Source organism: Hyperoodon ampullatus (assembly GCF_949752795.1).
Source record: "Hyperoodon ampullatus genome assembly, chromosome: 14".
NCBI classification, from domain to species: Eukaryota; Metazoa; Chordata; class Mammalia; order Artiodactyla; family Ziphiidae; genus Hyperoodon; species Hyperoodon ampullatus.
The window spans coordinates 38,248,060-38,510,087 of record NC_136927.1 but is presented as its reverse complement, the minus strand read 5'-3'; the positions used below and the strand labels follow the sequence as shown (position 1 = coordinate 38,510,087).

The following is a 262,028-nucleotide window of genomic DNA, read 5'->3' as shown; positions in this document are numbered from 1 at the left end:
ATCACATCTTGGGTCACAAATCCAGCCTCAGTAAATTTACGAAAATTGAAATTATATCAAGCATCTTTTCCAACCACAACACTATGAGATTAGAAATCAATTACAGGGAAAAAAATGTAAAAAACACAAACACATGGAGGCTACACAATACATTACTAAAAAACCAAGAGATCACTGAAAAAAATCAAAGAGGAAATCAAAAAATACCTAGAGACAAATGACAACAAAAACACCACAATCCAAAACCTATGGGATGCAGCAAAAGCAGTTCTAAGAGGGAAGTTTATAGCAATACAATCCTACCTCAAGACACAAGAAAAATCCCAAATAAACAATCTAACCTTACACCTAAAGGAACTAGAGAAAGAAGAACAAACAAAACCCAAAGTTACAAAAAGTTTTGGTATATATTGAACCCATTTAAAAGGTAAGTGAAATTTTATCAAATAATTTTGATTCTTTCAAATAACTGAATAAGTCAGTAAACCCTACCTTCCGGTTGGTTATACCAGAGGAGCTGACATGTAAACCCTTGATCACAATGCCTGGGGAGAAATGCTGAGGCCACAGCGAAGGACCACACACAGGGCACAGGAGGAGAGAGGTGGAGGTGGGCGCAATGCATAGGCATATGCATCTATATACTCATAACATTTTAGTCTTGAAATTACCATCCAATGGGTTTCAAACAAAGTGGCAGGAGCTGGGCATTCATTTTTATTACTAAACTTACTTCCATTCTACAAAATTTGAGGCTACAAGAGGAAACCAGGGTTAATAATAATATTCAGAAATGACACAACGTTATTTACTGCCAAGAACTTCAATTAAGCCCAAAGATGCCTATGGTTCTCCATTATATTTGATAGATCATATTTTTTCATTTAAACCATACACAGTAAAAGAGGCCTCCTAATTATCTGAGGGCTGGTTATCTAGTCTGAAGCTTCTTTTGGGTTACTTGGGCTATTTAAAACAGCACCTCGTTAATTCAGCCGATTGAGGAGATAAGTGGAAAGATCAAACTATATGATACAAGAAAAGGAGGCAGTTTGTTACATTTTCATAATAAAACCAGTTGCAATAACCAGAACCCATGTATGATTCACTCATCTAAAAAATAGGCACTGTGTGATGATTAACGTGCAAGGCACTGGGTTAAGGACTGGTTATCCAATGGTGGCCAAACTGACAGAATTCCTACTCTCATGGAGGCCACCTCCCAGTGCTGGAGACAGACCTTAATCAAGTAATCGTAAATCAGATCGACTTACACATGACTACATAAGAAGAAAAAGTGCTGAGGTGGAAAAAACAAAGCATTAGATAGGAGCGCATAACCAGGGTGTTTGGTCTACCCTTGGCAGGTGGAGCCCGGAGAAGACTCCCCCAGGGAAGTGGGATTCGAGCTGAGTCCTGAAGGATAAGTAGATGTTTACTAGAAGGTCTCTGCCTAGAATCATGGGCAGAACATCCAACCATCACTACCTCCTCCTCTAAAGGCCACAGGTGGGAAAGTCCTTGGTGCTCTGGGCTGCATTGCATTTGCTTAGGTATGACCACCCCTTCCAACTACTGCTCCACAAAAGCACCCTTCCCCTTGAGTCCTGCTCAATCCAAGAATTGCTGATTATGACCAACCCAGGCTTTGCTCCCTTGTTGCTACTTTCTATGCTCTGAGACAACCACAAAGGCTTGGGTCATCAATTGGACTACCCAACACATACTGACTGTAGCCTCTATAAGTAACAGAGGAGCAAGAATGCTGTCAGGATTTGTTACACTTCTGCTCCACCCAAACTATCTATGGAAAACTTCATTTCTGGGTGCACATAGTGTTTGTCTTCCTAGCATTCCTTCCCTTAAGAAAAATCCTCTGCCCTCTTCCACAGTAACCCTGTCCTAGTTCTGAAGATGCAGTGGAGGCTGACTACCCTGCTCACACCCCCAAGGTCAGGCACAGCCCCAGACCTGGTCAGAGGACTCCAGCCTCAGGCTACAACTACTGCCTCAGGAATGGACATGTGATGCACACAAAGCCTTTCAAGGTCCACCTGTGAACTTTTGCTGTGCTACTGGGACAAATGTACATGTTTCCTCTAGGATCTGAGGCTGTTAGGCCCATGTAAACCTGGAGTTATCTTGCTTCCATGTGGTAAAAGTTTGCACTCAACACAGAGGGCAAGTCAGAGATAAACAGGTTCCTGACATCCTCTGAGTACTAGCTACATAGATCCAGCTCTGCCTGACTTTTCAGTCTTATGAGCTGGTAAGTTCCTTTTTTATTTGAGCTAGCCTGCGATGGGTTTCTGTCACTTGCAGCCGAAGTGGCCTGAAGGGTGTAACTTTACCATTGGCACTCATGTCCATATTACCATAACTGGCTGCCTCTGACCACTATAGGGAAAGGATTCAGTGATTTCTAATTGGCCATTACTAACAAGGACACAGGAGGTTTGAAACAGCTGAGCACAGATTTCAAGAATGAGAAGACAAGGTCATGACTATACTTTTGAACTTGATGTTGTAGGTGTGCAGAAGCATGATGCTTCTCTCCCAACCTTTGACTGTTCACTGATTGGAACCACAAGACAGACCAGATGGGAGGACTGGACCAATAATGGGTGCAAGATGCCACCAAGGTAAGGGAAACCCAAATCCCACTTTGCAGCAGCCTAAATCACACATTTCTTAAACACAATAAAAGAAAGGAAGCAGCCTAATCAAGACCTTTAAAGGAGCAAAAAACCATAGAGCCATGACCATGAGCTGCTAGTCAAGGAATTAGGACAGTATGTGCTCAAAGCCCAGTGTTTTATGAAAAGACTGGTTTCTGCTTGGCTGGCACCTGTGTGCTTTTTATCTGAGTGTTTAACAGCAAGGAGCCCATTACCCTTCGGCATTCTCTAGTTAGAGCAGATTCCAATTTCAGAAACAACAAGAAATTGGATTCCAGCTGCCAGGGGTTCTCTCTGGGAGATTTTCTATCTCTAAGACAGAATTGTCTTTTTCTCTTTTTTTCATGATGAGAGGAGGCATGCGGAACACCTGTGATTATCTGCAGAGGCAAAGCCTCATGTGAGCGTGCTGACAACACTACAGGGAGAAAGCCTTAGGCTGGAAGTTCAAGGGAAGGCAGGGGAATGAACGTTTAAATGATTAAGGCCATTTGATAACTATCATGTTGTGGTCTAACCCCCAATGCTTTCAGGCTGACACCGTTACTACCGAAGCTGCAACAGTTTTCATTACCCTACTACTTCACTGAATGACTTGATGCCCTTCAAAAATTTCCTTGATCTTTCTGCTCTTTCTTAAGATTTCCTCTGTCTTTTAAGATCTTATTCTAATATGAGAGATATGCCCATGATTTAGAGAATTTCTTTTCCTCTCTCACATTACATCCCCTCTACTGGGATGTGGATGAACCTAGTGACCAGTTGGGCTTTTATGCTTTCAGATGTCAATTTCATCCTTAACAACATTTTTAAATGAATCTCTGGTAGAAAAATAATACCTAAGCTCTGCTTAAAATTTAGTTCACTCAAATATTTATTGCACACTTACTGTTTTAGGTGCTTACAATACAGAGTAAATAATTCAGCAATGATCCTTACCCTCAACAAAGTTTACATTCTAGTGGAGGCAAAGAGACAATAAATATATTTAATTTTATCTTATAATAAGAACCTCTGGGCTTCCCTGGTGGTGCAGTGGTTAAGAATCTGCCTGCCAATGCAGGGGACACAGGTTTGAGCCCTGGTCCAGGAAGATCCCACATGCCGCAGAGCAACTAAGCCCATGCACCACAACTACTGAGCCTGCGCTCTAGAGCCCAGGAGCCACAGCTACTGAGCCCACGTGCCACAACTACTGAAGCCCACGCGCCTAGAGCCCGTGCTCTGAGACAAGAGAAACCACAACAATGAGAAGCCTGCGCGCCGCAACAAAGAGTAGCTCCTGGCTCGCCGCAACTAGAGAAAGTCCATGCGCAGCAATGAAGACGGAACACAGCCAAAAATGAGTGAATGAATGAATGAATGAATGAATGAATAAATAAATGTAAAGAACCTCTGCTTATGGAAAAAATTTGCACCCAATTTTCTCTCACAATGCTCTACTTTTAAAAGAAAAATATCTACCTGCAGGTTATTATGTGCTGAAATGTTACTGTCTGGTATCTTTTCCCTCATTTTCTTAGTTTAGCTTACTTACTTGTCTTAGCTTAGCCTTCCTTGATAAACCATTTGTAAATTCAACTCTGTGAGGTAAAGGGGGCCATATAAATCACTATCCTCTCACCTCCAATCCTATCATACTGGGGCTCTTCCACATCTCAACACTAAAGCAAAGTCTGCCTCCTTTCCACTCTCCTTTTCTGCTACCAAAATAAGCTCAGGGCTTCCCTGGTGGCGCAGTGGTTGAGAGTCCGCCTGCTGATGCAGGGGACGCGGGTTCGTGCCCCGGTCCGGGAAGATCCCACATGCCGCAGAGCGGCTGGGCCCGTGAGCCATGGCCGCTGAGCCTGCGTGTCCGGAGCCTGTGCTCCGCAACGGGAGAGGCCACAACAGTGAGAGGCCCACGTACCGCAAAAAAAAAAAAAAAAAAAAGGTCAAAAACATATAAAATTAATAAAGTTGCTTCCTGATGGGATTGGTGAAATATGTTTACAGTCATTAGTATAAAAATAGACAAATCCTGTCAAAGAAGTTGCTGCCAAAATCGGTATCAATGAGAACTCTTGCAGAGAAAGAGGAACCCAGGATGGAAAAGGCCAAAGAGACCTAAATATGGTTTCTATGACCATACAGTCTCCTTTGAATTAGGGTCCGGGAAACCTGAGTCCACATAAGCTGCTGCTGCCTCAAGAAGAAATTTCTCCTTTCTAGGATCAGCCTAATGAGCCCCTTGTAAGAACAATGATGGCATAACATGTAGGGCAGCCTTCCTATGTGCCTTGCCCTGTTGGACACTCTTCTGTCATTGCTACTGATTTTCACAATAACCCTGAAGAAGACACTAAGCCTTAGCCAGGTTAATTAAATCACCCAGCATTCCACAGCTAGTAAGTATGGAGCTGAGATTTTTACCTAGATCTAAACTAAAAATCTCTACAAGAAAAAAATGGTATTTATAATATAAATTTATCAGAAGGAAAAAAACCCTCATTTTCAAAGGAGAAGTCATATGCTCTCTGCAGAAATAAATTCAGAAACTCTCAAGGAAAGGCAATTGTCTACAACAAATATCAAGAACAAGAAGAGCTTGACAGATCACATTGCTGACGTCAAAATGTAAGGATTTAACTCCTGATATACCTGTTTTTCTTTGCAGGAGGTTGGGAGCTATTGTTAATGTTACCAACTATAAAGACTAAATGGAAAAAAGTAAGATCATAATATTTCTCCAAAAAAAAACCCCCTAATGTTGATTATCTCCTTCTTTGGACATAATCTTGTCCTCAGGCGGTCCCTTTGCAATGAAACATTATGACCCTTATTTACAGAGGAAGAGAAGTGAGCTATAGGGAAGAAATCAACACATCACTGATAATTCTGTGGCAAAACATAGGGTCTATATTATTGTGGTCCTATGAAATTCCAGATAGAATTTCCTACACAAAATTTCACATCACAGCTCCATTTCTGACACTATTAATAAACTGACTTAGTTTCAGGCAGGATATTTCGGGCCAAATATTCTTTTTTTTTTTTTTTTTTTTTTTTGCCGTACGCGGGCCTCTCACTGTTGTGGCCTCTCCCGTTGCGGAGCACAGGCTCCAGACGCACAGGCTCAGCGGCCATGGCTCACGGGTCTCCTAGCCGCTCTGCGGCATGTGGGATCTTCCCGGACCGGGGCACGAACCCGTATCCCCTGCATCGGCAGGCGGCCTCTCAACCACTGCGCCACCAGGGAAGCCCCCCAAATATTCTTAATAATTTAGAATGCTACAAGTGCTCGTGTTCATCATAGTTGGCAAATGGACTTATTATAAGAATCTTGAATCAGGGATTAACTGATTATCCCGATATTCATTCTAGCAACCCCAATGAATGTATATGCTTATATGTACACAGTTCATATACACAGCTGTAAGATTTTTTATTTGTTTTTAATCCTTCGTTCCCAAATAGACAGCAATGGAGAAGGGGAAAGTCATGTCTCACCAAAGTACAAAATTTGAGCCTCTGAATATGTGGTACTCTAACTGCTGACTATCTCTAGCTCTCCTAGTGATCCTATACTAGGACACATGAGCTCCTCAGAGGAGAGGCTTTTTTTTTTTCCTTTTCAAGCCTCTATGCTTCATCAGTCACCTCATAAAGCAAGAATATGTAAAACATTAATAAAGAAATTCACAATAAGCATTTCATAACTACAGCAGAATCAACAGTATGATATAGAATGGATACTTTGAAAGACCAAAATTCACCAGCACCAAGTATAATACATAAGACTAGCTCGTTTCTAGTCTAGGTAACTTAATCTTTTACACTGAATAAAACCACTGATGTCATCCTAATATGAAACAGAAGTCATTAAAAAAAGCAGGAGAGATGCTTGCCTAAGGATTTCCAGGCTGTTGTTATAGTAAATCTCTACGGAAAGTACTTGTTTTCAAAACACAGTTTTAAAATTGATTTTAATGATTAACTACATGTAGTTAAATACCAAGATTGTTTTCATTATTTAAAAGACAAAGGTCTGAGGTTATTTTTTGTCAATTATTCACCCTGAAGCAACTCACTTTGGATCTGCTTCTTCGCTGGAGTTAAAGACAGTATTGTTTACTCTGTTACTAAGAGAAAAGTCATTTCCTAAACTTTCGTTGCAAGTATAATTTGGAAACCATCTATTGTGAGGCTTCCAGACAAAAGACAAGAAAAAGGAAAGCTGCATATACAGTATTTAACAACACATTTATATATATATCAGATTGATCTAGAAGACTATTTTGTGTGTGTGTGTGATGGATTTTATTTAGGTTTCCTGCAAAGTCTTTACAGATGACACTGTAATTCAACAAATAAATTGGCAGACTTTGACCATTGGGAAAGTGTATCTTTCTACTGCAGAATGTGCAGCAAGCAGCAGGGATTTGGCCAGGGCTAAAAGACAGTACTACCACGTCAGTGCAGCGCCAAGCCACCGAGGGTCAAGTCTGTGCTCCTCCTACACTATGTGCTCATCACAACCCTGGACTTGGCTCATTGCCCTGGACTTTGCCGTCTGCCTCAACCACTAGCGCCACGTGAGCTCCCAAAGGCAAAAAGGCAACATGTCTTACGACTGTTTTACCTCAGCTCCCAGCACAGTGCTCACACCCAGTAGGTACTCAACAAATGTTTGCTGATAAAAGCATGCAAGAATGCTTAATTGACCAAATGGACAGAGTAGCCCTTTATCTATAATATACTAGAATTTCATCGTCATTGTTTGTTTTGTGTGAAAAGTATGGACTTTGTTGCATTTTTTGGATAGAAGCTACATGTATAAACTAATTAGGTAATCAATTTCTAATATTACGACATGAAATGCCTTATCCTCTATAATTAGAAGCGATTACACGTTGGTTTTCTTGCCCAAGTACCTCTGTTATGAATCTCCATTAGCAATAAGTTTAACAATCACATTTACAGGCTGCCGAATAGATCTATTACACTTAGAAAAATAATCTACCCTGCAGAACAAACATTTCTCTAACTATATCAAGGAACCACAGACCATCTTTCAAAAATCACAGGGGGGAGAATAATACCCCTGAACCATACAGTTCTGTATATTGTAATAGTAAAATATTAATCAGATATTAGAAAACTCACAAGTATGAAATTTATTTCAAATAGACATTTTTGCTAAATTTGTCATACTGCTGACTCTCAAAGCACTCTCTGATCATCAAACCATATCCTTCTAAGTATACAGTTAGCCTCTGGACTTCAGTCAGACACTTTCAGATTGGCATTAGCTATGTGAGGCCACAAGATGCCAAACATTAAATTATCAAAGATAAATGATACTTGAGTGCCCTGAATAAGTTTATGACTCTAAAAATGCTTAACAGCAGCACGAGATGGTACAGCCAACGTGTCTGGCTGTCAACATATCTATGCCTGAGTCAACAAGAATTAGTCTCCAGAGCCTCTTATTTCCAAGGAAGTAAATCTCCAGGTTCTCCACATCAGCTGCACACTAGAATAAGCTAGGGAACTTTAAAAAATACTGATGCCTGGATCTCACCCGAGAGATTCTGATTTAACTGGCCGAGGGTGTGGCCTGAATATCAGGACTTTTTCAAGCTCCAAGTGATTCCAATGTGCAACATGGTTGAGAACCATTACTTTAGAGCTTCTGTTTCTCAAAGAAAATTTGCAGGGGCACAAGCTAAGCACACCGTTCCTTCCTTCATTGATCTCACATCTACCAGCAAATGAACTTCGAGTCAGTTCTACTCCAGAGTCTCTTCCTCTCCCCCTTCTGTCACCATGGTTTTCTTCTACAACATCGCTTGAGGCATTTAACGCTACTTGGATTTAGAGCAACTTCCCTAATGCAGGTGAAAAACGTTCACTTTGTGGATGGAGAAGCTAAGACTGAGAAAGAGTTTCTTAAAGTTCTACAGAAAAATGTGTTCCAGAACAGTCCACATTCACTTCTCTCACACATTCAACTCACTTTTCAACACACAGTTACCCAATTGTCAGTCATGCCTCCAAATCCAAGTATCACTAAATTCTAATGATTCTAATGCCCTAATCTCTCTTGTGTCAATCTCCTCTTGACCTTCCATGTTACAGTGCTTTAGCTCAGGCCCCCACCAGCGCTTCTCATATAAAACCAACTCTGGTCTTCAAACTGTTCTTTCTCTGTGATTTGGCTAACCTCCCTTCAAACCATTCTCTACACTGCAGGGTGATGTATTCCAAGTTGAGTATGATATGATTACCCCTTGGTTTAACAACAATAATATTCCATTCCTTTCAGGATCAAATCCATACTTCTCAAACTCTGCTAAACCATGCACAGCTCCTCCAAGCATGTCACATGATCTCATGCCTCTCTGTACTTGCACAGACTCCTACTGCATTTTCACAATTCACCTGAGAGATCATTTCTTTGCTACCGAGTCTGAATTATATGCTCAGACAGTATATACTTCCATAGCATCCCACACTTACATCAATAACACCTAACACATAGCACTATGATTTTCACTATAATTGACTGTGAGCTTACTCAGAGTTGGGACAGCATCTCTTGTCTCTTTGTTCTCTGGACTCAGCACAGGAGCTGGTATATAGTTAAGTGTTCAGTAAATATTTGTTGAATGAATGCCCCATCATTTCACATGTCCATGCTTTGCGATACTGTTCCTCTTCCCCAGGTACCTCCAATCTTCATTCATAGTATTAATGCCTCCACTGAAATGACTAAAGCATCTTTTCCTGTGTACAGCCTTCCTGCACTTGGTTTCTGAGGCAGTGTCTATCATGCCCACCTTTTAGCCTCTGTTACATGTTGCATATACTTCTAGTCATAGCATCTACCATTCTGTGCTGCGATTACCTGTCCTAATGTCTGTCACCCTTACTAGACTGTAGGCTCCTTACTGGCAGCAAACTATTTTATCTATCTTTGTATTCTGAGCACTTTTTCTACAGTAGGTGACTAGTAACTAGGCTTTAATTCCATCCCCCGCCCCCAAACCTTGTTTTATACCACTGCCAGAATACTCTAAAACAAAATTCAGGTTATGTCTTTCCCAAGTTTAAAAATCTTCAGTAGGGGGTGGAGTCAAGATGGCAGAGTGGGAGGACACGGAGTTCAGGTCTCCCCACAACTAGGGCACCTACCAGATGCTGGTAGGGGACCTCGATACCCAAAGGGATGGGAGGAACCCCCAAGTGACCAGGTAGGATGTCGGGGGACTGAGGGTGTGGAGAAGTGGAGGCCAGATGGCACTGCCGCCCCTGAGGGGTGGCTGGGGGAGGGGAGGGGTTCCCACGCCTGGAGGGACACTCGGGGGTTTGGAGGGTCGGCGGGGGGATGGGGCTAGGGTTTCCCCGGCCCAATCAGGCCCCGGGAAGCCTGCTGGGGTACCAGGCCGGGTCCTCTGCCCTCCGGGGCTCCCTTTGGCCGCGTGGATCCTGAGGGTGTGCAAGGGAGGTGGGAGGAAGGGGAGGGGAGGGGAATGAAGAAGAGGAGAGCCGAACTGGGAGGGGCCCTCGGGACCAGGGAGGGAATGCAGCTTGCAATTCCCCTGCACACACAGGCCCCAGGAAGCCTGCTGGGCTCCCGGGCCTGGTCCTCCAGCTTCTGGGGTCCCCTCTGGCCACATGGGTCCTAGGGGTGTAGGGGTAGGGGGAAGAAGAGGAGAGGCAGACAGGGAGGGACTCTCCGGGATCAGAGGATCATGAGGAATGCACCTAGGGTTTCCCCTGCCCACTTGGCTCTGGTGAGCCTGCTGGGGCCCCAGGCCTGGTCTTGCACCCTCAGAGGTCCCATCCAGTCACGTGGGTCCTAGGGGCGTGGCGGGGGGCAAGAAGAGTAGAGGCGAACAGGGAGGGACCCTCTGGGATCAGAGGATTGGGGGGAAGCGTGGCGTTTCCCCCACCCACTTGGGTCCAGGGAGCCTGCTGAGGTCCTGGGCCTGATCATCCACACTCTAAGGCCAGAGGTACTCCAGGGCCCCTCTGGCCGTGCTGAGCCTAGACCCCACCTCTGCCTAAACCCCGCCCCTGCCTAAGCCCCGCCCCTGCCTAAGCCCCGCCCCCCACAGCCAAGGCCTCTGCCAGCCTTTTTTTTCCTTTTTTGCTATTGTGGTTCTGTTTTACCTTCCAGTTGTTGTTTCATCTATATTTTTATTTTTTCTAACATATCTGTTAGTTTTCTAATCTTATTTTATTTTTTACCTTTTGTTCTTGCTTTGCTCCTTTTTTTTCTTTTCTTTTCTTTCTTTTTGGCCACCCCACGTGGCTTGTGAGATCTTGGTTCATGGGCCAGGGGTCAGGCCTGAGCTCCTGTGGTGGGAGCTCCAAGTCCAAACAACTGGACTAATGGAGAACCTCAGACCCCAGGGAATATTAATCAGAGTGAGGTCTCCCAGATGTCCTCATCTCAGCACCAGGACCCAGCTCTACCCAACAGCCTACAAACTCCAGTGCTGGAAGCCTCAGGCCAAACAACCACTAAGACAGGAACACAGTCCCACGCATAAAAAAAAAAAAGAAAAGAGATGACAAAAAAATACGTTACAGATGAAGGAGCAAGGTAAAAACCTACACGACCAAATAAATGAAGAGGAAATAGGCAACCTACCTTAAAAAGAATTCAGAGTGGGGCTTCCCTGGTGGTGCAGTGGTTAAGAATCCACCTGCCAATGCAGGGGACACGGGTTCGAGCCTGGGTCCGGGAAGATGCCACATGCTACAGAGCAACTAAGCCCGTGCACCACAACTACTAAGCCTGTGCTCTAGAGCCCATGATCCACAACTACTGAGCCCATGTGCCACAACTACTGAAGCCCATGTGCCTAGAGCCCATGCTCTGTGACAAGAGAAGCCACCGCAATGAGAAGCCTGCGCACTGCAATGAAATAGTAGCCCCCACTTGCTGCAACTAGAGAAAGCCCGTGCACAGCAACAAAGATCCAACATAGCCAAAAATAAATAAATAAACAAACAAATAAATAAATAATTAAAAATTTTTTTCAGAGTAATGATAGTAAAGATGATCCAAAATCTTGGAAATAGAATGGAGGCACAGATCAAGAAGATACAAGAAATGTTTAACAAAGACCTAGAAGAACTAAAGAACAAACAGAGATGAACAACACAATAACTGAAGTGAAAAACACACTAGAAGGAATCAATAGCAGAATAACTGAGGCAGAAGAACGAATAAGTGAACTGGAAGACAGAATCGTGGAAAAAGAATAAATCCTAACCCTAATCCTAAAAATCTTCCAACAAACAAAACGTCCAGGACCAGATGGCTTCACGGGGGAATTCTATCAAACGTTTAGAGAAGAGCTAACATCTATCTTCCCAAACTCTTCCAAAAAGTTGCAGAGGGAGTAACACTCCCAAATTCATTCTACGAGGGCACCATCACCCTGATACCAAAACCAGACAAAGATACTACAAAAAAAGAAAATTACAGACCAATATCACTGATGAACATAGACGCAAAAATCCTCAACCATATACTAGCAAACAGAATCCAACAACACATTAAAAGGATCATACACCATGATCAAGTGGGATTTGTCCCAGGAATGCAAAGATACTTCAATATATGCAAATCAATCAATGTGATACACCATATTAACAAATTAAGGAATAAAAACTATATGATCATCTCAATACATGCAGAAAAAGATTTTGACAAAATTCAACACCGATTTATGATAAAAACTCTCCAGAAAATGGGCAAAAAGGGGACCTACCTCAATATAATAAAGGCCATATATGACAAATCCACAGCAAACATCATTCTCAATGGTGAAAAACTGAAAGCATTTCCACTAAGATCAGGAACAAGACAAGGATGTCCACTGTCACCACTCTTATTCAACATAGTTTTGGAAGTCCTAGCCACAGCAATCAGAGAAGAAAGAGAAATAAAAGTAATACGGATTGGAAAAGAAGAAGTAAAACTGTCACTGTTTGCAGATGACCTGATGCTATACATAGAAAATCCTAAAGATGCCACCAGAAAACTACTAGAACTAATCAAGGAATTTGGTAAGGTTGCAGGATACAAAATTAATGCACAGAAATCTCTTGCATTCCTATACACTAATAACAAAAGATCAGAAAGAGAAATTAAAGAAACAATCCCATTTACCATTGCAATATAAAGAATAAAATACCAAGGAATAAACTTACCTAAGGAGGCAAAAGACCTGTACTCAGAAAACTATAAAACACTGATGAAAGAAGTCAAAGATGACATAAACAGACAGAGAAATATACCATGTTCTTGGATTGGAAGAATCATTGTGAAAATGACTATACTACACAAAGCAATCTACAGATTCAATGCAATCCCTATCAAATTACCAATGGCATTCTTCACAGAATTAGAACAAAAAATTTTACAATTTGTATGGAAACACAAAAGACCCCGAATAGTCAAAGGAATCTTGAGAAAGAAAAATGGAGCTGGAGGAATCAGGCTCCCAGACTTCAGACTATACTACAAAGCTACAGTAATCAAGACAGTATGGTACTGGCACAAAAACAGAAATCTAGATCAATGGTACAGGATAGAAAGCCCAGAGATAAACCCACGCACATATGGTCACCTAATTTATGACAGAGGAGGCAAGAATATACAATGCAGAAAAGAAAGCCTCTTGAATAAGTGGTGCTGGGAAAACTGGACAGCTACATGTAGAAGAATGAAATTAGAACACTCCCTAACACCATACACAAAAATAAACTCAAAATGGATTAAAGACCTAAATGTAAGGCCAAACACTATAATACTCTTAGAGGAAAGCATAGGAAAAACATTCTTTGACATAAACCACAGCAAGATCTTTTTTGACCCACCTCCTAGAGTAATGAAAAAGAAAACAAAAATAAACAAATGGGACCTAAATAAAAGCTTTTGCACAGCAAAGGAAACCATAAGCAAGATGAAAAAACAATCCTCAGAATGGGAGAAAATATTTGCAAACAAAGCAACAGACAAAGGATTAATCTCCAGAATATACAAACAGCTCATGCAGCTCAATATCAAAAAACAAACATTCATGAAACTTACTGTGATAATCATTTCATGTGGTATGTAAGTCAAATCATATGCTCTGCACCTTAAACTTATACAGCGCTGTATGTCAATTATATTGTAATAAAACTGGAAGAGAGGGACTTCCCTCATAGTCCAGTGGCTAAGACTCTGCACTCCCAATGCAGGGGGCCCAGGTTAGATCCCTGGTCAGGGAACTAGATCTCACATGCCACAACTAAGAGTTTATATGATGCAACTAAGAGCCCACATGTCACAACTAAAAGATCCCACGTGCCGCAACGAAGATCCTGCATGCTCAATGAAGACCCGGTGCCACCAAATAAATAAATACTAAAAAAAAAAACTGGAAGAGAATAAATACATTGTGATTTTGGCAAAAGAATAGACAATTAGATCAATGGAGCACAATGGAGAGGCCAGAAATAGTCCCACATAAATACAGTCAACTGATCTTTGACCAAGGAGCAAAGGCAATAAAATGTCTTTTCAACAAATGATGTTAGAACAACTAGACATCTACATGCCAAAAAATGAATCTAGAAACAGACCTCGTACCCTTTACAAAAATTAACTCAGAATGGATCACAGAACTAAATGTAAAATGCAAAACTATAAAATTCCTAGAAGATAGACTAGGAGAAAATCTAGGTGTCAGTGACTTTTTAGATATAACATGAAAGGCACAATACATGAAAGAAATCATTGATAAGCTAGACTACATTAAAATTAAAAACTTCTGCTCTGCCAAAGACACTGTCAAGAGAATGACAAATCACCAACTGGGAGAAAATATTTGCAAAAAGTATATCTAACAAAGGACTGATATCCAAAATACACAAAGAAATCTTAAAACTCAAGAATAAGAAAACTAAGGACCTGATTTAAATATGGGCAAAAGACCTGAAGAGACACCTCACTAAAGACATACAGACGGCACATAAGCATATGAAAAGATGTTCCAGATCATATGCCATCAGGGAATTCCAAATTAAAACAAGATACCACTATACACCTATTGGAATGGCCAAAATCCAGAACAATGACAACACCAAATGCTGATGACGATGTGGAGATACAAGAACTCCCATTTCTTTTCCAGTGAGATTTCAAAATGGTATAGTCACTTTGGAAGACAGGTTGGCAGTTTCTTAGAAAAGGAAACATACTTTTATAATATGATCCAGCAATTGTGTTCCTTGGCCTTTACCCAAAGGAGTTGAAAACTTATGTTCACACAAAAACCTGCACATGATGTTTATAGCAGCTTTATTCATAATTGTCAAAACTTGGAAGCAACCAAGATGTCCTTTAGTAGGTGAATGAATAAACAAACTGCAGCATATCCAGACAATGGAATATTATTCAGTGCTAAAAAGAAATGAGCTATCAAGCCATGAAAAGAAAAGGAGGGATCTTAAATGCATATTACTAAGTGAAAGAAGCCAATCTGAAAAGGTATGATTTCCAACTACGTGACATTCTGGAAAAGGCAAAACTATGGAGACAGTAAAAAAATCAGTAGTTGTCAGGGTTGGTGGGAAGGAGGGATGGATAGGCAGAGCACAGAGGATTTTTAGGGCAGTGAAGACACACGTCATTATACATTTGTCAAAACCCACAGAATGTGTAACACCAAGCACGAACCCTAGTGTAAACCATGGACTTGGGTGATAAGGATTATAATCATGGATTATAACATTTGTACCACGCTGGTACGGGATGCTGATAGTGGAGGAAGCAGTTCGTGTGGGAAGGCAGAGAATTTACAGGAACTCTGTGTACTTTCTGCCCAGTGTTGTTGTGACCCTACGACTGCTTTAAAAAATAATGTCAAATAAACAAATGAATAAATCCTCCACTGCCTCACCATCACCATTTACCTCATAGTGAAACCAAGGTAACAAAGGAGGGCTTCAAGGATCTACGGGATTTGGTCTCCCCCCTGCTCACTCTGCTCCAGTCATGCTGGCAGCCTCCTCGGCAGACCTAGTGCCAGGCATGCTGCACTCATTGCTTCTGCACTCATTGTGCTTTCTGCCGGGAATACTCTTCCCAAAGAGCACCCTGGTTCCCTCCCACTTTCCTTCAGGTCTTTGTTCAAATGTCATCTCCTTGGCGGTGAGGCCTTCCCATCACCTTATTTAAAAATGCAGCTTTCCCCAAGCCTTCCTGTTCTTCTTTTATTTTTCTCCAGAGGACTTCTCACCAACTAACATACTATGTATTTTACTTAGCTAATTTCTTGTCTGCCTGCCTCCCTCCCACTAGAATGTAAGCTGTGTGAGGGCAGAGGCTTCTGTGGTTTTATTCCCTGTTGTTCATTGCCTTATCACTGAGCCTAGGATGTGGTAGGCTCTCAACAACGTTTGTTGAGTGAATAAATGAATACCTTAGTGAGAGTTCTCTCATGTTTCTGGATATCTGCCATGCTGTATTCTCTGCCTGGAATGACATTCTTCTGTGTTCAGAAGAGAAAAATCCCACTCAGCCTCCAAATTCAGCTCAAGAAACCCTTCTTTTGCAAAGGGCTCCCTGACTTTAGGGAGACAGAGGCAGGAACCTCTTCCCTGCATTACCAAAGTGTCCATTATCACCAAAGGCTGGTGGGACCTTACACAGTGCTTCACAATCTGTGGGGCTTTAGAGTCTCCTTATTCATCTTGTATGCCCAGAACCTTTGAACCTAGCAGATAATAGCACACCCTCAGAAACATTTGTGGAATGAAATAATAAATGAGTGAATGACTTAGAAAAGCAATCAGTATGTAGCTTAGTGTGAATTACATAGACATTTGTAGCATACATAATTTAAAGAATACCCTTAAAGATATTCCTATTGAAGTTCCTTTGACATGAATACTTTTTATTGTAGTTTACTCAAGATCTATAAATTAATGACTAATAATGCCCAAAGTCTAAGATACTGCCTAGTAATCAATGTAAGAGGCTGAGTTTGCTTTCATATTTCTATTACATTATTTCAAAGCGTTTTTTTTTTCTCTACCTTTTGTTTGGGTTTCCATATCCATACTGGTTTAGCCTAGAGAGTATCATCACGGGAGCTAAAGACTGAGCAGGTTTGGTAAATAAAGCATTGATGCCAAAGACCATTGAGGAAAGGGGTGACCTGGAACAGAAAAAAGTAGCATGTGTCTACATCACACACAAATTACATGTGTGTATATATGTACATGTATATACATATATATGTATACAAGTATCAAGGACCTTTTGGCTATTAAGTCCTCCTTGAGCCTAAATAGACAATAATAGAAATAGTTTAAAAAATGCTAACCATCATCTGATAATGCAGGGTTGCCACAAACACGCATCGAGCAAGTCTATTGGAGCCATTTTTCCAATGGAATTTGCTCACTTTGTGTCTCTGTGTCACATTTTGGTAATTCTTGCAATATATCAAATGTTATCATCATTATTACAGTAAGTCCCCTACATATAAACGAGTTCTGTTCCAAGAGCACGTTCGTAAGTCTAATTTGTTCGTAAGTCCAACAAAGTTAGCCTAGGCACCCAACTAACACAATCGGCTATATACTGCTGCCTTTACGCTTGCTTCTGGACGTCCTGGGCTTGAAATAAAGATACTGTACTACTGTACTCTATAGAGTACTGTTCAGTAAAGTACACAAAAGCACAACCACTTGTAGCGGATGTACGCACATGACAACGTATGCCAGACACGTGAACTAACTTATGTGATTGGACATGCAAATGCACGTTCACATCTTTGAAAGTTCACAACTTGAAGGTTCATTTGTAGGGGACTTACTGTATATTTGTTACGGTGATCTGTGATCAGTGATCTTTGATGTTACTATTGTAGTTGTTTGGACATTTCATTTTTTAGCAATAAAGTATTTTTAAATTAATGTATGTACATTTTTTAGACATAATGCTATTGCACACTTGATATACTACACTATTGTATGAACATAACTTTTATATGCACTGGAAAACCAAGAAATCTGTGACTTGCTTTATTGCAATATTTGCTTTATTGCAGTGGTCTGGAACTGAACACACAATATCTCCAGTACCAATATGTATTATTTCATTTAAGCTCCGCAACAACCCCATGAGGAAGATATTATCACTCCTATTTTAGGGATGGGAGGACAGACTAACTTGTCCATAGTCCACAGCTAGCAACTAGTAGAACTGGAATTCATACTTAAGTCTTTCTGCCCAAATTTTATAAAGGATTACTTTAATATGTTCTCTGTAAGAATCCTGCCATATCATTTTTTGATAATTTAGTTATATCACATAAAATAAATCAAGTGCATTGACTGAGTAATCTGAAATTTTGTCATATTTCAACTAATGATGGAAACCTTGAAACTAAGGAAGAAGAGAAGAAAAAGGGGAGGTGAAGAAAGGGAAGAAAAAAAGAAAAGGAAAGGAAAGAAGGGAAAAGATGAGGCCAGAGAATTGGAAGAAGATTGCTTTGATGGTAAGAGCTTGAGATTCATTCCCAGTTCTTCAATCTGCTGGTTACATTACCTTGGGAAAGTTAACCCCTCAAGAGTTTTAGTTTCCTGAAAATGGGGATAATTATGATTTCATGATAATATAATAATACAACTGCTGTCTGTATCCTCCACTAGACTGTCGGTGCCATAAAGGTAAGGGTTACATCTGCTTTGGCTCCCTGCATTAAGTTCTTATCCGACATGATCAGGACGACAGTTGACTGAAGCCAAAAATCATTTTCAGAAAACAAGACATTGACCATTCTATTTCAACTTAACTATACTCATTCACCAATCTTTTCTTTAAGTACAGGTCCACTGATGAAAGTGCTCTGCCATCTTTCTGGCATGTATAGTATCCATAGGATATGATCTATGGTTTCTACTATCAGTTATAGAGAGAACCTAAAGTCGTTCACAAGGCAATCTAAGAACAGAATACCTTTAGATTTTTATGATTTTTCCCCAAAACATTTACAGTTCTCATCATATCAGATTTGATAGTAATTTTTTTACACTTAATCTTTATCAAGTCTTTCTAAAGCATTCAACTTAGTTTTCATAGAAATAACTTTCATTTCATACTTATATTTCCTAAGTTTATAAAATATAAGTGTAATTAAGTGTTGTAATTATAATAACAATTGCATCTGATGTTAACCAATTTGAAACAAGAAGTACTGACTCTTGGTAAGGACATAACTTATGGGAGCAGAAAAGCACATGTGTCTTCAAGAGTAGCCATTCAGTCAGAAGCATACAGCATGTGCATAAGAGAGTATGTTTTAGAAAGGATCTGTTACAAGACCTGCTGTATTGTATCCCCAGCATTGACCACAGTGCCTGACATATAGGAGGCAACAATAAATATTTGTTGAGTCAATAATTCTCCCACACATGGCTGGTGTGTGACTTGAATGAGCAAAAGCCATACAGTGCTTACACACATTGGCATTTGATAAATGTCAGTGCCCTTCCCTTTCCAACTGTTTGAGGCATTTTATTCATTTGTACCCAGTCTCATTCAAAAAGAATTTGAGGGTTATAAGATGTTTACTGACGTTTCTTCTTGTTAACTTATTCATTTTTTTAAAAAGTGATTTGAGCCGGTCATTTTTCTAGGCACTAGGGACACGGTCCTGAACCTTAAGGAGCTCACCACCTTGCTCATCACTCCAAATATGACTTAGCAACAAACCCTGAAACAGGAAAGAAATTATATAAGGAAGAAATCACCAAGCTGGATTGGCAAAGCTTCCTTCAATTTAAGTTGCATTAAAAAAAAAAAAAGCCATGCAGTTTCTACAAAGCTAATAAAGACTATGCCAGTCTTAAAATAATGCAGTCCTCTCTAATCCATAAAATAGGGCACATATCACAAAATATTTGCCCATCAAGTGAATTTTATAGCTGATCTAAAGCATTTATAATAACCATACCAAGGAACAAAACCTCTCATCATCAGCTTACACTTTTTCAAGTAAAAGAGGATAAGATGGACTTTGATTTTCAATTTTAATTCTTGTGATGTCACAGGGCGAAGGTCATTTTGCCTGATCATCCAGTGTAATAATGCATATTGCAATATTATAACATAAAGTTATCTGAGGTTTCACTTTGGTTTCTGAGATTTAACCTTGTTGTAGCATTGGCTGTGTGAAGCTGAGGTATAAAAAATTATGTCCTTTCAAAAGCAGAGAAAACTTGCCCAGGGTGAACAATTATGAATATCCTATTATGTTCTGCTCTCTGATTCCCAATGATGCCTCTTATGATCATCTTTCAGTTATGTGATTTGTAATGGCAATGTAACTGAGATATGGAGACTCTGATAGGTCCTGCCTCCATGTGATATTTTTATAGCTAATATTTGAAAAAATATTACTTACTGCCAATTGAACTTCAGTAAATCTGCATTGACCATGTCAGCTAGTGGCAGATTAAATGAGCAAAAAGAAGCTTGCACAATCACCCTAGAAACAATTTTAAATACACAAATGAAAATTCCATAACTAGGAGGCACAGATTTGTTTAAAAACCAAACATCAAATAAAAGTAGACATTCGGTTTGCAAAAAGGAAAAATGAAATAATATACTATAAAAGTAAACATATATTAGGCACACACTTCTATTCTCCCAAAATATATCTATGAATATATAATTCTCTTTTAAAAATAAAATAACTACATTTAAAAAAATTTACTATGCTTTTTCCTCATTCCCAGATGACTGCTCATTAAATTTGCTTAAATTACGGATAGGTTCTAAAGAACAAAACATGCCATGAAATTCATCAGACATTTTTTCTCTTTATTTTTCCTTTTTTCCCCTTTTATTTCCTATAGTTGATTTGCCTTAATTAAAATGAACTTTCTAGCTTAATGAGCATGGTAATAATGACATGGTGTTTTTTTGGTTTATATTTAAACAGCATAAATATTTTGTAAACTGCACAATAGAACAGAAGAAATGAGAATCCATTATCTCTCATTCACATAAACATATAATTTTAAAAATTATCTTTGATAACAGAAGGCAAGTATAGCAGATATTTTAAATTTTTTTTAGTTTAAATTTATAATCTACTACTTATGTTTGCTAATTCTTTACCATAAACTAAGGGAAGGTAGATTATCTTCTTACATTTCTTTTGCACAATCTTTATCCCATGCAAAATAAAAATGAGCTAAGTAAAATATTATATATAAGTAGTAAGTATTTAATAATATAAATTCCAATATATTTTAACTGGAGAAGCATTTAGAAATCTTCTAGTTCAACATCACATCCAATACAGAAATCTCTTGATGTCAAGATAGGAAAGTTAAGAACTATAAAAGGACATATAACATTTTAGTTATGATAGAAGAATAAAAATGGAGGGATGGTTTAAGTAAAAAAAAAAAAAGCAAACAAAATTTTTTATTCTAAAAATCTCTATCAAGATGTCCTTTTAAATGATATAGCCAAGGCCACTATTGTAGATTTATAGAATAGCTATCTATGTGGGGTTCTAATATCTTGACGTTTCACAGAGATTCAATCCTTTGGGTTAATTAGTATACTCTCCGTTACCAATGTATTCAAAATGCAAGTAAGTCTTCATGAAAATTTTCTCAAATTGTTCCAGTAGGGACCTGTGGCTAACAATATTTTCATAATTCTACTAGATTCATGTTGAGAGCTCAATCACATTTTTTACTGCATTTCTTGCTACCAATGAAAAAGTTCATTGTTCTAGACCAAAAAGTTAGTGCTAAATATACATATGTACATTAACAAAGATTAGAAGATCCTCTTTGTTTTCAGTTTTAAGAATTATATCATTTAGCCCTGAACTGTTTTCACTAACCAAATGTGCGTACATTACAATTAGAGGAGAATTTTTAATGATGTAAGTATAATACCAATATTCTTTAATAAAAATAAGGGGTTTTCCCCCTGACTGATTTTTTTGGTTTAATTCTGTACTTGCAAGGAACAAGAGCACTTTTTTTTTTTTAATATTAAAACAATGGCTCAGTGACTGATGGGATCCAAGGCATTTCTTAGAGTTCTATAAGGTAAAGTATGTAAAACACCCCAGCAAGTCCCCTTATATTCCTATATTTAATAATAATATTGTAAATTTATACAGTTCCACATATTGAAATGAAGCTTCTTGTTTTCAATCTCTAATACATAAATACTATACAAAATATAAGAAAGTAATAATGTAAGAAATATGTGGCAAAGTGGAGAAAGATTTTGAAATCAGATGTCCCTAGGTTTGAATTCCAGCTTTGCCACTTTTATCAGCTGTTCATTCATACACAAGTTTCTTTACCTAAGAGGCATTTCCTCCCACTAGCACTCCCTCTCCCTCTCTGTCTCTGTCTCTCTCATCATATAAAGTACTTAATAATTGTTCCTTACTACTTTTCTGTCCAATGTGAAAAGATATGAGCCAGGGACTTCCCTGGCGGCACAGTGATTAAGAATCCGCCTGTCAATGCAGGGGACATGGGTTCGATTCCCTGGTCTGGGAAGATTCCACATGCCACGGAGCAACTAAGCCCGTGTGCCACAACTACTGAGCTAGCGCTCTAGAGCCCGCAAGTCACAACTGCTAAGCCCGTGCACCACAACTACTGAAGCCCGCGTGCCTAGAGCCGGTGCTCCGCAACAAGAGAAGCAACTGCATTGAGAAGCCCGTGCACCGCAACGAAGAGTAGCCCCCGCTCGAGGCAGCTAGAGAAAGCCCGCGTGCAGCAACAAAGACCCAATGCAACCAAAAATAAATAAGTAAAATTAAATTAAAAACCATTATCTTAAAAAAAAAGATACGAGGGCTTCCCTGGTGGCGCAGTGGTTGAGAGTCCGCCTGCCGATGCAGGGGACACGGGTTCGTGCCCCGGTCCGGGAAGATCCCACATGCCGCGGAGCTGCTGGGCCCGTGAGCCATGGCCGCTGAGCCTGTGCGTCCGGAGCCTGTGCTCCTCAACGGGAGAGGCCACAACAGTGAGAGGCCCGTGTACCGCAAAAAAAAAAAACACAAATAAATATGAGCCAATGATGAGTAATATAACGACAAAAAAAGAGACTACTTTTTCTTTTACTAAAGCAAAGCCTTCTACAAACTGAGGGTTTTGGCTCTCCATTCATGTGTTTATTGAGTAGAAGCTTGTGAAAAATGTGTCCCAGAACAAGTGTTGGCAAACAAATGCCAAAGCCTAAATCAAAACAGAGATAAAGGCAATGCTGTGTTTACAGTGAAAGTTTAATAAATATTTGCTGCACTGAGATTTAATAATACAAGCTAACATTTCTAGAGTGTTTATTTTGTGCCAGCAACCATTTAAAGTACTTTGTATGTCTTCATTCATTTAATCCTCAGAATAATTCCAATCCGTAGGTACCACTTTTATTCTCATTTTACAGAGAAGGAAACTGAGACACAGAGAGCTTCAGTAACTTACCCAGGGTCAGACAGCTAATAAGTGGGGAGGCAGACTTCTCCCTGGCAGACTCCATGCCCCTATAACCCATTTACTGTTCTGCCTCTTGGAGGGTCATGGGATGTGGAAGACTCACAGACCGATTAAAACAGTTATTAGAGAGAAAAAGCACTTGCTCATTCTTTTCTCCTTTCATTTATTCAATTCCTCAAAAAGAAAGCCACTGGGAAGACAGCCTGAGAAAATGAAAATACAGTGCTTAGCCTTCGTTACCAAAACCAATAGGTAGAATGTTAAAGTGACTTAGCTACATAAATAACAACAAATTCCAACAAGCTGTCATTTTTTTACCCCCAAAATTTATACGTGTCACTTCTTTAGAAATTAAGAATAAAATTTAAGGCAACTTTGGATTTCCACTTTATAATGATTTTTTTATTGAGATCAACAGAAATTCATATGTTAGTGTGAAGCCTTGAGAAAAAGGATTGTTGAAATCTTTTGGCCATACTTCTCTTGAAATTTAATAGCCAAGAGAGACTGGGAGAAAATATTGCTGAACATATATCCAACAAAGCACCTTTACTGAGAATACATAATATATTGAATATATAAAGTATTCTTACAATTCAACAATATACAATTCAATTAAAAAATAATTAAAGATTTAAACAAATAATTCACCAAAAAGATATATGGGTGGCAAGTAAGTACATTAAAAGATGCTCAACATCATTAGCAGTCATTAGGAAAATGCAAATCAAAACCACAATAAGATACTGCTACACACCTACTAGTATAGCCAAAACTAAAAAGCCTGATATAATATTGATGAGAATGTGGAGGAACTGGAAAACTTATACATGATTGGGAGGAAAGTAAAATGGTGCAACCACTTTGGAAAACAGCTTGTCAGTGTCTTTAAAAGTTAAACATTTACCTACCGTGCAGTTCAGCCATTCTACTCCTAGGGGTTTACCCAAGAGAAAGGAAAGCATATGTCCATATAAAGATTGAAATGTATACACTGATGTGTATAAAATTGATGACTAATAAGAACCTGCTGTATAAAAAAATAAATAAAAATTAAATAAAAATTTATCTAAAAAAAAAAGACACAAATTTTCACAGCAGCTTTATTTGTAATAGCCAAAAACTGGAAACCACCAAATGCCCATTAAAAAGTGAATAGGTAAACAAACTGTGGTATATCCACACAATGGAATATTATTTGGCAATAAAAAGGAATGAAATCTTGATACCACAGCAACATGACTGAAGACTCCAGACCAAAAAATGGTACGTATTGTATTATTCCATTTATATAAAAATCTAGAAAATGCAAACTAAGGAAGAATTTGAGGGAGGGATTACAAGGACAATTTGGAGAGTGATGAGTATGTCTACTATTTTGATCGTGGTGATGGTTTCATGGTACATACATAGGTCAAAATGTACCAAGTCGTACAGTTTAAATATATGTAGTTTCTTGAGAGTCAATCATACCTCAATAAAACCGTAACCAAAAAACTACGTTATTTCAACTCATTTTTTGTTTTTTTGAGATTATGAAATGTTCTAAAATTGACTGTGGTGGGAGTTCCCTTGTGGCCTAGTAATTAGGATTCCAGGCTTTCACTGCTTTGGCCCAGATTCAATCCCTGTTCGGGGAACTGAGATTCTGCAAGCCATGTGGCACGGCCAAAAAATTTAAAAATAAACAAAAATAAAATTGACTGTGGTGATGGTTGCACATATCTGCGAATATACTAAAAACCACTGAATTGTATACTTTAAATGGGTGAATTAATTGCATGGTATGTGAATTACATCGCAATTAAACTGCTTAAAAACATCTATCTATTGGGAATTCCCTGGTGGTCCAGTGGTTAGGACTCTGTGCTTCCACTCCAGGGGGCACGGGTTCGATCCCTGGTCAGGGAACTAAGATGCCACATGCCACTGGGTGTGGCCAAAAAAATAAAAATATCTATCTTTTTTTTTTTAATTTATGTAAGAGTTTAACAAACTTTTTTTTACCTGGAGGAGATACTATAGGCAAGTACATGATTAAAAGTGGGAATGTATATATAGCCTAGAATGTGACAATAACAAGTAGAAACAAGAACTCAAACAGCTCCCCATTCTGAGTCAGCAAACAGCTTGAAAAACCTCAAACTGCCATGAAGGGGGAGCATCATTTTACTGTGTACACATAGTACCTGGGACTATACTGATAAGCCAAAAATGCTACTCTATTTGGTAAACTCTGCTAAACAGACCACATAAACACAGTACAATTTAGAGAGAGAATCTTAAAGTGCACGACTCTAAAGGCCTCTGAGCCTCCCTTTTCTCATTTGGCAGGATGGGTCTTTCAAAGGTAGTTGTCAGGATTACACGAGATAATGTATACAATGTACTTGGCATAGTCCATTGCACATGGTAAACTCTCAGAAAATGTGAGTTATCAGTATTATGGTATATACAGTAACCAAACTATGATATAGGCCTTGAGCTAATGGCAGAAAGGCAAATTCTATCCCTCATACTTTGCTTAAGGAAGTGTGGCAACACTTAGAACATTTCAGAACTACTTCTACCCCAAATGGTTTAAATCTTTTGGAAAGTTAGTAAACAATAAAAACTTGCCTATTTAGAATAACTTATTCTCTGAAGAGTATAGATAACAGATTTTAATTGTGAAAACAGGAAAAACCCATATCATAGGCTACGTTAAGTCATATCTTTAGAGGATATATTTAGGTTAAGGGAAGCAATTTTATTCATCAACTCTCCAAATCGTGTAATAAACAACAGGCTGGTATATTTTTTGGAGGATACACCCTCTGCAATAATGGTCATGGCCATGGAATTTTACTAATGCTCTGGAATTCTAGGACTCCAGTCTTTTAGCCAAGTGTTTTTGAAACCTGGCTTCAGGAATCCATGATCAAGTAACTATTCTTCCTTGTAACAGTCACAGGAATCTTAAATGTCAGGATAAAGAAAAATGAGGTGCTCACAGGAAGCCATGTATTTTCCTCCGTAGTTGTGCAGAGGTTTAAATGAGGAAGCTCAGAAGAACAAAACTGAAAAGCTAAATGTTTAAAATATTACATTGCTCAGCTTTCTTGGGTTCTCCTTCCTTTTTTCCTTGCATCTCTTGTTTCCATTATATTTCTACAGAATCTTGTATAATTTCTGGGACTCTGAATCTTTGGGTCTCTTAATAAATGTGAATCATTTTTTCCAACTACTGATATAATCAGGTTTTTAATTCCTCAGCCAGGTAAGAGTTACATCTTTAATCCCTGTAGGATGATACATGAAGAATCATCACATACCTGTGGGCAGATGAAGCCTGCCCCATACATGATGCTCCTTATGGAAGGAGGAAGAACATACTTAGGAATGAGATTATCAACAAAGATCATCATGAAGTTACTGAAGAAGGTTAAATGGAAGACTTGGAAGAAATTCATAGTCAGAAAAAGGCAAAAGTTTTTCTGGATCAAGATTTGTCGCATCAATGAGATGACGGAGGTCCAGGGGAGATCCTATTCAGTTTCTGAGAAAGGGTTTTCCTCAGGGCTTATTTTAGGTTCTTTTAAGGTGACTCACGTGGCGCATGCCAATGTAAAGGCTGGCAGTAGCAAGAATAGCATGACAACAGTGATGGCCTGAAAACTGAGCAAAATTTCCATGTTATCAGAGATGAGACCACAGAAAAGGATACTGGTAGATCCTACCAGTGATGCCACTTGGTTGATTTTAATAAGCTGAAGCCGACTAGTGAAATTAGTGAAAATAATTTAAATAATTAGCCGACTAGTGAAATATCTAGTGAAAATTTCTGCAAACAGTACACACTGGGCTTGCTGAACAAAGGTAAGCGTGCTATTAAAAGCACATAATGATACCACCAGGTGAAGCCTACTAAGCCAGTCACCTTCATGATAGTACTTCCAAGGGAGCCAAGGAAGCAGGAAGGCTATTGCATATAAAGGGCCACCACACAAAACAGAACTATGATGATTGGAACAGCAGTCAGCCTAACAGTTGTTGTGAAAATACCCAGTCAGGTCGTTAAGAGCATTCCAAATCATTAAAATCATCTAGGAGAAAAAAAAAAAAAACCACAGGATTATTTTAGTATAGTTTATACTGATGAAAATGACCCCTGAATTTTTAATTAATGTGAAGTAACCAAAGTTGAGCTAAAAAAAAGCTCATTGCTTCCAGTATCTGTAGGGGGTGTACATACTGAAATATTAATAATAATAATAACAGCTAATACTACCTCTCAAAAACAGTGTACATTCACTTTGTGTTTAGGCAAACAAGTTTTTACATGAATTATTTCATTAAATCCTTAAAACAACCCTATGAAGCAGGTAATATTATTATCCCTGCTTTACAAGGAAACTGAGGGCCAGATATGTTAAGCAACTTGCCAGGTTAATAAATGACAGAGCCACGGTTTGAGCCAAGGCAGATGACCCCCGAGTCTGTGCTTTCAATCATTATGCTACAGTGTCTCCCCACAAGGCACAAGGCCATGCCTCTGCAGAGTGATGGCCTGTTTACAGACCATGGCACAGTTTTACATAATTTCATTAGGAAAGGTTAAAATATTAGTGTTTGCCATCTCAAAATGGCAAAAACACTTATTAGATCAAGAATGTTGTTGTTGGTAATAAACAAGTAACATTATAAACCATACGGGTTTTTAAGACCATGAACTCTATCCATCCTGACCATCTAATTGGTAATGAGTTACAATGAAATTTGTGAATACCATGGGTCATTTCAAAACATAGAATATCTTAATAATTCTAATTTTTCCACATAAGGGAATTTTCCAGATAACCAAAAGCTTACCCTTTAAACTCTAAAGCTGTTGTGTTTTGACAACCTTTCAAAAGTCTCTTTGCCCTTAAACAGAGGATCTTGGACATGGATAACCTCTTCTTGATAACTCTTTCAGCTCATGAGGAATCAGCTCTTTGGAAAATCACAGCAAGGCACAACTATGAGGAAGGAGAAACTCTGTCCTAAGGCGAAAGGACAACAAGGGCTCCATCTCACCTGCACTTGGTAAAAGGTCACTTCTGAAATCTTGTACAGGTGTAAAAACGCCTTTACACAGTAGAAATTGCAGATAGAATTTAGCATTTCAGTCCCTAATGTTATCCTAGAAAATGCCCAAGCAATGGTTTTGATATTTAAAAATGCCATTTTCCACACAGAGGAATTCTTCTTCCTTTAGTTTAAGAAAAAAAAGAAATGGTTAAAATTCACTGCTTGCATACACGAACTGATGAGTGGCAAAATTCCACTGGACACTAGTTAATTTAAGTTAAATAAAAGTCCAAAACCACTAGCTGTGAATATGGAACGAGATTTAATACTTTACTTTCTTATCCACTCACTCAACAATTTGTGAGATGTTGCCAGGAACCCTAATTTGCATAGTGTGGCTTTACTTGAATATATTTTTAATATCTCTTCTAACTTATAAAAGTGAAATATATTCAAGAGTTTAGACATGTTTAACTAGTGGTCAGGGAGATGTGTTTATGGCAGTATTATCCTCCCTACTTGGGAGGTTACAACAGAAAAAAAACAATGAAGTGACATCCTTTAGCAAGTGTCAAAGAGAAGGAATAGAAGCAAGCCCTTCATCTTAGCATAAAGTTGTCCATTCAGTAGTACAGACTTGCACTGGGAGATTTATTTTTGATCTTCTCCTGACATCATATGTAACTTAGGCCCAAAGGACATGGCTAAGATGGATATAGAAAGAACACATTTTGGTCCTTGCTCTGACGTAAATGTTCCTCTTAAATCTGGCATATTGTCTTACCCTTTCAGGGACTTGATTTATCCAACTGGAAAACAGGAAAAGGTTAACCAAGCAAGAGGTAGGTATAGACTCATCTTGCTTTTTTAATCTTGACTATAGTTTTAAGATAACACCATGGGGGCTTCCCGGGGCTTCCCTGGTGGTGCAGTGGTTAAGAATCTGCCTGCCAATGCAGGGGACACGTGTTCAAGTCCTGGTCTGGGAAGATCCCACATGCCACAGAGCAACTAAGCCCGTGTGCCACAACTACTGAGCCTGCGCTCTGGAGCCCACGAGCCACAACTACTGAGCCCGCGTGCCTAGAGCCCGTGCTCCGCAACAAGAGAAGCCATTGCAATAAGCAGCCCGGGCACCACAATGAAGAGTAGTGCCCACTCGCCACAAATAGAAAAAGCCCACGTGCAGCAACGAAGACCCAATGCAGCCGAAAATAAATAAATAAAATTTAAAAAAAAGATACCATGATTTTCCTGTTTTATAATGGGCAGATCTAAAAATCTTACTGAAGCAGAAAACAAAAATATTCAGATAATTCGAGAGATATTACCTGCTTAAACAATTCTTGGGAATTAAGCAGGAACCTGTCTATATTACCCAATTTCTTAGAGAAGGGGAGAGCAAGTTAGAAGGGGGAAGTGGGCATCTGGCTCAAATGATCAAATTACTTAAGTGCCTGAGTTTCATTTTGCATCGGGTAGATACAAGAATGATTTTAATTCTATGGGAAGTAGAGCCCTAGAATTATCAAAAAGGGTTATGAAACCCATATGCAGACCAAGCATTTTCTTAAACAGAATAAAGAATATTTTGCCCATTTGTGTACTAGCTTTCTTAAAATGTTTGTAGATTCTGCTGTAATGATACAATACAAATACTTGAACTGTTATCATTATGCATTCTCAAACTCTTGAAAAATACAAGTACTATTATGTGGAGGTCAGCCAACATTTTTGGCTTTAAAGGTAATTCTCAGGTTTGGAAACGCTGGGAACTACTGTTGAAGACCTCACTCTAGGGAGTTACTTTTTGGCATAAGTGAGAATGAAGACTGAAGCTGAGGCCACAGGGTTACTAAGAGAGCCAAAACCAAGGGAGTCAGTAGAACCAAAAGCCAAGATACAAATTTAGCCCACCAAAATCTAGGCACTCTTTCTTAGTTTTATTTCAGGCATGCTAAAACAAGAAGCATGCCACACCCTCTGAACTGATCTATCATTAAGTCAGAAGGCAGGTATTTATAAACTCAGAATTTTGCAAAGAGTCATGAGCTTGCTTAGTTGAGTTCAAATTTTTTTAAAAGATTTTGAGTTAAGCACCCATCCTGTCTGAAACATAAGGTTTATATGACATATATATATATATATATATATATATATATATGGTGAATATAAGGTTTTAATAACATTACAAAAAACTCCATAGCCTAAACTTCTGTTTATATATTTTGAGAGGAGGAAGTAAAAATCTTATTTCTATCCGCAAAAGGAACTATCAATATTTTGCTTTAGATTATTTTCATCATAATAAACACTTATTTCAGTAGGTATCAAACTGAAAATCACCACTTAACAATCTTTTTAAAGCCAACACTACTATCTAAAAACTCCCCTTACCTGATTTTACTATAGCAACAAAGCACCAAAGAACAAGAATAGTGTATCTTTACAACCAGGAATAAAGGATTTCTGAAACTGGTTCTTCTGTAACACAGAATGTTTTATACAGAAGAGTTTAAAAGTAGCAAAACGGTGTAATGATTAGGGTGGGCAGGTGCACAAAATACTGGTGAATTATTAAATGAAACCCAAAACCCTCCTTTTAGAATCAGCTTGGGTTGTTATTCACTAACCTATTACTAAACCGAATAATAATGTTGCTGAAGAGGCTGCTTATGATTGCTTCTCAGCTATGACTACATAGACTTTAAAAGAATGATGGAAACCCCTCCAAAGCAGGGTTTTTTAGCACTGGAAGCTAACTTGTCTTTTTCAGTGCAATTTTTGTTCAAGCTTTTGCAGGGGGAAAAAAGTTTCCCCAAATAGTGTCCTTAAAAAGAACACACTAATACTAAAAGGCATAAAGTCTGGTATGTGGGGTTTTGTGGGGGGGGGGGAATTGTCATTTAAAATCATCAATAACTTTAATTCTCCAGACCGTTCTTTTTCGTTGTTGTTTTGTGTTTGTTTTTTGAAGAATGTTAAAGAGCATTTCAATACCGTTTCCCATTTGACGCGGAGTCAAAAGGAGTTTTGCCATGGAGAAAAAGCACTTTCAATCTTGCAGATTAGTGGCTGTGAAAGATGAGTCTCTTGAAGGTCAGAGGCATGATTCCAGCCCTTCAGCTTCCACAAATCACCATCAGCAAATCCTAAATCCAATCATCTCTTTCCAAAGAGCTTTCTCTGTAGTGACTTACTTGTAAATTAAGATAGTTGGTTTTAGTTATTTTCTTTTGGCTCTGGATTAATAATATCTCTACCAGAATACTGACAACCAGGGCAGTACAAGCTACACAGGAGACCTAGCTTCTTTCTTAGCAATAAAAAGTAGATCAGTTACATTTTACCTTTTAGTATACCTGGATTCAGAAGAAAAGGATTTGTGAGTTTACCATTCCTCTTTTATTACCTCTTCCACGTTTATTGGCTGGCATTCTACTCTAAGCTGTCTTCTGTCAGCCGTACCTTTACCATTACATCAAGGCTGAGAACACTGACCTTCTGGTCTGTCACCCTACTTTAGAATTTCTGGGCTTTGTCTGCACGATGATGGTAAAAGCCACAACCCATGAGCCGTATTTATTTTGTGTCTGTCCGTGGAGAATAGCGTTCACTGTCCTGCTGGCCATCAAGTGCTCGGGCTGCATTCTCTTCTTTCCAGGTGTAACGTCATGACTTCAGATGCTTAACTGTGCAGTTAGCTTCAACTGCACCCCTTCCTGCCCCCAGATACTCAGGTAGGTCTGAGGCCCACCATTTCAGGGGGACTGAGTACAAATTCTCAGCGGGTTAGAGGCTCAGATATCAAGGAAAAAACAGCTAACTGCTCTAAACTTCCGACCGACCCTCAATTTCCCCGCATTAAGCAGATCAAATCTGGGAGTCAAAAGACCAGTAGGGGCCGGCGGGGCAGCGGACCTCGGTGTCACGGCACTCCTCGCGCCTCCCGTCCGCAACCGCTCACTGCTCGGAGGCCGGACTCCTGCCCCTCACACTCACGCAGGCCGTCCGTCGGCCGGACACCCATCACAGGGGCCGCGGACGCCGCCACCTCTACACCCCAGCAACCCGAACATACGCCCAGAAGCGACTCAAAGCAGAGGAAGGGGCGGGGCCTTCGGCCGCACCCCTTCGCCTTTTCCCGCCTCCTTTGTTTCCTTCGGAGTCGCCATTGGCTGCTTGCCCTTGAGCCCGGGCGAACCGCGGGCCTGTGGTGAGAAGCGATTGGATGACGTCGCCGCCGCTCGGCCGGCGGCCCGCTCACGATTGGCCGAGGCGCCGCCGGGGGTTTGAATCGCAGCCCCGGTCTGGGAGGGTTCTGCCGAAGTGCCACGTTGGGCCCGGCAGCGGCGTGAGGAGCCGGCTTGGAACGCCGGCTGGTGCGCTCGCGCCGGGGCGCTGGCCGCTGGGGTCGTTGGGCGGCGCGGGGCGAGTCGGGAAGCTGGTCCGCGGCGGCAGCGGCAGCGGGTGGCTGTGGTCGGGCGGCGCGGCGGAACTTGGGCGGCGGCGGCGGCGGCGGGTCCCGCCAGAGGGCGGCTCTGGCTGAGTGCGGAGGGACCGGCGGAGAGCCCGGGGCAGCGGCTGAGGCGGGCCGGCGGCGGCGGGGGCCGCTGCCCCCGGAAGAGCCGGCCGAGATGCTGGCGGAAAACCTGGTGGAGGAGTTTGAGATGAAAGAGGATGAGCCGTGGTACGACCACCAGGACCTCCAGCAAGGTGAGGGCGCGATCGCCAGGCGGGGCCTGGTCTGGGCGGCTGCCGGCTCGAGGCTACTCCTCCCGGCCGCGAAACTGTTAAAAAGTTGCTTTTGCTTGGGGCCCACCGATGCCAGGGGCGGGGTCTGGCGCTCACCTGGCTTGGGACTGTCGCGCCTGCCTGTCCCACCCGGGAGGACTCCGCTTTGCGGGGCCCAGGCTTCTGCGCGGTAATCAGCATCAGCATCATCAGTATCATCACCACCACTACTGCGTGGGCAGTGCTAACCGGGCGCCAGGCACCGTTTGAAGCGCTCTCTCCGGATTAATTGATTTAATCTCCACGGCGTTTCTCGGAGCAGAGAGGGGTGGCCCCTTACCGGGCTCGTGCCCCGCTTCCTCTCCGCCTCCGGGGGGAACCACAGCCGGGGCTCCCAGCGAGTGTGAGCTGCTGCAGGTGTTCAGTCCCCGGCTGGTACTGCTGTGTGGCAGGAACCGTGCCGAGCCCCTTTGCACACATTTGATAGACACAATAACTCCGTGAGAGAGTAATTCGCGTTATCCCCATTTTCCAGATGGGGAAAGCGGAGGCTAAGGCGGCCAAATGACTTCCCTCAAGTTAAGTGTGGGAGCAAGTATTTTTTTAACTAATTTTTATTGGAGTATAGTTGATTTACAATGTTGTGTTAGTTTCTGCTGTACAGCAAAGTATTTTTGAACCCCCACACTCAGAATGAGGAGTCACCATAGTCACTGCCCAAACCCTGTCTCTTCTTCACCACCTGGTTTACAGCTTTTTCAGTTGGTGTTAGACTGTTGGGGGCGAAAAACAAACTCCTTATGCAGAGTAGTTTACCGGATGCCAAGTGAGATGACTTGAGGGCACTTCTACCTCTGCCACTTCCTTCACTTTGCACCCTAACTTTTTAGTTAAAAACAGGCATTCCTGTCTTGGATTTCTTGTCTCCAGAGAAAACCTTAGAGCGGCCCTCAGTTTGGAGCCAGTGCCACCCAGCTTTTTGCCTATTAATAGCAGGAACTTGCAGTTGGGAAACAGCGTTTGTGTGCCAGACACTGACGCGCCCTTCACACAGGTGCTCCTTTAATCCAACAAAGTTTCAGAGGTAGAAGTAGATAGTGTTATTGGGGGAGCTAGGATTCCACTCCAAACTCCAGAGGAAACTTTCTCAACCACTATACTGAATCCTGAATAATCCTCAGGAATTTTATTCAGGCATCTTGTTTCAGCTGTTCTGTGTAAATCAACTTTTTCAGCTCTAACTTGCACAAAAAGTTAACATCTCATTTAGTCGAATAGTAAATGGCCATGGTGTTTGTTCCTGCTAACGATTGAATTTGGGGGGAAGAAAGAATGTAGGCTTGAATGACTCGTACTTAGAAAAGAAACATAAGGAATTCTTTTGGGGGAAGGTGATTTCTTAAGTCAATATGTCGTGGCCTGTCACTTAAACCAAAGTAGTTCACCATTACGCTTATATAGTCTAAGCTATCCAGTGGCTGCAGTGCAGTATCTGCCATCATGTTCACAGCGTCCACAAGTCAAATTTGTCTTACATTTTAACCTGTTTTCAGAATTCCCCCTAAGGATTGATGGCCTAGTTTGAAACTTTCTCCAGGATTTATGAGGCAGCCATTGTGCACTTGCAACATTTCCCTATAATAAATTAAGCACTTTGTCCTATAATCAAAGCGAAATAGTTTTCTTTACTGTATTTAGAAAGTGTAGATCTGTATGGGCTCTTTTTTTTTAATCTAGCACAATACTTAGCACATAATAGAAGCTCGATTTTAACATTTGTTGAACTGAACTGAGGCACTCACACAGGATTATTGCTTTCATGGCTCTCTTGCATCAGGTGCCTTAGTCCACACTGCACTTTCCCCCTGTGGGAGGTTGTTAGGAACAGCTGGTTGTAATATTTCAATCTACTGAGGAGCAAATGCAACATATTGGGGTTAGATGTGGAACTCTTTAACCTCTGATCGAAATGAAGTCATCAGGTGTTCAAGTTTAATGAAACCTTAAAGAGCACAGGTCCAAACCTCCTTAATGCCAATTTGCATTTGGAATTTGTTCTGTGCTTTTCAAAAGACTTTTACAGCTGTTATCGCAATGGACTTTGACATAACCCTGTGTGTCATAACTTAGTTTAAGTGTGTAGTGTAGGAATAGATGTGCAATTCCAACAATCATAACTGTGAATATGGCCTGTAAAAGAATGAAGGCTACAGTGTGAACAGAAGGGTATCTTTGTCCCAGTTTCATTAAATTATATGTTAACTCCTAAACTTCTAAAGGATTTTTTAAAATTTGTTAATTTCTCAAAATTTTTATTTATTCTGTGCCAGCTGTTCATCCAGGCACTGGGGCCACAGTGCCTGTCCGCAAGATAGGATAGACGGGATCCTACTCACTGACGGTCTAGGAACCTGTTGACTGGAGGAGACGCCACCTCCTGGTGTGTGCCTACTACATGTAGTGCCTGGCACAGGGCGAGCCCTCACTAGATAATTTTGCTGCTGAATAAAGTTTGGGAGCAGGTCTGTCCTCTTAGATTGATAAGCAGATCTAGTGGGATTTTATCAAGTGCAGACATATGGCTGTTCATTTTTTAACATCCTCACTATTTTACTGAGAGAGCCTTGTTTGGAGAGAGCTGCTAAAACAACTAAGATCCTGTTCTCAAAGTCATAGAACTACAGATTTTTTTCCTTTAGCAATAGAAGCATTATTTAAGTAGATTGAATCTCTGTACCAAAGTTTGTTTGGGGCATTCTTTTTAAAAATTAAAATTGCTGAAAGTTTCTAACCTCGGAGGGCTCTGGCCTACCATTCATACCTTGTTAGAAACACGTAAAGCTGTATGCAGGCAGGAGGAGAAAACCCTTTGCTTTTATAAAACACTTTGATGAAGAGACTGTCTTTTGTTAGAGGGCTGAGTTGGCACAGTGAGGACGCTGACAGTGGTCTCTGGGGGTGAGATCCTTTCTGGGACAGCAGGAGCCTCCTGTGCAGGTAATGATGGTGCTAGCTCTGAAATGTGCCCCTGAGAACAAGGTGAAAAGACTTAAGAGACTGGGTTTTCTTTTAGACCAGCTGCTATTATAATTGTCATTTGGTGAGCTTTGCAAGCTTAGAATAAGGATTCGGGTGTCTACTATGTGGTTCAGCAAATGAAATCTTAGTTTAAAGGAATCCTAAGATTTCTACTTCTTTTTAAGAGGAGTACATTTTCCATGTGAGCAGCTAATTTGCTGAATCACTGGTCATTAAAACTGACACCATCATTTTTCTTGATGTTTATATTCAGGCTTTTTGCTTTCCCAATTACAGTAACGTTGGCAACAGGGGTTGCACAGAAGCATCACCAAATGACGCATTTGGTTTGGTAATAGGAAAAGCTTTCAGCCTTAATGTTATTGAATTACTGCTAGAGACTACAGCTAACATGGGAATATGTCGTCCTTGTATTTTTTTAAAAACTGAAGTAAAATAAGAAAAATGTAATAGCAGTGGGATTTAAAGATTTCAGAATTCTGGAAGGAAGATCTTTTTTTAAAAAAATCACTTGACTGCTAGAGCTAATATTTTGCCTAGAGCATAGGGCTGAGTAGAATATCTGTTTAAAGCTAACAGTTTACACTGTTAAAATAGATTATTATCACTTGCAAAGACTGATTAGTGGAAGAATACTAAACATGAAGGTGTAGAAAAGTTGCAGTTCTCAAGCCTGCAGTAAATCTGTGGTATTTTTAGTGGCTGCCTACGCCAGTTCAGTAGGATTTAGAAAAGGCAACCTCTTAATGAAAATCCTTATTGTAAGGTGAGATGAACAGGTGCATAGGCTTCAAAACTATATTGTTTCCTTTTCTTTTATATGTTAATTAAAAATAAAAGACATTATTCTCCCATTCCCCCCACTAATTTTTTAGAAAACCGTCTTGGGCTTACTGCCAGCTTTTGGCTCCTTTTGGTTATGGAAGCCAGATGCTACACAACAGAAAATAAACTTTTTTTTTTCTTAAGACCAAAAAAGACTCTTGTCTTTAAACTAACAAATGAAGTAATATCCTGTTATACAGTGTGACTTCACAGACACTTTCTTGTAGTTGAGACTTGTTTTGCCAGAATTCTGTCCTAAACATCCTATGAAATATTTAGGAGACTGAGACTTCAGGTTACTGAGCCAGGCTGGGGCTTTGTTTAACTAGAAATAAGGATTGTGATAAGGACTAGTCTCAAATTCTTCTCTGTTTGCTGTTTACTGGAAGAGTGCTATACTTGGCATCTCTTTCTGCAGCAGCAGGAAAAGGAAAGCTGTTCCTGGCTGGTATTAAGTAGCAATAGGTAATTTCCTAACTGAGGAAGATAGCTGAAGTGGTCTCAAGTTAGTCTTTATTCTGGAAGCAGTTTTAGCTCAGGTTTTGATTGTTAGATAAGAATATCTTTGGTGAGTCTCGGGTCCTTCCCAGTGAGGAATTACTCACCCCTTTACAGCAGGCCAGGAGAGACTTAAGTAATGTCTAGGTAATGTTTATATGCTTTGTCCTTAATAGTTCAGTGTGGTGGTTCCTATGTGGGGCTATGTATACACATTGCCTACCCTCTGAGTACAAAATAATTATTTCTGGAACATCTCAGCTGTACTTAGTTCCTTTTTCACTTAATGAAAACAAGATATTAACTTGCCTGGGGTTGTATATGCTTTCACTGACAGCACAGGCAGTAAAAGCCAAAGAGCTTAACTCTAGTTTCTCATTGCCATCCAGGAAAACAAGTGAAAAGATTAAGTACCTCAACTAGGAAGATTTGTACTCTCTACCTTAAACAAAGAAGTATATGGACACCTCTGTCAATAGACTTAAAATTGTGTGGATATGGATAATAGAGAATTGTGATGAAGGTGAAAGTTAGAATTGACAGTGGTTTATCTTTTGCTTGTGACTCACCATGTGGATTTGGTCAGGTTGCTTAGCATCTTTGTGCTTCTCGTTTGAAAATCTCGGCTAACTACCTTGAAAAGATATAAAAAAATAATGTTTCTTAAATGCTTTGAATGGTTTGTAAAGGGTTTTATGTCTTGTGAATACAAGATGTTATTTCATAGACTTGATATCTGAAGTCTTAAGTTCATTAGTAGACATTGTTAATATTTAAATCACAAGAGAATGTATTTTAACACCTATCTAACAAAAGTATAAGGTTTTATTTTAAATGGGTGTAAAATGTTTTAAAATAGTGGTGTTTGGCGGGTTTTGCGGCTTTGTTTTTTCCTAAGGAGGGAAAACTAACCAAGCACAATGCTAATTTTGCACTCAGATGGACAGTACCAGGTAACAAAGGTTGTTGCTTTTCTTTTACCACTTATTCTAGGTTAAGTTTTTTGTTTTGTTTTGTTTTTTTGCGGTACGCGGGCCTCTCACTGTTGTGGCCTCTCCCGTTGCGGAGCACAGGCTCCGGACGCGCAGGCTTAGCGGCCATGGCTTACGGGCCCAGCCGCTCCGCGGCATGTGGGATCTTCCCGGACCGGGGCATGAACCCGTGTCCCTTGCATCGGCAGGCGGACTCTCAACCACTGCGCCACCAGGGAAGCCCTAGGTTAAGTTTTTTTTTTTTTTTTTTTTTTAAAGAAGATGTTGGGGGTAGGAGTTTATTTATTCATTTATTTATTTTGGCTGTGTTGGGTCTTAGTTTCTGTGCGAGGGCTTTCTCTAGTTGTGGCGAGCGGGGACCACTCTTCATCGCGGTGCGCGGGCCTCTCACTGTCGCGGCCTCTCCCGTTGCGGAGCAGGGCTCCAGACGCGCAGGCTCAGTAGTTGTGGCTCACGGGCCTGTGCCTAGTTGCTCCGCGGCACGTGGGATCGTCCCGGGCCAGGGCTTGAACCCGTGTCCCCTGCATCGGCAGGCAGACTGTCAACCACTGTGCCGCCAGGGAAGCCCCTTAGGTTAAGTTTTAATATTGGCGTAATGAACAATGTTAAACCTTATTTGTCAACCTCTAAAAATTGTTTTAAAATCATATGTGGCGAGGTTCCCTGTTTTCATAATGAGTAATAATACGTATAGTTTTCGACACTAAGTGAAATGACTTTCCATCATACTTAGAATAAAATCTAAACTTTCTTTCCCATGGCCAATAAAATTTTGTGTGATCTGATCCTTGCCTACTCCTCCAACTCGCATACCATTCTCCCGCAGTGTGCTTCCGTCACACTGGCTTTATGTTGGGCTGTGCAGTGTGCCAGGTTCTTTCCTGTCTTAGGGCCTCTGCCTGGCGTTTACATGGTGATATCCTCCTCCTTCACGCTTTAGCTAAAACATCTCCTAAGAAAGAGTTTCCTTGTGACCTCCCTTTCTGAAGTAGATCCTTTGTACATTATCACCACACCCAGAGGTTTTTTCCCTTTTTCTCTCTCGCATACCACATGCAATTGATTAACAAATCCTTTTAGCTCTACATTCAAAACATATCCAGAATCCTACACCTCTATTCATCTCCATCTCTGCTACTGTAGTCTAAGCCACCACCTTCTCTCACCCAGATGATTACAATATCCCTGTCACACTCCCTCCACCTTCGTCCCTTTCCATCTATTTACACAACAGCCAGAGAGAGTGATCCTGTGAAAAGCCTTCACTGGGTTCCATGGAGCCCCTCTTTGTCTCCTACTGCCCCCCCCACCAACACACACACGCCTCATTGACCTCCTTACTAGCCCCAGTCATGCTTGCCAGGTTTGCCTCTGCCTGGAATGCCGGTCCCCTAAGTAGATCTACGTGGGTCACGTATTCAGTTCCTTCACATCTTGAGTCTTATGTCACCCTTGTTGCCTGTTCTTTTTTTATATATATATAAATTTATTTTTGGCTGCGTTGGGTCTTCACTGCTGCACGCGGCCTTTCTCTAGTTGCGGTGAGCGGACGCTACTCTTCATTGCGGTGCACGGGCTTCTTATTGCAGTGGCTTCTCTTGTTGTGGAGCATGGGCTCTAGGCACGCGGGCTCAGTAGTTGTGGCACACGGGCTTAGTTGCTCCGCGGCATGTGGGATCTTCCCGGACCAGAGATCGAACCCGTGTCCCCTGCATTGGCAGGCAGATTCTTAACCACTGTGCCACCAGGGAAGCCCTTGTTACCTGTTCTTAAATTTCAACCTCCCACATCCATACTCTTCCTACTCCCTTCCTTCCTTTTTTTTTTTTCTTTAGCACTTTTTACTATCTAGTATGTATATTTTTTCATGCTGTTTCTCCCAATAGAGTATAAGCTCCATGAAGGCAGGGAATTTTTTAGCTCAGTTTATTCCTATATCCCCAGAACAGTGTCTGCTATTATTGAATTATGCATACATGTATGGATGAACAGTGTTTATCACAGTTTGCAAGTTTATTTACTTACTTGCTGTCTGCCTTCCCCCATTAATCTGGGAGTGTCAGGAAAGCGGGAAATTCATCCATTTATTCACCATTCTAGCCAAATCTTAGCATGGTGCCTAGCAACAAAATCATTCATTTGTGAATCAATGAATACTAATAATAACTTTGCCTGTGTATTGCAGCTTAGTTTGTAAAGTACTTATGTATTATTTCATTTGATTTTCAGAATCATATTGACAGGACAGTCATCTCTCTACACAAAATACTAAATGTAGGGACTATATTGAAAGTGTTAACCTGGTAAATGGCAATCAGAACTGGACCTCAGACCTTCCTACTCAGTTCAGTGCATTTCCCACTATATCAAAGGATCTCGCAAAGAAATTTACTCTGCAGATGAGTGTTTCAGTCACCTATGTTAGAACTATTGTCCTTTTTTGTATCGCTAAATTTTTATTTCTGGGATTTATAACAAACAAATCCTGTCTTATGTGCGTATATGCCTAAGAAGAGAGAGCTTTGAAAAATAAGGTTTAAAATAGAAATATGCTTCTTTGCTAAATGAAAGTATGAGCCATGACTGAGTTACCACACAAACTGTACTGCTTCTTTGCTTATCTGGTTTGCTCATCTTGGAGAAGGACATGAAGAGAAACAGATAAAAATGAGAGAGACCTGCGGCAATGTTCTTATCACTGATGTATCAATAGTTTTCCTTTTTTTTTTGCGGTATGCGGGCCTCTCATGGCTCACAGGCCCAGCCGCTCTGCGGCATGTGGGATCTTCCCCGACCGGGGCACAAACCCGTGTCCCCGGCATCGGCAGGCGGACTTTCAACCACTGCGCCACCAGGGAAGCCCAATAATTTTCCTTTTTGTGACTTAATTTTTAGTCCACTTAGGAGGCCAGGATCTGTAACAACACACTTTGCTTTGACAGTTGCATTCACAGCAGCCAGATTCCTGGGAACTTTAGAAACTATTGAAAGGTTTGCCTGTACTTTGGCTTAACAGTCCATCCAGAAAAGTAGACAATCAGGATATGATTAAGTCCAGTCCATTAGCAAATAATTATGATCTTAGATGTCACAATGCTGAATGATCATTCCTAAAGAAATGAATATCACTATTCTTCACGTCTTACAAGTAAGGGTACATCAAGAGTACATTACCTGGTAAAAGGCCCCAATACAACTGAATTTTAAGTAGAATCCAGGTTTCCTTCTGTGCCATTCCACCTTCCATTGGGATCTGACTTAAACTTTATATGTTGGGTTGGGTCTTGTTTCATTCTTAAAATAAAGGACTGGGTTATGTAAAATGTTAAAGTGAGATCATTTGCACTATTCTAAGATTTACTTGTTGTACTAGATCTCCAACTTGCTGCTGAGCTTGGGAAGACATTACTGGATCGGAACACAGAGCTGGAGGATTCTCTTCAGCAGATGTACACAACCAATCAGGAGCAGTTACAGGAAATTGAGGTAATTTACTTAGCAGGAGAGTTACCTTTGAGCTGTGGCCTGTCGCTGCTCTAGCGCCAATCGTATTCTACTAAAATAACACTTGGAATTAAAAGCAGTGTTTAATTTCTAATATACACTTTTACTTAGAATAAAGAACCATTGGGAAGTGTGTGGAGGTTGACTTTTACTTTCTTTAAGCTTTCCCAACATGTAAGTCTGCTGTGATGAAAGAAATTTCTCTCTTCACCCTTGGTGAAGTGTACTAGAAGTAAATGGTCCAGTATTTACAAGTATGTGAAGCAAAATAAAGCTGTGAATATTATACTTAGTTTTTCACTTTTTTCTTTTTAAAATGAATGATGCAATATTTGAGATATGCGAAGAGGTACAAGAGAATAATACAATGAACACCCGTGTACCCACCAAGCAGATTAAGAAAGAAAACCATCCACATTGTTGAGACTCCCTCTATAACCCCTCCTTGGCTGCATCCCCTCCCCCTAACCAAACACCATCCTAAATTTGATGAAAAATTTTAAAATTGTAGTACCTCATTTAGTAATATGAAAGATGCTAGATTAAGGCTTTAAAATGGAGGTGCTATCTTGTAAATAGTCCCATTAAAGTAGCCCAGTTATGTGTAGGTCAGGTGACTATAAAGATGCTAGTTATGGATATTAACCAAACAGTTGTCCTATTAGAACACTTCATGCCCCAAACTACCCTCCCACCCCCACAAAGCATTGCACTTAAATTACAACTCCTTCTCCTCAAATTGGTACAGTAAAACCAGGACTCTTATGTCTATGTGCAGAAAAATATAAAAGACCTTAGAACACAGAAGCCATTCATCATGATCAGAACACTGAGCTCTGATTATATATTGAACCAGGTGCTAGAAATGCAAAGACGTGGAATAACATTGTCCTTGACTTCAATCAAAATTACACAGATTTCAGTTTTTGAATACAAATAAGCCTATCATCAAAACTAAGACAAATTTATTATTTCAGTATCCTTAATTTTACATAGTAGCCATAATTAAGATGCATACAGTAGATGCCCCTCCCCCCTTCATCAGGATTTATGAATTTAGCCAATGATGTGACTGAAATATACCTTTATAATTCTAGGAAGGTGTATCTTGTAATGATATTGAAGTCATCACCAGCTATCATTTTTGGTATATTCTATATCAGAAGAGCATAGAACATGCCATACCCAAAACTGAATAGAATTGGGCAGAAACCTAAAAATGCAGGAAAACCAGGCATTTTAAAACTATTAAACTAGCCAAATGTCATACATGATCAAGGAACTCATTCCTGTTTTGCTCCACAGATGTCGTTTTTCAACTCATTGGAAAATTTCATAGAGTGGTCATAGGGCATATACATGAAGATTACCGTATACCGTGAGGTACATTTATTTGTATTTGGGTAGAAACATAGTCTTAATACATTGTATTGATGTTTTCCATGAAAGCACCTATAAATCACTATAACTGAATACTATAATGCTTATTTTAGCACATTTTTCCAAATATAGATGAAAAAAGTCCAAATATTTGTATAATTAGAGAATGATGCCTATTTGTTACTATAGGAGATGACAAACACAGTTACTTTATGATCTAAGTTACCTGTCTTTCTACCTTTATTTTCTTTTCTGTGTATTGAAGATGATTAAACAGTTGAAACAGATCATTGACATTCTGAAAAAAATCCAAAGATCTTTGAAGAGTCTCCAAATCTACAAATAACACTCCACTATCTAAAGTTTTCTGTAAGATTTTTTTTTCCTTAAAAAATGTTTGTAATCAAGCTTTTACACGGATGTGGTTCCTTGGCCCCTGCAGTCACCTCTCCCCAACCCCCAATTCTTATAAGATGTTGAAAATCATAATAGAAATGAAGCATCCAGGTCAGACCTTAATGATTAAATAAATAGACAATTAAATGTATGTATAAAGCTAATTAAATAAATTTAGCCTGGATTACTTCCAGAAACATTTCCATGGATCTCTTGTTTCTGTAACAGAGCACGTGGTCCACTGGTTCATAGATCCAAGCATTGTAGCCTTCAACATTTCACTCTTTATCCAAAGCTGTTTTTTGACTAAGAACAACACTGTCTTAGATTTCTTCTCTGCCATTACGGTTGGCTTTCTTCTTTCTTTCTTTTTATAAATCACTTCCTGAAAGTCAATAGGAATGGGATGAAACAGGGAGATGAAATGGCAGTTCTGGCTAAGCCTGCTTATTAGCCAGAGGCCTCCCACAGACCAGCCTTACTGCCTGTTTGGTTCACACCTGGGCCCAGGCAGACTTGCAGATCACAACAGACTTCCAAGGTCTCCCTCCAGTAGTCTACAACAAGGAAAGCCTGACGCTCTTGTAAAAGTAACCAGGCAGCTGAAGAACCTAATTCTGTACTAAAAGATGACCCTTGCAATAGGTATAGTGCCACTTATCATTATATCCTTTCAGAGCCCCCTAAACTTTATAAGGACTCTTTCCTTAATTCAAACCTTATGTCTTTTTTTTCTCTTTAAAGTAACCTTTTTTTTTTTTTTTGAAATATACATACAGAAAAAGGCACAAATGCTAAGTATATAGTTCAGAGAATTTTCATAAACATACCCATGCAGCCAATACCCAGATAAGAAATGAGAACATTATCAGCTCTTCCAGTCACCACCACCCCTAAACAGCACTCTAACACCCTAGATTAGTTTAGCCTGTCTTTGAACTTTACACAAGTGGAATCACTTGTACAAATTTTAAACTGACTTTTTAGAATGTTTATTGGGAGTTTTCCTGATTCGAAAGTAATACATGATCATTTTTTAAATTTAGCAAAATATAGTTGAAAACCAAAAAGTAAGCTCTTATCCTACCAACCCAGAGAAATTTTAAATCAGCCAGAAAATGGTCTTGGAACATGCTACTCAGAGTAGATGAAGAATGTGCAGAACAGGTGAAAACGCTAGGATAAAATCCCCAAAACTATACAAAATTAACGCACAGAAATCTCTTGCATTCCTGTACACTAATGATGAGAAATCTGAAAGAGAAATTAAGGAAACACTCCCATTTACCACTGCAACGAAAAGAATAAAATACCTAGGAATAAACCTACCTAAGGAGACAAAAGACCTGTATGCAGAAAACTATAAGAAACTGATGAAAGAAATTAAAGATGATACAAACAGATGGAGAGATATACCATGTCCTTGGATTGGAAGAATCAACATTGTGAAAATTACTATACTACCCAAAGCAATCTACAGATCCAATGTGATCCCTATCAAATTACCAATGGCATTTTTCACAGAACTAGAACAAAAAATTTCACAATTTGTATGGAAACACAAAAGACCAGAATAGCCAAAACAATCTTGAGGAAGAAAAATGGAGCTGGAGGAAGCAGGCTCCCTGACTTCAGACTATACTACAAAGCTGCAGTAATCAAGACAGTACGGTACTGGAACAAAAAACAGAAATATAGATCAATGGAACAGTATAGAAAGCCCAGAGATAAACCCATGCACATATGGTCACCTTATCTTTGATAAAGGAGGCAAGAATATACAATGGAGAAAAGACAGGCTCTTCAATAAGTGGTGCTGGGAAAACTGGACAGCTACATGTAAAAGAATGAAATTAGAACACTCCCTAACACCATACACAAAAATAAACTCAAAATGGATTAAAGACCTAAATGTAAGGCCAGACACTATAAAAACTCTTAGAGGAAAACATAGGCACAACACTCTATGACATAAATCACAGCAAGATCCTTTTTGACCCACCTCCTAGAGAAATGGAAATAAAAACAAAAATAAACAAATGGGAACTAATGAAACTTAAAAGTTTTTGCACAGCAAAGGAAACCATAAATAAGACGAAAAGACAACCCTCAGAATGGGAGAAATTATTTGCAAACGAAGCAACTGACAAAGGATTAATCTCCAAAATATACAAGCAGCTCATGCAGCTCAATATCAAAAAAACAATCCAACCCAAAAATGGGCAGAAGACCTAAATAGAGATTTCTCCAAAGAAGATATACAGATTGCCAACAGACACATGAAAGGATGCTCAGCATCACTAATCATTAGAGAAGTGCAAATGAGAAGTACAATGAGGTATCACCTCACACTGGTCCGAATGGGCATCATCAAAAAAATCTACAAACAATAAATGCTGGAGAGGGTGTGGAGAAAAGGAAACCCTCTTGAACTGTTGGTGAGAATGTAAATTGATACAGCCACTATGGAGAACAGGATGGAGGTTCCTTAAAAAACTAAAAATAGAACTACCATACGACCCAGCAGTCTCACTACTGGGCATATACCCTGAGAAATCCATAATTCAAAAAGAGTCATGTACCGCCATGTTCATTGCACATTATTTACAATAGCCAGGACATGGAAGCAACGTAAGTGTCCATCAACAGGTGGATGGATACAGAAAATGTGGCACATTTATACAATGGAATATTACTCAGCCATAAAAGGAAACGAAATTGAGTTATTTGTAGTGAGGTGGATGGACCTATAGTCGGTCACACAGAGTGAAGTAAGTCAGAAAGAGAAAAACAAATACCGTAAGCTAACAAATATATATGGAAACAAACAAACAAAAAAAAAAGTTCTGAAGAACCTAGGGGCAGGACAGGAATAAAGGCGTAGATATAGAGAATGGACTTGAGGATACGGGGAGGGGGGAGGGTAAGCTGGGACGAAGTGAGAGAATGGCATGGACATATATACACTACCAAATGTAAAATAGATAGCAAGTGGGAAGCAGCTGCATAGCACAGGGAGATCAGCTCAGTGCCTTGTGACCACCTAGAGGGGTGGGATAGGGAGGGTGGGAGGGAGGGGATATGGGGATATATGTATATGTATAGCTGATTCACTTTGTTATACAGCAGAAACTAACCATTATAAAGCAATTATACTACTAATAAAGATGTTAAAAAAAAAATCCCCCCAAACTGACTCATTATGGAAATAGACAATCAGGAAACTGAAAGGATATTTTCTCAGTAGAACTACAAGTATGCTTTCAAAGACTGTTAACGGGTTTCAAACAGTCCTCATAAAAATTAGTATTTTGTTAGGCATTGTTTTTAATGTAAAACAAAAGATTAAATAAACATTGAAAGTAATGATTGGCTTCAAAGATGCCTATAGCCTGTGTGGCTTTTACTTAGCGTCTAATTTTTCAAGATTCCAGACCAAGTTTTTCTCTCCTGAATGAGGGGTGGAGAGAAGCTTTGGAGAGTAATGAGATCTGACACATCAGACACAATCGGATTCTCGTAAAGTTTTCTACAATTGTGTGAGCAGCCCACAGCCTTGTGTTTCTGTTGTTGGAAACTTGCATTATCCCCACAGGAGTCAAAGAAGTCTGGCCTTAGAGGTGTCCCTTCTTTTAAAAGCTCATGTCTTCCTCGGAAATTTTAAAGCATTTTGTGCTTCCCCTATGACATTTATCGATATTCTACTATATATTACACTTATTTCTTGATTTGTTTTATTCTATTTCTCTCCCCACACCACCTCCCCATTTTCCGTTGCAACATTGAAGGCTGTTGCTGTGTTTATTCATAGTCTTTGGAACATAGTAGGTAATCACTGAATACTTGTTCAAATCAGTATCTTAACAGAGGACAGGTAAGCAGTTTACGAAGCACTTCCAATAATTCCTAAACTGTGGGTTTCCACCTCTGGAGATTTTGAAAGGAGGTGGAAGGAGCTCTGGCCTCAGTGTTAGAATGTTCAGACTTAAGCCCTTAACTCTATAGCAAATAGCTGGATTTAGGCCTGTGAATTACCTCTCAGATCCTGTTTGCTCCGCTGTGTAATGGTGATAAGAATGCTTGCATGACATTGGTACAGAGTTGTTCTGAGGTGATGAGATTATGTGTGTGTATATATTTTGGACAGTATAAATTGTTGCACAGTTTATTTATCCGTGTTTTAAGAATTTTAGTAATGAAAGGATCTTAATTCTGAAAAAAATAAATCCTTTTCAATTATTGGAAAATAGATCTTAAGAACAAGCCAAGCTTTTAATAGTGAGATTATAGGTGGTTTTTATTTTCATATTCATACTTTTTAATTTTTTCCTAAATTTCCTTCAGGGGAAATATATTATTTTAATCAGGGGAAAGAAGTTTTTCAAAGGTAATGGGAAATATTTCTTCAGTATTGTGGAAGGTCATTTCGATACTAAATTCAGAGGATTTGGGCTGTAATCCTTAATATAAGAATAATCCCAACACTGCATAAAAGCTGATTTTCCATTCCATTCCTTATGAGTTTTTAGTTTGGTTGTGTCTGTCTTTTCCAGCATTCCAGGTCAGGGTTCTACAGTTGCAAACAGGTGTTAATAGAATCCTGCTGGCCTTTTTCAAAAGTTTGCCTCAGTTGTAAAGGTGGCCTATTTATAGCTTTTTCACATAACCTGAACCTTTTACTCCTAGCTGAGGTGACATTCTGTACAAATTCTAAGACAAGTGGGAGATAACCCACGGAACTTAAACTTTGACACTCTTGCCTATAAGTTGACATTTTTGCCTGTGTTTTTGCTACCCCCATGTTCCCCTCCCTCCACTGTTTAGCTTAAATATCCCCTCATCACCCACCCGTTTAATATGACAAATACTTTTGTACTCGATCTCTTCTTGGCACTTGAATTTTAGGATCTTGGCAGTCCAGACAGGTTCATTTGAGGCTATGATCAAAGATTCTGAACTGAGAAAACCAGAACATGAGAAGCATAGCCATACCTTTAAATGAAGGGTAGAAAATAAGCTAACCCATTTCCTTGTAGAATCAGAAAAAAATTTGATTAAATACTAATTTGAAGTTTTAGAGGCCAAGCCTTAAAGCAGTGTCTGACTACATGGATTCTGATTCTCTGGCCTCACATCAATACTTGCTGAGAGAGCTAAAAATTTTTCTTTTAAGTTGCTGACCAATTTAGTCAGATTCCTTTGTTAGGTAACCTATCACAGATTCTTGGAGAAGTGAAGGGCTTTTCTGATTAGTTTTGATTTAATCATAATAAGATTAAACTCCTACCATGTGAAAGCAAGCTTCCTGCCATTCTTTAGCTTGTCCTTAAAGCCAAGTCCTCTAAGACCAAAATATCACAAGTTCTTCCTAAATGGTTTCATTGTGGTTTTTTTCCCCTACAGGTTTTTATATATCAAGTGAGGGGGACCTACTGCAGTTTTCTAAACAGCCTCTTTGTACTTATTTACATATTGACTTATTTCCTTATGTTGGCCACAATTCTAATTTGAATATTATATCTTTAAAAAGGGACACATCTTGGGACCCATGTAAGAGAGACTGGTAAAAAATGTCTCTTTCAGAATGCTGAGGCATACCTGTGCCATGGGAATAAACAAATGGAGCAAGCAATAAAATAAATGGAGCAAGAGGGGAAAGAATTCGTATCTAATAGGGCCTTTTCCCAAAAGGGCTATAGCCAAAGCCATTCTCAAACTCTTTGAAAGAAGGCTCTCGACGTTCCAGCAGTCTGAGTTGTGGTACCAAGCATGATGAGCTGTCGTGAAGAGAGGTCTAGAAATTGCCATTAGCCAGTATTTTTTTGGTCCCTACTGTGTATCAAGAATTGTGCTAAATGGACTACATGTATAAGAGCCTTCCCTTCTTCAAGGAGGGTTAGGAAGACTATGACATTAACAAGTAAGCAATTTGGTTGTTTATTATTAAGTGTGAAGTGTTTTGAGGGAAATTAATAGAGTGCCTTGGGAGTGGTGTTGCTTTAGACGGGGTGGTCTAGAAAGGCTTTGCATGGAGGCCTAAAGGATAATCTTGAGTTTTTTGGCCATTTTTGTGCTGTGGATCCCTTTGGCTATCTCGTGACTCTAAGATGAACCTCTTAAAATACATAAAATACATAAAATTACAGAGGGAATCAGTTGTATTGAAATGAGTATCAAAATATTGAAAAAATAAATTTGTGATATATTAATATGTGTTTATTAATTCATTAAATACCAAGATCTAATAGCAGTCTAAAAACTGTCATTTCAAATAGTGATGAGATAAGTCAAGATTTCTGCAGCCACTATTATGTGCTATGGAAACATCTGTGCTTCCTGTAAGTGATGAAGTCCTAAGTACTCCTCATACTACTGGTGGTTTGTTGCCTCCATTCATAATTGAAGAAAACGCTAAATTTCAGTTAGAAGTTAGTGAAAATGAAGGTGTAACTTTTCTCCCATCCAAGTTTGTGGACCCTGTCAATTCAACCCATGGACCTCAGGTCAAGAGCTGCTGGATTAGATGGAGCCAGCCAGGAAAGGCAGGCCCCTGAGAGAGGGGAGATTGGGTAATAAAGGCCCTAAAGGAAGGGGGAGCTTGCCTTAAAGGGAGGCAACTCCACAATTTCAAGATAAAGGTACCCCCTGAGGGTGAAATAAGGACTACATATGAAGCTGGAAAAACCATTTAAGAGATGGGAAAATGTTAACACTGAAACATATTAAGGAATTGTTGGGGTTTTTAAAAGTGTGATTGGAATTGTGGTTAAAATGAGGTCTTATCCCTTAGAAATATATAAATATGTATACTTAAATTAAGATGTCTTGGATTTGCTTTAAATTGGGGATGAGGGGAGTGGAAAAGTAGAGATGAAACAAGATTGTGTATTGATAATTGTGAAACTGGATGATGGATAGATGAGGGTTCATTAAGCCATTTTTCTGCATTTATATATGTTTGAAATTATCCATTTTAACAAGTTTTTGTTTTTTTTTTTTGCGGTACGCGGGCCTCTCACTGCTGTGGCCTCTCCCGTTGCGGAGCACAGGCTCCGGACGCACAGGCTCAGCGGCCATGGCTCACGGGCCCAGCCGCTCCGCAGCACGTGGGATCTTCCCGGACTGGGGCACGAACCCGTGTCCCCTGCATTGCCAGGCGGACTCTCAACCACTGCGCCACCAGGGAAGCCCTTAACAAGTTTTTTAAATGCAGTAGATAAGATTAGCCATCTGTAGAGAATCAGTATTTGGGTGGACTGAGAATTTAGGAAGGAGCACTCAATTATATAAGTAGTATATAATTTCAGGGAATTATGATTGTAGGAACATGTCAAAATACAACATGATAAAGAATGCTGTTGCGATACAGTTAAAATATAGCCTAATTTTTGTGAATAACTGCAACTAAATTAAGTCCTAAGGAGGGAAATGGTATACATTAAGCTTAAGAATCATTGTCGATCCAAGTGAATGTTTATGTCTCCTGGACCCAAGAGAAAGGGACATTGGGTTGGGGGAGGGGAGGCTTCCAGCATTTTCCATGTCCAAGATCAACATTTCTCTAATAAGTGTGATCCATGGACCACTTGCACTAACATCACCTGGGGTTTTTACTAAAAATGCAGGATCCTGGCTCTACCCCAGTCTCATTGACTCAGAATTTTAGGGGAAAGGGGCCCAGCTTCCTATACTTCAGTAAATCCCCCAGTTGAATTTTAGCACATGAAAAGTTTGGAAATGCATAACTGTAGATAAGGATGAAATAGCTACTCTTATCGAGCAATTTTACCATTTGCGAGATACCATGCTGAACCCTTCCCTCATATTAACCTCACAGCAGCCTTGTGAGGTAGGTGATGAGGAAATCTCACCTTAGAAAAACTAAGTTACTTACGGGAGGTCACCCAGTTAGCAATGGCAAAGTAGGACTTCAAACCAAATTCCAACCCCACAGCCTGTGCTCTTAGCTTCTGTGCTGCTGCCTCCCATCAGGCCATCTCTCTTCTCTGATCCTGTGCCCACCAAGACTTGCATGGGAATTGGCCTCCCCCACCTGCCTTCTGTGGGGCAGATGTGTCCTACGGAGGATGCAACTATTCCAATCACTAGGCAGGGACAGCTCCTGTGGTAACTTAATAATTAGTGTCTGGTCTGTGCATTAGATTTTTTTTAGGTTGTTGTGAATCAGTCCCAAAGAATACTTGAGATCTTATACCTGACATAAAGTAGCTTGCAAAATTTCTGCAGCTGTTATATACATTCCTATGTTCTAAACCTTTTTCTACTCCAGTATTCCGAAGAGATTAAAAACATTCCCTACCAGTGACAGGAATCTACCAGGACATTGCCAGCCAGAGGGCAGGATTACAGGCACACACAGGAGAAGCTGGTGGGGATTGAGGGAGTGAAGAATAAACACAGGCTTTTACAGGGGCTATGCTGTGTGCTCACTCCATCTCATTTAATACTTTCAATCCTACAAGGTAGGTACTAACGGATCCACAATTTATTTTCAATTCTGAACCCGAAAAGCTCTGTAAAAACAAGATTTTTTTCTTAAGTAGGCAACAAGTTCATTTGACAGCAAACCCTGACCTGAACTCATGTGAGGCTGTTTATAATCTTTATTCATACTTTTGATGAGAATATCAGTGCTTGATAACAGGGTGCTACCCAACTCTCACTGGGATGTTATAAAGTGTGTGTCGTCTTCCTAAAATTTAAAGAATTTTCCATAACACTCTTGGCCAAGAGTTTCAGATGAGAAGGTATGAGAATTAAGTGTTTTCTCAACACATTGCTACCGAGCTATGTAACTAGTTTGAAAAAAGGCCTCATATACTTTTTTCAACTCTGCCACACCACTACCATTTAAAGAGCCCATTGAAAGTCATATAGCCCTTTCTTTGAAAGAAGTCTGTGAAAGAAGTCTGTTAGCTTTGCAAATACTTGTATAGGTATGTAAGAGAAGCCTCAAGAAAAGTATTTTTAAAGTCATGTCTGGTCTATTACCATTTGGTCACTGGTAATGCTTCATACCTACTTTTTTCCCCTTTCTGGTTGTGCCCCAGAGAAATATTGTGACTATTTCATTTGGAATATATACTGTCTTTTGTCCTCTTCAGGTGGAGTTGAGTCGGAGGGGAAACAAGGAAACGTAACATTGAGGCATTAAGGTTGTGACTATTCCCCTTTATCCTTGGCCATTTAGAAAGCAGTCTTAGCAGAACCAAAATAAATAATCTGGCAAGTTTCTCACAAATAAGGAGGATTATGGTGACAACATTCTCACAGAATTAAAAGTATCTTTGAATAATATTAAGTTAAAATATCTTTTTCTGGTTAAATCAGTATTTTTTCCTTGTTCTTTGTCCAGAATGCCTCACCCAGAGGGAAAAAAATTAATTTTTTTCAAGCAAAAATCATCTAAAATCCTCCTCTTTAGGCTTTTCTTATGTCTATAAAACATATTTTTGTTTAAACATTGATCATGTATTCCGTGCTTTTTCTCTTGTGGGATTATCGTGTCTCACTTAGATTTTCCTGTCAAATATTAATTTTATGTGTGTTTTGTGCTTTGTTAAGAGTAGAAGAGCCTTATGATACACGAGATGTTGGTGAGCTTTAGGGAAACTAAGCATATAAAGGATGGCTTGTACTCAGTTCTTACTAAGGAAAGTAGATTGAGATTTAATGTTCTTCTTTTCATAAAATAAACCTGTGGTATTGTGGTATAATGAAAATCATATATTTGACCTTTGTCCCCATGTCCTGGTGTAGCGCTCCTAAATCCCTTGGAATTTCCTGAATGATAGGATGGAGACTGGTTGCCAGAGGGACCAACCACATGATTAGAGGGTTAGAACTTTCAGCCCAATCCCCAACCTCTGGAGAGGGGTCAGGGACTGGAGATTGAGTTCATTCACCAGTGGCCAGTGATTGAAAGAATCATGTCTGTGCAGTGAAGCTGGGTTTCCGGGTTGGTAAACACATGGATGTGCTGGGGAGGGGGGGTGCATCTGGAGAGGGCAAGAAAGCCCCGCACTGCTCTCCACCCCCATCCCTGCCCTACGCATCTCTTCCCTTTGGTTGTTCCTTAGTTGTATTCTTTATAATAAAGCAGTAAGTGTAAGTAAATCCCTTTCCTGAGTTCTGTGAGTTGTTTTAGCGAATTACTGGACCTGAGGGGAGGTCACAGGAGCCCCCAGATTTACAGCTGGTTGTTTGAATGTACGGGCGGTCCCTGGGACTTGCCAGCAGCGCCTGAATTGGGGGTGGTTCTGTGGGGCTGAGCCCTTATAGCTCCAGTAGTTAGTGCCAGAACTGAATTGAATTGTGGGATGCAGTTGGTACTGGAATGCTGCAGGTATCTTATCTGTTTAATGTGTAAACTGGTCACAATCATCTCTTCCAGTATCTGACCAAGCAGGTGGAGCTTCTGCGGCAGATGAATGAACAGCACGCAAAGGTTTATGAGCAATTAGATGTCACAGCAAGGGAACTGGAAGAAACAAATCAAAAGCTCGTTGCTGACAGCAAGGCCTCACAGCAGAAGATTCTGAGGTAAAGTTTTTAGAATCCATTGAAGAAGCCCTAGGAGAAGTCATTTAGTATCAACTAGAATAGAACATGGCTGTAGTGGGTTTGGGTCAATATGGGGTAAGGTTTAATTTAATTCTCTGTGGAGAATAGCGATTAAATAGAAGTCTTTTCCAATTATGCAAGCCCAGTTTGAGTGGCTGGCAGCTAATCTCTCCTCACTGCTTACGCCCTTAATTTAATATGACAAGCAGCAACTGCCTTCTGTCTGTTCCTCGCAGTCTGACTGAAACAATTGAATGCCTACAAGCCAACATTGATCACCTCCAGAGCCAAGTGGAGGAGTTGAAGTCATCTGGCCAAGGGAGAAGGAGCCAGGGGAAGCATGACCGGGAGAAATTGGCACCCAGCTTCTCGTCTCTGAAAGAGCTGTATGACCTCCGCCAGTAAGAGCCTGTCTTTCCATGGCATTTGCAAGCAGGAGCGCATCTCGTGTCACTGACACATTCTGGATTCCAGTAGATTAAAAGTACCCTTTTAGGAAATGCCACTTGGCTATTAGACCACCGGTGGTTTGAACAAAACCACTTAATTTAAACATACAAATGACTGAGTTCTTGAGTATTAGTAATTCGGTGAACACTTATTTTTGAAAGTCTCGTGTATTTTAGTGCTTTTAACGTGTTAAATCTTAATTTAAAATAAGGTGCAGTACTTCTGATAGACTACAGATTTTGGGGTTGTATTTCACATTCCAGTGAAGAAAAAAATTGAAAATTCAGTAAAACAAAAATCCAGGCAAACAAGGTTTTTTTGCCTGCAGAAATGCCTTTACAATATAGAGTTCTGAGATTGAATCTTTATTTAGGAACTATTTCTTGAGCACCTGTTGTAAGGCAGGTGCTAATGCCAGATGTGAGGAGTGGTGTGCAAAACAGACAAAGTTCCTGCCCTCGTGGAGGCTTCAGTCTCATGAAGAGGCAGATAAGCAAATAATCACACAAATAAGTACAGTTACAAGTTGCCTAGGAGTCTGAAGAGGCAAGAGACCAGCCCGTGCACTTGGTGGTCCTCAGCACTGACCGTTCACCAGGTCACCTGTGCGGTTTTTCACACTGCCAAACCAGCGACTCCCTCAGGCCTAATCAGAATCTCTAGGTGTGAGGAAAAGGCTGCCCAGGTGTTTCTGATATGTGTTTGTGGTTTAAAAATCACTGCAGCAGTGGTTCTGTCTTAGCTGTATATTATGAATCACATGAAGAGCTTTTTTAAAAAAAAAAAACTCAAGTCCAGGTGGCAGACCAGCTAGGTCAGAATCTATGTGGGCGGGACCCAGGCTTCAGTATTTTTTAAGACTGCCCAGGTGATTCTAATCTGCAGCCAAGACTGAGCACCACTGGCTGTTCTGATTTCCTTGAACAGTATCAGTCATACAGCTGGTCTTTGGGAATGGATGTTCTGTAGTATTTTGTTTTGTTTTGTTTTTGCGGTACGCGGGCCTCTCACTGTTGTGGCCTCTCCCGTTGCGGAGCACAGGCTCCAGACGCGCCGGCTCAGAGGCCATGGCTCACGGGCCCAGCCGCTCCGCGGCATGTGGGATCTTCCCGGACCGGGGCACGAACCCGTGTCCCCTGCATCGGCAGGCGGACTCTCAACCACTGCGCCACCAGGGAAGCCCTGTAGTATTTTTAATGTTTAAAAAAAAATTAGTCACAGAACTTGTGTTTTCTCACGTGTGTTCATTTTAGCCACTGCTCTAGTGTGGAATAGGCAAAACATCAGTCACATCACAGCTCCTCAAAAATAGGTAGTTGAAAAAAATCATCAGTCTCCCTCTTTGCATTCTCAGTCGACCTGTGTAATAGATTCTTTCAACATTTTCCCCAGGCACTTCGTGTACGATCATGTGTTTGCCGAGAAGATCACTGCCTTACAAAGTCAGCAGAGCCCTGATGAAGAAGAAAACGAGCATTTGAAGAAAACAGTGACAATGCTGCAGGCACAGCTGAGCCTGGAGCGGCAGAAGCGGGCGACCGTGGAGGAGGAGTACGGGCTGGTGCTGAAGGAGAACAGCGAACTGGAGCAGCAGCTGGGGGCCGCGGAGGCCTACCGAACCCGCGCGCTGGAGCTGCAGGCCGACGTGGCGGAGATGCGGCAGATGTTGCAGTCGGAGCGCCCTTTTGTGAATGGGGTTGAGAAGCTGGTGCCAGACTCTCTGTTTGTCCCCGTCAAGGAGCCCTGCCAGAGCCTGCTGGAGGAGATGCTCCTGACCATGCCCGAAGCGCACAGAAAGCCTCTCAAGCGCAGCAGCAGTGAGACGGTGCTGAGCAGCCTGGCGGGTGGTGATATTGTGAAGGGCCACGAGGAGACCTGCATCCGGAGGGCCAAGGCCGTGAAGCAGAGGGGCATCTCCCTCCTGCACGAGGTGGACACGCAGTACAGCGCCCTCAAGGTGAAGTACGAGGAGCTGCTGAGGAAGTGCCAGCAGGAGGAGGACTCCCTGGCCCACAAGGCTGTGCAGACCTCCAGGGCCAAGGACCTGGCTACAGTGAACACCCAGCCTGAGCCTGGCACCCTTAGCTGGGAACCGGCCTCGGTCACCCCAGAGCCCATCAGTTGCCCCACCACCTCGACGCCACCAGAATACAAAGTGCTTTTTAAGGAGATCTTTAGTTGCATCAAGAAAACCAAACAGGAAATAGACGAACAGAGAACAAAATACCGATCTCTCACTTCTCATTCCTAAGTGAACCGCCAGCTCCACTACTAATTGGCCTGTTTCCTATCACCTCTCTCTCCCACTCACACAAGTGTGTGTAGACCCCAAAGCCTGATACTGCTCCTGATGTTTGCCTCACTGCTTTGCTTGTTTAGCAAATGCATACAGCGAGGGAGGAAGGTGGCTACTGGTGGCAGTTGTATAATCGAGTTCCATTTAAGCTCCTCAGTAAATCCCATGACAAACTGGCCTCTGGCTGGCGTGACAATTAGGCTGTGATTCCTTGAAAAACCCCAGGACCAGTGGAGGGAAAATAATGTGCTCCTGGAGAAGTAGGCCTGGAGTAACTGTAGTATATAGTGTGTATATATACATATATATATATATATATATATATATGTAGTGTCTATTATATAGGGGAAAGGGCAGAGCTGGAACAAAGCTAAGGCAATTCCTACTGCCTCCTGGCTTAACTTCTCAAAACTATGTAGAAGTCAGATGGCTGCCAAGGGAAAATATCTTTCGCAAACACTGTTGGATACTGTGAATTCATTAAGAAGAATGTTTAGGAGAAAGCAGGGGTCTAATCCAAAATACATGGCATTAACAAATACTCCAAGCCTTTGAGTTTGTTACGTGGGCTACCAGTTGAACTGTGGCTGACAGGTAATCCTAATACATTTCAGTCTAACTGAATACCAAACTAAAAGGGCAGGCTCTGGTTGGCCCAGTTAGCTTGTTAGAGCCCTGGAGGGCCTCTTCCCCACATTCAAATGTTTTTACTCAAAGCTGTAGTGGTTAGGATAGGCACATCATTCTTTTCTTAAATTCAGGCTGAAGGGGCGCGATGAACCCGTACCCGCACTGTGCCGTCTGAGCTGGCTAGCCTGCCAGCCTCAGGCTGCTCTCACTTCCTGCCATTCCTGTAAACGTTTGTGACTTGCTGCAGAAATTCCTATCTGCCACTTTTTTAAACAGTGTTGATGTCCTGACTGTGGAAATAACACTCATCCTCTCACTTGCATACTTTTAATTTAAAACTATTTAAGAGAACTGAGGTTCCATTTATTGTGTATATTTTTCTAAAAACCAAATAAAACTACCTATGAAAATGAACAAATGGATCAATTGCTTGTTATTTTAAGCTTAAGCCATTTCACTGTTACTACCAACTTTTCTTCTTCCAACAAACAAATCTCTCTGGGAAGAACTGAATGATTTTTTTTTTTTCCGTTTCCATTTTTTCCCATTCCTTGGAATTGTGTAATAGCACAAATTCTGTTCATACTGATAAATGTTCATTAAAATTACTATATGTTTGAAAAACATTTTCAAATTTATATGCTGTATATAATTTTCACTATTTTAGAAATGTCAGGCTTGGTTCTGAATTAATAGCGTTTGACTAGGTAATTCTCAAAACATGTGATCAGTCATAGGAAAGACATTTTACAGTATTCAGATGTTAAAATGAGCATTGAATCTAATTTTGCTCAATGGCAAAATTGGATTAATGGGTAAAACATTATTTTTTCAAACAGTACAAAGAGTTTGTAAGGTAAGTTGTCTCATCTTCCCTGACCTCCCAACCTTTCTCCCCAGAATCAACTAGTTACCAGTTTGTTGATATATGCTTGCAAGTGTGCTCATTATCATCCCTGTTTTTTTTTTTTTTTTTTTCTGGCTGCACTGGGTCTTAGTTGCTGCTCGTGGGCTTTTCTCTAGTTGTGGCGAGCAGGAGCGGGGGCTACTCTTCGTTGCGGTGCACAGTCTTCTCGTTGCAGTGGCTTCTCGTTGTGGAGCACGGGCTCTAGGCGCGTGGGCTTCAGTAGTTGTGGCACACGAGCTTAGTTGCTCTGCGGCATGTGGGATCTTCCTGGACCAGGGATGGAACCCACGTCCCCCTGCATTGGCAGGCGGATTCTTAACCACTGCGCCACCAGGTAAGCCCCACCCCATATTTTAAAATAGTATACTATATCTTCCATTTTTACTGAACCATGTATCTTTTTAACATTTTATTAAAGTATAGTTGATTTACAATGTTGTGTTAGCTTCTGGTGTACAGCAAAGTGATTCAGTTGTACCTATATATTATTTTCATATTCTTTTCCATTATGGTTTATCACAGGATATTGAATATAGTTACCTGTGCTATACAATAGGACTTTGTTGTTTATCCATTCTGTATAATAGATTGCGCCTGCTAATCCCAAACTCCCAATCCATTCTCCCCCACCCCCTTCCTCCTTGGCAACCACAAGTCTGTTCTCTATGTCTGTGAATCTGTTTCGTAGATAAGTTCATTTGTGTCATATTTTAAATTCCAATATAAGTGATATCAAATGGTATTTGTCTTTTTGTGACTTACTTCATTTAGTATGATAAATCTCTAGGTCCATCCATGTTGCTGCAAATGGCACAATTTCATTCTTTTTTATGGCTGAGTAGTATTCTATTATATATATATATATATATCACACCTTCTTTATCCATTCATTTCTTGATGGACATTTAGGTTGTTTCCACGTCTTGGCTATCGTAAATAGTGCTGCTGTGAACATAGGGGTACATGTATCTTTTTCAGTTAGTTTGCTCCAGATACGTGCCCAGGAATGACACTGCTGCATCATATGGCAACTCTATTTTTAGTTTTTTGAGGAACCTCCATATTGTTCCCCATAGTGACTGCACCACTTTACTTTCCCACCAACAGTATAGGAGGGTTCCCTTTTCTCCACACCCTCTCCAGCATTTATTTGTAGGCTTTTTAATTACGGCCGTTCTGACTGGTGCGAGGTGGTACCTCAGTGTAGTTTTGATGTGCATTTCTCTAATAATTACCAATGTTGAGCATCTTTTCATGTGCCTGTTGCCATGCCAATAAACTTTATGACCCTCGCCAAACTAATAGAAGAAAAAATGGTGTTTCCTTTTAATTTTGCATTTCTTTTATTAATAAGGTTGAATAGCTTTTAATCTGTTAAAAGCCATTTTTGTATTGTCCTTTGCCTCCTACTTTTCTTATTTAAGAGCTCTAGTATTTAGGAAATTCACTTTTGCAATTAGAAATTACAAATACTCTATCTTAATTTTTACCTTGTTACTGGCATTTTGCCAAGCAATACTTTTATGTAGTTATATTAATCTTTAAACACTTTCTTTCTGTGCTTGACGATTCTTTGAGCCATCTGAACTTCAAGTTTTTTGTTTTTGTTTTTATTGTGGTAGAAATACACAATTACCATCTGGAACATTTTTAAGTGTACAGTTCAGAGGTATTAAATACATTCATGTTGTGCAACCATCACCACCACCATCCATCCCCATAACACTTCCTCTTTAAAACTGAAACTCTATACCCATTAATAACGCTGGGAGGTGGGATCAAGATGGTGGAGTAGGACCCTGGGCTCACCTGCCCCCACAAACACATCAAAACTACAACCACATATAGTCTCGTTGAGAGCCATCTGAAGACTAGCAGTGTGGCTCTTCTACAACCAAGGCTGTAAAAAAAAAAAAAAAAGAACCACACAGTCTGATAGGGAGAATTGATGTAGTCCAGGCCTGCACCCATAGCAGGTGACCCAGAAGAGGGGATATCACAGGGCAGGTTCAGGGATCCGCCCTGGGGAGCAAGGTGTTCAAGCCACATATTAGGCACCCCAGCCCTGGGGTCCGACACTGAGATGAGCCCCATTAGCTGGCTTGACAACCGCTGGGTCTTAGCAGACGGCTCTAAGTAACCAGAATTCTGCTCTTGAACAGCATGCACACTTGCTTGCTCCCAGTCCCAGAGTGGAGGCTACAGATTGAAGAGCACCTAGTGCTCTGGCTGGCCTGCCAGGACCACCTCAGGGCACCCCCAGCTTGTACCAGGCTTTGAATAAATGTCTGCTCCAGTCCTTTGCCCATTTTTGAATTGGGTTATCTTGTTGAGTTTTAGTTCTCTACATAATCTGGATATTAATCTCTCATTAGATGGTATGATTTGCAAGTATTTTCTCCCATTCTGTGGGTTGCCTTTTTACTCTGTTGAGTCTTTTGATGCATAAAATTTTTAAATTTTCACCAAGTCCAGTTTGTCTATTTTTTGTTACCTGTGCCTTTGGTGTCATAGCAAGAAACAATTGCCAAATCCGGTGTAGTTGTTTTCTTTCTTTAGTTGTTTTCTTCTAAAAGTTTTGTTTTAGATCTTCCATCAAGGTCCTTGATCCGTTTTGAGTCAACTTTTTCTATGATGTTACGTCAGGGTCCAAACTTGCTCTTTAGCATGTGGGTGTCTAGTTTTCCCAGCACCATTTGTTGAAGACTGCCCTTTCCCATTTGACAATATATATGAGGGTTTATTTCAGGGCTGTCTATTCCATTGGTCTATTTGCCTTTGATCACTGTAGCTTTGTAGTAAGTTTTGAAATCAGGAAGTGTGAGTCCTCCAGTTTTGTTCTTTTTCAAGATTGTTTTGACTATCTGGTGTCCCTTGAGATTCCATATGAATATTAGGATGGGTTTTTCTATTCCTGCAAAAAACATCATTGGGATTTTGATAGGGATTGCATTGAATCTGTAGACATTTTAACAATATTGACTCTTCCAATCCATGAACATGTGTTTCCGTTTGTCTTCTTTAATTTCTTCCAGCAATGTTTTGTAGTTCTCATTATACAAATCTTCTACCTCCTTGGTCAATTACTAAATATTTTATTTTTTTTGATGCCATTGTAAATAGAATTGTTTTTGTAATTTCCTTTTTAGATTGCTCCTTGTTAGTGTGTAGAAATGCAAATGATTTTTGTGTTGACTTTGTTTCCTGCTACTTTGCTGAACTTATCGGAATCGACTTTTTCTGAAATCTTTATAGTTTTCTACATATAAGATCATACCATCTGCAAACATAATTTTACTTCTTCTTTTCCAATTTTTTTCTTCTTCTTGCCTAATTGGTCTAGCTAGGACTTCCAACACTATGTTAAACAGAAGTAGTTACGGTAGGCATCCTTGCCTTGTGCCTGATCTTAGAGGAAATACCCGGATATCACCCTTGTATAGACATTTTATGGTTGACTGACTGACTTCTTTAACATGCCATTGGAATCCACTTAGGATTTTTATTCATATCATGCTATCTTTGTTGGGTTTTTAAATTAATCCTTTGATAAGAATTTGGGGGCCTAGTACATGCTGAAGTTTAACCCTTGTGTTACCTCATAAAGATTTGATATAATTCAACTATGATAATCCCTGGCCCTTTTCTTCTCTAATAATTGCTCTGTTGCAATTTCTTTCCAACCACGTTTAGTCATTTATATTTTCCTTATAAATCATCTAATTCCTCTAACTTTTCCCATCTCACTATCTATACAAGCTTGTGCCATTTTCCTTCACTGGTAACTATTGAGATATCTTACTTTACATTCATTTTTTACCTCATTTTGTTTTTAAACATTTCCTATGTTCTTTATCATTTTCCTAGCTATTTGAATTCAATGGTTAACTCATCTCTATTTATTAGTGTTTAAGGCTTTGACTCCCTACTGAGCCTGACTCCCCCAACCCCTGCCAGTTCTGCTCTGCTCAGTCTCTGCTGTACCACAAGGGGCCTCCCCTTGGTAGTATTATATGACAGCTGGACACAATCCAGAAAAATTTTGTAAGTTTTACTTTTCAGACTCATATGTTAACAATTAGAACCAAGAACATAATATACAATCAGCCTGCTAAACTACATTACCAAATATTAGATGTTTCTCTTTTTTTTTTGGTGGGGGAGGTACATACACATAGACCATCATCTAAACTTTCAGATAGTAGTGGCTCTATTGCCCAAAATAGACCATGGCAAACGTCTTACTGTAGCAAAATTTCACATCTAGCCCAATCCGGCTTACTCTTATTTTTTCATAATCCTCTAAGGGCTGCACTGTCCAGTAGTCAGTAGAGCCACATGTGCCAAATACTTAAACTGTAGCTAGTCCAATTTTGAGTGTTATAAGTATAAGATACCAGATCTTGAAACCTTTGTACCAAGAAAATATTAATATTTTTTATTACATGTTGATGTTTTAGCTATATTAGGCTAAATCAAATACATTAAAATTTAACCAGTTTCTTTTTACTATCTTAATGTGTCTACCAGAAAATTTTACAATTACATATGTGACTGCACAGCACTACTGGGCAGTACTGCTGGCTCTCTTCCCTCTGGTGTACATACAAGGCTTTGAAACCACAGAGAGCATTGCCTTCTTGTAACCATCTGAAGACAACAGCACCATGATGCCACGTTAGTGTTAGCATTTATTTTAAAAATACACAAAATATAAATTCTTTACATCAAAGTGTGATGACCTCACTTATACATTGTTCCATACTTACCTGGTTTTGCTTGCATCCTGTGCAAACATTAAGAATAAATGGATTTGATTTTGATTTTTTCCTATGGTTCATGTAAACAGTTGAGACTGCTACATAAAGTAGGTTGTTTTAAAAGGTAAAATGGCCACAGGAAACCAACAGTAAAACAATTCAATTTGGTTTGTTTGTTTAACGAAATTGGCAGAAGTCTTAGCAGATAGATAATTGAAGACTTAATATTGGCTTCTAGGCATTTTAAATATTAAAAACCTTGAGGTTTTCTTGTAAACATAACCTAGACCTTGTTGGCATTAAGTATGAAAGTAAAATATTAAACCATGATTTTCATCATCCTGCCCATGTCAGTATACACTCTCTTTATTATGAGAATGAAACCAAATAATAAACAAAATACATCAGGAATTTCAAACTGTACTGCAGAGAAGGTCCCAGCTGGTCTCTTCTGGGAGCGGTCTAACTTAAGCTGACCCTGCCACTGGCTGAGTATGATCCCCTCTGTCCACTGGACAGTGCAATGCCACAGGCCACGAGATGGTCAGTTCCTCTTGCTCCAAGTCTTCTGAAGCAATCGAGACTCTACTTCCACCTCTGCTGGCTCTGCCGTCCTTCCTTGGGCTTGAATTCACTGGGTTACTGGTTTGCAACCATTGTCAAGACTGTACTGTCCCTTTAAGGTACCACATGCCGCCATAGCTTACACAGCAGTCCTATGAATAGAGAAACATGTCAAGGGCAGACTTTAGCAGGAAAAGGAGCTACTTACATTCTGTGCAGAATATCAAAACTTGATTTATGATTAACGGAGAGAACACAAATGGGAGATCAGAATCTGCCTGACCACGACACTGTGGTCACCGCCCAGCCTCCTCCATGTGTGGGCCTCAAGCCCCTCCTCTCCTCAGGGGTTATCTTAAGAGTGAGGGACTATAAATGAATGTGCTCTATAAATACAAAAACTGAATAAGCTGACCAGAACAAAAGTGCTTCATAAATAGCATCAGCATCTATGGACCTGGAATATAAGAATACTAGGATACAGGGAATTTGTCATCAGCTTTCAGTGTTCCAATGCTTCTGCAAGTATGATATTTGTAGCACAGAGTCAATTCATAAAGGCATTATAGGGAATGCTTAACAGGAATTAAGTATTTTCATATACTAGACAAATGATATATTCCTTTTTAAACTAAATTTTATTTAAAAATTGTTCTACTAAAAGCAAGTAGCACAGGAGTTAGTATGTGGCTATGGCAAAAACCATGAAAGTGGTACACGATTCAAAGGAGTGGGGTAAGGATTCTAACCTAGGCCCTGTCACTGTAAAGGATGACTATATTTTTTTAAGATGGAGCTTACATCTTATTCAATTTAGTCCTTTTGCATATACCAACCACACTAATGCCAATTATCTGTTGCTGAAGACCCGACTGGCTGGGGAGGAGTCCAGAGGAAGCCTGATTTATAAACACAGCAGTAGGAAAGGCACGAGACTAGGTCCCTTTCCACACAGTCAGCCTTTATCTAAGACACGGAGGAGCCAGCTGTGGGCGCCCTCGGTCTTAAGCTCACAGTCAGCAAAAGCCTGGAGCCTCTGGATATTATTATACACAAAATGGATGTACCTTTAGCACTTTATCCACCTCCTGTTTACTCAGATCTTCTCCACACTCCTGAGTCAGCCGAGACTGGATCATGTTCCGGCGTACCCGGTAATTTTTGGAAAAAATTTCAAGCAAAACCTGTCGATGCTTTAGTAGCAAAAACATGTTATTATGGGAAATAATCACCTAAAAGAGAAACATCCCCAAACAAGAAACCCAAAGGCTATGCCCCTAACTCCACGCTGCAGTCTTTGATCAAAGTCCTTGTTCAGGACTTCTGGTTAAAGACAAACACGTTTGGCCAATTTGTCACCTCTTAAGACCCCAATAAAATGAAGAAATAAAGGTATATGCCCACAAGAACAAAAACCCAGTGAAGCATCGGCAGAGGATGAGTGATTCAGACATACTTTTTCATGATTAAAAAACAGGAGTGGTAACTGATTCTGCAGGCAGGTGAAGCCACCATCTAAACTGCGTGAAGACAGAGAACAGGATGAGGAGTGAGTGGCTTAAAGTCCTGACACACAAGACAGGATGCCATGAAAAGCATTACGTCCCAAAGAAAAACTAAATAGGAAGGAGAGAGGATAGTCAAAATCCCCACCCCCTGCAAAGTACAAAAGGTATTAAATGAGAGAAAAAAGATTTGATCCACTGGTTCCAACATATGACCTAAGAATTCTGGAAGAACAGAAAAAAACAGGTACAGGAATTACAAATCTATCACAGAACTTCATAAGAATGATTCAACTGTCCAGTACAGTAATAATCCACACCAGGGTGCATCTGGAGTTGCACTGATGTGCTACATGAGGAGTGAGGAAAACCGTAGTTTGGTTTAAGGGAAGGGCGTGGATCAAACTGAAAAGACCAAGGAACAGAGTGTCAGTGCACGACAACTCTGAAAGCTTGAATACAGTGGAAAATGATCTTAAATTCAGAGGAAAATGATTTGCCCTCCAAAATCCTAGTCCCAGACAAATAATAAAACCTGAGGACAAAAGAAAGCCATTTTAAGACATGGAAGAATGCAGACAACTCCTCTGTGCCCTTAGAAGCTAAAATTAAGCAACAAGGAAGACAAAAGATTGCAAGCCAGCGAGAGACATGGAGCTGGTCCCGCTGGAGAGGCATCCGGGGAGTCAGACTCAAGAACGGTACTACTCTTGGTATCTATGTGTTCAGAAAACCATGTAAGTGAAAATAGGAAGTAGTATAAAGAAGAAATGATGTCAATTATACTTCAATAAAGCTGGAAAAAAGAGGAAAAAAAAAAGAAATGTAATCGTAGATACTACTGGTATTTGGCTCTACAATGAACAAATTTCCAGTCATGATGCCATAAGCATTGATATATGACTTAACAAAAGAATTGTCATAACACATCCCACACCTGTCTACATTCTCCCATAGCTGAGAACTACATCCTCATCCACCACAACAGGAAGCCCATTGATAACATCAAGTTGAGACATCAGAGAGCAGTATAAGCACGTTTTGCAAATATATAATAATTTTTTAAAATGGAGGAACTCTTTTGGTGGTATCTTGTAGTTAAAAAGTGACTGCCTCTGAGGAGTGGGAATCAGGCAGGGCAGGAGATGGTTTCCCATATAGCTTCAGTCTTACTTATTTTTAAGAACATGCACTTATACTTTTTTAATTATTGGAGTACTTCAGGAGTAGGAAACCCAGATGCCACCTATTCTGGCCAAAAGCACACAGAGACTGTTCCAGTTTGCTCTCCATCTACGGCACCATCACAGAAGGCCCTGCCCCTTTGGTATTCTCAGCCTGCCTGTCAGTCCCCTTCTAAGAGGCAAAAGGGGACACAGAACTCAGTGGGGGCCTTTGCTCACTCCCCTTCTCCCCACACCTGAGGGATAGGACCTGGAAAAGGACAGATCAATTGGAGTTTAGCAATTAAATCTTAATCTTTAAAACTCAGGCAAGCTCATGATTTAAGGAAAACTTCTGGACCTCAGGTGCTGCTGGCTGCATTCATATTCTGTTCACTGGACACCCGTGACCCTTCCTGTCTGGGTGTGACTAGAGGCAAAACGACCAATTTCTCTAACCTGAGATCTGATCCAGCACCTGAGATCTGATAAGGAATCCTTTTAATTCCTACCGCCATCAGCCACCTGAAAAATGTGGTCCATCACAGGTTCACAAGCCTGCCTGGGCATCAGAATCATCTAGAAAGCTTTGCAGAAACTTAAATACCTAGGACCCTACCCCATTCCTATGGAACCGAACTGAATCTCTGAGGTCAGTCCTGGGAATCTCTGTATTTTTTAAAAGGCGATTTTGATGCCAATGGTCCAGACTGGCATTTGGAAACCACTGGTTTTGGCTCACACTACTGGCACATCCAGCATGTCTGAAGTACACAGAGACACAGAGCCAGAATATTTAAAATTGGGGGCGGCTGGAGAATCTGAAGTGGACACAACCGCACTTTGGGTCTCCCCAAAGGTCTAACCCTCTGCAGAACACCGACCTGCTCCTGGGGAGGACGGCAGCTCAGGGGCACTGCAATTCACAAACTGCAATTTTGTGGTCACCTCACCTGGTCACTCATGTCTCCAGACTCCCAGAGGGCGAACACCTTCTGCTCATCCGGGGAAGCAGCCGTCTGTGGGGGAAACTGACCAAGGCCCAGGTGTGAGCTGGCCGATCTCGTGTTCACCACCTGGACCCTCCCTCCCCCGGGGCCCTCAGTCTGCACCCGCCCAGTTCTGGGAACAGAGTTCCAGTCCCAGCTCCTGCCTCCCACCAGCTGTGGGCCGTGGGCCGTGGGCCGCCGCACACCTGCCTCTGCGTCCTCCTCCTCACCAGCCGCTCCCCGTGCGCAGAGAGGCTCCTGTGAGGAGCCGGATGCATCGGCCCGCGGACATGCTCGGTAAGGCGGGGAGGAGGCTGCTTCTGTTTTTCCCATCAGCCTGGCATTAGCTCTCCTCTCTGCTTTAACATCCAGCGTCCTCCCACCCTAAATATCAACTCTCTGACGTGTCCTGAGAAGCATCCCGCCCCCGTAACTCCTTAGGAATATCCTGAGGATTCCTTTCAATCCCTCCCACAAGGGCCATGCCCGTACAGGTTAGAGGGGCTGCCCGACCCTAAGCGGCCCGTGCCTCGCAGCTCAGCAGCGTCTGAAGTGGGCCGAGGAAAGGGTGGCCCGGGCTCCTGGTTCCTGGAGAAGGGGGACGGAGGAAGGGGCGCCTGGTGGAGTGGCACCGCAACACAAGCCAGAGTAACAGTTCCTACCACGTAGAGCCCCAGGTGGGGCTCTAAATATACAGTGTCATTTGCTACCAGAGAGGAAGCGAGGTGTTGCTGCCTCCACTCCCCATGAGAAAAGCTCGGTTCGGAGAGTTCACTCAATGTCTGTGGTCACACGGCTAATAGGTGGCAGAACCAGGAGTTAAACTCAAGTCTTTGCAAGTGTACTTGCTCTCCCTGGGCCTCAGCTCCCTTGTATAAAGAAAAACAAGGCTGGACAGGCACATTCCACCTTGGACATGACTGTGATGCAGGATCACGGGTCCCGAGGGTGGCCCACTCCACGCCCCTCGCCCTCTATCCACTCCAACAGCACAAGATGGCCTGGCTAACATCAGGCAGGCACCTCTCCCTTGCCTGGCTCAGTCAGTCAGCAAAAGGCGAGTCTGCAGATAACCGGACCCGTTTGCTACGTGGACAAGGGTGGCTCCGAACAGGGCAGGGCCCCCAAACCCCAGTACTTTCTGTAGAGAGCTCACCAAGGAGGCTCCTTGCCATGAGGGCCAGATCCCCCGGGACACCCCAGCCAACCTGGGACCCAGGGCCTCTCGTCCTAGTTTCTGTTCCTCACGTACACAGGGATGGGCCTTTGCCTCACATCACCCAGGGGTGCAGGTGCTTCTGACCTTAGACTGCAGACGTCAGCGCTCCCTTGTTAGGAGGCAGACACAGCCCCACCTCACCCCACGTGCTGCCAGGTGTGGACAGAGCCTGGGAGAGAGAATGACGGGCACAGCCTCCCTGGGGCCACAGCCTGGCATGCTTCACCCTCAGCGCAGGGAGGTGGTCTCCAAGGGTCCCTCTGCTCTTGCACTTCCTCCCCTCTAGGGCCCCTTCCAATGACGGGACAAGAAGCCTGGGGCGGGGAGGGCCGGGGTTGGGGGTGGGGTGGCCCGCCCTGCACCTGCAGACTTGGCACCAGAAATGCTAATGGAAAGGCCACAGGGCCACGCTGGTCAGCCAGCCTCCAGGGCAGGGAGGCCCACCGGCAGGAGCCCAGGCACAGCTGGGGGCTCTGGTGAGAGGGCCAGCTCATCTCAGCTGAAGCAGAAAGGATTTAAGACTTGGAGCCACTGTACAGAGGTTCAACTTCCAGCTCTATCACTTCCTGGGTATGTGACCTTTAAACAAGTTCATTCTACTTCTTTGAAACTCTGGCTTCTTCATCTACGGTTGCAAGAAGATCAAATGATACTAGAAGTCAAATCATCTTGAAAAACGGCAAAGCTGACAGGAATGAGGGAGGTGCCAGGACAGGAGGGGGCTAGACCCCGGGACGGAGAGCCGGCGTGACCAAGGAAGGCCCTGCTGTGTGCCAAGCCAACAGGTGATGGCCTTCAGACTCCCACTCAGCCCTCACCAAAGCCCCTTGACACAAAAACTAACATTCACCCACTTGAGATGAGGGTGCAGAGCGGAGAGGCTGACCAGCCCAAGGTCACACCCAGCAACCACGTGGGAGCCGATATTCACACCGAGGCCAACAGTCTCCCAGGTGCCCCTGCCCCGTGCACCCTACAAACAGCTGTTTCCCCCAAAGCCGGCAGGGCTCAGGCCACTCTGGTACCAGGTTCTCTCCACAGCCACTTTCAGCCAGGAAAGATGCTGCCGACCCAGGAGCCCTCCGAGGGGGCGTGTGCTGCCCGTCCAGCAGGCGCTACTTACAGGCACCAGTATCTGCTTGCAGCCGGCGGCCAGCACCGTTTCCTGCAGCATGCGGTCCGAGATGCCGCTGAAGAGCATGTGGCCGGGGGGCAGGCTGGCCAAGTGCAGGTTGAAGAGGCGCTTGAGTTCGCTCAGCGTGAGCACAAACTGTCTCTGAAAGGTGGCCTCCACGAAGGCCTTCAGTTCCCGGGCCACGGGGGTACCAGCAGAGCCTGAGGGCGGGTGCCCGTTGAAGCTGTCCCCGCCTGCCCCCCGCGCAGCAGGCAGCCCGTTGGCCAGCCTGCTGTGGAGGCCACCGCCAGGCGAGGTGTCCATGGGCTGCTCATCCTCCGCCCCCTGCTCTTCCTCTTCCTCCCCGTCCTCACTCATGGGCTCCTCCTTGATCCGCACAGCGGGCAGGACCGAGGACGCCCGCAGCTGCTCCTTCCTCCGCTGCAGCTCCCGCTCCAGCAGCGCGTGGTTCTGCTGGGCCTGTCTTTTGGCGACTTGGACCCGCTGGTCCCCAGAGACCTGCCCAACAGGCCCTGCGGAGAGACACAGGGCTGCTCAGGACAGTAGGGACCGTGCAGGGAAGGGCCTGAGATGAAGGGCCCCGGCCCCTCTGCCCCACAGACGTTCCCTTCCATCCTGATGGGGACACCCTGCTGACCAGAGGAAGGGGACAGGGAAAATGCAAGCCAGCTGGCAAAGAAGCAAGTGGCCCAGCCTGCCTTTCGCCCCCACCTTACCCAGAAGGAATGTGGCTACCCCAACAATGAGGGAAGAAACAGAACCAGGAAAAGCAGATTCCCACATTCAGAGACCCGAGCCAGGGTGGGTTACTGCTGAGTCCCTGCCACCAGCATCCCTGCCAACCCAAGAGGGCGAGAAATCTCAGCGGCCTGGAACCCAGACACAGCCCTGGAACCCAGAAGCCTCAGTCCCTGAGGCCAAGGCTCTGCCACTGGACAAGCCTCCAGCTGAGGGAAGAGGGCACAGAAGGACAGCCAACAACGAGCCACACCCCCTCATATCCCCCCACAGGCTGAGCCCTGACTAGTTCCAGAAAAGTAGCCCTTCTGGAGCCAGCGTCAGGGTTAGGGGCCCACCCAGCCAACACCCCTCCACACCTGATTGTCCATCCGGCTTCTTTGGCATGGTTTCCTTCACAAGATTATAAACTTTTTCTAATCTGAAAAGAAGAGTGACCCTCTTAACTTTAAACCGTGTCCCCTCATGTCACCTGCCTCCCAGCAGAAACACCCCCTTAAGCCCTGGACATCCTAGTCCCTGAAGACGCAAGCCTGGAGCTTCGATGGTCTCTCCCCGCGCCTCGGAGCCCCACGGCGGGGGCGGGGAGTGCTGGCCCGCCCTCCCTTCCCCAGCTGCTCCCCCGCCAGCCTGCCTGGGGCCACACAAGCCCCCGCTCCCGCTGCTCAGTGCTTTCCCCTCCTTCCCAACCCTTCAGAACAGACGCAGGTCAGTTCGAGTCAGCTCGGATCAGCAGGCGTGTCTGTGCCAGGTCTCTGCCGGGGGGATTCTGGGACCGAGCAGCAAGGTCCACCTGAGTGGAGGAGGGGTGCACACAGCCCAAATTTGCATTCCCGCCCCAGACGCAGCCAGGCTGTGCTCCCCGCTGGAAGCAGGTGGCTGGGGACAACCTGGTGTTCCTCTGCCTGGCTCCCCCTCATCCCGCCCAGCAAGCTCTTACTTGGCCTGGATGCCCGTCCACAGCATGTGCTGCCGCTGGACCACATCTGGATGCTTCTTGATGAACTCCCCGTCATACGGCAGTATGAACTCCCAGCCCTTGTTGATCCTCACTACGGCCATGTGTTCTAGAAAGTCCTTCACGTCTTCCGCGCAGAGCTGGGGAGGGGGGGCGAAGGTGAGGCAGGCCCGGCCCCCCCAATCCTCCAGTAGTGGGGCCGGGCCGCGGATCAAGAACGTCACTCACTTTAGTCACCGCTGCCACCTCTTTCCTTACCACCCACCGGCTCTGCGTGAACTTCCACATCTAAGGGAGAAAAAAAGAAGCTTGTTTCCAGGAGGCAGGGATCCTACTAGGCCTGTCCCCAAAACCCCTGCTGTTGTCCTGGGAGCCTGGGATGAGGGCACAAAGTGGCGGCTCTGAGCTGGCCTGGGTGTCAGGCAGACTGGCTCTGGGTCCTGGCTGAGGGCAGTCACTTCAACTCTGAGCCTCCATCTCCTCCTCTGCAAAGGACCTCCTGGTCCACCTCTTCCAGGAGGGCAGCTGGACCCACTCCACACCACAGAAGCTCCCTGGGATGGGGGATACCTCGCCCGTATGTCACCTACAACTCAGATTTGACTAGACCCTCTCCCAGACCCCAGATGTGACGGTGTCTGAGCGAACAGAGGAGGGCTGACAGGCAGCTGAGGGTGAGTGGCACACGTGTGGAAGGTGAGCCTGGGAGTCGATGCCACTGCACTCGGACCCCCAGAGACGAAAATAAACCACACAGGCATCTAGACGCTAAGTACCCACAGGAGCTGGGACCCCCAGCTGGGAAAAGAGAAAACGGAGGCACTCTCTGAAACAGCTTAAGGGCTGCCTGGTGTGATCAGGTCTGCGCATGAGCTCACCAAGGTCACCACGGACAGCTCCAAGGAGACAGATTGCAGCAAACTCAAAGCACACTGCCAAGGTCAAGGGAGGCAGCACAGGTCCCAGCAGCTCAGGGGTCAGGCCTTTGGGAGGGATGCCTTGGCTGGGACTTAAGCTCTGAATAAGGGCTGCGGGGCAGATAGGGTGACGGGGTGGAGGCATGAGCCAGCTCAGGAGCTGCAAAAAGCCCACAGCAACAGTGCAGGAAACATGCACGAGGAAAGCGGTTGTGAACTGGGGAGCATGAGCCCCACTCAAAAGAGGGTGCTGTTTGGGGGTGCGGGTCCAGTGGTACCAGACTGTCCAATTATTCATGACAAGACAGAAATCTAGTTTGAATCAGGACTGTGATTTGTAAAAATAGACAACTAAGTCAACATTTTAAAAACACCACTCAGGTCAAATGGCTCCTTGGCCAGAATCTACCTATGGGACTCCAGTTTGCAACCTCCAGGCTAGGAACTCAAAGGTTCTTATGAAGCTGAAGACTCCAGGGTCTGAGAGGAAGGAGAAGAAAGGCACAGAGTCCAGAGCCCTCCACTCCCCCCAGCCCCACCCTGGCCACACATACCTGCCCTTTGCCCGCTGCCTGGGCGAAGGTCCGGGACGCTCTGTGCTGCCCCAGTCCTCCTCCCATGATGCCCCAACCCGGGAGGCCAGAGAGCCTGGGCACTTACAACAAAGTCTCGGCCCCTGCAGAGCACCTCAGCAGGCACGCCGCTGTGAGGGCTAGAAGAGTCCTTGGGGTACAGGATGTCACTGCCAATGAGACAGGGTGGCAGGTCAGTCCCTGTCCTCAGCCCCTCTGCCCCCCACCCCCTCAGGCTCCGAGTGGAAGCTCAGGCCTCTTTCCAACACAGGCGAGTGCCGGCCTGGGCCCCAACCGCTCCCCTCAGACCCTCCCCTTTTCCCTGGGAGCCTGGCTCCAAGAGTTCTTCCTCCTACCCCTTTCCCAACGCCCCCCTCACACACTGGCCCAGCCCCAAGGGCCCTGACATAGTCGGAGGGGCCAGGAGCTCAGAGACAGACAAGGTGAGCCCAGGACCCTGGCAGACAGCAAGTCCCACCTGTAAAGCAACACACAAGGCCTTACCGCTGGCTGAAAGGGAAGGGGGGAGCAGTGTGAGCTGAGGCAGGAGGGGTCAGGGACTGTGATCCAGACAGACCCCAAGCACGGGTGAGGCTGAAGCCTTTGGAGAGAATGGGACCAGCACTCAAGGCTCAGGGACCTTCAAGGGCAAATGAACAGGCACCAAGGCTTAAAAGCGTCTCCTGACCCCAAGTCCAGACGCAGACCCTGTTGCCCAGGAAAACACACACGTCCCTGGCCATCCGTGCCCGGGGCACCTTTGCTCTCCCCGCCCCACTCGCCTCCTCAATCCCACCTGGCAGCCAACTACTACTTTCCTTCAAGGTTGAGCTCTGTGTCCACCCTTCCTGCAAAGCTCTACGGGACAGGGCCCTGGCCCCATCTCTGCCACACGGAGAGGAGGTACCCACAAGTACATAGTGTGGTCCGTGCACTGGGCTGTAATGGTGCCTGCCCCACCCGTCCCCCCGGCCCACTTTCCTGAGGACAGGGACAGCACTGAATGAGAGCACAGTGCAGGGCACAGGACAAGCCGTCCAGATGCATTTACTCGACAGATGGGAGCATCCTGTATCACCTCCTCACAGGAACACCGAGGGACAGGGCATGGAAGGACCACTACCCACGGGTGTGGCAGAACACACAGGGCCCAGGAGGGCCTACCTTCAAGTCACAGGGACAGGCAGACCATAAGCTGAATGGGGCAGCAGCACCAGGGCATGCGCGGTGCTGGGGGAGCTCAAACCCCAGCTCTGTGGCTGCCCGGCTGCCAGACATTTGGCAAGTCTCCGTGCCTCCTCTGGGTGAGCATCCTCAGGGGGCTAATGGGATGGTCCCTCCTGGATTTCATCCATCCGCAGCATAAATACACATAAGTGTCCAATTTAACAAGTGATGTGCCATCACGAAGGTCCTCGTAATTAAACACTTGTGTCACATAAGACAATAGCTGCAAGGACCCACAAGGCATGTTGGGCATCGTTTCCCAGGGAGAGGCCATCACCATGTGGCAGTGACATGACTTTGCACTTCACCTGGCCAAGCATCTGTGAAATGATGGACTTTTTGCAATGAATAACTTTTTTAAAAATGTGGAACAATTTACATTTTGACAGATTGTTCACTTTACATCACACTTTCTAAAAAGTGAGTATTCAAGTATTTTATATTATACAATTTAGAAGTAATATAATTCAAGTGTGCATAAAACATAGCCACACCGTATTTACCAAGGGTCTACCATTTGCCGGGCATTATACTGAGTACCAGGGATAAAGGGAGAGTCAAAACACAGTCCCTACCCCTAGAAACTGACAGTCTAGGAAGGAGGCAAGGTCTAGAGGAGGAATCACAGGAGGAGAGAAACTACTGAAGGACAGCAAGCCACAGATTCAGGACCTATGAACCCCAACAGGATACATAAAAAGAAATTCCCACTTAGGCCCATCTTAACAAGCCCTGGGAAGCCAAAGCAAGAGAAAATCTTAAATGCAGCCAGAGGGAAACGAAGGAACATGTATTAGACAGACAATAAAAACAATGGAAGTCAAACTGCAATGAAATTACGTCAGTGTGTGGAAAGAAAATAATCAACCTAGAATTCTATACTCAGTAAAAAATATCCTTAACACAATATTGTAAATCAGCCATACTTCAATAAAATTAAAAACAAACAAAAATATCCTTCAAGAACAAAGGTGAAATAGACATTTCCAGATAAAGAAAAACCAAAGAAATTCATCACCTGTAGACCTTCACTTTAGCAATAGGAAATTATCACAGTTAGGAACTCAGAGATGCCAAAAGGAATGATGAGCAAAATAAAAAGGCAAATACGTCAGTAGATCTAAAAAATATTGACTGGATAGTATAATGTCTTATGGGGTTTAAAACAGAATTAAAATATATAAATACAATGACACGAGTTGAGAGGAAGATAAATATAAAATACTCTAAAGGTCGTTGAATCGTCATGGATGAGGGTAAAAAGCGGCAACTAATATTAAACTGTGAAATGTGCAGGGTAATCACCAAGTCAAGAAAGGATAACTTCCAAGTTAGTGGGGAAAATGGAATAACAAGAAAAGAAGGTAAAAATGAATATAAAATGCAATGTAAGCTGGACAAATAAAAAGCACTAAGGTAGACTTAAACCCAAAACATCAGTACTTAACATTCAATTTAAATGGGTTAAGCGCTCCCAACTAAGGGGCTAAAATGAACTTACCTCTTCACCACCCAGTTTCCTTGGACTAACATCGCCACCTTCTGGATGCCACGCAGAACAGCCACAGAGTCGATGGAGGGGCCCAGGAGGCTCATCAAGTTGGCAAAAGGCATGACCTTCACTGAGGAGGGCAGAGGAGACATCAGACAAGGCAAGAAGGGCCTGGGCTCACATAAAACTCCCAGCATGACAGTGCTAACAGTAACAGCTGGCATTCACTGGCTGCTTGCTCTGGGCAGGCACCCGCCTCTCACTGAGCCCTGGAGGAAACACCCACTGGAAGACGGAGGCGTGCCTCATGAGGAAGACTCAGCCCAGGAAGGTTTCAAAATTCACCCATGATCACTTGGCTAGTAAGTGGCATGGCCAGGACTTGAACCCAGGCCATCTGGGTCCAAAGTTCATGCACTTCATCACCATGCTCTGCTCTCCCCGACCCGAGCCCCGAGCCCAAGTGAAGAAGGGGCAGGGCCTGGGGAGGCCCCGTGTCTTCTGCAGCAAGGCCAGCAGCCTGGCTCCCCCTGGGAGCGCCCCTCTCCACTCAGACCCCGGAGCCCCTGGTGCTGGCACCTCAGAAGAGCCCAGGGCCTGGGACTCCACTCTGAGGTTCAAGGCTCACGTCCACCCTAAAGGTTCTGGCCTTCAGCATCCCCACAGTGCGGAGCCTGGCAAGGGCGCCACAAAGTAGTGCAAGTGAACGCGCTTTGTTGTGAAAATGAACGTAGCTCACGTTCACATGCAAGGCTCTGTACAGTCCCTTTAGAGGCCTCACCTCTGAATCCTCACCTCAGCCCCATGAGCTATCTTAGTCCCTTTTTATAGATAAATAATCTAAGGCTCAGGAAGGCCAGTGGCCTGCCCAGGCTCACACAGCAGGGGAGTGGCAAAGGTGGCAGGGACCTGCAGCCCATCTGAGGTAGCCTGCCACCAGCTCTAGTGCGCCTTCCAGACAAGGCCAGAGCTGTAAAGCTGGGCGGGCTCTGGGTAGTGGGGCCTCTGGTCTCGCCCCTTGGTCCTTAAGTCTTTCGTAACTCCACTTCCCCAGGAGGTGGCAGGGCTGGGGCCCCCCAGAGGGCAGGGCAGGGCTGCCCACTCACCATTCTTCATCAGGATCTTGATCTGATCAGCTAGGGGCAGGGTGCGCAGCTGGGCCATGGACAGGACATTGCTGGGGGCCACGGGTTTTTCTCTGTTGAAAACAAATGCAAAGGGTTAGGAGGCCAGGGGCGCGTTAGGGGGTGGGAAGGGGAAGGGGGGTGAAGGCGTTCAGCCCCTCTACTCACTTCTCCTCCTCCTGGCTGGGAGGCATCAGCATCATGAGGTACTCACTGTGGCAGGAGAGAACGGGGTCAGCAGCTCCCAGGGCTCTGTCCTTGTCCCACCCAGCCCCCAACCAGGCTGTATCCAAGCCCCCCCAAACTCCCACACCCCCTCCTGGCCCTCTCCAGAGGATGATGGGCTACTCCACATCCCTCCCCCATGTTACAGAAGGGGCCACAGTCCCAAGGGAGGACCCACAACAGAGGGACCCTCCTGGGGCCAGTGTCGGGCTCAGTAGCCCTCAGCAGCCCTGGGCTGGCCAGTCTCACCTGGGTGACTTGACAAGCTCTGTGTTCTCAACCCCGCTGGAGCCCTGGCACAGCAGGTACTGGCGCTCATGCTCAGAGCGGCTGTCCTGTTGGGGAGGAATAGGGTGTGAGAGGAACCTCAGCCAACATTCCAGACCTCCCTCTGTGATCCAGTTCTCACCCCTGCATCACCTTCTGCTCCAGCCACCCACTGTCCTGCTCTGAGGCCAGCCACAGGATCAATCCAACCTCCTGAGCATGGCACTCAAGGCCTCTGCGATGTGGACTCAACCAACTACCTTCCTGCCTTTATGACTACACAGCCCCAGCACCCACGCCTCAGTGCCCTGTCTGATACAGGAACACTGAAAGCAATGATAAAAATAACAACTAACATTCACTGAGCATCTACTATGTGCCAGGCCCTGTTCCAATAGCTGTATACATACTCTAAGTCATCTCATCCCCAAAATAACTATGAAATTAGGTACTCTTACTAGTATTCCCATTTTACAGATAAGGAAACTGAGGCTCAGAGAGATTAAGTAATTTGCCTAAGGTTACACACTAGGAAATAGCAGAGCTTCTGGAAGTCTGACTGACCCAAAGTGTAAGGCTCTGTCAACACAAATCTCTTTCAGAATAATCAGGGGCTGCTCCTCCTCCAGAAAAACGCTGCAGAGCCCTTGTCTATGGTGTCTTTGTGAGCTAACATTCAATTGTTTCCCTTACTCAACACACAGTTTCGAGGACTGCGCTCTAAGTCAAGTAGAGTAAAAATCACCCTTGGCAGGTGCACAGTGAACTCAGCCATGGGACAGGTGGCCGATTCTCCACGGAGCAGCCAATGAAGCGTCTAGCCTTCATTCAGGACCCACGATACTTAAAAGTATGTAACCAGGGCTTCCCTGGTGGCGCAGTGGTTGAGAGTCCGCCTGCCGATGCAGGGGACATGGGTTCGTGCCCCGGTCTGGGAAGATCCCACATGCCGCGGAGCGGCTAAGCCCATGAGCCATGGCTGCTGAGCCTGCGCGTCCGGAGCCTGTGCTACGCAACGGGAGAGGCCCCAACAGTGAAAGGTCCGCGTACCGCAAAAAAAAAAAAAGTACGTAACCAAACACAGCCTCACTGAGCCCGGCAAGATGCTCACACTCACGGAGTGCCTGGGGGGCCACAACCCCCACCAGTGACGTGGCAGACTCACTCCCTTGGGGCACACAGTAGGTGGGAAGGGAGGACAAACTGCTCACAGGGCTTAACCTCTCTCCCTGTGGCACTACCAAGTGGCTACGACTGAATCTGAAAGAAGTTAGATGTGACACAATGAGGCCACCAGGTAACACTTCCCAGGCACTGGGGCTTTTCTCCCAGGACCCCACCCTGGCCAGTGTCAGCACCGCCCAGGGACCCCAGCTCACCCTCAGGCCGTAATAGTGCAGGTGGACCCACGGCTCCTCAGCATGCTTCTTCTGCAGGAACTCATAGGACTGTACACGGCGCTGGCGGGCCTGCTCTGACTCAGGCCGGGAGAACCGCACCTGGTTGGGGGGTGGGGACGGGCGGGTCCACAACCTCAGGCCTGGGGCGCCAGGCCAGAGAACCTCACATCTGGGGCATTTCCCACTGCCACCCAATTCAGGCTGGGCAGAGGTTAGATTATCCCTCCAGGTAGCCCAGCAAGGAGGCTCTAAGGTATGGACTCTGTTTCTGTATGTTTCACTCCAGAGCCCACGTTCTGTGCAGACCCTCCCACCCCTTGCTGCTTCCAGGAATCTGAGCTACAAAGCTGGCCCTGCTGCCTCCCAGGCTGCACTCTCTCTCGGAGCCAGAGCTCACCGTGATCTGCTTCACATCTTCTTCTGCCTCGTCCTGTGAAGAGTCTCCCGCTGCAAAAGAAAAAGCCTTGCTTGCAGCCTCTGTTGGAGGCTCTCCACCCCTCCCACCAGGCAGGTCTCAAGCAGCGGAGCCTGTGAATTCTCCTTCTGGACCGAGGTAGCTGCATAAGTCAGTGGTTTTCAATTAGGGGCAATTTTGCCCCCCAGGAGACATTTGGAAATTCAGAAACATTTTTGGTTGTCGAAATTGTGGGGGTGGGTGCTACTGGCATCCAGTGGGTAGCAGCCAGGGATGCTGCTAAGGATCCTGTAATCCATCCCTTTCATACTTCTTCCCATGACCAACCTATCCTGCTAACATATACAGACAGACAGACAGACAAGACAGCAGGGCTGGGGGTCTAGAACTCACCCTCATTAGCTGCCTCCCTCTCACGGTGCTTGGCATCTGCCTTATCCAGGTAGGAGAAGCTGGGCCGCAGCTGCAGGATGCCATGTAAAGGTGTCAGGTGGAGCTCACCTGGCAGAGGAAGAAGGGCTTGGACCTGACTCTAGGAGCTGAGGCTGACCCACACAGCTTGGCTCAAGGGAGCTACCAAGGGCCCCAGACTCCCCTAAAGGCCTCGGCTCACTGACAAACCGCCTCCCACCTCTGCTCTAGCCCCCAGTCCTAGAGCCTTGGGACCACCAGGCCGATGGCCATTCCCAACCCCATCTGGCTGTGCCGGACACAGGAAGCACACAAACCAGATGAAGACATGAACGCAGACTCTTCCACCCAATGTCACTTCCTTAAGGCTTGCCTGCAAAGCATCCTCCTCCGGCATTCAAGGGCCTCCCGACCCCGGTCCCCACTGCCCTCCCGCACTTGCTTGGTCCAGCCACGCTGGGCCGCTCATCCACACCACACACGCCCTGCTCTTTCCCCCCCCCCCGCCAGGCCTCTGCCAGACCACCCTCAGCGCCTCCCTAACCCCACACACACCCAGATCTCTTCTCCTCATCCTCCCACCTCTTCCTGTCAAAATCCCACCCGTCCTGTTAAGAAGTTGGCTAGTGCAAACGGGGCTGGAGAGGAGGCCTGGCGGAGCCCAGTGGAGGAGTGTCTACGCCGTCTCTGGCAAAGATCGTGACTTTCTCTTGTGAATCAGACCTGTGCACTGGGAGGCAGTGCAAAGGTAATCAATTTCAATCAAGCCAATGTAGCCTTGAAAGAAAAGAAATCAGACAGACACTAAGGCTCTGTGGAAGCTCTCTGGGACTCCAGAGGGAGCAGAATGCTTGAGATGAGAAGTAAGTAAGTGACTAGGCCTGGCTGCAAGGAATGTGGCTTTAAAGAACTATACCCTTGAGACTTGGGTTCAAAATAGAAGAGTATAGTTATTTGACGTTACTTTTATTCTATCACAGTTTATTTCCTAAGTGCTCAAATTTCATGTATTGCTTTATAAACTCTAAATACTTATAGAAACCTTGTACTTTTTAATAGCTTTACTGAGATATAATTCACATACCATATAATTTACCCATTTCAAGCATACAATTCAATGTATTTTAACATATTCACAAACTAGTAAACCAGCACCACAATCAACTTTAGAACATTTTCATCACCCCAGAAAGAAACCCTGTACCCATCATCAGCAGGCACTCCCCATTCTACTCTCCTCCCAGCCTCTGGAACCAATCATCTACTTTCTGCCTCTATGGGTTCGCCTATTCTGGACATTTCATATGAATGGAATCAGGTAACGTGTGGTCCTTTGTGCCTGGCGTCTTTCGTTTAGCCTAATGTTTTCAGGGCTCACCCATGTTGGAGTGCTCATCAGTACTTCTTTCCTTATTATGGCTAAACAACATTCTAATGTATGGCTATACCATATTTTGTTATCCGTGCATCAGCTGATGGAATTTGGATCATTTCCACTTTTCACTACCATCAATACCTACATACAAGTTTTTGTGTGGAGACGTGTTTTCACTTCTCTTGCGTAGATGCTTTTCTAGGAATGGAATTACTGGGTCCTAAGTACCTTGTATTTAAGACAAAATTCTACCCCGTCCAAAAGGTTATGCTGTGTGTGTCTGTGTCCCAGGAGGACAATGACCTTGGACCTCCACCCCATCGGGTATGGTAGTGTCAAGCTAAAAGTCCCTTGAGGTGGCCAAATTCCATTCCCCTGACAATCTGTCATTTCTACAACCTGTCTGGCCTCTGTGGGTATCTTGCATTCGGGGAGTCCTCTTCCTGTCCCAGCCCCCATTCTGCTTCCCTCCCACCCACTCAGCCCTCACAAGCCACGGCAGCCAGGGATGTCCAGCGCGGGTACCTTGCCTGTAGAGCGCGGCAGCATAACGGGACGTGTTACTGGTGGTCTGGGAAGAGCAGAACGTCTGCTTGTCCATCAGCTTCCTACAAGCACAGGGAGGACGGACGTCAAGGGGAAGGAAGCTCCAGGCCTAGGCCTGTAGGCGGAGCCCCCTCAACCCTAGACACCTGAAATCCAACTGCCAGAGACCAAGGCCACAGGACAGGCCACAGGTACCACAGGAGGGGAGCTGGGGATGAGGAAACCTCATGTGCAGCCCAAGAAACAAGCAGTGGGTGGGAGCTCCCTCTCCCGTGGAGGGGCCAGCTTGCCTCTCGGCCCAGGAAGAACTTGGTCAGAGGAGCCATCTCGGGAGGGAAGACGTTTCCCACGGGGACGAGTCTGCGCCAGGCCCAGCCATGCAGAGACGGGACGCTGGTGGGGAGCTTAGCTGTAGAGCACAAGGCCTAGGTATCTCTGAGGGCTCTGAAGGCTCGTATTTGAAGAACGTGAAGCTCGGAGGCCTCGGGGAACTCACGAGGAGTATGTGCTGGTCTCGTCAGCGCAGGCCCCGTCCACGTTCAGCGCGATCTGCTCCCCTTTGCTGCGGCAATAGTTGGGATTCAGCGTGTCGATGGCCATCTCAAGCTCCACCTGGAGGCACCAAACACCCCTAGCAGCTATGAGGACCCCAAGGCACAGCCCTCAGGGGATCCCCTCAAACCCACCATGCCCACCTCCCTAACCCCAGTCCCTGCCCAGAAGCAGGACTGACAGCATCCCTCTCCGAGGGCCCCTAGGCTTCAGTCCACACAAAAGCCACAAACCCACATTCCAACAGAAGAGCCAGAGTGCTTTTTTTTGGAGGGGGTTCGTGTAGTTTTGCTTGCCTGCACCCACAATTCCACTCCCCCAAATCTAAATCAGGTGCCGACATTTAAAGCTCAAGAGCTTTGCTCTTTTATCCTTATTTCCAACTTCTTTTGAAAAGTCAGCAGAATTGGCAATACTGGTACAGCTTTTTACATGGCAACAGGGCCTAGAGCTGTGGGTGCCCGAGGAAAGGCATGTCTCCTGTTCCCTGTCACCCTAGCCCTGAGAGGCACTGGATTCCCCATATCGTGCCCTCTTCGCATTGGCCCTGCCCTGTCCTGTGAACGTGGGTCCACCCCACCCCATGTTCTAATTCATCTCAAGCCTCACTCCTCCCTGGCCTCTCTGGAGCTGCCCACCCCCCTTCTTTCTAGAAGTTTTTCCTCCTGCAGCTTTCAAGGCCCTGCAAGCTGCTGGTTTTCTTCCTAACTCTCCAATCACTCCTCTGGGCTTCCACCCCCAAAAGGCCTGTCTCCTGGATTCTTTCAGCTCCCACGCTATTACCCCTCCCCTCCCTCCACCTCCATCCAAGAGGGTAGCCCCACCTTCTGCTGCTTGGGCTTGATCCTGGCTGAGAGGTGCGGAATGTCATCATAGGTCATCGAGACTGGACGCACAGGGTACTAGGGAAGGGAAGGGAAGGGAGCCGTCAGTCCACCCTGCCCAGCCCCAACGAGAGCTGAGCTTCAGAGGCGGCGGCCAAGAATCAATAGCCACCCTCCACGCCCACCCCAGACCAGAGGCCCTCGCTGGTCTCTGCCTGCATCCCTGCATCCCTGCAACCCATTCTCACTGGCTCCACCTAGTCTCCTTCCAAAGAGCAATTTTCAAATGTCCAAGGGACATGTCTAAGCATCAGACAGGCCCCAGCATGCATGGCCCCATGGGCCCTAGGAAGTCAAGCGCACTGCCATGGGAGTCAAGAGTAAGGGTCCGAAGTCTAATTGCTAGTTTACAGGCCAACCAGGTGGAGAAGGACAAGGGAAATGAGACCACAGGAAGCAAAGGGGGAAAACAAAACTGGCGAACACCGCTCACTGCTAAAGCCTGACGATGGATCTGTGGACAAAGGATGTCACCTGCCACAAAGGATGCTGTGGCCTTCAAACCCTCTGCCCTTGCAGCCACTCCCCCTACAGTGCACCCTAAGGGGACTCAGGATGGAGAAAACAGGAGACTGGCCCTAGATAGTTAAGGTGCATAACAAAGGAATGACTTCAATTAGCCCAGACTCTTGCCACTTCCCATACATAGAAAAGTGCTAAATTCATTAACTTGAGAGTCTGGTTTCCTTTAACAAACAGTAATCTTCTGATGTTCTGACTCCCTGGGGTTTTGTTGTTTTTTGCAAAAACTCCTGTAAGTCCTGACTCCTCTCTTACCTCTTCAGAATAGTTCCTCAGAGCTACCTGAGGCTATCTCCCGGACTTAAGTCCTCAGTATGGAGCCGAATAAAACATAATTCTCAACTGTTAGGTTGTGCTTTTTTTTTTTTTTCAGTCGACAGATCTATGGGAATCACTATCCCATTCTCTCTCCTTTTGCTGATGTGTGGACTTTTCCATAATAAAAAGTTGATGACAGAGAAGGGAGCTGGTCTGCCAGTGACCTGCTCTGAGAGCTCTCTCTGGGCTCCAGTGTCATCAGGTGTGAAGTTATGTCACATCTGAGCATACTGCTCTGAAATCGCTTCTTTTCTCTGAACAAAGAAGGATGTAGAGACATCCTTCCCCACAGACGCACTCTTCCTTTCTTTCTCCCATGCTTTACGTATGTCACTGGGTGGATGGATGAGTCATGGTTTGGACTCACTCGCAAAAGGCCGTCACCATCGCTATGAATGAGCCTGGTGGAGGTGTGGCAGTGCATAAAGTAACCCTGCTTTGGAGGCCATTTGAGATCAGCTGCATTCTAGTCCAAGGAAATGGCTGTTTCCTAAAAGCTCACTTAAATAGCAATACAATGACTCCTCCCTGCTTCCTGGGCTGAAGCTTGGGGCAGGAGCTTGGAGCTTAGGTCCAGGAACGGCCTGGAGCACAGCTGGTCTGGGCTGAGCCCTGAGCTGGGACAGGCTAGCCCAGGACAGCCCGGGAGGCCCCTGGTCTGCCAAGGTCCAGGCAGCTCTGTGATCTCCTGATCGCTGGGAAGGGTGGTGGGGAAGGGTGCCGGTTCTAGAATCAGACGGTCCTAACTCTGCCACGTGCTCCCTGTGTACTCAGGCAAGCTCCTCACCTCCCAGACCATTCGGAGCAGGGAATGAGGCAGATGGAGCTGACACCCGGCACAGGGCCTGGCACACCATGAACACACATGGGTCACTGTCCCCACCATCCGTTCCATCACTCTACAGTCACTCAAGGAAGCAGGTGCAGACAACAGCCCCCAGTGCCACGGCCTGTAAAGGCAGATGCCAGGGGCCCAATACCGGGCCTCTTCCCAGCACATGCTTGGAGGGTGCTGCCACCCTGTTCCAGGCCCCTTGTGTAAGTTAGTAGCCTCCCTGGGCCTCTTTTTCTTATATGCAACATGGGGACAAAAATACTTAATAACCTTACTGCTGGGAATATAAAGTGGTTCAAAACAGTCTGTCATTTCCTCAAAATATTTCTATAGGACCCAGCAATTCCACTCCCAGGTATATACTCAAGAGCAATGAAAAACTCTCCACACAAACACTTAGACAGGAATGTTCATAGCAGCATTATGCATAATAGCCAAAACATGGCAACAACCCAAAGACCCATCAACTGATGCATGGAGAATAAAATGTGGCATATAGGTCCATACAGTGAAGTATATTCATCCATAAAAAGAAATGAGGTACTGATACATGCTATAACGTGGAAAAGCCTTGAAAACATCACATTAAACAAAAGAGCCAGACACAAAAGGCCACATATTACATGACTCCACTTATATGAAATGTCCAGAACAGGCAAATCCATGGACAGAAAATAGGTTAACGGTTGCCTAGGACTGCAGGGAGTGAGGGCAGAGCAGCAGCAAACACTTCCTAAAATAGACTGGGCCGCCGGCTGCACAACCCTGTGGACAGACTAAAATCCACTTCATTTACACTTAAACAGGGAAGCTGCATGGGTGTGAATTCGATCTCAATAAAGCTGTTATAAAATTACAATAGTAACCACCACAGGGATATTGTGGGAAGAGATGAGTTAACATATGTAAAATGCTTTGAATGGTGCCTGCAGACAGTCTAGGGCTAACACCTGTGAGTGACTATGATTAAACTACCAGCCCAGCTTCAAGGGGAGGGGGGCAGGGATAACATCTGGGGGGACCCACAGCTAGCAGGACAGAGGCGCACCAATGCTGAAGGGAGCTGCCCCAGAAAGCTGCTCCCTGAGTCTCAGTTACAGCGGTGGCGATCATTTGCGGCGCTAACTCTGCACCAGGCAGGTGGTGTTCTAAGCACTTTAATATGGACTCACCTGATCCCCGTGGGGACCCTACCAGGCAGGTATTATTACTATCACCACTTTACAAATAAAGAAACTGAGGCACAGAGAGATTTTTTTTTTTTAAGGAACTTGCCCAAGGACTCACAGCCAAGCCTCAAGGCCGGGAGACTGTCCCCAGGGCCCAAGCTTTATCCAGTACACTGTTCTGCTTCTTAGGGTTGCCTTGGTTTTCCCATCTTCAAAATGAGAGATTACTATTGACCTGCCCATAAAAGCAAAGAGACTGTCTTACCAAACACCCTCTGTGCCAAGAATTCTAAGCAACGTGGAGGTTTCAAATTGTTCCTGGCCTACCACTTACTGTGTCTCCACCACCCACCAACACTTGCTTTTTTTCCCCCTTTACCTTTATGTCCTATAATTACCTGAAACAGATAGAGCTTCTCTGCCAGACTTTTGGCCAAGTACACGTCGATCTGGGAACAAGGGAAGAAGACTTAACCAGGAGGCAGAACCCAATTCCCAACCTGCCCCAGGCACAAGCATGCTCCTCAAATTTCAGGGATAATGGCTCTGAGGCCATTTGGGGAAGAGGAAATAGCTCAGCTGATGCTAAAAATAAAGGGAACCAAATCTCCAACCTGGATATGTCCAGAGCCCCCTGCCCAGGTTCACTATAACCCAGTAAGAATGTATTCCGAGGCTGCCCAGATCAGGACGCATCCCAGAGGGCCCGATTAAACGCTCTTCTGATGAGGATGGGGCAGGGGAGGGCTCCCTCCCTGTGCCCTCCATCACCTGTCCTGGATTGGCCTGTCTCCAGGTGGTGTGACCTGGCTCTTTCTTCTCAACCCCCACCGCCTCTGCCCCACCTTGCAGTTTACCTTCCTGCTTCCTAGCTCTTCCTATGAACCATGTCCTCTCCCATCTCCTCCAGGCCTTAAGGATGAGTGAAGGCTCATCAGGCACAGGGGAGGCATACGTGAAGGAAACAGCATGTGCAAAGGCCCAGAGCCTCTAGGATATGTCTTGGTCTGGGCTGACTCTGGAACCACCGTCTGCATATTGAGACCCCTTCCTTGTCAGTCTCGCCTCACAGATCCTAAGCTTCCCAAGGGCAGAACACTGCCTGGCTCCCTGCTGTCACAGCCCCCAGCTCATCATGGATTCAGTGAACAACTGCTGAATGACCGAATCTGCATAAGAGCATGAAGAAGAGGGAGCTGTCAAACCCATTCATTCATTCAACAAATAGTCACTGAGTATCTATTAATTGCCAGGCACTGGACTTGGCTTTGCAGACTCAGCGGTGAACAGGACAAAATCCCTGCCCTCATGAGGCTTACACTTTAGTGGAAGGAAACTTATGTGTAGGGGCTGAGAGGTGTTGTGGCCAAACGCAAGGTATGGCCAAGGTAAGGGGCTAGGGAGGGTGTGCAGGAGAACGTCACGTGAGGCAGGAGGGTCAGGGAATCCTCTCTTGACGAGGTGATGCTGGATCAAACACCTGAAAGAAGTGAGGGGTCGGCCAGGCAGGTATGAGGAAGAGAGGATGCCAACAGGTCCCAGGCTGGCCTGAGGATGGATGGAAGGGACCCCGTCCCGGCAGAGGGTGGGGAACAGCAGTTACCTCCTGTATGACTGGGTCATCCTCTTCATTGGCCATACTAGGGGGGAGCCAGCCGCGCGGTCCTTGGACTCGATCTGCAAGGAGAGCAACAGGCCTGGACCGTCAGTCGGTTATTCAACCAACACACCTAGGTACCCATTCCGCAAGCAGCCCTGCTCTGGGAGGGAGGAGCCTGAAGCAAACAGAAACTGATCTTATTTCTACATCTATTGTAGAGTCAAAAATGGACAGCCCATTATACACCCATCGGCCAAAAAACAAACAAAAAAAGCAGGCAGAAACCACCAAGCAATGGGTGTCAACAGGTGAATCCAAGTCACCACATGTCAGCTACACCCATGGGAAAGAATAAATGACCAATTTTAGGAGTTTTCTGACTACTCACAAAGAATTCACCACCAGGCAGGAGGATGGAGGCTGGCTGGTCCACAGCCATGATGAAAACACTCGAGAAGTAATCGGGGGCCATGGGGAATCTTTAGAGGAGAGCCTGATGCACAACAGGAAGAGGAGACAGTCCCAAGACTTGGATTCCAGGGTGACTCCATCTCTGATATTTGATTTTCAAGCTGACTTTAAACCCAACCCCGAGTGAGATGACCTCCTTTCTGTGGTTTTCTGTGTGTGTGTGCACATGTCTAAAAATGACCCTCTTTGCGTACATACTCTTAATTGTCCCCATTTTATAACGAGGAGACTGGAACTCAGAGACGCTTTTATGTGTTTTACCCAAAGCCACACAGGAAGCAAGGGGACCCACTGGACCTCAGTGCCAGGCCATCCAACTTCAGGTCGCAGTTATAGGTAGGGGAGTCCAGAGGAAGGAAGGCCCTTCCTGCTGGGGGAAGGGGCATTTGGGCTGGGCCTTGAAGGACAGAAGGATTTGGACAAGCCAGGATAGCAGAGGGGAAGAGGGACTCCAGGCAACAGGAAGCACTTCAAGTACCCGAAGGAGGGAAGGCGGCAGGTCGCCATGGTGGAGGGTAAGTACACTGTCCCTCAGTATCAGTGGGTTGGTTCCAGGACCCTCAAGGATACCAAAATCTGTGGATGCTTAAGTCCCTTACATAAGATGGCACAGTATTTGCATATAACCTAAGCACATCGTATACTTTATTTTTTTCAATAAAAATATTTTTTTATTGGAGTATAATTGCTTTACAATGTTGAGTTCGTTTCTGCTGTACAATGAAGTGAATCAGCTATATGTATACCTATATCCCCCCACATTGGACCTCCCTCCCACCCCCCACCCCCAACCCACCCATCTATGTCATCACAGAGCACCGAGCTGAGTTTCCTGTGCTTTATTTATAGCATGTTCCCGCTAGTTATCTATTGTATGCATGGTAGTGTACATGTATCAATCCTCATCTCCCAATTTGTCCCACCCTCCCCTTCCCCCCACACACACGTCCACACGTCCGTTCTCTACCTCTACGTCTCTATTCCTGCCATGCAAATAGGTTCATCTGTACCATTTTTCTAGATTCCACGTATGTGTTAATATACGATATTTGTTTTTCTCTTTCTGGCTTACTTCACTCTGTATGACAGACTCTAGGTCCATCCACGTCTCTACAAATGACCCAATTTCGTTCCTTTTTTTTTTTTTTAATTGGGGTATAGTTGTTTTACAATGTTGTGTTAGTTTCTACTGTGCAGTGAAGTGGAGTTCCCTGTGCTATACAGCAAGTTCTCATTAGTTATCTATTTTATACATATTAGCATATATATGTTAGTCCCAATCTCCAGTTCATCTCACCCACCCTCCTGCTTTCCCCCCTTGGTGTCCATATGTTTGTTCTCTACATCTGTGTCTCTATTTCTGCCTTGCAAACCAGTTCATCTGTACCATTTTTCTAGATTCCACAGATGTGCATTAATACACAATATTTGTTTTTCTCTTTCTGACGTACTTCACTCTGTATGATAGTCTCTAGGTCCATCCACATCTCTATAAATGACCCAATTCCGTTCCTTTTTATGGCTGAGTAATATTCCATTGTATATATGTACCACATTTTCTGTATCCATTCATCTGTTGTTGGACGTTTAGGTTGTTTCCACGTCCTGACTATTGTAAATAGTGCTGCAATGCACGTTGGGGTACATATGTCCTTTGAGTTATGGTTTTCTCAGGGTATATGCCCAGTAGCGGGATTGATGGGTCATATGGTAGTTCTATTTTTAGTTTTTTAACCAACCTCCATACTGTTCTCCACAGTGGCTGTATCAATTTACATTCCCACCAACAGTGCAAAAGGGTTCCCTTTTCTCCACACCCTCTCCAGCATTTACTGTTTGTAGATTTCTTGATGATGGCCATCCCAAAGCAGTCTACAGATTCAATGCAATCCCTATCAAATTACCAATGGCATTCTTCACAGAATTAGAACAAAAAATTTTACAATTTGTATGGAAACACAAAAGACCCCCGAAAAGCCAAAGCAATCTTGAGAAAGAAAAACGGAGCTGGAGGAATCAGGCTCCCAGAATTTAAACTATACTACAAAGCTACAATAATCAAGACAGTAAGGTACTGGCACAAAAACAGAAATATAGATCAATGGTAGAGGATAGAAAGCCCAGAGATAAACCCATGCACATATGGTCACCTAATTTATGACAAAGGAGGAAAGAACATACAATGGAGAAAAGACAGCCTCTTCAATAAGTGGTGCTGGGAAAACTGGACAGCTACCTGTAAAAGAATGAAATTAGAGCACATGGTATACTTTAAATCATCTCTAGGTTAATTATAATACCTAATACAATGTAAATAGTTGCCAGGCGCAGGGCAAATTTAGTTTCTGAGGTTAGTTGAGTCCATGAATGTGGAGGGCTGACTGTAATTCAGCTGGGATGACCCTTCATATTCCCAAAGGGAGGGGATGGGCACAGTTAGAAAGGCACCTGGGCACCCTCCAATCTCAGCAGTTCCCAGACTTCTACTTTTAGGTAGGACCAGCTCGATTTTTGTCTTATCTACCTAACATTTGAATGGTTTAATATTTAAAAGAACATAAATATTTTCACCATGGGATTCAATGGCATCTAAGCCCCCTGCCCCGGCCACCAAGCAGAGTCCTCTCGCTTATTCCAGATATACATTCCAGACGATGAGAATGCTCAGGCCAAAACAATGGCATCATCCTCAGTGCTTCTCTTCCTCTCGCCCCACAACAGCAAATCCTGTCAGCTGTGCCTTCTAAGTATGTCGGGAATCTGCCCACCCCCACTGCCACCTCCATCTCCTGCCCGCCTTAGAGCGGCAGCCTCCTAACTGGTCTCCCTGCTTCCACCTTTGCCTCCTACGGTCTTTGCTCACCCCACAGCCAGCAATCACATCACTCCTCCACCTTCAAAGTCTTCCCATCTCACTCAGAAATAAAAGCCAAAGTCTTTTTCATCCCATGTGAGGCCCTAGACAACCCCCTCCCTGTCCCTTTTCCTTTCAGACCTCATCTCCCACAGGCCTCCTTCCCTCCCCCGTCCCTCACCTCTGGGCTTTTGTAACTGCTCTACCAGCCCCCATAACCTCATGGCTCCCTCCTTCACCTCTTTCAGGTTTTTGCTCAGATTCTACCTCATAGCTAAGACTTTCCCTGTCCACCCAATTCAAAATCACAACACCCCACCCTGCCAGCTCCTTCCCTGTTCTAGCTTTCTCCATAGCATGTATCACCATGTGACAGTTTATAGCTCTGTATTTATTATCCATCCTCACCCCCACTGCCAATAAGTGGTAAACTACATGAAGGCAGAGATTTTCGTCTATTTCGTCCCTTGCTGGCCCCCAGTGCCTAGCACATAGCAGGCACTCAATACGTACGTGTTGTCTGAATAAATAAACCACAGGAATGCCATTTAATAGGGAGCTACCATAGGACTCTGAGCAGAGGAAGAGAGTAGAGGGAAACAGGCTACCTCGACAGTTCGGGATTAGAAGGCTAGAAGAAAGTCATAAACCCCAAATGCCTGTTACCGCCCGGACAGAGGGCAATGCATGGGAGAGCCCGAGACCCCACCTCACCTGCCAAGGATCATAAACGTATGCGAAGTACCTACCTTCTCTCCAGCTGGCTCTGTGGACAACTGAGAGATTGGGGACTTCTGGGTGAACCAGGGAACCTATGTAGGTACTAAGAGGGTATGGCCTGGGAGGATCCCAAAACAGGCTTTCTCAGTTCTTTCTCTATTGGCCTCTCCCCAGTCAAGGAGGAGCTCAGGAAGGATGGTGCTCCTCCCTCCAGATAGAATATATGATTCGGTTAATGCAGGGATTATCACCTCCCTTCATCCTCCCAGGCAACATCATCCAACTCAGGGGCTTTCAAATTTTTCAGCCTAAGACCCACAGTAAGAAATCCATTTCATATAAATGACCCGGAATATACATACAATTACCTAACTAAAACAAGGTTTCACATAACCATTCATTGTCCCTACTATATCTGATGCAGTGATGATTTTTATCCTCACTCATTAAAATTAAAAGTACTGGTTACAAGCCCCCTAAGCTGATTTCACATCCCACTAATAAATCTTGATCTGCAATTTGAAAAGTACTGCTTCAACAAGTCTTTCCTACCTCCAATCCTCCCAGAAACACCCAGAGCAGTCCTTGCAGAAAATCAGATCACATCATTCCCCTGCTCAAAACCCTTCAACTGTCACATAGAATAAAATCCAAATTCCTTTCCATGGCCCCAGGGTCCAATACGATCTTGCTGGGCCTACAACAAGCTAAGCCCCAGCCTATCTCAGGACCTTTGCACACCACCTATTTTCCCCAGGTCTTTTCAAGGCTGGCTCCTTTGCACTAGTATCACCACTCCCACCCCCTCCAGGAACAGACAGGTTCCCCGACTATCCACCTTAAAGAGCCCCCCACCCATTTCCAGTCACTACCACATCCCCATTTTATTTCCTTCATGGTTCTTATCACAATCTGGAACTACCTAGTCTATTTGTTTATGTGTGTCTGTCTTCTGCACTAGAATGTAAGCTCCATGAAAGCCTCTCAGTGCTTCAACCATAAAATGGAGATGATTATATTTACTTCATCAAGTTGATATGGGGATTATTATCTTTTTAAAAAATTCATGCCGTTCTCCCGATATCTAGAACAATGCCTGCCATGGAGTAAACACTCAGTATAGTACAAAGAATGACGGAGTGAATGAGTGCATGAAATCAGGCAGTTACAGACCTTTTACCCAGTGAGCCCAACTCAGCCCCATCCAGAGACTAGTGGCCTCATGGTTTGGGCCCTGTGGACACTTGAGGACAGAGGTGTGGCCTATCCTCTCAGGCCACAAGGCAAGCTTCCTCAGCAGCAGTGACCATCTTGGCCTCAACAGGGCGTCCTGTGGCCACAAGGGTACTCCATGGTAGTAGCTCCACGGCACTGAGCACAGAAAACATCCCCTGCCAGGGGGCTGCTCAACAAACGGAAAGGGGACAAGAACACCAGGTGAATCTAAGGAGGGATCCAGAGCAGAGGAGGTGCCTGAAAGCCACAGCTGGGTGCATCAGTGCTGCATCCAGCAATCTAACCTGTCCGCCAATCAGAAAAGCAGAGGCAACTCCAAATAATCTCCAGTTACTGGAGGGACTGAGACAAGGTGAGGACAATATACAATGTGAATTAAGAGGAAAGGGCCCCGGGGCAAATAGTCTCAAGGTCTGGATTTTTATTGGCTGTGTGCCCCTCGCACAAGGCATCTCCCTCTTTGGGTCACCCCAGCTTCCACCCGTTAAAAGGAGAGATGGCCTAGGGGCAGGAAGAACGAACTCAACTGAGTCGGACCCTCCCTTCTCTAAGGACTTAATATTCAATCTCATTTAATCTACTCAATAGCCCTATAAATCAAGCTGTACCATCCCCAATTAAGAAAAGAGAAAATTGGGCTTCCCTGGTGGCGCAGTGGTTGAGAGTCCGCCTGCCGATGCAGGGAACACGAGTTCGTGCCCCGGTCCGGGAAGATCCCACATGCCGTGGAGCGGCTGGGCCCGTGAGCCATGGCCGCTGAGCCTGCGCGTCCGGAGCCTGTGCCCCGCAACGGGAGAAGCCACAACAGTGTGAGGCCCACGTACCGCAAAAAAAAAAAAAAAAAAAAAAAAAAAGAAAGAAAAAAAGGAGGAAACTAAAGTTCAGAGAGTAAGTAACCTACCCAAGGTCACAGTGCTGGAGAATGGCGCCTGAGTCTAGCTGATGTCAAAGAGCCTTATTCTCATTCTTAACGACTAGGCTGAACGCTTTTTTTTAAATAAAAGGCAGGATGGTGTAGTGGGTAAGAGCCTCGACTCTAGACCGAAACTGTGCAAGTTCAAATCCCAGGTCCGCTGTTTGCTACCCGTGGCCCACCCGAGTTGTTTGCACGTAGTACTGCTCACTATTTTCGTCCCTAAAATGGGGATAACAAAAGTACCAACCTCAGAGGACTCTGGTGAGGATTAAAAGTAAGGTATAAATAACCCATGGGAAGGTTTGTTACTACGTGTCCCAATGTTTTCTTCCAATATAAAAGGGCAGGAAACACAGCCACGAAACTAACTCTGCAACCTGGGGCTTCTCCCGTCTTACCCTATTGGGCCCTCACCACAAACCTATGAGATAGGTAATTCTATTATCCCCACTTCACAGATGAAGAAACTGTGGCGACTGCTAAGATCTCCTCTTTCTGCCCCCAAGCCCAACGATTCTAAAGGTTAACACAACAGAACGACCTTTTTTATTTACTGGTTTACATGCTTACTGACACCTCCTCTGATCAAATGATCAGGGCCCTATCCGCCGCACGTAGCTGGCTCCCAGTTAGCCCTGAATGGTGGCCGGAATAAATGAATGAAGAATTCCGGGCCTAGCCGGATGGAAGCTAATCTGGGGCGAGGAGGGGGCCCGGGCACCCTTCCCTGCCCATCAGGGCGGGCCGCCAGCCCCGAGCCACACTGTCCAATGGGTTTCGCCTCCCTCGCGGGTGGTCAGGCCCCCTTCTCACGCCCACCACGCAGCCACTGCCACGAGCCGCCACGCCGGCAGGACATCGGCTGCCTTCGGACAGGTGCTCCCGGAGGAGGCCCGTCTGAGCCGGGCAGGGCAAGGTGGCTGGACCCTGAGTCACCGCCGGCAGCCTGGGCCGCGGCCTCACCGACTGCCGGGCCGAGGCGAGGTCGGAGCCCGCGGCCAGCCCGGGTCTACTGGGCCAGGCTGCCCGTACTTCCCACCCGAGTCCCGGGAGGCCGCCGGCCCTTTGGCACCGGGTGGCGCGGGCCTCCCGGCCTACGCGGCAGCCCCGCCCAGGCCCACCTCGAGAGTGCGGCCCGGCTCCAGCTTGGGCGGGCGCTGCCACATCAGCACTCACCTCTCCGACGGCCCCGCGCGCGGGCGGCGGCAACGGCCCAGGTACCCGCGGGCTACACAGGCGGCGGCGGCGGCCCGGCTCTTCTCTCAGGCAGCGGCCATGTTGCTGGTGGAGAAACTCGGCGGACACGTGGGGGGAGCGAGCGGGGAGGGCCCTCGCGCTTCCTTTTACCCACAATGCCCCGCCCAGGCGTGCGCGGGCCCGCCCCCTCCGCCGTCCCATTCATGCGGGCAGCCAGCAGCGCCTGGCAGCAGGGGGCGTTGTTGCAGCTGCGGAAGAGAGATGAATACGGAACCAGCAGCAACAAAAAAGGTTCATTTTGGCAGCGGTGGGATTCGAACCCACGCCCCCGAAGAGACTGGAGCCTTAATCCAGCGCCTTAGACCGCTCGGCCACGCTACCCAGCTGCGAAAAAGTTCTTCTAGGAAACTACTTAATACATTTGTATGCAATTGCAGTTCATTTCTCCGGGAGTTTGTTTCATATGTGCTTTACCTTATCCTATAGAACTATTTTAGAACATGCCAGGTACTAAAAAGAAAAATATTTGCTCAAGTATTTAGACCCACACTTCTAAACAGGTCTTAGAATGAAAAGCACTTTAAGAATCTGTATTCTGAGTAGGACGTTTAACTCGGAGACCTCAAGTTAACTCACATGGGAGAAATGATGGATTTCAGCAGTAACACGCACCAGGGGCTTCAGAAGCCAAACCACGGGAACTGGTGGGGCAGTTTTCTCTAAAAAATTATGTGTTTTAATTTTTAGTTACACAAATACTATGTGAATTGTTGCAAATATGAAAACTTTGCAGATACAATACAAATGTTCTTTTAGCTTCGGCATCTATCGTAAGTCCGCAGAGGTAACCATTATACAGCTTAGCATACTGTATATCCTTCTGGATCTTCTACTGTGAATTCATATGGATATATATGGATATATTCATAATAGATATACCCATAGAAAATAGATGTTTTGTTTTTATTGTTATGGGTTTTTACATAAATATAAATATTATCATGCTGTTAGTATTTATCTGCAACTGTTTTTTTCACCCGACTATGTTTTTTAAATATCTATTCATGTTGATATATAGATATTTAAAAATACAGAAAAAGTACAAAGAAAAAATAATCATCCATATTCCCACTACCTAATATTGGTGGCATTTCACTTCCAATTCTTTTCCTATGTATATGCTTTTTATTAAAAGTGTGAATACGTTGTCCTTTTAAAAATCTATTAAAAATATTAGACAATTACAAACAAAAAGAATTAGACTATTACAAATGAAAATATAACCCCTTCCCAAACATCTCCCTTGGCTATAACTATTATGAATTTGATGTGTATCCTTCCAATTCATTTTTATACTTTCACATCTATCTATCTATCTATCTATCTATCTATCTATCCTTGTGTGTGTGTGTGCATACACCCATGAACAATACATAGTATGATCTTCTTGTTTTGCTTTTCATTTACATAAACCTTACTACGTTGTACCAATATCATTCTGCAACTTGCTTTTCTCCTCCAACATTTTGTTTTTGATTTATTGTGACACATTTAGATCTAATTTATTCCATACTATGAATATGGACATTTAAGTTGTTTATATTAAGTTGTTATATTCAAGTTTCTGGTTAATATCCAGTTGGCAGACACCTTGATATTTGGGCATTCCATATTCCTCCTCTTCAGTTCCTCCTTAACCCATTTTTTTTCTCCAGCTACCTTTAAAATAAGTATTGATATGCAAAGACTTCATTGTACTGGGAGAGTTTGTTACCTTTAAAGAAATCTTTAAAAAATACAGAAGCAGCCATCTCTCTAGGCCAGGCATTGTTGGGGGATCTATAGTCCTTGAGATCAATAGAAGCACTGATCTACTCATGGTGTTTCAGAGGCACTGTGTTTGTGAGTTAGGGGGCGGGTTTTCCAAAAGGAAATATCCCCATGGTGGAAAATAATTGCTGGAATCTCTGCCTAATCCCACTTTTCTAGGAATTGCCTGACCAGCCCAGAGGGTGGGTCCACCCTCTGGGTAGCCACCTTCCCCAAACCATGGCCAGTGGGCTCTATAGTAAACATAGGACAGAGGTTGGACCACTCAGATTCTCTTTTGAGAATCTGAACTGAGACATGGTGAGTTCCTGGTTTGTCATTTTCACTGTGTTAAGTGTTGGAGTTAGTCTCTGAGATTGACTGACTGGAACTAGGGAGAAAGTGGGATTTGGGGTGGCCATATTCTGTGAGATGGACTGGAGAAGTAGAGAAAAATAATGATAAAATGAAAAGAAGAGCAGAAAGTCATAGAGAAATTCTGATGGTTTTGTGGCTCCCAGCTCAAGACTCTTCGCGGGGGCCCAGTGGAATTCACATTCTTGGAGACATCCCCTTATCATTGTAATAAATTGATCTTTTCTGCTAAAGATAGGGTTACCTGGTAGCTGTAACAAATGAACTATCCTTGTGTGGTAAGGACTCAAACAGAGCTAAAGATATTTCTGCCAGAACATTCTGCAGCAATTCAGGTCTGTCCCTACCAGAATTCTTAACAGGGATGCAGGCTGATCCTGGAAGACAGAGCCCAGGGCCTCCTTTTGGGCATTTCTTGCAGACCTGCAGTCCCATTACACAGCTGTCTTATGACAATCAGATGTGAAACTAATAAGCAGGAGAAGCAGAATGTTGCACCAGAACTCCTGGACTCACTGGTTCCCAGCAGCTTTATGTAAAAGGAGAGAGGGAAGGGCTGAAACCCTGACTGTCCCTTGGCATGTCTGCTGTGTCCCTTGAGGTGGAGGGGGGAAGGGCAAGCACCACAGATCAAACACTGCCCCTGTCACCCACCCTCAATCTAGAGGCTGTCAGGTGAAGGGTGTCTGTCTCCAGATCATAACCCCTCAGCTGTGGGCAGTGGGGATGGACATGGGGGCTCTGTCCTGGATCCCCTCCAATCTTCACTCCCTTGCCCCTGCAAAAGGAAAATCATCCCAAACCCGGTCTGAGACCAAACCACACTGCATGAATCTCCTCCTGGAAAGAAATTAACATTCCTGATAAAATGCTTAACCATTTTTCTTATGAAATTTACTAGCATTAAGATTTATACTGGGAAACTAGTTTTCTACCCATCAACCAGCTGACTGTTTTTGTCAGTCAATAGAGTAGTGAACTTTAATGGAACGTTCCCTCTCCCTCTCTCTCTATCTCTATCTCTCTCTCCACCCCTCATCTAACAATGATGATTTAATCATTCTCTCGTCCTATAAAGTGTCTCTACCAAAACAGAGGTTAGAAGAATGGTCACTCTTGTTGGGGGTGGGGAAGGGGGCTGAGGGAACTTTCTAGAGTTCTGCAAATGTTCTAAAATTCAGCAAGCTCTACACTTAAGATTGTACAGTTTACTCTATGTAGGTGATACTGTAATAAAAGGTAATTTTTTTAAAATGTCCCTATCAAGTGTGGATCTTTGAACTAGCCTCCCTGAGGAGTTACACTGGCAGGAAGGCTGCAGTAAAATTCTGGCATAGGCTTGCAAAAAAACCATTTGAAAAGTTTTCCTTAACACTTGCCTCTAATCTTCAGGGCCCTTTTCCTCTTCCTCCCCAAAGGGAATACTCTCTGAGTGGGAATCTGTTGTTTTTGTCTTCCCAGAATCCATCCCCCACTTTTCTGTTTCCAATGCTGATTTTCCTTTGAGGAAACACTCCTCCCTGTCGTCTTTATTTTTTTTAATTTTTATTGGAGTATAGTTGGTTTTCAATGTTGTGTTAGCTTCTGCTGTGCAGCAAATTGAATCAGTTATACAAATACATATATTCACTCTTTTAGATTCTTTTCCTATATAGGTCATTACAGAGTATTGAGTAGAGTTCCCTGTGCTATACAGTATGTTCTTATTAGTTATCTATTTTATGTAAAGTAGTGTGTATATGTCAATCCCAGTCTCCCAGTTTATCCCTCCCCACCCCACCACAAGCCCCCTGTGGTCTTCAAGGAACTGTCAATCAAAGTACAAAGTGGGCAGGCACAAGATCCAAATTAGGCCATTCAGAGGCTTTATCCTGGAAATCTGAATCTGGACACCAGATACAAGGATTTTTTAGCTCACTAGTGGGGCTGGGAAGGAAACTTCCAGACTCTTACCTTCTGCTAGATCCCCACATTTGCCCTGGGACTGCCCTTTCTGAGGCCTATTTCCCTTTTACCTTCCAGTATATAAGCTACCTCCTTCTCAAAAAAATTGCTTCTTCGCTAATGTTGGCTAGCGTTAATTTCTGTTACCTGCAACCAAGGAACCCCCCTGATCACCTAGGCCTCCCCAAAAGGAATCTTGTTTTTGCAGAGGAGATAGTTTAGTTGCTTTTGCAGAGCACACACCCTCAGCAAGGTGACCAGGCCACTTCTGTCAGGAACAAATGCTTAATCAGAAGGAGAACTGGGACCCTGGAGTGAACTAGGACTCTCCCTGGTGGACCACATGCAGTCATCTTATACCTTGACCACTTAAAAGTCCACAGAAATTGACAGACCTGAGTGAGATTTCCTGTGTTGAGTCAAGTTAAGCTGAAGGCTCCACTACTGCTGGCACCCTTCCTTCAATACCTTTAAGTTTCAGCTGTTCAAACACACTCCTGTGTCCTGTGCTGGTAGATCATGGGAATAATGCAGCAGCAGCCACAGTTGGCATCATTTATATTGAAACTATGATGGTGTTTGAGCTTCAAACCTCCACCTTTCCTTCTTGATGAATGAAAACATTCTTATCAAATACTTTTGCTATGGGATACCTTTAAGCCTCATTTTTCTCATCTGTAAAATGGTCACAATAATACTGAGGTTTGTTGCAGGGTTAGAAGGTGACTGTGTATGTCCAGCCCAATGTCTGGCATGCCATATATCATTATTTCTAAGACATTTTTTTCACATTTTAATATCTCTAAAATTGACCTGCATCTTATGATCGATGGCATACAGTTTATTTTCAGTGGTTTTTTTCTTATTAATACAGAAAATAATGGTGCATCTTAACATCAGTGGTGTCTTAGATTCAACAAAGCATAGTAGTTGATGCTCAATATATGAATTACCATAATGAATTTTTAACTTAGCAAATTTAATTTAGTATTTTTAGCTTAGTAAACATTTAAAATTCTTACTTTGAGCTCTGCAAGCTATCAATCTCTAGAGAGGAAACAGGGCCTCCTGCAAATTTGCCCCCTGCAAATTTCTCTTGCGGTTTCTTCTCTAGCTGGACATACCGGCAAGGGAATTCTTGAAAATGCAGTTCAGCTTAGCCAAGTTGACATCTAGAACCACCACAGAACTATCACTGAAAGCCTAGTGAATGCTGGCACTAGCCTATGGAATCAGGCTTTATGAGATGGCAGTCAAGATAACTGAGAGATTGTACCAATTTTCTAAGAGCCTGGCAGGAAGAGGAACGACATAAAATGTAACAGGAGGCTGTGTTACTCCAAAAATATCGCAGGATCGGATGATGTGAAAACCTTCATGGAACATTGGACCATGACACCATTCGCATCAGGATGCGCTGCAATGAAGGAAGCATCAAATCTACTAAAGGAAAGACAGTTTGCTTGATTCTATTTAAGACTCAAAGTAGTATAAAACATGGCCCTTCTCATTATTGATCTCACCATCTCACTGAGGAGCTAAGACATACGCAAGTGAAAAATTAAATGCTGAAAGATAAACATGTGTATACAAAGTAATAAATAAAATTCTTACTTTGATAATTTTATCAAAGTTCTTCGTGTGTATAATATCAATTCTACAAGGCTTGTTATCAAAATAAACAGTATGCCTACTCCTTCCACTCCAGGCAACCACTTTCAACTTTTAGCTGATTCTTCTTGTGTTTCTCTCCATACCCTCCCTTCCTCTCTCTCTCTCTCTTTCAGCTTTAGGCGTTTCCTATTGACTTCCTGCTAAGGAAGATAAGAATTTAACCTTAATCATCCCACCTCTGTCATCACAAACACCTCAACCCTCCTAAAAGTGTTTTCTCATAATTTCATTTGAACAATAATTAGTAAATGCTACTCACTAAGTTTAAGCTTAGCTATGTACTCAACTATGATTATTTTTCCTTTTCTGGAAAATATTTTTACCTTATTCTTTACTTAATAATTACCTTTAAAAAAATGTACCTACTTTCTATGAATTCATCCCTAATTCAACTTCAAACTGTCCATCCTTGCCACACAGACACATGAGGTGTTCTATAGCTTCAACTTTTTGAAGACATGTCTCCCACAGCATCCTGACAGGGGCCCTAGACTCTAGGTTTATGGTAAGGCCACCATGCTGAGATGGCCCTTCACCCTTACCTGGGCACTGACTTTGCCTCACTCTTACGCTGGACCTCACACATTTCTTGTTATTCCCCCAACACTGGCCCTCTTTTGATAGAGCAACTCTTCCAGTGGCTTCTGGAGGAACAGTATTTGAGAGGTTACTTTCTTGAGAATTTACATGTCTGAAATTGTCTTTATTTCACCCTTATGCTTCATTAATAGTTTGGGCATATGATTCTAGGTTAAAGTGTATTTTCCCCAGAATTCAGAAGCCATCAGCTTCCAACTTCCAGTGTTACTGTTGAGTTGTCTGATGTTATTCTGATTCTCGGTCATTTTATGAAACTTGTTCTTTCCCTCTGAAAGTTTCTGGGATCTTTTCCCTGTCCTCAATGTTCTGAAATTTCATGAAGATGAATCTTGGCATAGGTCTAATTTTATCAATTGTGCTAGATACTTAATGGGCCCTATTGTTCTGGAGACACACATACTTCAGTCCCAAGAAATGTTCTCAACATTTTTTAAAGACTCTCTTGGGGACTTCCCTGGCGGTCCAGTGGTTAAGACTCTGTGCCCCCATTGCAGGGGGCATGGGTTTGATCCCTGCTAGGGGAACTAAGACCCCTGCATGCTGTGCAAAAAAAAAAAAAAAAAAGATTCTCTCCCCTCTACTTTCTCTAACTCTGTTTTAAGTTAGGCTCCTAGACTTATAAAAAAAATTTTTTTCTTTTATTTTAATTAAGACTACTACATTTATGTTTTTTCCAATAGATACTACTTAGTATTAAGAGCTCTAATTCTTTGGAACTAATTTCCTTTATAATTGGAAAAACTAAAATTGTACATGAAGCCAGAAAGAAATATATGTAGGAAGAAAAACAAATGGATACCTCAAATGGCTCATAAAAGGAAAAAGAAACAAACTCAGTCCTAACCAGACTTATGAATTCCTTTTGGTGATCTTAAATACTGATAAGTATGTCAAGGTAGGAGAAAAGAAAGCAAACCTTTTTGGAACCTTCATTGTATTACAATGAAAGCATTTGCTTACTTCTAAATGATTTGCATACTGGTAGGACTGAGTTACACTTCTTTACATTTTAATCTATATGCTAAATATAATTCAGTAAAAATGATATCTATATCTACATGCACGCTTAATTTCTAGTAAAAGCCTGTATGAAAATTTTGACTTTGAAACTAGGATCGTAGAATTCTGGTTCTAAACTTTAAAAAGCCAAGGAAAGACCATTAAAAACTACACATACATAATCTTAGGCTGTTCTTAGCTAATTTCTCCACAAAGCAAAGATGGTAACAATTATAATGGTTCCATCGTGGAACAGTTGTACAGCCCAGAGTGCGTGCTCCTCTAGCTCCTAGAATTTCCTCTCCTATTCTTTAGCTTTTTTGTTCTTTTGTTCCACTTCCTGGGAGATTCCTCAACTTCATTTTCCAACCCTTCTATTGTTATTCATCTTTGTAAGGGTATATTCGATTTACAAGAGCTCTTTGCTGTGTGATTTTTTAAAAAACATCTTTATAATTGCTTTACAATTGTGTGTTAGTTTCTGCTGTATAACAAAGTGAATCAGCTATACGTATACATATATCCCCATATCCCCTCCTTCTTCTGTCTCCCTCCCACCCTCCCTAAGCCACCCCTCTAGGGGGACACAAAGCACCAAGCTGATCTCCATGTGCTATGTGGCTGCTTCCCACTAGCTATTTTACATTTGGTAGTGTATATATGTCCGTGCTACTCTCTCACTTTGTCCCAGCTTACCCTTCCCTCTCCCCGTGTCCTCAAGTCCATTCTCTATGTCTGTGTCTTTATTCCTGTCCTGCCTCTAGGTTCATCAGAACCCTTTTTTTTAGATTCCATATATGTGTGTTAGCATATAGTATTTGTTTTCTCTTTCTGACTTACTTCACTCGGTATGACAGACTCTAGCAAGACCTGTATGCAGAAAGCTATAAGACACTGATGAAAGAAATTAAAGACAATACAAACAGGTGGAGAGATATACCATGTTCTTGGATTGGAAGAATCAACATTGTGAAAATGACTATACTACCCAAAGCAATCTACAGATTCAATGCAATCCCTATCAAATTACCAGTGGCATTTCTCACAGAACTAGAACAAAAAATTTTACAATTTGTATGGAAACACAAAAAGACCCCGAGTAGCCAAAGCAATCTTGAGAAAGAAAAATAGAGCTGGAGGAATCAGGCTCCCTGACTTCAGACTATACTACAAAGCTACAGTAATCAAGACAGTATGGTACTGGCACAAAAACAGAAACATAGATCAATGGAACAGGATAGAAAGCCCAGAGATGAACCCACGCACATATGGTCACCTTATCTTTGATAAAGGAGTTAAGAATATACACTGGAGAAAAGACAGCCTCTTAAATAAGTGGTGCTGGGAAAACTGTGTGAATTCTTAGAATCGCATCTTGATCCTTTTTTTCATGGACACAATGTTTTATCTTAGGATGAGTTTTTTATTACTTGAAGTTTTCTTCTCCAGGCATATTGTTTCCTCCAAGATGTTGTCTGCTCTTGGTTCTATTTGTCTGTTATATGAAATGCCTTCCTTATATATGGATCTTTGGGTGGCTGTTCAAGTTTAAGAACGGGGCTCTAATATGTTATCTGGGAATTTCTGTAGGTGTGGGTGGGACTTGGTGGGTGAGGCTTTTTTTGTGAGGTGCTCTGGCCAGCCTGTTTCATTAGGAGGAAGTACCTTAAGTCTTTTATCTTAGGCTAGTCTGATTCCCAGGAAATTTCTTCAATTGTCTGCCTTCCGCCAGGAGGGACAAAGTCAGCTGCCAGTGTCTGGGAGCACAGAGGGAAAGAAGGCTGGTGGACACTCTACAGCCAATACAGAAACTTCCACCAACCCTCCTTTCAGTAGAGTAGCCTCACTCTCTACTGTGCCTGGTGTCCTAGGCTTCTGCAGGGTGATGGAGGGGCAGCTGGCTGGCTACACAGGGGAGCTGAGTGGGTCTAGAGGTCTGATGCTTTAATTGTCTTTCAACTGAACCTACATTTTTAGCCCCATTTCACTCCCCCTTCCAGAGGTTCCTTGGGCCAATTCTTCAGCCTTTGGTGTGGGGGAGTCTTCAATGATGAAAACTGGGTTCTTAGATTTTCCTACTGCTAACCTAGGATCCAGCCTTCTTGGGTCTGCTAACTCAATCACAGTCTATCTGCTTTCCAGCATCCAAAATTTTGTTTGTTGATGACTCTTCCTTTTCACCCTCATGGGCTTATGCCATTAAGAAAATCTCTTTCCTATCATTTTAGTAGAGACTTCGGAGCAAATGGACCTAAATATGTGTACAATATACCATGTAGTTATGGTATATTGTTCAAATTTCTTAAAATTCTTAAAATTTTTAAAGAAATTCTCATACCAGTAACGAAGATTTTCTTAAGTTTTAGATCACAAAGCATCTTTAACATGCATTTTCTTTGAAATTGATGACAACTATGTAATGGTAAAGATTATTGTTTTATAGATGAGAAAACCCAAGAAAAACAAGAGGTACACATCCTTTATTTAAAGCAAACAGAAAACGTATGTGCCAAATCTAGAAGTTTTTTTATAAGAATTTATTAGAAATGTTAAAAATCAAGAAACCTTGCATTAAAAAAATCCAATCTTCAGCAGCTTGAAAAATTCGAAAACGGGGCAACACTGGGCCCACACTCCCCATGGGGACAACCATTCGGAGCTGAATCTGGGCTGCCTCTTTCAGGTGGGGCTGAGCCCTCCAATTCACCCCACCTCCACCCAGCTACTTCACTCATGTGTTACCAGGATACATTTGAATTTGAGACCAGAAAGAAAGAAACCACTTTATTTGGAAAGGCAAAATGGAACTTAATATATATGCAAAAATAAATCTATAATGCAAGCCACTTCTCTGGGTCCACCCAGTGTCCACCTTGTCTAGGTTAAAGGGGTACCGCAGAGATTAGAAAAGTGAGTAAAAGGCACAAATGCAGAGAATATGCATATTTTGTCTCCTTTCCCCCACACAAGCTGCATATACTTGTGCAAACATTTTTGATTTGTAAAACATGTCTAGTACTGCAGACAAATGTAGCTGGGACGAAAGGAAATGAAGTCACTAAAACAGCAACAACAGTAATTTACCTGGCTTGGTTCATCAAGGTCGCATTTGATGATAAATTCCCACAGGGCCTCAGGTGAGGAGGAGGGGATAAGGATATCCAGGTGCACAGGGGTTACGGATTTTTTCCTACTTACATCCAAAAGGCTGCTTTTTCTCTTTTTAAACCTACAGCAAAACTGAAAGAGACATTACACTCCAGTTTAACTTTAAATTTTATTCCCAGGATCCTCTAAATAAAAGCAGCTCTCAAATCCTAGCTCCAGCTTAGCCTCTAACCAGCAGGGTACTTGGAAAGAGTCTACCTTTCAGAACCTTGGATTCTCCATCTGTGATTGAAGATGCAAATTACATCCCCGACTCTGCTAATCTCCTGGACCTTCCCCTGTTTCTTGCACCTGAAAAGAGTCTCTGATGTCTCCCCAGTTGGGCTGGAATATCCTGGGGTTTTTTTGCTTTTTGCTTTTTTTTTTTTTTTTGGCATGCCTAGCATTTGTGGAAAAAGAAGATGTCCTAACCAGCTTTAGAAGGCACAGAACTAGCTTTTGAAAGTGGGATAAGTTCTGCTGGCTCAGAAGGATCTCAGTATTTTGCAGATCATTTTGCTCTCAATGGTCCTTAAAGAAGCATTTGCCTAGCTATCCCAGCCTCCTGCAGAAGGGGACTGCCCTGACATTAAGGCCATGCGAGTGGGTGAATTACAGGGGTGACTGTTCAAGCCAATCCAAACAAGGAATCATTAACCGGTTGGAGGAACCACAGCCACAAAGAGTGAGTGCTGTGACTAGGGCTGGTTCTCCATTGTTCATGAATTTACTGAGTGCCTACTCTGTGCTAAGGCACTGTTTTTAAGCACTGGAGACCAAAATAAAAATTGAGATGACTCTTGCCCTCAGGGTTTAATATAGTAGCTCTTAAATCAGGATTAGAGCAGGGGTTGGCAAACTATAGCCCAGGCAGGCTGTTCTGTCAATAAAGTTTTATTGGAAAGCCAGCCATGCTCATTCGTTTAGGTATTGGTCACCGATGTTTCTGCACTACAACAGCAGGGCTAAGTAGTTGCAACAGAGACCATATGGCCCGCAAAGCCTAAAATGTTTACTATCTAGCCCTTTACAAAAATGTTGCCGATCCCTGCATTAGAGGAAAGCACTGACATACAACTAAGAAATGAGAAAAAGAAAAAAGAAAAAAAAGAAAAAAGAAAGAAATGAGACAGGTAGTCAAGGAACATAAATGACTTGCATAATAAAATCTCAAAGAGCAAGGAGGCTGGTTGAACTAACAAAAGCATGAATTTTATGAGGCTTGACACCTTTGAAGAGATAAGTCAAAATAAAGTTGCTTCTAACTTACATTTAACAAATGCAAATTAACTATATGCACTGGTTTAAAACACACAAACAACTTAAGACAAGCCAACTACTTGATCTGTGCAAACGGAAAAAGTGATCAGTTCCAACTTCTAAAGGAAACTGGTTGTGATGAGTCCAAATACAAAAACAGGGATACTGTCATTTATAGGTGCTCTACAGGATTTTTCAAGGGTAATTTTGACTCTGCTTGATTTTTCCTTTAGGGCACACCCGGAACTTTGGAACCTAATGCACGCACAGGGTCATGACTTCACAGTACTTAACACTAACATGCTAAAGGACCTGTCTTAATGAACAGGTAAGAATGGTTTGTATGGAAATTCCCTGGAGGTCCAGTGGTTAGGACCCTTAGCTTCCACTGCAGGAGGAACCGGATTCAATCCCTGGTCGGGGAACTAAGTTCCCACAAGCTGAGTGGTGCGGCCAAAAAAAAAAAAAAGAATGGTTTGTATGTTACGCTCTGTTTTTTTTGTTTTCATTTTTAAACAAAGGAAGAGAGGCTGCTTTAGCACTTGGGGTTGATCAAAGCAGTCTGTTTTCTTTGCTATTTGAAACACCAACTGAAATCACACTGGTGTTAAATCTGAATTCCTTCTAAAGAGAACGCTCATTAAATACAGATAGCCATAGCCTGGCCCTGGGGAAACCACTGGAATTAATGAGTGCTTATAGTTCTTGCCCTTTCATTCTCCAACAGCTTAGACAAATCTCAAGGGACTGCTGCTGAAAGCATCCTGCTGCAAATAACAAGAAAATCACCAAGCTTCAAGCAGAAAATGCCAAGGACAGGGGTTGGGGAGCGGATTCTTCATAAGAACACCAGGTGCTAAGAAAATACGGAGGAATACGGTACAAAGGGTACTTCAGTATATTGTGGATGCTGCCACTGAGATGCAGGGTACATGTCCGCTTGGAGGACAGGCTCCAACATTCCAAGCCACTGTCCTTGCATGTACAAGCTCTGAGGTGCACCCAAAAAGGTGCACAGTAGCTGATGGAGGAGTTAGAGGTAGTAAAAGTGTGCATATAAAAATCAAACCTGTTTTGTAAAGCCCACTGTAGATAGCATGCTTCAGAATGAATTTGGCTGTATTCCAGAAAATAAGCTGCATTTCAGGAAGGACATGAAACTAAAAGATTAGAAAACATGGGAATTCCCTGGCGGGCCAGTGGTTAGGACACGGCACTTTCACTGCTGAGGGCCCGGGTTCAATTCCTGATTGGGGAACTAAGATTCCCCCCAAAAAAGAAAACAGTGTGTGGGTCTTCCCCCATGGCAGAAGGGGGCCTGGGTGATGTACAGTCTCACGTCCACCAAAAAATGCCAGCACACTTCCAAATGCTCTGAGAAAGAAGGCTTTGCACTAAGTCATGACACTACACACCCCATGGAAAGTTAATGTGCAGCTCTACTGTACCCCATCGCATCCTGACTCAGGAAACACAGGCTCTGTGGCCCTGAGATTTCAGCCCAGACTGAAAAGGCTGATGAGCAAAGCCTTAGTATTTTCCATCCAGGGGAGAAGAGATACATTTTCTTACATCTCATGACAAAAAACAACAATAACAGCAACAAAACACAGAAGAAGAACCTCAAAGAGATATGTTGGTTATTAGGCTGCTTTTTCAATCTCCCTCCCCCAAAATGCTGCCCTAGGGGACAGCTGCAGTGTCTCCACTGGTAGCAAAGACATTTTCAAGAGTCAACAATAAAATACAAAAGTTGATTTAAAACACACTAAAAATATTTGCCTCCTCCGGCCCCAAAACAACCCTAAATAAGTAAAGGAGTCTTTTTCTTTCCCCCACTCCTAGCCCTTTAGCTTGCGACTGGCTGGCAGTGATTTTTCCAGCAAGCTATTCCTCCATCTGTGCCCAGGCCTCCTCGGCTTTCTCGTAGTACTGGTTGGCCAGCCGGCCCTTCATGGCTTCCATTGCTGCCTCGGCTGCCTTGGTGTACAAGTCGCCTGAAAGAAAGTAAAGTGGGGCACAAAGAAGTGAAGCACCTGTTATTTTTGCCACCCAGTGTCCCCGACCCCCTCTCTAGAAGATCACCCTGAGGTTACCCTTTCTTGCCTCTCCCTCCGCATAACCTGGTTGGGGCTCTGGGTGGGCATGTGATTCAAGCCTGGCCAATCAAAGCACTTTCCCATTCCCCACCAGGCCACAGGGACTGGTCCACATTTAGGCACAGCCAATCAGAGTAAGCCATCTCAATAAGCACAGTGATTGGTTTAGGGATGGGTAGGTGATTCCAACTGAGCCAATGAGAATCAGGCTGAGGGCTTTTACAAGGCAAATTGGGAATATATGAAAGTAGAAAAGATAAAGTATAAGAAATAAAAATTATGAACAACCTCATGTCAGTTCTGGACAGGTTTTGCCACCAAATGAATTTGTGCAAAACATATAAAAACACTTGGTTTTCAGAGCTTTTTGGATTTAGAAGTTTCAAATAAAGGACTGTAGACTTGCAGTATTATTTGCTTGATTTTGTTACACCACCTTAAAAAATAACTTTTAAACTTAGCCTCATCCTATACCTGTGAAATCAGGAGCTCAGTATGTCTATCATGTTATTTAAAAAAATACATATAGGGACTTCCCTGGTGGTGCAGTGGTTAAGAATCCACCTGCCAATGCAGGGGACACGGGTTCGATCCCTGGTCCGGGGAGATTCCACATGCCGCGGAGCAACTAAGCCCATGCACAACTACCGAGCCTGCACTCTAGAGCCCGCGAGCCACAACTACTGAGCCTGCACGCCACAACTACTGGAGTCCACGCACCCTAGAGCTCGCACAGCACAACTACTCAGCCCGCGTGCTGCAACTATTGAAGCCTGCGTCCCTAGAGCCTGTGCTCTGCAACAAGAGAAGCCACCACAATGAGAAGCCCACACGCTGCAAGGAAGAGTAGCCCCCGCTCATCGCAACTAGAGAAAGCCCACACGCAGCAACGAAGACCCAATGCAGTCCCAAAATAAAAAAATAAATAAATAAATACACACATATATATATATTTCATATATATATAAAAGTGTGAATCAACTGATGAATGTATAAACAAAATATAGTATCTATACAATGGAATATTATTCAGCAATAAAAAGGAATAAAGTACTGATACATGCTACAACATGAATGAACCTTGAAAGAAGCCAAGACACAAAAGGCCACCTATTATACGATCCCATTTATATGAAATGACCAGAATAAGTAAATCTATAAAAATGAAAAGTAGGTTAGTGGTTGCCAGGGATGGAGGGAGGGGGAAATAGGGAGTCGCTGCTAACAGGTACCAGGTTTCGTTCTGGCGTGATGGAAATGTTCTGGAATTAGGTAGTGCTGATGATGGCATAATACTGTGAATATACTAAAAACCACTGAACTTTACACTTTAAAATGTTGAATTTTATGTTATGAAAATGTCAGCTCAATTTGTGAATTAAAAACAAACCTCCCAAACTCCTAATATTTGAGTATTAAAATATAAAAATGTTCGTCTGCATACCAACTGCATAAAGCCCCCTTCTAAGCCAGCATCATATGGGTATCCTGTCTGGCAAAAATACAGGGCCAGTACAAATCATTCTCCCAACCAGAACTGAAAGAAGAGACTCAGTCTTGCATGTTGTTGTAACTCTCAGCGAGACAGGAATTATGTCTCTCGCTCTCTAGCACTGTCCCACCCCAGGGGCAGGTCTGCCAGGCCCTACCTGATCTTTGCGGGTTCTTCTCCAGCCCGCAGCCGCCTGTGAACAGCATCTCTGCCTCCCTGGCCAGCAGCAGGTACCGGGGCTCATCGTGCATCCCATCATACTCCCCACCTTCATCACACTCAGTTGTCTCCAGGGCAGTGTTGTACCACAGTAGGGCCTCTGGCCAGCTTTGGGACCTTGCCAAGAGATACAGAGGCAAAGAGGGAAGTTACCATAGCAACAAGGCAGGAAGGAGGAGGCCCACCAGCAGGAAGGGTAAGTCAGGAATCCCTATGGGGCCACCACCTATGATTCAGGACCCATAGTACCCAATGCCACCACATCTAAAGGGTGTCATTTACATTGTAGATTTACATATTTATTACAATAGTGGTCAAGCGGTTTTCCCTAAAAAAATTGGTATAGTACAACAAATTTCCAACAGATGGAAGTGGAGCATCTTGAAGCAGGGGAACATTTTCCTCATTTGCACAAAATCACTCTATGGGAATTCCCTGGTGGTCCAGTGATTAGGACTCAGCGCTTTCACTTCCGTGGCCCGGGTTCAGTCTCTGGTCGTGGAACTAAGGTCCTGAAAGCCACACGGTGGGGCAAAAATAAAAACAAAATCACCGTATGGGTGATTTTTGCATTAGCAGTGGCTGGTATCCCAGCCAATTTGCCCTATGACTCACACAGGAGAGAAGGTGGTGGCGGACTCTTTGTCAAGGCCTCCAGAACCTTCTCACAGCCGTCCTCCAGCCCCATCTTTTGCTCTGCCTCTTCTGGCCAGCTCTGGCTCTACTCCAGCAAACGCAGAGTTTACCCGGAATAGCTGACTTCCCCCTTCTGGCTCTGCCCTCTGCCCTCAACTCTTTCTCCTACTGCAGCACACGAATGGCCAAACCACCAAGGGCGTATGCTAAATTCAAGTTCCAGCTGAATCTGAACAATACAAAATAAAGAGCAAACAGGGCAATGGGCTCTTTTCCTTGGGGTGTACTAAGCATATTACCAAACATGTGAGTAACTATTTAGAGTACATCAGGAACGAGCAAAGAGAGACACAGATAAGAAGGTCTATGGGCCTCACGAAATGTTCCAGGAGCAACAGCTATATACATATGGACCTGGCTCTACCCTCCAGTCTTAGCTCCTGTCAACCTCCTCCCATGCCAGGCTCGTTGGGTCACGTTCTCCTCCCCAAACGCGCCAGCTCCTGTCTGCTCCTTGGCTTTTGTACCTGCTGCTTCCTCTGCTTAGAACGTCCTTCCTTCAACTCTTCCCATACCTGGCTCCTCATCTCAGCTTCTTCAGAGATGCTGTCCCCAAACACCCTATTTCTTATAATTACCTCAATCTGTAATTCTCCTGTTTACTTATTTACTTGCTTATTATGGTTTCCCTGACTAGAACATAAGCCCCAAGAAGGTAGGGACCTTGTCTGTTCTATTCACTGCTGCATTCCCAGGGCCTGGCAAACAGCACAGCCTCTCTAAATGTCTGTTGAAGTGGCTGGCTAGGATGGTGTCAGGAGATAACCTTGACCCCATTTTATTTTATAAAAAAGGGAAGTTACTTGAAAATTACTGGTGACACACCCAAAAGACCAGGGTCTTAACAGTGGATTGGAAGCCACTAAACTAGATGATCTCACTTCTTTCAGTTTTGACCCTCCCCAGTCTTGAAGGGCAAGGCAGAATCCCCCCAACACATTAAATGTAAAAGGAGGGAAAGGGCCTACTCTCTCCCCATCCACCCCTACCCAACTCTGCACCCAGCGGTTAGCATGTCTACCCTGCCTTGGAATTTCCAATGACTTTTCCTTGTCCTATTAGATGGTAACTTCTAAGGGGGTCAAAACCCCTTAAAATGCAAATAGCTGACCCTCAATTAATGCTCCCTGAATGAAAGAGGCTGGAGCTGGTTGGAATGAAGAAGAAGAGTAAGAAAAAGACTATAGCAGAAGCTATAGAAGAAAATCTTGATAGATTTAGCTACAAAATATTAAAAACCAGCATGTCCCCAGACCCAATAAACAATGGTCATTGTGTGGCACACGTGCCATCCCCTGCCCCCCCAAATCTATGATAGCCATCTCTCTTTTTTTTGGCCACACCTTGCGGCATGCGGAACTTCCCACACTGAGGATCGAACCCATGCTCCCTGCAGTGGAAGTGCGGAGTCTTAACCAAAGGACCACCAGGGAAGCCTTTTTTTTTTAATTTAACACTATCTCTTTTTTTTTTTTGGTAGCCATCTCAGAAAAATTTTTTAAAGCCAACTCATATACCAGAGTTAACAGTCTTAACATATTAAAATTTTTTACAGGGAATTCCCTGGTGGTCCAGTGGTTAGGACTCCATGCTTCCACTGCAGGGGGGCATGGGTTCAATGCCTGGTTGGGGAACTAAGATCCTGCATGCCACATGGTGGTGGTGGGGGAACAAAAAACCTATTGTCTCAAATTAAAAAGAGGAAGTGGACAGAGGACATAAAGAGAAAACACATACAGCAAAGATTTTTTTTTAAGGGCCTCAGATACAGATATTCAATGCCCAGCTCCAGCTCCCCACACCCATGCAGTGGTGCTTCCCCACTGCACTCAATGGGCACCACAGATGTTGGCATTTGATCGGACACAATTGTGTCGTGTCTGTTTTGTTTACCTCCCCTCCATGCCAGTGTAATTCTGAGTCCCCTAAGAAGCAGGCTAATGTACAGTCCACTGGAGGAGAGGTGAAAAGACCTAAGTTTTGGCTCCACTACTTACTGGCTACTTGACTATGGACAAGCCCCTTCACTTCTCAGAACTACAGTTTACTCATCCATAAAATAAGCCCCCAAATGCCTGCCCTGTCTGTGTCAAAGAGATGTGTTGGTTCATTCATTCAAACAACTACAGAGCCAGGCCCTGCACTAAGCACTGGGACTGAAGAGATGCAGGAGACCCAATTCTAGCTCTCAGTGAAATAAAATCACAGATATGAAAGTGCATCCAAATATAGGGGAGCATTACTGTCACAACAGAGTAGGTAGCTGACAAATGTTTGCATGACATGTAATTCAGGCAGGATGTCATATATCTGGACGTTTTAGACCCTGAGAGCTCGATATGACAGACCCACAGCCCTGACTTTCCTTCTAAACCCAGTGAGAGAGACATGAAAACTTGACCCACAGAGGAGGGAACTGCCAAACTGCCCCATCCTGGAGGTTTAGACAGTGAATGTGCCCACCCTGCTCCCTGCGCCTGCGGACAACAGGGGGAAGCCGAGATCCACTGGGCACCACAGAGGGTGAGCAATGGGTCCCACTAAGAGTTCAATTCCCCCAACCATCCTCTGCTCCTAGACTTCTGGGACCTCCCACTGGCCAAGCCAAAGAGCTGAGATGAAGCTGCCATTCTTCTCTCTTCCCACCGCAGAATCCAGTCCTGGCATCTCTGCCAGAGGGATAACTGAAAAGCTGTTGACACCTGCTGGGCTGTAGCCATCGGGAGACTTAAAACGATTCTGGAAAACTCACACCAGGCTTGAACTCCCGTGGAGCTTGCTTCCTTCCCTCTCCTCCCTCTCAGAAGTGAAAAATAGTAAGAATAAAAACAAAAGTAGGAAGAATCAATTAAAATCACCCCTAATTCTAACATCTAAGGACAACCGCTCTGGACCTGATGCTACATATCCTTTCAAACTCTTTCTCAGGCAAATCTTTACATAAGGGCTTCCCTGGTGGTGCAGTGGTTGAGAGTCTGCCTGCCGATGCAGGGGACACGGGTTCGTGCCCTGGTCCGGGAAGATTCCACATGCCGCGGAGCGGCTGGGCCATAAGCCATGGCCGCCGAGCCTGCGCGTCCGGAGCCTGTGCTCCGCAACGGGGGAGGCCACAACAGTGAGAGGCCCGCGTACCACCAAAAAAAAAAAAAATCTTTACGTAAAATGGCTAAGATGCCATTTATCTCTCACTTTATGTGCCAGGCACAGTGAGGATTACAGGCAGCATCTCATTTAACCCTCATACAATGAGACACAATCACCCTAGGATGCAGGTTCTATAATAGTTTCCATTTTACACAGTGAAGAAACTGAGGCCAAGGAGGTAAAACTACTTGCCCATGGTCACTGGGCTGGTACTCAGGGGAGCCACATCTGGAACCCAGGTCTGTCCTAACACCGGAGGGGAAGCTCCCACCTGCAGCCCAGGTTCCCACCAGTGTCACCTGAGCCATGGCCACAGTACCTGTCTGGGCTGAGGTTCTGGCCAGTGTCAAAGGCTCGTGCCACCAAGATCATGGACTGTCTGTCGCCAGCTTCAGCTGCCTTCAGTAAGTAATCAAATCCTTTGGTTTTATTCTCTTCTGTCTCCTGTTAACACAAACCAAAGACGGGGAGAGAAAAGGAAATGAGGCTTACACGGGAGGGGCTGCCAGAATCTCACTCATCAATCTTTTCCCTGTTTCTTGAATTGTTTTGAGAGCTCCAGGCTGGGGCTGCTGTAGAATTGCACATCGTGAGAAAGAGAATAGGGCTTCTCCTGCTGCAAAGAGCTCTTGGGGGTTCCCATCAAGCAGGGAGAAAGGGAAGCTTAGCTCACTCCCGCTCGCTCTCCTCTATCTGCTCTGATTCCTCCAGAGACCACATCATCTCTCGCCTCCAGCAGGGGCTCCCTGCTTCCAATTATTTTTACATTTTTTAGCACCTTTATTGAGATATAATTCACATAACATACAACTCACTCATTTAAAGTGTACAACTCAATAGTTCTTAGTATAATCACAGATTGTGCAACCAGCACCATAATCAATTTCAGAATATTTTCATCAAGCCAAGAAGGATTCAAAACACCATACCCCCTAACCATTACCTCCCAATTGTTCCATCCCACCCAGCCCTAGGCAACCACTAATCTACATTCTGTTTCTAGAGATTTCCCTATTCTGGACATTTTATATAAATGTAATCATATAACATGTGGTCTATGGACTTCCCTGGCGGTCCAGGGGTTAAGAATCTGCGCTTCCCTTGCAAGGGGCGTGGGTCCGATCCCTGGTCAGGGAGCTAGGATCTCACATGCCGCTTGGCTCAGCCAAAAAACAAAACAAAACAAAAAAACATGTTGTTTAGTGTGACTGGCTTTTTTCACTTGGCGTTAATTTTTTTTTAATAAATTTATTTATTTTATTTATTTTTGGCTGCATTGGGTCTTCGCTGCTGCATGCGGGCTTCCTCTAGTTGCAGCGAGCGGGGGCTACTCTTTGCTGCGGTTCGTGGGCTTCTCATTGCAGTGGCTTCTCTTGTTGCAGAGCACGGGCTGTAGGCACACGGGCTTCAGTAGTTGTGGCTCGTGGGCTCTAGAGCGCAGGCTCAGTGGTTGCCGCGCACGGGCTTAGTTGCTCTGCGGCATGTGGGAATCTTCCCGGACAACGGCTTGAACCCATGTCCCCTGCACTGGCAGGCAGATTCTTAACCACTGTGCCACCAGGGAAGCCCTGGGATAAAGTTTTCAAGGTTCATTCATACAGCTTCTATCAGTGTTTCATTCTTTTATGGCCAAATAACATTCCACTTGTATGAATATATCACAATTTGTTTATCTGTTCATCAGTCATCAGGTGACGGATATTTGGGTTGTTTCCACTGTTTGGCTATTATGAATAATGCTGCTATGAACATCTGTGTGCATAGTTTTTGTGTGGATGTATGTTTTTATTTTGGGGGGATATATATACCTAGGAGTAGAATTGCTGGGTCACATATAACTCTATGTTTAGCCTTTTGAGGAGCTGTTGCCCACAGTGGCTGCACTACTCTACATTCCCACCTACTTCCATCCTGCTTCTCCGATACCCATCCAGAGAGATGCTTTAAGCCCAGGTCAGGTCATGTTACTCTATCAAAGCTGCTCTAAGACTTCCTATCTCACTCGGAGACAAATCCAAAGCCCTCCTATCAGCCTATGAGGCCCTTCTCAACCTTCAGGATTCAAGAAGTGTGGCTGGGACTACAAGTTGTCCACCATATCCATTCTCCTCTGTCATATTTTTGCTGGCCCATGGCTGACTAGCTAAAAACTACATTTCCCAGCCTCTCTTGCAGCTGGAATCAGCATCCTAATAACAAGAGGCCTATCCACTCTTTTTTTTTTAAATTTATTTGTTTTTATTTTTGGCTGTGTTGGGTCTTCGTTGCGGTGCAGGGGCTTCTCATTGTGGTGGCTTCTCTTGTTGCAGAGCATGGGCTCCAGGCACGTGGGCTTCAGTAGTTGTGGTGTACGAGCTTAGCAGTTGTGGCTTGTGGGCTCTAGAGCGCAGGCTCAGTAGTTGTGGCACATGGGCTTAGTTGCTCCATGGCATGTGGGATCTTCCCAGACCAGGGCTCAAACCCATGTCCCCTGCACTGGCAGGCAGACTCTTAACCCCTGCGCCACCAGGGAAGCCCGTATCCAGTCCCTCCTGATCTCATTCCCTGTCACAATTTCCCCCCAGCACTTAAGAACAATGCTTGGCACAGGCAGTGCTCAATAAAGGTCAGTTATTTTTACTTCTGTTGGAAATATTTTCATTTGTTAATTATTATCTGTATTACAACCTTATCTGCCTGAAAAGTTTGCTGTTGTGAATAAGAACCTAGGACGGTGCCCAGAGTGTAGGAGATACTCAAAAAGCATGTGCTGGATAAACGAATGTCTTAGCAAGACAACAGGAAAAGGTCCTAAGAATGGGGGCTTTGGGGAAAGCGGGAGATGGGCCAGCAGCCTTTCAGGGCATGTGGCCATGGTTTTCTTTGCTGCCAGATTCTGTCCTGGAGGGGAAGGCCTTTGGGACACCTGCAGATGAGAAAACTGAAATAGCTTCTACATCCCTTTACAAAGGTACTCGGGTGCAGCTGGTGTAAACAGCCTGAGATCACAGGGAGAGTTACCAGGGAGTCTCAGCGAAAGTGGTCTCCCCAGTCCTGGCCCCTAACCACTCATCCTGGACCCTGGAATTCCTTTATTCAGGTCTCAAACCCTTCTGAGTGTCCCCTCTGTGCCAGATGCTGGGAGAACAGGCCAAACGCAGTGGGTACGCTGCAGCCGGCTCTGCAGGCTTGTGAGAACCGATGTGAAAGCAAGCCAGTCATAAAACACAGCCATTATTAAAAATTAAATTATATAAACTTACAATTAAATGAAAGGTAACAAATACCCAAAGCTCATCACTTCCTAATTATTTTACTATGTTTTACTGTTGTCTGTCCTCTTGAAGTTATTTATATCTATTGCAGGGCTTCTCAACCTTGGCACTACTAGCATTTTAGATGACATAATTCTGTGTTGCAGGGACTGTCCTGTGCATTGTAGATGTTTGGCAGCATTCCTGCCCTCTACCCACTAGATGCCAGTTGCACTCCCAGAGTTGTGACAACCAAAGATGTCTCCAGACACAGCCAAGTGTCCCCTGGGGAAGGGGGAGGCAAAATGACTGGCCGAGAGCCACCAGTCTGTCGAATCTTCATGATGGAAATGCTATATAATGGTGTGCTGTGGTGCGTTTCTTGCAACTCCATGCTCAGCGATGTCATCTTAGTGCTTGCACATTGGCCATGGTAGAAGCAGTTATACCACGAGATGGCAAAAAATATTAACAATGCAGACTACTTTGAAAGTGTGCCGTGTCTGTAGCCATTACATTGTGACTAGCACAAGAAACTGGAGAAACATTCTTCAATATTTAAAACTATCGTCTGGGCTTCCCTGGTGGCTCAGTGGTTGGGAGTCCGCCTGCCGATGCAGGGGACACAGGTTCGTGCCCTGGTCCGGGAAGATCCCACATGCCACAGAGCGGCTGGGCCTGTGAGCCATGGCCGCTGAGCCTGAGCATCCGGAGCCTGTGCTCCACAACGGGAGAGGCCACAGCAGTGAGAGGCCCGCGTACCGCAAAAAAAAAAAACAAAACTATTGTCTGATTCAGCAAAGAAGTTGCTTGTATCAGCAGCAAATAAATGAAGTTCCAACTCTGACAAAGGACTTGCTTATTTCACTTTCATCTTACTCACTAAAGTAAGTGAAAGTATCAACCAGTATCCAATGTCAGAACTTCACGCCTCCATCAGGGGCAACCAAAGCTGGGCTACAGACATGAGTTCCACAAAAATTAGCAAAGGAATTCTGTGAGGATCTATTGACTATATAGAATTCACAATATTTTTATGATTTGTAAACTGTATGCTCTACATTCCTTATATCAGTAAATGTATAATAAACTTACAAGTAGATGTATAATAAACGTACATACATATATGTGCAAACATTCCCTCCCCACCTGCAAGAGCCAGTTGTTAAGCATTTATCAGCACATCACGGGCTAAATGAGATATATTCAGTCCACTCCTCAGATATATTCATGCTCCACTCCTCGGGGAGCATGGAGACGAGAGAAAGACGAACAAATCATCCGCCTATCAAAATCCCCTCCCCCAACCAAGCCTGCCCTTCACCATCTAAAACAGGAAATAAAAATGGCTGTAAGTTACCCCTGACCGCATGCCAACGGATGTATTTGACTGAACCATATGAAACTGCCGATATTCTACCTTCATGACCTACAAAAATGGTTCAACTTAATATGTCCAAGTCTGGTCACTGCAGCAATTTTTGAGATATCATAAGAATGGAACCAACCCAAGTGTCCATCAACAGGGCACAGGTTAAATAAAGTACCTGTACAATGGAATGTTACTCAGCTGTCAGAAAGAATGAGGAAGCTGTCTCTACAGCACTGAGGGAAAAAGTCTGCAGGACACTGCAGAAATAGGGTCTTTCCAAACAGACAGATGTAACTAGTTAAGATGAGGGCAGACTGGAGTAGGGTGGGCCCTAAACTCCATAGGACTGGTGTCTTCGTAAGAAAAGAGGCACAGAGGCACAGAGACACACACACAGAGAAAAGGCCATGTGAAGATGGAAAGAGATTGGAGTGATGTACCTACAGACCAAGGAACACCCAAGATTGCCTCCAGTCACTAGAAGCTAGAAAATCATGGCCTGTCAACACACTGATTTTGGACTTCTGGCCTCTAGAACCGTGAGAATGAATTTCTGTTGTTTTAAGCCCCCCAGTTTGTGGTTATTAGTTATGGCAGCCCTAGGAAATGAATACCCTCTTGGAATTACACGTGAGAAACTAATAATGATGGTTACCTGTTATCAGGAGAATGAGAAGGTAGGAGGGAGATTTTTCACTGTAAACCTTTTCACATTAAAAAAACTTTTAGTCACATGAATGTATTAACTATTTTAAAAGTTAAATAAATCAAGGACTTTTGGGTGCCTTCCCACACCCTCTTCCAGTCTGAGACCCCCCAACCTGCTGGGCCATGGCGAGGCTCACAGAGCAGAGCTGGTGCCCTGTGCCCACACCAAGCCCAGCCTCGTCCGGCTGCAAGCCTGGCCCATGTGACAGAGAGCTGGAGACATTTACGCTGGGAGCACATGCACACCAAGGGCCTCTCAACTTCTCTAAGGAAAGGATCACACTCCCTAGGCCATGTCAGGTCCTGTCCACTGTGCCCACGGACCAGGGGAGTGATGAGGGAGCAGACACCCTCACGGATTCCCATCACACCCATCCTGCCCGGGCTCCTCTCCAGCCTCATCTCCTGCACCTGTCCTCACGCTCCACACTCCAACCGCACTGATCGCCTCCTGTCCTCTCACCCCAACCCTGTCTCCCCAGGGCCTGGGCTCGCGCTGTCCCCTCTGCCCACACTCCCCCTCCCACACTCTGCCTGGCTGACTCCACTGGGCCCGCAGGTCTACCTTAGGGATCGCTTTATTCATTCGGTCCACAAACGAATGCTGATTATCTAGTGTGTGCCAGGTCTGTTCTAGCCACTAGGGACAGAGCTGGAACTGCCAATCAAGAAACCCCAGCTACGGCCCTTCCTCATTTATTTGCAGTAGCATCTTCTGCTTCTCCCACCGCACCACGTCGCAATTGCCTGGGAATGTGACTGTCACCTTCCACTCAGTCCCCAAGGCCGGAGACCAATTCTATCAGCGTCAACTAACTTGGAAGTGCCTGGTCCCAAACTGATGCTCGGGAAATTTCTGAGGCATAAACCCAGGGAGGGAAGGGTGATGGGTTGACTGAGCCCCCGCCCCCCTCACCTTCAGAGAGACGTCCGCCAGGATGTGGTGGGGCAGCTGCGAGTACATGAGTCCCAGGCCCACGATGGCCTCCAGCTCGCCGAGGTCGGCTGCGTGCTCCAGGTGGAAGATCGCCGACTCCCGGTCCCACTCCTCGTCCTTCTCGCAGAAGCGCCCGCCCTCATGGTAGCGCACCATGGCCAGATGGACCTGCCACACAGAAGGCAGGTGGGCCTGGCTGCCTGGGGGCTGCAGCCGCAGCCGAGGGCCTCCCAGCCAGCCTGGGGGAGGAAGCGATTCTTGGGGGAGGCGCTGGGTTAATGCAGAGAGGCATCACCATACCTTCCCCAAAATGGACTTCCCGATTCTCTTCTCAAGGTCCAGAGCGTTGAGCCTCTGCACTTCCAGGGCCACGGCTGAAGGCCTCGGCAGGTGGAGACGGGAGGTGTTGAAAAGACTCCACTTCTCCACACAGACCTGAAGGGAGGAGCGGGCATTTACAGGCCAGAGAAGCGAGGGGCTGGGGATGGACGCACCCTCCCAGCTGCGAAAGTCGGCCTGGCAAGTTAAGGGGCGCGGACCTGTGCGGTGTCAAGCTTTCTTGGACAAACCCGGCTCCATTTCCAGTCACTTGAATTATGCCAGCTTGTGGGCACTGAGGGAATATTGTAGCAACAGAACACAAAGGCTAGCACACTGCACTGCAGCAGTTCAAAGAAGTGTCTCCTCACTTATCCATCTGACTTAGGTCAGGGAGTTTCGACCCTGAGCTGCTCCTCTGCCAGCTCCCCACACAAGGCACCAGAAGAGCCTGACTTCAGACCTGGCAGCAAATCCACTGTGCTTTCCCTGTGCATCCACAGGGTGCTTCAGGAGATGGGTTAGAAAACACATCACGTCTCCCAGCTAAAAACACCCCTGTCCAAAGTTCTCACAGGACAGAGCCAGGCTGCTGTGTGTGTATGTCTGTGTGTACGCACACTAAACATCCTACCATGCACAGGGCATCCTCCACAAAAAAGGATGACCCAGCCCAGAATGTCAGCGGTGCTGGGATCGAACGACCCTGTCTCTGCACCACACTGTGGCCTTGACCTGATTGAGAAATACCTTGTGGTAAGGAAATACTGCGTGATAAATAATCTGTGTTCTGGAAGCAGCAAGAGTCAAGCCTTCCCTGGGGATCAGGGAAGGCTCCTGGAGAAGGTGCCACTGGGGTCCAGCCTGGGAGAGCAGACAGGCCTGAGGAGATATGACCACAGGGGAGGAAGGACCTTGCAGGCAGGAGAGAGACCCGCCTTAGCAAAGGCTGGAGGGTGAGAGGTCCAAAATGTGGTTCCGAGTCAGCTAGAGAAGAGGGTTCCGGAGACTGGTCTTTCCCACACCGGCCTGATGATAATCACCTGAGATGCTTCTTCCAACTACTAGCCGGGTAAGCTGGGGAGAGTCGCTTAAGACTCCCTTTTTCTCATACATCAAAAGAGGATGAATAACATTAGCCTGTCTCAGTGGGTGGCTGCAAGAATTAAATTTTGGGGGGCTGCACCACACAGCTTGTGCGAACTTCCCCAACCAGGGATTGAACCCGGGCCATGGCAATGAAAGCCCGGAATTCTAACCACTAGGCCACCAGGGAACTCCTTAGACGTCAATTAATGTATACTGGAAGGCGCTGTGAGATGTAGCCTCCAGGACAGGCCATCCTGTCTTCTCTAATTCTCCCTGCTGATCCCGCAGTGTCACACCCAGGAGCTCAAAAAGTATTTGCCCAGGGGATTGGCTCCTTTGCAAGATCGTCCTTTAGGAGACATGTGAAGCACCTGGGCAGGCAGAAGTGACATGACGTGAGGGGGAAGAAACAGAAACAGAGTCTAAAAAGGGCAAGCACGCAGCCACGACGAGGATTCCTGGGGGCACATTACCCGTCCAGAGCTGCCCACGCTGTCTTCGTCCGACTCATACCTCCGGTTACCGTTTGAGTGGCCCTGATGGAGACATAGATTAGAGTGATCCAAAGAGCAGACTTCCTCCCAAGAACCTCCTCCTGGGGAACTGGTCCAGCACTCCCAGGGGATCCTCCTCAGGGAACTGGCTCGGCCCCTCAGGAAGCCAGCACCTTCGTCTGCCAAGCAGAGAGGATGCTGGGTAACAGGCAGGACTGCTGTGCTGGGGCAGCCGCAGCCTCCCTCTCGCTCTCACCATGTGCATGGATGGAACCGACTCAAAGGCACAGGATCCCAGCAGACAGGCACCAAGAGAACTGGGCCAAGTGCTTCGCTCAGCCAAAGCTCCCATCGCCTGTTTATATATATTCGCAGTAACAAAGCCGAGACCAGAGGCTCCCGGCAAGACTGCCTGTAATGCTCGTGCTCCATTTTGGCACTTGGCAAAACCTCTAGATGGCTGATACTGCCTAAGACCACCCTCACCAGGATGCTGCTGAAAAGATAACGTGAGGCATCTTTCATCCTTTGGAGCCTTCCCGAGGGACTGCTGGAATCCCGTGTCTTTGAGCTGGGCCCTCCCACCTACCAGCACCATTCTGGCCCACTACCCAGCATCCTCTCTGCTTAGCAACCAGAGGTCCAGCTTCACTGTAAGATGTGTCCGCCATATTCAACCTTGTGTCTAATCCCCCATGCTTGTCCCCTTACTAAACTTACTAGTCCACATTACCCTGTTTTACCTTCTGCCTTGCATTTATCTTTATCTGAAATGATTTACTTATTAATTTACTTTATGCTCTTGGCACCCATTCACATTCCCCCCTCCGCCCCAGCTCTCTATCCTCCTGGACAACTAGGCAACAGGGGACTCTGTTCTCATTTCCTTGGGGTTCCTTACATGTTCTCGGGGCTCTGGGTCATCGAGCTCACCCCGCTTCTCACTGGGGTATCCGCTGTCTCCACTGTTCTCAGAGTCCTGTGGAGAAAAGATGGCCCTAGGGTCTCAGTGGTCCTCTGAGTACCTGGTGGTGGTGATATCTGGAATCCCAGCCATTTGCTTTCTCTCCTTTGTCCCATCACCCCCACAACATTCTCTTCCTCCTACCCTTGCTGGTTGGGTGACAAGGGAGCAGTAAAAAAATACTGGCGAAGAATGTGGGCTCTGGAGCCAGACTGCCTAGGCTCAACTCCAAGCTTTGTAACTCACCAGCTATGGCTCTGGATAGCTGCTCAGCCTCTCTGAGCTTCGGTTTCCCTAGCTATGGGGATTCATTACAGCTACCTACATCAAGCGGCTGTGAGGATGAAATGAGATGTCACACTCAGAGTGTGGATCGTAGTAAGTGCCATGGTTAAGAGTGACTCACCCATTTCACAGGCAGAAAAACAAAGCCTGGTTTAAAGGATATGACCCTTGGGAAAAAATGCAGCATTGGAGACGCAGACCTACTACAGAATGGACTTGAGGACATGGGGAGGGGGAAGGGTACGCTGGGACAAAGTGAGAGAGTGGCATAGATATATATACACTACCAAATGTAAAATAGATAGCTAGTGGGAAGCAGCCGCATAGCACAGGGAGATCAGCTTGGTGCTTTGTGACCACCTAGAGGAGTGGGATAGAGAGGGTGGGAGGGAGGGAGATGCAAGAGAGAAGAGATATGGGGATATATGTATATGTATATGTATAGCTGATTCACTTTGTTATAAAGCAGAAACTAACACACCATTGTAAAACAATTATACTCTAATAAAGATGTTTAAAAAAAAATGCAGCACTGGGAACAATTATTTATTACAACTAAGCCCTCTGCCAAAACCGCACACATCACCTGGGCATATTTTTTATTCTTCTAGATCTGAGTTCTGTTGTGAAAAGGAACCTGGTATAATTTAGAATCTCTAAAACTTCAGTCATTCATCTACCAACGTTGAGTTCTGGCCATATCCGCAAGTCACCTGCATCACTGTTCAGCTAAAACTTCTATTTTTTTCCTCCTTCATTCCACTGAGAAACATTTCAAACACACAAATAAGAACAGAGAATCCTAAAATGAACTCCTGTGCACCTGTTGCCAAATTTTGTCAACTGTTAACACTAGGCCTTAGTTACTTTAGATCATTTATTTCTAAAAGGAATTAAAACATTGCTGTTAAAATTTAGACCTCTTATGAGTCCCCTCCGCATCCCACTCTCTTCCTCCTCCAGATAAAACTCTTCTCATGAATTCATACTTCTCTTTTATTATTTTTCTTTAAATAAACCATTTTATTTTACTTAAGTCAATATATTTTTAAAAGAAGCTTGGTATCACTACCATAAATGTAAAACCTGGATCAGTCTCCTAGACAGATGGGCGCCATGGACCATACACAATGGAATCCTTGGCCTCTGGTCTGGCCAGGATCCACTCCACCCGAAGGAGCTGCGTTATTCTAAAAAGGCCCCTGCCCTGGTTTCTAGAAGCACCACAGGCTTCCTACCGCCCTCCCCCAGGTCTTTGTTCTGTGTGAGCCAAATAGCTGTTCTTTTTTTTTTTTTTTTAACTATTTCAATTTTTTAAATTGAGGTATAATTTACAGACAACCAAACTGAAGTGTGCAGTGTGAACGGCTCTTTTTGAAACTGGATCACAGGCTACACCTAAAAGCTCCAGGCAGCCCCCTCCTCGCACCCACTCTCTGCATGACCTTGGGCCCCATGTCCCACCCTTGGGAACCACTCCCAAGCCGGGCCACAGAGAGCCTCACTGAAACCCCAGCTCTGCACTCCCCAGGTCAGACCCTGGGCAAGGCAGCTAACCTCTCCAAACCTCAGTGTCCTCATCTGAGAAATGGTGGAGAATAAAAGCAAAGGGCAGCAGTATACAGGGTGGGTTCAAGGCCAGATGTCCTGGGTTTGAACGCTGGCTCCATCATTGAGTGACCATGAGCGAGTGGCTTACTTTTCTGTGCCTCAGTTTCCCCATCTCTGAATCAGAGATAATGAGGGCACTGTCTAAGCAGCTGCTAATGCTGGGGATAAGCAGGTGGCTGAGGGGACAGGTGGGAGGGAGACTTTTCACCTTGTAATTTTCTGAATCTTTTCCTTTTCAACCTACTCTGAAATTCTAAAATTCATCCTAGCTCTAGAGTAAAACATAAAACCTATTCTAAAAGGAATAAAAACTATGATCTACTTATCTCATAAGTTGTTGTGAGGATTAGATGAGAATTATCTACCAAGCTCTTAAAACACTGTCTGCCCATAGTGACGATTCCATATGTGTCAGCTATTCCTATTTTTTGTTCCCACTCAAGAACTCTGAAAAGCCATCAGGAGCGAAGTTGAACCTTTGGAGCTGAGAGTGCAGCTTAAGATGCTGTGGCCTGTGCAAGTGTGACGTGTCTGTGAAGTCTGTTTTAAACATTCTAATGAATTTTTAATTTGACACCATAATATATGTTTGTCTGAATGCAAATACGTCATCTACAGCTTCTTACTGCTAGTCACACAGAGGCTGCAGGGAACCTGTTCTGCTCATCCAAGCTGTGAGCATCACAGCTACCTGTGTTGTAAGTTACACATCAGAGACCCAATGTAGCCCCCTGTCCCCCAAGATAGCTTGGCCACACAACGTGCGGCCAAACCAAACCCAGGGCCAAGCCCAGCATGTACCAGAAGGTTGCATTATTGCTGACTTGGATTCTCTCTGCTTTAACCACCTCCAGGAACTGGACTAGACCCAGCTCTTCCCAGACAAAATGCTGCCCTGGGCAGGAGGCCGGGATTCCCCCTGTGTACCTGTATCCTGCTGCCAGTGCCCGGAGCAGACCTGGGTTACCCACCTCTGAATCTGAGGTCTCATCCTCAGTTCCCGGGGGAGGGAGCCCACTCCTCCCCGCCCTGGTCCTCCATCGCCTCTACTCACCCGGTGGTTGTCCAGCGGGTCGTGGTCTCGGGATGCCACGTTATCGAGGTCGCTGAACACAGGCCAATCTGAGCAGGGAGAAAATGGAGTAAGGCACCAGCTCCATCACTGGAACAGTTCACAAGACCCATCTACAGCCTACAGCTGCCACCAAGCCTTTTTTATTTTAAATTTATAAAGTACAAAAATGGGTGAAGAATGTATGTTGTCAGCACCTAGGGGGACACAATTCTTCCTCGAGAACTTACCCAGAGTCTCTACTCGCCAGCTGTGGGGTCCTGAGCAAGCAGCTCAACAGGTGTGCCTCCTTGGGGTTGTCATAATGCAAATACAATTGTGTCATGTATTGATAAGCACCATGTTCTTGACCTATGGTCAAACCTCAGTGAGGTGCAGTTGTGAAGGAAGGAAAGCCATTTGTATATTTGGGGCCCAATGAGTAGCTACAAATAGGAGAAGCCTTAGATAGCTTAAAAACCAACCATCCCAGTCTTTATCTCCTGTCCTAAGCTGCCACTAGCCAAATCTGGCTTGTCTCCTATTCTCATATGGTTTTTAAGAATGCTTTTTACATTTTTAAATGGTTGGCAAAAGTCAAATAATATTTTGTGATATGTGAAAATTTTATGAAATTTAAAATTCAGTGTCCATAGAGTTTTACTGGAACACAGCCGCATCTATTTAAGTATTGTCAATGGCTGTGTTTATGCTGCAAATGCAGAGACCACACGGCCTACAAAGTCTAAAATATTTATTACTCTCTGGCCTTTTAAGAAAAGGTTTGTCAGCTCTTGCTTCAGACTATTCCCCAGGCCTTTCAGTGGTGATTTACAGGCTTCTTTAATATCTGACATTAAAATCCTCCTCTCCTGCTTCCCTGGGGCCTCCTCCAGCTGAATAAATGGCCCCATCATCCTGCCAGTTCTTCAGATCAAAACCGTGGAGTCAGCCTTGCCTCCCCTCTTTCCTGCAGACCCCACATCCATATCATGAGCAAACTCTGTCACTTCAACTTCGGAAATAATGATGCCCATTTTTCTCCTTTGACCTGTTCATATGATGTTAATTGGTTTCCGAACACTGAACAACTTTCAGATTCCTGCAAAAACCCTATTTGGCTGTGACAGACTATTCTTTTAAGGTACTAGTCTTTTTTTTTTCCCCCCGATCAGGGATTGAACCCACGCACCCTACAGTGGAAGTAAGGAGTCCTAACCACTGGATCGTCAGGGAATTCCCTAAGATACTAGTCTGTTGTTTGTCTGGTTGGTTTTTTTTGTGGTACGCGGGCCTCTCACTGTTGTGGCCTCTCCCGTTGCGGAGCACAGGCTCCGGACGCGCAGGCTCAGCGGCCATGGCTCACGGGCCCAGCCGCTCCGCGGCATGTGGGATCTTCCCGGACCGGGGCACGAATCCGTGTCCCCTGCATCGGCAGGCAGACTCTCAACCACTGCGCCACCAGGGAAGCCCTAAGATACTAGTTTTTATTTGTTAATACTTTATTTAGAATTTTTGCCTTGTATATTTATTTATTTATTCATTTTAAAATTTTTAAATTTATTTTTGGCTGCATTGGGTCCTCGTTGCTGTGCGCGGGCTCGCGGGTTCTAGAGCGCAGGCTCGGTAGTTGTGGCGCACGGGCTTGGCTGCTCCACAGCATGTGGGATCTTCCCAGGCCAGCACTCGAACCCGTGTCCCCTGCATTGGCAGGTGGATTCCCAACCACTACATCACCAGGGAAGCCCTGCCTTGTATATTTATACCTGAGGTTGGGATATAGATTTTTTTTGGCGTTTTGTCAAATTTCGCTAATTTCATAAAACACTCTGAAAACTGTTACCTTGTTTTCTACAACAAAGACTGTTTTTACAGCATTTGGATGACTGCATCTTGAAAGTTTATTAAAAAGAGCTCACCCGTAAAACCATCTGGGCCATCAATCTTTTTGGTTGGCATGTCTGATTTTCTAACGTAAGTGAAAGCCAGTTTGGCCCCGTTTCACCTGTGCTCGTCCCCTCCCATCACAATGCCCAGGGGCCAAACCATCACTCACGAAGGTGGTCCAGTTTCTGGCTGTGCGGCGTGGCAGAAGATGGCGAGGAAGGGAGAGAGTCAAAGGTTATGTCACTCATGTTCTCATCTCCAGAGTTCTCTGAGAGGCGAAGGAGCAGGGGGGGCCGGCTCGCCGAGAGGGTCCTCACCCGGGGGCTCCCGCACTTTTCCTCTGTCCCCCTCAAGATGGTCTGGGCTGATTGCTGGAGAATTAACAGGGACATGCACGTCACACAGGCACCCTCTGGGAAAGAGGGGCTCTTCCTGTTCCCTATTGTTCCCTCAAAACCTGAGGCCCTTTCAGCCACAGCACCCACCTGTGCCTATTAAGGGACTGGCAGAAAACCTAAAACGAATCAGTGGGGGCTTAACCCAAAGGCCTCTAAGAAGGGGCATCCGGAACAGGAGCTCAGAGGGCCAGCATCCCCAGAAGCGCCGCCCACGTTCTACAGCCCTGAGCTGGGGGATACATTCCAGAATCCCAAGCTGCTCTCTGCCAATATTGTCTTATATCTGGTCCATGCAGTGGGGGTGGGGATGGGGGCACATCCTGGACATGGCGAGGTACTCAGTGAGCCAGGTCCAAGTCTAGTCCAGCCATTTGTCAACACATCACACAAACCACATTCCACACACCCCACTCGCTATCTGTACATACCTGGTCCCCTCACTCTGGGCAAAAATGGGCCCAAATCAAGCAGACCCCAGTTCCTCTATTAGTGGGGATATTCAGGAGGGCTGTGGGGATATTCAGGAGGGCTGTGTGCATTGGCTCAAGAGGGACGAGGGACACAGACAAGACTAAGAGTCTTCCGGCCCCAGTACTCTTCAATTAAGCACTGCAGGGCCTGAGCCACCAGCACACAGGAAACACAGTTTGCGGGTCCTGGCAGCAGAAGGGCCCTGCCAGTCCGAGCAGGTTCACGCTGGGTACCCACCAGTAGCTTGGTGTTCTGAGTCACCACATCCCTCTCTCTTGGGGAGAGGTCGAAAGGAGCGAGGCCCATGCTCTTGCAAATCCGGTTGCAGGCATGAGAGTGGAAGAAGAGAGCCATCCCGCGGACACCTGCGGACACAACAGAGTAGGGGGTCTGGAGCACTGCTCTGCTTTGGGATGGGGGCAGGACGGTACTGAACACCGTAAATGTGGCAGGGGCAGGTGTAAAGCATGCTAAACTGGCAGGAGCCAGAGGCCCCAGGCTCCCATCTCCACAATCCTGGGGCGCCCCATATATCACCTCGGCCTGCTTTCTTGGGTGAACAAAGAGCCCGGAGATTTTGTGGGGAGTGTGGTCTCCGTGGACACGCTGGCTTTCCCTGCCTACCTAGGTTGCCATCTCCAAAGTCAGTGCCCCTCTCGGTGTGGATCTGTGGGTCGGTGTAGAGGTCACCCACGCCCTGGACATCCACCACAATCAGCTGGTGGCCGGAACGCTCAAAAGTGAAGTGGCTGAAGGCCTGTGGGGTGACATGAAAGAAAAGGTGACCACAAGGGACCAGGCTGTGGGCTGCACAAACGCTGGCAGGCACTGCTCTGAGAGGTTTCAACACCCCCACCTCTGCCCATGTTGGGGGCCTTTATCTGCAGGGAGGAGTTGTACAGAGGCAAAGACAAAGGAAGGAGCTCTGCTTAATTCAGAGGGACCCGAGGTCTGCTGAGACGGGGCACGGGCCTCTGCAGGGGCCTCACCTGCGGTGTCAGGCGCATGTTGTCATCGCGGACGAAGCCTGAGTTGGAGTTGTACTTGATGTACTTGCCCTCGATGTAGTGCTCTAGGTGGAAGAGAGGCCGGCCCAGCCTTTCCTTCAGCTCTATGATGCACATCTGCATGATGTCCACCTGGCGGGAAGGTGGGAGCGGGGGTCAGAGGGAGGGTCCAGGCGGAACCCTCCTCTGATAAGAGGCTGGAGCAGAGAGGCTGAAACTGCTGATTGTCCCCAGAATCCACTCTCCTTTTCCTTTGAGAATGAAAACCCCTGCTACGGCCTGAATGTATCCCCCCAAATTTCATAGGTTGAAATCTCAACCCTCAAAGGTAATGGTATTAGGAGGTGGGGCCCTTGGGAGGTGATAAGGTCATGAGGGAGAAGCCCTCATGAATGGGATTAGTGCCCTTAGAAAAGAGACCCCATGGAGTTCCCTCACTCTGTCTACCATGTGAGGACACAGCAAGAAGATGCCAGCTATGAACGAGGAAGAGGGCCCTCACCAGAATGTGACCATGCTGGCACCCTGATCTTGGACTTAACAAATTTCTGTGGTTTTTGAGTTACCCATTCTGTGGTATTTTGTTACAGCAGCCCAAATGGACTACGACAACTCCCCATCCCTGAGCTTTAACAGGATGCACAGCCATTCGGTAGGGATGGCATCGCTTGGCTTCTCTTGGATGCTAAGTGTGGCCATGTGACTAAGCCTGGCCAATAGGAAGCAAGCAGCAGGGCTGATGCAACTCCAGCCTGCCCTCTCCTTCTCTGGCTTTCCTGAGGCTGTAAGGTGGACATCTGCCAGTGAGCCAGATCTGACCATGTAGTCCAGGGCAACTCCCGGCAGGTGGCAGAGCAACAAGACAGAAGGAACCAGGCCTCTGGATGACTTAAGGAGGAGAAGCACCAGCCCACCCTGAGACCCCACCAAAGCGGGATTGTTAGATGAGACAAAAGGAAACCATTTCGAGTTAGCACACAACTGTGGGTCTGTCTGTTAAGCAACTCAACCTGTGCCTTATGCTAATACAGTGAATTTGCGCAAGTCATTTCACCAATCTGTGCCTGAGTTTCCTCACCTGTGGAATGGGTAAGAGGATGAAATCTGTTGGCACAGGAAAGAGCCAGTCAGCGTTTGCTGATGTCATTATTATCAGCAGACACAATTCTAGAGTGATACATACCAAACCGTACGAGTGGTTCTTTCCCTGCAAAGGGGAATTACAGGGAACTCAGACATTCCTTGCTAAATTTTGCACCAAGTATATGTTTAACTTTGTACTCAGAAGAAAACACGTAAGTACTGTGTACGTTTGTAAAGTAGAGCAGGGAAAACCTGAAACTCTAACTTGTGATCTATTACACAAGATCATACCCACGGCACCCTGTTCCCTTGACGCCACCCACAACAGGAGCCAGGCCTGGGTTTCCCCAGGAAATGACCACCCAGGAAACTGCTTGGCTGAGTCACCAGACAGGCAGGCAACAACTGCAGAGGGCAAACGGGCCCAGAGCTGAGAGCTGAGAACCTCCCCAAATGTGGCCTCAGTTCTGAGAACCAGACAGGGGGGAAGGAGCAGCTGGTTCCCAGAGGGTTCCTGTCCCAAAAGTTGGCTCCATTCCTACCAGGAAGCCAGCTGCAGGGCCACCTGCTTGAGCAGAAGGCAACTGGGTGAGGGTCAGTGGCAAGGATACATCCTCAAGGGGACAGCCAGGTCCTCCTCAAACAACCACATTCCTCTCCCTTCATCAATTCAACCACGTTATTATTCACTGAGCACCTAGGCACTCGGACAGAGTTGAACAAGACAGATAAAATCCCTGCCCTCGGGGGAGAGAAGCAACTGAAATATTAACTACATGAATAAGACCCTTTCAGATGGTGCCAACTGCTCTGAAAAAAAAGAAACCAAAACAAAGTGACATGACAGAGGGTGGAGCGGTGGGTTACTTCATTTAGGATGGTCTAGCACAGCCTAGCTGAGGAGGTGACATGAGCTGAGACCTGAACTGTGAGTAGGATTGAAGAGATGCAGTGATGCAGCCTTGCAGGAACAGTCAGTGCAAAGGTCCTGAGGCAGAAACAAGCTTAGGGAGGAAGGAAAAAGTGGCCAGGCCTGAGTGTACTGAATTACTAAGGAGGTCACAACCCCCCGAGAGTGGGAATGTGGCTTTTTGTATCCACACCAAGGACACTTAATCAAGGGCTCTGCACACAGTAGGCACTCAATAAATTCTGCTGGCTACCTGGAAGTGTGGCTCTCCTAGGCACTCAGAAGATGGTACCTTATAGCTAGCAGGGGCACAAACACTAGGAGAGCTGAGCTGTGAATTTAAGCAGGGCAGAGGCCTGGGGTGCTATTTTCTCAAATGCCTGCAGGCAACAGGAAGTTCTGCTTGGCTTCAGGTCACCAATACACTGGGGGCTCAAGTGAAGAAGCCAAGAGCAGGGGCTTGGAAAGCCTGGATTTGAGCCCTGGCTCCATCCCTGCCCATTTGGGCAAGACACTTAACCCCTTTGTGCCCTAGGTTCCCCAGGGGCAGATAAGGAAGGAATCCATTCCCCACTCCCTCTCCTGCTTTTCCTTGGGAGCCACCAATCTCAATCCATCTGGTCTGGGTGGAAGAACCCATATTGCTGGTGGGTACAAGGCTCAGGCCTGCCTAATCTGCATATTCCCACACCCTGGCCATGTGATTGGCTCAGTGATAGGCACCTGACCTAATCAAGCCAATGAAACCCATGGGACTTCCCTGACAGTCCAGTGGTTAAGACTCCGTGCTTCCAAAAAAGGGGACGCGGGTTTGAACCCTGGTTGGGGAACTAAGATCCCACATGCCGCGTGATACGGCCAAAAAAAGAAAAAGAAAAAAAAACAAGAAACCCAGTTTTGAGACTCCTTGAAACTTGTAGGAAAACATGTCATTCCATCAAGGTTGCCGAGAAACGGAAAGGGAGCCTGCAGCTACTGGGACTAACATGTCACTACAAGTTGAAAAGCCGCCTGAGAGCGATGCCAACACAGAACACTGAGGCTAGAGCTGGAGGAAGAGTCCCAACAACTTCAATTTGGTCCTGGATCCAGCTACGCCTGTAGCCAGCACTATTTCTCAGTTATAGGAGGCAATAAATTCCCTTTTTGGATTAAGCCGTTTGAGTGGGTTTCTGTCATTTGCAAGCAAAAATCCTGACTAATAGATCCCATCTATAAATGGAATAAAAACATTCCAACCTCAAACAACCTCAGACCTCTGTTTTCAGAAATAAATAACTCTTGGCATGTAGAGTACTTGACATATCAGGCTCAATACATGATGGCTGTTATTAGCTGCTGTTAAGATGGTGAAGAAGGAAGCCTGTGACAGGCACCTCCATTGCCCTCATCTCCAGATACGTCCTGGTGTTGGAGGGCGGCAGATAGGGGTGCCACATACCTGCTTAGGGGGCTTGTGCCGATTATACTCCTCTCCCCAGAGCTTGGCTTCCATCTGTAGACGCACATCCTCAAAGTACACGTCCCTGTCCACGGACTCGATGTAGCACTTTGCCACGTAGTTGGAGGCCCCCTTCCACTGCTGAGTGTGCAGGAAGTTGGAAAGCTTCTTCCTGAGGGGAGAGGCATCAGGAGGCCCGCCTGGGTGTTCTGGATCCCAGCCCTAGTCCTCAAGATGGGAAGACCCTGCCTGACCCAGCTGGCTAGAGCCAGGAACAAAATGCAAGAGGTGGGAGGGGCTTCCCCACCCCACAGCATCCTTCAAAGAGCTGCGAAGGGGGCTTAAGGGACATACATCCTGTTCTCCCCCAGCCCATCCCACAGCCGGTCCCAACGTATGGTCCAAGGGAGACCAGATGGAGAGGAGCTTGGGCTACAAGAAGAGAAGCCACTGTCTCCATTTCTTGACTGGAAATGTCACAGTGCCCCTGCTCTCAGGAGCCTGAGGGAGTCTGGGCAGGGACCCGAGAGGCAGGCTGAGTCACTTACGTCCTGAAGCACTCCCTCATTGCTCCCCGGCCGAAGGGCTGAAAGACATCACACAGCGGGTTATCAGTCCCCACACCCCACCCAGAGGCTACCCTGAGCCAGGAGGAGATTTTCTCCTTGGACGTCACCCACCAAATCAATGCCCTGGACCTCATCTCAACCCTAAAATCCCTGGGCCCTCCCTCCTTTACTTTAGCACCAAGGCCTCATAGAACTTCCAGCCTGGAGGCTGCAGGACTGATGAGACCACCCTATTCCCCACCCTAGCTGAGCAGAAGACCCCCCAGGGGGTGAAGATATTATGGGGGTGATGGGCTGGGGGTAGAGACAGTACACGTCAAAGGATGTTTTTTGTAGCCCTGTCTGTAACAGAAAAAAAGCAAAACCACCCAAATGTCCATCGACAGTATAATGGATCAATCAATCAGGTCTATTTGCTTGACAAAATATTATACAGCAATGAGAATGAACAGATTACAGTTCTAGAAAAAACATGTACAAACCTCATGGACAAAATGTTGAGCTATACATATACTGTATGGTTCCATTTATACGGAGTACAAAAAGAGCCAAAACCAATCTCGGGTAGTAGAATTCAGGGTAGCGCTTACCCTTGGGGGTAAAGGAGTCGTAACTGGGGCTGAGAGGGGCTTCTGGGGGTGCCAGTGAGATTCTGTGTCTTGATCTGGGTGCTAGTCATACACGTGTTCACTTGGTGAAACTCATCAAGCTATACACTTTTCTGAGTATGTGATACACCACAAAATGTCTCACAAATCGATCCTGCCCCTTACTATGCAGGAAGTTCTCTATTTTCTAGTTGATTCCTTTTTCTTGCAACCCACTGAGTTCACCTTGTTAGATGAAAAGTAATAGGTGGTGACCTGCAAGTTTTGAAAACTGATATACACATTCACGGTTCACTGATTTTCAATAAGAGTGTCAAGAAGAATCTTTTGATATATATGATTAATATATGAAATGCCCAGAATAGGTAAATATACAGAGACGGAAGATAAATTAGTGGTTGCCCATGGCTGGGGCAGATAAGGGAATTGGAGACTGACTGCTAATGGGTAGGTACGGGGTTTCTTCTCGAGATGGTGAAAATGTTCTGGGACTGATCGTGGTGATGGTTGCATAACTCTGTGACTATACTAAAAACCACTGAACTGTATGCTTTAAATGGGTATGGGGTATGGTGTGTGAATTATATCTCAATAAAGCTGTTGTAAAAAATGAAATAAATATACAGTACTATAAAGAATCCCCCAAAGTTAAAAAAATAAAATAAAGTGGGTGTGGAGGAGAGGAAGCAAGCCCTAACGTTGGCTCAAGAGAAATCCCCACTCAGCCCTGACTACACTGGGCTCGAGGCTCTGCTCACCTGAGACGCCATCTTGATCAGAACTTCATCCTCCAGCCACTCCCCGGTGACAGCATTGTACCTGCAGAGACCAGAACCCACCCCAGGGCGCAGCGTCCATTACCTGATCCTGTCGCTCACTAGCTAAGGGCAGAAGACTTTTCTGGACTGCCCACTGCCCTCGAGATCAAATCTGCTCTCTACCCACAGGCCCAGCTAACCTCCTGGGTTGGGTCTGTGGACACTCCCCCTCCCTCCCAGGTCCCCACCACACTGGCCTCCTTCCCCTTCGTCAAAGGCAGCTATTCCCTCTCTACCATGTCCCTCAGCGCTTACTGTTGTGCAGTGGGTGGGCTTGCTCCCTACCTATCTGGCTCCCCCACTGGACTATAACTCCACAAAGACAGGCCAGTGAACAGGACCTGGTACAGGGGAGGCTTAATAAATGCGTGTTGGATGAACAGTTGAATAAGTAAATATCCTTGCTATAACTGGCCTAGATAATGAATGGCGTGTCCCAGGATGGGAGGTGGCAGCATCCTCGGTCTTGCCAGTGTGAGGCCCAGCCCAGGTCCCGGTGCAGGCAGGGCTGGGGAAGGGTCCTGCCTCTGAGTCCAACCAGGAAAGGGGCTGCTGGATACACACCCAAGGCAGAGAGGGATGGAGAGGGTTCCAGAACATTTTCATCTCTCTTTTCCCAGGGATCCTCTTTCCCAGAGCAAATCTGCCCCTAGGCCTGGCTGGGCCTTAACAGGTTTGCCTGGTAGGAAGCTCCTTGGCTCAGTAAATCCCTAAAACCTTAAACTCCCCCAGGGCTGAGATGTTCTTAGCTCTAGCAGATGCCTCCCTGGCCCTCCCTCAGGGGCGACAGACTCCAGAACCTCCCAGCTCGTGGGAACAGCCTTCTCAGAGCCTGAAAAACAAGCAGAGGCCTGGCAGTTAACCCACCCCAGGCCCAGGGTGGGGAGGAAGGCTTGTCAGAGCCACACACCTGCTGGCACCAGCCCATGGCAAGTACTGTGCTCAATAGATAACAGCAATCGTTATTATTACTACTATGTAGAGGCCAAGGTAAAGGAAGTAGTCTTCCCTCACTTCCAAACAGACTGAAAGCTGAGAGGCGCCCAGAAGTTGGGAGAGGGCAGAGACATACAACACTGGAAGGGTCTTAACTGTCCTTCACAATCACTAACCTTACAGAGGACAGAGCTGCTCTAAGTTCACTGAGCATTCACTGTATGCTGAGTGCTTACACGGAACTCCTCCATCAACCACCACTCAGCCCTCTGAGATCCATACAAATATTGTGCCCACTTTCCAGATGGGGAAACCAAGGTTCAGAGAGGTGAAAAAACCTTCCTGAGAGCCAAGATTCAAACCCAGGTCAGTTTCAAACAGAACCGTGCTCTTAACCAGCCTGGGTACAACCCATGTGAACAGGAAATCTGTCCCAATAAAGGGCTGGCTTGCAGCAGAGCTCTTTAAAAACCAGCAATGGAGGTGGAAGCCTCCAATTTAGAAATCTCTGGACATTCTGGCCATCAGTGCCTGATCTCCCTCTGCTGGCAGCCAGGGCAGGTGAAATCAGCTACTATGGTTAAGAAATAAACACAATTCGGCACAGCCCCTGGTCCCTGGCCCCCAAGGAGCTCAGGGACACACAGAACCAGCCCAGCATGTGAGTCCTGCTTTTCCAAGGGCCTCCCTGGTGGCCCGGTGTCCTCAGCCTGGAGGCCAGATGTCACCGACCAGCCACCACGCTGCGTTTATAGGCAGGAAGGAACAGAGTCCGCAACCTGGCCTCTGGGGCCCCGACGATGCCGACCTCAGCTGCCGGCACAGACCCCAGAGCCCACTAGGAGGTCAGCCTCCGAAATGGGGAAAGGTGCACGCTAGGCCCTAAGCCATCTCCTCACAAGTTGGGAGCAGGAACACATTGCAGAAAGGTGAAGAGGGCTCCACTGTTTCTGCCTGCCTAGCAACTGCTCCCCTTTCTTCTGGTAACAGCACCCCAATTTTCCTTTGGAAAACCACCATCCTCCATTCTCAGAACATATGGACTGGGTGAAGCTGATCCCCCAGCACTTTCTTGCTTGTGGTATGCGATCTAGACCTGGCCAGTGAGAGCAAAGCTCCTGGCACAAGGACTGGTTCAGTAACCAGCCTATAACCAAAGCCAGGCCAATGAGATTCAAATGTGGAACTTTTGTTTTAAAAAGAATTGAGAAAGAAAGATCGTTTCCCATGAGATGAAATGTGGGGCTCCTAGGAGCCATCTGTGCCACTGATGTAAGACAGTCTATCTGGGGTCAGAGCCAAAAGCATCCTTGGAGCATCTGGGACTAGCCATATGTGAAGCCCACGTAGATGAGTCAACCATTCCTTTCTATGCTTAAGCCACTGTGAATTGGGTTTCTGTCACTTGCATTTGAAACAGAGTCCTGACTAATTCAAAGACACTGGTCTGAGTCAGAAAGTTATCTTATTAACTACCTGGGTGACCCTGTTCAAACCTCTCTCTCCACTGGGGCAACTGAAGGAACTCACAGGGTTGACTTGGATGAGTCAGAGCTGGAGGGGTCTACAGAGGTCACAGGACAGGCCCCAGGGCAGATCCATGAGACTTCTAAAATTATGAGTAAAATTAGACATATGTGTGCAACTTTCTGAATGGCTTCATCAGATTCTCAAAGGAGTCCTGAATGCTTGACACAACTACTCCAGACTTTTTTTAATGAGTAAATACATATAGAGTGCTTAAACAGTGCCTAGCAGATGGAAAATTCAGTAAATAAGGACCCTCATCATCATCATCATAGTCCTCCTTATTATTATGTTGGTGGTAGTGTTTTGTTGTTTTTCATTTTTCTTCCTGAAACCCCCTGAAAACACTCTTCCTTCCTTCTGCCTTTTCAAATAGGAAATCTAGACCCTCCCAGCTCTGTTTTGTGAATCTTCCTGGGGCCAAGGCACTGAAAGGCTGGTCTGCTCTCTTTCCCTTTGATAGCCATTGTGGGGTCATGTGTTGAGATGATGGAGCCACAAGACGAAAGTAGCCTGGATCCCTGAGCTGCCCTGAAGAGTTGCACAACTCTCACCCAACTTCATATGAGCAAGAAATCACCTTTGTTGCATTAAGCCCTTGCGGTATTTGTACTTGCAGCATAGCTCAGCCTAGCCTGTAGAATACACACCTTACAGGATTAAATACACACTGTAAAGATTAAGTGAGATCATGCACAGTGCCTTAAGCATGCGTAAATACTCAAATATTGGCTGATATTATTATTATTATATTCCCTTTTCCTTGATCTCCAAGGGTACTTAAGCCTCACTGATTTTAAGCGGAAGGAGGACCCAACACAAGGACTCCTTGTGGTCTGGGGTCATATAGCATCTGTAGACAAGGTGCTGACCTGTGACGCGTGGCGCATTCCGTGGCAATGTCCTCCAGGTGGAACTCGGCCCAGGGGTCAGGCATGTGCTTGGCCTTCTCGATTGCATGCTTCCAAGCTTCCTGCAGAAGCAAAGGGAAGTGTTAGGTCCAGACCAGGGGCTTCTGGGACAGTGCAGGGCAGCTCCTCTCACCCTGTGATTTCCCAGTGTCTCCAACCACTGGGGAGGCAGCCAGCATCAGTCAGAGAGAATCACTCCCATCTATTATCCTTGTAGGAACATAGTTCCCAAAAGACCTCCTCACGCAGGCACAGCTCACACAGGCCCAGCTTTCCCACCGCCAGAAATGACCTGTCTTAACTACAAAACCGAAGAAGAAACATAATATGTATAGAAGACATACTGCTTCACTTGTTAGCAAAAAGTTGAGAATGAAAATAAGATGATATTCCCCCATCCCGCCTTGTTCAGACTGGCAAACATTTTAACAGCTGGTAATGACGAGCCTGACCAGGATGTGGGGAAACAGGTGTTCTCACGTACTGTCAGGGGGTATAAACCTCTTCTAAAGGCAATCTGGCAATGTACTAAAATGGAAAAAAAGTATTCCTTTATTTTGACCCAGCAATTCTACATCTAGGAATGTATCCTCTAGAAATACAAACATAAGTGTGCAAACATACGTATACAAGAGGTATCACTGTGATTGTGCAAAACTGAATTCATCCCAAACGTCTGTGGGGAGTGGTTAATACACTTTGATTCTGTTCATTTAAAATGCTAAACCGGGCTTCCCTGGTGGCGCAGTGGTTGAGAGTCAGCCTGCCGATGCGGGGGACACGGGTTCGTGCCCCAGTCCAGGAAGATCCCACATGCCACGGAGCGGCTAGGCCCGTGAGCCATGGCTGCTGGGCCTGTGCGTCCGGAGCCTGTGCTCCGCAACGGGGGAGTCCACAGCAGTGAGAGGCCCATGTACCGCAAAAAAAAAAAAAAAAAAAAAAAATGACGATACTAATATGGGCAATGTCTAAGGCCTACTGTCCAGGGGTAAAAAGCAAGGTGCTGAATAAAGCAAACGGCATGACACCATTTACTGGTGGAGGAAACCCACAGATCAGTACTATAGATTTCTTAGACTCACAGACAGAGATCATCAGACCTGTGGTTGCCAAGAGGGATGGGGGGGTAGACGGATGGAATGGGAGATTGGGGTTGGTAGATGCAAACTATTACATGTAGAATGGATAAACAACAAGGTCCTACTGTATAGCACAGGGAACTATATCCAATCTCCTGGGATAAACCATAATGGAAAAGAATATAAAAAGAATGTCTCTATGTGTGTAACTGAGTCACTTTCCTGTACAGCAGAGATTGGCACAGCATTGTAAATCAACTCTACTTCAATAAATATATATATGAAAAAAATACCATACATTTCTAAGGATATGTGTCTGTAGATATATGCATAAATGTACATTTATATATAAATACATCTTAAAAGGTCTGAAAATTTTACAGCATAGGGAATATAGCCAATATTTATAATGACTTTATTTTTTTAATAAATTTATTTATTTATTTATTTTTGGCTGCGTTGGGTCTTCGTTGCTGTGCGCGGGCTTTCTCTAGTTGCACCGAGCGGGGGCTACTCTTCGTTGCGGTGCGCGGGCTTCTCAATGCGGTGGCTTCTCCTGTTGCAGAGCACGGGCTCTAGGCGTGCAGGCTTTAGTAGTTGTGGCTCGCGGGCTCTAGAGCGCAGGCTCAGTAGTTGTGGTGCCTGGGCTTACTTGCTCCGTGGCATGTGGGATCTTCCCAGACCAGGGCTTTAACCCGTGTCCCCTGCATTGCAGGCAGATTCCTACCCACTGCTCCACCAGAGAAGCCCCTATAATGATTTTAAATGGAGTATAATCTATAAAAATACTGAATCACTATGTTCTACACCTGAAACTAATATAATGTTGTAAATCAGCTATACTTCAATAAAATTAAAGATAAAAATAAATTTAAAAGGTCTGAAAAGTGATTATTTGAAACTGACACAATGGTTATCTCTGGGAATAGAAGAAGATAAGAGGCTGATCAAGGTGACTTCAGCTTCATCTACATTGTTTTCATTTTTTTACTATGAGAATGTCTTCAGGCATTGCACGTATAAGTCAACGCTATTAAACAAAGATCACTGGGTTAGATGACCTTTAAGCCCTGACAGCTCTAACATTCTCTAGTTTCAAAGAGCCTAAAACTCAGGTGAGTGGACTAATTATTCTTACATAAAACAGGGGGTTTCACAAAGAGGAAAACATAATCCTGGGAAGAGAACAGAATGGCTTTGGTTCCTCAGAGCCTGAGAGTATAAAATAAAACTAAATAATAAATTAATAATAATAGTAAATTTCCTGAAATATGCCAGGAGTGAGACCAGATGTGTGGCTAATGTGTTTGCAATCTCTTTGGCACATATGATGTTATCAGCTACTGCTGCTGTTTTTATATCACTATTCTTATTACAACTATCACAGCAATCAAAGCCTCTGGATCTTACATGAAGAAGCATCCAGTAGCTCCTTGAAGCTTCCTTCTTTTTTAAATTAATTTATTTCATTTATTTTTATTTTTGGTTATGTTGGGTCTTCGTTGCTGCGCGCAGGCTTTCTCTGGTTGTGGCGAGTGGGGCCTACTCTTCGTTGCGATGCGCGGGCTTCTCATTGCAGTGGCTTATCTTATTGCGGAGCACGGGCTCTAGGCGTGCAGGCTTCAGTAGTTGTGGCACGCAGGCTCAGTAGCTGTGGCATGCGGGATCTAGAGCGCAGGCTCAGTAGTTGCGGCGCATGGGCTTAGTTGCTCCGCAGCACATGGGATCTTCCCGGGCTAAGGCTCGAACCCGTGCCCCCTGCATTGGCAGGCGGATTCTTAACCACTGCGCCACCAGGGAAGCCTGAAGCTTCCTTCTTGAAACATCAACTGTTACACTCAGTAAGCAGATGTTATAAAGTACGTTTTCCCCATCAACACTTCTGTAGATTTTAAGAACTATAGCCCTGGGCTTCCCTGGTGGCGCAGTGGTTGAGAGTCCGCCTGCCGATGCAGAGAACATGGGTTCGTGCCCCGGTCCGGGAAGATCCCACATGCCGCGGAGCGGCTGGGCCCGTGAGCCATGGCCGCTGAGCCTGCGCGTCCCGAGCCTGTGCTCCGCAACGGGAGAGGCCACAACAGTGAGAGGCCCACGTACCACAAAAAAAAAAGAACTATAGCCCTAAGTCAGCCCTACTTACCCCTCCTGACCGACAGTAAAAGGCTTAAACCACAGCCAAGGACAAGTAAAAGAAGTGGGAAGAAGTGGAGATGTACATCACACTCTGGGATGGAAAGAGGCCACATCACTGTGTGGCTGCCCCACTCTGGGCCACACGCATTTAGAGGTTTTGTGCAATTTCCATGGAACCCAGCACTGAATATAATAGCAAAAACCTGGAAACTTCCTAAGGATCCCACAAAAGGAAATACTTAAAGAAACTGTGGCATATCTATATAACAGGCAGCCATGGGGCCCCCCAAAAAATGATGGACTAGATCCACATTTACTGATGTGGAAAGATATGCACCATTACTTTTTTTTTTTTTTTTGCGGTACGCGGGCCTCTCACTGTTGTGGCCTCTCCAGTTGCGGAGCACAGGCTCCGGACATACAGGCTCAACGGCCATGGCTCACAGGCCTATCCGCTCCATGGCATGTGGGATCTTCCTGGACTGGGGCACAAACCCGTGTCCCCTGCTTCGGCAGGCGGACTCTCAACCACTGTGCCACCAGGGAAGCCCACCACTTCTTGATTGCTGAGGAAAAACTGGTTATTAGAGAACATATATAGCAAAATCCTGTTATTGTAAGGAAAAGTCCCTGTTTATTTAGTCGTGTCTGTATTTATACGGAAATACACACCAAGACCTTAATAGCAATTGTATCTGCACTTTCAAAGTTGTCTTCTCCAAGGAGCATACATTACTTCTATAAGCAATAAAACAAATAATTATAAAGGAAACAAAGTTAAAAATCCTCAAGAAATCTCTCTCTGTTGAAAACAGTAGCTGCAGGTCATCTTCGCTGACCAGTGGGATTCAGAGTCATGGCTAGAGAGGACAGGAAGATGTGGATGGGAACAATAACCAGCAAAGCAATAACATTCCCTAGGATGACAAAGCGCCCTGTCTCCTGGAAGTCTTTCCTCAGACAGCATCCTGGCCGGCACCTCATGGTAACCTTGCCAAGGACAGACAAGCAGGTAGGATAGTTCCTAGTCCACTGACGAGGTACCCAAGGCTCAGAGAGTGAGGAGGTGATTTGCCTTCAGACCTACAGCAACCATGAAATGGAAGACCCAGGACTCAAGAATGTGGACCCAACACAGAGTTACCATATGACCCAGCAATTCCACTCCCAAGTACCTACCTAAGAGAAAGGAAAACATGGTCACACAAAGACTTGTGTAGCATTATTCAAAACAGCCAAAAGGGAGAAACAACCCAAATGTGCATCAACTGATGGATAAACAAAATTGGTATATCCATCATCAATAAAAAGGAATAAAGTACTGACACACATTTCAACATGGATGTGCCTTGAAAACACTGTGCTAAGTGAAAGAAGCCAGGCACAAAAGGCTACATATTGTATAATTCTATTTACATGAACTGTCTGGAGGAGGCAAATCCATAGAGACTGAAAATAACGTTAGTGGGTATTAGGGTCTGGGTGGGATGGGAATACTGGGGGGAGATGGCTAAGAGGTATGGGGCTTCTTTTAGGGTAATGAAAATGAGCTAAAATTGGTTGTGGTGATGTGGATGCATAATTTTATGAATACACTAAAAGCTACTGAATTGTACATTTTAAATGGCTAAATTGTATGGTATGTAAATTATATTTCAATAAAGCTGCTAAAAAATTTACAAAATAAAATTAAAGAAGGGGGATCCCTGTTAATGAATATCCAGCATATTCCATAAAGGACCATGTGCTTCATAAAGATGAGTCCCTCCAGCCAGGCTTGACTCTCTTCAGTCTCCTCCTGTTTTCCAGACACCAGGTCACTGACAGCTTCCTGCCCAATGCCAGATGCAACATCTTTTTCCTTCATCTGCCCAGCAGGCCCTTATTCTGCTGGAGGTCCAAAGCTTTTTGGACCCAGGACACCTAAGCTTCTCTTTCCCATTCTGCATTCCCAGAGCACTGGGCAAAGTACCAAAATGGTCACCACCTCTGCGTATGCACAGAGCTTCCTGTGGTCAGTGGGCAGGGGCAGAAGCCCAAACCTGCCAGGCTGGGGTCTCCCCGGGCTTGGGGGGGCAGGGATGCCTCTGTTCCCAGTGAGTCATCAGACGCTCATCCACTTCATTCTGGGGTGATTGCTGTACTTTGACCAAGCTGTTAGAGCCACGCTGGGCGGGTTAAAAGTATCAGTTTAATCACCGAAGTCTACCAAGAAGGGCGTAGGAAGCAGGCATGCCCATGAATCATGGGAGCACCAATGCCGGTGCAACCTCTTTGAAGGGCAATGGGCAATGCTCAGCCAAGTTTTAAACCCACAAACATTTTGCTCCAGCCATTCCACCTCTGGGGATTTACCTGGCAGGCATACCCCCAAGTGGGCACCAGGACACACGCACATGTAAGAGACACATAAAAGATGCTTACGGAAGCGGTTTGTGGTAGCAAAAGACTGGAAACGACCTTCACACCCACCCATGAGGGACTGGCTAAATATATTACAGTGCTTCCAGATAATGCCATGATATTCGGCCATTAGAAAAACAAAACAAAATAAGCAAGACAACATATTGCACTCATGAAGCATCAAGCAATTAAGATCTCAGAGCCTCAGTTTTACTATCTGTCAAAACACCAATCCTCATAGCACTGCTGTGCAGATTCAATGAGTTGATATGAGTAAAACATGTAGAGCGGGCCTGCCTGATCCACAGTGCCGGTTATATAAGTTCTAGCTGATGTCAGTTCATATGTGCCAATATGGGAAGACAGCACAGGAGTGCAAAACAGGTTTGTGGTAAACTAACATTTCTGCGAAAAAGAAAAGGAAGAGAGTCACGCACGTACATATGCTTATACTCACAAGGAACATTTCTGGAAGGACATCCCCCAGGGAAACAGGGATCAGAGGTGGGAGGATTACTTCTCACTGTTTACCATTTGTATAGGTTGAATTCTTTCTACCGTGTAGGTATATTATTTACATATTATAAAATACATGTATTTTAAAGTTTGTTTAGATATGTGTATAGATTTATTACAGCACTGTTTGTAACAGGAAAAAAAGGAAACAACCTAAGTGTCCCTCAAGAGGGGGAACTGGCTAGGGATTTCCCTGGTGGTCCAGTGGTTAAGACTCCACGCTCCCAATACAGGCGGCCCAGGTTTGATCCCTGGTCAGGGAACTAGATCCCACATGCCACAACTAAAGATCCCACGTGCTGCAACTAAGACTCAGTGCAGCCAAATAATTTTTTTTTTTTTAAAAAGAGGGGGACTGGCTAGATAAACCCATGTACATCTTGTGATGGAATATAACTTAATTCACTTAAAAAATAGGTGATCTATATGTGCTAATAGGAATGATCCCCAAGATATTCTCAGACCAGGAAAACACTTATTTTAAATAAAATTTTCCACTTTATTAAAAAATTGAAAACATATGCTTATTCTAGAAAATGTAGACATGGCACAGAAGTAGAAAAAAAATGATGCTATCCTAAGACAATCTCTGTTGGCGTGTTGATGTACTTCCTTTTAGGGTTTTGTTTTGTGTGTGTGTGTGTGTGCACGTGTGTGTATTTACAGAGCTAAAATCATACTCTATATTCTGCTCTTTAAAATTAACTCCAGAGCAGAGGCACTTTCTCACGTTATGATAAACTGTATAAACATCCTCTGGTTGGCTGCCTGATATTCTACCCAGGGCGTGGCCCCCTGAACGATTCTGCCACCATCCCCCTGGGAACTCAGGCAAAACGCCCTGGCCTTGACAGTGACAAACTCAACAGTTCACAATACACACCTGGTACCTGCCAGGGTGGCGCCACCTTGGAGGAATGCGAGGTAGCCATTTTGGTTAAACAACTCAGTTGCCATGTCGACAGTAAATGAAAAAACACATTCAGTTTTTTGAGTGCCAGGGAGACTGAGGTCTGGAAAACTGAGCTGCCATCTCCCTCTGAAGTCACCACTGGCAACAAGAACCCCATAGAGCCTCCCTTCGACCACCTAGGACAGTGGGCAGCCAAGAGCTACATCTCATCCTTAAACGGCCCTTCCTCTGAGTACAGGGGATGAAGTGCGGTGGGACACAGCCTCTAGCCTTGAGGTCAGGGGCTGACTCATAAACAGAATGACATTCCAGAATGACAGATGCACAGAAAAGTCTGCTACAAGCCCCAAGGAATGCCAAGGCGACAGCCAGGGCAGGGCGTCTAGGGAGGCTGAACAATCATTTTAACAGACCCAACTGAAAGAGGTTTCAGGAAAAGGCGTGAAAAGAGAAGCCTGCTGCAGGAGCAGGGAGAGGCGCGGGGCCCCTGCGGACCATGAGTTACCATCATCAGTGAGGATTTTGAACTTTCTCTTGCAGAATCGATGAGTTTTAAAGACAGCCAATTATTTTATAAATTTATTTATTTATTTGTTTATTTTTGGCTGTGTTGGGTCTTCGTTGCAGTGCGTGGGCTTCTCACTGCGGCACCTTCTCTTGTTGCAGAGCACGGGCTCTAGGCGTGTGGGCTCAGTAGTTGTGGCTCGTGGGCTCAGTAGTTGTGGCTCGTGGGCTCAGTAGTTGTGGCTCGTGGGCTCTAGAGCACAGGCTCAGTAGTTGTGGCTGGCGGACTCTAGAGCACAGGCTCAGTAGTTGTGGCGCACGGGCTCAGCTGCTCCACAGCATGTAGGATCCTCCCGGACCAAGGATTGAACCCGTGTCCCCTGCATTGGCAGGCGGATTCCCAACCACTGCGTCACCAGGCAAGCCCAAGGACAGCCAATTACTGATGTTTGTTTAGGGGAGGGGCGGTTACCTGGCTGTGCTGCTTTATTTTTCTTCTTCTAAAAACATCCTTTTGCACACAGAAGTAATACATACATGTAGTTTTAAAAGTTCCAATGTTTAAAAATATATACCATGTAGATAATCAAAGTCCCCCTTAACGCCACCCTCTCCCCCAGAGAGAATCACCATTAACTGTTGGATGCAAATTCCTTCTTTTTCTCGTTAGTAATTTTTAAGTTGTTTTATAACATTATATGAGTTTTTGCTATGCAAGTACTAATATATGTATATCTATGCTTTTTGATACAAGTGGGATCATATTTCAACTTGCTTTTTTACTTCACAGCACATAAAAATAGCTAATTTTTCTTTGTCCTTATTATGGACCAGCACTATCCCAAGAGCTTTTCATGGATTTTGTTTTCTCCCCACAAAAAATATATCTTGTGTATATCTTGGCACCGTTATTTTTTTCCGGTACGCGGGCCTCTCACTGCCGTGGCCTCTCCCGTTGCGGAGCACAGGCTCCAGACGCGCAGGCTCAGCGGCCATGGCTCATGGGCCCAGCCGCTCCGCGGCATGTGGGATCTTCCTGGACTGGGGCACGAACCCGTGTCCCCTGCATCGGCAGGCGGACTCTCAACCACTGTGCCACCAGGGAAGCCCCTCTTGGTGCTGTTTTGACGTCAATTCACATAGAAACATTTTTGTTTTAATGTAAATACAGCATTCTGTTAGGACCATGGTCTATAATTAAACAGGCCCCTCTCAATGGAACTTTTGAGCTGTTTCCATTTTTTCTTTATTACAAACCATACTGCAAAGCACATCTTTGAATATGTAAATCTGAACACTTGTACAAATGTTTGGTTACTTGTTCTCAAATGAGGGCAGTACCTCTTCATGCGAGCTTTGCAAATATACAGTGGGGAACATTTTGGGTTGTCATAATGAATAGGGGAGAGTATGGCATTTAATGAGCAGGGGTCAGACATGCTGAATGTCCTACAATATAAGGGACAGTCCCACCAAATAAAGAATTGTCCCCACCTGAAACTAATGTAATAGTTTATGTTAATTATAACTCTGAGGTATAAGTATTGTTTACTTTAACAACTATTGTCAAATGGTCCACAGTGGTTTCTGTTTTATGTAAATACCGACTATCTGTCCCTATCTGTCCTTTAGCTAGATAGCACCCAGTGAATTGAGCTCAGCACTCATCCCTCTCCTCAATGATTCCAAATAAAGCACCTGCTGTGTGCACGGCACTGGGGATGAATGATGAGCAGGCCACAGGGTCCTGCCCTCACGAAGCTCACGTCCTAAGCCAGACTTATAGACAAACTTCCCTTTGCTGGATCACACCATCTGCGTTTCCTTTTTTTTTTTTTTTTTTTTTTTTTGCGGTATGCAGGCCTCTCACTGTTGTGGCCTCTCCCGTTGTGGAGCACAGGCTCTGGACGCGCAGGCTCAGTGGCCATGGCTCACGGGCCCAGCTGCTCCGCGGCACGTGGGATCTTCCCGGACCGGGGCACGAACCCATGTCCCCTGCATCGGCAGGTGGACTCTCAACCACTGAGCCACCAGGGAAGCCCTGTGTTTCCTTTAAAGGATTTACCATACTGAGTTTTGTGGTCAGAGACTGTGTCCACCCCCCTGTCTGAGACCCTCCATCTCCTGGACCCACTCAGTGTTTGCCAAAAGGCCAAACCAGGCTCATGGCTCCTCTGAGCAGGCAGCTGTGGGTGGAGCCCTTCTGAGGGGTCTGCCCCACTAGGAGGCCTCCAGGATCTTCCTTCTCTGGAAGCAGCACCCCCCGTTCTGTGATCCCCGGCACCCCACCATGCCATGCCCTGGCCAGAGGTGACTTGACCAGAGACAGAGGACGTCTGACTGGGGCTGGGCCAAGCAGATTAGATTTTCTCCTCTTACAGCTGGGATGGAAGAAGGTCAGATCTGTCTTTGCATGTGGCTCCGTCTGTAATGAGGGGACCCTGGGGCTGGGGGGATCCATTTTCCCACTGTGTAGACTGAGGTGCAGAGAAGAATAAAGAACAGGCAAAGAGAGTTGAGGAATGAGACAGAGAGAGACAGTCCTGTGGCCTTCCAGCTTCCTGGATCTGTCCCCTGAGAGGCCAGACATTGTTTCTGCCCCTGGGTCTCAAGAAACACTTCTTGACCGCTAGAATAAATTTCCTTTTTTTTTTTTTCACTTGAGCTAGCACGAGTTGGTTTGTGTTTCACAAGCTCTGGCCCCTCCAGCCCCCTCTGGCACCTGGATCCCCTCACACGTGGTACACGAGGCTGCAGGGATCCGTGTTTCCGCGAGCCTTCCTGACTTACTGGAACAGACAGGAGCGCCGGGCTGCTCCCCTGTCTTCCCACGCTGCCCTCTGCGGGGTAGAGTGTGTGTTTCAGAAGCCACCTTAGGACAGGAAAGCAGGGCAAGCCGCATCCTGACCCTTCAGGGCCCCCCCCAACCTCAGAGGGGACCCACAGGCCTATCTTTGGAGCTGCCTCCCCAAGGGAGCTAAGCTAGAACTCTGACTTGAAAGGAAAAATATACAACTGTCTGAGAACTAGAATTATTAATTTTCTAAAAACAGATTAATTCTGCAGTTAGAGAAGAATGACTTCAATTTCAAATCCCAAAGTGGTAATAGGAATTTTCGTCAGAGTACAAACTGATACTTACTGTTTGTGAGGATTAAATTAAATAAGGATAACAGGACTGCATTAAGAATTTTTTTTCACCACCAGTTATTACACAAAAGTCCAATAACGTTCGCCTTTCTCCCTCTTCTCTATACCAGCTTGCCATGGTATGAACACAAATTCCTAACAAAGTAAGCCCCCTCTTCCGCGATCCAGAAGAAGGATGCCCAACTCTAAGCAGTGGCTCTTTTGACCACAACCAACATGAAAAGCTACATTTTACATCCTTTCTCTAGACCCTCATATACACAAATGCAGGGATGAAATAAAAATACTTCACGACCGCTATGTCGGAGAACCTGGTCATCAACAACCAATTTGGTCACAGCATGTGAGCATGTACACGTGTGTGCACGTGTCCCTAAAATATCTTCACAACTGTCCGTGCTCTCTGATATTGTTCCCCCCTCACACCTCCCTCTCCAATATTTTCTCGTCTCTTCTGTTCCGTTCTGGGTCTTAAAAAACTGGCCAAGGTTTCCACAACCCACTAGTGGGTCCAGAGCAGCTATTTGTACAACACTGCTCTAAAGTAATGAAACTTATATTAAAACAACCAAATCTTCCCAGCTTAACAGGCATAGCCTCAGATCCAGAATTTACGCACTGGTGAGAGTTTGGAAACAACCTCGACCAGCGACCCCAACCTCCCATCCCTACGGCAGGTGAGCTGGGCAGGGGGAGAGAGGGAGGGGGGAGGTGGGGAACGCGGGGGACCACTCACCTTGAAATGGAAGGAGCTGGCCGGGGACCTGCTGGAGCCGTAGCGCTGGCTTTTGGCTAGGTTGCTGTAGTAGTTATTAACCTTGGAATTAACATTCTGGTGTGCCCCCGGGTCATCAGTGATGGGGCAGATGAAGTAACCCTCCTCGCCATCGCTGTCTGCATCTGAATCACCAGCCCGGGAGGTCGGGCCGCCATCCACGCCTTCCAGGCGGAAGATGAGGTCTTCCTCTGCCATGTTCCCAGGACGCCCGTCTTACCCAAGGGCTGGGCGGCACAGCCAGAGTTACTGGGCAAATGCAGCAGTGAGGGTCCTGCAAGGAAGCAAGAGAATGGGTGCTGGGGTCCAGGGGCTGAGAGCTTGCAGGGCACCTCACCCCGAATGCCCCTGGCACAGAAGGAGCAGGCACCCTCAGAGTGAAAACTACTGCTACCTTTAGGGGAGACACAGGCAGGCAGTGTCTAGGAACATTTTAAATGTACAAACCCCTCCACCCAGTAATTCCACTTTGAAGAACTCAGCACTTGAAACAGAAAATAAATGCTTCTTAAGCCACAAGGCTGATCTTTTTAGAACATAAATTAGATCAAATCATTTCCCTGCTTGACACCCTCCAGCAGCTTCTCTTGACATTCTTAACAAAATCCAAACGCCTTTTAAGGCTACCAGGCCTGTGTTAGTCTGGCCCCTGTCCACCTCTCCTCCGGCCTTGGCAGCTCTCCAGGCCCATGGGATTTCTCTGTGTTCCGTGAACACTGGGGGCCCATTTTCCACCTCGGGGCCTTGGTACTTGTTGTGTTCCCTGTGCCTGGAACAACCTTCCCAATCTCCCAACAGTGGGTCTTTCTCATCATTTGGATCCCAGCTCAAAAGTCACCTCTCCAGAGAAATCTCCTCTGATTCAATTCAAAGAACCCCTCTCAAACACACACCCAGTCACACTCCCTAGCACATCACCCTGTTTTATTTTCTTCAAAGAGATTTTCCCAAGCCAAAATCATCTCATTTAACTTCTTTATCATCTGTAGCCCTGTTGCCTTAAGAATGCCTGTCATAGAGCAGACACTCAACACACGTCCTCGGAATGGATGAGGGGCCTGAAGAGCGTTCTCTGTAGCACAATCAGTAACAGTAAAAAGAGGGAAGAGCCCACAATGACCATCAATGGAGGCCTGTTATATAAACTACAGTTTTTCTACACCATGAGATACTGTGTGACTGTTACAAAGAAAAAGAAGCTCTAGATACACAAGGACATGCAAAGATAGCCAAGAAAGAGTTCAACAACATTGTAGGATACAAAAATCAATAGTATTTCCAAATACTAGCAATGAAAAAATCCAAAAATGAAATTAAGAAAACAATTTTATCTATAATAGCATCAAAAAGAATAAAAAACTTGGCTAGGGAATTCCATGGAGGTCCAGTGGTTAGGACTCCACGCTTCCATGGCAGGGGACACGGGTTCAATCCCTGATCGGAGAACTAAGATCCCACAAATCATGTGGCCATAAAAAAATAAATAAAACATCTTGGCTAACAAAAGAAGTGCTTGACTTGTACAGTGAGAAACAAAACGTGTCAGAAGAAGTGAAAGAAGACCGAAATAAGTGTAAAGATATCCCATGTTCATAGATCAGAAAATTTAACATAGCTAAGGTGGCAATACTCCCAAAACTGATCTACAAATTCAACCCAATCACTATCAAAATCCCAGTGGCTTCACTGAATAAATTAACAAACTGGTCCTAAAGTTCACATGGAAATTCAAGGGACCCAGAATAGCCGAAAGAATCTTGTAAAAGTTACAAGAATCACACTTCCTGAATTCAAAACTTACTACAAAGCTAAAGTAATTAAGACAGTTGATAGTGGCATGAGGATAGACACAGAACTGAGAGTCCAAAAATGAACCCTCACATTTACAGCCAATTGACTTCTGAAAGGGGTACCAAGACAATTCAATGTGGAAAGAACACTCTTTTCAATAAATGGTGCCAGGACAAGTGAATATACACATGCAAAAGGATGAAGTTGAACACCTTCCTACATTATATACAAAGATTAACTCAAAATGGGGACTTCCCTGGAGGTCTGGTGGTTAAGAATCCGTGCTTCCACTGCAGGGGTCATGGGTTTGATCCCTGGTCAGGGATCTAACACCCCACATGCCACGCAGCACAGCCAAAAAAAAAAAGCAAAGGATCTGAACAGACGTTTCTCTAAAGAAGATACACATGGCCAGTAAACACATGAAAAGATACTCAACATCATTAGCCATTAGGGAAATGCAAATCAAAGCCACACCCACTAGCATAGATAGAATTTTAAAAGTGGAAAATGACAAGTGTTGGTGAGGATGGGGAGAAATTGGAAACCCTCATATACTATTAATGGAAATGTAAAATGGTGCAGTCACTTTGGAAAACAGCCTGGCAGTTTCTCAAAAAGTTAAACACAGAATTACTATATGATCCAGAAACTATACTCTTAGGTATATACCCAAACATGTCCACAACAAAAACTTGTGACATATGGTTCATAGTAGTATTACACGCAATAGCCAAAAGGGGAAACAACCCAAACATCCATTAACTGATGAACGGATAAGCAAAATGTGGTCTATATATACAACGGAATGCTCTTCAGCCCCCAAAAGGAATGAAGTACTGAGGCTAAGTGAAAGAAGACAGTTCAAAAAAGACCATATATTGAACGATTCCATTTATATGAAAAGTCCAGAGAAGGCAGATCTATAAGAAAGTACGTGAGTGGTTGCCTAGGGATGGGAGCGGGGAGAGTTGGGGGGAAATGGGGAACAATCACTGAAGGGTTTCTTCTGAATGGATGAAAATGTTCTAAAACCGATTGTGTTGGTTGCATGACTCTGTTAATACATGAAAAAACCACTGACTATATTAAATCCACTTTAAATAAGTGGATTGGTAGGTTTGTGAATATACTTCAATAATCTAATGTTTAAAAAAAGAAAAGACATGGGACTTCCCTGGTGGCACAGTGGTTAAGAATCCACCTGACAATGCAAGGGACACGGGTTTGATCACTGGTCTGGGAAGATCCCACCTGTGGCAGAGCAACTAAGCCCGCGTGCCACAACTACTGAGCCTGTGCTCTAGAGCCCGCAAGCCACAACTACTGAGCCCACCTGCCACAACTACTGAAGCCCGCACACCTAGAGCCCATGCTCTGCAACAAGAGAAGCCACCACAATGAGAAGCCCATGCACCACAATGAAGAGTAGCCCCAGCTCGCTGCAACTAGAGAAAGCCCGAGTGCAGCAACAGAGACCCAATGCAGCCAAAAATAAAATAAATAAATGTTTTTTAAAAAGATTAAAAATAATAAGAAAAAAAGAAAAAAAGAAAAGAAAAAGAAAACCCGTTACATTTAGAAAGCAAGTTGCACAAGAGCAGTTACATTATGGTGATCCTATCTGTGCTAAAAGAAAAGGTATGTCCCTGAAGGGCCCACAAGAGCGCTACCAGCACTGCGATGGGCAGTGGGACTGGCAGCTGGGGAGTGGAAGGAAGTTTTTAACATTTTGTACACTTCTATACTGTTTTAAGTGTTTTTTTTTAAATTAATTTATTTATTTTTGGCTGCATTGGGTCTCCGTTGCTGCGCACTGGCCCTCTCTGGTTGCAGCAAGCGGGGGCTACTCTTCGCTGCAGTGCGCGGGCCTCCCGTGGCGGTGGCCTCTCTTGTTGCGGAGCACGGGCTCTAGGCGCACAGGCTTCAGTATTTGTGGCGCACAGGCTTAGTTGCTCCACGGCATGCGGGATCTTCCCAGAGCAGGGCTCGAACCTGTATCCCCTGCACTGGCAGGCGGACTCTCAACCACTGCGCCACCAGGGAAGCCCTGTTTTAAGTTTTTACAAAGCTGGTTGCTTTCAATATAAAAAAAATTAAAAAGTGAAAAAACTTTAAAAAAATTTAAATCAACTAATTCCAATTATTCTTAACAGCTGTTTCCATCGGGAGGGAGTTTTCTAGACCTGAGGCTTCAGCATTTTCTTGACAGTCATCAGAGCAAGAAATATATTTATATCCTAACCCAGTACCCATCTACAAAATGTAAGTTAAAATTTCAGGAAACTGTACTTAGCCTTACCTTGTACAATGCCCTCTGCTATTTTCGATTCTACTTGTTTTTCTTTCTTTTTTACTCTTTATCTTTAATGCACCACCCATACTGATTACTCAACTCAGTTTGAAAATCGCTGCTCTGGGTATCAAACTCCGAGTTTGCTTCTGACCCTCTGGGTAAGACAGTCACCGCCTGGATCCGATGCCAAAGCCACCTGATCTTGCTTGTTACCAAAATCGTCCCCGGGCCCTGTGCCCACTTCTCCCCCACCTCGGCCGCTCCCAGCCCCAATGCCTGCTCTGCCCTGGTCAGCCCTTGGCCAGAGTCCCTGCTGACCAAGAGACACAGCTGCCTGGAGCTGCCAGCAGCCCAGCCAGGTTACTGGCCGCTGGGGCTGCGCTGGTGCCAGGGGAGGGGCCGGAGCCACAGCCTCAGCTACGGACCTCCAGGCAGTGTTGCCCAGCAGTGAAGAGCCCGGGCTCAGGAGCCAGGCTGCCAAAGGGTGCAAATCGTAGCTGTGCTGCTGGTGACCTTGACTAAATTAGTTCATCTCGCCAACTTCCCCATTTGTGAGGGGAGCTGAGCGGGGAAAGTAGCCTGACTGAGGCTCCACAGGAGTTCACAGGGGAATTAGGACCAGAACCCCAGCCCTTGGCCACGTCCCACCACAGACCTGACATTTTCCTCGGCCCTGGGAAACAAAATGAACTGCAGACAAGCAGCTGTGACCCTAGTTGTTGGCACAGTGCCTTGTACTCGGCAGGCACTTGATATGTATTCCAGAACTGAGTGAGGGGGATCTGTTTCATGGCTTTTCAGTTGTCATACATTTGCTTTTAAAAGGCAGCTGTGGAAAAAAAAAAAAAAAAAAAAAGGCACGTGTGGCAACGCCTGCTAACTGTCCCCCGACAGCTATTCTCTCCTTATTAATAACAGAACCACTGCTTTTTAGCTAAGCATGCGGCCACTCATAATAAGGTCTACGTTTCCCAGATTACTTTGCAATTAGGCGTGACCATGTGACCAAGTTCTGGCCAAGGGGATATGAGCAGAAGGGTTGTATGCAACTTTAGGAAGGTTTTTTTTTTTTTCAATTTATTTTATTCAAGTGTAGTTGATTTACAATGTTGTGTTAATTTCTGCTGTACAGCAAAGTGATTCAGTTATACATATACATACATTGTTTTTCAAATTCTTTTCCATTATGGCTTATCACAGGATATTGAATATAGTTCCCTGTGCTACACAGTAGGACGTTGTTGTTTATCTAGGGAATGGTTTTTAAAAAGAGGGAATGTAACCTTCTGCTCTCTCTCCTTCCTGCTGGCTGGAATGCAGGTGTGATGGCTGGAGCTCAAGCAGCTAAATTTATTCATGAGAAGGAAGCCATGTGCCAAGGATGGCAGAGCCATGAAACAGAGAGAGCCTGGGGCAGCATAATCTTACATCATGGGGCACCATAATTATCCTAGACTCACAACCTTCAGCGTTTGCTATCTAAACTTACATAATAGACTATAATTTTCTTTTTTTCCTACTACTTGCTAATTCTATCTGGTCCCATGCCCCTTCTCTCCCATGTCATAAAAAGTCACATCATATCTCTTATGACAAGTTGATGCCTGGGCACGTCAGCCTGGGAAAACTGTGGTCTCAATCCAGAGTCCTAACTTGGTAGCTGCTTCCACATCTGCCCATAAAGACTGAACACCTGGAGGATGGTGGATTCCCCTAGACAGGCAAGGAGCCCTCACTGGCCCATAACTCAGCCCCATGATGCCTGTTCCAACACCAGCCTCTTAGGAATCTCCATCTAACCTGGGCTTTGCCCGGCCCACAAAGGGCCTCTCTGTGAGCAGAGAGACTGAGATCAGGGGCAGAACCCCAGTTCCCAAGACATCAGGATTCTCGAGAAGCTTTCCTCTGCCCTCACTCAGGCATCCACATCTTCCCCTCCCAGGCCCTGACACATCCTGGGAAGATATTTCTATGGAGAGGCAGCTGAGCAGAGTTCTGAGTCAGACCCAAGTTCAAGCCCCAACTCTGCCACTTACTAGGTATGTGATTTTACCTCTTGGCCTTGGGTTCCTCATTATAACCTGGGATGCAGAGCTGTACCCACCCCACTAACTTGACAGTGCTAGCACAGAATAAGCACTAAGACTATAAATATCATCATCATTTTTAGTACCATCAATAAAGGGGGCTGAGTCCTGGGTCCCAGCCAGGCTGGTGACCTGGACGCCTGGTTAGCAGCCAAGCCAAGCTTCTTCAGGGGTCCTCAGGGAACAGGCTCTCTTCGGCTCTGGCCACTGAACCACTGCTCTCACTGCGTCTTGCTGTAAAGGGCTTCTCTGGCAGCCACTGGGGCAGGAAATGATGATTGCAGTGCCTAGGTCAAGGCCTGTGGGCCAAGCCACAGTGACCACAAGCCCTCCTTGGGGCTCCCTTCAGCCCCAGCAGCTGCCTTCCTGATGTAGAAATGATCTGGAATCTCCCACCCACCACTCCTGGGAGCCAGCACCCCAGAGCCAACACGGGCTGTGCTGAGCCACCAGTACACACACTAGTATATGGCCAGCACGGCAGAACTCAATGGTCCTCAACTGCAACCACAATGGACCAAGTGACTTATGGACCACCTTGTGTCACGCACCTGTTTCTGTTTGGGGATCTGCTTCTCCCCCACTCTCCAGTCATGGGGTTGGGGTTGGGGTTGGGGTTGGGGATCCACCCCCAGGTAATGGGGTGTGTCACATGACCCCACTAAGCCAATCACAGCACTGGGCACCTGGCCATAGTGATTGGCTCAGAGATGGGCATGTGACTCAAGTCAAACCACTATGGCCTAATCTCAGGTAAGCCTGGGGCTTTAGCTTGAGCAACTGGAAGAGAAGGTCAGTCCTTTCCTGCAGGCCTCTGGGGCTGAGGCCACCAGAGAACAAAGCTGACTTTTGGTGAAGAGCAGAACAAGAGATGAAGAGAAAAATGAACAGTGATGACATCATTTGAGATTCTGAATCCAAACATGCCTGGGACTCATAGATACAGAAACCAAAAGTAGTGGGGACAGGGATAGAGGGAGGGGCAAGTTAAGATATATGAGCTACTATGTATAAAACAAATAAGCAACAAGGATATATTATATTTATAGAACAGGGAATTACAGCCATTATCTTGTAATAAATTTTAATAGAGTATAATCTGTAAAAACACTGAATCACTATGCTGTACACCTGAACCTACTATAACACTGTAAATCAGCTATACATCAATTAAAAAAAAAAGTTGGTGAAAATAAAAGAAACAAAAACCAAAGCTCAGTGTAGTGCCCGAGACACAGTGTTCTGCGGTCACAGGGCCCAGTTTGAATCCTGGCTCCCCAACTAGGAGCCTGAAACAACAGACTCCATGTGGCAGGCTGGGACTTCCTTGACTCTTTACCTGCACAGTGCCTGGCACTAAGCAGGGCTCATAAGGTGCTAATCAAATACCTTTCCAGGCTGAGTTTCATTAATTTGCTGCCGGTGGGGAGGGTAACAAAGTGCCACATCAGGAGTTACTAAGTCAAGCCTCCAGCTAAGAGTTCGGGTCAGTGACTTATTAACATATATACCCCAGGATGTGGTGGGTGCTCATGAATAAACATTTATTAAAACTATTTCAAGAAATAATACAGTTCATGTCAGAGAAAAAGGACTGATTTACAGATGTCCCCACCCAAGAACCAGTCCCCATTCACAACCAAGTTCTCACCTCCCTGCCCCTGCACCCTAAGGACACTCTTTCTGGAATGCCTCTCCCACCTGCTGCCAAACCCCTCTGTTCCCTTCAAAATCCAGCTCAAATTTTTACCCCCTCTGGAAAGCCTTCTCTGGGTGGTTTCCTGTCTGTAAAACAGGGGACAGCTAACCCCTGGGGTTGTTAGTGAGATCAGGCCCATGGTGCCTGATAGAGAATTGTCCTCAAAAGCACCAGCTGCTATTATGCTCCGACCATACCCCACTCCCCAATTCCTAAGTCACTTCCATCCTCCCAGGCCCTCCATAAGCATTTCCATCATACCCAGAGACCCAGCAGTCTATGTCACGGGCAGAATAATGCCCCTCCATAGATGCCCACATCGTAATTCCCAAAGCCTGTGAATATGTTCCCTCATGTGGCAAAAGCGACTTTGCAGGTGTGATTAAGGATCTTGAAATGGGACAGTATCCTGGATTATCCAGTGAGTCCTTATAAAAAGGAGGCAGGAGGGTCAGAGTCAGAGGAAGAGATGTGACAATGGAAGCAGGGGTCATAGAGAAATTTTGAAGATGCTATGCAGCTGGCCTTGAAGACAGAGGAAGGGGCCACAAGTCAAGGAATGCAGGTGGCCTACAGAAACTGGAAAAGCATGGCAACAGATTTTCCCTACAGCCTTCAGAAAGAACATGGCCTTGCTGACACCTTGGCTTTTGAACTTCTCATCTCCAGTACCATAAGAAAAGAAATTTGTGTTGTTTTAAGCCACTAAGTCTGTGGTAATTTGTTACAGTGGCAGTAGGAAACAAATATAGTCTAGAACAGTGGGGTAATTTTGCCCCCTCAGGGGACACTTAGCAATGTCTGGAGACACCTTTCGTTGTCACATCTCTGGGAGTGCACCCAGCATCTAGTGGGTAGAGGCCAGGGATGCTGCCAGCATCCTACAATGCACAGCACAGCACCCCACGACAAAGAACTGTCCAGCCAAACTGTCAATAGTGCTGAGGCTGAGAAACCCTGTTCTAGAATGACTCTGGTGGATTCCAAGGAGACTTCCCCCAATCCACCCTCCCTCATCTCCTCTTTAAAAACACATCTCCACGCATACCAGAGACAGAGAAATTAGCTTACTCGCTGATGAGAACAGCAACCCGCAGCTGGACCCAGAGAGATAAGTCAACATTCACTCTGCTAAAGCTCATCGTTGCAATTCACTGTCCTTCATTCATATAAAACTGTTAAGGTGCAAAGGCTACTTTACTGTTTTAAAAATCAGAAACATACATTTTAGAATACAAAGCACAATAATATAATTACAGCTTCAATTAACAAAATGCACAAGAGGGCTTGAATTTTAATTTTTAAGCGTTTGCACCCTTCTCATGTTCCCAGGATACTCTGTCCTCCTGGTGGGTCAGATCAGAGAGACAGTGTGTCTCACTTCTCAGGGCAACTCTGTGTTTACACAGCCTCTCGGTGGCCAGACCACGTGAGTGTCTGGAACAAAAGGGGCCGTGTCTTAGTCCTTCTAGCTACCAGCCCAGAGCACAATGCCTGGCACACACTAGGTTCCCTGTAAATGCAGGCTGCATGAATGAATAACTGAACAAAAGTGGGCAATTTCTGCAGGTATAATGAGCATTGTAGGCATGGAGGAATGGAGGGACTATCGGGTTAGAACTACAAGGCATCTGGGGGTTACTTAGCCCAGAGACGCAGCTGAGATCCCGAGTGGGAAAGCCTGGGTCATGGCGAGGCCCTCAAAAAGCAGCCAAGACCAGGATCGGGCCCAACAAGTCTTTTGGGATGAACAGATCTGTGTTCAAGTCCCGGCTCTGCCACTAGCTGAGTGACGTTGGGCAAATTACCTAACCTCTCTGAACCTCAGTTTCCTCATCTATAAAATTCACTCATCCACCAAAGTGCGGCAGAGTGAGTGAGGCGAAGAAGAGGTGAGAGACCTGGTCTGTGGCACAGAAGCCAGCTGTCCACTATGGATTTGTTCTCCCCTGCCCCAATCCTTTGGCATCTAGGTGGGGCCATGCGACTACATTTGAGCCAATGGGATGTGGACAGAAGTAACCCGCACTGCTTTCAGGCCCTCCCATCCCCAAGGCCCATTTTCCATGACCTGGTCAGCCTCCCCTCCACTGCAATCCCGCCCTGAGACACGTAGCCCAGAACAGATTCATAGCATTTCAGCACCACTTATAAAGCTCTTGCTCCATCACTCCTCTCAGCTCCTTGGAGGACAAGCGTTGCCCCCTCCCTTGGCTCACTCACACTGTGCCATCTGCTTGGCACATGCTCTACCCTGCTCTCCCTACCTGTCCCCTGGCCAACTCTGCTTATCCCTCAGGTCTCAGGTTAGATAGAGGTCACCTCCTCCAGGAAGCCTCCCCTGAACCCCAGGAGGTACACACCATTGGCTCCATCCTACAGATGAGGAAACTGAGGAACAGAGAAGTTAAGTGACTTGCCCCAAATCACATGGCTAGAAGATGGGGGAGGTGGGTCTGAAGCCAGTGGCAGGTCTATCCAGGGCTTCACTCAGCCATCACTTGCTAAACCACTTTTTTGGGGTTTGTTTTTTTTTTGCGACGTGGGCCCCTCACTGATGTGGCCTCTCCCGTTGCGGAGCACAGGCTCCGGATGCGCAGGCTGAGCGGCCATGGCTCACGGGCCCAGCCGCTCCGCGGCATGTGGGATCTTCCCGGACCGGGACACGAACCCGTGTCCCCTGCATCGGCAGGCGGACTCTCAACCACTGCGCCACCGGGGAAGCCCTGCTAAACCACTTTTAAAGTGTAATCCTGGGACTACTAGCAGCAGGAGCAGCCTCACCTGAAACCTTGTCACGTGCAAATTCTGGGGCCTCACTCTAGTCCTGCTAAAGAAAACTCTGGGGGTGGGCCCAGCAAGCCATGGTTAAACAAGCCCTCCAGGTGGTACCAAAGTTCACTAAAGTGAACTAAAGTTCACTAAAGTTCAAGAACCACTGGCGGAGAGAATGCTCTGCAGCTGAGCCTCCTGCCTTTCGGCCACTCCCTGTGGGGTCCTTGCCAGGTCTAGAAAGCATCACAGCTGGAGAACGGAACAACGGCCGCCCTCTGACTTTCCAGCCCTCTGAAATGCTTCTCTGGGTGTTCCACAGCCCTGGGACTTTGGGGACCCAGAGAATGTCATTTTCTACTTCATCATCAGCCTGTTAGTGACTCACTCCTTCCTTCATTTGAAGCCTTCTTCTTGTGCCCATCAGCCTTGCCTGTAAGAGTTTAATCCAAGCTACTTTTATCCTGTGGTGGTCACTATAACCACTTTCTTCTAGAACATTCTCAGTTCACGGGGATTAAGTCTGCAGCTTCTTGGTCAGCAAAACTGATCTCCCCAATACAAAAATGTTTATTTTTTAATCAGTCCAGCCAGCCACTATTACTTTGAATGCACTCCCGATCATCAACTTTTCCTGTATCAGCTTTAGGAACAGAACCAGAAAGAGTAAATCCTAGAGAATGAGCTTGAACAAATCCAAGTTTCTGCTGGTGACCCTCAGCTTTCTTCCACACTGCTCTCAGTGTCCTGGCAACTGGATGCCAATCCTGCCAAAGACTGGACAAGACTTCTTTGGGGAGTCTGACCAGAGTGAGAAAAAAGGCCTAAAGATACCCTTCCCCTGTGGAACAGCCCAGTTAGATCACCCTGAGGGGAAGGCCACAGCCAGCAAGCCTCTCTCATACCCAAAGACCTTCCAAAGAGCTTCCTGGAGCCCCATAGTCTTCAGTGGACAGTCACAGACCACCAGAGAGGGGGAAAGGAGAGGCTCTGCTCTACAGTCATTCAGAGGCCCAGGCTCCTTCCAGCTTGTGGCTCTGCCCTTCTCCAGGCCCTCAGAGTCCTCTCAACTCTGCTGGTAAATGAGGAAAGTGGGGAGGTTTTTAGGGTCCAAGCTTGAGGGGGGCACACACTATTTCTGCTCACATTCCATCAGCCAAAACTCAGTCATGTGGCCCACCAAACTGTAAGGGAGCCCAGGAAATATATCCAGGTGGTACCCCAAGAAGAAGAGGACATGGGTGACCAATAGCCATCTCTGCCACATAATTCATTAAAAATGTTTTAAAATCATATCAGTGATATATCCTTATTAGTCAGCCAGAAAGTACTGTTCTGTTACCAAAAGCACACACACACACACACACACACACACAACCCACCACAAATCACAGAACATACACAAGTGATCATATGTAAACTGAAACCATTTCAAGGGATGGTCAGGCCCTGACTTCCTGCTTCCCCGCCCTCTGCAAAAGATAAGAACTTGGGATCCCAGCCGACACCCCCTCTTTAAGAACAGGAGAGGAGGGAGGATGGCAATCTCAACCATGTTACATCTAATTTCCCATCATCAAGCAGCTTTATTGTATTTGCTGAATAAATGCATCGACCAAACAATGACCGTAAGGTGTTGTGGAGGCCACAGAGAAGAATGACGCCTGCCAAACTCTATCTCCTAAACCCTACCTCCTACCACTGGCATCCTTTCCATCACCTCCTCCAGGAAGCCTTCTCCAATAACCCTCCCTCCCCCCCACCCCCCCCCCCGAGTGGGCATTATCAGCTCCCACCTGCTTGCTCTGTATTCCCAAACCTAGTCCATCTTGCTTATTAGTATCTGCCGTTAGACCACTCTGGATCTGTCTCCTCCTCTGTAAAATCAGAGGGGTAGACAATTTCCTGGCTGAGCGGCCCCAAGGCAGGCAGCTTCCAGGGCCGAGGACCCAGAAGTCAGGCTCCCATAGAGCGTCCCCACAAGGCAGAGGGAGCAGCGCCCCCCTGCCAGCAGCCCATCTGTCTCACGCGGGGCGCAGCTGGGCCGGTTTCCCGCAATCCCCCAGGCGGGTGCGGCGAATCTAGGCCGGGACTCACCCGGAAGGCCCCAGCCCCGCCACAGGCATATTAACGCCCGGCCCCTTGGCGCACAGGTCCACGGAGCCTGCCAACACCCGAACTCCTGCAGTCAACAACAATGCAGCAAGGGCGCGTCTACACGGTCCTGGAGGTTCCCGGAACTTGGGCCTCTCGTTCAGGGGCCGGGGAGGGGGGGCGATGCGGGCCCTGCAGGGGAAGAAAGGCAGCGCTGCCCCCACCCTCTGCGGGCCTCCAGGCGCCGCGGGCGGGGCCCCCCAAGCTGCCTCTCCCCGACCGTCACGTGCCAAGTATTTTACCAATAGACACTGCCGATAATCTGCACGACTCCCCCATTTTACAGAAGCAAACACTGAAACCCGAGGAGCTTAACCCCCACGTTCTCCTTCCGCCTGGGGCCCCACTTTTAAGCCCCAGACCCTCCGCGCTCCGGGCGCCGGCTGCACCGGGGAGCACAGGCTTGCAGCGCCGGATCCCGGCCCCCCAGGCCAAACGCCGCCCCACCTACCTGTCTCGGGCGGAGAGGCACGGCAGCCGCTGCCCACGGCCGCGAGGATCCAGAGGAGCTGGCAGAGGCTCGAGGCCCGGTGCTCCAGGGTGCAGGGCGGGCGGGCCCCCCGAGAGTGCCGGGGAGCGGCGAGCGGGGCGCGCGGGCTGGCGCTCCGGGGAGGCAGCGGCGGCCGCCGGAACGATCCCGGGGCGCGAGGGGCGCGCGGAGCCGCTGGAACGATCCCGGGGCGCTGAGGGCGCGTTCCAAGGGCAAGGGCGCCGGCGACCGTCGGCTGGGCTGGGGCAGCTGCAGCGCGCGGCGCTCGGGCGGCGGATCCGGACACTCGCCGAGCTGGGGCTGGGGCTGGGGCAGGAGACTGCGGGCAGGGGCGGGGCCGCGGGCGGGCGGGCGGGCGTACGCTCGGCGCGGCGCTCACGTGGCCGCCGGCAATGACTATCACAGCTCCTGCAGCCGCTGCTCGGATCTCCCCGCCCTGCGTCTGCGACTCCCCAGCCGGCCGAATACACAGCGTCCGGATCTAAAGCGTGGGGCCGGCCTGGCACCTAGCAGCGAAGGGGGCGCGCTCCCAGCGGGTAATTTGAGAGGGGGCAGCTAACCCCTCCCTCGCCCACCGCACCTTCCCATTCTCCATCCGATGCCCGCCTAGTTCCTGTATTCGAGTCCTTTCCAAAATCAGTAGTGATCGGATCTCATTGTACGTCTCTATGCATAACCTTGCAATATTTTTATCAGAAATTGCTTCTTTTTTTCTTCTGATTTCCGCTTTGTGAAAACAGGCACTTATGACTGTGGCAATTATTTGTGTAATACGTTGCTATATTCCTAACTCAGCGCACAGCCTGGCACATAGTAAGTGCTCTAATAAATACCTGTAAATGAATGACTAAATATGGAAGGTATAAAGAAGAAAAGGAAATAAAACTAATGATAACTACTGTGAACATGTTCAGATTATATTCTTCCAGATATTTTTTCTAGTGAAATTTTAGAAATTTCACAACTCTTATTTTAGAAATAAAAGTAAGGGACTTACCTGGCAGTCACTGCGGTGTGGCCAAAATAAATAAATAAATAAAAGATATAAGTAATAACAGTAATATTTATCAAGCGAGTTATCTCATTCCATCTTCACACCAACGCTAGTACCTCTACTTCACAGATCATAAAACTGAGGCTTATAGAGATACACTTGCCCAGAAGATTTACAAGGTGGCTCCTTCCTCTTGGCAAAGGGCATCTATCTATATTACAGGGCTCCTGCTGGTTTGGGGTCTGCTGAGTTACTCTGAGAGGAATTTGAAGGACCCCCGCAGGTGAGAGGAGTGGCGGAGGAGCCAGGCAGGGGCTGCCAGGGGCTGTGGGAAGGATGAGGAAAGGAAAGGCTTCCAGTAGGGCGGTGTCTAGGGGGGGGGCTGTTTAAATAGTTCGTGGTGGAGTTTGTGACCTAACCACTTAACTCTGCCCCAAAGAGTTCTTCAGTCAAAGCCTCCTTGGACTGGAATGGTGTACGTGACCAAGTTCTCCCACGGAACTGGAGGGAGGGCTGAGTGTCCAGGTGAGCCCCAGGCAAACACAGAGAAACAGGTGTGTGCAGGCAGGCCAGAGACAGACACCGTTATCTGGGCATGCATATGGGATTACATACATTTTTCCTAACAAGAGTGGACTCATCTATTTCTCCTTTCTACTCAACACTAGGTTGTAAACATGTTGACCACCCCTGTGGTCAAGGGCCACCTGTCATTTGTAATGCCTTCTTTGATGAGCCTTTTTGGGGTTGTGGTAAAAGCTGATATTTACAGGGCATTTATTTTGTGTCAGGTACTGTGGTAACTGCTTTACAGACATTATCTCTTTTAATTCTCATCCCAACCCTCTTACTGTCCTCATTTCATACACAGAAAGAAGGAGGCCGGTTAAGTGACTCTCCCAAGTTTACATAGTAAGTTGCAGAATTTGACCCAGGTCTAGGTATATACTGACCCCTTTAATGTCCTGTCTGTAAGCCTTGCCTCTTCAGTTTTTGTGGCCCCTAAAAATTCAGATCCCGTTGGGAGAGTGAAGTCCTTCAGCTTACCAGCTGCAATGGCCCCTGCAGGGAGAAGGTTCAAGTTTATGAGGCTTGGGGAGTGGGTGACATTCAGGCAGCATCTCATAAGGTGGTGAAGGGAATGAAAAAAAAGAAATGGTCCTGAAACCCATCATTGAGTGTTTTAACTTTTTGGCCTCTGTACTACAAGTTTCAGAAAATATCAATACAAGATCTAGAAGATATAGTCATTTTGGTTTGAAGTATTGGCTCCTTTAGTCACCTTGAGAAAACTCCTCTGGCTTTTGGCAAAAGACAAAATTGCACCTGAAATTTTGACCGTGGGAAAGTTGGGCAAGGATGGAGTCTGAGCTAGGCTGTCCAAGTCCAAAGCCAGACAAAAAAAAAAAAGACTGTTCTACTTATAGCTCTGTGACCCTGCGCAAGTTATTCAGCTTCTCTTTTCCTCTTTAATCTCTTCTGTGCATAAGCATCTTGATTTGTCTTCAAGGAACCAGTCCACCCTATTCTCAGTTCATGAAAACTGCCCTCCACACTCTCCTGCTCTAAGATTGGACATATGATTAGACCTGGCCAATCAGCATATTCCATCCCTTTTGCCCCATTCATTGGTTCTGGGATGAGTATGTGACCCAAGCCAAGCCAATGAGATACTAATCTGGGTCTTTTATAGAAACCATTTAAAAAGAGAATCTCTTGGAAGCAACCTAAATGTCTATCAGCAGATGAATGGATAAAGAAGATGTGGTATGCATATATACATATGTGTGTGTGTGTGTGTATATATATATATATATATATATATATATATATATATATAATGGAATATTACTCAGCCATAAAAAATAATGAAATAACACCATTTGCAGCAATATGGATGGACCTAGAGATTATAATACTAAGTGAAGTAAGTCAGACAAAGACAAACATCATATGATATCACTTATATGTGGAATGTAAAAAAAATGATAGAAATGAACTTATTTACAAAACAGAAATATACTCACAGACATAGAAAACAAACTTAAGGTTACCAAAGGGGATTCACTCAGTTATAGAGCAGAAACTAATACACTATTGTAAAGCAATTATACTCCAATAAAGATGTTAAAAAAAAAAAAAAAAAAGTCCTTGAAAGTCCTTCTTGGCTCCTTGGCTCAGGAGATCCAGGGCCTACTGGGCACAAAGCCATCACAGGGCCATTCAATGACTCACCTGTAGCTACAGAAAGACTCACAGAAGCAATGAAATGACCACTCTTCTGTCTTTTGGATAGTGTCTTTCTTCCTTTCTCTTGCACAAGGCAAACCCCAGGATTAGGGTGGGGTATGTGTGCGCCTCTAGTTGCCCCTACATCTGCATAGGGAAAGATCTGGAAGGATACAGCTAAACTGTTACTCATTATAATGAGTTGTGGGATTCAGCTGTGAAGGAGGAAGGTGATGAGGAAGAGAACTTCCCTTTAACTTTATACAGAAGATTTGACATTTGAAAAAAAAATTTACAATGAGCATGCATTACATTATATTTCAAATCTAAAAAGACAAAAAAGCACCTTCCTTTACCAAAGTGTTGACAGAGCTTAACTGGGTGGAGAAATTAAAGGTGATTTTATTCATTGTGCTTTTCTTTCTTAGCTTGGAGTTTCAACAATGAACATGTATTTATTATTTTAGCAAAAGTTATTTTTAACCGTTACTTTAAAAAAAAAAAGAAAAGAACAAAAACTAAACAGAGCCCAGTTGCCCTGGTTTCTGTAGCCTCCCCACCCTTGCCTGCCTGGGCCTAGGTTTGCATAGGAACTGCCCTCCCAGCCTCAACCTTAAGGCATAAATCACCAGGAAAGCCGAGTCAGCACACTACGGAAGTCTGCAGGGAGACAGGCCTGCTCGCTGGAGCAGACAAGCTCATGGCCTTACTTCCACGGATTTTTGTTCTGGTGAAGCACCTCTGTCATGCAAGGTCTGAGCAGCTCTGCTTCTCCCGAAAGACCTGATTTTTGCCTGATCTGGCCTAGTAGGTGTTGGATAAATGTTTACTTGAATTAAATTATTAGAGACAGAGAGAGTTGGGAGGGGAAGGGTCACATTACAGATTCCAAGCTCGTACTGCTCGTCACACGACAGGCCAGTAAATTGAGAGATGAGGTATTGGGGCAAGGAATAGCAACTTTATTTGGAAAGCCAGCAGACTGAGAAGGTGGTGGACTGGTGTCCCAAAGAACCATCTTCCCCATGTTAGAACTCAGGCTTTTATATTAAAAGGGGAGGGGGTGTGGTTAGTTGTTGTAAACTTCTTGGTGCTGGAATCCTTTGTTCTCACAGCTGTCCACTAGGTCAGGTCACGATGTTCCTGTAAACCTCCAACAATACAAATGTTCTTTTCTGTTCTGCAACTTTTTCTCTCTATAAGAATGGAAAAGTGTTAAGTTTAAAGGTCAGAGCCTTGAGAAGGGGGTATCCTGTATGTTTCAGACTACAGGCAACAATCTTTCACAAAAGGTGCAGAGCCAGCATGACTAAGCACAGGCAACAGAGCACAAAGGTTAGAGCACAAAGGTTAAAGCTAAAGGAACAGATTCAGTACGGAGTCAGGTTTGTTCTTCCCTGTTACAGTTGCTGTTAACAAATGGTGCAAACTACTGGAGAATGCTTTGAGTCATTTGTGGGGGGATGACTCAAAGAGATCTCGGCTTCCTTCTTGTGGCTGCAGGGGGTGATATTTCAGAAGAGCTGAATACAATTAATTCTCGGTGGCAGAAAATGGAAGTTTGTTATGTATTTATTGATATATATTTGCTCTGAATTTACTGCATTTTGTTTTTATTTTATTTTATTTACAAGGAAAACCACCGTTTTGATTCCCAAGTTTTATTCAAGAACTCACACAAAATATTCCAGATAATTGAGTTTTAATCATCTTCATCCTCTTCTTCATCTTGATTAATCTGGAAGTAACGCAGTTCGTAACTCTCTTTGCTGTTAGCAACTACGCGTAACCAATCACGTAGATTATTCTTCAAATATTTTTTGGTGAGGTATTTCGAATACCTTTTGGAAAAAGGCACCTCAGAGGTTACCGTAATCTTGCTTTTGCTTCTTTCGGTTGTTACAACCCCTCCACCAAGATTCCCAGCTTTTCCATTCACTTGGATTCTCTCCTGAAGAAACTGCTCCAAATTGGCAGCATCTATGATTCCATCTTCTATAGGGTGGGTACAGTCAAGGGTAAACTTCGGGACCTGCTTTTATTTTGCTCCCCTTCGCCACAAACTTTTTCACAGGCGCCATGGAGGCAGCGAAGGCAGAAAGGGCTACTGCATTTTAAAACACACTGAAATAGTCTACATAGAAGAACACTGGGTTTTGGGAGGCTAGGGAATGCTGGCTCTGCCTGGGGGTAGCTAACACAAGTTACTTTGCCAATCTGAGCCTCAGTTTCCCCCTCTGTAAAAAGTAGGTAAGGGTGATGATTGAGGGAGCCTACACAAGGCAAGGATCTGTAAAAACGTTCAATGATTTTCCTTCCTGGACCCATGATTTTTACATCGCGGTGGCAGGGGCCGGCCATGGGGCCACCCGAGGCTGCAGAGGTTCCCTGAAGTAGGGCTAGAGAGTCCAAACAGGATGGGGACTCGGCCGGCTCCGCGCAAACCTGGGTTCCCGGCGGGACCCGCAGCCCAGCCAGGAGCAAGCGGCAGTGCGACACTGCCCCCACGTGGCCGTAGGCAGTATGCCACGCTCGTGGAAAATCAAATGCAAACATACATGACGATTGAATATTAATATTAACAATTGGGAACTTTGTTTTCCTTTTTAATGCTGCGTCCCGACTGAACTTACTACTGCCGATTACAAGAGCGCTTTGACTCCAAAGCCCAGGAGGAAGCCAGGGTTAATATGCTGTAACTGGCGCGCTAAGCGTCAGGCTGATATCGGGCATGCGTAAACCGATGAGGGTGGGGCTTAGAGAACGTGAGGCGCCGCGTCATTAGACTAATATAGTATGAATGGAAAAGGCTGCGAGCGGGCGGTAGCGTGGCCGAGTGGTCTAAGGCGCTGGATTTAGGCTCCAGTCATTTCGATGGCGTGGGTTCGAATCCCACCGCTGCCACACCTATAAGGGTCTCACTTTTCCATTCTTCAATTTCTACATCCTCTCCCAATTACTCTTCACTTTTTCTGCCTTCTGACGCTTTTTTTTCCCCCCAACAGTAGAAAATCCTCAGAGGGATCCTTCATTTCATTCACTTTCTCCTTATACAGGAATTTCAACCTGTAAAAGTTATTTCTTCCAGTTCAGCATTTTTTTTTTTTTAATGGAATGGGGAAGGGAGGGGAAAAGAAGGAAACTGCAGGACAAGCCACCTCACTCCCTAGCCCAGTACACAAACCCACCAATCCCACTACCTTAAAAAACGGAAACAAAAACGTCTCCCTATTTCCATGGGAAAGCAGCCTGAGATACCTTGAAAAGCTCTCAACAGTCTGTCTGCGCCTTTAATTTAATGCTTTAAGGCCTGAGGCCACCAGGGAGTGGGCCCCTTTACCTTTACCTCCCAAGGACAAAGATTAGGTGGAGGTGATTTTAATCAAGACGTCAGTTAGGAAGGGCCCGCTGTGTCAGCAGAGAGCTCAGGCTGACTCCATAAATCACTGTTGGTAGAAACTGTGTCAAGTGACTTTATGGAGGGTCTGGGGTATCAGGAGCCCTGCCCCGCCCCCAGGTGTATCAGCCTTGAGGTTCCAGCTTCATTGACCCACTTCCTGCTTGGTTTTCATGCTTGTTTATTTACTCATTCAACAACCATTTATGAAGGGCCTACTATGTGCCAGAAATCAAGATCAACCTGAGGCTACAGAGCAAAACAGCAGACATGTTTTGGCCCTCACAGAGTTCACAGCCACTGTAATTTCTTTAATTATACCTGTGAGGAGTGTCATGCAGAATGCGGAAGCTGACCCAGGGACAACGGAACAAGTGAATTTTAGCTTGGACTTGAAATTGAGAGATTAGCTAGTGAAGGTGGGAGAGGGGTGTTCCAGGAAGAGGGAACAGCATGTGGAATATCCTAGGGGCAAAGGAGAGCCTGGTGAGTCTGAGATGCTGGGAAGGTAATTCAGGGCAGCTGGACGGAGAGCAGCTGGACAAATGGCTAGAGATGAGACTAAAGTGTTAGGCAAGGAGGGCCATGAATGCCAAGTTAAGGCTTTGAACTTGGCCTGAGGGCATGGGAAACCATCCAAAGGTTTTAAGCCGGAGGGTGGCATGTTCCAATTTTGGATGTTCCCTCTGGCAGTAGGAATAGGAGGTTCCATTCAAAGCCTACTGTAGTTGTCTAGGAGAAAGGAGAGTGGTTTGTACCATGGTTGTGACAGTGTGTTGGACAGGGAGACATTTTAGAGGTGGATCTGACAGAACTCAATGACAAAGACATGAAAAAGAGGAACACATCGAAAGTGATGGCCAGGTTTTGGGCTTGAGCCACTGGATGGCTGGCAGTGCCTCTCGTCTCCCTAGGAGGGAACACAGGATGAAGAGGACATTTGTGGAAAAGATGATTTCACTCTGATCCACACTGAGTTTGAGATTTAGGACATGGGGTTGAGTAGATTGGACATAGAAGTCTGGAGCCCAAGAGAACACTCTGAGCAATTGATACAGATTTGGGAGGCATTGGAGACTGAGGTCATGGGAATGGATGAACTTGCCCAGGAAGAGCATGCAGAGGAAGTAGAGGGACCAATATGGAGTCCTGAGGACCATCATCCTAAAGGGAATGCAATGGAAAAGAAGCCAGTGAAGGAGATAAAGAAGGACTGGTCAGAGACACAAGTGGAAGACAGGTGTGTTGTCATATAGATTGTTGTCAAGAAGATTATGGCAAGAAGGAGGGAGTAGCCAACTACGTTGAAGAGACTTGGCAAAATAAAGACTGAAAAATATTCTTTGGTTTTATGATTTATGGACAAGGTCATTGATGACCTTGATTAAAGCCATTTTGGTGTGGGTTGAAGAGAAGAAATGGAAACATAAGTGTGGACATCTCATCACGAAATTTGATGAGTGATGGTAGCAGTAGCAGGAGGGGGAATGGAGAGTCAAGAGAAATTTTTTTTTTTTTTTTGGCGATACGCGGGCCTCTCACTGTTGTGACCTCTCCCGTTGTGGAGCACAGGCTCCGGACGCGCAGGCTCAGCGGCCATGGCTCACGGGCCCAGCCGCTCCGCGGCATGTGGGATCTTCCCGGACCGGGGCACGAACCCGTGTCCCCTGCATCGGCAGGCGGACTCTCAACCACTGCGCCACCAGGGAAGCCCAAGAGAAATATTTTTAAGATGAGAGAGACCAGACGATGTTTTAGACACCTGGCATTGGGTCTACAAAGGGGAATAGCTTCATCACCCATAATGGAAAGTTTATGAATTCGCCTAACTGGTCCATTCTGATTGGCTATTTCACCTTGAGCTGCCCACAGTAATGACTCTGTTTTCTGCGTTTATAATGCTTCTGCTTAGTGTCTCCAAGAAAGCTAGGACCTCTTCCTACTTGCTGTCTCAAAATTAGAACACTCCCTAACACTATACACAAAAATAAACTCAAAACGGATTAAAGACCTAAATGTAAGACCACATACTATAAAACCCTTAGAGGAAAACATAGGCAGAACACTCTCTGAAATAAATTGCAGCAAGATCTTTTTAATCCACCTCCTAGAGTAATGAAAATAAAAATAAACAAATGGGAACTAATTAAACTTAAAGGCCCTTGCACAGCAAAGGAAACCATAAACAAGATGAAAAGACAACGTACAGAATGGGAGAAAACAGTTGCAAACGAAACAACTGACAAGAGATTAATCTCCAAAATATAAAAACAGCTCACACAGCTCAATATAAAAAAACCCAAACAACCCAATCAAAAAATGGGCAGAAGATCTAAATAGACATTTTTCCAAAGAAGACATACAGATGGCCAAAAAGCACATGAAAAGATGCTTAACATCACTAATTATTAGAGAAATGCAAATCACAACTACAATGAGCTATCACCTCACACCAGTCAGAATGGCCATCATCAAAAAATCTATAAACAATGAATGCTGGAGAGGGTGTGGGAGAAAAGGGAACCCTCCTGCACTGTTGGTGGGAATGTAAATTGGTACAGCCACTATGGAGAACAGTATGGAGGTTCCTTAAAAAACTAAAAATAGGGCTTCCCTGGTGGCGCAGTGGTTGAGAGTCAGCCTGCCGATGCAGGGGACATAGGTTCATGCCCCGGTCCAGGAAGATCCCACATGCTGCGGAGCGGCTGGGCCTGTGAGCCATGGCCGCTGAGCCTGAGCGTCCGGAGCCTGTGCTCCGCAACGGGAGAGGCCACAACAGTGAGAGGCCCGTGTACCGCAAAAAAAAAAAAAAAACAAAACTAAAAATAGAGCTACCATTGGATCCAGCAATCCCACTCCTGGGCATATATCTGGAGAAAACCATAATTTGAAAAGATACATGCACCCCAATGTTCATTGCAGCACAATTTACAATAGCCAGGACATGGAAGCAACCTAAATGTCCATAGACAGAGGAATGGATAAAGAAGATATGGTACATATATGCAATGGAATATTACTCAGTCATAAAAAAGAACGAAATAATGCCATTTGCAGCAACATGGATAGACCTAGAGATTGTCATACTGAGTGAAGTAAGTCAGACAAAGACAAATATCATATGCTATCACTAATATGTGGACTCTAAAAAATGTACACATGAACTTATTTACAAAACAGAAACAGAGTCACGGATGTAGAAAACAAACTTATGGTTACCAGGAGGGAAAGGGCGGGGATAAACTGGGAGATTGGGATTGACATATACACACTACTATATATAAAATAGACAACTAATAAGGGCCTATGTATAGCACAGGCAACTACTCAATACTCTGTAATGACCTATATAGGAAAAGAATCTAAAAAAGCACAGATATATGTATATGTATAACTGATTCACTTTGCTGTACACCTGAAACTAACACAACACTGTAAATCAACTATTTCCAATAAAAATTTAAAATAAAATATCTATGAGAAGGTATACAAGAAAAAAAAGAAAAGAACCTCACGGAGGGTGAGTTATCTGGGCAGCCTCTAAAACCCTCATGGGCACTTGGTTCCTCTGTTGGGTGGGAGTGCCACCTCCTTTCCCACTGGGTAAAGACACTTGAGAGGAAGGAAGCTTTCTGGCATAGTGACCCATGTTGCCCCCATGCTCAGGGTTTAGACAGTCTACTTTCAGGGGAAGAGATGACTTAGAGAAATCCAGAAAACAAAGAAATTGATTTTGCTTTTGGGTTTCACAAGCTGAGGTTCGGCAGTAGACAAAAGATCTAGAAGATTATGTGAACAGTGAACACCTGTTTTCCCTGCCCTAAGAACAGATTTCTCAGGATTGGTAGAGAAAGTCAGAGGAGAAGGTGAGTTTACATGCAAGCATGTTACTGAGAAGAAAGCAAGCCCCAAATGGCCTGAGGTTTGTGGATCTGAGACTGAGAAAGATCCCAGAGCTCAACCCAAGCCCTGATGTGGCTAAGGTGCAGAAAAGCAGAAATAACCATGTGTCATATTTAGGCCAGTGGGCCTTGGGCAGGTCCTCCAAATTACCCCGCCTGTAGAGAAGTGACCCCCACCCTCCTCTACTCTTTGAAGTTAGGCAACCCCAGTTTCCTTACTTATAAAATAAAAACAATAAGCCCTATATAAGGGTGGGCCTGAGAATTAAGAGCATACAGATGAAAGCTCTTTCAAACTGTCAAGCATTAAACATAAAGGATAAAGCATAAACAAAGCATAAAGGATTATTATTGAGCTTTTAAAAATTATATACACACATGCAAATTCAACATAGCAAACAGAGGCACACATTTTTGAACTGCTTCATGAACTTTCTTAATTGTTCAGCAGAGGACATACTGCTGATGCGCACGCCGGGCGATGGCCATGTTGGCCCTAACACATTTGCTCCCCCCGTCACAGACTTCTTTAGGCTTGTGATGGTTTTCTTCTCTGCTAGGATCCATAGTTTTATCAGCCAATTCCACGTGTGCATATTATGATATATACACAGACGTATTTACACACTAATATTTTGGTATTCACAATTGATACCAAGATGATAGGGAGGCACTGTTTCTGTGGAGAGCAGCGATAGATTAAGAAATTTTGTGGTTTAAACATTAAAGATTATGGTGATCACTACTGGCCCCCTCATTAACAAATTGAAGCAATAGTAAAAACAAAAAATATGACCAACTAATTTCTAATAATTCCCATCATTACTATATTGGTACTTTTTAGAGAGATCCAATTAAAGGGTTTTTTTTTTTTTGAGATTTAACTGACATGTAACAGTACATTAGTTTCAGCTGTACAACATAATTATTTGCCATATGTATATATTGTGAAATGATCACAATGTCTAGTTAAATTCCATCACCACACAGAGTTCCAATTATTTTTCCTGTGATGAAAACTTAAGATCTACTCTCAGCAACTTTCATTTATACAATACTGTATTATTAACTATAGTTACCAGGCTGTACATTTCACCCCCATAATTTATTTACTTTACAACTGGAAGTTTGTATCTTTTGACCACCCTAAAAAATTTTTTTTGTTTTTTCCTTTTTCGATGTCCCTCTGGTATTGAAGTCTGTGCTTACTGAATCATCCCCAGACTCATGCACCGGAAACCCAAAAAGGCCAAGTTGGGCTGGGCAGAAGCCTGGGTCTCAGGTGTCCTTCCAACCCTGGCTATCAACACACAGGGAGACCTGCATGAGTGAGCGAACCCAAAACATAAGCGTAGCAGCTGATCAAACTCAGTGCTCCTAGAAGGGGTCTAATCCAAGATCCCGAGACGATCTCAGGACAAGCACAGAGAAGCTCGGGCAGCGAGGAGGGTCCGTGTCCCTAGAGAGGTAGCAGCAGCCAGCGAAAACTTGCAAACGTCAGCCCAGCTGCACGAGCGGCTGCAGCTAGGCCCCTAGGAGTGGAGCCAGACGGGTGGGGATGGGGCTAAGGCTGAATCACAAACAGGAGAGGAGAGGGACCGACCAAGAGAGATGAGCAAGTCTAGTTACCAAAGGAGAAACCAAGGCGAGGGCCCAGGCGTTCGGCTAGAGCCAGAAACGGGGCGGACGGAGCAGGGGAGAACGCGGGGGCGGGCCAGGCCTGGGCAGGGGCGAGGAGAAGGCCTGGAAGGTGGAGCAGGCTGTGAAGATAAGACCTTCTCGTAGGCATCCCGGCCAGGTCAGAGGGAGACCAAGGCCGGAGGGAGGGGCAGGGGCGTGGCCAGGGCTCAAGAGGCGGGGCAGGGGCACGTCGAAACCCAGAGGGCGGGACAGGGGCGGGGTTAGAACGCCAGAATATCCAAGCGGAAGACCTGCTAGGCAGATCCAAGCCCAGGGGGTGGGGCAGGGACAAGGCCAGGACTCAAGGGAGCGCCCAAGTCCGGAGGGCGGAGCAGGGTCTGGTCCAAGTCCTGAAGGCGAAGCGGGGGCAGGGACAGGCCGGCGACGATGGTCAGACGACGAACGGCCGCGGGCCTAGGAAGTGCAGGGCCAGCACGAGCAGGCCAAGGAGCAGCAACAGCCCGAGCAGCAGCCGCAGGAGCGTCCGCGCTGTGGAGCCGCGGGTTCCCCGGCCCGTCGACTGCACGTATCGCTCCACGGCGTCCGCGAAGCTGAACTTGTCGGGCACGTAGCCAAGCTGAGCGCGGGCCTTAGCGATCTGGAAGGTGTGCGTCACGGCCACGCTGCGCACCTGCGGGGAGAGGCGGGGCAGCCGAGGGACGGGACTAGTGGGCGTGGGGAGCAACCTCTACCATGTTTCACTCGGATAAGAGAGGGTAGGGATTTCCCTTCCGTCGCACAGAGATTTAAAAGGACCTCTGTGCTGGATCTTGCGTCTGTGACGCCCTCATCGGGGAGGACTTCCTGTCTCTCTTCCACCTCCATTTTCCTCGAGGGGGCCGCCTCCAGGATACATTTTCTGCATCTCCCCACCCTACTGAACTCCTCAGTCCCTCAAAAGTAAAGGCCCCACCTCTGCACTCCCCTTCCCCGGCCCTAGCACGATGCCGGGGCTCAGGAGGCCCTTGATACATTCTGCCTGTGGCCTGAGTGCAGCTATCCGGAGAACTGTCTCCAGGAAACATCCTTGACTTTTCAGCCCACAGCCCCAGATGGAGTCTAGGCAGGCAGGCTCCAGGGTGCAAGCTTCACGCCCTGGCTGATTAACTGAGCTTCCCTAAGAGAGGAATTCAATTATGCATAAGTGATTACTCTCTCCAGGGTTTGAAGCTGCGTTTCCTGATGCCAGATGGCCTGGGTCCCACAGGCTTCAAAGGTAGTGCTGACAACAACAATTACTGAATAAGCACTCTGTGCCTGTCATGGGCTAAATTCTTTCCAGGCCATATCTCATTTAATCTTCTGAAGCGGTGATACCACCATCTCCTCTTTTGAAAATTGAAGATCAGAGAGGTTAAGTGACTTGCCCAGGGTCACACAGAGGAGCCAAACTCTAGCCCATGCCCTTCCCTGCTATGCTAGGATTGAGAAGATACCCTCCCACCTGACTCATTTCTTCGCCTTTTGTTCCTCAGCTGGATGCTGGGAAGGAGTCCACTAGCTGCTTGATTCTGCCGTGGCCCTGAAACAGCCCTTGGGGTCAAGCCCCTAGTCTTGGATGCTTGTGTGAGGAGAGAGGGAGAGAGGCCAGTTCTTGTCCTTTTTTGCCTCAGCTAGTAAGTTCAGGGCTTTGGCGGGTACAGCTGTGAACTAGATAGGCAGGGTCCTGGGACACAGCATTCTCAAGATGTGAGGCTTAGATGTCACCTCCTTTGGGAAGCCTCCCTAACTTCCTCAGAATTGGCTTAGGTGCCCCCTCTGTGTACTCTGAAGTTCCTCATTATTTCCCCCAGTATAGCCCTTGCTGGGCTGTCTTCCCCTTTGGACTGTGAGCTCACCATTAAATGAGATCCTAATCTTTTTGCCCTTCCTAACTTAGCAAAGCATCAGGGACAATCAAATGAGAGAGTGGACTGGAAGGATTTTGCAAATAACACCAAACACCACTTGTTGCTTTACTGTTTACAATCTGCATTAAAACATCCTCTCTTTTAAACTGTATGTGCGAATAGAAAGCAAGGACTGTCTTGCCTCCACTCCTCAGCACAGTGCCTGGCATACATTAGGTGCTCAATACATGTCAAATGAATGAAAAAAGGCTATGAAGTCAAACTAGAGGGCTAGTTGGTGTGTCATAGACTGACCAGAAGAGGGCGCCCGAGCTACAGTGCCCAGACACTTCCCAGCTATCTAGGGATCCTTTGCCCCCCCGAGTTGAACAAGGAAACCCACCAGTGAGTGGAGAGGGGAGCCAGCTCCCTACCCGACACAACTCAGCAGCACTTTGGCAGCTATTTTATGTGACTATGATTCCTGACATTTCACAAGCTAGTGGTTAAGCTTGAAATCATTTAGGTCTCCCCTGGGTTCAAATCTCGATGCTGCTACATAAGGAAATGGTCATGAGCAGGTTCTTTCGCCCCCTCCCCCTCCCCCCACCGAGTGTTTCATTTCCTTCTCTGTACATGGAGGTGATAATAACAGAATCCATAGTGTATAGTAGTTGTGAAGATTAAATGAGATAAACACAGTGCCTGGCATTTCACACGCTATAGATGGTCCCTGTTTTCATTATTCTCTTTCCTCTGCTAGTCCAGACAGTTCAAAAGAGAGACCATAGGGAACTGCTTCTTTCTGTGGCCGATTCTCGATTCTCTGAGGTGGAGAGCACTGAGCTTGGAATGTGAAGCCAATTCCAGAATGGTGGGAGCTTGGACAAATCACTTATTTCTCTAGTGCTCAGTTTCTCACCATTAAATAAGATTATAATCTTTTTGCCCCTCCTAACTTAATAGAGCATCAGGGACAATCAAATGAGAGAGTGGACTAGAAGAATTTTGCAAATAACACCAAACATCACTTGTTGCTTTACAACCTGCATTAAAACACCCTCTCTTTTAAACTGTATATGCAAATAGAAAACTGCATCATCATTATTTGAGAACAGTGTTCTTAACACAGTAGGTACTTAATATATACTTATTATTCAGTGAGCAGGAACTGTGAGCCTCGAATCAACAGCCTGTGTGTGTGTGTGTGTGTGTGTGTGTGTGTGTGTGTGTGCATGTGCATTGATGGTTATTGGGAGTAGTGACATTCCAAAAAGTGAATTTCATAGAACCTGCCTTTGGGAGCCTCCAGTCTGGCTGGGAAGACAAACTGCTTATGAATGAAATGACAGTGATAAAGGATGGGCTTGGGCTTCCCTGGTGGCGCAGTGGTTGAGAGTCCACCTGCCGATGCGGGGGACACGGGTTCGTGCCCCGGTCCGGGAAGATCCCACGTGCCGCGGAGCGGCTGGGCCCGTGAGTCATGGCCGCTGAGCCTGCGCGTCCGGAGCCTGTGCTCCGCAACGGGAGAGGCCACAACAGTGAGAGGCCCGCGTACCGCAAAAAAAAGAGATGGGCTTGGAGCTGTTGCCCTTCAGACCAAGAGAGCACAGCCTCAGCAAAAGCTCAGCAGTTGGGATGTTATACAGGAGCTGGCCCTAGATTTGAGCCCACATGGGAGAGGTTCTGAGACCTCAGACAAGCATCCAGTTACGGTGTCAAAAGGCGAGGGTTTGTGGCAGTGGAGAGGGGGCAGAAAGGCAAGTGAGGGGCACCAGGGCACAGGGGCTCCCCTCACAGCAGCCCACTTACCTCACTCCGGGTGAGCAGCGGCGGGAGGCTGCAGATGGGCTTCAGGGCCAGGTGCAAATACTCCATCACTGTGGCTGTGTGGGGAGAGAAGGACCAGTGACCAGGGGGCCTGCTCTAGGCAAACTCCAGGGAGGTTCTCAGGGACAAGTCAGTTGGGGGCATTATTTGCTTTGCTAGGAGGAATCTTCACTTTGCCAACTTTTCCTGTTCTTGGATTCCTTTAAATCAGCAGTCTCTGCACACCCTGGGGTGCCTTGTTTGGCTGTGAAGTATGTCACAAGTAAGTTATTATTAATATTAAAAGACTGACATTTTAAAATAAATCTGAGCAGATTCAAAGTGATCTCTACAATCATGTCTCTCTCACTCATTTCTATCCCGATATGCTGTCTTGAGTCAGGGAGAAAGAAGTTGGAACGGTGGTTCAGCTCAACCTGGGCTGCACTTCGGACCACTTTTTAAAGTGTTCCTTCTTCCCCCACCCCCTTGCTTCCTGCGGACGCTGAGGTAATTGGTCTGGGGGCGTGGCTGAGGCATTTCTACATTTTAAAAGCTCCCAGGTGATTCTACTGTGCAGCCAAAGTTAAGAAGCACTGAGTTTACAGTCAGCTCACTGGGAATTGGGAATTTATAGACAGTCCTCCAAAACTGCCAGAACCTGCGGTTGAACTTTTCTCAGCTGGGGGTCAAGGAGTGTCAGTCTTGGTGGTGATGCTGTGCAGGGGAAGTCATCCTGTGTGGGCGCCCTGGGGGACAAAAATGTGCAAACCCCTGCTTTAAATGGCAGGCATCCCAATGCCTTATTTATTTATTTATTTTGGGGCTGCGCTGTGCAGCACGTGGGATCTTAGTTCCCAGACCGGGGATCGATCCCACATCCTCTGCATTGGAAATGTGGAGTCTTAACCACCGGACCACCAGGGAAGTCCCCCAATGCATTTAAAGTGCAAGAGATCCAGCGGAGGTTTTCCAGGAACACAGTTATCTGTGACTTGGGGGCCACCTGCCCCCTCGGGCTGATCACTGAAAGCCTGAAGCCCGTGCTCATTCCAGCTGGAAGGAGGCCAGCATAGGGAAGCTGGGGCGTGAGAGTAGAGACTGACCTTCAGGGTGAGGAGGAGAATCTAGGGTCAAACAGAACCCTCACATGTCCAAAAGCAGCCTTAACTCCAGGGCGACCTTGGGGGATGGGGCAGCCCCAGGGCTCCCCCTCCTCGCCTGGCATAGCGCATTCCAGCACAGACAGCAGGACTGGGCGTGGGCTGCGGAGTCAGCCAAGCCCAGTGTGAATTCTGCCTCTCCCACTTTCTCACTGGGGCACCATAGGCAGGTTGCTAACCTCTCAGAGCCTCAGTTGCCTCATCTTTACAATGGGCCTAACCCCACCCACCTTGCAAGTGGGATAGGGTTTAAACAGGGCCAGGACTAGGGTGAGGGGAGTGAGGTGCCTCGAGTGCAAAATTTAAGGAGGCACTTGCTCTCAGGGCTGGGCAAGTGCAGATGGGGCTTGGAGCATTTGACTCCGAGTGAGGGTTTCCTTAAATTTTGTGCTCTCAGTGCCCCACTCGCCTCAGCCAGGTCCTGGCTCTGGGTTTAAAATGAGGTAATGCATGTACATCTGGCACATGGAGGGTTTTCACATACACACGCCTTTCCTCACCTGACAGGTAAACCCAGGAAGTAGGAACCTGGATCCAGGGCTTGCTGTACCCCAGCTTCTCAAACTGCAAGGAAACATGGTTTGAGGTGAGAACAGATCCTTGGGGGGCTGGTATAGGCCACATGTTGCCTTTACCCCAGGGCCAGCAGAGCACCTCCTGGCCCCTCCTCAGCTGCCCACCAAAGGGGGCAGACCCCACAGCCAGCCCCAAGTTTACACCAGTCTTTAAATGAAGCCCACACTGTGACCTGGAAAACTAAGTAGGAACTGACTGCATGGGGTGCAGTCCCATCATTTAGTTATTTTTTACATCTGTGTACACCCAAAGACACCCTAAGGCACTTATATAGAATCTGATTATTTTCTAGAATCTGCTTTTCTGCTATTAAATTAAAAAAATAAAAAGCATACGTGTGGAGGGTAGTGGGAGAAGCATGAAGAGATGGGCTGGCATAGGATGAACTGAGGTCTTCACTTGTATGAAAACTCTCCAGGTCAAAAAGACAGATAATAACAAGTGTTGACAGGATGTGGAGAAACTGGAACCCTCTTACACTGCTGGTGGGAATGTAAAATAGTGCAGCCATTTTGGAAAACAGTCTGGCAGTAACTCAAAAGGTTAAACATAGAGTTACTGTATGATCCAGCAATTCCACTCCTAGGTATATACCCAACAGAAATGAGAAAATATGTCCACACAACTATTTACACACGGATGTTCATACAGCATTACCGATAACAGCCCCAAAATGGAAACCCCAAATTTCTATCAATTGATGAATGGATTAACAAAATGTGGCATAGCGATTGAATGAAATATCTTTTTGGAAATAAAAAAGAATGAAGTACTTGTATGACACATCCACAACATGGATGAACCTTGAAAACATGCTAAATGAAAGAAACTTAACACAAAGCCTACATACTGTATGATTCCATTCATAGGAAGTGTCCAGAACAGGCAAATCTACAGAAGCAGGAAGCAGCTTAGTGGTTGCCTATGGCTAGGGGTTGGGTGGGGTGAGAGGTAAATAGAAGTGACAGCTAAAAGGTATGGTTTGGGGAGGTTCTTTTCTGGGAAGGTGACAAAATGTTATAAAATGTGTTTTGCTGATGGTCGCACAACTCATACTAAAAACCATCAACTTGTATGCTTTCAATAGGTGAACTGTATGGTCTATAAATTATATCTCAATAAAGCTGTTAAAAGTTGACATGCAAAGGGCCCGAATGCCCCCACAATGTATCCTCCAGCGCGGGGTTTCTGGTCTACCCCTTCCAGGAGTCTGTAGGCTGCTGCGAGAGGAGGCCAGGACTCTCAGAAAGGCTGCAGTGTAGGGGCCCAAGGGCCAACACCTCCCTTTGTGCTCTGCCTACCTTCTACTTACCTCTTTCAGGGCCTCACCATATAGTATGGGGGCCACAAGCAAAATCCCACAGGGCAGGACATCGACATAAATCAGGAAGCGGGCTAGGACGGACTATGGCAAACTGGGAGAGCTCACAGCCCCCCAAAGGGGCAGCCACCACCCAGCTCCAGCCAGTTCCAATGTTGCCCAGTGGACAGTGTTGCCAGAGCTGGTCTTTAATGTGAAATCCTCTGATTTTTTTGGAAAAGGTGACAGGGAAAGAAGACATGGGGATCCCTGAATTCTCACTTGGGATGGGGGTGGTGTCCGGGCACCTACCAGTGGGGCCATCCACTCGAAGAGGTTGACGCTCTCCCCATCATTGATGTAGTACGCCTGCCCACTCTGAGGGGGACACGCGGGGAGGGGGATGGTCAGGCACATGCCCGCCGCCTGACCCCACCCTCTCTGATGGCTCCCAGCAGCTGCCCCAACTCCCCACTTCTCCTGAGCAGCCCTGGAGACGGACCTGAACAACTCCCTTTGAGTTCCAGGGCTGCCAACTGACTAGCTGTATGACCTCAGTGGAGTCACTTAACCTCTCTGTACCTCAGTTTCTTCATCTGAGAAATGGGAGCATAATAATGGCATCTCCCCCTTGGACTGTTGTAAAGGTGCAGGTGACAATATATGTAAAACGCTTAGCATTCGGTGACTGTAATTCCAGGCTCAACAACACCTACCTCACAGGGTCATTTCAAGGAGCTAACGATGCTCTAAAAGGCCACTTTCCCCCCACCCCATCAGGCAGCTTGAATCGGGGAGCTATGTCGTGTGTGAGCCAGGAGTCCCCGAGGGATGGGGGACCCACCTACAGCCCGAGGGGTAAGGTCGGGGGAGCACTGCAGGAGACTCACGGCCACGTAGCCCTTGGCGGCGGTGAGGGCCTCGGCTGCTAGCACGTGTGCCTGCACCAGATTGCACACGTGGACCCAGTTCATCCTCGTCCTGTGGTCCCCAAATCGGAACATGAACAGTCTCTTCTTGATGTGGCTCTGGTGGTGGGGGGAGAGGGCGAGAAACACAGACCAAGCCTGGAGTGGCTTCAAATTCCATCTACATGCAGAAGGCTCCCAGGCCAGACTCCTCTGTCCCAGCCCCACATGCCTTCCAGAAGTCTCCACCTGGCTGCCCGATAGACAAGGCAGACTTGTCCTGTCCTGTGAGCGCCTGATCCCCATTTGGCCGCCCCTCCCACTCCTCAGCCCACAGCACCCAGGGCTCAGGCCTAAAGCCTGTAGCCAGCTTTGGCTGTCCCCTCCCTCACTCTCCACACCCAACCCGTCTGCAAACCCAGTTGTCTCAGCCATTACAATCTGTCCAGAATTCGGCCACTCCTCACCGTACTGACTTCCGCCCTCATCTCTCACCTGAACACTGAAAGAGCCTCCTAACTGGTCCCCTGCTTCCACCCCCGGCCGCTGTGGCCTGTTCTCCGTGCAGCTGGGGGATCCTTTTGAATCCTAAGTCAGATCGTGTCTCTTCTGCTCAGAAACCTCCCGGCGCCAGGTGGCAGAGGAGGCCCTTCTGCCCTGGCCCCAGCTACTCTCTGACGTGTCTCCCACCGACCCTTTTGCTCACTCTGCACGAGCTACTCGGCCTCCTCCCTGGAACGTGCCAGCAGGTCCCCACCTCAGGGCTTTGGACTAGCCGTTCCCTCTGTCTGGAAGGCTCTTCCTCCAGATAGCTGTGTGATGCACCTGGTCACCTCCTTCAAGTTGCTCAATATCCCTGCTTGAAGAGGCTCCCTGACTGCCGGCACCCCCAGCTACCCCCAACCCCACTCCACTTTTTCTCTTTCTCCATAGTCCCTGGCACCTTCAAACGTTCCTTGTATTGTATCATGTTTATTCTCTCTCTCTCCTCCTGTGAGAATATAAACCCCACAGGGGCGGGAATCATCTGTTTTGTTCACTGACCTGTCCCCAAACCTGGAACAGTTTTTCATTTCCAGCTTTGTGCCCAAGCTGTCTCCTCTATTTGGACCACTTTCTCTCTACCACCCCATTTCCTTGGTTAGCTCCTTCTGTATCCAAACAGCACAGCCATCACTTCCTCCAGGAAGCCCTCCTGGACCTCCCCTGCCAGGCCCTCTCTGCTGTGCTCCCATCTTCTCCCTCTCACCTCTACACAGCCCTTACCACCCTGAATCTGTGACTGTGGAGTCTGTCTCCCTGACTAGGCTGTGAGAAATTTGAGGACAGGATCTAGAGCCCCTTGTAGCTATATCCCTGGCAACCAGCCTTCTCTGGAGATAGGTTTTCTGAGTGAAAAGCCTGGTGCTGGCAGCATGAGATGAGCCATCTGGCCCTCAGGGAGCTCACGGCTGAGCAGGGCAATAGTTTCCTCTGCCTCTTTGGGGTTATAGCTCCATGTCCCCTCTACTGGTACCCAGGCCTGGCTGGCGCACCCCGAGAGCTCTGTTCCTGGTGGGCCTAGTGGGGGCAGGACTTCTCCCAGAACTGAGGGTCCCCGGCTCAGGACACTGCCCTAAGACTGACGCGGTGACCGTGGGTCCCCATTCATACACATATCAGCCAGGCTCCTCCTGTGCCTCCGGCCTGGGGCTGGGACAACATACCGCCACGCGGGGCAGGTGCCTCTGCTCTTCGGGGCCGTAGATCCCTGGGGGCCGGAGCACACATGTCCGCAGAGCGCCTCCTCCTACAACACAGGGGAGGGCAGTCAGGGGCCTGGGGAGGGACGGATGAGCAGGGAGAGGGACAGAAAGGCTGTCCGCATCTCCTGGTTCTTACCCGGAAAGGTTAGTGGGGAAGGCAGGGCCTTGGGGTTTCCTCATTCAATTAATTATTCTCTCAGTCAATCAGTCAGTCATTCAACAAACACTGTTCAGACTCATCCCCCACCTCTACCCCCCTCAGCACTGGGCCCTGGGATGGATGCTGTGAAGAATCCAAGGATGACCAAGAAATGGTCCCTGCCCTCACAGTGCTCTCAGGTCAGTAACAGAGGCAAGACCTAGATGCAGGTATCTGCATGGCCCGTGAGAGTTTAACCAGCATCTTGACAGACATGAACTCCTTCGACTCCCAGAGTCCTACTGTGTCCATTTTACAGATGCGCACAGACCCACACGGGTCCTCATGCTAATAGCTATAGTTCTTTCCTTTTTCTGGTCATCAGTTAGATAAGGATCATGATGGCTCTCAGAGAGGTCCTACTACGTGGCTGGTGCTCTGGTAAGCCTGGAATTTTTCCCTCAAAGCAACCCTATGAGATGGGAGCTGTTATTATTCCTGTTTTCTGGATAAAAGAACCACGGCTCAGAGAAGGGATGTGATTTGCCTAAGGGCACACAGCTCAGCCTCGCGGAGCTGAGATGGGGACCAAAGTCCAGGCACTTTCCACTAATACCTCTGGTGATACAGTACTAACAAATAGGCCCTCAGCTCTCTCAGCCTGGGTCTCCTCACCTGGAAAATGGGTGCTTTGTAAATGGTGGTAGCAGTTATACTTTCCAGACAACCAATGGAGAAATGAAAAGACTAGAGCCATCAGCATGAGAGCTGGGGGTCTGTTCCCCTAACTCTCACTGCTCTGTGCCAGCAGAGTCCCCAGACCAAGATAAAGCTTGGTCCAGGGCTTCCCAAATTCTCTGCTGAGGGGCCCCCACTGGTGGAAGTGGGAGCATGTCTCCCCAGGGGAAGTATGGGGGTACAGCCTGAAGGGCTGCTCCAAACATATTCCTTTTAAGTCTTAAGAGGGCCTACAAAATTTTCAATTTATTCTCATAATTCATTTGTGTTTAAGATTAAAATTTTTTAAAATTACTATTTGTAAATTATTTGATCCCCAACCCCAACTCCTTAACTGAGATGGAGTCTCCTGGAAGATGTTCCACTCCTCCAAGGCTCAGGTTTCCCAAGCGCCTGTGCCTCCAGTTTGGGGAGCCTAGGGTATGCCATCCTCTGGGACCGGAAGCCCACCTTCCTTTGGGGGCCCCTTCCCCTTTGTACCAGGTCTAGTGGGGGACTGTCAGTCTAGATGCACCTCTCTTCCCTGAGATGGCAGCCACGGGACCCAGGCTGGGCCAATGCCATGTTCTCACCCAGGAATGTGACTCTGTGCATCACTGACACGGGATCGAAAATCATAGGAGTGGGGTCACCCTGAGAGACTGATCACCAGTTCCTGTCTCCCAGGTCCCTGGAACTGCCCTGACCCTGTCCTTTCTAAGCCCTGGTGGTCATTTTTCTGGAATATATTTTCCAGAAGCTATCCCAGTATAAATTCCATTTTCTCCATAAATTAGCCAGGGTCAGTGTCTCCAGGTCATAGCCAAACACCCTGACTGCTCCCCCTCCAAAACCCTCACTTTACAATGAGGCCCAATGTATTGGGTTGAACAGTGGCCCCACAAAAGTTATGTCAGTGTCCTGGAACCCGTGGATGCTACTTTATTTGGAAAAGGGGTCTTTGAGGATGTAATTAAGGACCTAAAAATGAGATGATCCTGGATTATCCGGGCGAGCCCTAAATCCAATGTCAGGTATCCTTATAAGAGACTCACAGAGAAGAGACAGATGGAGAAGAGCTGAGGCCATGTGAAGACAGAGGAGGAGACTGGAGCGATGCAGCCACACACCAGAGAAGGACCCCAAGCTTCTGGGGCCATCAGAAGCCGGAAGAGTCAAGGAAAGATTCTCCCCTCGCACTTTTGGAGGGAACGCAGCCCAAATGACACTTTGATTTCAGACATCTGACTGTGAACTGTGGGAACTGCGAGAGCAGAAATTTCTGTTGTTTTAAGCCACCAGGTTTGTGGTAATTTGTGCCAGCGGCCCCAGGACACTAATGCACCCAGAGACAGGAGGACACAACACATTCACATGGAGCTGGGGTCTGCATGTCTCAGGACTCTGCTACAGGGACCAGGGTGCTCCATGCCAGGTTAGAGGCAGAGTCTCAGGGACCAGCTTGGGTAGTAGGGACTGGAAATCACCCAGGGTGACCGTGGCTGGGCTCCTGCAAGGCAGGTATCAGGTGAGCTTTTCTGTAAACAGCCTGCAGCTAATTTTAAACTCTGGGTCACCTGGGCATGGTGGGGGGAGGTTGGTTGGGCTACAGCTGACACTGGCCAGTGGGGCACTGGGTGGCCACGTCACAGAGGGACTGAGCCCAGGGTATCCATGACTCTTCTGACCATGGAAAGCTGGGGATGCTTGTATAAATAATTCTCAGCCAGAGGATTAGGTGTCTGGCTCGTAGGCTGCTGGTCCAGCCAGGGGAGGCCCTGGTAGAGAAGAGAATTCAACTGCAGAGGGTCAAACTCCTGGGAAACACAGATGGATGTTCCCACTGGGATAAGGGGTTGAGGCTTAACAGGCCCAGGGTGAGAGGGTGGGGTGGGGAGGCTTTTAGGGAAAAGAGTTCATGCTCAGAGACTTACTCAGCCATAGCTACAGTGGAGCACAATGGTTAAGCCCCAGGCTCTGGTTTTAGACTCCCCTAGGGGGACAGGGGGTTTTCAAATCCCACCTCTGCCACCTAAGAGCTATGTGACCTTGAGCTAAGTCAGATCACCTCTTAGCCTCAGTTTTCTCTCCTGTAAAATTGGGGATTATAATTTCAAACAACCTTCACTCTCCAAATCCACTTGGCTCCTGAGTTTAGACAGTGAGGGAAACCAGGTTTTCTGTTTCTTTTTAGTTTCTGAATTTCAGAAAGCAAATAAGGATAATTTAGATAGCAGGAATTTATCTGAATCTACTGATATTTGACTCCTGAGTTTGGAAAGCAAGGGGTAGCTAAGGTTCTTACCTCATATGGATGCTATGAAGAGCTATTGAGACTTTTGCAGGTAAAATCAGCAGGTAAGATAGGGCTTGGCATGTAGTAAGCACTCAATAAACACAAAATGTCCATGTTGGTTTTTTTTTTTTTTTTTTAACAGTGCCCATCATTATTATATTCTCACTCAAGCTCTTTGAGGTAAATCCCAGTATCCATTTTTTCATAGGTGAGGAATCTGAGGCTGGGAGAGGGTAAGTGCATTGCCCGAGATCATGTAGCTGAGAGGCGGTGGAGCTTGGATTTGAACTCATTTCAGTCTGATGCCAGTACGTGGGTGCTCAGCCACTGTGCCATGCTGCCACCTGTCCTTAATCTACTATTATTTCTCTATCACAATACAGTAAGAAGAGGCAATCCAGTAAGGCAGCCGAGGCCAATTTTTCTGGGAGTTACTGAAGGGCCCCTCACTTGCACAGCCCTTCCAAAGTGCTATACTTCATGCATATTCATAAGTTTGTACTCTTATAAAGAGGGTCCCCAAAACTGGATCCCCTCCTATGTGGCAGAAAAGAGAGCTAGACGTGGACTAGCTCACGTGTCTCCCCACCAGGACATGAGCAATGTGAGGGCAGAGATCGGGCCTGACGTTTTCCAGGCTGTATCCCTGGTGGAATGTGGGTGCTCAGAATTTGTTGGATGATGAATGTCCAAGGCCCTGGGGAAGTGTTCTTTGGAAGGAAGCTGGGAACATACCAGCTAAAAGCTAGAATCGCACATGTGCTTCAGGGAGGGAGCAGTGGGCATGCACGTTGGCTGTGAGCAGGGCCCCCCAGTACTCACCTGGGAGAGGCGTCCCGTTGGCCATGAGGATCAACTGGTCGGCAATGGCTTTGGTTCGGGAGTAGTGGTCCACGTGCTATCAGAGGACAGGGAGCACAGAGCCACCGAATGGGGGTCAGAGACACTGCTGGCCACACCTGCCCGGCCCACCCAGCCCTCCCGGCCCCAGGGCTGTACCTCTGCTTCAGACCACATGGGGGTTCACTTCTGGGACCCCCACTGGGAAATGGCCAGGCCCTGAGCCCCACTCCCCCTCCTCTCCCTCTGGGTGCGAGCCACAGGAACAGAGGAGAGAGTTCAGAGCAGTAAAAATGACCAGGGGCTCCTTGATTCAGGGAGGCTCCTGCAAGCCACAATGCCTGCTCTGGGATGTGAATGATGGATGTGAGTTGATGGATTGTTCACATGGAGTCCTTTAGTGCTCACGGGGCATTTTCACATACATCAACTCATTTCCTGGTCTCCACGTCCCCATAGGGTGGTGCGATCACACCCAGATGAAGAAGGAGAGCCTCCAAGTGAAGTGGTTTGCTCAGGGTTCCACAGTAGAAAGTGGCTTTGCTGGTTCAAGGCCAGGTCTATGTGATTTCAAAGCTCCTACTGGCACGACCAGCCAAAATAGGAGAAGGCTTTTGTGCCATGCTGTTTTGGGGACCCTTTCTTCCTGGGTCTTACCCTGAATTGTGAAATTGACCCTGGCTCCGCCCATCCCTACCCTTTGGACTGTGGGTTCCAAGTCCATAGGCCCCGCCCACCTCTCCTGGAAGCCAGGTACCTTCTCCAGTGGGAAATATGGCACAGAGTCCTCATCGCCCTGTTCTATGGGCTTCCCGCCGAATGCGACATTGACGGTGCTGGTGTAGACAAGCCTTGGAACCCGCCGGTGGACACAAACTACAGCGACAGGTCACACGGCAACACACACACACACACGCACACAGTTGATGTGAGCAGGGAGCTGGCTGAGGAGGAACCCATGGGGACCTCCTTGGGTGAATCCTCCACCCAGCCTCCTGCACACATCCTGGCTCGGGACGGAAGAGCCTCCTTCCCTTAACTTGGGGAGGGGTCAAGTCCCCGCTCCCTGGGCCCTTGGGGGCTGGGCTGGATCATTCTTCCTTCTCAGTGTGGCTGCGGCCCCTTAGCTACCTTGCCAAGGACAGGTCAGAAGAAAGTCTCACTCATTGGGGACATAGGGAAAACACACTCTAGAATCAGAGAGAAAAACGGGATGCAGGACAAGGCAGGACATGCCCAGAGAGCCCAGATGTGAGTTTTCTAATTTGGTGCTTCAGCAACTTTTCTTGCTCCCAACCCCTAATCCCTCTGTACAAACTCCACTCCCCGTGTCCCCAGACACACTGAGGCCACGCTGAGCCTCATGCCGGGGCCTGGGCAGGCCTGCAGAACAGGAAGGATGTGCTGCCTACAGGCCCTCTACTGGGGAGGGCGGGGGTCGGGGGGAGGCTCCCACCTCTGTCCCCCTGCCCTGCCCCCCAGAGCCGGGCCCGCGCAGGGGTGGGGAGAGAAGCACAAACACACAGCAGGTCACACTCTGCTCTGAGCGCCTACCATCAATCACTAGTTTGGTGCCTCCAACATTTATAGACTCAATCTGCTCTTTTTGCAGCTAAAAGACAAGATGGAGGTGGGAGAGTCGGGGTGCTGTCTCGTGCCTTGTAGCTGAGGCCGTGAGGCTGGGCTTGGGTGGCAGGGCGGGGGGCTGCAGCTCAGAGGCAGGGATCCCGAGGGGCCCATGGGCAATGTGGGGGCCCTGGGCTCTAGTGCCCCTTTCTGCCACCATATGCCTGGGCCACAGGGGAGGTTCTACCCCCACTCTGGCCATCAGCTCCCTCATCTATGAAGTGAGGGAAGACCCCCTTGGGTGGTCAGCAGGATTTAATAAGCCCCATGAGAGGACATGGTACAGGGCTTGACACAGAAAAGAGCCTCAGATGTGTTGGATTGTTTCCTGGCTCTAGAAGTCTCAGCTTCCTTATCCGTAAGACGGACAAGTAATACTGTCCCTACCCAAGTGAGAGGGCTGGGCTTTGAAAAATAAAAACAACTGGGCTACAGTGAGAGCTGCTTGTGTGCCAGGGATGGGGCGAAGCCTTTACATCTCATTTAATCCCTACAACCACATGGGAGGTGGGTTCCCTATTGATTTTCAAACTATATTTATTCTTGTTGTGGTTGTTTTCAATAGGTAATACAATCACTAGGTTAAAAGTAACTCAGACAGTAAAACAAGAATGCAATGAAGAGGAAACTTCCCTCCCACTCCTGATTCCAAGTCTCCCTTTTCCCTCCCCAGACTGTTACCAGTCTCTGTATTTCTAGAGATAATCAACACATTAATATCAGCGCACACAATGTGTGAGTATATAGCTTTTTTAAAAAAATAAAACAGTGTCAAACACTGTTTTCGTACCTTGGAAATTGTTCTGTTATCAGTACATATAGAGTTGCCTCATTCTTTTGAACGGCTGCCTAGAATTTCATCGTTTAGCTATATCACAATGTATTTAAATAATCTCCAACGGATGGGCATTTCAGTTATTTCCTGTTTTGTTCTTAAAAACAATGCTACAAATACGTAAGTAAGTGTAGTTTCTGAGTCAAAGGGTATTGCATGCTTTGATAGATACTGTTATACTGCTCTCTGGGGTGGTCGTGACATAAGTACTAGTAGTGTCCTCACTCTACAGGTGAAGAAACAGAGGCTCAGAGAGGTTAACTTTCCCAGCCACACACCTAGAAAATGGCAGAACTGGCATTTGGTCCCATGGGTGGTGTAGCCCAAATCCTCCCTGGAGTAGGTGAAGAGCACGATGAACACCGGGCATGAAGAGGGCGGGCAGAGCCGGGACCTAAGCCTTGCGTGTGAGGGACTCACCTGCTCAGCACCAGACATTCCACAGGAGGCCATGTGGAAGACACAGTCCACCCCTTCGAAGGCGCGGTGCAGGGCTTCCGCATCGCGGACATCAGCCTGAAACAGAGAAGGAATACACGGAGGTAGGAGGTCTGGGTCCAAGGCAATCAGAGGTGACAGCTGTGCCAGGTCCCGGGGCCAGGACCCTCACCCCACCCGGGCCCAGCGCCTGCAGGGCCCAGACAGGCTGTGGGGCAGGATTTACTAGATGACCCCACTGGGCGTCTTCATCATCATCGGCTCCATTTATGGAGCTAAGTCACAGAGGCTGTGCTCAGTGTTTTACATGCACTGCCTTCTCACCTCCCCACGAGACCCTTGCGAAGCAGATATTGTTAGTGTCCCCTTTCTGTGGATGAAGACGCGAGGCTCAGAGGTGCGGGACCCTGTGGCCAAGGCTGCCCAGCTGGGAGCTGGAGTTGGAGCTTAAACAGTCTGACTCCGAAGCCTGTGCTCTTCAACGCCCGGCACTGGTTACACATCAGACACCATCCCCTGACCTCCACCACCAGCCTGCCCCCCGCCATCACTGCACCTGGATGAACTCGGTCCCCGGGCACAGCACCCACTGGGGTCTGCGGAGGTCAAGCAGGATGACAGAAGTGCCGCTCTTGGCCAGGCTGGAACCCAGGCTAAAGCCCAGGTAGCCTCCTCCTCCAGTCACCAGAACCTTCTGCTTAGAGGCCTGCACAGGTGTGGCCTGAGTCTTCTGCTGTAGTACTGGCACTGGGGCTGTTGCTGGCTCACTGGGTTTCTGCCCAGCCCCTGATTCCCGTCTGGGCCCAGGCCCTACCCCTGACCCAGATAAAGGTGCAGCTCCTGAACCAGGTACTGACCCAGCTCCTGGCCCAGGCCCCAGAGCTGGTCCAGGTGCTGAAGCAGCACCAGGCCCTGGTCCAGGCCCCGGTCCAGGCCCCGAAGCAGCACCAGGCCCTGGTCCAGGCCCCGAAGCAGCACCAGGCCCTGGTCCAGGCCCCGAAGCAGCACCAGGCCTTGGTCCAGGCCCCGAAGAAGCACCAGGCCCTGGTCCAGGCCCCGAAGCAGCACCAGGCCTTGGTCCAGGCCCCGAAGCAGCACCAGGCCTTGGTCCAGGCCCCGAAGCAGCACCAGGCCCTGGTCCAGGCTCCAACACTGCGCCAGACCCTTGTCTGGGTCCCAGAACAGCACTAGGCTCCTTCCCAGGCCCTGACACTGCTCCAGTCCCTGGCCCAGCTCTTGAAGCAGCACCAGGCCTTGATCCAGGTTCTAGAACCACACCAGGCCCCAGCCCAGGCCCCGGAACAGTACCAGGACTCGGCCCAGGCCCTGGAACAGTACCAGGCCCAGGTCCAGGTCCTGACACAGCAGCAGGCCCCAGCCCAGGTCTGGACACAGCAGCAGGCCCTGGTCCAGGTTCTAGAACCACACCAGGCCCCGGCCCAGGTCTGGACACAGCACCAGGCCCCGGCCCAGGCCCTGACTCAGACCCCAGGCTTGAGACCCCACCCCAGGCCTGGCAGACAGGGCAGCTCTGCTCGCCCTGCCCTGCAGCTTTGCAGGCCTCTGGGGAGGAGCCTGCCAGGTTGGGCTTCATCTTCTACTGAGCCATGTGGACCCGGGATCTGTCTACCTGTAGGAAAAAACAGAAGAACGTATGTTCTAGAGTTGTCTAGAGAGATAATCTCATGTGGATTATCAGACCCCTGGGGGCTTAGGAGACCTCCTGGTGGGAATTAGAGACCTTCTGAGTTCCCAAACCTGTCCCTTTCAGAATCTTGAGAACTTCCAAGGTGGCTGCTGCCTTCCTCAGAGAGAGTCAGAGACAAAACAGCCAGGCCTTGGGTTTCACAGCTCAGGAGACCAAGGCCCAAAGTCACACTGCATGGCTGAGATTTACACCAAGAATTCTGGACTTCTCCACCAGTTCCTTAAAATCCCGATTCCCATGTAGTACCAGAGGGAGACGGATCAAATCGTGCCAAGGGGAACCCCACCTGACTGGGGTGGTGGTGACTGCTTTCTGATGGGGAAATGGGGGAGGCTTCCTGGAGAAAGAGAGAAGGGAGGAATCCACATGGGATCCAAAGGGCCTTGGAAACGTGCACAAGTGCTGCACTGCCTCTGCCCTGGCAACTGCTGCCTCTGGTTCTCCCAGGGCCCCCAGCAGTGCAGGTGGCTGGCACCACAAGGCCTACCAAGCCCCCTGTGGGCTTCAGGATCAGGTCTGTGGGTCTCGGGGGCCAGCACTGAGGATCTCGTCCTCCTCACTCTAGACTTAAAGCGAGCCAGGCTCTCAGTCACTGTTACATCGTCTCACCCCCAGCCCCCCACTTCCTGCTCCACCTGAGGATAAGGCTGGCCCAGAGGCCGGATCACCATCATCATCATTAATAACAACAGCAACTGTGTACTGTCAGCCTGCCGTGAGCCAGGCCCCGTGGATACAGAGAGAGGTAAACTCTGCCCTGCGTGGCACACAGTGGCTGTAAAAAAAGAACAGGTGCAACTGGGTGACCGAATGACTGAGTAATGAGCCCCACAGGTGTTGCTGGTGGTGGTCACGGGGCAGGGGCCGGGACAGCTGTACAGCATCTTCTAGTCTCCTCTGTCACTGCCCTGCTCTCCGAAGTTCTGAGTGAGGGATACAGTCATGCCCCATACAAGCACTGACTCATGGGTGTGACAGGGAGGGGAGACACCCCAGATGTTAAGTCGTCACAGGGGATGGGTCTAATTCCTCCACTGGGAGGGGGGAATACAACCACAGAGTGGAGCCCTCCTCTACCCAGGCCCAGGGGACTCTGTCCTGGGGAAGGGTCTGTGGCACCAGAACTGTCTTTCTATCCTATGGGGCTGCTTCCAGCGACAAAGGCTGGGACCCTGCCTCAGGTCCCATTTGCTGGGTGTGCCCTTGGGCAAGGTCCTTATAACCTCACTGCACCTCAGTATCCACGTCTGTCAAATGAACCCCCATAACTCTCACAGATGGCAGAGTCCTCACAGACCACTGGCATGCACGCTCCAAGAAGGCTTGGATCACTACAGTGTGCATGGCACCCAGTCCTGTGCCTGGCACAGAGCAGGCCGTCAGTAAACAGCCGCTGAGTGAATGAAACCACTCAGGACTGTTCTGCATGAGGGAGCCTAGGGCCAAGCAGCCGGCTGACCCCCCGGCACTGCCGCATTTAATCCTCCTGGCGGTCCTGTGCAGCGGGGGCTACTGTTCCCATCACCCGGGGAGGGAAACTGAGGCTCAGAGAACATTTGCGAACTCTGATGGAGTCTCAGTGAATGGCTGGCCCTGGATCCAGGTCGCTGGGGACCCAAAGCGGGGTTGGGTGAAAGGAATCGGTGGAAGATGGTCAGGGACCCCTCCGGGCGCGGGCGCGCCCGCCTCGATGGGGCGGCAGGAGCGGACCCCCAAGCTGAGAGCGGCCGCCTGGCAGCTCGGGGGCGGGTCCTCCCTGCTGCCGCGTGCGCCCCCCGCCCCGCGTCCCCAGCCTCACGCCCTGGCTGCGCTCACCCGGCCCGGCTCCCGCGGCGCTGCGCGATCCCGGCTGCAACCCCGCGTCAGTCAGTCTTCGCGCAGAGCCCGGCGCTACGAGGCTGCCCCCTCCTCGGGGCGGGGCCGACCTGAGCTCCTGGCACCGCCCCGCGCCCGCCCCGCGCCGGTTTCCTGCGTCCCGGCTGCAGTCACTATCCCCTCCGCCGCAACCGTCGTCTCTAAGGCGGGGACACGCACGCTCCCCCAGAGGGGAAACTGAGGCCGGTCGAAGGGTGAAATGGGCCACGGTGCTAGTGGGGAAAGGGCGCGAAGGTCCTGCGTGCTGGTCCGGGTCCTGCCCGCATAGACGGCCTAGAACCCCAAGAAACGGTGTTTCTTCCTCCACCCACCTACCCATCCATGTCCTCTCCCACGTGGTCCCGTCTGTCCAGCCTGCCTCTTGCCTTCTTTCCTCCTGCCCTCCTTCCCTCCCTCCTTCCTCTCTTTCATCTGTTCATTATCCCACCTATTCTTCCATCCATCTTTGTCTATTCATCCATCCTTCCACCAGTTTTAAACTATTTTTTGTCCATTCATCCATTCATCTATTCACCCGTTATTCTGTCTTTCCACCTATCTATCCATCAAGCCTTCCATCCATCCAGTTCATTTCATATCTTCCTTTCCTGCCTTCCACCCGTCTATCTACCCTTCCTTTCTTACATCCTTCCACCCACCTCTGGGTTAGCCATTCTCCAATGCCATCATTCCACATTGAATAGGTGATTCTTCAGTGCTGTCCTTTCCCTTGCACTGGGGACCCAGATGGATCGCACCATCCCTAGAAAATTCATCTGCAAGTGCCAGTGGCAGAGGGCAGGCATGTGCCCAACAGTGGGCACGGCTGCAGAGCACCAAGGGCTGGTGACTTCGGTTTGAAGAGGGCTACTGGAAAGGCTTCACCTAAATGAACCTCCCCTGTGGACATAGGTGGGTGTGGGGAAGAGAAAAACCTCAGCCAGCACGTGCGATGTGCCAGGTGGTAAGGTATCTTGCTTAATCCTCACAACTCTGTTTTAGACCAATTTTAGAGACAGTGAAGCAGGTTCAGAGAGATAAAAAGGGGCTCAGAGTGTAGTGGGAAAAGGCCATGGGGTCAGCCCTGGGTTTAAATCTTGGCCCTGCTACTTTCTTGTTGTGTGCGTTTGGGCAGCTACAAGGCTTGGTTTCCTCATCCATTAACGGGAACTGGTGTGTACTTTACAGCTGTGATGTTGCAAGCCTTGTGGCTCACAAGGTACCATATGCAGAATGCTGAGTATTGTGCCTGCCCAGTTGGTGCTCAACTAACGGTAGCTGTTATCATATTATATGAGAGGAGGTTGGGATTCAAACCCAGTACCTGTGATTCGATGCTCTGCAAACCATGTCTCTGGTCTGTCCTTCCATTCACAAAGACCAGCCTCTTCCTCTCCCACCAGCAGGGCTGGAGAACTCTTGTTCCCCAGGCCCAAGTGTCATCTGGCTGGTGTCATCTCATTAGGAGAAGCATAGTTTACAACACAAGTGTTATAGCTGAATTGTGTGCCCCTCAAGTTCATATGTTGAAGTCCTAAGCCCCAGTACCTCAGCATGCGACCTTAGCTGGGAATAGATGTAATTAAAGATGAGGTCATACTAGAGTAGGGCCCTAATCCAGTAGGACCTGCATCCTTATAAAAAGGGGAAATTTGGACACAGACATGTGCACAAGGAGAGCATCATGGGAAGATTGGAGTTATGCTGCCAGAAGCAAGGAACTGCTAGAAGCCAGGAGAGAGGCCTGGAACAGACCTTTCCCGGTGCCTTCACAGGGAGCATGGGCCTGTCTGTACCTTGATCTCGGACTTCCAGCCTCCAGAGCTGGAGACAATACACTTGTGTTATTTCGGCCACTCAGTCTGTGGTACTTTGTTATGACAGCCTGAGTGACGTACTACAGCGACCACAGGCGTGGATAGAGATGATGCAGAGGGCAGCTGTCCAAGACAGTGACCAGACTGAGACCCACTGTGGAAGGGGCTGTGATCACTGCTGTCTCCTTGGGCCAGTACAGAGCCTGGCCAAAGCCATGGCTTGTAAAGTCTCAGTAAACTGTATTTTTAAACAATCTGATGAATTTTTACTTATGTATATATCAATGTAACCACCGCCAGATCAAGGTATAGCCCCGTTGTGGCCCCAACACACAAGGTAATCACTATTCTGACTTCTGTCACCAACAATAGTTTTGCCTATTCTTGAACTTCTTATAAATGGAATTATACTGTATGTACTCTTTTGTGTCTGGTTTCTTCTGCCCAGTATTGCTCATAAAATTGATGCAGCTTGTTGAATATAGCTGTAGTTCATTCTTTTAAATTGATGTGTAGTATTCCACGGCACAGAGGTATCACAATTTATTTGTCCATTCTACCACTGATGGGCATTTAAGTAGTTTCCATTTTCTGACTCTTACGAATAAAGTTGCTGTAAACATTCTTGTGTATGTCTTTTGTCAAACGTGGGCACTCATTTCACTTGGAGTGGAATTGCTGGCAGAGAGAAGGCACACGTTCTACTTTGGTGAAAATTGCCAGACAGTTTTCCAGCATGGTTGCACCGAGTTACACCGCTCCACCCTCCACTACAGCAACGCGTGAGGGTTCCGCTGCTCCCTATCTTCATATTGCCAGTCTTTATTTTTAGCCACTCTGGTGGGTGTGTAGTGGTTCTCACTGTAGTTTTAATTAGCATTTCACTGATGGGTAAGGCTGTTGAGCACCTATTTTCATATACCTCTTGCTCATTTATACCTGTCTGAGACTTTTGTCCCTTTTTTTTTTTTTTTTTTTCCTTGGTACACGGGCCTCTCACTGTTGTGGCCTCTCCCGTTGTGGAGCACGGGCTCCGGATGCACAGACTCAGCGGCCATGGCTCACGGGCCCAGCCACTCCGCCGCACGTGGGATCTTCCCAGACCGGGGCACGAACCCGTGTCCCCTGCATCGGCAGGCGGACTCTCAACCACTGTGCCACCAGGGAAAACCCCTTTTGTCCATTTTTAAAAAATAGGATGTTTATCATTTTCTTATTGATTCGGAGTTCTTCATATATCTAGATATGAGACTTTTAATAAAGTCTTATCTCACTAAAAATTTACACAGAGACACACACCAATGATCACATCCATTTAAAAGTAACTTTGATCCTATTAATTAAATAAAAGCAATTTTTTCCTGTCTTAGAAATGACCCCAGCTGACATAACTCATGACACAGTCATTTCATATGTACACAGTGGGGCTGGTCCAGCAGGTCTAGCCCGATTTTCACATGCTTGAGCTGAGCATTCGCTCTGGACTGGGCTCCAGAGCAGACTTCAGTTCAGATGAGCAGGGGCGGTGGGTGGCGGTGAGACTCACTTGTTTCTTCTTCCTCCAAGAGGGGCTGACGGTGAGTCTGCGTCGCACCCATAGATCAGGGTGGTGGGGAAGCACAGAGCAAGAGAACTGGGGCAGAAACAATCCCATCTGGCTGGTCTCCAGAGCTGGGCTCTCACAACTAAGCTTCATGCTCACTGTTTGCTATGTGTCTGCCACGTGGCAGATTCTTGGGACCCAGAGATGGTTAGGACACCAGCGTCATCCTGAGGGAGCTCATGGTCAAGGAGAAGAGACAAGGGAGCAAGGAAGCATAATGTGGAGTGCTAAGTATAGTTAAGTGTCACCTCTATAAAGAGGGATGTGTGGTCAGGATGCTATGGGGGGAAGACTGGAATCTCCCAGCTCTTGATGGGTCCCAGGGGCATCTTCACAGTGGAGTTGATGCCACTTGCACTGTGCCTTCATGGACGAGAAGGAGTCACCAGGCAGAGGGTGGCAGAAGGATGTTCCAAGCAGGGGGCTCATGCAGGATTTCCAGCAAGTGACGCTCTTGGGACTGGAGTGTAGGGTGTGTTGGGACAATGCGGGAACGTCGGGGTGGACCCAGGGATAGACAGCTTTCCTCTCTCAGCTTCCAGGGTGTCCTGGTGCCTGGAACCATGCTGATATGTGGGTTACAGCTTTCTAGGGCGCCTTTCCCTCTGGGCCAACATTTGCTGAGTGGTTCCTTGTAGTATGGCCTTTCTATTTAGAGGAATCATTGTTTCTGAACCTTCCCCATAATCACCGCTGTCCACAAAATAGAGCATGCTGCCCGGCCCTTGATGGGCGCTCAAAAGTTGATGAGTTCATCCCCTCGCCTTACCTGAGAACACTTTTCTAAGACGGAGCGACCTTCGGTTCTGTGTTGTTTTTCTTCTGGAGTTGGGACCTAGTGAACAGGAGACGAAGAGAGATGGACCCTCGAGGCCCAAATTTCTGGGCCTGGCAGGGAGAAGCAAGGCAGGAGCCCTTGGAGCAAGGGTGTCATGACCGAGTGAGCACTGACCTGAGGGGGGCCCAGGGTCTGGGTGGGCTGGAGCCACGAGGCAGGTGGGAGGGGCTGCTTGAAGGGCATGCCTGAAGGACTGGGCCTGCCGGAGGAAGCTTCTGGCCTTGGTGATCTCCTGGGCCAATCTCCTTAAATCATCTCCTTCAAATAGTGGCAGCATGGGGTCCTTGAAAAGGGGAAATGAGTATGAAGTTAGATCCATTAAATGACGGGGTGGGACCTGAAAATCCAAAATCTCAGGAGAAAAGTTTTAGAGTGAACTCAAAGCAGCCTTCCTCCCAGTGCAGGAAATCTTGTGGGCCTCAGCTTGCATGTTTCCAGGGACAGGGAGCTCACCACCTGTCAAGGCAGTCATTCTGCAAAGAGGACACTTTGCAGTTCGATGTCTGAGAGTCAGTGTAGGGAGGGGGTGGTGGAAACGAAGAGGGTCTCTGGACTCCACTGAAGTCAGCACAGCTCTGCCCAGTAGAACAGAAGTAGTATATACACCTTATCTCACTGTTAATCAGTAAAACCTATCCAGTCCCTTCTCTAGTTCTTCTAGTAAAACAGCTCCACAGACATGCCTTTTTCTTATGTCAACTAATGAAATTCTAGAGCCTAGCCTTAAAAGTACAAGTTCTCACAATAAGCAAGAGAATCTAAGAAAGAGATCAAACTGTTCCTTCTCCCTGGGAGCAGTAGTGGCAAAGGTCCCACTCTGCACCCAGAAACTGTTCAAAGAATCTGATTTGATAAGGTATGAAACAGAGAACCTTCCCAATATCGTCGCTTGTTTTCCTGTGTAATAAGGATATGGGTGAATATTCATTACTTTTACTTATTCTGATCTCTGTATTATTTGTAATATTTGCCCCTAAAACGTTACTCAAAGAAATCATGCAAAGCACTGACTTCAAAAATTATGCAATGTTCTGTAAACTTTAATTTCCCCCCACCAAAAAAAAAAAAAATCTGGAATTCTGGTTGGTTGTCTTACTGGATGATTTGCTGGCCTGGAAATGTTGTAATTCACAGCAGCACATTCCTAGAAGGTATGAATATGTACGTAATTTTTCTATCAGATTGTAAGATCTTATCCTGCATGCATTATAAAACCCATGACTTTACTGTATTTATTTTTTAACAGATCATTTGAATATCTGTGCTTCAATGAATTTAAGGCGGGAAGACAGAAATATGCCGGAATTAAAGTACAGAACTTAGGAGCATGGGTGTCTGGGCTCTGGCTTTACCATTTACTCCGACTTTAGGTGTATTCCGAAACCTGGCTGAGCCTGTTCATTCATCTGTTAAATGGGTATAATAATGGTTGGAAGGCTTAAAAGAGGTAATTTACATAATGCAACAAACCTGTAGCATGTAGGAAGTGCTCAGTGTATGTGAACTGTTCTACTATTAAATAATGCCCCTAACCCTGCTTCTTTCCCAACCTCGAGGGGAGGCAGCCTAAAAGGAGAGCAGCAGGGAAGCACAATCTTTTTTAGTCAATACTTTGTTTTACAAGAGAAGCAGAGATCTTATCAATCAGGAGGAAAAAGCCACGCCTGTTGACATTTTATTGAGCTGTTTCAACAGAACTCACCCAGTAGCTCCACAACCTACCCTTTGGTCGATGAAGCCCCTGGTCAGCAGGCCCTGCATTTTGAAGAGCGAGTCCTCACCAACAGGGCAGTGATAGCAGCCCCCAGTAAGAGAGGCCAGATCTCTCAAGAAGTTAACCGCTGTCCTGCGGGGAGGAACACAGGGCTGAGGCCAGGCCCACCGAGGTCTCTGTGAGCCCCCAGCCCCTGGGGAAGTCAGGGGGTAAGGGGTCTTGGACCTTGAGGTCTGTGCCACTGAGACTGTGTCAGCATCACCAAACCCACTCCCCCAGCTATTTGGGTGGCAGTGGCTACTGCTGTGTGAAGTGGATTCACCGTATGAGGGTCACCCTCAAAGCACGCGGCCCCATTCCTTAACTGGACATCTATCCAGTGCCTACTATGTGTCTGGCCTGGCAGGGACACAGTGTGACCTTTACGGAGCTCATGGCTTAGACAGAGAGATTAAATATGAATGTTGTGAAGGAGCTGAATCTCTCCTGTCTAACACATGTTCTTCCATAAAAATAACCATAGCGGGCTTCCCTGGTGGCACAGTGGTTGAGAGTCTGCCTGCCGATGCAGGGGACACGGGTTTGTGCCCTGATCCGGGAAGATCCCGCATGCCGCAGAGCGGCTGGGCCTGTGGGCCGTGGCCGCTGAGCCTGCGCGTCCGGAGCCTGTGTTCCACAACGGGAGAGGCCACAACTGTGAGAGGCACGCGTACCACAAAAATAAATAAATAAATAAGTAAATAAATAAATAAATAAATAAATAACCATAGCTACTTTAAACTTTTTTCCCCTAAATATTCACAAATGTGCCCCCAAGGAAGACGAAATGGGAGAACACAGCGTGTGACTGTGGGAATCGGTGCAAATCCATTTCCACGCTGGAGAAAGTCAGGATGCTGACGGGTGGGCAGGGGCACATAGGGGCTCTCTCTGGTGCAATGCCTTCCCAGGGCCTCCTAACTGCTCACACACAGGACTTGGGCCCAGGAGAGCTCAGCGTCTAACGTGAGTCCCTGGATTAGGTGAGGATCAGCCTTGTCCCTCAGACACGCGGCCATGGGGAAGGGATACAACTGCTCACCGCCCACCTGTCTGAGCAGTTCAGGGAAACAGTGTGCACTTTCACATCTCTCTTCTCCTTGAGTCTTTGGACTCCACTGAGGATAAGGTTGCAGCTTGTGTCTGGCTTCCCGTCCGTCAGGAGGTACACCTCCACATCAGGAAAACTGAAAGCTTTCTGAAAGAGCATGTAGGTTGTCTGGCTCAGAAGAGGGGCCAACCAGGACTCAGAAACCACTGGCCTGCTCTCCCCAAGTCTGGTTGCATCTCACCGAGTTGTCATTAGACTGAGAGCCTCCTCTTTCAGCCTATGACAGACCAGGAAGCTGCTGAGGTTTAGGAGAAAGAGCTCAGCCCACTTCCTAGCTGGTTAACCCCAAGCAAGTCACTTAACCTCTCTGGGCCTCTGTGTCTTCATCTATAAAGTGAGAGCAGCGAGAATCTCATCCTCACTGGGTTGCTGGGAAGATGAAATGATTTAACAGTAAATTCTAAAGTGCTCTTTGTAAACTGCAAAGCATGGCATAATGTCAGGATAGGGGTGATGGTATTTCTGCTTTGCCACTGGGTCGGGCTTGGTGGTGGAACTTGCCAGCAATGCTTGCAAGACCGAGGTGCTCCCCTGAGCATGCAGGTTGGTCACCCACTGCATAGCCTCGTGGCAGGCTGCGTCTGTGGTCCCCACCAGAGTGTCCTGCCACGGCTGTAGGCCCTCTGCAAAGCTGAGCAGGTTAAAACTGTGGAGAGAGGAGAAGAGGTGGGGGGCGGAGAGGAGGTGAAAGAGATTGGTTAGAACGCACCAGTCTATACTGACCTCAGGGGAAGTAACCTCCGTGAGGACTCACACCTATCCCTGAAGACCCTACAGCAAGCCCTGGGCCCCCTGTGGACCACCTGAGAATGAGAACATACACAGTGAAGATTCTGGATGCAGACAGAAATAGATTTAAAGCCCACTTCAGCCACTTACAGGTTATGCAATCTTGGGCAAATGATTTAACCTCTCTAAGCCCTTGTTACCTTTGCTGAAGAATGGGGATAATAATAGGATCGTTGTGCAGACTGAATGACATCACGCATGTAAAGCGCTTGGCACAGGGAAAGAGCTCTATATAAGTGTTGAGGAGGGAGTGACCTTGGCCAGGGGAGCCTCAGGAACTATCCCGTGGATCTCCTGACCCCCGCGCACCAGCACCCCTGCCTCTTACCTGTCACAGTGCTTCCACAGCTGTTCCCAGATCAGCAGAGTGAGCTCTGTCTTCACCTGCTGCAGGTAGGGGCCCATGGATCCCGACGTGTCCAGCAGGATGCACACTTTGCTCTCCAAAATGGCACCAAAGAGTCGGCGGCTCCCTGCTCCGAGGCGGGTGGGGGCTGAGGCAGTGGGGGAGTGAGGGTGGTTCTCCTCACTGCAGCTATCAAATCCAAGGTCTTGCCACACCCATTGCCTGAGTGATCATGGATCAGATGTGAACCCACTGGGAGACAGCCTCTGTGGTGTTGCTAGAAGGGTCACTGTCCAAGGGCAGAGCCGGTGTGTGGACTGGGCTTTGGGAGGTCAAGGTTTCAGCTGTGGCTTTGCCTGGGATGACTCGCCCAAGTGATTATAACTTCCCTGGGCTTGAGTTTCCTCACCCCTAAAGTTAAGTGACTGGGTTAAGCGGTGTCACAGTATTGTTTGGGGCTGGAAATGATGTTACAGAGCATGGAGTCTGTAGATTGGTTGACAGAAATCAAGTGAGCGTGCACTGTGTGCCTGGCACTGAGCAAAGTGCAGTGGAGATGAGAGAGTGTCCCTGCCCTCACGGAGCTGCCAGTCAGGCAAGGGAGACGGATGTTATACCAACAGCTACCACTCTGCTGAGGGTTATGACAAAAAGTTAAGGAGTACATACTTGGGAGAATCTGAATTTGACGGATGTGGGGTGGGGAGCAGACAAGCTATGGCTGAAGGATGAGAGGGGGTGTGTGTGGGGAGAACAGACTGTGAAAGGCTCTGAGTGGGAGAGAGGAGCATGTCATGCTTGAGGGACAGGCAGAAAGATGGAGAGGTTGTTAAAGGATTTGGGATTTATCCCAAGGGGAAACAGAGAGGGCCAGTGACTTGCCCAGGGTCACACAGCCTGGCAGCGAAGCCGAGATTCACATCCAGGTCCTCTGACCCACACTTTAAGGCAACCGCTAACCCCAGCCCTTCTGGTGCCCCAAGGCTAAACGGAGGTAACACGGGGGAAGCCAAAGAGCAGAAGATGGCGTGTCCAGCATTCCCGAATCACACCTCAGACCTCACTGGAGGCAGGAGTAGAAAAAATGGAAAACTGCTGCAAAAAGGGTCCACTGGTCTCCAGGAAAAGGTGGCCTGAGCTGGCTGGACCCACTGCCCAGGAATCTTCCAGGACTCATCTGGGCTGTTCTCGGGCAATGCTCATGGCAACATGAGGACATGAGGGGAGCCCTCCTGAGGTGTGTGGGGCGTTCCGCGGGGACAGCCAGCCAGCTGGTCGAGGGGCCTCCCACCACAGAAGGCCAGCTGATCCATCTTGGGAACCAGACAGCAGAAACACCCTGCAAGCCACCGAGCCCCGCCATTATTGCCTCCCTAACTCTGCTTTTTCTGTCCGTCTCCATCATCACTACCCTTCCCAGCTATCCTAATCTTTCCCCTGCATTCTTACTAGGTTCCCCTGATTGCACTCCGTCCCCTCAGCAATTTATACTCCACGCAGCAACCAGAGGGATTGTTGCCGATGCTAACTTCATCACTTTCCCCTTATTTAAAACCTTTTAGTGGCTTCCCATTGCTCTTAGGATAAAGTCTGGGCCATGGCCTCATCTCCCTGGAATGGTGGCACCCTTTAGTCTCAGCCAACCTGTTTCCTTCAGTCTTTGTACTCAGCCTCCTCCCCCGCTGAGCACCTCAGTCATGCCCTGAGAGTCTTCCCTCTCTTTCCTCAGGTGACATCTATGTATTCTTCAGATCTCAGCTCAAATGTCACCTCCTCCGGGAAGACCTCCGTGATCTCTCTGTGCAGGCCCCCTGCCCCTCTCTCACTGCACCATGCCTGTCTCCTCCTTACACTTGTCACCCTGCTCTTTGGGTAACAACTGTCTCCCCCAGACCATATGTTCCATGAGCTCAGGGAACCTGTGAAGTGTTTCCCCTACCACCTCCCCAGCACGGAGCGGAAGAACACCACCTATTCGTTGAATAATGAATGAGTGGCTCAGTGCAGCTTCCCCGGGGTACATTCGGAGGCGTTAGATGGTGTTGGGTGTGTAGCTGTATGTGAGGTGGGGGCGCGACTCGTTCTACACAAGGAGCGGCTGCGCGGCTGCCCGTCACACTCTCCCCGGCGGGAAGTGTGCGTTGGGAATACGCACACGACCTCGTCGCCCCGCCTCAGCCTCTGACCTGACAGCTGCACCCGAGCTTGCCAACCGCTCCAGGGGCTTTGGAAAGCAGCCATCAGCCCAAGGACTGTTTATACCAGGTTCTACTGCAGAGGACTGGACCTAATGAATTTGTGCAGGCGCCTGAGTGGCCCACCCTGGGATCCTTCCTCTATCGTCCCAGGAACCCTCCAGGCCCCAAAGTCTGAACTGAGCTTCCGGTTCAGTCCGAGCTGTCTGCCCAGCCTTTTGGACTTGGTGCTTCAGACCATCTCCTAATCCCCAGCCCAGACTCTTCTGGGATGTGAGCCTGGCTCTCCTCAGCCAGCCCTGCCGTTCGCCTCTCCCAGAGGGGCCTTGGTGCTCCCTGTAAAGGAGAACAGGGGCTTCTTCTCTGTCCGGAGCCCCTCCCATCTCTACCATCATGGACTGGTTCTGTGGGGCCCAATCAATACTAAATTGAGGCTCCTAAGGGGCAGCAGCGCTTCAGTCACACCCAGGAGGCAAGGTGTGGGAGACGAGCTGGCAGAGCGGCCTGACCAGGCCTGGGTCACCCTGGTGCTCTGGCTCGTGCTCCACCGCCCTGTCATCCAGCACCTTGCCTGACCTCTGAACCCAGAAGTCATGTTGCCCCTGGGTGACAGTCTGTGAGTGCCTAGCCTGGGAAGGACTGACCCTGGGGTCTCTGGGGTGGCCCTCCCGCTGCCCATCATGCTCCTCTGCCCTCCAGGATAGCAGGCAGGCTCACCAGACAGCAGCCACTGCAGCCTTCGGACGTAGCACCGCATCACCTTCTCCAGGTGTGTGATGTACGCTTCGATTTCCCTGGGTGTACACTGAATGTGTCTCACCATCCCCTGGATTAAGGCAAGCAAAGGAAAATTCCACCCCCCCCAACCCCGTCAGCTATTTCTTCACCTCCCCATTACCCCCTAAAATAGTTTAGTCTACTGTGGTTCACAATTTTCAAAACACTGTTAAGCACACATTTCTGTCTGTTTGTTTAAAAGCTTTTTTCTTTTATTGAACTACCAAATGCATAGTTCTCGGAAGGTGTGTGGGAATTGGGATGATGATTTTTGTGGCAGATGTGGTCACTGTAATAAGAAAAAACATAGTATCTCTAAATTTTAAATAGAAAACCCTTAATGGTAGGACGGGAGGTCGATAAATTTCAAACTAAAAGATGACCTCCGATGGAGGAGGAGGGCAGCATGATTAAACGCCCATAAAAGTTTTCTGGTGGATAATTTTGAATTTGGTGGCTATTTTTAGCTTTATAGCTGACAATGTCATATCAAAGGGCAAGGAGAGAAAATGGGGTCTCTTTTTTAAAAGCACGATTAGATTTTCATTTTCTACTAAATTTACCTGTTCCAGTGTCAAAGCAATAAAAAAAAATTACCTCAAAACTAGAAAATAGAGAACCCCCTCACCTCCTGTCATAACCGCTGTTCCCGGCCACCCTGATGGGACCATCATCAGTATCAGGGTACAGAGTTCTTATTAGGGAGTATTCCAGCCACTGCTCTACATTCTTGGCAGCTGTTTCTAATTCTCACTCCAATGAGCCCCTCTAACCCTAGAGTATAGTCTCAAGCACTTTGAGGGGCTGACTTTTCTTCCCACAGGATTCTGCATCTCCTATTCCTTGAGGGCAGTCCCCCTTTGGAGGGTGGGGTTCTTAGAAGCAGGAATTGAAGCCAGGGGCATACATTCATGTGGAGTTTTCCCCAACACACTCAGCCATTTGTGCCTGAGAAGAGACAGGAGCTGGGAGAAAAAAAAACAACACCAATCTTGACTTACGTTGATCTGTATGCTGGGGAAGATACTGCAGTATTTGGCTGATGCCGACATCTGTATTGGCTTTTGATGAGTGCAGTTGGGACCCAGGTATCTGGAGATCTCCATCTTCAGTTTTTTAGTCCATAATTTGCTACCCACTTTTGAATAAAGGAAAGAACTATTATCTTGGGTAATTCAGGCTTAATGGAATGATTGACTCATCTTTTAAAACCTCATGTTTGAAATCTGTCTTGTATTTGAAATGTGGGGTTCCCAGGTCCTCACTGAGCCTCCATCACATTCAGATTCCTGCCCCTGTGCTGGGGAGAGATGCACAAGAAATACGGGGAGCAGGGAACAAAATTTATTGAGCACTTACGACTCCCTAGTCTGGTGGATACTGTTGCCTCCCCAATTTCCATTTCAACCCTATCCCATGAAATCTGAATGGAAACCCTGATTGTTCTAAAGTTTAGACTCTAAACCAATGAGGATAGTCTCAGGCTCCTTGTTACAATGAGAGATACAAGAATGGCTCAGTTTAAAGCAATCAGAGCATGGCACCCAGGGTCAGAACCAAGCTCAGACTTTTATTGACTGGTTGTGGGAAGAAGAGATGTTCTATCTTCTGGATCTGTACAAGAAGGGGCATTTCTGCTGCTTGCCTCCAAAACGATCTGACGCCACCAAGTACTTTACACAAAATATACTTCAATTAATCAGCAATCCTATTAGGTACAATTGTTTTCATTTTATAAAGGAAGACATTGAGACTGAGTGACTTGCCCAAGGTCACCCAGCTAGGAAGTGGCAGACCCAGGTTCCCACGTAGTTCTCTTGAATCCTTATCCTGACACTTTAAACAGTCATTCTAAGCAGGTTTGGCCTCAATTCCAAGTATACCCACCCTCTTAGAAATAATGGTTGGTGGAAGGAATGATTGTATGGGGGCATGTGCTGGTGCAGACAGCTTAATACCTCCCGGCTGGAGCACACTGTATCCTTTCTGGGCAGCTCAATAGAAGAGCTAGTCCTTCTTAGGCCTCTTCCTTGAGGGTACTTCCTGCACGAAGCCTGGGAGAAACAGAGCAGGGTTACTTTGTGCAATTCTCTTTCCCTAGCCTCCCTTTTCCATGTCAATTTCTCTGTCAATCAAGTCAGCTGTAACATTCCTTAGGTGCAATTTGCTGAGAGGTAGGAGGGAGGCTGTTGTGCTGATCTGGGGAAGCATGCTGGGATCTTCCTTCTCTACATGTCAATGAGTTGCTACCGGGACCTGTGCCATTTCACAGCAATCAATCCGGCTGGACTGGGAGACTCATCTCCACTCCCTTCCCATCAGTCTGAGGACACTGCCCCTCATGCACAGAGCAGGAGCGCTGTGCCCAGGGTCCTGGGGAGATGCCGACATCAATTCTTCCCACTCTCCTGCCTGTGTCAAGACTTTGCCAGCTCATTTCCCTGGGCTGGGACATGTGAGTGGTTTGAGGATAGGCCTGCTTGGGGTGCACTGCTGCCCATGTCCCGGGACTGCGGGAGATTTCTCCTTTCCTTGGGGCCTGATCACCTTCCAGGTCCCACAGGGAAAGGGGGCTGTCCAGACATCTGTGCAGCCTCCAACTTACCCACATTATTCCCTGTCTTTGTATAGAACAGTGAGAGAGAGGTCTCTGTGTCCCTTGATTTGGTCTTCCTCCTCCGATCTGTGGTCCCTTCTTTCACTGGCTGGGCTGTAGCTAGAGGACATTTGGCCTGTCGGCTGGAGCAGCCTTGAGGGTTTATGTGGTGAAGCTGTGCAGCTTGGCTTAGAGACTAGTCAACTTCAGCTATGCTCTGCCCTTGAAATGGGGCTCCCAGGTGGATTTGAGGTCCTTTGGGACTACCCAGGTCCTCTGGCCTCCCCTGGATCAGTAAAGCCAGAGCTGCTGATATTTAGCAGGCTTGGTGCAAAGTGCTTCCCGTAGCCTGTCTTGTTTTATCCTCATAGTACCCCAGTTTACAGATGAGGTAAGTGGGACTCAGAGTCAGTAAGAAGCAGAGTAAAGATTCCATCCAGGTCTCGCTGACTCCAGAACTCTGCTCTGAGCCACTCTGCTATGTGTCTGACATTAGAAGACACATGGTCTTAGGTTCTATGAGCTGAGTACTTTCATAAAAATACTGGTGCCCTGTCATGACCGGCTGACACTGGACATTCTCCTTAGCCGCTCTGAGCCTGAATTTCTTCATCAGTAAAATGGAGGAACTAATAGATTCCCTGCCATACAGGATGGATTATTATAAGCTTTAAATGGGACAATTTTAGCAGAAGGGCTGGCACACGATTGCTGATCACTTTAGTTACTGTCATCACGAATCCATGCCTCAGCCGTGCTTGTCCACCCCTCCACCCCCGTGGCGGTGCCTTACCTGGGGGGACGCCCGCTTTGCCTCTGAGTGGCCTCCATAGCAGAGCTTTCAAGGCGGGACTCTTCTCTCTGTCAGGGTCATCTTTAATGCTCTAGAAAACAGCAGTCTTTTCCATCAGAGGTCTGTTCTCTGTGGGGGGCAGTACCCCAGTCATCCCAGCCTCAATCTGTCAAGTAGGAACCTTTGCATGGCGAGGCCTCAGGAAGTTGACTTCTCACACGCTCGCCCCATCTCCTGTTGCACATTCAGAGAGGACTCTGGGGTCTGAGGTGAAAAAGGGTGTGTGTGTGTGTGTGTGTGTGTGTGAGTGAGTGAGAGTGTGAGTGTGCGTGCGTGCATGTGTGTGTGCAACTAAGTGTGTTTGCATGTGTGTCAGTGTGTGTGCATGTGTGTGTGTATGTGGGAGAGTGAGTTGTGAGTGTGCATGTGTGAAAGTGTGTGTGCGTGGGTGTGTGTTGTGTGTATGCACGCGAGTGCGTGAGTGTGTGAGTGTGCACGTGTGTGAGTGCACGTGCGTATATATGTGTGAGTGTGCGCGTGGGTGTGCGTTATGTGTGAGTGTGAGAGTGCACGTGCGTGTGTGTGCACACTTGTGCACGTATATGTGTGAGTGTGTGCATGGGTGTGCATTATGTGTGAGTGTGTGCATGAGTGTGGGGGGTATGAGAGCGTGCATGCGTGTGTGAGAGTGTGTGCGCATGTGTGTGTGTGAGTGTGAGTGTGTGTGCTATGAGAGAGGGCCTGCTAGGACAACTGTGGGGATTTGCCTGAGCTTTCTTCACCAGTTACCTGCCCCTCTTCCTACTGGACTGGGATTTCTGGGCCTCCAGCATGACAAGCAACCACTCAGGTAACTTCTGTGCCCTATTGGGCACCTCGGTTTTAAGGAAGGGGTTCCTTCATTACCGGGCACAACCGGAACGTGGTGATGGTTAAACAAAGTCACCCAGGGCCTGGACCAGTGGAGGAGACCTCTGGGTGGCGGCTGTGAAAAACGTCCAGAGCCCATCCCAGAGAGCCACCCGCCAGCAGGCCAGCTTCCCACACCTGCATTTCAGGAGGCCTGCCAGAGGCCCTGGCGTAGCCCAAGGCCCCTCGTAACCGATCCAGCTCGGGAACCACTGAAGGCCCAAGGCGGACTCCGAGACCGCGGGGTTTCACCTCAGAATCTGGGAAGACGGGAAGGCGTGATGTCTCTGGGCCGGCGCCCAAAACCTGGTGGAGTTCTGTGCACGAGGGCAGTGCCCATGGGGACAGAACTGCTCGGAAGTGCTGACCCCGGGAAGGGAGTTAGCTGCACACGGTTTGGGTGGATTTCTTCATTCTGAAAGTGCGCTGTGTTCACAAGGGCCTGTCAGTTGGTGAAATGCTGAAGCGCTCGCAGATCTCACTGCCCTTCTGCTCACAAGTGCTGTGGAGTCTGGGGTCTCCCCCCAGACACACCTCTAGAGGCCCCTTCTGATTGCCGAGGTGGGTATTTTATGCGGGACAGATCTGACAGGCTGTGAACGGGGATCAGTCCCAGGCACGCCCAGGTCCACCCTCAGGCTCCTATCAGGCCCCCGAAAGCCTTGGGCAGCAGCAGAAAGGACCCATTAGACGCCCCAAGCCCCTAATTCCTTTGCCCCGAGAGACCCTCCCGGACAAGCCCTCTTGCCTTACAACCAGCATGTGTAATGGAGGGTGCCAAGTCTGTGGAGCCCTTGGTACCGCAAAGCTGGGACAGCCAGGCAGAGCCAAAGGTGGGGTGGAGGGGTGGCCAGAGCTGAGAAGCAGGCCCCCCGGGGGTCCCCTCCCCCTGGAGGCCAGGACACTGACCACTGAGGACCCTGCTCCCACCTCCGCTGGCCCTGGGGTCTGGGGGCCTGACCCAGGCCACTTCAAGATCTAAGAAAGACCAGGAGACAAGGCAGAAACAAAATACCCTGTGTGTTATTACAGAGGGGAGTCAAACCATTCTGGCCACAGAGGGTGCTGTGGGCTTGGAGGGACCGAACTTCCCAGGCTGACATCTCAGCTTGAGCATCTTCGGCTTTTCTCTCAGGAGGGCTGCACTTTCCCGTTGTTTTCCAGACTGGTTCTTCAGAGAGGACACGAGTAAGGCACACTGCAGGGGGATTGGGAGCGTCAGCAGCACCCGAGCCAGCGTGTCTCCATGCAGGGCACTGGCGCACGTGCGCACGCACACACACACACACACACAGCAGGAGGTGCTGGGGCCCCTGGGGCCCCTGTACTCCTCTTTCTGTCCCTAGAGTGCTGCCTGGGGCCAAGAGCACTGCGGATCAGGCCTATTAATAATAAGTACCGTGGGACTTCCCTGGTGGCGCAGTGGTTGGGAGTCTGCCTGCCAATTCAGGGGACACGGGTTCGAGCCCTAGTCCGGGAAGATCCCACATGCCGAGGAGCAACTGGGTCCGTGCGCCACAGCTGCTGAGCCTGCGGGCCACAACTGCTGAGCCTGCGGGCCACAACTGCTGAGGCCCGCGTGCCTGGAGACCGTGCTCTGCAACAAGAGAAGCCACCGCAATGAGAAGCCCGTGCACCGCAACGGAGAGTAGACCCCGCTCGCTGCAACTAGAGAAAGCCCGCGTGCAGCAGCAAAAACCCAATGCAGCCAAAATCATAATAATAATAATAATAATAATAATAATAATAAGTACCATGTATGGAGGGCCTGGGATGCATCAGGCACTGGGCTAGTTACTGCCTGGGCATCTCAAACCTCCTTGCCAACAAGACATGCAACTACACTGGCAGGGCAAGTGCTATCTTATCCCCATTTTACAGGTGAGGAAACCAAAGCTTATGAATTTAAAGGACTTGTCCAAGGCCATACTGTGAGTAAGTAGAGGATCTTCCATTCAATCCCAGGCAGGCCTTGTTCCAAAGCCAGTGTTCTCTCCACATGTGGACCCAGCAGCCACATAAGGTGGTCAGCTCACCATGTGCCCAGGGCTGACCCTGGATGCTGGCAGAATAGTGGTGTGATACTTCGTTCCTTTGCCTATATATTTCTCAACTGCCTGAAAGATTCTTCAATAATTATTCTCAGTCAAGGCACTAGAAGACACCACTCAAATGTAGCTAACATCATAAGAAGGGTGGATTAAACCATTAGTGCCCATTAACACCTTGTGAATGAGTTTATCAGATGAGGGAGCAGGACTAATGTGCACCTGAGAAGCAGTTTAATAAAGCACCAAAGAGGGGCCCTTTCTGGGAGGACAGCTCTGGCACGTCTAGGGGAGCTGCAGGTTTGCCAATCTATGGCCCTGCCCTCCCAAGAGCTCACCATGTAGTTGGGGAGACGGGCAGTCCTGACAATGGTCATATTTGAAATGTGAGTCACATCCACCTACGTGTTCTCTGTCCATCCTCATGGCTTGAACTGCCCCACACCTCTATGTCCAGGCCTCATTTTTATCCACCTGCCTGAAGGATGCCCTCACTTATTATCTCAGAGACCCCTCAAACTCACCTTTGTTCTAGGCCCACCTCCCTGAATCCCCACCTGTTTTCTCTCTCTGGGTCAATGGCACCACTGTCTACCATGTCCCGCAGCAAGGACCTTGGGAGTCATCCTGGGATTTCTTCTTCTTCCTCACCCCATTCATTCAATCAGCCATAAGTTTGGTCAATTCTTCCTTAAAGACATGTTCTCATATGTGTTCCCTTATTTCCATTCTCATTGTTCCCGATGCCATCTGGTCCCGCTCTCATCTCACCTTGAACTGCTCAGCTCCCTCTCTGAGGAGGTAACATTTTAGTGAAACTTGAATCATAAGGAGCAATCCATGGATGACCTGGCAGGGGAACAGTTGGTGAAGGAAGTAGCAGGTACAAAGGCCTTGAGTTTAGGAATGAGATTGATGTGTTCAAGAATGTACAGGCCAGGATGTAGAGCACACGGACCTGAAACCAGTGACTTACAGGACACTCTCACATTTCATTGGAAGCCTTTGGTGTCTGTGGATCAGCACAAAGGTGGAAAACTGATGTGGGATGAGTTGTGTCCCCCAAAAAGACATGTTGAAGTTCCCCTGTACCCATAAACATGACCTTACTTGGAAACAGGGCCTTTGTAGATGTAATTAAGATGTAAGTTAATGAGGTTGTACTGGGAGGGTGGGCCCTTAATCCAATACAGTTGGTGTCCTTATAAGAGGAGAAGAGACAGACACACACAGAGGGAGGAGAGCCATGTGGAGATGGAAGCAGAGATTCGGGTTCTGCTGCCACAAGCCAAGGAAAGGCAAGGATTGCTGGTGCCAAGGACTGCCTCCTTGACCAAACTTTAGTCATGTTCCTCTGAGCCCTCTTCTTGACTGGGCTTTGACTTTGGCCTGCTGAACCCAGTTTTAGCAAAGAATCCTGTTGAGCCTGTTTAGCAAGAATCCCCCTACCCTCGATATCTAGTCAACTTCATCTTAGTAATTTTCCATCCACTGACCCTCTCACTCTGCTCATTGGCTATAAATGCCCAGCTATCTTTGCTGTATAATCGGAGTTGAGTTCAATCTCTCTCCCCGATTGCAGTTGTCTTGAATAATGTCTTCCTTGCCGTTTTTAACAAGCGTCCAGTGCAATTTCATTTCTTTAACATCAACCATCACCAGAAGCTAGGAAGAGGTAAAGAGGAATTCTACCCAGAGCCTTCGGTGGGGACATGGCCCTCTTGATACCTTGATTTCAGACTCTAGCCTCTGGGACTGTGAGGGAATAAATGTCTGCTGTTTTAAGCCACCCAGTTTGTGGTACTTTATATGGCAGCCCCAGGACCCTAATACAGAAGCCAGAGCAGTCATTTGCCCCACACCTAAGGCATACCTTTTGGGAGTAGTTGAGAGCCTTTTCCATCTCAGACGTGATGGCACTGATATCATCGCTTTCGTAAATACCTGGAAACAAAGCATGTCATGATCAATCGTAGGGAAGGGATGGAGATTCTGGCAAGTGTCCACATCTGTAAACACGTGGGCCATGTGGAGGTGACCTCAGCCTAAGGGGCAGGGTGGGGTCTTAATGGGCTTAGCTGACTAGCCCCCCCGCATAATTTCTGGTGGTAAAGGGGATGGACGGGTACAGTGAGGATACCAAGAGTGGGGCCGGCCTTGGGACCCAGCACCCTGGCACCCAGCCAACAGCTCTCATCCACAGGAAGCGTAGGTCAGGGGAAAGGTCCTGCTCCTCCAGTGAATAAAAAGATCCACCTTGGGGTTAATTAAAGTAGCTAATGTCTGTAGTGAATAATGTCTGTAGTAATATCTCAAATATGACTTATCTGAGAGGGAGTAGAGTGTAATGACTAACAAGACAGACTCTGGGTTCAAATCCTGGTTCTACTACTTACTACAACTATGCTTTGGGTTCTGTGTCTCAGCTTCTCTATCTGTAAAATGGGGATAATAGTAATAACACAGTTCATAGGGTTATTGTGAGGAATGAATCACAACATATGTAAAACACTTAAAACCGTGTCTGGCATATAATAGCTATTCTATAAATGGTTGCTATTATTATTAATAATCAACAATAATAACTTAAATGTATATGCCTAGCACTTTTCATGAGTTCCACCCCTGGCTATGCCACTAATTTTGTATCCACAGGCACCTCATGTTCTTGGGAGTCATTTCTTCATCCATAAATCAGAGAAGTCAGAATGCACTAGCATGTCCCAAGCTTCAGTCCCTCCTGCATCACGTCACAATTTTGCCTTGTCTGCATATCATCTAAACCATGATTTACTTAACATATATTTTTAATCAATTCACTTTCTTTACTTAAAAGTACACACATATACAAAATTGAGATATAATTGACATATAACATTATATTACTTTCAGGTGTACAACATAATGATTTGATATTTGTGTATATTGTGAAATGATCACCATAAAAATCTAGTCAACATCCTTTAAAAGCATATTTTAAAGAGAAAATTTATGTCACTGCTGACAATGAATGTTAGCATTTTTTAAATGAAATATTAAAACATTCATATAACCATTTAGGGGACGGAAAAAATTTTCCTCTACCCTCCTAGATTCTCCAGCTGGGGCCTTGGAAATCAAACTGACAAAAGACAGATTAACAGGAGAAAAATAGAGTTTATTAATGCATGCGGTGTGCATACATGGGGGAGAAACTCAGCGATGAGTTACTCAGAGGGAGTGGTTGGAACTTGGGGCTTCTGTAGCATCTTAAAGAAGAACAATAGAAATGACAAGACAAAGGAAATGGGGTTTGGCTTTGAGGGCCGGCAGACTGTGGGAAGGTAAATATTTGGGGGGAACTAATGGAAGACAAGGGTTTTTTAGGTGAGTGTTGTTACGTAGATTCCTCTTGGTGCTGTGAAGAGCCCAGAGCTGCCAACCAGAGCTTAAGAGTCTAAGAGTCATCCTTCTCCTCCTGGCACAGAAGCAGGACATAGAAATTTATGTCCTGCTTTTAGGCAAATGGGGGAAGGGGAAAGCAGAGAGGTTTTTTGGCATCGGCTATTTTTTTCTTTTTTTTTTTTTTGCGGTATGTGGGCCTCTCACTGTTGTGGCCCCTCCCGTTGCGGAGCACAGGCTCCGGACACACAGGCCCAGCGGCCATGGCTCACGGGCCCAGCCGCTCCACGGCATGTGGGATCTTCCCAGACCGGGGCACGAACCCATCTCCCCTGCATCGGCAGGCGGACTCTCAACCACTGCGCCACCAGGGAAGCCCGCATCGGCTATTTTTTAATTGTCTTCAGCTCAAAATAATCCTTATGCCAAAGTAGCACATATTGAGGTGGCATATTCTGATCTCCTACAGCTATGACAAAAAATTGTTGCTTTGTGCTCCATGTACAACTATCTTGCCAACCACCTGCTGCGAACATATCACCTTTTGAGAAACGCTAAACTAAGGGACCTTTAGGGCCCCTTCCAGCCCCGACATTCTAAAATATTTTTAAGTAGTTTTACTTTTTTTCTTTTTCACTTTAAAACAATTATGGGAAGATATACATAACATACAATGTACCATTGTAACCATTTTTAAGTGTACAGTTCAGCAACATTAAGTACATTTACACTGCCGTGCAGCCATCACCACCATCCATCTCCAGAACAGTAATTTTACATTTGCAAATGTGATTTTCACATGCTGCTTTCCTGGAATATGTCTATAGCATAGGGAGCTATACTGGCACTGAGACAACTGTCTGGAAAAAAAGATGTGGAGAGTTCAGCCAACTCTTACGCACCTGTGTCTCCAAACCAGTGGAAGCGGCCCCCAGCAGCCCGGGTGACCTCCCGGTAGGCGGCGGCCGTGTCACTGCGGCTGGCATAGCAGGCAGGGGGCGTGGTGTCCATCTGTGGCTCGCCCACGTAGAAGAGACACACGTTCAGCTGTAAGTCACAGCCCACACGGGCCTCGGCCACGTAGGCGCTGAGCATGGCCTGTGGGGAGACAGGGAGGAGGGGCCCACAGCTGAGGGCTCTCCAAGCCGCTGATCTTGGGTCAGTTCAGCCTAATTGCTTTCTTGAGGACCTACTGTGTACCTGGTCTAATAAGTATGTGGCACTGAGAATGGAAAGGTGAAAGAGCCTCTGGGTCACCATTTCTCTTACTATCTTAATAGGGCCTGGCCGGGGCGCTGGGCCTGAGATCCTAGACCAGCATCCTCGACATCCCGTGGAAGCTTGTTAGAGATGCAGACTCTCAGGCCCCTTCGGAACCAGGTCTAACAATATCTGCATTTGAACAACATCCCCAGGTGATTCTTCAGCACGATAAAGTCCAGACTGGAAAATCATGCTGGAGAAACCAGTTGCTAGGTGTCCACCTAGCAGAAGACGTGGGGTCGTGAAGGATAAGGGATGTCCAGGACGTGGCCTACCCACCATGTCCTGGTCAGGGATGCCCCTGGTGAACAGGTAGATGCCCTGTGATTGCTGTTTGTCTTTGTCCTTGAAGTCCACTTCCACAGTCTTCCGCAGGGCGCTGAGGACGTTCCTGCTGCCTTGACACTGCAGGCTCAGGACCCACCTGGGGGGCAGGGAGGGCCATGCTGAGAGGGAGGGCCACTCTGAGAGGGAGGGCCATGCTGAGGGGGAGGGCGGGGAATGGAAGGCGGTTGTTTCCTGACTCATGCCTGAGTCCCTTGGATGGCAAAGATTCTAGAGAGAGCTACTTTCTAGGGGAGGGGGCCAGAAAATAATAGCACAGGGGAAGCTGACGTCAGACCCAGCAGGTCACCTACCGCCAGGCGCTTTGTAAGTTGCTATGGCTCGCGGCAACCATCTCGGGCCTCCAGCTTTCAATGGTGCTTCCAAACCTTGGAAAAAAAGGAAAGAGGGCTTGTTCTTAGGGGGGAAATACATGCCCCAGCTCTTTGGGCTCCCCAGGATTCTAAGGGGCAAGATTTTGATGACACCCCCAAAATGTTAGGATGCCACTGGTCTGGACCAGCCACAAGATCTCCTTGCTGGTCATGACACATCTCAGCACATTCACGGTGGGAGCAGAGCTGTGCCCTCAGTGGAGACACAGCCAGCACCAGTTTGGCCAGAATTCCCTCCTGAATAAGGGGCACTCCCTTCTCTGTGTGAACTTCCTCACCCCCCAGGGAAGGAGTCATTTCTCCCTTTTTAGCTCTGATTCATCCTCACAACACATTTTCCACTCTCCATCTGCACTATAGCTTTTCTTTTGTATATGTATCAGCTCATTTTCCCTATGAGACAGAACTTAAATCTTTGAGAAGAGGATTTATCCTCTTTATCAAGGAAAAGATGTCTCCTCTCTGGTTCAAGAGCAACTCCTCCACCTGGGCTCTTGACTTCACCACCACCAATCTCTTCTGAGACCTTGTCCCACAGTGACCTCTCTCCCACACACATGCCCAGCGTCTACTTCCGTCTTCCCCATCGCCTCTCTTAAATATAACTTCTTCGTCTACCAGCTACTTCTCTCTCTTTCCTCTTCCCCCCACAGACACGCTCCCTAGAAAAACAGTGTTACCACGTCCTCCTCATCTTCTACTTCTCAACCCCCTGCAGACAAGCTTCCTCCCCGGTTTTCTGATAAATATTAACAAGGACCTCCTTTCCCCCTCCCATGGAAATATCTCTATTACAGTTGGATAAAAATTCTAACAATATACAGAGAGTGAAAATTCCTCCAATTTTATCCCCCCACACCAATTTCTGTTAACTCTTTGTTCTATATTCTTTTGGATTTAAAAAAAAAAAAATGTGTAGGACTTCCCTGGTGGTCCAGTGGTTAAGACTCCATGCTCCCAATGCAGGGGGCCCTGGTTCGATCCCTGGTCAGGGAACTAGATCCTGCGTGCCACAACTAAAAGATCCCGCGGGCTGCAACTAAGAGCTGGCACCGCCCAATAAATAAACACATATTTTTTAAAAATGTGTAGGTAAATATATATTTACAGAAGTGGAATTACATAACCTATACTATTTTTTCCTTTCATTTGGACTTATTGAGGACGTTTTCTGAATGCGTTCACGTAAATCTCCCACATTCTTTTGAATAGTTGCCTAGAATATGCATAGTTGCATATTCTATTCTATTCAATAGAATAGAATTCTATTGTCAGGATTATTTTACCAACTTGCTCTTGCTTTTCTCCAGGTTTGCCAACCATTAGAACTCTGCATTGAAAGGCTTAATTGAAGGAACAAAGAACATACACTTAAAAGATTTAGTGCTTGCTTTAGCAGCACATATACTAAAATTGGAATGATACCAAGAAGATTAGCATGGTCCCTGTGCAAGGTTGACATGCAATAAATTAGGAGTTTGAGATTAACAGATACACACTACTATATATAAAATAGGGGCTTCCCGGTGGCGCAGTGGTTGAGAATCTGCCTGCCAATGCAGGGGACACGGGTTCGAGCCCTGGTCTGGGAAGATCCCACATGCCACGGAGCAACTGGGCCTGTGAGTCACAACTACTGAGCCTGCGCATCTGGAGCCTGTGCTCCGCAGCAAGAGAGGCCGTGACAGAGAGGCCCGTGCACTGCGATGAAGAGTGGCCCCCGCTTGCCACAACTAGAGAAAGCCCTCACACAGAAACGAAGACCCAACACAGCAATAAATAAATAAATTTATATAAAAAAAATAGATAATCAACAAGGGCCTACTGTCTAGCATGGGGAACTATACTCAATATTTTGTAATAACCTATAAGGGAAAAGAATCTGAAAAAGTTGGGACTTCCCTGATGGCGCAGTGGTTAAGAATCTGCCTGCCAATGCAGGGGACACGGGTTTGAGCCCCGGTCTGGGAAGATCCCACATGCCACGGAGCAACTTAAGCCCGTGTGCCACAACTACTGAGCCTGTGCTCTAGAGACCATGAGCCACAACTACTGAGCCTGTGTGCCAAAACTACTGAAACCTGTGCACCTAGAGCCCATGCTCCACAACAAGAGAAGCCACTGCAATGAGAAGCCTGCGCACGCCCTGCAATGAGCCCCTGCTCACCGCAACTAGAGAAAGCCCATGCACAGCAACGAAGACCCAATGCAGTCATAAATAAATAAATAAACAAACAAATAAATAAAATTTTTAAAAAAAGAATTTGAAAAAGAATATATATACATATATGAATATATATATATATATATGAAACTGAATCACTTTGACCTACACCTGAAACTAACACAACATTGTAAATCAACTATACTGTAATAAAAAAATTTAATACAAGAGCTATACCAAATTACACTTCCACCAATACTTTCCAAGAGTGCCCTTTTCACCAGATTATCATCAGCACTGGGTATTATCAATCTCTTAAATACTTGCCAAAATGAATTGCAGAAACATTATATCTCATTGTTTGCCTATCAGGGAGCACTATTGCCAGATTCAGTGGATTCCTGCATTCTTCCCTTCCTTCTTTGCTTCTGCAGGCTCTAACTCTGTTTTTTTTCCCTTGGGAAAGGGTAAACCCCTTTCTCTCCTGGTTTCCCTCCTGCCTTTCTGGCTGCTCCTCTCCTGTTTCTTTGGCGGTGCCCTGTCTCTGCCCACACTCCAAATGGCCGTTCTTCCCAACTTCTGTCCTTGGTTGTCATCTCTCCCCCTTCACGTCTCCACAGGTGCCATTCATGCCCTCCCATGTCTTCAACCAAAATGCTGATGGCTCGCAAACCCATATTTCTTGGCTAGAGCTCCTCACAGGAGAATCCCCAGACTCCTGAGGATCTCAAACTCTATATGTTTATCTTCCAAGCTCTGCCCCACTTGGCACATCCTCTCCTCGCCATTCCCTCATCCCCTACAGCCAAACAGTGACTACATTCTGTAGATTCTAACTCCCCCGCACCCCTCACAGGCCTCTCTGTCTTTCACTCCCACTGCCTTGGCTCAAGCCCCCTCTACCCCTGCAGTGGTCTAACTGGTCTCCCCTCCAGTATCGCATCCCTTCAGTCCATCCTTCCCCTTGTAGCTCGAGCGTTTCAAGATTATTACTCTTGCTTAAAATCCTTCAATACCTATAGGTCCTATAGTATAAAAACTCCTATATAAAGCCTCCATCACCTGGTTTTTTATTTTGTTTTTTGGTCATGCCCAGTCTCTCCCTCTCACCCCTTACTCACACTGAACTATTCACACTGACAGTTCCCCAGGGTTCTGTAGTAGGTCACACCTCTGTGCCTCTGCTCATGCTGTTCCCTATACCTGGAATGTCCTTTCTCCCCATTTCCCCCATCACTCCCATGTGCTAGGCAAACACTTATTCATTTGTCAAGACTCAGCTAAAGGGTCACTTCCTCTGTGAAGATTTCTTGACCTTACTCTACCCAGGTGGAATGGACTGACCCTGCCTTTGAGGCCTCACAGTCCCATATCCTCCCTTTTACTTATTTCTTGAGAAAACATTTAATAGCACTTATATTTGACACGCCTGTCTCCTACTACTAGACCATAAATTCCTTGAGGATAGGTATTGTGTGTTTTAACTTCTGTATCCCTAATGCCTGGCATCGTGACAGTGCATGGCAGGCTTTCAATAAATGTTCGTTGAATGAATGAATGGATGGATGGATGGATGAATGAAAATATTGTCCAAAATGCTTCTCTAAGCATTTTTTTCTGTAGAATTTATTAGGGAAAGATTAGACTCTGGTACAGTTTAATATATAATATTAACTGCTGACTTATTAGGTTTAGAACACTCCCTATTTCATATGAAGTTGTATAAAAATATATATTTTTTATATGTATAAAAATATACATAAATATTTTTATATGTATTAAAAATATATATTTATAAAATAAATAAATTAAGTAAAAAAATATATGTATAAATATATATATATCCCTGGTGGCGCAGTGGTTAAGAATCTGCCTGCCAATGCAGGGGCGCGGGAAGATCCCACATGCCGCGGAGCAACTAAGCCCGTGTGTCACAACTACGGTGCCTGCGCTCTAGAGCCCGCGAGCCACAACTACTGAGCCTGCATGCCTAGAGCCTGTGCTCTGCAACAAAAGAAGCCACTGCAATGAGAAGCCCGCGCATGGCAATGAAGAGTAGCCCCTGCTCGCCGCAATTAGAGAAAGCCCACACGCCACAACTAAAGAAAGCCCGCACGCAGCAATGAAGACCCAATGCAGCCAAAAATAAAATTAATTAAGAAATGTATATATAAAACTATACATATATTTAAATTATATATAATTATAGATCAAAAATATAAGTAACTATGTAGACAGAAGTATAACAAATATATATAGTATTATATATAGTCATATATAATTTAAATGTATATGTAGTTAAACACTTGTTATATATTGAATATTTACATTTTAAATTTAAGTTTATTTATATTTAAAATTTATATATAAAATATACAATTTAAATATATAGTTATATAGTTTTAATTTATACTATATATACTTATATATAATTTAAATATATAGTTTTATATATAATTAAATCATATAGTTTTATATATAACTGTATAATTTAATTCTATATAACTATATATAATATACAACATATAACTATATACAAAAATTATATTGATATATCTAGGTATAATTAAAATTTATAATTGGAATTCTGAATGTTTGAAATACTGTGGCTTGCTAGAACTGAGCTAGGAACAAAGCCTGGGGGCCCTTCTTTTTCTCTTTTGTGTTTATCAGCTTGGTAGCCAAATGGGGCAATGGGCTGAGTTACTTTATCCTGGCTGATCAAGCAATGTGTTTTGGGGCCGCTTATCACCTTCGCCCCAGTGGGACTGTCCTGCAACCATTTAATTATTCAATGCCCCAAACAAGATCATTCAAATCAGATAAACTGACGGCCCTCCTAGGATGCTGGGTGCCCATACATCTGTTGTCCTGCCAGAAGCCTCAGCCCAGCGATGGCATCCGAGTGCACACGCCCTCCCCACCACGGGAAGCGGGAAGCAGGAAGCGGGAGCGTACGCGATGATGTTGAAGCAGTCCTTGTTGGACAGCTGCTCCTCCAGCAGAAGTCTCAGGGAGTGCTGGATATGAATAATGTACATGGAATTGGTCACAGAGATATCGAGCAGTATAACCACCCTAAAAAGAAACACAAGCTTTAAGAGGAGAACCGAACCTCTCAGATAATGTTTATTTTGTTCCATTTTACTATTTAACGTTTTTTCCAGGGGAGTTCTGAATGCCAAATTCATAGCTGGCCAAATCTCCATGGTCTGAAGTCAACACAGGCGGGTTTACAACAGTAGAACCTTCTCTCCAGGAGGGTCTATCATGGTATAAAGCCTCGTGGTGGAGATGGTTTAAGGGCAGGGCTGCATATAATGATTTTGTACATTTCCTTGTTTTAAATTACTAGCATTCAATATTATTATAGGTTGGGGTCTATGAAGGGAAAACAGCAACAAGCTAAGCAAGTTAGATGGGGAATTAGGCATAACTGGGGCCTCTGGGGAAATGTATCATTATTTTCTCTCTGTTTTAAGATCTCTAGTGCTATTCAGCCTTCTCCTTTTATTACTTCAAATCTTATAGTCCCATCTCCTCCCCGCCATTCTCATTTTGAGACAGCTATGGATAGCAAAAGAAAATCCATTGGATAGAGAGTCAGAAGGCCTTGGTTCAAGTCCCACTTCCTGTGTGGCCTTAGGCAAGTCACAATACCTCTCTGATCCTTGGCATATTTAACTATAAACTATTTATAATGAGACTTCATAGGGTTGCTTTGAGAATTAAATGATATAATAGATGAATAGTATTACAAAGCATAATATTTGGTAAGTGGTAAGGCATCAAGTAAGGTATGGAAGTGATAATGATATTTTGGATACCTACTGTTTCTCCCTACTCAGCATCCATTGCCTCTTCTCACAGCAGCATCTTGATTTTTGGGGGGCGAGGAGGGGGAATACCTCTGTCTCTAACAGTCCATTTGAGTTGGGTAGAGCTGACGCCAGCCCAAGCTTTAAGAGTGGACATTTGACCCCAGGCAATCAGAACATCAAACCCTCTTGGCCCTAGTGACTAGCTCAAGGATGGACCCTTGCCCCAAGCCCTGGGAGTGCTAAACTGGAAGGAAGGAAGTTGGGAGCTTTGGGTGGCTATCTTGCCACCTGGAGGGGAAAGCCAGCCTGAAAACAAAGCAAACAGAGAGGAAAACAGAGCTGAGGGATGGAGAGAGATTCCTGACATAGCATGAACCTCTGGATCAAGCCATGCCTGAAGACAGCTATCAAATCTAGTCTAGAATTTTCAGTTACCTTAACCAGACTTCCCTGATTTAAGTCAATTTGCACTTAGTTTCTGTTGCTTTTTAACAGAAAGATCCCTGAGTGACATTGTTGATATTGAGTGATGCTATTGCTGATGCTGGGGATGACGGTGGTGACTTTTCCCTCCAGGGGTTCTGCTGGGTGATTACTGACCCTTAATCTAAATGATGGCTTCTGATGCTACCAACAGGGAATTCATGAGTTGGTTGAGTGCTGTGTCACACGCGACACCCATGAAGGACAAGAACACTACTGGGGGAAGGTACCTTTTTTCGCAGACGGTGCCCCAGATTCTTCTGCTGGCCAAGGAGAGCCACTCGATCCGTCTCTCGTACATCCGCATAGCTCTGCTGAGCTGCTTCTGCAAACTCATGCGCCACACACAGTGAGCGACTGCACAGAGCATGGCCGATTAAGGGGTCTGGGGGGAAGGGGGTGTACCCCACTTGGTTTCTGTGAATGGTGTGTCAAGGTCATGGGTACCCAGGCAGTACAAACATTCTGCTAAAGCATGGACAAGTCTGCCACAGGATCAGGAAGGGAAGAGTCAAAGTATTTCATTGCCTCAAATGGGGAGGAGGTAAATGTTGACCCAAAGGATCAGAGGCTTTTGATCCAGGTCCCTGCCTGGGGAGGAGGTGGAGAAAGCTCCAGAGGGGCCTGTGGGTGGAGTACAGTCTCTGTTTATAAGAGGGAGTTCAGTCAGTGGCTTGGTGCCTCCACATCCCACCCATCTCCCTCCCCGCACCCCATATTCTGACTGATGGGACCCACCACTGACCTGGTACTCATACAGGAAGGGCAGGTCCACGTGAATATTCTTCATTGTCCCATCATGCCATTCAAATTGTACCATTGCCTTCTGCACCCAGGTGTGTCCAGGAGGGGAGCAGGTGAACAGAAGCACAGGTGGGGAAGGATTTTAAGTTTAAATTGGCCACTGGGCTCTCCAAGTGAGATGCAAGAGAGGGAAATGGGCTTTTAGCACATCTGGGGTTGGATTATGCCCCTCTTCCCCACACACCAGGCCATTGCCTTGTCTGGGGCTGGCAGCAGAGGGCCTTCAGGATACAGTCCCCTGAATGAACTGTGCCTGACAGCAAGCCAGCTCCCTTCTCAGGAGGCTCTTCTGAACATCAGAGTCTTTACTACAAGATATGGTTGGAGGTTGGTAATAGCAGGGTTGGAGACCTTAAAACATACTAGCCATGAGTTCTTAGGTTTGGGAACCCAGATGGGCCTTCATGGACACTTTGAAAATCAGATTTGTTCACTTTGTTCTTTCATCCTCCACCAAGTTGTCATATCCCTAACTATCACTCCTTCTATCTAGTCATCCATCTGTGGGCTGCGAGAACTCTACATGCCCACACTCTCTCTTTCCTTTCATTCTTCTGCCTTTCCACTGATCTTTCTTTTCCTTCCTTTTCATTTTCCTTTTTTTTTTTTTTTTCTGACCGCACGGTGCGGCATGTGGGATCCTAGTTCCCCGACCAAGGATCGAACCCATGCCCCCTGCAGTGGGAGCGCAGAGTCTCAACCACTGGACCATCAGGGAAGTCCCCCCACTGATCTTTCTATTCGCGCATGACCATTATACCGTCCTTTCATTTTTAAATCCTTCCACCCTTCCTTTAATCTTTACTTTCATTCTTTCGTCTTTTTTTTTTAATTAATGTATTTATTTGGCTGTGCCCGGGTCTTAGTTGCAGCACATGGGACCTTCGTTTCCACGTGAGGGATTTTGGCTGTGGCATGCGGGATCTAGTTCCCTGACCAGGGATCGAACCTGGGCCCCCTGCATTGGGAGTGCAGAGTCTTAACCACTGGACCACCAGGGAAGTCCTCATCCTTTCATCTTTTTAATTTTATCCTGTCATCCATCCTTCCAATTTTCCTTCCATCCTTCCATCTGTTCACTTTTCCATCCATCCATCCATCCAACCATCCACCCACTCTTTTACCTATTCATTCATCACCTATTCATTCATCATTTCCATCCATCTGCTCATTCATCCTTTTCATTCTTCTTTCCATCCTTCCTTCCACCCACTCAGCCGCCATTCACTGAATGCTTACTTGTACTAGATATTGGGGATAGAGGGTTGGAGAAGAGCTTTTTCTTTTAAAGGGCTCATACTTTGGTGGGGATTAGACATGTAACAAATACACACATTAGTGCATTACAGGAGAGATAGCAGAAGTCTGTACAAGGTACAGCAAGGACACAAAGAGAGAGTCTTCTGAACGGGGAGGAGGAAAACCTCCATGGAGGAGGTGACCGTGGTGCCCAATATACTCCCTCTTACCCCAATCTCCCGTTTCATTTTCATATCTTTGAAAAACAGCAGTTAGAGTGGATTTGATGAGAGTTCTAGAGTCCTGGGTGGAATGCCTCCATCCCATTCCAGGCCCTCAGACCCTTGCTCCTTGGACTCTGTCTTATGACTTCTATTTCCTGAACATTTCAGAAAGGAAATACCACGCAGGAGCTCCCCTGCAAAGGACTGGACAGAACTCTGAATCTGAGTTACCTCATGGATAGTTGATGATACTGTCTTCCGGAGAATAGGCACAAATTCCTCCCCGGGAGAGAATGCATTGGGTGCCAGAACCTGATAAAGGCTTAGCTTCTTGGCTGTAAAAATAAATGGTGGGGTTTGAGGCACTACTCGTGAAGCCCCAAAGGGTTCATTCCTTTCAGTTAGTCACCTGAGTCCTGGGTTCCTCCCTCTTTGGGTATTTACCTTTCAGGCTATTGGTCTTTAGCCATTCTGCAGAAGTCTTGTCCAAGTTTGGGAACTCAATTGTGAGGGGATCCTCATGCTTTGGGGGTTTAGACAAGAGACTCGTGAGTGGCCTCTTTGCAACCTCTGTGGAAATCTAATCGAAATGAAAAATCATCCTTACATAATCATATTTTAGAGCTGGAAAGTCCACAGTCTCCCCCACCCATCCAAGGGAGCATCTGAAAACATTACCTGGTAAACTAAAGGCAGTTCTGCCTTCCCCTCCCACTATCCCCATCTGCCTCTCAGGAGATTTCTGGAATTTCCAGGAGAAGAGAGAGATATACCCAGAAACTCACTTCCTCTCTCACTTGTCCATCCTCCTCACCCCTTCCCACCCTTACCATTAAGATAAGCACCTCGGACTCCAAGATGACAGGTGGCCTTGCCGAGGGCTCAAATATAAGGCTCCAGGGAACTAAAAAGTATCTCCTGCACCAACTCATTTAGGGAGCCCTGATCTAGCCCACCCTCTCTCGCCCACATTTACAACCAAAAACCTGAGGTTCTGAGAGGTTAAACCACATAGCTCATGTATGAGGAAAACACAGAACAGCAATTCCCAAACTTCAGACATTCGAGCACCTCCTTCATGAGCTTTGCTATGAGTACCACTGTACTGTCATTTACTTAATATTTTAAAAATCAAACATATAACATTAAATCTTTTTAATTTTAATAATATTAATTGAAATTAATTTTAATTTCAATTTTAATTTTTGACTTCCTTTTTTGTACTTAAATAATTTTAGAAAGACCTACTTCTGCCATAATGAGCTAGTTTTAAATGCATAACATTGAAAAGAATATTAATCTATGTATCACCTTATAATCATCTTGCAAACTACAAGTAGTACATGTGTTTCATTTTGGGAAACATCTGGCAAGGTTTGGGCATCAAACAGACCTGAGTTCAATTGAGACTAATCAGCTTTCCTCTGTGATCTCAGGTAAATTATTTAAACTCTTTTTTTTTTTTTTTTTTGCGGTACGCGGGCCTCGTACTGTTGTGGCCTCTCCCGTTGCGGAGCACAAGCTCCGGACGCGCAGGCTCAGCGGCCATGGCTCACGGGTCTAGCCGCTCCGTGGCATGTGGGATCTTCCCAGACCGAGGCACGAACCCGTGTCCCCTGCATCGGCAGGCGGACTCTCAACCACTGCGCCACCAGGGAAGCCCTATTTAAACTCTTAACTTCAGTTTTCTCATCTGTAAAATGGGGGTAATAACATACCTACCGCAGATTGTTGTTGTAAAGATAAAATAAGGCATTTAAAGAATGCCTTTAAATGCCTTAAAGAATTAAGCATTGTGCCCATCTTATAGTGAGCACTATTATAATACTAATAATTATTGTTATTGTTTTAGATAATCAGTAGAAGAGCTGAAACTAAAATTTAAAATCCCAGTCTAAGTGCTGTGTTTCTTTCACTACATCCAGCCAGGTCAAAACGTCTGGTACCCCAAATCCATACATTCATTCTGTGAAGCTATAAACGCATTCCCAGTTCTCTTCGGTACGCAGCTTTAACGGTGATTGTGTCCATAAGCTTTCTGAGTTACTCTGCTGATGTTAAATTAAGCGTCCTCAAGCAGGGCCTTTGCCCTGAATGAGATACTGGTGGGAAGACCGTCTTCAAGACAGCCTACCCTGTGTGGTTGAGGTTTTCATCATTCTCCAAACTGGGGGGAAGGGAGGGGCAGTGGTAGGGGGAGGGGGTGGCAGGAGCCTGCTGGCCTTTCTCTGAAATAAATCTTTCTGTTAGAAAATCCACCAGGATCCTTGCAGCGGAGGCCTGGGCAGCTCACAGCTGTTGGGACAGCGGGGGGCGGGGCCTCGCTTTGTTCCATTTTCGGGACGCAGGAGGCCTGGCAGCCGCGCCCTTGCCCGACAGGTGAGACAGGAGAGCACGGCGAGGCCAGCTGCGTGCCTCCGCGGAAGGTCTGAGCTTGGGGCTCTCACCACCTACCTCGTGCATCGAGCCGGTCCGCTCCTCGCAGGGGGCGCTCTGGTGCAGGGCTTGCACATGGCCCCGGAGGCTCTGGGCCTTCTGGATTTCTGCCAGCAGCTCATCCACGTCCCGGCTGCTGTAGATCTTGGGGGTGGTGAGGGCAATCAGTCATCCAGAAGTCACCTGGCCACCGGCAGTGGGAAAGGACAGGCAGCCACGTGAATCCCTAAGGCGGAGCACAGGCTCTTTAAAGCGGACGTTATAAACCGGGGTCCATGTGCAGGACAGAGCCTGCGAAAGTCAGTGTTCCATTTGTACAGTATTGGCTTGCAGTGTTTTTAAACAATTGAAGGGCTGTCTAGCCTTAAAAATGGGAAGAAACACTTTACACCCTCTAGGATGACAATAATAATAATAATGATAATGATAGGAGGAGGGGGGAGGGGAAGCAGGAGGAATTGGAACTGTGGGATGAGGGTGGTATTGTAAAATGGTGCAGCTGCTGTGGAGAACTGTCTGGTGGCTCCTCAAGAAATTAAACAGAATTACTACCTGACCCAGCATTGCTACTCCTAGCTTTATACCTACAGTAATTGAAAACAGGGACTCAGATACTTGCACACCAATAATCATACCAGTTCACAACAGCTCAAATGTCCATTGACTGATGAATGGATAAACAAAGTGTAGTATATCCAGAAAATGGAATATTATTCAAGGCAAAAGGAACAAAGTTCTGATACGGGCTACAACATAGATGAACCTTGAAAACATGATGCTAAGTGAAAGAAGATGGACATGAAAGGTGTATGATTCCACTTATATGAAATATCCAGAATAGGTAAATCCCTAGAGACAGAAAGCAGATTGGTGGTTACCTGGGGCTGCTGGGGAGGGGGAACAGGGAGTCACTGCTTTAATAGGTACAGAGTTTCCTTTCGGGGCGATGGAAATGTTTTGGAGCTAAATAACAGTGGTGATTGCACAGCATTGTGAATGTACTAACTCCCCCTGATTGTTCACTTTATGTTATGAGAATTTCACTGCAATTTTTAAAAAATGTAAAGAAATCACACACATACAAAAATCCAGGTTTCTGGCTCTTGTTGAAAAATCAGAAGATCTGGGCTTCCCTGGTGGCGCAGTGGTTGAGAGTCCGCCTGCCGATGCAGGGGACACGGGTTCGTGCCCCGGTCCGGGAAGATCCCACATGCCACGGAGCGGCTGGGCCCGTGAGCCATGGCCGCTGAGCCTGCGCGTCCGGAGCCTGTGCTCCGCAACGGGAGAGGCCACAACAGAGAGGCCCACGTACCGCAAAAAAAAAAAAAAAAAAAAATCAGAAGACCTGGCAACACTGGTGGTCACACTCCTACAGAACACCCGGCTGGGGCCGCGCGGAGGTGCCTCTTTAGCTGTGGCAAGTGCTGTTTCGTTCACCGCACTCCTTACCGCGTACTGTTGTGTCCCCATCAGAATCAATTGTCATTTTTTGTCACCTTTGCACTGTTGTTTTGCCCATAATAACAAAGACAATGAAATTTGTTTTACCCATACCTCTACTAAGAGTGGAAAAACAACAGATAAGCCAAGAGGTTCACAGGTTTTAACAGAAAATATTTCTTAAACCAGCCAGTTTCATTCACTCACTGTACTTTCCTAGCCCCTGGAGTCTGTGACTCCTCTAGAGTCTGGGCAATGAGGTAACAAGAAGGGGTTCTGCCCAAGGAAAATGTTGCCTGACCTTGGCTCCCTCGTGGGAAATGTCCGACTTTTCGACACTTGAACATACTAGTGAGATGCAAATATTCATGTGCTCACGGCGATTAGGTTAGCAGGCAAGGCACAGCCTATTAACTGAGCAGATGGCTGGATTCTCAATCTGCCAAGTGGATCTACACACACATTTGTTAACTGTCACCTCCATTGTGGACACGGAGTATGCGATATTATTAACTGCAACAAGGATACTACTGGATGGATTGGTACAGAATTACTTGCTCATTCAGAATTGATTGCTGTGCATCTCCTGCAGTAGGTGGGGTCCATCTAGGAGAGAGAACTGAAGCAACTGCTTCAGACTCAAAGCGCTGGTGGGAGCAGAGGTGGCCTGGGGCCCATGTTGATGGCAACTGGATAGGGATTCAGGATTCTACCGGTGTGTAATCAACTCATCATACACACCGACAAAAGGATCTCTTGTGACTTCATGTTGTTTCTGTTCTTCCCACATATTCATTTTTACCTGATTTTACCTTTGTAAATCCACTGAGTAGGGGAGGGGGGAAAGCAAGCACACATGCAGCATGGTCTGCCTGGCCCAGATTCCCCAGGCACAACCTTGGAGGCAGGCAGGGATGGGAGGAGGGGGCAGTGTGTTGGCCTAAGGGCTTACCTCTGTCTCTGGGCTGTAGCAGTGGTAGTAGCCCCCAAGAGCTTCTGCAAGGTTCTTCAGAACAGCCTGTGGGGATGGTGACAGGGTGAGCCGTCGCTAGGGCAATGCCGGTACCTTAACAAACCTTCTCCTCGTCTGAGCCTCCCAACTGAGCTTACCAACAGGAGAACTAGGTACAAGGAGAGTTGTGTTCTGGTCCGCAGCTTGGGGGCCTCAAAGGCTGGCCTAGCTCACTATAGCCAAACCAAGGGAAGCCTTGGAGAATCTCGATACTTACAGGGGGCACCTGATCAGCGCATTTGTAGGTGATGATGTGGGTGATGAGGTCCCTTCCCATGGTGGACTGTTGGATGTACTCCGACAGGATTTCAGAAGGCTGATCTGGGCTGTGGAGAAGACGGAAGAAGAGAAGGTGACACCTCAGCCTGAGGACATTCCCCAGCAAAATGGTAATTCCCAAGGAACATCTACCAAACCTAATCAACCACCTGTGTCCCAGGTCACCTGTGTAAGATGCAGGGCTGAGTGGGCCACAGGCCTGGCCACCCTGGCTGCCCTGCCCCAGCATCTGTGGACAAATGGCCTGGAAACATAATCCTTCTCTCAAGCGTACGTGAAGAGTTTTGATGGTCTTTTCTCTAACAATGGTTTGGTTCTCCAACCCCTTCATGTTATCAGCTTAGGAAAGGAGACCTACCAGCTTCCCATTATGGTCACCAGAGAATTCAGCCCCTCAGCGAAGATTTTCTTCAGGGCTTGCAGCAGATTGCTGCCTCTGTCAGGCTGAAGTTTCTTTACCCAGAGCTTGAGTTCCTGGAGGCTGGGGGAGAGGATAACAACCTAATAACTCTTACTAGGGGCCAGGCCCAGGACAGGTATGAGCTGGTATAAATCTAACAATCATTCTTTGAGGTGGATACCTTTATTCCCATTTTATAGATGAGGAAACTGAGTCTCAGAGTTAGGACTTGCCCAAGGTGATACTGTAAGCATCTGGCAACGCTGAGATTTCAAACCAGGTGTGACTCTAGGGCCTGAGCTTCTAGAGACTCTGCTACATGGGGGTCTGGGGCTAAGCTCCTTTCCCCTCCAACTCTCCTCGGAGGCAGACCTCAGCCTGAAGCACAGAGTTAATCCCTTAACCCTAAGAGGGCTTGAAGAGAAGTCACCGAGGCTGTGTGGCTACATTCCACATGGGTTGGGATGCACACCACTCGCAACAGGGAAAATGACATAACACAGAGCTTTCTTGGTTAAATGTCTCATGTGGCACTAGTGAGACAGCCCTTCTCTTTCCATTTCTCTTTCAGTCTGACCTCCCCCTGCAAAAAAGTCCCCTCAGCTCGTTGCCAGTAAGTCTGTCTTTCATTATTATAACTGTTTGAATCTCCCTTTTAAACAAAGAGAACAAATCCCAGGCCTGGTGCCCTCTCTAGCCAATAGGTTTCAAGTTGGAATTTAATAACATTGTTTTGTCTGCTTTCATTCTATTTATTTTTATAGCGACTTTCTAATTATGGCAAGTGATACGGGCTTCTCAGCTATGGTATTGATAGTTGCCTTCAAAGTAAATATAGCATTGGTATTTTAAAAAATCGATAATAGTACAAGTAGCACAGAGTAAATAATAGTTCAAGTGGCAGGGATATGACAAAAATCACAAGGGAAGACCAGGAATAATTGCAGTTGAGGAACTCTTGGCTAGACGGTCTCAAGGTGACTTCCAGGTCTGACATTCCAGAGCTCAGGGGTTGAACAAGAGTGGAAATCACAGTAAAAAACACTCTTACCCACTGAGTACCTGCCCCATGCCGAGTACTCATTTTTCACTCATCTTCACAACAGAACTCTGTGAGAAACAGTTATCCTTGCCTCATTCTGCTAATAAGAGAGTTAAAGGACTTGTCAAGATCCCCCAGTAACTGTCAGAGCCAGGATTCAAAGTCTGCGCTGCCTGAACCAGCACTTCTCTACCTGGAAGGACTCCTCTTTACAGCTAGTGTTGGGCAAGGGGACCTCCGTCCCAGAAACCCAAGCATGTGGTTTTCCCTGGGATCCGCTCTGGGCTTTGGAATCCAATCCTGACTCTGCCATTTTGGAAAATTTCCCTAACCTGAGTCCCAGTCTCCTCATCTGCAAAACGGGGATAGCAATCCTATCCCATGTGTTGGCTATAAATATTAAGTAAGAGAGTACATGTGAAATGCCAAGCATGGCACCAACCACATGGTGGATGATCAAGGCTATTCCCTTCATGGAAAAGAGATATCTATTTACTGGCATAAGTAAGCAGAAATTCTTACCTTCCCCCTCTCTCCACCTGCAAAAAACCCTCCAAACCAGAAACTCCCAAAGGACTAGCTAAATAAATTACAGTATATCTACACAGTGGAATACTATGCAGCTATTAAAAAGAATGAGGTTGGGGCTTCCCTGGTGGCGCAGTGGTTGAGAGTCTGCCTGCCGATGCAGGGGACATGGGTTCGTGCCCCAGTCCGGGAAGATCCCACATGCCACGGAGCGGCTGGGCCTGTGAGCCATGGCCGCTGAGCCTGCGCGTCGGAGCCTGTGCTCCGCAACGGGAGAGGTCACAACAGTGAGAGGCCCGCGTACAGCCAAAAAAAAAAAAAAAAAAAGAATGAGGTTGATCTCTGTGTACTGAGAGAAAATGATAGTCAAGATTAGATGCAAAGCCAAGATGCAAAACAGTGTAATGTGCTCCTGATTATGTTTAAATAAGAGAGGATAAACACACGGATGCATGTATGTGCAAAGACTGTGGAAGTGGATAGAAGAAACTGCTATTGGGAGGTGAGGGGGAACTAGGTAAGAGGAAGACTTATCTGCTATTATTTATCCTTTTATTCTGTTCCAATTTTTGAAAATGAGCATGTATTATTTTCATAATCATAAAACTACCTTGCTAGTTTTCTGGGTAAAAATGGTGTCTAGTCTTTTCATTTTGTGGTGCTCGTGGGGTGACTTTTCCAAAAGCTATTGGCTCCCTGTGTTTCTGCTTTTGTGAATTGTCTCATCTGTTGGGGGTCTTGCACTTTAATCATGCAATAAAGACACTAACACTTAGGGAGGAAGATGACCAGGTAGATATCCGGGCTAAGGCTGGGCAGTCACTCACCTGGAGGTGTTGACTTCCACCGGGCTGGGCCACAAGGTGCCGGTGGTGGAACCGAAGGACAGGACGTACAGCTTCTCCTTGTGGCTCAGCTGCTCATCAATGAGGCTCTGGTGGGCAAAAGGACATCACTGGCTTCCAGAGCCACAGGCCACGTGGAGCCTGGCTCCACCTCTCACGCCGTGGCTGGGCCCTCTGGGCTGGGGTGTGAGTCGTGCTGAAACAGGGTCGCTTAAGGCCCAGCTTAGTAGCCCCACGTTGACATTTGCTTGCTGCCCATTCCAGCCTGCTCCTGGCTGTGCGTGGCAGGTATGGGGCCTGGGTGGTCAGCCCGCGGCTTGGCGGGCCACTCCGGGAGCTGGTCCCTCACTCCTGCTGACCGCAAACCACGTGCTCTTATGCTGCAGCTGCTGTGCACTTAGGTCACAGGTGCAGTGGGATGAGCACCCACCTCAGCATGTGCTGTGGTTGCACCCTCAGCACTTCACTGTGGCACCCAGGGAGGAGAACGGAGGTCGGGGGCAGCGGTTTCTGTCCCGGGCGTGTGAGTTGGGGATAGAGCGACGGGTGCAGGGCCAACCCATTGGATGCTCTCAGGCTCAACCTGGTGAGTATCCAACAATAAGATAACTCATTCCTCTTCTTCCCGGCCAGCTACAAACTTCACCTGTTACTGCCAACACGAGCCTTGCCCTGGCTAAGACTGAACCAGCCCAGCTGGGGGATCTTTGGAAACAGGGCCCTGGGACCTGTCAGGAAGTGGGGCCTGCACTGACACCTGTTCCCTGACACCTGCTGAGACCAGGAACAAGGGACAAGTCTGGAAACTGGCCCATGTTGATCCCTCTAAAGGGTCCTGGGACCAGCTGTTGCTGCTAAGGTCTCATTCAAAGATCTAGAGGTTCCTCTAGGAAAACAGACCCTCCATAACACTTCACAGAGACTACAGAGGATTTTTTCGATGCCAGACTCTGTACTGAGCACTTAATTTGCATGAACTCCTTTTGTCCTCTGGTGACCCTGTGAGGTGGTGACTGTCATCATCCCTGTTTTACAGATGAGGTAACACAGTCACACAGCCGAGAAGTGGTGGAGGTGCCTGGGATGTGACCCTAGAGTTCTTAGCTTCTGAGTTACAGCCAAAGCAAGCAGGATAGCTCCTTGTCTGGAAAAGGCCGGAAGCCCGTGCTGTGCTGAAGTCAGCCCAACTGATTACTGCCTGCGTGCCCTCCTTCCGGGCTCTTGAGACAAAGTCAGGTTAGCAGGGACTGCTGTGGTGTGAATACTAGAAGCTCACACTGCAGCTGAGAAAGACTCTGAGGTTGGGTTTTGCAGAACTCAACATATATTTTTTTTAACTGTAGGTGCTAATTAAGTGTGAACTGTTCTTTGCAAAACACTCCATTTTGCACTTGCTATAAACAAAGTCCGTTAGCAAGCTCACAAGGGGAGGGTGGGGTGGCGGTGCCAGTTCCAGGTCCTTCTCTGTGCCAGAGAGACTTACCATGAGGTCACTTTGGAACTCCTCCTTCTGAGGGCCACTGCTGACAGCTGACACATCAATGAGGACACCGACTCTGGTCCCCTTGATGAGGCCAAATGCCTAAAACCAAAGAGGGCGTGCGGAAACAACCAGCACAGCTCTGTGCTTCTACAAACCTTTTACTGGGCAGCTCTGTGTAGCAGACGTTCAAGCGCTCCCCGACCTCAACAAGAAGCTGTAGAAGGAAGACCCATTTTATAGAAGAATGCTGCAACTACTGAAGCCCGTGCGCCTAGAGCCCGTGCTCCGCAACAAGAGAAGTCGCCGCAGTGAGAAGTCTGTGCACCGCAACGAAGAGTAGCCCCCGCTCGCCGCAACTAGAGAAAGCCCGCGCGCAGCAACAAAGACCCAACGCAGCCAAAAATAAAATAAATAAATTTAAAACAAACAAACATGCATTCCCTTAAACCTAGCCATTGAAATTCTAGAAACTCATCCCATAGAAATAACTGGAAAAGTAAATAAGAGGGAATTGGAGCCCAGTGATGCCAGATAGTCCCAGTTTTTCAAGAGAAGACTGAAAGCAGACATAAAAGTGAAATATCAAGATTTTTAAATCTTGACAACTGATTCAAAAAATAAAACTATGTAGGCAAAGAAAAACATGGTTGTAGGGCCAGATCTGCCTGCGTGCCACCGGTTAATAACCCCTGCTTTTATCCTCTGCAGATATGGAAACGGACACCCAGAGAAGTGAGGCCTTGCTGACAGCAGAGTCAGGAACTGGGCCCAGTGATGGACTATGCATCACCCCAGGTGCCCCAGCACGCAGAAGAGTCATGAGCTGGTTTACAGGTGATTGCTTCCCTGGAATCCAATCGGGGCTTGTTTCCTGGCTCCGCAGTAACTCCATCAGAAAGGGGTAAGGGGAGGAAGGACCCAACCAGCAATCCCCGCCCCCTTTGTCAAAAGTGCCGGGACAGGTGTGATGTGGGTAGGCAGGTGAGAGCGACATTCCCTGAATGGGTGTTTGTGGAGTAGGTGAGGATTTCACCCCTCTCAGTTCTCTCTGCCTGTGTTACTACATGCAACCAGAGGGCGGCATGCCGCAGCTGGAGATGTGCATTTGCCGACCTGTCTAAGCAACTGAAGATGGTTCTGGATCTGAGATGTAGACTACACCCTGGAATCGGCCTGGGTAGTAGAGGTGGGGCTTGGGGGTGGGGAGCATGGATTTCAGCATCTTGCCTGTCCCAGGGTTTAAGAAAAGAGTTGAGGATTGCCTAAGGTGAAAGCAAATGGTGGGCCAGAAAAGCATCAGTGGAAGAATATAGGCTAAAACAAATAAGAAAGCAAAATAAAGGTTAAGTTGCCCATGATCACTCTTCTACTCTTTGGGTCTGAGGAAAACATTTAATCAAACTTTCAAAAGTTATGTCCAGATGATCAGCCTTAATCATAAATCTCATTAGGAGTCTGAGATGAAACGGTCCAGGGGATTTCTGCTGTTCTCACCCAGGATCCGTTTCCTCTTCTGGTAACAGCACTCTGGCTTTCCATGTGCAGCCATCTGTCTCCCTTTTCTCAGTCCATGAGGTTTGGGGGGGCTCACCCAGTCTCCCCCAACTTCCCTCACCCCCTGTCTTTCCCCAGGTGTGAGCACTAGTTCCAGGCCCAATCAGTTAGTGCATCTCATCCTCTTGGTTATGGTGATTGGTCTAAACTGGTCCAGAGAGTGTCAATCCCAGGACTTGGGAGGGTGTACTGGGAAAGCAAGGTGAGATCCTTTTTGACATGTCACTTTAGTTGGTGACATGTAAGCTTAGAGCTGCTGGTGACCATCTTCCCAAGACTGGGGAGAGCCTTCCCGAGAGTAAAACCAACCCAGGGGAAAGCAGAGCTCAGAGACGAAGAATGACATCATTTGAACCCCTGGATACAGCTGCGTTTGAGTTTTTCATTTCTGTAGGTCTAGAAATTCCCTTTTTAGCTTTGGCTAATGTAAATTGGAGGTCTAGCACTTGCATCTGAAAGGGTTCTAACAAGTACAGGTGGAATGAGTGAAAGGAGGCAAATAATGAAATCTATTACCATCTTGCTGTTTTCTGTGAGCCACTGAATTCTCTGTTGATAGAGTTCGATAGCTCTGTCAAAACACCAGGAAGACTTGTCACCCAAGGTCAGCTTCATCACTGAGCAAAGCAGCCACTTACATACATGGAAGGAAAGTGTGGATGGGACTTTCTTTCTTTTAATGTGTCTTAGGCATTGGGAGAATATAAGGCAAAATCTAGCAAAGAGAAAACAGAAGGTCTTTGTTTTCTGGGATAAAGGATGGAGGGGATTGTGAAAGGGATCAAGTGTGTGTGGGGTCCTTTTGCTGATGCAATCTTCAGTATAAAAGGCTGTGGTTTGGTGGAACTAGGTGGGCTTCGAGTGAGGGCCAGTCTATGGAGGATGGGGGGCGCGTTCTCATGAGGAAGGTGGAAGAACATTCTTGCTCTTCTCAAATCTGTGTCTTCTCAGGTGAGACTTCCTAGTCACCTGGACATGATCATAAATGCACAGGTGAGGCAACTCAGCAGCAATTTCTCAGTGGATTGATGAACAAAAACTTAGTTTTTGAATAGTAAGTGGCCAGGGGAATTTCTTGAGTTTCCCTTATTGCAAAGTATTCCAGGGGCTGTTTGGAGACCAGCCTGTAACAGGCACTCAAGTTAAGGACTCAGCCATGTGAATTTAACTGAATTGCCCTCTCTGAGGCAGGTGGGATTTGGGGGCCCAGAGAAGGGCAGGGAAGGCCTTTGGATATAAACTCATGGGCATGGGGCAGTGGGCAGAGTCATAAGGCATGCATGAGTGTGGGTGCAGGTAAGGGCATGGGCAGGTAATGAGACAAGCTTGTCTTTGAGACCCAGCTCTGCTGTTTACTAGCTGTGTGACCTTGGACAAGTGTGGTAGACTCCACAGCTTCATCAGCTCCAACATGAAGATAATAAGACTTTATCCAAGTCAATTTGCCAAAAGTTAGTTTACTGAAAACCAATTCTCTGAAAATCAATTTGCCAAATGACCAATTAACTGAAGAGACCTGAAACATTCCTTAAATTGCTGGATTCACAATTAAAACCAATCAACCAAAATATTGCAGAAATCTTTAAAATCTGTTTAACCTTCCAACCCAATAAAATTTGTTATAAAAGTTACAGTTAAAATGTTTTGATAAATTTGGCAAATTGGTTATTTAGTAATTGACTTTTGGTTAATGGTCTTGAGAGTAACACTGTATTTTGAGTTGTTGTGAGGATTAAATAAGATAATGTGTGCAGCCCTTAGCAGAATTCCTGACACATTAAGAAATGTTGGCTATTAATTATTATTCTAACATTTTAAGAAACCTCAGGCAAGCAGTAATCATGGCCCATAGATTGCTACACCGGGGATGGATGGTGACGTCAAAAATCTGGTTTGGGGGAATTCCCTGGCGGTCCAGTAGTCAGGACCCCTCACTTTCACTGCCAAGGGCCAGGCTTCGATCCCTGGTTGGGGAACTTGGATCCCACAAGCCTCTTGGTGTGGCCAAATAAATAAATGAATAAACCAAAGAGAAGCTTTAAAAAAAAAATCTGGTTTGGAAGTGGGGAGCCTGAATATTTTTGACATACATCTGTAAAAGTATGAACCCAGGGGCTTCCCTGGTGGCGCAGTGGTTGAGAGTCCACCTGCCAATGCAGGGGACACGGGTTTGTGCCCCGGTCCGGGAAGATCCCACATGCCGCGGAGCGGCTGGGCCCGTGAGCCATGACCGCTGAGCCTGCGCGTCTGGTGTCTGTGCTCCGCAACGGGAGAGGCCACGACAGTGAGAGGCCCGCGTACCGGAAAAAAAAAAAAAAAAAGTATGAACCCAATCAATCTGTCATCGAAAGTGGTCACTCTTAACTATTACACATCAGATGAGGCTGTGAGGTTTGATGTGTTCATCCAAAGGGACCGTGGATTTTAAAAGGCCGAGAAAAACTGATATGGTCCAACCTCTTTATTTGCAAAAACAGGAAGTTGGGGCTAGAAGCGGGAAGAAGCCTGCCCAGGTCCCACAGAGACTGTCGTTTGAACAAAGTCATTTTCAGGCTGCCGAAACCAGGTACTTTGTGAGCTCTTGGGTTGTTGGGAAGACACTGAAAAACATACTTACTCAGAAAGCTTGGATTCGAATTGGTGGACGGTCTGGGTGGAGATGTGCATTTTCCTCGTGACATTGCTACCCTCCTTCCTGAAGAAGAAAAGTCTTATGAAAGGGTCTCTTGGGCTCAGGGGGATGGACGTGTCTTGCAGGCTTGGGGGGAGAGCGGAATGGCTGCAGACTTACAGCATGGCTGTGCCCTGGCTTATCAGGTCAGCCAAGGTGAGTTTCATAGACTTTCAATTGTGTGTTAAAAGCCAATCATCTTCTGAATCCTCCCTGGCTGAAGGCAGCTGGGTCTCATAGCCCTGCAGCCTCTGCAAGACAGAAGCCAGAGTCAGACAGAAACCAGTGGAAAGAGAGGGTGAAGCTGAGGATGTTTTAGGTTCCCTCCATGTGGACCCCTAAGGGGTGCCAGCCTGACCGGTCCCACCCGAGAGCAGTCTGTTTAAGAACTCGCCTTGCTGAGGCAACAGACAAATGCGGAGGCCTGTGCTCTGGGCCAGTTGCCCAGAAATACCCGTTCCCGTCCCTCACCTCATCCCCAGTATGTGTCTAGAGGAGTCAAGCGCCACTTGCCACATCCTGCCTTGTGAGAGACTAAATACACAAACACACAGTGGCTAGACCCTGTATGACAGCAGAACTCCGAACCACATGTGTAGCAACCAGACCATGGAGCCAGACCACAACCTCTGCAGAAATCGGACTGGGAAGTCAGGACTGTGGCAGTGACTGCCAGCTTGCCTACTTTTCATCCATCCCCTTTTCAGCTCAGGACCAACCAGAGAAAACCAAACATGCCCCCAAATCAGTCACAGGAGATGCCGGCTTCTAGTTAGTCCGCCCCTGGCTTCCTTCAGGGTACACCTGAAGCTTTCCCTTTTTTTCACCATAAAGCTTTCCTTCTTCCCTGCCAACCCTTGAGTCTCTGTCAAACGCAAGTGATGGTGGCGCCTGTGTTTATTTCTGTATTTTCATTCCCTGCGTCCTTTCAGGTATATGAGTTCTGCCTCCCTCTCAGTCTGAGGGATCCTCCACAAACATTTGTTGGCTGATGGAAGAGGGAATGGGTTTTCCTGTCCATTCCAGAGGCCAGAAACAGGAGCAGTGGGTAAAAGTTTTAGAGGAAGAATTTCCGAGGCATCACAGGAGTCTGGCCATGAAATGAACAAGCCCCCTTGCTTGTGCTGAGTGACACCAGTGTCACTTACATAGTACTAAGCTCAGGACGTGGGTGGTGGCCTTGGTGATGGAGCTGAAGTCGTTCACAGCAAGGATTCAACATTGGTGATACGTTCTGAGAGCCAGAAGGTGGAGAGAGCTGACCTAAGACTCTGAGCCCACTTGGCCTTGTTCTGAGCCCTGCTTTGAACTAGGCACTGTCCCTGGTCCTAGGGCTACTGTGTGAACAAGATAGAAATGTTCTCGCCTTCTCGGAGCTCACATTCTAGTGTGGATAGCTGGTCAGTAAAGAAAAGCAAAATCAATGTCCATAATTTCAGCAAGGAGCAACTGTATTAAGAAAGCGGGGCAGGGCAATGTTATAGAAAATGACTCGGGTGGAGATGGGGAGGTCACTTTAGCTGAGATGGGGGGTTGGGGAGGCCCCTCTGAGCTGTGACCTGAAGGTGCAGGAGGAGCCAGCCCTGTGTGTCTCTGGGCGCGCACAGTCCAGGCAGAGGTGGGCTTGGGGGCAGGGGCAGAGTGCTGGAAGAACAGAAAGGTGGCCACGGTGGTTGGAGGGCAGCGAATGCAGGGTAAGCGTGACGTGAGAAGAGGCTGGAAAGGTGTGCAAGGCCTGGAGCAGACAGGGATGCTGCAAGAGCTTCCAGCATGGCCGCCATTGTCTGTGTAAATCAGCGGGCCTTACAGGTTGCCAGGGTTGGCTGTGACTCAGGGTGTGGGACACGGCCTCACAAGGGGAGAGGCCGGCTCAGTCCCACAGTGAGAGAAACCACCCTGCAGCGTCCAGTGACTGTGGAAAGGGCCTGCGCACTGCTTAGCCCACCGCGGCCCCTGACTACACCCAAAGATGGCTTTGCCTGTCTCCTGTGTGCCTGCTTGAACCCTGGGTGGGTACTGCTTGGGCTTGTCTTTGTCAGGCTCTCCCTGTAGACGGTGAGGTGATAGACAAGGGGTTGAAATTATCTGCTTTGGCTGACCGAGCTACATTAGACAGGATTAGATCAGACAGAGGATTCGGAAGGAGGAAAGGGCAGAGGAAGAGAGGGAGGGGAGAAGGGAGTGCAGTCCTGGGCCCCCCACTTACTAGCTTTGTGATGCTGGGCAAGCCCCGTGTCTCTTTCTCCACCTGTAAGATGGGCGTGTGACGCTAAGATCTAGAGTGTGGCCTCAAGTGCTGCTGCATAAACGGTTCTTAACAGTGATTCTTGTTTCCCCTCAGGTTGGGTCATAAACAGAAGGTAACAAACAAACAAAGGCAATGAAAATAAACTGCTGCTATCATATTCCAGCTAGATAATATTGGATGCCGTAAGTTCTGTGCCTGAGACCTTCTCACCCTCTGTTTCAAAAGGAAATTAGCAAGTGTTTAAGAAGTGTGAAAACACGAATAATTAGAGCAAACTCTTAATAGTGCTTATTATGTGACAAGCACTTTCCGTATATTAACTTATTTACATCTACAAAATAGGGTCCATCGTTATTAACTTCATTTTACTGACAAGGGTGCTGAAGTATTGAGAATTAAGCAATTTGTCCAGTCACACAGCTAGCTAGTGGTGGAGCTAGGATTCAAACCCAAGCAGTATAGCTTGAGCCATGCTCATAATCACGATACTATATTGCCTTTAAATTACCACCAAACTGTGACTATCTTTGTGAAGGATCGAGAGAGAACTGACTGAAAAGACAACTTTCTCAGTATGTGATTCTTTGCTAATTAATGTCCTGCCCCAGAACAGCACCACCTATAATCTTAGCCCCAGCCGCTCGCTTAGGAAAATGCTGCTCTGCAGCACATAAACACTAGGTGTCACTCTTCTCATCTTTCAGGACAACCACCTCCCTTTGGTAACACTGAACCTGGTAGACTTCTAATTCACCTCTCTTCCATTTTACTTGCATTTGAAATGATCCATCACTTTTTTTTTTTTTTTTTTTTTTTTTGCGGTACGCAGGCCTCTGACTGCTGCGGCCTCTCCCGTTGCGGAGCACAGGCTCTGGACGCGCAGGCCCAGCGGCCATGGCTCACGGGCTCAGCCGCTCCGCGGCATGTGGGATCCTCCCGGACCACGGCACGAACCCGTGTCCCCTGCATCGGCAGGAGGACTCTCAACCACTGCGCCACCAGGGAAGTCCCATCACTTTTTAGGACATGGATTTTATATTATTAATATTTGAAGAGCCACCATTAAACACATGATGGATTTTGACTGTAGGACATACTGTTTATATACTGAAGGATGTGCTTTACATACAGAAGAATAAGATCTTTGTGCTGGGGCAATCCTTTCCCTCTTTCCCACTGCTATTTATTTGTGAAGTAAAGGAGGCCCCAGTTGTGGCTGATAAATAAGAGTGGTCCTTGTACACCTGGAAAGTCGTGTATTTGATAAGAAATTAGGTGAAATAAAGACTCATAGTATCAACATCTAAAGTCATTGAAAGAATCCTTCAGAATTTCCAGACTCTATTGACATTTGCTCATTTCCTTTTAATTAAACTTGCTTTCCCCTAAGTGCCAATACTGGAGAAAAGTAAAACACAACTATTTTCCTGATTTTTAATTGCTAGCATTAAAACTGTATTGTTTTTGACTGATTATCATTTCAAAGGACCATTGTTAAACTCTAGTGTAGAATAGGTAGACGGTTATGGGCCAGACTTGCACGGACAACCCCTGATGACAATAGTTTCTATAGTAGAGTGAATTGCGAGTTCTAGACAATCCACTCACCACGACGGGAAGAGAGCTCATCAACACATTGAGAGTCAGCCTAAGACCACAGTTCTGGTTATTCTAGAGGTTAATTCTCCTGCCATAACGTTCTCACTCCAATGGCACTTCCTGAAACTGATTTTTGGATCTAGATTTTAGGGAATCCGACAAGAAAAACAAATCTCAGGAAGGAGAATCTTAGAATTAAATTCCTTAGTCTTCAAGCTTTGATAACAAGGACAGTGTCTTCACATCCCCCTGAATATTTAATGATACTGCCAAGAAGGCTATACAGTTTCTATAAACAGCATAGAGATACTTCAGTCATTTCTAAAGGCAGGGGATCAGAGATGAGTGTGTAACTAATCCTTTTCAGTCCTGAGATCTTACGTGAAGAAAGAAATACCCAGAGTTTAACACATCCTGCTGCATTCCCAGACTATGATTTGTAAGCACTGGCACTCAGTTAAAGCACTATGGTTTTTACCAGTAAGTCCTGTGTCTGGTTAATATGTGTAACCAGTAGTCCATTGTCTAGCTTTTGGCCATGTTCATTGATATTCTTCTGGTTCAATTGCTTCCTTGGATCTCTGTCATTGTTTCTCCTCATGCTAAAAAACACAAAGTAATTTGATTAATGCCCCAGCACCAGACATTGACTCCACGCTGTCAGGGCCTCCAGAAACATTTTACTTCTGTGTAGTAACTAGGAAAATTTCCTGTGTAGATCCCGATAAAATGTGGACTCCAGGTTCATAAGACATTTTATTCTATTGTTTTGGTAGTTAGGTAACTGAAGCCCTCAGGTATAAGATGATGCATCGACCATTTACCCAGTCTCACTTAAAGGCAGGTATTTCCCCCTCAACTCCCGTGAAAAAAATATTGCTGTTGTTGTTTTCATCTGGAAAGTCAGAGAAGATGCTTACCAATGATTTTCCAGAAACTTATTATCTTGACCATGGAAGATATGACTAGTTTGTGTGGCCATTATAAAAACACCCAATGCTTATTTTCCTAAGGAGGAAAAGAATACCAGAAAAGAAAAAGGTAAGTGCAGCATATAGACAACAGCTCAACTGTTCTTTAATTCATTCATTCAATAAATACTTATTGAACACATACTAGGTATCAGGCTTTGTGTTAGATGCTGAGGATACAACAGTGAACAAGATAACAAAGTTTTCTCGACTTCAGCACTTTCGACATTTTGGACGAGCTAATGCTTTGTCATGAGGCTCTCCTGTGCATTGAAGGATGCTTAGCAGCACGCCTGGCCTCTACCTATCAGATGCCAGTAGCAACCCTGCCCCCCTGCAAGTTGTAACAACCAAAAACGTCTCTAAACATTGCTTAATGTCTCCTGGGGAGCACAACTGTCCCCAGTTGACAATCACTGAGCTGGACATCGTCCTTGTCCTCCCAGAGGGGGAGAGTGATGTAAATATAGTAATAACAAATTGTGGAAAGTACTGTGAAGGAAGTAAACAGGGTGATATGATAGTAATCAGGAAAGGAATCTGCTTTGCTAGGTCAGGTGATCAGTGAAGGTGTCTTTTGAGCTTAGACCTTATTTTTTTAAATATAAAGTATTTTATTTTATTTATTTTATTTTTATTAATTAATTATTTATTTTTGGCTGCATTGGGTCTTTGTTGCTGTGCGCAGGATTCCTCTAGTTGGCAGCAAGCAAAGACCCAACGCAGCCAAAAATAAATAAATAAATAAACAAACAAACACCCCACCCCCTGCCCAAATCCAGGGAATTCTCTGGTGGTCCAGTGGTTAGGACTCCACGCTCTCACTGCTGAGGGTCATGTTCAATCCCTGGTTGGGGAACTAACATCCCACAAGCTGCACCATGCAGCCAAAACCCCCAACAAATCCAAGGTCACACCCCCTCTTCTCCCTCCTGCTTAAAGCTGTTCAAAGCCTTCCCTTTATTTCTAGGATAAAGACTAAGATCCTTAAGATAGCATTTGAGGCTTGCAAGCTCTGGCTGCTGCCCACCTACCTCTCCAGCTTTCCCACTCCACCACTGCTCGCTGCTTCAGTGTTCGACAACCCCATTCCCCCTCAGTTCCTAGAATGCTGTACAGTTCCTTTCATCGCAGGGCCTTTTCATGTGCTGGCTTTGCTCTGGAACATTCTCCTCCCCTCCCCCCAACCACTCATCCTTGACATTTCAGTTCAAATGTTACTTCCTCTAGGAAGTCTTCCCTACCATCCCACTCTATTCCAGGTTCCTTTGTGTTATGTAAACTGTCATAGAACTGTGCTCCTTTCTTTAAAAGTAATTATCTTAATTTAGAATAATACATTTATTAGTGTGATTGTTAAGAATTGGCATCTTTCTCCCGTTAGACTGTAAGTTACGTGAGAGCAGGGACTGGCAGACAGTAAATATTCTGAGGAGGGGAGGTAAACCTCAGCTCTTGAAGAACTGACTTCACCTTCTGCTCTTGGGTTCCGTGAGATACTTGTTCCTTCTAATTCCCTTCCTTTTTGCTTAAGCGACCTCATTTATTTATTTATTATAAATGTATTTATTTATTTATGGTTGCGTTGGGTCTTCGTTGCTGCACGGGCTTTCTCTAGTTGCAGTGAGCGGGGGCTACTCTTCATTGTGGCGTGTGGGTTTCTCATTGCAGCAGCTTCTGTTGTTGCAGAGCACGGGCTCTAGGCACACGGGCTTCAGTAGTTGTGGCACATGGGCTCAGTAGTTGTGGCACATGGGCTTAGTTGCTCCACAGCATGTGGGATCTTCCATGACCAGGGCTCATAGCTGTGTCCCCTGCATTGGCAGGTGGATTCTTAACCACTGCGCCACCAGGGAAGCCCAAGTGACCTCATTTATATTTCTTGTTACTTGCAACAAAAAAAATATTGTCTAAAACACCGCAAGTGAGAAACTCCAGATGGAGTTGCAGCTTCAACATTGGAGTGTGTGTTCTTATGAAACCATTAAATTAAATAGCCTAATGATGGTTCGGCAACTTGCTTTTCTCTTTGGGGTCTTTAATCTTTTTTTTCTTTTCTTTTTCCTCTCTCACTGTTGTGGCCTCTCCCGTTGCGGAGCACAAGCTCCAGCCGCGCAGGCTCAGCGGCCATGGCTCACGGGCCCAGCCGCTCCGCGGCACGTGGGATCCTCCCGGACCGGGGCACGAACCCGTGTCCCCTGCATCGGCCGGCAGACTCTCAACCACTGCGCCACCAGGGAAGCCCGGGGTCTTTAATCTTTTATTCAGAGGAATTTTCTTTTGAGAAGCACCAAGATAATGTGGCAATATCTCAAAAAAAGAAAAAGCGGCTTTACTTCAGTATGCTTTGCTGGGAGACTCTTGTGGCAGAGACTGCTGGAATAGAAATACCTCATTAACACTGGACACCCCGCAGTCTCAGTTCCCTCTTTTCAGTCAGTGACTAACAACCTAATGAATTCAGAGGCTTGCATGACTGGATTCTGGGATGACTTGTGTTGGCCAGTGGAGGGGTGTTTGGGTTGCATAAAACTAGCAAAACAATGTGGTGTGCTAGAAGGAGCACTGGACCATTGGTTTCTTCATCTGCAGAATGGCATGGGGATAATAGTAACTGCCCTGCCTACTTCAACTCCATCATCAGAAGGATCAAATGAAATTGAGAATGTACAAGAGCTTTGTGAAATACAAAGGGCTATAGGAATGCAGAATACCATTTCAAAATCTGCTGCATCTTCCAGAACTTCAGCATATGACACAAGCACTCGTTCATTCCGCGCACATCTATAGAGTGCACGCTAGGTGCCAGAGAGAGCTGGTAGGCAGAGCTGGACAGCCCTTACCCTCAGGCCTTTGCTCAAATGAAACCTTATCAGAGAGGTCTTCTTTGATTACCCCATCTCAGACAGTACCTCCCTGCCCCTATTTTGTTTTCTCTGTAGCACGTTTCATCATCTGATGTTCTATATATTTACTTATTATCTGTCCCTGGCCCACCCTCTCTCATCCATCCATCCACTAGAAGTAAGGTCCATGAGGGTAGGGACTTATGTTCACTGTTAGAACAGTTTTATGTAAACATTGCCTAGAACATAGTAGTTGCTAAAAAAAATTTGTTGAATAAATGTACTCAGGGCAGGTCCAGAGTTTAGAGAAAGGTGGGCCACATTACCTTGGGAGACTGGTCACAGGAGGGGAAGAGAATATGCAAGCCGGTCCTTAGGAGGTGGCATCTTGTCAAAGGGAGAGAGGTAGCCCTGATTAGTGGATAAAAGAAAATCTTCAGCTAACTTCCTGATTTGCTAACAGCTGGATCTAGGATTCTCCTAAATATCCAGGATAAAGCCACCCCCAGGGTTTGTATTTTTAACTGCCTAATAACCTCTAGTCTTTCCCCCATCCAGTCCATTTTACAATCTGCTGCCAGAATGATTTTTCTGTTATGCAGAATTGTTCATGTTACTACTCGTTTAGAACCCTGCCATGGCTTCTCAGTACCATGGACAAGCAAGTCAAACCTTCACAAGGCTTTTCATTCCATTTGGATCTATTCTTTGCTTGCCTCTCTACCTCATCCTGCAGCCTTCTACACACCCTGGTAACCCCTACCTACACACATCTTGCTAATTCATACTCTTCTTTTTTCAAGTTGGACCTACTTCTAGAGTTGCCCTTTGCCCTTTGTGTTTGACAAGAAAACCCAGGAAGTCTTTCCTGAACCCCATTTGCTGCCCCCCAACCCCCAAGGAGGAAATCATTCCCTCCTATTGCCGCCTCCTGGCCGTCTCTTACCAAGTGGTCACAGACATTCTCGGGAGCAGCCCCATTACTTCCTTGTCTGCTGTTGTACCTCCAGCATGTAGCACAATGTCTGGCAGGTAGGGAGCAGGTGCTTAAGACCCAGGCTCCCTAAATCTTTCTCACTTAGTCCAGAGCTTAGAGTCTGGGCCTCCCCCCGCCCACTCTTTTACCACCCTGTCAACCCTTGTGACTCTCAGCTTCACCTGCATTTCTCCATTTATTTCTCCATCTTTGGGAGAAGGGCCCCTGGTCATCCCAGGACTGTTTTCACTGGTTCCCACTTCTAGTTCCTCCAAGCTCCTCCAAGCAACTCAACAGGGACGCTTGCCCTGTCGGGGAAGTATTTGCTGGTCTCCAAGGTAACAGACTGCACCATCGCAGCTTGAGGCAGGGACAGGGAAAAACCTTCCTCACCCCTGGGAAGAAATTACCACTTTGTTGTTCATAACAACCTCTCCCTGGGCACTCTGCTTTTCTCTGCCCCCGCAAAGGCTGGGGAGCAAGATTTGCACCACTTTCCTATTTTTAGAACCTTTGGGTCAGCAGAAAACTGTGGTTTAGACCAGTGGAGCCCTGATGCCTGCTGCCTTCCTGTGGTAGGAACTGAGGAAAGACAGCAGAGAACCTGCGACATGCGTGAAAGGTGGTAACGTTCTCTTCCTCCACAGAACCCCTCAGACACACTCCTTGGGAGAGGTCTGGCAGTCCCTCACCCCTGCCAGGTCCATCTCCACCCAAACCAGGCTAACACAGCAGCAGACTCAGTGACTTCTTAGCATAAGAAGAGATCATCTACTGCTGTGGTTCCCAAACCCAGGTGCCCATCAGAATGATCTGGGTTGTTTGCTAAGAAAACATACGTACATTCCCATCTGGGAGATTGATACAGAACTGTAGCAAAGTGTAGGAACATGAATATTTAACAATGGCCCCAGGTGATTATGATGTAACCAGCCCTTAGCCCACAGGTGGGGACCTTTCCAACTCCTTCTATGGAAATCAGGAGATGAAGTGATGTGCTCAATGTCAACTAGCTTGCAGTGGCTAACTGCACTTAGTTTTTCTTATCCAGGTCATTTCTCAAATCACTACCTTCACTTTCTGAATCTTTAGTTTATAATTTAGAATATGTGCTACTTGTGGTAGTCACTGTATGGTAGAGAACCCCTTCAGATGTTGACTCCAGTGCCTCCTATAGGCCAGATCAGAAACAACAAAACCCTTCAAAATAGAGACAGCTTAACTACCACCAGTCGCTCTGGGCAAGAGAGTCATGGGGTGTAAATCATGGCATTTGGTCAGCACCAACAAGGCAGGAGAGGAGGGAGATCAGAAAGAGGTAAGGAAGTCAGAAGAGGGAAGAGTCACAAGAGGCTGAGAGCAACCAACCAAAGGCTACTCTGTGAGCAAGAGGTAAGTGTCCTCGTGCCCACCTTACTGGAAATCCTGGGTAGAGGGGCTGGCTAACTTTGAGACACCATTTTTGGAGACACAGGGGCTCAAGATAGATGGCTTATCACCTTCACAACGGCCTTTGCTCCTGGATACATGGGTTTTCAACATTTTACAAGAAGTAAAACCCAACATTGCAAAGTTCTTTGTTACTGCTTTTTTCTATTTGAGTTTACATGACACATGTTCTGGACGTATTTGTGCCAGATGGATAAAGCAGAGTAAGATTTTCAGGCTGTATGACCAGCCAAGGAGAAAGCTCGTGCTGGTACCATCTTTCTCAGTTCTCCTCAGGCTGTATATAGCTCACGATTGGCCCCATGTAAGGAATCAGAGCACAGTAGGAATTTCTTTTCCTCTTACCTTAGGTTCTTGGGACCTGATGGGTCACCTTACCTCTGGTCTCTATTTAGGAGCTCTACACTGTTCCCATTACTCAAAATATATTTGCTATGATCTGAATGTTTGTGTCCCCACCCTGCAATTCATGTGTTAAAAACCTAACCTCTAATGTGATGGTATTAGGAGTTGGGGTCTTCAGGAGGTGATTAGGTCATGAGGGCTTAGCACCTTTATACAAGAGAACTGACAGAGCTCCCTAGCCCCCTTCCACCATGTGAGGATATGAGAAGTCTGCAACCCAGAAGAGGGCCCTTGCCTGACCATGCTGGCGCCCTGATCTCAAACTTCCAGCCTCCAGAACTGTGAGAAATAAATGTTTAAAAAGTGATGTTGGGGCTTCCCTGGTGGAGCAGTGGTTGAGAGTCCGCCTGCCGATGCAGGAGACACGTGTTCGTGCCCTGGTCCGGGAAGATCCCACATGCCGCAGAGCGGCTGGGCCCGTGAGCCATGACCGCTGAGCCTGTGCGTCCGGAGCCTGTGCTCCGCAACGGGAGAGGCCACAACAGTGAGAGGCCCGCGTACCGCAAAAAAAACAAAAACAAAAACAAAAAGTGATGTTGCAGTGAATATTGTTTTGTATCTTAGGTTCACAGCATGCTCATTTCATGGCAAAGCATGACTTGAACTGGCATGAGGCTCGTTACAGTCTTTATTTGTTCCCTTTAATGTGAATATTTAGATGTTTTGTGATTACAGAATACTGCTTCATTCTCTGATGGGGATGTTACATAATATATAGTGTAGGCACCTCATGGATTTTTTTGTCTGAAAAAATTGAATTCCAAAGATCTTTTAGCTTTTTGATAAATACCGTAGTGATGTGTTATATTTAGTCCCTATTATCTTCATGTGTTAAAATGAGCAGATAATGGTGACTTTGATGGTTTTGTTTTCAGCATCTAAAATTCCTCTTTTTGGGAATTCCTTGGTGGTCCAGTGGTTAGGACTCTGCACTCTCATTGCTAAGGGCCCAGGTTCGACCCCTGGTTGTGGAACTAAGGTCCCATAAGCTGCTCGCGCCACGGCCAAAAAAAAATCCTCTTCCCTTTTTTTTTAAATTGAGGTATAATTGACATATAACATTACATTAGTTTCAGGTGTACAACATAATATGTATATATTGGGAAATGATCACCACAATAAATCTAGTTAACATCTAGTTAAATTTGTTTTTTATAAGCCACCTAAGTCTGTGGTGTTATAGTAGTCCAAACAGGCTAAGACAATATTATTGTGTGATATATTTCTTTAGGTATTAATTTGTATTTTGCTCTATTTCTTTCCTCCATTTCAAGCAGTTGCAGGTGCTTTTTAAGAAGCAGCTTGAAGTCAACAGTTTTTTCTGTCTTTTGTAAAAGCCTAAGCTACCTGAATGATTATAAAGTGACATGCCAAAGCACGGGATGTGAGGGATGTGTTTAATGTCAAGAGAAAAATGGGAAGGTATATAAAGATTCTTTCAGTTAAAAGAGACAGAAACCCAGTTCAAACTGGCTTAAAGGAAAAAGGGAATTTATGTGATCAGATAAAAGAAAAATCCAGGGATAGTTCTGGCTTCAGGCATGGCTTGATCCAAAGGCTAAAATGTTAACAGAAATCTGTCTCCACTTCTCAGCTTCTTTTCTTCTGTGATGGCTTTATTCTTAGGTAACCTCTTTAGGAGTGGTTGGTAAACTTGGGACATCAGCACTAAGCTTTCCCCTCCATAGCTTTTAGCATCCTAAAGGAAGGAGAACAACTCTTTTCCAGGAGTTCCAGCAAAGTCCAAGGCTTGGTTTGGTAACAGGACATGATCATTCTTTTTGTTTGTTTGTTTGTTTTTTGTGCGGTACGCGGGCCTCTCACTGTTGTGGCCTCTCCCATTGTGGAGAACAGGCTCCAGACGCGCAGGCTCAGTGGCCATGGCTCACGGGCCCAGCCACTCCGCGGCATGTGGGATCCTCCCGGACCGGGGCATGAACCTGCGTCCCCTGCATTGGCAGGAGGACTCTCAACCACTGCGCCACCAGGGAAGCCCTATGCTCATTCTTGAACCAATCACTGTGACTCTGACTGGCCAGACCTGGTTTCTGCACCTAGTCCTGGAACCAGAGGGTGAAATCAGCCCCATGAAAAGAGCTGTTTTTGTTGTTTTATTTTGTTTAACCAAAGAAGGGGACACTAGGCAAACAAGACTGAGGAAAGCCAAAGGGGAGAGAACAGTCCCCAGATAAACAGAGGTCAAGAAATCAGATCTGAAAAATCAGAGGGAGGAGGGACCTGTCCCGTGTTTGGTAGCAACAGTGGTGAGAAGGCAAGACCTGAGAGGAAATGGGTCATCGGTACATACAGGAAGAAAGTCCAGAGGCATAGGGGCTCACAGCTCACCAAAGGTTACCAAGCCCCAAGCATGGGATTGGGTACTGTAGAACTACTGCACCATTCAGCCTGGAACAGTTGATGTTTCAGCAGCAATGGGTATAGGCAAATGACAAACGGCCAGAGGGGACTTTCTAAAGTTTCAGCCATGGATCTGTGCACAACCCTAGGGTATCCCCAATGGCCAATAGATTTCCTACCAACAAGGAAGAAGGGATCTAGTTGAGTTTTTAAAGTGCTACAGGGAGGATAGGAGATAGCTTCTTTGGGAAAATTTCCCTGGGTGCTCAGTTCTCAAAAGGGTTCCAATAAAACCAATGGATAACACGGTATAATTCACCAGTCAAGGAAGTAAGTGCTATAAAATACCACTGAGCAATGATTGCAGAAATCTTGACAACGAGCAGGGAATGATGGCAGATTAAACACAACTTAATAATAACTTACATAATTTTTTTCTTTCAACAAAATATGTAATATTCACAAGTAGAGGCTACTTTTTATGGTTGTTTGCATTCCACATCCAAAAGAAGCAAACCATAGATTTAGCTGCTCATGTCTGAGCCAAGGAATCATGCAACTGGGACAAGCTATTTTTATTTCGTTTAGACTAGCCAAACTGGCAATGTGGGACAGCAGAAGCAGTCCTAGATTTGAAGTCAGGGAACCTAGGTTTGAAACCCAGATTCCCTAATAGAACTTTGGGTAAATTGCTCACCCTTCTGATCCTTAGTGTTTTCTAGTCTATACAATACTATCTCCTACTTCACAGGAGGAGTATTAATTAAGATGACATATGGAAAAACACAACATGAATTTAATGTTAGTTTCTTTCTCTAAACTCTTATGAATGCCACTATTTTTTAACCACAGTTTTTCAAAAAATATGAATTGCCTTAATAGAGTAGTTGATATGCTTCAGTTAGAATGTCAGATTATTATGATATTTGGGAAGTTTCTGTCATCTAAGGGCTAAGTTCAGAGCAGCATTATTTGTAAAAGCAAAGACTTGGAAACAACTTAAATGTACAACAGAGGAAGAGAAATATATCTATATATCTACAGTATGTAATAGAGGTATCTATCTATACTGTACAGCCATTAAAAATGAGGAAGATCTATATTTACTGACACTGAAAGATATTCATCTTTCAAAACTGCATTTTGCCATAGAAAACAAAGCAATGTAAAAGAAAGGGTTTTTATTTTTTTTATTAAAGAAAATACTTGAATTGTCTTATACAACTAAATTAAGTATTTGAACATTAATACTTAACAAGTAATTAATTATTAAGTATGAAAAGAGCGCCAGAGTCAGGACATGGTATTTATTTTACTGACTTGCCCCAAGAGATAATAAATAGAGATTGATTTAATGGTGACCAAACACATTGAAAGTATCTACTAAAATGCGCCATAAGATGGCCAGTTGGGGAAAACCACATCTAAAATGAGATCAAATCCTTGAGTCCGTTCCTTTTAGCAGAAATAATTAAAACCATCTTGGCAGAACCAAGTCTCTGCAAAACATACCAAATGTATGGATGGCTTCAAGAGAACGGAGAACCCACAAGCTTGAAGAAGCCTCCAAAGAGTTCTCTTCAGGATCGACAGGGTACTTGCATCATCCTGGTCCTCTGTATAAGTATCAATATTAGAGCACTGTGAGTTTAGTAGTAAAGGGTCTTGAGTCCAGAGGAATCCTAAGGAGGTCAGCAAGACTGGCATATTATACAGTCAAATACTTACCAGTAAAATAACCACACTTACTTATAAAGGCTGATGATCTATGCAAGCTTCTGCTTTCAGGAAAAATTTCACTGAAACAATCCTGGAAGACAGGTGACTGGGCCTTTCACATCTCCAGGAAATATAGTTTCATAATTTTCCTTTATAACCTAGCCCCAAATTTAATCATGATAATTCATGTGCAAAGCACTGTGTCAGGTCTCTGGACTATGAGAAAGCCACATTCCTTGAGTTCAAGAGTTTATGATCTAGTTATAGAGAAGTGTTTAATAACATCAGCAGTAACACTTGAAGGCTTACTATGTACCAAGAACTTTCCACACTTTATCTCATTTAAACCAGCAATAACCCTATAAGGTAGGTACTATCAGGCCCGGTCTACAGGTGAGAAAACCAAGGTGCACAGAGGTTAAGTGATTTATTCAGTGATTTATTGTGGAACTGAGACTTCAATCCAGGCAGTCGATTCCCCTCTAGTAAGTTCTGTTACAGAAGTACAAGCAAAAGAGAAACAAAACACAAAAAATTAGATTATTTCAAATACAGGAGGGATTAAAGAAATTGCAAGGGGGAGGTCATACAGGCACAGCTAAGACAGAGAGCAAGGTGTAGTAAAAGAATGGAGAATAGGCTGGTTTATCAGTAAAAAGCAAAAAGGGAGAATGATGGGAAATAAGGCTGAGGAGACAGCTTGAAGCCAGCTCATTAAGGGTTTTCAGTATTATGCTAAAGAAGTTTGGATTTCATTCTGTAGACTGCTGGCGTGACAGGAACTCGAATAAAGAAGTGAAAAGTTTCTTTTGTGTTAAGATTATTTTGGCAGAAATGATCTGGATGAATTGAAGTAGATGGAGATTAGTTGAAGAAAGATTCGTTTAAGTGGCTATAGAATTTGAACAACTGTCCTAGGCCAAAAACTGTCCAAGGCCTATTTGTCAAAGACACTCTTTTCTACATTGAGTGTTCTGAGACCTAGTTATGTGACTCTGGGAAAGTCAATAAGCCTTTGAGTCCTTGATTTCTTCATCTGGGAAATGGAAACACCGAACATGCTTTTAGATTTCATCCAGCTCTGAAATTTTACAAGTCTCATGAAAATTTTCTTCTTGAAATTTAATCTTGGGTGGTCTTAGTCTTTGGAACTGGGGCTTCTTTGTAGAAACCTTAAATGTGCTTCAAAATATCATCCCAGCATTTTTTTTCCTGCTGGGAAAAGAACCAAAATTCTAAAAAAATAATATAGCATTATGCTTTCTATCTTTAATACAATTTATAAATAACTACTTTTATTTTGTTGCTGGGTAGCTGTGACCCAGAAGAGTTGACTTTGCATAAAAGGAACCCACAGTCCACTAGTCTTGGTGTTTTTCCTATAATCTTCTCATACAGTGGTTAGAAGGGAGTTGATGGAAGAGTGACCCAAAATATTTTTTTCACCCATATTATTGTTTTTAAAGACAGTCTGTTGCCTTTTCCTACAGTATTACCAAAGAGAAGAAAAGTGTTTCCTTCCCCACTCTTAGAAGTTCAGTATTTAGTTAACCATTACAATTTCCAGTGGACCTATTCATTAAGGTTTATAGAAAAGAACTCTTCAAATACCTTCAAATAGTAAGAGATTTGAATGGTAGAAAGGTAGGGTGACCAACTCATCCCTGTTTGCCTGGAACTTTCTCAGTTATAGCACTGAAAGTCTCATGTCCCAGAAAAGCCCTGTCTCAGGCAAACCAGGATGGTTGGTCACCCTAAGAAGATGACGTTAAGGTCCAGAAGCCAAGAACACCCAAATCCTACCTTGTCTTAAACTCCCAACTTCGCATGAGGCTCCTGCAGAGGCCATATAAAGGAGAAACAGCAGCAACGGGTAAATATAGTGTTTCATTTGATTACTAGTTATTATTAGGCTAGGTCACTCCTGATACTCCTCGAGAGAGTTACAGTAAAGCTGTGATGGAGCACACGGATAAGTCTAGAGACCAAAGGGTTCTACATTGCTCCTTCAACCCAAATTTTAAAATCTTACAAGCTAAGAGGATTTTGGCCTGAAATAAAGTAAAAACAGAAGAATGAAGCAAAGATGAAAGGGCTTAGGTTGATGTGCAAGGAAAAAAGGAAAGAAAAATGAGAGCCTTGGCTCAGTATCTCTCTCCTAGTCCATGGAAACATGATGTAGAAGAGAGTGCCACATGTGTGTGGTCTTTTATTGCTGAGTGCCTCTTCTTATTGGTAAACATAGCTTAATCCATGTTCTGGAACATTAATAGCATCTCCTCCCGAAGGGGGAGCTAGGAGTGAGAGTGGAAGAAGAGAGGGGAGACATTCCCCTGGCACAATGCTAACAACAAAACTAAACCAAGAGGCATGGAAGTGTCACTGTGTGAATATGTGAAACCTCTATAAGAAATTCATTTCTGAAATAAATTTTTAAATTCAAAGCTTATTTCAAAGTAATAGAAGCCTTTTTAGTTTCTTTAGTAGACAATTTATTTTGATAAACTTGCTCAATAACAAAAATACAAGTAAAGAAAATTATGTTCATTTTATACAGTTTGTATTAACAATTTGTTTTGAAACTATTAATCGAAAAATGTTATAACCAATTAGAAAACAATTCTTAATAAATTTGGGGTAATATACAGGCCTTGATGACAAACTTTAAAATCTCTTGAGGTGATATAACTAATAAGTCCTATGTAGGGAAACCAACCTACACAGGTCACTTTTTTCCTTCATATATTTTTATCCTTCAAAAATTCCTTCTGAAAGACAGCTTACTGTTTTGAATTGTGAATGTAAATTTAATATTTTAAAGAAGATCAAAGTGGGTTGATAAAACAGTTACTACAATCAGAGTAACTGTGGCTAGGAGTCTTTTAATAAAGACAAAATAAATGCAACATGTTCCTCCCATGAAGCCCACGATGCAAAATAATAGCTAAGAGTAGTATATTCAAAGTTAGTTTCCAATACTTTTTCAGGGTCTTTCCTCTAAATCAATAGGTTGTATGTCACCAGGACTGTTCATTGTTTTACTTAAGAGATTAAACAGTGAATTCACAGAACATCAAGTGGGGATATCAAAGATTTAGGCAAAAGGGTAAAAACCAATGAAGTGTTTTGGTCAGCTAGAACATTAAAAAGAAAAAAAAAAAGAGCCATCCTTCAAAAACAAAACAAATGAAATGGAAAATAGGCTTGTAAGAAGTAGAAGAGTCAGAAAAATTACATACACACATTAACAACATAGAACATGGATTACCTTTGGAAAGAATCATACTGAAATGTTTGCTTTTAATGAATTGAAGATTTTTCATGTTTACAGATGTTTAGGCATGTTCAATAGGAGCTTCCAAAACTTTCAAACTAATTAAGTCTTGTGCAAATAAAACCTATAAATATTTTTCAGCAGATTTTACAGTGATATTCTTAGGTATGAGAAGAATGCACACACTCTAAAAACAATGTAACAGACAAAAATTTGACAAATGATTGCACCATTAAACAGTGTTTTATATACAGTTTACAAGATATGATTTCCTGCTATAAATTAATACTGTACTATATAGTACTTATTATAGTGACCTTTTAAAAAGCAACTGCTGACAGTTGTCTATCTTTTTCACTTACAGGATTTATAGAATTTTATATGAATGAGTCCATTTCAATGTTTGGTCTGGAAGAGTACAAAGATTTGACTTCACATACTACTTGATGGGATGGTTTTAATCCTGGGTTAGAGTGCTGACTGGTTAGAGGGAGTTTTCCCCTATCAGCCCTTAGTGCACTGACCTCCAAGACAATGATGAAATTAAAGACAATTTAATGGTTTGTGTAATAGATACAAATAAAGCCTTAAATTCTGCAATCTTATATGCAATACCACTGTAAGTGAAAGACGTAAACAGTGGGGAAACTCTTAGCAGCTGAGAAACTTTCTCTCCCCATGCTCATGATCCAGTTAAAAATATTTTGAGAAACTATTTACAATAAAATTCATCTTTTGGAAGAGAAAAGCTCCTGGTCATATTATAAGTTAATTTGAACCATACTTTGCTAACCCTTTATTTCAGTGGTATAATGGTGACAACCAAAGCTTTCCTTCAAAGTGATCCATTTGACTGAGGTCCAATCAAATCGCAATGGGAACTGCCATCCCAAATGTCCATAGCACAGGTCCAGTGGTATTCTTAGAACTGACTAGACATCATAATACTTGGGGAAAATTAGTCTCCCTCAAGCATTTCCTAGAGGTTTCTTTGGACTCTGGGAAGGAAATGTGTGACATGCCCTCAGCACACTCAAGGAACTCACCCCAGTGGTGGTCTACCTCTTACCTGACTCCTGAGTGAGCTGGAACACTGGGGTTTTCTTCCACAATAAAATACTGCTGAATTAACAGTAAGATATATGAATGTCAAACAAGCCAGTGTGAAACACATCAGGCTCCTCCATTTCATACCTTGAATATCTGAGGAGGCAGCCCCAACTCTGAAGTAATCATTAAAAAAAAAAACAAAAAACAGTGCATTCATTTCAGTTTGTGTGAAACAAGGGACCCTAACTCTTCTGATAGGGACATTTTGGTTGCTGTTGCCATGAAAGACTCCATTGCCATGAAAAACCCTCCTGCCCCACATTTCAAACAGGAGATTATCTATTGTGTTCACCTGGAAAAACAACTAAGCATTGACATAAAGACATGGAGATGTGGAGAAGAGAAATACTATATTTTAAAACTATCTGTGGGCTCAAGGGTTAGCTGCAATGCTTCTTTCTGGAAGAAATGTAAAGCTGTGGGTTTAGTACAGCCCTTTAAAGTAAATGCAAAAATGTTAGCTTTTAGCAAACAAAGGCATATAGCATTTAAAGAAAATACTGTATTGCTCAGGTTTTTGGTAAAGAAGATTATTAATAATGCTTAGATGAAAAGAAACAAATTTAATTTTTATGGCAGAGTGAAGTTAGTGTTATAAATAGCCAAAATATTGTAAATTGATATTACTAGTGAATTTTGTATCTATGTAAAGTTGTGTGCTTAAACATATAAAATGCTTTATTAATGTAACAGAAGAAGCCAGTAGAAAAAGAGGACCTCTGTACAACAGACAACAGTTGCCAATAATTTAAATAGTGTCAGATTCCCCAAATTATAAGGTTTGACATGATCTTACCTTCTACTATCATAAACAAATAAATTAACCCTACAAAGAATTTTAGCTTAACTTAAAATTGCACCTAGAAAGGTATGGGATTATTTGTACCTATTACAAAAACCTGTTAAAATCAAGGGCTGCTACAAAGAATGAGGTAAACTGAAGACTCTCTCCACTATGCAGCCTTCAGATAAATGGCTTTTTTTCTATTGAGTTCTAGGTTTGCACACCACAGTGTTCTGCTAGCAAAGCATTCAGAGTTCTCTTCCAGGAACTGTTTGCATGTGTGTGTATATAAATTTACACACACACATACACACACACACATATATACACACTGTATACTGCATCAGCAAAATATATATATTATATATATATTTATATAAATATAAGGAAAATTTCCCCCACCCAACCCCCCGCCCCCCAACGACATGTTTCTTAGTGTTTGATTTTTTTTTTTTTTTTGTACACAGAGAATAGGGAATTTCAGAATTTTTACATACATTTTAGCAAACGAGTTTTGATCTATTGGCTTCTTGGTGCGGTAATGCAATGGCAATCCATTCTGGTGCCAAAGGCTCATACCATTACAAGGAAGCTGTGAACTCTAATTTCTTAGGAGGTGAGGCCAGCCCCACATGAACTTCTCTTGCATCCCTCTGGTCCGCCATGATTCATAAATACTTAGACTTATTTTTCCTCCCTCAAATGAATCATTAGACGTTAAAAATGGAACAACAGAGTCACAAAGGGCCACATGCTTTTCAGTATAAAGCATTCTCCTTCACTAGGTTGCTATCACAGTGCAGACCTGACTGCCTGAATATGCTCAGGAGATTTAGTCAATATTGTCTGTATTTGGTTATGGAAAAGGCTCTCCTTATTTTTTGTTTTTAAATCCAAAGTGCATAGTGAGAACAAATCAAAGCATTTTTTTTTTCTTTTCAGCATCAGTTTCATCTAAGCATCTTCCTATGCGAGGACTACTCAGATGCCTTGCCTTTGTCCTCCCCACCCTCCAAAAATAAAAAAATAAAATAAAATTAAAAATAATAAGAGTCAAGCAATTCAGACATTCATCAGCCTGGTAAACAAACTTTGCCGGCAAATAGAAGTCCTACTATTGTAAAGAAAATTGATAAGACAAAAAGTACATATGATGACCCAACTACTGTGTTGTTGGGTAATTTATATGGTTGACCTCCGACTTCATTGATGTAAAATCCTATTGGAAATATTAGGGCAGCCATACAGAAAAGGATCACTGTAAAACAAACCAGAACACAACATTAGTAACATGGTTTGGTGATT

At 46.0% G+C, this 262,028-nt stretch overlaps 6 protein-coding genes and 2 pseudogenes across 16 annotated transcripts in view; 1 reads left to right on the top strand and 7 right to left on the bottom strand.

Annotated features, from left to right (window-relative positions):
- Positions 1-10,493: 10,493 nt before the first annotated feature.
- Positions 10,494-28,433, bottom strand: LOC307063046 (transmembrane protein 180-like; annotated as a pseudogene). Its single transcript has 5 exons — positions 28,284-28,433; positions 26,601-27,310; positions 20,144-20,227; positions 16,766-16,888; positions 10,494-10,521 (listed from the first exon to the last, which is right to left on the bottom strand). The product of its transcript is annotated as a transmembrane protein 180-like (transcript).
- Positions 28,434-32,914: 4,481 nt separating this feature from the next.
- CDR2 (cerebellar degeneration related protein 2) lies at positions 32,915-56,930 on the top strand (the record flags this gene model as incomplete). The annotated part of the gene is made up of 5 exons (XM_079718537.1): positions 32,915-32,993; positions 41,739-41,851; positions 54,060-54,208; positions 54,466-54,630; positions 56,072-56,930. The coding sequence occupies 5 exons, from the start codon at positions 32,915-32,917 to the stop codon at positions 56,928-56,930; spliced, it is 1,365 nt and encodes a 454-aa protein (XP_079574663.1).
- Positions 56,931-63,622: 6,692 nt separating this feature from the next.
- POLR3E (RNA polymerase III subunit E) lies at positions 63,623-87,439 on the bottom strand (the record flags this gene model as incomplete). Of its 6 annotated transcripts, none has more annotated exons than XM_079719908.1 (20): positions 63,623-63,988; positions 64,904-65,029; positions 67,458-67,535; positions 69,836-70,359; positions 70,945-71,006; positions 71,526-71,683; positions 71,772-71,831; positions 73,121-73,202; positions 75,761-75,881; positions 76,858-76,949; positions 77,044-77,088; positions 77,350-77,435; positions 78,747-78,866; positions 79,165-79,214; positions 79,576-79,683; positions 81,494-81,576; positions 82,011-82,126; positions 82,891-82,968; positions 86,193-86,243; positions 87,398-87,439. In XM_079719908.1, the coding sequence occupies 20 exons, from the start codon at positions 87,431-87,433 to the stop codon at positions 63,932-63,934; spliced, it is 2,133 nt and encodes a 710-aa protein (XP_079576034.1). In that variant the 3' UTR covers positions 63,623-63,931. The 6 variants fall into 6 exon arrangements, with proteins under 6 accessions (XP_079576034.1, XP_079576029.1, XP_079576031.1 ...); XM_079719903.1 differs by having other exon boundaries at positions 79,165-79,244; positions 87,398-87,433; XM_079719905.1 differs by having other exon boundaries at positions 64,904-64,966; positions 87,398-87,433.
- Positions 87,440-108,118: 20,679 nt separating this feature from the next.
- Positions 108,119-150,545, bottom strand: EEF2K (eukaryotic elongation factor 2 kinase; the record flags this gene model as incomplete). 4 transcript variants are annotated; one of them, XM_079718631.1, is made up of 17 exons in its annotated part: positions 108,119-108,593; positions 110,345-110,523; positions 114,566-114,690; positions 120,476-120,664; positions 120,797-120,931; positions 122,377-122,439; positions 123,299-123,376; positions 126,312-126,379; positions 128,365-128,566; positions 129,302-129,429; positions 129,689-129,821; positions 130,054-130,203; positions 133,506-133,677; positions 134,054-134,091; positions 135,441-135,501; positions 138,782-138,936; positions 150,309-150,545. In XM_079718631.1, the coding sequence occupies 17 exons, from the start codon at positions 150,543-150,545 to the stop codon at positions 108,484-108,486; spliced, it is 2,223 nt and encodes a 740-aa protein (XP_079574757.1). In that variant the 3' UTR covers positions 108,119-108,483. The 4 variants fall into 4 exon arrangements, with proteins under 4 accessions (XP_079574757.1, XP_079574758.1, XP_079574759.1 ...); XM_079718632.1 differs by having other exon boundaries at positions 138,836-138,936; XM_079718633.1 differs by lacking the exon at positions 120,797-120,931 and having other exon boundaries at positions 138,836-138,936.
- An 18,016-nt stretch (positions 150,546-168,561) lies between these two features.
- LOC307063321 (large ribosomal subunit protein eL22-like) lies at positions 168,562-168,940 on the bottom strand (annotated as a pseudogene). The gene has a single exon. The product of its transcript is annotated as a large ribosomal subunit protein eL22-like (transcript).
- A 7,289-nt stretch (positions 168,941-176,229) lies between these two features.
- SDR42E2 (short chain dehydrogenase/reductase family 42E, member 2) lies at positions 176,230-193,653 on the bottom strand (the record flags this gene model as incomplete). Its single annotated transcript, XM_079719037.1, has 12 exons — positions 176,230-176,469; positions 179,480-179,553; positions 181,140-181,203; positions 182,828-182,893; positions 183,406-183,543; positions 185,130-185,212; positions 189,143-189,218; positions 189,918-190,036; positions 190,715-190,772; positions 192,042-192,137; positions 192,616-192,800; positions 193,599-193,653. 12 exons carry the CDS (start codon positions 193,651-193,653, stop codon positions 176,230-176,232), a joined length of 1,254 nt encoding a protein of 417 aa, XP_079575163.1.
- Positions 193,654-199,824: 6,171 nt separating this feature from the next.
- VWA3A (von Willebrand factor A domain containing 3A) lies at positions 199,825-245,835 on the bottom strand (the record flags this gene model as incomplete). Its single annotated transcript, XM_079719172.1, is given in 34 exon segments — positions 199,825-199,876; positions 200,065-200,162; positions 201,602-201,725; positions 202,682-202,830; positions 203,245-203,389; positions 203,861-204,005; positions 206,791-206,899; positions 207,852-207,970; positions 207,973-207,988; positions 208,809-208,904; positions 209,460-209,566; positions 210,240-210,330; positions 212,194-212,346; positions 215,070-215,140; positions 217,480-217,675; positions 218,120-218,264; positions 218,479-218,553; positions 223,682-223,801; positions 225,258-225,352; positions 225,773-225,853; positions 227,526-227,629; positions 227,739-227,874; positions 229,749-229,874; positions 232,123-232,188; positions 232,400-232,508; positions 232,820-232,942; positions 235,259-235,365; positions 236,760-236,858; positions 238,830-238,884; positions 240,931-241,008; positions 241,105-241,157; positions 241,161-241,235; positions 245,310-245,433; positions 245,752-245,835. Coding segments are annotated over 34 exon segments (3,504 nt in total). The 5' UTR covers positions 245,814-245,835.
- A 15,961-nt stretch (positions 245,836-261,796) lies between these two features.
- Positions 261,797-262,028, bottom strand: part of MOSMO (modulator of smoothened) — a gene marked incomplete at both ends in the record, with an annotated part of 54,483 nt that continues 54,251 nt past the window's right edge. Inside the window, one exon of the mRNA XM_079718902.1 lies at positions 261,797-261,981. Coding sequence (XP_079575028.1) covers positions 261,797-261,981 — 185 coding nt within the window. The remainder of the gene's footprint in view (positions 261,982-262,028) is intronic.